Raw genomic sequence first — 268,141 nt, forward strand, 5'->3', positions numbered from 1 at the left:
GGCAAAACAGACAACCGCTTGATCAAAAGGAGGCTGACTATATTTCATGAACCAGACAAGCTGCCGCAGCGTCTCTTTATCTCGGTCAGATTTCATCTTTGTTGCTGTCCCAGAGCAGCTTCATAATGAGAGTGGGAGAGGGAGGGGGTGCAGACGTGTCTGAGGAGAGACATATTTTGCAGGATTATAACCCTAATACTGATGTCTTGCTGAACCTCCTAATATAGACAACGGGAGAGAGAGCTCACGTTGCAGAGTAAAGCTGACAGGGACAGTCTTTTGGAGCCTCTCCAAATCTGAAAAGAGCCAGGGCTACTTCCCACCAGATGGCGGGAGCCAGCGGAGAAGTGATCTGAACAGAGGCAGACAAGCGTAGCATTGGCTAGCAGTCACAGTTTGCTCCGCAGTAGGGTGTACTCAATATTTCAAAGTCCACTGCCTGCAGGGCTAACATCACACCCGCTCCTCTCACACAGACAAAGGTGTGTGTGTGTGTGTGTGTGCTTTGCTGTGATACAGGCCACCCAAGTATACAAATGACATTGTAGAAGAGAGAAATTTCCATCCATCATCCCTTTCAGTTTAATTCCTGGTCATATCCAGCGCATATTACCGACACACAGGCTTGGGAGTGAGGAGAATAACAAGTGCAAGTGTTGATCGTTGCTCTGTTCCAGTATGTGACTCCCGAGGAGTCATATTCTCATCACTGTTAGTTAGTGGGTAATTGACAGAGAGCTTTGCTTGTGATTGCTGCTGTGAGAGTAATTATGTTGCATCATATGCGCAAAGACATAAATTCCATATATTTAATAGGATGCACTGCATGGTCAGACTGTGTTTGATAAATTGCTGCTCGCCCAAACTCTTAAATATCCTCCCAGGAAATTAAATGAGCTTCCCATTATGCGTTAAGGAGGAAGTTGGCAAAATGATTGTCTGTGTGTGTGTGTGTGTGTGTGTGTTTGTAAAGCAAAGACAGGAAATGGAAATTTTTGCCAAATCAACCAGCATAGAAAACGCTACAGCCTCAATGATGAGTGGACCATTTTGCGCCGTGTGTCTCCTTTTCTTCTGTGAAAAGTGAAAACCAAACAGGTGCCTTTGCTCTGCTCGTAATGCAGAAGGCTGCCTCGCTCAGTAAATCACATGCTTTTCAAATACAAAAGAGTATGCAGGTTTCTTTTATTGTCCCCTTTTCTATGTAAGCTACTCCAGAGATTAGGGGCAGCCACTCACTCCGGTGAGTAGAGCCTTTCGGGAAAGAGCTGGGGCGCGGGACGACAACGGTCTCCCCTCTCGTCTCTCACACCGCATGTTTGTGGAGAAACTGTTGCTAAACGTCTCGCAGACGACCTGATTCTGGGTCAGGGTTTCGTGCGTAGCAGAGCAGCTCCCTCGTTGCGATCTATTATAAGTCAGCCCTCGATCCAAGCTTTTGTCGTGCTGCTCCAGCACAGGACATTCCCCTCTCTCTGGTGCCAGCAGAGTACCAGGGGCCTTCTAGTTTTGAGCAGAGATCTCGTGACATATGGATGCATCAGGTTGGACGACCTCAGTGCTCGGGATGAAGTATGACGATGCAACAGTTTTGTTACATAAAGTGGTGCCACTCTGTTTGAAATCTTTAAAAAAAACTCAGGATGATGTTTGCTAGGATTCGGCCGTTTCGATCATCTGTTTGTACACAGCTGAGTATTTGACATCTCTGCCAGTGTCTTTTCTGCATGGACTGAGTTCCCGCAGCAGTGGAGGATTAACCCACTTCAGTTTCTGCCTGCCTGCTGAATTCACCAATCTGCCGGATTTAGCCTCACCATCTGATCACCAGTAATGGAAAAGAAGCGACAAGCAATAAATAGTTTATCCTCCGAATTACTAGTGGCACAACTGTAATTTCTCTTTGGTGCGTCAATCATCGGTATCTCATTCGCCATCATTGTTGTTTTTTTCTCTCAGTGGAGGGAGCACAGTGATTCAGTGTCGAGACATTGCACCATATCCTAATTTGTTTTGGGGAGAAATAGCAGGTAAATTCAGGTTTCTCAAACCTTGGCTAGTTCATCCAGTTATCTGTGATTTGAAATTTGCCTGCATGAGATTTTCCAAACGAACCTGAAACACACATAGACAGACTCATTTCCATCACCATGATACAGTCTTGGCATTCAAAATGACATGCACAACTCTTGTTGCAAAGACCTGCTGCATCCTTGCCTCCCACACCTGTATCTCTCTGCACTTTTCTATTTGTGCGATATATTCATCATCTGACCTTCTTCTCTCAGCCTGACCAGAGAGTTCATTTGAGCCCTGTCTCCCAGCAGGAGCGTTTCAGGCTGTTCTCGGTTCTGAGGATTTCAACTTGTTTGTGGTGGCTTTAGCTCCAAGACCTTTGTTGACATTTGCACTTAATAAAACAGTGATTTGGCTAAAGGGCCCCTCAACTGGCAGCTCCATTAGAAGGCTGTTGTGCCTGAAGCATCTGCTTTCTCCTTCAGTCTCAGTGCTGCTGGTTTACCACGAGTGAGCTTGAGTACTTTACACACCCTCGGGATAATATTGAGACACTATATGTGTCTGGGAGTTTGTTACCTGTGTGTGTAAGTGTGCGAGCGAGCATCTAAGAGCACAGGAGACAGAGATGAGGAGAGGAAGAAGGGGCCTTTGCTAAAGTGGATTCTTCTTTGTGGTTCATTCCAGTTGAAAAGCCGACATAGAAAAGTTATATAGGTACAGTATTTCCATTCATTTATATGGAAACATTTTTTTAATTATCTATCACGTGAGTAACACAACAATGGGTTCAAACTGAATTATCTCAATAGAGCGATATCTCTGACACCGTGTTAACTCTCATGCCCTGGTATCACAGTGCACTATGTGTGTTATGAGTCAGAGTGATACAGTCAAAATAAACCACTTAACATCCATCAGTGGACTTATATTACTAAACCTTGCTGCTTGTTCACATATTATCTCATATATGCACCATGTCTGATACCAATACAAGCAGTTCACACAGAGGAGACATAAAATTACAAATGTGAATAGTAACAGATCATTTTCATCGTAGTCCCGAGATCTGAAGAGCCCCACATTGGCATAGAGGTGAAAATTCATTGATTATATCCTGTAACCCTGGTTCGGTTAGCACAGCTGGAGTCTTTAAATAACTAGTTTTATGTCACACTTGAATAGCTGCTCATATCTCAGGTTGTTCTGCAATTCAAATAGATCTGGTGTTGAGCCAATGACTGTATATAAAGGTGGGCACCATGATAGCTCCCTATAAGAGAAGCCAAAACCCCCTGAGAAACCCCTAGTGGCTGAATGGGGTTTACATTACAAACCCCGCCCTTCCATGTGAGCAGATGCGACATAGAACAAACTAAAAGATAAATGTATGTGTTAAATTAATTTTTGTTAAAGATGGTTTCTGTCATTTTAGGTGGTTCATATTATGTTTACTCAAGTTCATTTTATTGTATGATAGAATATGATTTGTCATTGGATGCTATAAACGTAGGAGTCAGGATTGACTTGTGATTGGTCTTGAACATCAACGCAGACCTCTATAAGGTTTCAATGCAACAGCACATTGAAGTTTACATTCACTCAGTCAGCCAAACATGATAAATGTGTATTCCCTACAGTACATCAGGAGTACTGGTCAGTGCCTAAGGCCTCAGCCTCTTGCACAAAGTCGTCAACTCTCGTATACACAAGATAAAAAGGTCAGAAAGTTGTACCTTGTAGAGCCTGAGTTCCAACACATTGGCTTGACACAGACTTAGCCCTCTCATGAGCTCTAAATACTCTTTACTAGCTCATACTATGAGAGCCAAAGCCTGTACTCCAATTTTTACTGTAACACAACATCAATGACCATGTGTGCCATAGTTTCCATGGAAACAGACCCCCCATCCTCCAACTGGACAACCTTGGGCAGGAAGGCAGAATCCACCGCTCCAGTTCAAGCTTAATTGACCTTGTACAGTACGGAAAAGTCAATTCAGTCAGGGAGCAATATGGAACCTCTCTCCACCACGGGAGAAGAGAAAGGGTCGTCACACTAATGAGCCAGTCTGGCTAATGAGCATGGCGCTATCGGCACACAACACTGCTGCTCTTATTTTACAACCTCAAGACCTCTGGCCAGCAGGATGAAGGAAGAACCTCCAGTACGAAACACACAGGCTATCACCCTGGGCAACCAAACATCCACAGTACCACACATGTGGGACGTAAAGCCCAGAGGCAGAGAGCAATATAGGGAAATAATCTGTCCTTGGAGGAAAGTTATGCCTGGCTCGCATCACTAACTTCACATGTGCGTGAACTATGCACTCATGTGTGTCCACACCCCCAGTGTTTCTGCTGCTGCTGCCTTTCAGCACTCAGTTAGCGTTGGCTGATGACCATCAATAACAGAGTGATTTTCCATTTCCACAAAGAGCTTGGTGTCAGTTTGGTGTCCATGTCACCAGAAAGCAGTCACGTGATTTCCGTTTGCCCTTGTTCAGATCAAGAGATGGACAACGCCTGCTGTAGTCTTGTAATGATGCAATCAGCACATCTTTTCCTTGTATGTTTTTGTTGTGTTTTGTTAGAAGAGAAGATTCATTTAAGTCTGAAATCTGTTACTTACAACCCACACTTAATCAGCATAAAGAGTTAAATAAATCATCAGCGTAAACACCTAAAGAGCACATAAAGATAATGAATAGTCTACAATTATGGATAAAGATCCTCTCATTTAACTCGCCACCAGAAAACTAAAACAGCATACTTCCTATAGTGTTGAACTTTTGCTTTTTATTTTGTTTGCTCAACGTTATTATTATGAGCTACAACCTTGATCTCTTACACTTTAACTACTGTAGTTGCCATGAGCAGATATAGAAGGTGAAAATTAAAAGAGAATTTGGCACGTTGTCATTGAATGTAATCTGAGATGTTCTTCGATAGAACTGGCAAGTTTGCAAGACCCCAAACACGTGCAACATACAAATAATAAAAATAAAACTGGGGCAGATTCATAAAATCTAAACATAAAGCATTGCACTTGACCCATCTGTTGATGGGGCACATGTCCACACCAAAGCCATTAGCCGTTATCACTGATACCAGCAAATTTTCAGTTCACAATGCTTTATGTGCAAGGAAGATGCAGTTTATCCAGAAACCTAAATTTACCCCAGCACTGTATTGTAGGTACTTGCTATTTTATACTTTCACTTTCCAGGGGCTCAGCCTGATAGACTATAGCTCTAAATATTTGCTTTATCTAATATTTGGATGTATTTATATGCACAGAAAACACAAGAAACCTCATGCGATTGACAGTTCGGGTCAACACTTCATGTTGTTATTGTGATTAAAATCTGTTTTTGTTGATAATGTTGTTGCTGTGACCAGTGATCAATGAAATTAGATTTAGATAGGTTTTTCACCCCTGACATTCTGCGCCTTAGGCTATGGCCTATGTTAGCTTTGCCATTGGCCGGCACTGGACATGTGAAATAATTGCACAGAGTCAATCACCCTCTGTCAGGGAATGAGCTTGCCATGAGCCCTGTTGTTAGAACACATGAACGGATGCTGTGTGCATCACAGAGAGCATGCCAGGCTCCGCTTAGTATGCCAAGACATGCACAAGACGCCATGATGCAATTTCTCCCATCTCTCCCCACACAGTTTATGGTGGGGGTCATTCAGCTGAGCTGTCTTGTACCTAAATGAAGTCCCAGTATGTTTAGGCAAAGAGCTGATTGAACAAGACAGTCAGTCAATCCTCTTCTCCCCAACACTTTGGACACACCCTCTATTCTGTATTACAGTCCAAAGTGGAGCATGTTCTCTGGGTCAACCACACTTCTACAACAACCAGCCTTTTCCACTTTGGGCCCAAGGTCAAGCTTATGAAGCCCATTAGTGACCCACGCCTGTGTGAGAAAAAGACAGTGAAATTGAAAGTGACAGTCTTGCAAATTGCAAATTGATTGTGCAGTTTGTCAATCAAACACAAGTGTCAGTTTTCTGAATTACTTCAAGCCTGGAACTGGGGAAAGTATTCACCTTCTGATGGTATTCCATATAACAAATGTTTATTACTATAGAGAAGTAGGGGAAATTGATACATTATTTCTAGTCTAAAATAACACAAAGGTTTTTAACACTGGGTAACATTCTTGATGCTATGTTCCACCACTTATTACTGGGGATGGATAGCTAGAGATTCCCAATTTTAATGAATTGTGACTGACTTGGACTTAAATTGATGTGAACCACTCCATGTCTGCTGGGTTTACAGAGCAAGCCGGGGGAAAAAAGAGTGACATTAGACTGCAGTTCCTTTCATCTTTGTGTTCTGCTGTGATCTTATGACAAGAAACAAGGTCATGGCAATATCACGATATACATTACTTGCGATGATGAGAAACTTCCATGATTACTAATGTCTTCTCTGGACTGGAACCATCATCTGCAACTCATTTTATTTGTTAATTCAGATATTTTTCTTTTTAATGCCATTTCACATTCTTAACTTCCTGTTGCAAGTACATCTTATCTCCATCTCCATCGAAGCAGGTGGCTGAATTGATTTAATTCTTGAGTGAAGGGGCAAACGAGGACGTGTGTGTGTGTGTGTGTGTGTGTGTGTGTGTGTGTGTGTGTGTGTGTGTGTGTGTGTGTGTTTGTGTTTGTGTGTATTCCTGTGAGCTATTGTAAGAGTGTGAAAGGTAGGCACTGTTGCATCGTGGGACAGTGGCCGTTCATTTCTCAGATGCTTGATTACCTTTCAAACATAAATTATAGTACATCAAATGACACAAGATTTAAACAAATTTAAGAGTCATTTCAAATATGTGTGATCACGGTATTTATTGTTCTTCCTTAACTGTATTCTGCTCTGCCTCACCTCACACAGCTGTAAGCCACTGAGGCACAGTGAAGGCTCACAAAGTCTTGTTCACTTCTCCAGTGCACACATGCTGTAGATGAAAATGGGCGGTGCTGTGCTGGTAAAAATGGCCGTACAGCACTGGACCATGAGCAATCACCCACCCAGCCTTTGATTGATGAAGTGTAAGTGTCCAAGTTGTGTTGCACTCAGTTTCTGCCCCGTGTGGAATTCAAGAAGTGTCTGACCACAGAGTGTGACGCTGTCAAAACTTGTGTTAGGAAATGTAACACATGACCAATTCTTTAGCCCACCGTGATGGATGTGTGTGCTGTGGACTAAGTGCTTTTGCTGTAGCGTTATGGAAAAGGTTACACACATATAAACACTCCACTGTTCTACATATATTGTGACACAGCTGGAATTACTTTGTACGCATGTGGCCATTTGTGTGTATAATTACTGTGCACATTCTTGTGCGAGCCACAGACTCCTGATGTGGGAGTTGCTTTTGTGCTTCAACTCCACTGTGACTGCAGCTGACATGGCAACGGTGTAGGGAGAAAGCAGGGAAAACTATATTAAGTTGCTATGGCTAATTCAGGATTCATTTTCCCAGTTTTATACTCTCCTGATCCCTATCAATACGTTTGTCACCTGATTCTTATTGGGCCTTGGAAGGGAGGAGAAAAGTAAGCGATTGGGCAGGTTCTCAAAGAACAATGAGAAAATCAAACTGTAATTTGAGAGGCATGCACGAGCCACAGTATCAACTTATATCTGTATCAGCATATGTATGTTGATTCTTAAGTAACAAAACAACTGCAGTAGTTTAAAAACAGTGACACCATAGTTTATCCACTAGAGAGCACTGACAAGTTTCAACTGTAAAATGTCCTTCTCATTACAAATCTTTGATGACATTTCCTTAAAGAACCCTAATGTATTTGCATGAAATGTATTTGTAATTTTGTTGAAAAATTAAGTATAAGCAGTACAATTTTAGTGAATATAATGATCAGATGTTTCACATATTGATATCAGCCTTTACAGATTTAGTTGTACCCTATATATATATATATATGTATGTATGTGTATTTCAACAATAAGAGTAGTCATAACAAGTTACCTCAGCATATCCCCCATTTTAGCTGGAAAATGCCAAATTCAGAATATCCAAAAGGAATATGCTGAGTACATGACCTGAGTATTATCATAATCGGAATAATAGTGGGATATATAAGTGTGCGTGTGAACAATCTGTGTGTTACTTTTAGAGTTTGTGCAGAAGCAGGTGAAGCATGTGGATTGTAGCTGCGGGAAAAGCCTGCTCATGCAGTCAGGAGCTGCTGACCTAATGTTGAGGAGGATTACACAGACGTGGCTCAGATGTGAACTGAAATAGAACATCACAGTTTGTGGTCATAAAACCCAGCAATATTTGTACCACAGCTACTGTCACCCAATTTACAAAGCTTTTCCGTCCTTGGGATTTTGAATTTATACTTAAAACGTGTTTTCCAGTTGACATAATCCTACTAACTGTAGCTGCTTACATATGATATACATTACAGCCATTAATATTGTAACTGTGAAATTATAAGCAGCATGGAGTTATCTTTAAAAACATGTTTGTTGGAGATTATCATATATCATAAGCGTCATTTGCTTTGACTTTTGTAAAAACCAAATGCACATATAAAGACATCAGACATTTTCTGTGGGAAATCTGAGGAAATGCTGCTGCAAATCACTATATTACTGAACGAGTCTATTTTTAAACAAAGTCTCACAGGAAAAACAACCAACAAATTATCAGCATATGAAGTGGTTGCAGCTAATTTTACACATCCATCAGACATGCAGCAGCAATAGCTTTCATATGGAGTTGTGTCCACCTGATGAATGTAAATCCAATATTCACTCTCCTCATTGATCTATTTTTGGTTCTTTATCAGGCTCTTTAGCTAAATGCTTTACTATGTTCCCTGGTCTGCTGTGGCTGGAAAGGTTGAGAAGAGCAGTGAGATGGAACAGTGACCACGAGCAACACTTGTCACATCACACTAAGTGGCAGCAACCCATCGTGACGCCACCCATTGGTTTGTGAGTTGCCGTATTGTCGCCTCGAGTTTGGCATTTTGGCCAGCTCCCACTTGTTTTTTTGAAACCAGAATTAGATAAATGTTAAGGACCAGAGATGAGCCTGACACTTGCATCTATTTTAGCTTAAATGGGGCCACAATTTAGAAAATGAACATTCTGCTGTCTCAGGACTTGAGACTTAATGTTTACTGACATAAATCAAGTGAGAAACAGGAGCATTTTCTCATGGACTTCTAGAGAAACAGACTTCTTTTTGCAAACTCCATTTTTATAAAGTCTATGCAGAGTTATTTGATTGCTTGAATAAAAATATATCATAGTGCTGCTTTAGTTAATGTATATATATATATATATATATATATATAGTTTTAACCCTAACCCACTGGACAGAAAACAAAGTAAAACATTTGAAACACTGAATGGGAGTATCAGCTCCAATAAGTAATATGATGACGTGTGGCTTATTAGTTTATGTTTGCTTCTGTACTTGACCTCACAGTCACCCTCATCTCCAGTGAAGCCCTGCTCCATCCTACCAGAGGAGATATATTAAGTATTTTTATAGTTCTATAATACAATCATAATCTGCACTACAATCTGAGCATGAGATGAACAAAGTCACCTTGGCCAAGTCCACATTGTCTTCTCAATTAAATTTTCTTATATCATTGATGAGGGAAAAGTAAATATGAAAGCTCTTTTCATTCTAAACTATTGCTCTCCTATGAGCTATTTCTGACTTTCTCCGGCACGACTGCAACCCATACGCCTGTAGATCACAAACTTATTTCATATTAAAAGTGCCTGACGAGCATATTAATATTTGAGCAAGGCCAGTGGCCCGTGGTGAGACGGATTTTCAGGTCGGGACACACGTTTATTATGTCTGAGCCACTGTATATTCTGATCTCAGCGTCTAATAAAGTTCTGCAGACTGAGTGCTTCTGCTGTTTTTAAAAAACCTTTCTACTTTTGCATGTGTTCAACTTGAAGAAAAACTGCATTAGTAATAATTTATATTCCATCACTGTCATGCAAACAAGCACACCAATAAAATCCAATTCATGCTGTCCAAGCTGTCAGACACTATCAGTCTCCGTCTATGAATTCCTGAAGGTAAGCATGTTAAATGCAACTAGAGAAGAATGCACAGTCCCTCTTATGAAACCATATTTATTTCACTAGATCCAGGTTTTTTATCCGATATGCACCAAACTAAACATCAAGATCGATGGATTATTCTCTGAAAGAAAGTTAAACAAAATCCTGGATGTCTGTCCTGATCAAGATCTGCACCCAAACTTAATTAGTTCTTTCCTGCCCACGTCATTCCTTAGAATTTCATGGCAATCCATTTAATAGTTTTTGCGTAATCCTGCGAACAAACAAACAACAATGAAAACGGAGGTGATACACCAAGTGAAGCAGCATCTACAGGTCTAGCTATAGATAGTTTGTGAAAATGTATTTTCATATGAACCTCATTCAAATCGGGTTTGTCCTTAAATAAACCTGATTGTCACACTTGCTCATTAGAATTCTCTCCTGTGTCAGAGTCAGACAAATGCATGTAGGTCAGTGTGTGGGTCCGTTGGGGGAGAAAAACACTGTTCATACCATAAAAAAGTTTCAAATGACAGTGTGCCAGAACCCCATCTGTACAGCTGCTGATTGCAGAAACCTACAAAACAGGAGGTTAATGTGGAACTGGGCCACATCTTTCCTTCCAGGTCCACAAATAGCCTGGCTGACGTTCAGTCGCAGGGAGTCTCTCGCTCCTGTTCCCCTCTGAATTCAAAATTCCCAACCAATATTGTCCCTGCGAGAGGATGCTCCTGTCTGCAGACAGGACTTTTATCTGCAGACTGTGTGGAGGAATGTTATTCTTTTTAAAGTTAAAATGATCGCACACTGCGAAAACATTTTCATTTAAAGAGTCTCTAATTGTATCAGAGAATCATTCGCCTGCTGGAGCACCATTTGACTGGGAGCTCTCATAGTAATTACATTGGATTAGCCTTTGTGTACTGGCTAAATCCTTGCAACATGTGACGTGCCCGAAATGACAAACATTTGGTTCAGCTTGTCTTTACAACAGAAAAACCCAACTCAATCTACTGCAGGACTGTGTGGCTTGATTGAAAGCTCCAGAGAGGCTACGAAACGGACCTCCTGGTTATTACTTAGTTTTCAGTGTGATACATTCAGAAGCACCCTGTGGAGTTTCTTCTTAACAGTTAATTTCATATTCACCATTTCTCACAAAAGACTATCCTTGAAGTCTAATAAAATTGTAGAATGTTTTTCCTCCGGGACATAGCTTTAAATTGTAATAATCTTTCAAAACTGGAACCTGTTTTGTTTATAAACATGTTTGCTAGGTTTCCAACTGTGTCTCCAGTATTTCTCCTCTTTCAAAAACTTCACAGGGTGCCTTTATGATTCTGTCACTTGTATCTATTTATTCTTGTGTAATAACACCACAACAAACATATATATATACAGTGTATATATATATATTGTTTTATTAAACAAATTATGCGGTAGGCTTACACCTGATACTATGATTCCAGCATAACATTCTTTAAAGTGGCATTTAAACTGAGCAAACTACTGTAATACCAAGAGACGATTTCAGCAGACTCTTGTTTCAGGTGTAAATCATCTCATTTTGACACCATATGTGTTTCCACGATTCCTTTGAAAAAGCCATTTCCTTCAATAATCCAGCTCAGGAGTTAATGCCCTGGACTGAGAGATGGTAACTAGCAGCTCAGCACCTGGTATCAACAATAAAAGAGTGATGATTTGGTAATGTGCCTGGAAGAAGGGGGATAAACACAGATATTAACCTGCTGCAATTCTCTTTGTCTTCTTTGTGATTGCAGCAGGATCTTTGGTCTCTCAGGTGGGAGAGGAATGTGGCAGCAGCCATGGGGAGATTAGGGGGGGAAAAGCACAAGACGTTTTCGTTTTTGGCTTGATCAAAACAACACCATCATTATAATATATCACCTGAAACCATTTGTCATCATCAAAGAACGTCACAAACTTTAGCTGAGCACTTGTAATCTGAAACATATATTTTTAACAAACAATGCACTTTTTCTTATAAATGCGTACTGCCTTTCCATACCCAAGCTTGAGAACAGCATGACTCAGAGAGTCAACCAAGAATGACCCTATGGACAGAAAATATAGTTATGATAGATATCTAGAGGGAATCATGAGAGCTATGAGAGCTTTAGAGTCGGTCTAACAGCGTTTCATAGCATTTTTCCAATATAAAACCTCTGATATTTAACTTTGAGTCATGCATAATTAGTATAGGTCTTTGAAAAGCACAGTGAACAGCTTCGGCAGATCAGAATATTTCCATCTTGAGTTACTTCTATATGCGCTGCCTTATTCTGACCAGCTTCGCTTCTCTCTGTGCCACCATCTCCACTTACATGGATATCATTTTTGACTTTCTCAAAGAAATGAGGCTTTTGAACCCATAAGTTAAATGTGTTTCCATGACTTGATGTTGTCCATGGTGCACATGTAATCACCAACCACTCAGTGAGAGCTTTTAACAACATACAGTCTCATCCAGGTCATGCAGTGGCAGTGGTGAATCAATGGAAACTAGACTTTCTGTCTGGTTTTGGAGACATTATTTTTCGTCTTCATGGCAACAGTGATAATCATGTGGTTAGAGGATAGTTGTAGACATTACATTTCATTTAGCTGACGCTTTTATCCAAAGCGACTTACAATAAGTGCATTCAACCATGAGGGTACAAACCCAGAACAACAAGAATCAAGAAAGTACATTTTTCTTCAGGAAAGCCAAACTACAAAGTGCTGTAGGTAAGTGCCATATAAGTGCTACTAAATCGCTACTATTTTTTTATTGAAGGTATAGTCGGAAGAGATGGGTTTTTAGTTTGCGGTGGAAGATGTATAGACTTTCTAAACAAGGCCGTGTCCCACATAGAATATAAATTTAAAAAATGATGGTCAATTTAACATTATGCTTCAAGGCAATTACATAAAAATCTTCACCTCGAGCATGAATGTTGACTCCTTCTAGCTCCTCCTCAATCTATAAATATGCAAATATTCTTCCTTTTAGATGTTAAGTAGTACTGAAGTAGTGGACAATAAGTGGAGGGGAATTTTAAAGAAAAAAAGAAAAGTTAGGAAGAACAAAAGAAAAATGCAGCTCTTGACATAAAAATGCTGAATTTTCGAGCAGCTGATAAATATAAGCAATACCGTGCGGCCGTTGGATTATGTGTGAGGTTTTGCCCTTGGCGGTAGATTTTTCTGGAAGACAAATATCGTAAAAAACTGCAGGCAAGAATGTGTTCACACAATTAAGTCTTTCATGCCAAGTTTTAAGTCCTTTTCGCAGCTGTTGTGGCAGCAAGAATTGTTTATTTCACTGCATACGGTAGTGACAGAAACATAAATCCTAACTGAATGATGAGAAATCATGTGTCCACCAATATAATTAGACTCTGAGTCTTTATTTGTTTAACGAACAATATGAAACTTTGGCTGCTAAATGTCTTAATCAAAACAACAGCAAAAGTTTGATGGCGTCGTGATGCAGCAAGGGATCATGGGAGTAGTTGTCTTCACCACCATTGCTGTTCAAAAAGTAACTGATGTAACTCAGCCACAAATCACGGTCAAAGATGAGGTAATGTATTTAAGTGTTATTCGTGTTACGCAGCAAATGCTAACGAATAATTGTGATTTAAATGAATGACTAATACAAACAATGAAAGTAAATAACAGCCAACTGCCTAACTGGCTAGCAGTTTGTTTTTCCTTCATCCTATGTCATTTGCCCCATGAAGTTGTAGCAGAGATGTTTTCTTTAACCCTTCCATTTGAGTTCATTAAATCTTATCCTATTTACTCAAATTAACCTTTATGAGTCCTGGACGCTTCAAACATTTATTTGTTTCTCCATACAGCAAAAAAGATTTAGATATTGACTTAAATGCCTGTGCCATGCTATTTTGTATTCTTTTAATTGCATGTTTTTTACATCAAATTTATATGATTGTATCTCCATTTCTACTTGGCCCGTGTGGACTGAAAGTGAAGCCAGCGCTCCATGTGGCTCTGTTTTGAACCAGCCCTGTGATTTAATCACACCGGCGTGATCGGTGACTCCTGAGGGGCAGTTACAATGATCTTTTTTGTCATTACACTCACTCATCCAGGTTTCACCACATCCCTCTGTGCAGCAATAGTTCATGATGGGGGAAAAAACCCACCAACACTGTAGAATATTACTATTAACACAATCTCTGCAGCAGAATAGCAGGAGTGATATTTGAAAATGGGTCCAGCCTCAGGTTCTCTATGAATTCACCGCAGGGGTTCTTTTTAAGGCCAAGCCGACATCACTGAGATTGCTTCTCTACTCTTTGTGATTGTGTTTCATCGGAGCAGATGCTCACTTGACCTGCAGGGATTTCTTTCAACCAATGACAATGTTAGTTCTCCTATACCTTACCGCAGAAGATGCAACAAGCAGATTATCTCTGACTGTTGTGTCAATGCATGGCAATTGTAGAGCAAAATACTGAAATGGCAGTGCACTCCACTGAGAAAAAATTAGAAAATATATTTTAAATACGTGTTCACCACACATTTAACGGTGAGTTAGCACCGTTAATGGTAAATGAGCACTTCTGGTGTAAATTTCTTAATAAACCCAGGACTAATGAGGTAAAAAGGACATTGCCCTATTACTTCAAATGCAATTCTAATAATGATTTATGTGCCATGTTACTCATGTGTGCTAGGTCATCTCCAATTATGAAGTAGTAGTCTTCATAAAAATCCATCTCAGGTATTGATTGGGTCTGTAATTGACTTTGAAGCCCATTTCCGCTCAAATATTGTAAACTGAACTCAGAGCTCCTGGTGTAACTGTGATGTTCATGCATTTTTGGTTGCATGTTTGGACCAGTCACTAAGCTGTCTGAGGAACTAAGATAAACAGTTTTAATTTTACAAACAATACCTGCACATTTAGGCACACTAAGGGCACAATTCAATTTAAATGTTGTACATGTAATGTTATAGACTGTGCTGCAGGATAAATGGTCTGTTATGAGACTTTCCCTGGGTTAATACTGCCCCACTGGTCCCTGCACGGCTATAATGAGAAGTGGCTCTTTACTTAACCTCAGAGAATTGCTGACACAGGCAGCTCTCGAGCCTCACTGGGATCGTTTTAGCTCTAAAATGAGCCTTCATTGAAACCTCGAAAACAAAAATCGGTGAAAAACAAAAGGTGTTTGCTTTAAACTTTTCGACTCTTCTATAAAGTGTAATTTTATACAAACAGCCTCCCGGTGTGCAGTGCAAAACTTTAAACTTTTATTTTGGTCAAAATTCTCTTTAATATGCCCCTTTTCTTGAGGAACATCAAAGTGATTTTAGTCTTTTGAAGAGCGCAGACAGTAAAAGGCCAACAGGAATCTTTATATTATCATTGCCGGAGCTTTCAGGATGCACAGGTTTTAAAGTGCACGAGAGGAAATCTTTTACTGGGGGGTCTCTGGAGAGTCTATGGCCGTAATGAATAATAGATGAACTGTATTCTTGGCTTTGTTCTGATGGAAAGATAGCAGCAATTACACGTGCCTTTGCAGCGGAGGGCAGAGAAGAGGCTATTCTTTGCCACTAACTGCTTGAGGGCTGATACAGTCGATGAGAAACATGTCGGGTTTCCCAAAACATGCAGGGAGATATAATTATCAACCCTTTAAAATCAAAACAGAGACCAGTTGTTAATGTAAATTTGAGGGCTCAATAAAATGCACAATGTAGTCCCCAGTGATGAGCTGGATAACGAATGAACACTATATAATAATAGCTTGAATTTTTATAGTGCCTTTCAAGAGACCCAAGGATGCTTTACATGTGTCTGTGGGGACAAAAGAGAAAAAAGAAAAGAAAGTAATTTGCACAAAACAGGATAGAAATAAACAGCACTAATAGCAGGGTGGAGCGTTGACTAAGGTCAAAGGCCTTATTAAACAGGTGGTGTGACACAGAAAGCTCTGTCTCCAAAGGTTCGTAGTTTGGTGTTGGGGATGGAGAGCAAACCTGAGTTTGAGGACCGCAGCCTTCTGAGTGGAGTATAGGGGTGGAGGAGGTCACTTACAGATGGTGGGGCTAGGGCATGGAGGGATTTATAGGTGAATAGGAGGAGTTGGTATTTGATCAGGGCCTTGATCGGGAGCCAGTGGAGGTGAATAAGGGTCGGGGTGATGGGCTGCCAGGGCTCAGTGCGGGTGAGAACCCTGGTGGCAGAGTTCTACACATATTGAAGTCTGTTCAGGACATTGTCTGGTACACTGGACAGGACTCCATTACAGTAATCCAGGCGGGAGGTGTTTAAGGCATGAATGAGGGTTTCTGCCACAGAGTCGGGGAGTGTAGGCCGAAATCTGGAGATTTGGATTTGGTGACGAGATTCGGATTTGGTGACGGATTTGATGTGGAATTGGAAAGAGAGGGGGATGGGAAGATGGAGCAGCTGTCAATGTCGAGGAGGAGATCTCCAACCTTCCGGAGCAGAGCTTTGGGGGCCACAACCATAAGCTCAGTCTTGTTACTGTAAAGTTTGAGAGGGTTTGATGACATCCAGATTTTTATGTCATGCAGGCAATTGACTAGTGACTGGGGGGGAGTTGAGTGGATGGATGAGTGCTTAGATAGAGTTGGGTGTCGTCGGCGTAGGAGTGGAAATTAAGGCCATGTTGAAGGATGATACGTCCAAGCAGGAGCATGTAGATGGTGAAAAGAAGGGGGCCCAGCACTGAGCCTTGTGTGCTGCCTTGGTTGACTGGAGCTGGGGTAGACCTGGAACCTCTGATGGGGACTAACTGTTTCCTGTTGGAGAGGTATGATTGGAACCAGAAGAGAGATCTGTGCCAAGGCCGAGGTGTTTGGATAGGCGGTTGAGGAGGATGGTATGGCAGACTGTGTCGAAGCCAGCAGAGAGGGTAGTCTCCATGGTGTGGTGGGGTCTGAATCCGGATTGAAGGGGTTCATAGAGCTCATGGTTGGACTTGTGCTGGTGGAGTTGGGCGGCGACTGCTCCTTCCAGGATTTTGCTGAGGAAAGGAAGGTTGGAGACCGTCATGGATTTACTTTTAAATGACAAGCCCAGTTTGTTTTAAGATTCCTCAGTCAGCACTCGATACAAGAGAAAGAGGGACTGTCCCTTTCAGGAATAAAAAGACTCCTTTCGCTGAACTTGCTGGGTTCTGACAGTTTCCACGATCCTAAATTGCACAAGGTTGGCAGAATTGATATTTGGCAAAGCATGACTGACAGCTAGTTAGAGCTCTGCAGCTACGGATGTGGAAAAGAAAGGAAAGTATAGAAGGCCATTAACCTCTGACTTTCTGCAGCAGGAAATAATGTGTTGAAAAGGCGTACAAATCCTGTCGACTGTGTGCAAATGGGGAATAAAAGGAGAGCTCTGCTGCCAGAGGATTCAGAGACAGGAGAATGACAGCCGAATAACAGAGCGACTGATCCTCTTCATTTCTTTTTTTTTCTTCTCTCATAATATTCATCAGTCATCAGTTTAGATGAAGTAACTCCAAATTTAGACCTGATACAGCCTCTAGGATGTGACTTCAGTTTTTTCACAGTATCATTCTAACTTTTCCTAATGTGTCACATCTGAAAAATCTCTATATGTTTAAAAATGAATTCCTAATAAAGGGTTAAGTGAATAACTGTATACTATCCTGCATCCAGCAGTAATTCAAGTCCTTTAAGAAACTCCTTCAGCAACATGTGATGTCTGATTTGTGTTCTGTCTTCCAGCTCTGAGAATAAATAGGGCAGCTATAAATAAGCAGACGAAGCTGGTATTTGAGACGGGCTTAACACAGGTCTGCCTCCCGCAGGGGACCCAGACCGTGCGGAGCCCGCTTTCTTTCACACGTCTCCCTCAGTCTCATTGCGAGCTCATCTAGAACAGACCCAGGGCACAGAGTGAGGCATGGGAATGACGCTGTTTGAGGTTTTACATTTTAATGTCGCGCACCCTGACCCCGTTTAAGCCCCTCTGAGCACCGAGAGGATTTTTTATTCCAGCTGAGTAGAATTTGTAGCGATGGGAAGATACGTGTTCAACGTTTGAAGGCTTTCACCCAACAGAGAGTGAAGTCCAGGTACAGGGCATGAGAAAATAACAACTGAAGGGAGTTTGCCCCTTAAAGTGGACATGCTGAGCAACAAACCCTAAAGGGAAATAAAACTGAATCTAAAAAAGGTGAAATAAAAAATACAATCTTTTTTATTTATTTTTTACAAAATATTTTAATTGACTTTCTAGCTGAGCGTTAGATATCCACTTTTGTCTTTATCTAAGCTAAGCCATCTGCCTCCATGCCGCAGCGTTGACAGATAATGAAAAGTAGAGCCAAAATGTGTAGATCGCCATGGTTGGCTGTAGAGTAGGTTATAAATCCTACCTCCAGCATGTTAGTGGATGGGACATGCAGGGCCAATCTAAAAAGTCAAAGAACAAGCTAAATAACTTTTACCAATGATGGTTTCTGTCAAAGTAGATCTTGGTTATGTGATGCTGAAAAAAACTTGGTGAAATTTCATGATTAACAGCTGAGGCTGGCTGGCAATTGGTCGAGTGTGTGTATCAGCAGGACCTCAATACGACTACTGCTCAATCTTTTCCTCCAAATGATGTCACGTTTAGCACAAAATGACAAAACCTCTGTTAACCTGTATTAAGATGTCAGCAATTTAATGGAATTTGGGGAAATAAATAATTCATAAATAAATAAATATATAATTATTGTTTGTTTTCTTACTGAGATGATGATGATAATGCTCATATGTGGACACCATAGGCTGTATATAAAGATCCGTCTCCACTTCCTCCCATTTTACAAAAATGAAGCCAAAATATTGTCAGACAGATAAAAATCATCATGATAATAATAATAGAGGAAATATTGTACCTTTGGAACCACTTTGTACTCATTAGGCTTGAGCACTCTTGGATTCTGCTGTGCAGGCTGCTCTGAGTTGTTTAATGGTCATTTCTGCCCATTGTGGGCTACTTAAATGACATTTACTGTATGTTTTATTGGAGAGAGCTGGAATAAAACTGTGCAAACACTGACTGAAAACTGTCATATAAACCACATCATGGTGTTTGAAGCAATAAGAGGGAGCAGAAAGTTTTAGATACATTATTTTTCGAGCTAACTTCATTATAGTATGATACATTGATAGCCAATAGATTGATATACAGACATGTAATGAATTAAAGGAAATATCCGAATGAGAAAGAGGAAAAACAACACAATCAGATACTTCGACATATGGTTTGTGGAATGGTTTTATTTTTTATAACACAACAACATGGCTCACACTGTTGTATTATAACAATATGAATCATGTCACCCTCATCACCACATCTCCACCCTGCTGACCCCTTGTCGCTGTCGCTGTGCCTGTCAAGATTTCCACTCTGGAATGACACAAAGGGAGTTTACAGTGATAACAGGAGTAATTGTGCCACTAGGCTTGTCATTCAAACTGAAAACTGTATATTGTTTAGCTGTAAAGACAACTGTCGCTTTACCTATTTAACGTTAGCTCTAGCTGACCATTTAAAAATGAGAACTCCACTGAAACGCCAGAACAGCCATGAAAACAGTGCACATGTGATGTTTAGATTCATGATATCTCACTCTGCAGACTGAAGGTAAAAAGTCAGCATCCTCAGCAGCTGAGACATGTGAATGAAGGAAAAATTCATAGTTTCTGCATCTGTCAGACTGCTGGGGTCTGCTATTGTCCTTGAGACGTAAATGTATACTTTTCCACCCATGTCCACATTTGTGACTGCACTGACTGTACACGTCTACTGTGCATGCTTCAGATACAATATATCCGCCTACTAATTGGAATAGAATGTGGGATCAGGCATGCATGCAGGGAATGCCGGAACGAAGTAGACCCTCATTTTAAGTATGAATGGAACCGTGTGCACCTGCGTGTGACCGGAGCAAGTATCCAACTCTCAGTGGACACTGGATGCAGAAAGGATGGTCAAACCTGTATTTAGCCTCATATAGGGGCCGTACTGTAATTTGAGTAAATTAGTCCTGAGGAAAATGATAACATCAGTCTTCCATAAATTTGTTTGGATGGTAACTACAAACAACCTAAACAGATTTTATATTTATGCTTTGTAGATCATATATTCAAAAGGTATATTTCACTATAAAGTTACAAGAGAAACGGATGAGGACAAAGGCAACAGATTGGACTGGGCCTGCTGGAGTGTTAACTTACAGTAATAAGGAAGCTGCTAAAGTGACCCAAAGCTCTGATACAGTAAGATCAAGGACAAACTCTCCAGGACTGTGCCCTGAATGTTTCAGTCCTCAGCGGAGGTTTTGTTAAGTGCCTGTAAACTAAAATAATCAGATAACTCTAGCCCCCATACTCCTGGACCTAGGCGCGTACAGGAGAGGATCCCCATGGATGATGTGTTAGGTTGACTGACATCAGGTGGGTTTTTCAGAACAAAAGGGAAACAGACGATAAAGAGAGTCCGCCACGCCAATGCATGCAGCTGAGGGCTTAAAGTGAAAAATAAAGAGGACGCTAACTAGCCTCCAGCATCCCGAGGAGCTGTCACATTAATGCAGTACACTCAGACTAAGTGTTCAGAGTATATAATATCCCGGCATCTCCAGTTTCCTGGTACTGAAGTGAGGAAAACATGTAAAGGTTTCCTTTTTAAGAGCAAGCAATAACCAGAGACGTTTTTTAAAATGTGGAATGTTGCACCAGAGGCATCTGATACAGCCCTTTTTGTGTGTGTGTGTGTGTGTGTGTGTGTGTGTGTGTGTGTGTACGTGTGTACGTGCGTGCGTGCGTGCATGTGTGAATGTATGAGAGAGAGCATGAGTCTGTGAATCTCTGGAAGATGATAAGTCAGGGATTTAGGCCATTGTTTTCTAGGTTATACCTAAAAGCCACCTGTCTGTCTAAATCACAGTCGGATTATTTTAAATATTAGCACAGAAAATAAGTGCTGGATCGGAAAATCTCTCCCTCTCTCTCTCTCTACACGTCCACCCCAAAAAGCTAACAAACTAGAGCCTTTACCAAATGTCCGTCTGATTTAGTTCTTTAAATTATGCAGAGATGCAGATGAACACCCACTAGGCCTTATTTGAAGAATGTACTGACACTCAGCACCTCCTAGAACAGCTCAGAAGCCAGCCATTAAAATCCTCCCGGCCCCTAAACAGAGCTAAATGAGCCCATCAGGAGGCTGCGTGGCAGCATGTGGTGGGATTCGCTTCATTATGGGACAGCTGCCAGTCTTATTCCTGGCACAAAATGTAAATTTAAACTAATTTACAATGTACTCTGTCTTTTAATTTTATTTGAGGGTAAAACTATCATGTTTCACTTTTCAGCATATTACTAACGATAGCGACTACGGACCCGAGTGTCTCCAGCAAAGTGTTTTAGATGTTGTTTTTTCTGTAATTCCAAGTCTTGAGTATGGTAGTGATTGTAAGTTTAAGACGAGCATCTCAGTGAAATTGTGTGATTGGCACAGATCAATTTGATGAAAGCAAAACTAAACCACTTTTTTTGTTGCTCAAGCTTCCTCATTATCTTGTAACTTGTTAGTATTACAACACGCCAGAGGAAGTTTAAAACTGGCACATCCAGTTTATGTGTTTTGATTAAATGGGATGTTCTCCATGAATTTTTTAACTCGCTGACACTGAATCCTGCAGTAAAGCTTAAGTAGCAGCAAATGATTTGAATTATCTAAAAAATGTAAAAGAAACATAAAAAGGATTTTACCGTTGTCAACAGAACAACAGAGCAGTCGTGAGTCAGAGTGAGGTGTTTTTCCTCTAACCTGCTCAACTCTTTGGTTTATTGCTCCTCTGAGTTGTATGTGTTCATGCTGGCACAATGCATCATGTGCTGGCACAGTGCACCAGAACAAAGACTAACAACAGACACAGTGCCTTCTGTTGCTTTGCGGGATTTGTGCGCACACACTCACACAATGCTCGAACATAATCCACAATCAAACAGTGAATCCACATGAACATTTGCATGTGCGAATGAATTAATGGTGGAAGAATGGCTAGAGCCAGCCTTGCGTGTTCTTTCTAACAATAGCCTGATAAGCAAAACAATATCCTTGTGTTTTTTTGCACCAAACACAGTTTTTTCCCCCCAAGACAAATACACTAAAAATACTTCACAACACCCCCACTGTCATTCCCTCCGTATACAGTATATCACTTATATCAAAGCCAGCACATCCCGAAAATATCATCCGTCTTTTTCATCAGCCTAAACCCAGGTGCCGAGAGCTGATTTGACTCCGCACAGTAAACACGAGATTGAACTCTATAGTGAAGAGGTAACACTTGAGATTCACATTTGCAATGCAGATTTCCACCGAGGGACCCAGTGGACTAACTGTGAAGGACACCTACAATCAGCGAAACTGATTTGGATTGTATGCACACATTTATTTTGCCTTTGGCTGGCTTTTCACAGCTCCTTGACCAATTGTTGCCGTCGCCTGAGCCACTCAGAGCCCAGAAACAGTACAATTTGTTTGTATAATTAAAAGGCACCCCTGCCTGCTGGAGCTTCCCAAGGAAATCTGCTCATACAATAAAACCTTTCAGTGCCCAGAAATAAAAGAACTCTCCCCATCTTTGTGTTGTTTGGGAATTCTCCAGGATTGGAGGAATATAAATATACTATTACAGTGAGAGAGGCATCCCTTGAATGTCAAGGTGAGCCGACCAGCTCTTCGCACTCGCGTTTAGATTCAGGGGATTTTGAACTAGATTACAGAGAAAGCAGTTGTGGTTTCCAGCGCTCCCTCCACCCTGCATGCAGTGCAGCAGGACATATCGCACAGAAAGTGTCTCAGAGCTGCCTAGAAGCCTGTAATTGAAGTTCACTCCCTCCCATTCTCAAACACAGCTACAGCAGGGAAGCAGCCTAAACACACTGCAACAGTCAATCAAATGTTTGCAGTTCTCCTCTCCAAGTTTTCTTTCGCAACCCAACGGTTTTCCGCTCTGCTTGGCAGATGTGTGTTCTTCTTTTTGCAGCAGCACCTGCGTTCAAGCAGCAGTGCCAAAACAGACTTACCCCCCTATTTTACATTTATGAAAACAGAAACTTATCACCATGGGGGTTCTATACACTCAATGAGTCTCCGCATGAATTAAAGGGGACATAGCATGCCCATTTTACCACAAGTTGATATGGTTCCTTGGGGTCTTAATGAAATGTCTGTAACATACTTTGGTCAAAATACCACAAGGATCATTTAAAACAGCACCCTTTTACCCTGTCTAAAACAGCCCTCCACAGAGTGACCTGTTTTGAGTGCCTGTTCCTTTAAATGCTAGTGAGCCAGCTCCCCCTCCCCCTCTCCCCCATGATTTTAAACGATATAAATTACATATTTTATATGATATAAATTATCAAATATGCATCCCATACTTTGTATTCCCCTTCTGTTGTCCTGGAGTTTTAATTTTCCCAATCACATAATTAAATGTCCCCCTCTGCCCATCCACTACAAGCACACAAGCAGACAGACAGAGAGAGAAAGAGGGGGGGGGGGGGCTATGAAGACCATCATTTACCCCCGAACCCCGACATTCAACACGGTACAACAACAAGCGGAGAAAGCAGAATCACGGGCTGACCTTATATATACAGTCTATGGGGCTGACCAGCGCGGAGAACGGGGGCGGGGGGCAGGGGACGGGGGGGCCAAGGCCATGTAGGGAGACTTCCAGTGCCTTGTTACGACACAAAACCCAGGAAGCTCAATCGAGTCACTCAAGCATGACGACTTCCAGTGCCTTGTTACGACACAAAACCCAGGAAGCTCAATCGAGTCACTCAAGCATGACGTTTCTGACTTAGAGGAACCATAACAAAACGCGCAAGTGTTTTTTTCCCAGAGTTTTTGGGTTGGTAGACATGCCAGATACCCACATTAACCTGTAGAAGCACTAACAAAGTGGAATTTACATGCTATGTCCCCTTTAAAGAGAGAGTAGAAGGAGCAATGTGTATGAGTTTAAAAAATCTGTTATGCAATGTTTGCAATGTATTTTTTTCAACTTGGGCCCTTATAAATGTGGGTGTGTAAATAAATGTTATTTACAAAAACTTTTAGAATCTGTCAAGTAGATTACCTCCACCAGACATGTCAAACTCAAGGCCGGCCCGCGGTACAATTATATCCGGCCCGCGATAAAATATCATATGTCTCTCTTAAATGGCCCGCCGGTAAATAGGACGCACACTTTTTTTGTGTGAAAAAAAAGCTCCATAGGCCGAGCCGATGCACACCTTCACTCCATCTTGAGGGTTTCCACAGCACAGAACCTAACCCCAAACATTAATGAACTGGCAGCAAAGAAAAGATGCCAAACATCTGGCTCTGGGTCATGTACATAAAAGAAGAATGTAAATATGTTTTCTTTTTGCACTTTATCCAATATCCCCTCTATCCTGTTTGATAAATGTTGACCCTGTTTGGCCCTCGGCGTAGTCCCAGTTTTAAATGTTGGCCCTCTCTGTGATTGAGTTTGACACCACTGGCCTACACCATAGACTCAGAATAACAATTTGAGCATTTTATTGGTGACATTAGGGAACATTTCATGGCCTGTATCTTTTGCCTATAAGATTACATTTTAGCTACTGCCCCTGTGTTACAGCTGCTGGCAGAGATGAGCTACTGAATTGAGTACAATTAATTTATACACGCACATTTATAAACAAAGGGCCCACACTTCCCCTTTCAAGGAGTTTGAGTTGTCACGGTTTAAAGGTGTGAGTCCAGGGCTGGCCCCAAACTTCCTGGGGCCCAAAAAAGCAAGTGGGTTTTGTAATTATCAAAAAAGAAACAAACATTATTAGTGTGCAGGATGTGACCGCATGGAACCGTACAAGGAGAAAACTTCAATCCAATTAAATTCTATTTCATTTGCATTTCACAAAATCTCATGACATACATTATCTAAAAGCACTTTACATCATCAGGTTCTCGACCATATTATAGAGAGAAAACCAACAGTTCACACAATGCGCCCTTATTGGGGGACCGTGGAGAGAGAGGGAGACAAAAACTTCCTCTTAACAAAAAGAAACCTTCAACAGATTCAGGGTGGGCTGCCATCTGCCTTGAGAGGAGAGAAGTGGGGGAGAGAGGAGAAAGGGGGGGATGAGAGAAGAGAGAGAGACCAGGAACAGTTGTGTAACTGTTGTTTTTTAGCTCTGCCAGACTGGTTGTTATACTGACAATCATCAAAGTGATACTTAGAGGTAATAATGTTAATAATTATAACAGCTCCCCCCAATAAAATTAAACGGATAAGATCCAATCAAGGCTTTAAATGAAAATACTGACTTGCAATAGAATATTTTCCGTTAAAGAAAATCACTGGGCTAATCAAGTAGGGAGGTTTCAAAGATTTCCCTCGCAAATAGCAGATATGTCATTACAGTTATATATCATTAATATTGTTTAGAGTCAAAAAAATATTTTGCAATAACTTTTCAACAATATTTAATACATACACACGTACACTGCAATAAACTGGCAATGGCACGCGCACACACACTGGAGAGCCTCATACCATCTCTGTTACAACACCACCCACCCAGGACCATGTGCTTCTGGTGACTGTCCAAGCTCCATGCACCAGACTCGATGTATTTCAAGCTGAGAATAAATCTGCATTTTTCTGCCAAGGCATCTATTTTGTTGCTTTGCTCGAGCTGCCGCGAAGTTTACCCTCATTTGTGAGCTGCAGGATTTAGGGGGACAGCTCAGAATATTGAACTGCCAACAAAATCAATAATAAAAGATAAGAATGAATTATAGAGTATGACGATAAATACTCAGTTAAAAATAATTTAATCGTACATTTTTATTTAATAAAATCCATAAATGTGCAGAAAGGAAATAAAAAACACTGAAAAAATAAATAAATAAATAAAAAAAAATAGGCCAGATATTAATAGGTGTCACATTTCTGTTTTGTCTGTGTTTGCAGCTGCTGTATGATTGCCGTTATTTTGTCCACCCATGATGTGGCACCGTGTTTGTTTGGTGAGCCCGATGTGGCCGTGACGTCCTCTGACTGATGTGGCTCCTCACTGACCCTCCACACACTCTGTCTGATGAGACGCTCTCATCTCTGTCAACACAAAGCCCTCCAATGAAGAGCTACATGAAGAGCTTTTGAGCAGTAATGTGTGACACCCACAGTAAAAAGTGATTTGGTTGGCCTACAGCACGCGTGCGCACACACACACACGCACACACGCACACACGTACACACGCACACACGCACACACGCACACACACACACACACACACACACACACACACACACACACACACACACACACACACACACACACACTCACACACTCACACACAGACACGAGGATTAATTTCCATTAAGCTTTCTCTTGTTTTCTCACTCTTCTATCTTTCTCTTAGATCAGTCAGAGGTCAGATTAGACCTACAGTCGCAGAACAACAATCTCTGTAATGATTTAAATCCAGACCTCTTTTTGAGTCATGGTATCAATTCTGGCTTTTCCTGGTCATTGTTTTAAACCCAGAGAATTGATCCTTCCATTGAACCAAAGGCTGCGTGCTCCTTATCTCTTTCTTTATTGTCTCATAACCTCATTGTTCACTTATCACATCGGGCTGCTATGTGGGTCAGTGATACTTACTTGAGCTGCCGGGTTGCCTTGGAGGCCACCTGATCTTCACACTGGACATTTGGGAAATAATATGCTTCTGCAACTGTAATTTGAGTGGAGTGTCCCCTGCAGCCTGTTACCAGTAACCCTGTAAGACTGCAGCATGCAGAATCAGAATATACCTGCTCTCCTTTAACCTGCAGCCTACTTTCAGTGAGACAGCCAATGCCTCTTTGGTTTACACAAGTTGGACATGGGAGACAAACTTTAAAGACTCTATGTTGCATGAAGTTACATCACAGATGGTGATATTTAAAAAAGAAAACGCACATTTTAGGGACTCAAGTTGTTTTTTTTCGTAATATGACAGAAGGTGTGTTAGCAGTGAACAGCTGAATATTTAAAGCTAGCTATATCCTCTGGTGTGGTGCGCACAAACTAATACCTGAAGAAATCTTTATTATTAGGCAAAGATCTGCATGATTTGCAGATTTTTAATTAGTTTTTCCATCAAATATGTACATATTTTAAGATGACTTCCGTTTAAAAAAGTGGGAGAGCAGAATGGTGGGGTCTTCAATGGTAGTGGCAAGATGCTGATAAGAGGAATGTTCCCCGTTGTCTCCACTGCTGAATCATCATAATCTGCAGAACCCTGCTGTTCAAAGCCCGGAATTCCACAAAATACCTGCCACACAGAAGCAGCAGCAAACAATGGGTATGACGGGGTACAGCGGAGGAAGAGCAGTATCAGTAGTAAAGAAATCTGAAATGTTTTCACACCCAGCTGTACTTTAGGAAACTGTGGAGGAGACGTGAATCACCCTCAGCGATGACGGGATGAACCTCACCCTCCGGAAAAAGAAAAAGCAAACAGCCGTTAACTCACGGAGCAGTGGCTGAAAACAGACTCAATCATTTTCAAGTTTCAATAGGATGTTTGTTTCCCTCCTCGCTGACTGACTGGTTTTGTGGAGAGCTCTGTGCAGCTCAAGGTCATTAGGTTAGTTGTGCTGATGCTCTAGAGGTCAAGTGACACAAATTGATCGTGAAAGCAGTTAGCAAATTGTGTGACCAGGTGATTATTTGGAGGATTGATTATCTGTGGTCGTTTCTTTTATTTGTTGTTTAAAACAATCACCTGCCACTGATTTAGGATGCGGGACGACAAAAGCATAATTAAAAAAAAGAATGTCCATTACTCTTTCTTACTGATGATGCATCTTCCTTATCTAGCTTGTAGACATGAAAGGTCGTGCACTAGACCGGTGATGAAAAAGCACCTTTTACTTCGGCTTATTAGATTAATCTTCCTTTTGAAATATTAAAAGAGATTAAAGTCAAAGATATTCAACATCACATCACAGCAACTTCATAACAAGAAAAAACCAAGTGCTTGCAGAGAGTTTGATGAGAAGATTGGTAGAAATCTCCTGTCTGTTCTCAAGATGTGAAGTTAGCAGGTGATTCGCTCAGTTTAACATTAAGACTGGAGGAGGAGAGGCTGCCTCGCTCCATGTTAAACAATTTGTCTACCAGCACTTCTACATGTTACAAGTTAAGATTGTATTTTGCTTTCTCAAACAGGAACATAAAAACTGTAGAGGTTTTAGTGTAACTCATTGAAGTCCCTGCTTTGACTGTTATTTTCTAGAAATCGATAAAGCAAGTCAATCTTGCAAAAACTTTATCTTGTCTTGTTTATGGTTTATATTAATGTGTGAGTCTTTGAGGTTTTGCAGTTTTTAATTTCAGATAGCACCAGCTTTTTCAATTCCATACTCCATAAACTGATAACACTCCAGTTTCTTCAAAAGTAAATGATGTGTCACAACATCTTTTATTTTCAAAGTAGCTCCAAATACTTTTCATTTACACCTGACTCCTTGCCACTGATGTTTCTTTTACCGCTGATGCTCTGTAGAAAATTAGTCACCGTTGTGCGGCGGGTCAGTCTTCATCTAATTACAGGCTGCTGGAAACTGGATCTGTTAAGTGTCCACACATACAGTACGTGCACACACGGGTCTGTGCACACATCCTCGCGCTTGAGCTGTAGTTCACACACAAACACTCACACAGAAGCAGAAGGATGGTGTCATGTTCGGTCCCTGTGCAGCTGCAGTGTGTCTCTTGTGGATTGCTCTAGAGGGCAAGAGTTTCCCTAATTACAGTTTACATAGCAAGTGGGAAACAGGCCATATATATCTTAATGGTTTCACTCAAGCACAATCAAATCCAAGCAGACATTAAAAAAAGCTTCTTTCCTGTAAACCAGAGGTCACTAACAGGCGGACCGCGGCCCGGGTCCGGACCCAGAAGCCGTCCCGTACGGACCCGGACCTACAGCCAAAACAGAAGGTTATGATTTAAAACCTGACGGGACGCTTCTATTTGTAATCAGTGCAGCTTTTGTAGTCTTTACGGTAGTGGTTTAGCGGATGAGGAAACGCACAGACCAATTGCATGCGAGTTAAGCCATCCCACGTGATACTACTCAGCCAATCAAGTCTGTGCATTCCAGGCGGTAAACATTGCGACTCTACAGTGCAGACAGATGAGAGAGTTAGAGGCAAGTTACACATGAAAAGACGGTAGAAAGAAAAAGAAAGATAGAGATACAGGTAGAGAAAACAAAGGGAGAGATACAGATGAGTGAGATGGAGAAAGGGAGAGAAACAGAGGAGTGAGACGGAGAAAGGGAGAGAAACAGAGGAGTGAGACGGAGAAGGGAGAGAAACAGAGGAGTGAGATGGAGAAAGGGAGAGAAACAGATGAGTGAGACGGAGAAAGGGAGAGAAACAGATGAGTGAGATGGAGAAAGTTGAGAAACAGAGGAGTGAGACGGAGAAAGGGAGAGAAACAGAGGAGTGAGACGGAGAAAGGGAGAGAAACAGATGAGTGAGACTGAGAAAGGGAGAGAAGCAGATGAGTGAGATGGAGAAAGGGAGAGAAACAGATGAGTGAGACGGAGAAAGGTGAGAAACAGAGGAGTGAGACGGAAAAAGGGAGAGAAACAGAGGAGTGAGACGGAGAAAGGGAGAGAAACAGAGGAGTGAGACGGAGAAAGTGGAGAAACAGGGGGGAGTGAGACGGAGAAAGGAGAGAAACAGAGGAGTGAGACGGAGAAAGGAGAGAAACAGATGAGTGAGACTGAGAAAGGGAGAGAAGCAGATGAGTGAGATGGAGAAAGGAGAGAAACAGAGGAGTGAGACGGAGAAAGTTGAGAAACAGAGGAGTGAGACGGAGAAAGGGAGAGAAACAGAGGAGTGAGACGGAGAAAGGGAGAGAAACAGATGAGTGAGACTGAGAAAGGGAGAGAAGCAGATGAGTGAGATGGAGAAAGGGAGAGAAACAGATGAGTGAGACGGAGAAAGTTGAGAAACAGAGGAGTGAGACGGAAAAAGGGAGAGAAACAGAGGAGTGAGACGGAGAAAGGGAGAGAAACAGAGGTGAGATGGGAAGAAGTGGAGAAACAGAGGAGGGACGGAGAAAGGAGAGAAACAGAGGAGTGAGACGGAGAAAGGGAGAAACAGAGGAGTGAGACGGAGAAAGTGGAGAAACAGGAGGTGAGACGGAGAAAGGAGAGAGAAACAGAGGAGTGAGACGGAGAAAGGGAGAGAAACAGAGGAGTGAGACGGAGAAAGGGAGAGAAACAGACGAACAAAGTGGGGGAGTGGGATATAAGAGGGGAAGAAAGTGATTCTAAAACTGTTCAATTGTTAAGATGTGTTGAGATTTATTATCTGATAAATTGGTTGAGACTTTTGAGTCAAGATGTGAAACAGAAAAAGGGAAATTCAAGCTTTTGCTCCCATTTTATTTTTCTGAAGTTAAGCCCTTTATTTGAACATGCACAATTTTCACATTTTATTTATTTTCTCTTATTTTGAAATGCAGCCCTACTTTTATTTAGTTAATGAGAGAACATTATACATATCTGCAATCATACATATATGTTCAGTTCTTTGTTACGTGACAATAAATATTGTCAAAGTTTTTGAATCGTACTGAATTCATTTGATTTGACAGTCAGGTATTTAGTACATGCAGATGTTGATACAACTACTAGGCTACTTAAATATATATCACACTAAATAGTTAGACACTATGATCTTCCGGATCTTTGCTTCAAGAAATTTTCTCTAACTGGACCTCTTTACATTTTATTTGAATACCCCTGCTGTAAACCAACAGGTCTGATAGTTCTCAAATTACTTGTGTGCTGACACATCACAATCTTGAATGCTGGACTCCCATAGTGCGCTTTCACACTTACCTTATTTGGTCCATGTACCTTCAAGCTTTTCAGTTTAGTCCGAACCAAAATAACAGGTGTGAGAGGTGCCTCAGACCACAGTCCAGAGCAATGGGCCAAAAGAGGTGGTCTTATTCTGGATCAACCTGAACCATGGTTCTGTTCATTTGCTGTATGAAAACACAATTTTTCAAGTTCCGATCAATTGCAGGAAATTCAGACAACGTAAAACAATAGAAAAAGAAAAACAAGTGCAAGTCGTCCGATGATATAATGTTTGAAAGAAGAGAACATTCATTTCAAGCATTTGAATTAGTGTTGAATACTGCCCCAGAAGATGTTGATGCACGTAAACCTGATGATACTACAATGGCAAAGAAAGTAACAAAATGAACCGGATCATTCATTGTCTGCATTCAAATGGAAAGACTACTACCTGCCGAAATGACAACACTTGCACGTGATGTCACACACACACCCCTCTACAAACCAATCAATGTCAAGTAAAGGTAAACGCAGATGATGACAGGGTGCATGTATGTCATGTGAGCTCCCTATTTGCAATGTGAAACCAAAACTAACGAGATCACATGTAAACGAAGACATAAACCTTGGTTTAGACTTTTGTCTGCACATTCAGGTGTGAATATATATTATTAAACAATGGGGAAAAAAACAGAAAGTCCAAAAGTCTTAGTAGAAAAAGCTGAAGAACTTGTTTGTGATTGTTGACGGGCCCTGAGGAAATAAAAGCTGAAAGCTTAAGGTCAAAGAAACAATGATCTGGAGAGAATGTAAGAATCAAAGCACAAAGATGATCAAAGCATCCACTGCCACAGAATCTCTCCGAAACATGGAAATACAAGAGGAGCTGTGTTAAAACTTAGAAAGCTTGAAGGATGCAGAAATAAAAAGAGGCCAATTGGGGATTCAAACTGAATATAGATCCATGGAAAGCAAGAATAACTCAAACTTTCAGAAAGGAGGCAGGTCCATGAACACGATAATGAAATGTTCCCAATGGTATAGAATAAAGACATTTTAAGTCACGAAAAAACGCTTCATCAAGGTAATCTCTTCTGTTTCTTGGATCAAAAATAACATTAACATGCAGGGTCACCTTGGAGACTCAGTTTTCATTCAGGTCAGATTTCAGTATGAATTCTGCTATCTGGAAAAAATAAAAAGAAAGGAAAGAGTATTGCATAACAGCTATTGATGCACTGGAAGGCAAGTGCAGAATATGAGCAGGATATTGCAAAGCCTTGATTTAACAAGTCAGACAAATCAGTGAAATAGTGACGAACACAAGTTAGTGAATTTGCAAATATTTAATAGATTTAAAGATTTAAATTATTCCTGTCTTGTCTTTACTGCAGTGTTAGATGTGAAAGTTGTCCACCTGTCCATTCAATATCAGGTATTGACGACTAGAACTAGAGGCAAAATAATCTGCTAAATCTGCAATATCCTTTGTTTAATCCCGATATAAACCAAGAAAAAAAAACATACTATACTCTTAATTACTTTTCACAACTCATTATATCTTCACCATTCAGGGGGACCATGGCTCAGGTGATAGAACTGTTCGGCCCCGGGTTGAGGATTCAATACATGAACCCAGGTTGTATCAGTAAGGACAACTGGAGTAAAAACCCTACACCACATCAAATATGCAGTTTGTGATCCACTGTGGCAACCTGTCATTGGAGCAGCAGAAAAACAAGCATAATGTCTCCACCATTTCATCCATTATCACAGTAGACCTGCATGTTGACATCATTTCATCGTTAATCTGGGAAATATTTGTGCGCAAATATAAAAGAATTCCACTGCTGAGTTGCTATTTGTTTTGATGTTTCACAAACAGTTAGGTGTTGCTGATGACCATTCACATATTGAACCCCACCAACAGAGATATTATATCCTGCCATTAATAGCAAGACACTGAAACCCTCCCTGCAGAGGACTCTGGACAAATGTGCCCTTTAGAAAAGGTAGGAAAAAATTAACCTTTGACATGAGAGGGCAGTTGTTCAATAACGATCCCCAAGCCCAGGTGAAAATTGGAAAGAGCATTTTGATTGACCAGATAATTCAATCTTCCTGCCTGACGTTGACAGTTGATGAGAAATGTAATTTAGACAGTTCAATTGATGAGGAGAGGACTGGACCACTTGTCTAGTCTATTTTAACAGCATATTTAATACCACAAATGTTATTACCATGAATATGATATCTCTGGGGGACTCTGGCTTCCTCCCACTATGCAAAGACATGTGGGTTAGGTTAACTGGAGACTCCAAATTGACTGTAGGTGTGAATGTGAGAACGGAGATTTGTTCTAAATGTTCGAGCTGTGATGAGCTGGCAATATTAGCTATGATTGGCTTCAGCCCCGCTGCAACCCTTGACCATTGATTCTCACCCTATCCCATCACACCTATGGGCAAATTAGAGTCATGCATGACTTTTGACATGCAGGGAAATGGAGAACATGCCAACTCCAGGGCTTGGTCAGCCGACGGGTTCAACCTTTTTTGCTCTGAGGCCACAATGCTAACCACTGCACTTAGAGTGCTGCCAACGCTGCATCATGTAGGATGGCTGGGTGGTGAGCCTGAAAGCTGAGGGTGAAGCCCAGATGGAGCCACACAGGTGCAGATCGCAGTGGTAGTAGCAAATATCAGAATGAGCACCTTGAAAGCCAAAAGGACGAAGGGGTTCCATGTGAACAGAAGTTGAACATGGGTCAGTTGGTTTGTTCTAATATGGGTGAATACCATTCGGAAGAGTGGGGCTATTGTGTACATTAGCCTCGGCTGATCAAAAGGAAGTCGGGATGAGATTCTAAAATTTGAGGTGGCAGAAATGGGTGCCGAAAATCATCCAGTGCAGTTTAGTTTAAATTCTGAATCGCAATCCTAACCGACAGGAATGTTAGTTTGGTTTAGCATGAAAACTGTTTCATGAATAGAAGAAAGACCAGTAAAGAGGAGATCTTCTTATTTCCTGGGACGCTGCGAGGATCTGTGTTGTTGGATGAGTTGCTGATAAGAGTTCAAGCAGGAACCAACAAATTATATTTCTTTAGTAAATTTTAAGGCAGAATCAAAATTGATACCCAGCTTTCTTGCATGTGTGGAAACTTGATGCCCAAGAATGTTGCTACATACTAAACATCTGAAGGAATTCGAGTTACACTGGTTTACACAGCTGAGGTTTCAGTTTACACAGTCCAGTATAGTGAGCTACAGGCCATATAGAGATCCAATGAATGAGAACACAAAGATAGCTAATCCTCCATAAACTGTTTTCACATATGATCTCCAGACCGAACAGTCAATAACAGTTTAGTACTTGCGCGGTGCGGTTTTCCCTAGCGTTTTTACCGTACCATACCTCTGACACCGTTCATTTCCCTGTAGCATTACAAGAAATATTAGAGCATCATATAAATTCTGCAAGTTAATTTGGCTAAGCTAGATAGGTCGGAGATGTTGAGATTGGCATTTGATTTTAGCAATTTATCTATGAGTTTGATCTGATTATATTTATACCTGAATATAATATGTGTCTTCAGTGGTCATACTGAAATCCACTTGAAATCGGATAGCTCTGTCCAGCTTAGCCCAGTAAACCGCTTGCTATCCATGAAGCTGTGTCATTGAGTTTGCTTGCTATTTGATTGATCTCGTCTTCAGTCCATCCATTTGTCTTTAGAAACAGGAGTGAGAGTGTTAAATCAATGCTAGAAGAGGACCTTTACTGTGTTGCTCTATGGCTTTAAAGAAACACACAAGCTGCTTTAAGACATGCACTGAACTCTGCAGATCCTCCGTGTTTTCTCCAGAGGAGGTGCATGTGTGAACGCAGTAGTCTGAGTCTGAGGCTCCGCAGTTTCTGCAGACTTTCTGCGCCAGGCCTCCTAGTATAGAGTCCATAGAAATCCTGCCCTGTGGCTGCTGCACCCGGGTGCTCCACCTCACGCCTGAATAATGCAGAGGACTTGATGCTGTTGTGAACACTTCTGTGCAAAGAACCTCCCGCTGCATTGTGCATGTGGTAAAACTCTGTAGCCAATTCTTCGGATTTTACCTGCAGGTCATGTCTGAAATTCGCTTTTGTAACCAATGCTAGTTCACCAGACATGCTAAACTGTTTTAGGTTACTTTCGAGCAAAGAAAGACAAAGTCCTTACACTGTATCTCTTGTTTTTTGGAATTACAATCCTCTCTAGAAACTCATAAAATGTCGATTTTCTGTCATCAGAGCCTCAAGCAAGAATCCAACACCCGACATATATTTTATATTTTATCCTCAATATAACCTACATGGTGAATACTATTTATATTTACATACACGTGTATCTTTATTGAATTTCTTTCAGCAGTTTGTGTTTCATCTTTCTAAGCAGGTTTAGTTTTCTCTTTTCTGAAAACCTGCCTTGGAGAGATGTCACAGTTCCTGGGACCTTAGGCCTTTGTGTAGCTATGATTAACTGGCCTTGAGAGAGGGTGTTACGATTTTCATTATGACACCATCCATACACATGCACTTCTATTCCTTCTCTGTATTTCTGGTTGGATTTATTTTGGGCTACAATATGAAAGGTCAGTCCACCCACTGAAATATTCACTCTCCTTCATGCTAAAACCAGCATTTATTTATTTGTTGCCTTTTATTTTCAAAATAATGTTCTTGACAAGACTGTAAACATTGTGTTCATGCCAACAACTTAACACATCTGTGTTGGAGCGAATTGTGTTTTGATTCCAAATGATATTACACACAATACAGCACAATGAAATGCATTTGTCAGATACAGTTGGTTAGTTTTGAAAACAAGAGACTAACAAAGAATTTCTTCTCAGGAATCATTGTCAGGTTTGTCGAACACAGCCTCGTACAAAACTGTCTTTTATTGGAAGCCCATCATGTTTGTTTGGCCATCAGTCTGTGAATTAAAATATTACCAAGCACATTTTTTTTTTTTTTATCTTGATTTATAGCATTGCCGACATTATCTGACAATAAAGAGCAACGCTTTACTCATCAGTTCCTCAGTACATGCTCTTTGATAAATAGATGTGTCTATTTCTGGTGTTCGGAGAAGCTATTTATTTGTTTTCTCCTGCCGCTGATGGAATTACTTGTTACATTTCCTTATTTTTTTGTCATATCTGTACTTAACATAAATTTCACCTGACAGCCTGTTGGAAACACTGCACTGTGGAAAAGTAATATCAAGATCCATTTGTCAAGGAAATGTGTTGCACTACTGAGCCTCCAATCTTTCCAGAGAATGGAGATTATTAATCAAAACCATGGAACAGTTCTTTTAGATCAAATTTCCATCAAGTCTTTTCCTCTGTTGTTGCTCATGACTTATGCTTCTCTAATGTCACCCTTGAACTATTTGACATTTTTTCCTGTGGTTGTCCAAATCCATCAACTCAAAAATACTGATTAATGATTTTAAGCCAAGCCCGTTTGGATTTTACAGAGATACAATAGTTTGTCATGGATGACCTGGTTGTGAACCCGACTTGGAAACATCAATTGATCGATCTAAATAAATGGATTGGAGTGGAGAAGTACTCAGATCCCTTAGTTTTGTAAAACTGTAGCACCACAATGTAGAAATACTCTGTTAAACTTCAACAATCAATTGTATTTTATACTTTTGTACAATTTCCAATTTTTGTGTATAATGTATTCTAAAAAGTAGCTTTTAAATTATAATTATAGTAGCTTAAACAATACAACATGTCACTCTTAGATGAACCACATCAAAGTTGTCAATTCATTATTTCATTATGATTTGAATATGTGAAATCTGAATATTTGGAGCAGCATTTGCATTAAGTTTGTGTCGTGTTTCTGGTTGCCTGGCGAATTTAGTCAGATTGTCATTCTCCATTTGCTCTGTGTTGGTCTTCATTAAATCCCGGGGGGAAAATCTGTCTCTTAAGCTGATAAATGCTCCACTGTGTTCACCGTCTAGCCACTAACAGTGGGTTTATAGACCAATTTCACTGAACACAACAGTTTGCCGTTGCTGAGAGCGATTCTATGAGAGCGGTGAGAGAGAACCAAAACAGTAAGGATGCAGGTCGGCAAACCAAATCATTGAGGTTAAAGACGCTATAAAGTTGAACAGGAGAAGCTGGTGTTATTGTATTTGTGTCCATCACTACAAGCAATTACACATGATTTGATCCTTTGTTAACATACAATCATTGATTATAGTTGCTGTAAGTGCAGGTCTACAGTAAGGGCATTTGCAAGGTTCATGTCTTTGTTACATTGTTTACATTTGATAAAGTTGTTTTTTTTATTCAAATTGCAATGTAGGGGGCGCATTAAAGACTTTGGTATGGCATATGCTTCCTGTTGTCATCACCCAAGTGGGATGCACCTAACATTAATTGGTATGTAGATAAGCATGCATCAGATTTTTTTCGTAATGCTGTGTACAGTAAAAAAGTCTTTCCGTTTGAATGGAGGAAATGACTGAACTGGTTCACTGAGTTTATTTTGTTGCCATTGTTGTGTCATTATGGTATAACTACCAGCAGAATGTCAGAGGCAAAGACTACAGGCAATCGCTTGAGCTGCTTGCGCTTCCTTTCTTCTTCTGTTGTTAAATGCTGTCTCAACTTCCTTCAATTGGTCAGATTTCCAAACAATCCCAAAACAATTTCAGCTATGGTTTAATTTAATCTGGACGGAGACCATCTCTCTTGTTCTGATTATATTTTGGTCCGTACCATGGTATGAAGCACCTTTTATACCCGTTATTTTGGTTCAGACTAAACTGAAAACTCAGAAGATCCAAACCGAACAAGGCTTGTGTGAAAGCGCCCTCAATGATCTCAGTGATACACACCAACACTACTCTTTATGATTATTAAATGCTGATTAGTGACTGCAATAACTAATCAATCTCTGCAAAAACCATCTGAGCCTGGTTGTATGTTTCAAAACGTTTTTATTACAAGACCAAAGTAATCACCAAACATGAATATTAGTATATCGATTTAATGTTACCTGACCTGAAGCTTGCAGCAAGTGAGCACCAAAAGCCAGAGTTCCTGCTGCACTGTCATCCTTATTCCTGACACACACACACACACACACACACACACACACACACACACACACATGCACACAGGCATGCACGCGCACACACAGATATCCACTGCTGTGTCAGTTGACAGGACTTGCAACTTGATTCCTCGGTTTCAGCAGGCAACAAAGTGCTAGCCGCTACCCACCTACCTGCCACTGATAAAACATGGCTGAGATCCCCGTGTCGCCACAGGTCAGCACTCACAGAGACAGCACAGCAGCAAGGATTCAGTTACACCAGCTCTACTCACCGTCCACTCCCACATCCGATGCTACTTCAAATGATAACACGCTGTACGTGGAGAAAGAGGCCACTGCTTATTTTTCGAGGGAATTCTCCAAGAATTGTTCCCCCATCCCTTCAGACATTTAATTTGGTCCTTGGCTGCAGGAACCAATGAATTATTCATATCCAACACAGTTTCATTAAAAATACAATATACATTTTGACCTGCTGTCTTTGCCGTATATTTGGAGGTGTTACATTGACTTTTAAAACAACACGTTGTTTTCTCTGACATTGACGTAGGAGTACATGGTAGTGGACATGCTTGGTACCTTCTGTCTCCAGAGACCAGTTTTAGTTATTCTGTCTCCAGGTAAGTAAGAGAAACATTAACTGGGTTTACTGTTTATGTCTAAAAATAGATGGAGGCTTATGAGACAGTTATCTACCACAATGCATAAGAACTTCATTACAAGCCTGTGATTGTTTACTTGGCTGCTGAGTGCAAATGCATTTTATGTCTCCCCTTTCAAGACCAATGAACAATTTGGTCATTATATAATCTAAAGCAACGCAATCAGGAAATGTTGTGTTGTTTGTGATTGAATCAGAACTTGATAGTAATTATCTGATCATTATGGGCACCAGAGGAGGAAGGATGTAATTTGATTGTCAACCTCACACATCCTCACACTGCATGCTCGGGTTTGACGGTACCTGATACAGCAATGGCATCAGCAGCAGCGTTCTTGTGGGACTGGATGGCAATTAACAGCAGGGAAATATTTAAATGTTGTGCATGCAGCATATGCAGCAGTTTTATCAGCATTGTCAAGCAATCACTTGTCTGAATGGAGTTTGGAGGACATGATAAGTGGAGGTTCCAGAAACCTCTCTATACATCTCTGGAGGATGAGCATAGACGTGTGTGTGTGGTTTGGAGTCTGTGTGAAGTTCTGCAGCAGCTGTACAGCTGAGGTCCAGCACTCAAACTGCAGGCTCTGTTATGAAAAGGAGGACAACATTGAAAAACCTGCATCGCTCACCTCATCTCAGAAACTGAGCCGGGGGACACAAGTCTGACTCTTAAACTTTGTGCTCGCACAGATTTGTTTATACAGAACTTTACTATCATACATCATTCACACACAGACATCAGGGACATCGAGGGTTCAGTGTTATGCCCCAGGACAATTGAAGCAGAAGCTTTCGGACCCCCGATGGGTGAATAACCTGCTCCTGACACACAATGACTACATTCAGCCCTGTTTTCTGTTGAACTATTGGATTCGGATAGAGAGCCAACTTCCACTGTTAATGCTAAGTGTCATAATTTCCATTTCAGGTCAGTGAATGGATATTCTTGAAATCCCATGCTGGGAAGAACTCATATAGTATTAAGGATTAAGGTATATTAGCATGGTACCCCCACCCATCCCAGTATGTGGTATAATAAGTCATAATCTGATAAACCATCTCATTAGTTATTGTATATACTGAACAAGTATTTTAACGCATATGTAAGTAAATTTCAAGTCGAATTATATAACATGACAGTGCGAAGTAATCACAATATCTAAAGAAAAAAGTTCTAACAGATGATAAATGTCAAGCTGACATGAACTAACAATTTAAAGATCTGTGAAGACACTGCAGTATTTAGACTTCAGTCATTGGTTAGTTTAAAAGTCCATCCAAATGTAAGTCTTCAACTTTTTGATTAAAATTCCTTCTCAGGGTGATAGCTGCTCTTTGCAGGCACTACACAGCACAGTGAGCGGGTGGACTGTTGTGGGAGGAGGTAAGTATTGATGTTAGCTGAGTCATTTTGGCAGAAGCAGATGTCGCTTATTAGAGGCACCAGTGGGATTAGTCTCTCTTGTCATTGTCAACAGTTTTCTTACAAGCAGTAACATAACTCATTCACAGAGCACTTTCACACAAGACTTCACCAATCAGCATTATTAGTTAAAGCCAAATTAGCTCACAACATTATCTGAAGTGGAGAAAAATCTTTTGCAATGAAAGAAAAATAAATGTTTTTACAGATTGAAACTAGACGAGACCTTACATAATCAACATGTGCTGACTTTAAAATTTCTTTTTTGTTCATTTGTGTTGCCCTCTAATGCTTCACTAGTGTTCACAAGCGTGAAGCAGATGCAGTTTACATAGACAGAAAACATCCTTGGCCTTTAACCGTATATATTTTTTACCTGGGGTGCTGTTTTTTTGTGTTAACTATTTCAATTTGCAAGAACAGCAATGACAGCCTATAGAGTACTGATGCAGTGGCTGAGAAGGAAATTGCATGTGTTGCTCTTACACTCAGTGGTAACATTGTTTACCTCTGTTTTAATATCTGAATTAAGAATAAACATTCACAGCCCATTGACTTTTTGAATTAGAAGGCAACACATGGAAACACATGGTAGGTTTTCCATGTCTACATTTGATCTTCATTTAGTGCCATAATTTTTATGCTTTATAATAACATTATATCAAATGATCCTTTATGTGACCATGTGAAAGGAGTCAATTTGTGAACCTTCAAAGACTTAAGATCCAAATTTGCTGCTCAGCTTTCACAAGGTTTGTGGTGATTGGCTGTGCTGTTTTTCAATTAGCTGTCCATCGATACATTAAGCTGCAAGAGAACCATACATATCCCTCGAGACAGCTGGGAGAGACCCAGAAGGGCAAAGTGAGTTAATATTGGACACAAATGTGCAAGATGGCCAGAAACACGATTCCAAATCAATAGTTATGTCATTCAATGTCTGCTAGATGTGAAAATAAGCAACTGTTTTAGAACCAAATTCAATAGATCAAAAATTTTGTAGAACAGCAGATAATCAAGTTAAGCAAGATTTATGTCTCCTCTCTGCAGGTCTCTTCTTCATGCACCCGGAATAGAAATTGCAAAGAGAACCTGAATGAGTGAAGGTGGCTGAAGCTAATTCAAAAATTCATTACAATTTGTTCACTAAAATTAATATCACAGGCAAAATACCAATTCATTAACTGCAGCTGCATATAATCACTCTGCAAACAGCCATATAGCTACGAAGTCAATTTGCTCTCTGCAAGCAGCAGAGCAACTTTCAGTTTGGTCTCTTCAAAGCAAAGACTCAGTCTCCGACTCATAAATCATCTGTCTATCAACACATGGGGAAATCAAACTACGTGGAGACAATGACTCAAGCAGGTCTGGTTTGGAGTATTAGCCTTTATGGAAATGAATCGTCCTGCTTCATGGCAGTAATTGCTCTCACATTTGTTTCTGTCTCATTTCAGGAACGCACCGTCATGTTTGTGTGCAGTGAATCTGAAGTGTCAGGTTGTTTCCTTTGACAGGATGGCTCATACCTGTTTTGGAGAAACACATGATAGTCGGGGTGATCTTTTCCTGGAAGTCCTCCAGGATACAGCCAAGTGCGGACATCCTTTCTTGGTTTATGTTTCATAAGCTGCTTTCAGATATGCAATGAAGACCGGACATTTTCCTTAAACTTTTCCAAAGCAGCTGAATGTGAGAACACAAATTTCTGAGTCAGTCGATAGGTCATTTTCCTTAACCTTTTCTGCCAGCCCCCAAAATGTCTGGAAAATGTCAGAGTGAGCCCATGTGACAATACAGCAGGACAGGATCACAGCGGGAGTGGCTGTGCTGAAGACGTTTCTGACACACAACGGACGCAAAACTGAAAGAAACTAATGGAATACAAATATCTCAGGGTGCAAAAGAGTTTCCATACACATAGAAGACACAGACAACGATGACAACTTGGAAAGACTGCTGTGGTTGTGTCTGACCCTGACAATCTCCTGCTGCATTCTTCATTTTCTGGAGTTTCTGTCAAAAAACAGCTCTAGTGGTATTATGTCGAAATATTTCATTGTCCTGAATCCTGTGCTTCACAAAGCCACATTTTATTTATTTATTTCAGAAACATGAATCACTGATTCAAAACAAAGCTTATCACACAGGGAGTTTTCAGATCACATCAGGACATGAGAGACATAACAAGTTCAAACAGAATAGACGACAATCTAATTATCAGAGCCATAACCCTGTCATATAAACTGTAATGTCCTGCAGAGCTGCAGGCTACTGTCTGATAGATGATAGTGAGAAAATGCTGAGGAATGCTGAGTCACAGAGCAAGAGATCCGCTTCTGATTGATTTATAACCACCGGAAGTGTTTAAGTGGGTGACCTGCAGCTCCCTTTGCTTACAGGTATTCAGACTGGCTGCTTGATTGCCTTCTCTGCAGATTGTATTGGTCAACAGGGAGCATTTTACAGCTCATACAGTGAATGTTTTCATCCTCCCCATTAAACTATATAACTCCTGGCTCATTGCCTCCGCTCTCATATTGAGTTGGGGCAGGTAATTTGCCCACTAGTCCTTGTGATGAAACAATTCACTGAAAAGCTATTGAGGCCTGGACACACGATTTTCAACCTTGGCTTTATCCATCATTAACTGTATGATTACTTGTAGTTTTGTATTACAGAGAGGAGTAGAACAGAATATTAGAAAAATAATGGAAACAGAAACCATTCTGTGATAGATTCAGAAGCATTTTGTTTTATTGATTAAGAAAAACTGAACAACTGAGATGTTTTATTTCCGTATCTTTTGTAATGATGACGCGGTTTCACATAACTTCCTGCTGAGGATCTCATAATTACAAATCTATGAGATCTGTATCTAATGTGTCTGAAAATGTCACGTGGTTATTATGAGAAGAGGATCTGACAGTTTTCAGTGTTATCTGATCAGTTGATCAGAGTGCAGGAGCATCTTCATGCAGATCAGAATATTCTGTACAACTTGAATATTAATAATAGTGGGATCTTTTTTTCATGTTGCCAGACCACAGTCCTCCACATGTGAACAGATCAGCTTAATGTATCACTATTAAATCCATTAGAAATTAAACTTTAACTTAAAATTTGATTACAGAATAGTTAAGGTTGTAGAGAAAACTAAGATCATAAAGTCCTCTGGCCTCAAACTAATGCTGTTTTCGAACATGAACTCTGGAGAATGTCTGCACGACTTTCTCCGGGCTTTGCCCTTCACCTAGAAGAATGCAGCAGGAGATTCTCCGCTCGGAGGCTGTCACGGCAAGAAAGAAATCTCCAGAGTGTTCAGGTCAGGGGTGGTGCAGCAAGCCGAGGTTCCGCTGTGGAGATCACTTGTTTTTGTTGACAGTGCATCAACACTGGTACTGCTTTATCATCCTGAGATATTTGTTTTGTTTAGCTTTTTCAGTTTTGCGTCTGTCACGTGTTAGAAACATCATCGACACACCCACTCGCTCACAGTGGATCCTCCAGATAATCTCCTGCTGCATTCTCACATGGGTTCTTTGGAGTTTAAACATTATACATTATACATTATATAGACATTTGCATTCTTACAAACAGGCCCTCCAGAGAATGTCAGGAGATCAGCAAATTAATGAAAAATAAGCTAGAGACTGAAATGTTGATGGCTGCTATAATCAATCGTTTCTTTTATCATAATGATTTTTGCAGATTGTGCATATATTATTAGTGTTACACCAGATTTAATGAATGGGCAGAGATGATCATATAAGAAAACTTATCTCAAATTCTGAAGTATTGGCTTCAAAAGTTGCAGCGATATCACATTTTCAGGCTCAAGTTTCTATGTCAGTTATATTCAAATGATGATTATTTCTTGCTCCTTAATGGCACCCTGCATTTTTAAATAACTTTCAGTGACAAGAAGAGAGAATGTGAGAAAGGGGCTGTAACGAAGAAAAAAAACATTGTCTTAATGCATCCGTACATCTTATGTGATCAGAACAGAGCAGGAGGTTTTGCTCCACCTGTCCGAGAGCTTGCTCCTGCCACTGACTGGACGAACATACACAGAGGACCTGTGGCCTCTTGGGGAAAGGACACCGTCTTTCTCTCCATTCAAGGTCGCTGAAAGTAACTCAAAACCACAGACTGCGTCAGAGATGGGAAGCGGATGCGATGGCAGCGAGAGGAGAAAGGAGGAGTTTCAAAGAGCGACATCTTCAAAGCCGAGCTGTTCTTATACACATACACAACAATGGTTTGGTGATCTGAATGAACCCTCTCCTTTAATAATGCAGGGCCACAGACCAGAGCCTGGGAAGAGAAAGTTTCTTTTATCATGAGAATAAAACATGCAATCATTAAAATTTAGGCGGAATTGAAAGAGTTGAGGTGCAAAGTGGAACACTGGAGTGTATAGGTGTCTGGAGATGGGAGAGGAAGAGAGGTGGCGAGATACTAATATTGCCGAGGTTACTCCCAGGTCCAGTCTCTGAAGAAACGAGTCAAGTCTTTTCTTTACAATAATTAGGGGGCTCATTTACTCAACAGTCATGCAGCTACGATGAGGTCAAAGTGGTGTCACTCACTGTGTTCAACCTGCTCCTCTGAGGGGTGGAGGAAACTCGAAGCTAAACTGCCTCACCACTTTACCTTTGATGACTGAGATCATTGAAGATAAAAAGGGAGGGAAGCCTGCTGAGAATTGAAGAGAGGAGATGGAGAAATGGCTCTGTGTGTGTGTGTGTGTGTGTGTGTGTGTGTGTGTGGGTGTGGGTGTGTGTGTGTGTGGGTGGGTGGGTGGGTGGGTGTGTGGGTGTGTGTGTGTGTGTGGGTGGGTGGGTGGGTGTGTGTGTGTGCAGTATGAGAGAGTAAAGAGACAGTGAATAGAGATTCAGAACAAATATCCAGTAAGAGTAGAGCATAGATGTGTTTTAACGTTTGTGTGCATGCATGTGTGTGTGTGTGTGTGTGTGTGTGTGTGTGTGTGTGTGTGTGTGTGTGTGTGTGTGTGTGTGTGTGTGTGTGTGTGTGTGTGTGTGTATTCATGTGCGTGCGTGCAGGACTAGAGAGAGTGATTTTGATGAATGCGTCCTGACGGATGGTGTAACACCCCTAAGCCTGCCCCCACTGCCTCTCCAGCTCTCCTGTCATGGCTGAATATCGAGGTCAAACCACCTTTCATATCTGTTCCACGCCACAAGGACACAACCAGAAAGCAAGTAAACACCTCATCCCCTCACAATGCCGCTGTTCCACTCATTTCATATGTGATCATTAAAAATATCCCTCAGTGCATATTGATACGTTTTAAAGATGCAGAAAATTTCAAATGAACCAGAAGATTTTGAGTGGGATGATTCCAGTTTCTGACTGCAGAAGTTGCCGTCTTAGGAATTTAATATTATGACCTTCATATTCAATTCAACCCTCCACGTAAGGTCAACCTTCTTTTTTTTGTATTATTCAGTGTCAAACTGCATCAATCCTTGTCTGATATAAAAAACCATTGCACTGGTGGTGTCTGTGAGTTTAATCACAGTGTGACTTGTTGTCATTGAGAGATCACCTACAAATAGTCACTGTCTGATCCCTCCCTCCCCTCCTGCCCCGTCCTGTCCATCTTTCATCCCAATGGAGGATCACTGATCATCAACTGGATGGAGGTGGTAGATGAACTTAGTGAAGCACAGCCACAGGGCCTTAGTGAACACAGGCTCGTCTTCATGTCATGTAATCTAATTCCCTTTTTATTTTATTTTTGATTGTCTTAATTTCAGGAAAATATGTCAAGAGAAGAGGAACAGCGGTGTCGTTTAGAGTTACAGCCAATTACATGTGTCCATTTTATTTTCCTCATTAAATTTCAATGTCTGAGATTTGTAATGAGTTGTTTTTTTACTTCTTTTTAAACATTTTTAATAAAGTCAGCCTCAACTACTAAAACTTGTGAATAAACTTTGTATCTTTGGACGGTAGAATCTAAGTATGTTTACTACAGTATAGTACAATTTTTGAGGAACATGTACTTTACTTAAGTATTACTGCTTCGTCACTCTACTGCACTTTTAACCCCAACACTAAATTAAAAACAATAGTTAGAAGTGACTTAGCAAATTTTACCTAAAACTTGTCACAACTGTACAAAATATGATGCTGTGTATAGACTATTTTCAGTGTATAAAGTGGTTAAAATTAATACTCTTTCACTAAGCTATAAGATAACAATTCTGTGTATACGTTAATGCTTTGGTTGAAATATTCTTTTAACTTTAATCATGCATTTGGAATGTTGGTCTACATTTCAAAGGCAAACACTTAACTTTTACTCTACTATATTTAACAGCAAGAATTCAACAGATAAACATTTTACATTTAAAAAAATTGCTTTCCCAACAAAAAACAACAAATAGATTTAGAATTACAGTATAATTAAAGTAACTTAAAAACTCAACACTACAACAGTAAATACTAAAGTAAAATACTGCTTATGCATTGATGCTGTTGAAAGCAAGACTTACTCGTAATGGACGATTGTTACATTGTTGTATTGGTACATTTACTTGAGTAAAGGCTCTGGTTACTCCTCCCACTATATATGTCAGTTAAGTGACAGTGAACACAACATCAGGCGTCACATGGGTTAACTTGAAAACCAGGATTCAGAGAAGGAACACATCAAGTTTAAAAAATGCAAATTGAGTTATCTTGTGGAGGATTAATTATCTTGTTTGTACGGGAACATATTGTAGCAACTGGCTTCCTTATGGTCGGCAGACATAATGTAGATCGCTGTGGCGTCTGAGATAAATGAGACAGACCTCTCTTGTATCAGTTTACCAAATCCATTTCACTTATCTTGTGATGACAATCTTTTTTATTAAATTAAAACTGTCAGCAAGCATCAATAATAAAGTTCATTTTAGGGAAATGGCCAGACTGGGATACATAGGCTGAGTCACATTAAATTGATATTTCTTTATCTTTGTTCACACGTAAAAAGCTACTTATTTTGTGTGCTAACCCAGATGTGCCAACACCTATGTAAGAGAGGAACAGTGAAGTGGTTTTGTTTTGTGGTTGACAGAAAAGCTGAATGGACAGATGCTGTTGGCAGTTCAACAGAATGTGGTTACTCAGGTATTGTGTGTTAGGGCAGGGCAATATGATCAGAGGCCAAGAAAAGACAATGTCATGAAAAACAGAGCTGCCTCCTTAGGCTGTGTTTGCTCTTTTTTTATCACTCTACAGCTTTCTGAACCTCTGAATGACGGTCACATTGTATTGAAGGGACTTAGAGGAGCAGCAGCTTATAATTATGATATTCACCGCATGATATCCCTTAGTTTGAGTCTGGGGACCTCTGTTACACGTCATCCATCACTGTCTCTCTGTGCCAATATTTCCTGTCACTCTCTACCATCAGTCTGTCCAAAGGTGGCAAACAGCTGAAAGGGAGATCTACAAACAAAACAAAAAAACAGAACAAGTCCGAGGTGGACATGCCACGATGGCCAAGTTAACGCTGAGACGCAAAGTGAAACTCGAGGTGAAAAATCCTACAACCCTGCAAAGTTTCATGTCACCTTCAGGAAGATACCAGAGCACACTGTTCCTCTCAGTATGACAGCATTTTATTTGACAAATGATGACACACTTCACTGTTTAAAGGACAGTTTACATTCAGATCAGGTCATCTGTACAGTACAAAGATAAGAGAGAGGTGGGAGAGGTGATGTATGACATCCAGTTGTGTTGGCCCAGCGGCCTCACGTGTGTGGGCTTTCTATAGCAACCATTCCTCTAGCTGACAACTCGCTGCAACCTTATTGTGTCCGAGTTATTGATTTGCTCCTCGACATCTTTGGTCATTTTGCCTGTCTTTTGTTTCTCGGCTGCGGTTGCGAAAGCAGAAGCGCTCGGTAATTTTGGCCTTGATAACAAATGAAAATTACAGAAAAGAGAAAAAAGCTTTTTAAAACGACTTTGCTCATTCCGGTGAAAATTATTTGTTTTGCATTAATGGTATAAACAGACTCACTTTTCATCACTTTTCACAGCATTATATTTTAGACCTTTACATCATGTTTTGCTCCATTAAAATCTCCTGCCATCGGAGCCTGGGTCAGACTGCATAAACGTCCACGTGGTGCAGAGCAGGTGTGCTAGAGGAGTCACTGGGGGTGGGTGCAGTGGGTAAACACTGTAATACTGCATTTGGCATCATGTAACTTATAAGCTCCAATACGACACATTCCACTCATGTCTCCAAAGTCGTCTTTGAATAAGCTATAAGGCGCTGAAATGACTGCATTTGAGTAGAACTATCTGGATTGAACTGTCTGTAAGGCTGCCCTCACTTTTCATACTCAGTGGAAAGGCGGCACTGGATACACATGAGGTTTGTTAAGCAGCAAAAGGTTTTCCTTTGTGAATCCTCAGTGAGTCTTTACAAACACTTCCCCTCCATGTGGATAAACATGAGACGTGGACGCTCCGAGTCAAGCCTTCCAGTAAACAACAGCTTCAACAACACTGAACCTTTGAACTAATGAACACAGACTTCACTTGCCATGTAAATAAACACCTACACATTACTTTTTTTCAGAACAGGACAACAACATCACATCTCATATTTGACAAAAAGCCGAGGCCGGGGCGGGCTGCAGAGACACTCTGCTCAAGTGTCCATGACCGGGTCCCTATAGACTCCCCCACCAGTTGCAAAGGGCCGCTGCTCAGGAGCTCAGAGGACCCTGACCCACGTGGGCCCCCTGTGGAGAGGAGCTTCTGGGGCAAAGGGGCTGAATGAACGATATGGCATTATTATCAATACATCCAATTACGCACGGGGAGACATAGAAAGTAGGAGTCAGTGTAATCCATTAGGTGTGAATGGTGACATCCTGTCCAAACTGATGTCTGCCTCGCAGTCTTCCAGGTCACAGACCGAGTCGGTGGCGTTGTCGTTGTTGTGAGAAAACTGTGAAATCCTGTCGAAGGTCTCTTCGTGCTCAATACATTCAACCACGTTGGGGATCATGTTGACGTAGGCGTTGGCGATTTCCTTGTGGATGAGGGTATCTTGGTTATATGAGACCAGCTCGTTACTAATGTTTACCGTTTCCACCGGCGTGTTGGAGCAGAAATTGCGGCAGCCCAGGAGGCTGGCGAAGGCCTTCCTGAACTCGGCGTTGAAGGCGTAGATGATGGGGTTGAGGGAGGAATTGGTCCAGCCGAACCACACGAATACGTCGAAAGTCGTCTCGCTGACGCACGGCAGACCCGCGTCCCGGTCTGTGGCTGGCCTGTCGCAGAACGGGACCATGCAGTTTAGGACGAAGAAAGGTAACCAGCAACACACAAAGACACCCATAATCACCGACAGAGTTTTGAACACTTTGGTTTCCCGTTTGATCGACGTTTTCAAGGTGTTGTGGTGTTGGCACTCTATTCTGTTGGTCCTGCAACTTTGCGCGTGTTCTGCTGCTCTCTCCAGGGAGGCTATTCTCCTAATTTGTATCTGTGCAATCCGGTATATGCGGGTGTAAGTCACAATCATAATCGCCACGGGAATATAGAAACTTATCAAAGAGGAGGATATAGCGTACTCTCTGCTCAGGCTGGAGTCGCAGTTTTCCTCCATCGGCCAACTCGTGGAAGAGTTGTGCGCCCCAGCCATGTCGTCAGCTCTGGCTTTGTGCCAGTTTAACTGGACCGGTATGAATGAAATGAGCACAGACAACGTCCAAGTGATGCTTATCATAACAAAGGCAACTCGCTGGGTCATTTTCCTCTCGTAGCGGAAGGGGCTTGAGATGGCCCAGTATCTATCCACGCTGATAATGCAGAGGTTGAGGATGGAGGCGGTGGAGCACATAATGTCAAAAGCGACCCAGACGTTACAGAAAGTGCCGAAGGGCCAGTAACCCGCCACCTCTGCCACAGCTTTCCATGGCATCACCAGGATGGCCACGAATAAATCCGATAGAGCCAGGGAGACGATGAAAATGTTGGTGACTTTTGTCCGAAGGTGCCGAAAGCGCAGCACCGCGGAGCAAACCATTATATTCCCCAGGAGGGTCCATAGGATGAGAAGGGACAGCAGACAGCCCGTCACCGTGCGCACCACCATATCCTTCTTCCCTTCGCTTGTTGCCTCTGTTTCGGTGCTGTTCCACATAATCTCTCCTTGGGGTGCCGGCGCAGAGTCAATACCCTGCACCGATGAGAGGTACTTGGCTGGGTTCTCCATTTGGCTTTTCAAGTACAACTGCAGCCCATTGCTCCGTGCGCGGGGACAGGTGCAGTTATCAGCCACTCACTGCATAGTCCCCATTGACCCGCTCGGCTGCAAGCCTGATGAGAAGTGCGGAACAGACGGAGGGAGAGGAGAGAGCGCGTTAAAACTGAGCCGAGCGACGTGCCAGGTGCGCTGAGGGGCTGAAGCGCAGCAGGCAGTGGCGAGCGCATGTTGCAGCCTGGCCGGTCCAGATGTCTGTCCTACAGGCTGCTTCAGTGGATCCCTTAGTCCGAGAGACCCTGAGCGCTGTGTGGATGAGGAGGGAGTCCTCACAGCCTGACGCACACTAACCTGACCAGGGCTGGGCGCATACTCCATCACATCTCCTCTGTGCGTGTCGTTGCGCACAACAGTGCGCTGTTCTATAGGAGTGTGAGGAAACCCTCAACATTTTTTTAGGGTTTTCGTCGGAAGAAAATTGTCTAATTGTGTAGGCCAATTAAAACTGTGTGATTACAAAGTCAAATTCGAGAGGTTTCTCTTATTGTGTATAATCTATCCTCTGGTGCGCACTGTCTATGTTTGACATCACATAATGCCGCAGTCCTGGAAGTGACAAATAATAGTGCTGGATTTCATTTTGTGAGGATTACATATATACACACACGCAAGATATCAATAAACGATCACTGTTTTAGTTTGATGTATTTACTGCATTTTAGGTTTTAAACGTATCGAGCCGTACATACATTTATTGTAAATAGAAATGAGCCCCGCAGACAGAAAACAGCAGACAGCCTGGAGCATTGGATTTCTATCTATCTATCTATCTATCTATCTATCTATCTATCTATCTATCTATCTATCTATCTATCTATCTATCTATCTGTCTATCTATCTATCTAGCTATCTAGCTATCTATATCTATATCTATATATATATCCATCCATCCATCCATCCATCCATCCATCCATCCATCCATCTATCTATATGTCTATCTATCTATCTACCTTAAACCTCCTATGATTATGACACTTTTTAGAGCTGTCCAAGGTTCTGAAAACAGCAGACAGCCTGGAGCATTGTATTTCTTTCTATCTATCTATCTATCTATCTATCTATCTATCTATCTATCTATCTATGATTCTGACACTGTTTTACTGCCTTGAACCATTAATGAGCGCAATTTTGATTCATACTTGCAGCACCATAATCTGTCATACTCCTCTGGCTCAACGTAAAAGTCTTTTCAGGCATTATTGTAATCGATTTTCAGATATAAAACACCAAAGGCTCATTTTAATGTGTGCGGCTAAATTGAAAAAAAGCCAGTTGGATATTTTTAAACTGGTGGGAAATATGTATGTGTTTCAGAGTATCTCTAAACATGTATTTACCCCGGACGTCCGCAGACTGGAGGTCACAGCTCACCCACTTTTTTCAGAGTTGTGTGAACAGGTGAGTCATAGTCACACTCTCGGTGGTCACGATAGCCAGGAGTTCCGCGCCATGCGTCGTGCGCTGTGGTGAGTCTGTGGAGCAGCAGCAGCGGCGGCGGCGGCGTTTCCGGCTCTGAGACCTCGCGGTTATTTTTAGACTTGTCTGTGCGCCTGTCAAATCGTTCTGACTCTACGTCAAAATAATCCCCCCGACGCCCGATGCCAAACTCTCCGGAGTATAACCTATAATCTCAGGATGTCGTGTCAGCAGGCAACCTGTTTCCGACACAGCGTTTACTTCGTTCCATGCAGATGTTGCTGCAGATGTTACCACAGCCACTGAATGAATGTGCTTAAATCAAAAGTATGATGCTTATGTGCGTGTTTGCTGAGATGCTGCTGTCCAAAAAGCGTAAAAGATGTAGAATATTGTAGCTGTGGTAAAGATAAAGAAACCCACAGATCATTATTTTTTAATATAAAGTCACAGCCTGGAGGCAAAGTTGATGCTTTTATGTTCTATTTCCTACATTTGTGTTTCTGTGACTTGATTTTTTTTTTTTTAAGGCACTTTGTCTCAAGAAGATGTCATGGCAGAAATATGCAAGCTGCAGTCCCCCGATCGCACATGAGCTTTTGAATTGTCCGTTCAAATCGGTTCAAACCCTTAAAAATACCCAATTACGTGGCGCCATCCTGTGGTGCAAAGGTGTATTACAATTGCAACGAGAAGACCCAACTGTGAAAAGGAAACAGGCAATTTCTACAAAAGAGATACAAAATATGAAAAAGCAAACTATCGTTTATTTCGATATACATTCATTACTATAGTACAAATCATTACATATGAGCACCATTTCATTGGAATTTCGCAAAATCATGTCACAGTTTCTGGATGATTCTGATCGGCAAGGTAGTATGTACAGAGAATATTACAGTTTGCATCTAAAACACAAGAATTTTACCACAACTTGGCACATAGCGAGGATACATACAGCAGGTAGCACCAGGTTGAGAACTTTACATTGATTTAACACATTGTACAGTACAACTATACAGTATATTTGTGCTTTATATCAGACTGTAATGTTTTTATTGCTGATTCCTAGAGTGTAAACACACAATATCTGCTCTGGTGTAATAATCCTGGAACTAGGAGTTGTACAGGTTTACATAGGCTACCAGGCATGCTTGTGTTTCTTAAAGTCGTTTCACCTGCCAGAACTGAAGACACCTCTTGAACGAGAGGTGGAATGACGGAGAATCTTTAAAAGAACTGGTCACATACAAGATTAATCTTTCTAAACGTGTTAAACCAGAATCCTTTCATGTTCACATACATGAATTCAACATGTGGTCAGTTCATAAATTGTAAATGACAGTAAATGTTTTATCTGGTCTTGAACTTTTCAATACAAAGTGGATACAAATCACAGTGTATAACAGTGCTATACGGTATTTGACCAAAACCTTTCATTCAACTTGACACTGATGAAAGTTCAATGGCTGAGAGATGCAGGAGCTTCTTCTGAGAACTAGTATCCAACTCATAAAGATTATTCAATAGATAGAGCTGTTATAATGGTGTGTTCAGACGAAATTCTCACATGAGTAGGGTCGCTGGACTGATTTTGGAGTCATTGGGGTACTGACTAACTAAATAGGTCAGGATTAGTTAGCTAATGCTAGAGCTAACTCAGTTCATATAAGTTGAAAAAAGGCTGCAAAATAGCCAACTCCTTTTTTCTATAAACTACAGACGTTTTGTATAATCGTGGTATCGGGTGTATAATATATATAATAAGTTAGTCCTCCATTCAGGATTCCTAATGACGTGCATTGAATTTCAACACTGATAGGCTTTCGCGACACAGCTCCATGCGTATTTTTCCCCCAAGATGAGACACTTTCATTTCGTGCAGACAGGTATTTTTCATATTCATGTTGTTGCATTGATTTTGCATGTAATTGTGCCATGGGAAAAATTGGCTTCACTTTGGTCTAAACACACCATGAGATTCTTACTATTCCAGTAGCTCAAGTGTTGCATAACATCCATTAAACTACTTGAACTACTGAGTAAAGAACATGAGAACCATATCCATAAAGAGTATGCACATTTTAAATGCATATAAATGTCATGTGGTAAAAAAATGCCGTCATGGCTTTGTTAAATACAGCACTTTTTCCTTATTAAATGCATGAGACTAAAGGTGTTTCAGTGACTTGTACTTTTGAAAAATGAAAATCAAGCGAGAAGTCTATTCTCCTTTGTCAATTTCCTATATAAAACAGTACAAAATATTTGTGTAGTATTTGCTGTATGTACAGTACATTTTGCAGGATGCACCAATAAGAACAACTTCTACTGATATGTGACTATAAAAGAAAAAGTACACAGGTCTTTTTAAATCGTTTGAAACCAACGGTTCTGTTCATCACCATCTATAATAGTTTTTTACAAGGCATTTCGTCAAGGAACGCAGGTGAACAGGTTCGTCCTCTTCTGTCATCTCCACACCGAGGGATGTACGTTTTTGTTTGCCTCCGCGGCTTGTTTTCAAGTCTGTTGGAGTGTGACCCTGACTGCCTCCTGAACGGTTGACCTGCGCTATGAGACACTCTCGGGGAGCTGGTGGTGACAAGTGTTCCTGTGCATGTTACCTTGCATTGTCAGTCATCTGCCAAATACGTCAGACCCGGCGGAACACCTCGAAGAGGGAGGCAACTGAGTGCATGCGGTAGAAAAGGTTCAAGGGGATGGCAAAATTGAGAACTGTCGTCCATATGCTGAAGCCGAAAGTCTCCTGTTCCAACCCGTTGTCGTACTGTGGCCGGCAGCCAAAGGCGGGAAGGATCCATAGCTGGAGGAGAGAATGGAACAGAATGAATTAAACCTGCATTCGCAGATTTCTCAGCCACTTGGGAGAAGCCTGACAAGCTGTAAACAAAAGACAGACATATTATCACCTTTTAAAGCTGCTCAAGGTAACGTTTTCGCAAACAGTTGCCTATTTATGCTTCTAGAGGACACACTGCAACATTAGCATTCAGTTGTCGTTTCTGGCAGGCACCTGATGAATCTTAGTTCAATATTCACCTTCCTCATAGCTCTGTTTTGGTCTTCATCAACTTGTCTCTAACTTTTACTTTTCTAAGGGCTGCACTGATGGTGTAGCCACAGCAGGTTTAATACAGTTCCTCCCTAAAAACATATACTACTCATGTCTGGAAAAAAGATGGATGGGGCCGATGATTTTATTGGCATTCAGTTCTAAGTTTATATACTTACAGAGATGTTGCACATTATCAGGAAGACAGAAAGGTTCTTCAGGATTTGCCTCTTTATATTTGGAGGCTCCCCAACTTTGCTCCCGACAGGCAGAGGCACCTCTGAGGGTTTCCTTGGACATCTGTACACCTGCCCGCTCTCCTCCTGCTCGTTCTCCATGGTAACGCAGGCTTTCTCTGGCGTCTCATAAGCTCGGTTGATGATGCCGTTGTACGGCGGGGCTAAAGAGGAGGTGACGGAGAAGATTTCGGGGGCAGACGGTAACTCTGGGTCCTCCCTCTCTCTGTCCCCTTGCTGGCGGTAAAGAGACTCTATGATGAAGAGGTTTTGCATGTACTTCTCCAGCACAATCAGCAGAGAGTAGAGGAAGTTTGTCCACAGGTAAGGAGGGCTGCTATTGGTACTCATCACAGCCACAATGCTGCACCAGGACATGAGCCAGGAGCCGATAGAGGATCCAAACAGCAGCTCTGTGTCCAGCTGTCTCGACGGGTTCTTGGAGGTGTCCAGTGGTATATGGTCCGCTCGGTATATGAGAAGACCCAAAGCCCCGGCAAAGCACATGAACAGTAGCATGACAATGCCGTAAATGTAGAACATGGAAATGGCAGACTGACGTGTCTGAAGGGACTCCACATGGGTGATGTAGACCACCAGGATCCCGATTGTGCTGGCCAGGGCTAGCAGACCCAGGAGAGGGCCCACGGACAGGCCCCGGGTTTTGGTGGCCAACCTTTTCCTGTTCGAAGAAAGGTCAATGGTCCGTCCGATGTTTTTCCACATGACGAAGAGCATGGCAGAGACAAAGATGTGGTACTCGATGTTGAAGGGATAGAGATAGTAGAGGCTGCTGGTGAACATGGAGCAAGTGCTGGTGGTGCAGTTACAGAGAGGATCCGAGTGAACTGCAGAACAAATAACAACAGATGCACATGCATTAGAGATATGGAAAAGAACAGCAACACATACAACCGTTATTATTCCGTCCCACATTAACCCTTGCTGTCAAATTTGAAAGACAATATTAACAAAACCTATATCCATCAATCAAGACATTATACAGTACAGAGTAAGGAAAAAATAGCATGCATGTTAGAATAAACATAAACACAAGATAAAATAAATAGTACATATTTGATAGACTACTTTAGTTTAAATACTTCCATCGGTATTTCACTGTATACAGGTCAAATGGTATCATACTGTATTTAATGAAATCAATCAATCAATCAATTTATCAATCAAATTGTATTTGTATAGCCCATATTCACGAATCAAAATTTGTCGTATAGGGCTTAACAAGGTGCGACATCCTCTGTTTTTAACCCTCAACAAGAGTAAGGAAAAACTAATTAAAAAGAACTTTTAACAGGGGGAAACAAACGTAGAAACCTCAGAGAGAGCCATGTGAGGGATCCCTCTCCCAGGACGGACAGAGGTGCAATAGATGCCACGTGGAACTGAACGCATAAACAAAACAGTATTTACAATACTGATTAGAAGAAACTATTTGTATCATAATGGAGACGTGTCTCAATGTGAGATGAAGGGAGCAGCAATGACAAATTAGCTGAGGAGTTATTGTCAGTAATAGTATATGTTGTATAGCAAGCAGTCTTGTTGTTATCATAGTCCACGATCGGCTGCCACCACGATCACGATCCACCAGTAAGAACCACAATCACGAGCCATCACCACTATCAGGATCCACCATCATGATGCCAACACAATCACATTCTATGAGCTGCCATCACGGCAGAATTATCATCATATATGAATGCTTTGGACACACTTGGGCATTATTATGAGCTTAACTCTAAGGCCATAGAAATGTAGATTTGATTCGTTTTGTGTTGATATCCTTTTGTTCCAGACAAATCTCTTCTGAAACCTAGAACAGCACTTGAAATTTGTAGTTTTTGCATAATCTTGCTTACAAACAAACACACAAACCAACCAACAAATAAACGGACATGGGTGAAAACATAACCTCCTTGGCGGAGGTAACTAACCTGATAGTGAGCATTACAGGCATCAGAAGCACATCAGAGTTAATCCCTCAAGCAGTGTTACCCTTTTTTGACTTGTTACAAAACGGTGTTAGTGCTCACTATGAGGTTGAAACTAGTTCTTCCAAGAAGTGTTTTTTTTTAAAGCTGTGAAAATGTCAAATTATTCAGTGATTTGCATATAAAATAAGCAAAGATTAGAGGGTGGACTAAAACAATAAGCATGCACTTGTGTGACTGCTGTAGAGGTCCCGACCCTCATGCTGGACACCACTGATCTACATTAATGCCATCCCAATGATTTGGATCACCACGCCAATAAAGCCGAACATCACTTGATTTTTAGGGTTAAACTGAATTTTAAACAAAGGATTGCTCTGTAAGCAGGGATGAGCAAAGATACATCCAAATGTATTTTAAAATAAAATACAGAATACCCTATTTGTACTACAAAATACAGCTACCATGCCATGTATCAAAATAAACTACTATGTTTTTGTATTTTGAAAATTCAAAAAAAATACATGTATCATAAATACTGCCGATTCCTGCCTGTAAGATACATATTTTAAGAATATTTGGGGTATTTATGAAATGATTCTTGACTTATTATGTATTTGATATGTTTGGAGATTTGTAATTAAAACTTGAATTTAAAGTATTTTTAGTTCAATGAAACTTTACAACTTAAATCATAAAGGTATAGATTCTCTTTTGCAGCACAAAACTCCATGATAACTTTCCTTCTAGCTCACGGGGGTCAGTAATCATTGGCCATATTTTCCTGATTTGAATTTCCCTCATTAGCTGAAAACCTGAGCATCTTAGACATGTGCGACAATACATGTTTTATTCTTGCTCACTCCTTGTAAAGCGCTACCTAACATATGATAGTGATGCTGTTGCCCTATAGAGACCATCTCAACAAAACCCTGCCTCCCCTCCCCTCTGCTATGGTCCTGCACCCTTTAATTAAAATGGGAACAACAGTCAGGGTGCAGCCAGCCTCACAGTCAGCCGGATATGAGGAGGAGCAAGCGAACCCCCCAACCCTAGGCTTAGATGTATCAGTTACTGTAATTGCAGCACCCTTGGGAGTAAGCAGCCTGGGGACAAAGCCGTCTAAGGTCAAGTGGGGGGTTGCCAAGGAGGGTGGTGGTGGCTGAAGTGTGGGGAAAGGGCCGGGAAGGGGGCCTCAGCACTAGCAACACTCTGTGTTTCCTGAAACCTAATAGAGAGATGCTCGACACAAACAAGACCCGCCGGGCCTGCCGGGCTAACCTCCCTTCCCCTTGCAAACCCTCCTCTCTTTCCTTTTTCTTTTATCCATTGAAGTGAGAGCTCAAGTGGACTATTGTACTTTTCCTTCAGGTACAAGCCAGCAATCGACCCCTTGGCCCCTTACCTATAGTGAGGTTTCCATAGCCCAGGGCAGAAAGTCTTCTCATATGGTTGTTCAAGAAGTGCTCGGCCTCTGACATCACACCGTTGCACCACAGGAGGAGATTTGTAAAGACTGCGTGGATTACACCGAACCTGAGGAAGCAAAGAGTTGCAAACAAGGTTGATGACCCGTCATTTGTTGGCATGTGGCAGTATTATGATAACATTAGTCTGTATGTCTGTGGATGTAGATTTCATATTTTTTTGTCACTTCATAGACATTTCATAACTCTGACACCAATGTGAATTATTGTAAGATTTATTTTAAGTGTTGTTTCATTAAAAAACTGACATACATACCTCTCAAATGTTTCAAAGCTCTTGATGACGTCCTTGATGTGAAACCATAGAAAATGCACCTGAACACCAAAACAAGACACAGAACTTAAATATAAAAGGCGAAACCAAACACATTACCCAAACAGTAACTTATTTAAACACGTTTTATAAACAGCAGAACCAACTGATTAGGTATTTAAGTCCCTGTACCAGCAGGATTTCTCTTGTCATATGCAGTGATAACCCTCTTGATAACAGGGACAATGATAGGATTATATTGTTGCATCAGCTCTGTCCTCGCCTCAGCAACAAAGAGCACATTATCCACAGACCTACCTGGTTAAGCAGTGCGCAGACAAAAAAAGACACAGTGTCCAACACTGCTGAAAGATTATCACATTATTGAAATGAAAGTGGGGCTGTAAACTTGCCTGCGCTATGGTGTGAGTTGCATGGATGACAGGATATACCCCGAGCACAGCCGACACACAAGACTGGTAGCCGACATAATACCCGATTCGGAAAGCGTCCATAATAAGTGAGAGGAGCGCAAGGACAGTCAAACCACCTACCGAGAGAAAAAAGATGTAGAGATCAAGTTATTATTATCACTCATAACAACATTTAAATGGAACATTTGTCAAATCACATTCACTTGACGATTTTTGGACTTATGCATAATAAATTACACCTCTGGAATCTCCACACACACGGATCGTACAATTATTTTTGCCATTTGACGCATTTACTGCTGAGACCCCGCGCGTAATGGCACAACCTCACCTCTTATCCAGCATGTGGTGGCGTGCACGTCTTTCTCGGTCCGCGTGTTCTTCTGTCTGTCCCGCACCAGGATGTACCACATCATCCAGATCAGCTGCAGGCTCATGAGGCAGGTGACGAAGGACAGAAAGTGCTCTTCCTTGACGAAGGGGTCATGGTGCGCGATGGCCAGCATCAGCGCGGCCCCGATCAGCAGCAGATTGGTCCCGTACTGACCGCTGAGGATCTCCGCGTTCTTCCTCGGGTAGTCCCCCGACAAGCTGAGCTTTAATTTGGCGAAGGTCTTCTTGTCCTGTTCGGAGCTGGAGGACGAGGAGGAACTGTGGCAGTACTTGTTCAGACACATAATATCCAGGCCGCTGTGTTCCACCATGGTGGGAGACGTAGAAAAATCGCAGAACCGAGAGAAGAGGAGAGTCAAAGCGGCGCGTTATAAGTGCATTTGAGGTGCGTAACCTGTTGCTACAAGGTGGGGATTCAGACGGACAGGTACCGTGCCAAACATGTTCATTCAATCTTCCAGGTTCGGCTCAGTGGCCATGCATAGTTTCAGTGTCCGGCCTCGCCGAGGATGGACTTGATAGATGCCATTGTCACCTTGAAACCCTGAAACTGAAATATGTGGTCGTGCGCCTCGCTGAGTCACTGAAAATGGGAGATTGCGTTTCAGTCCTTGGTGATCCCAGACCCCCGTCCTCCTGAAACCCCCATATGTTTCAGAGAAACCACTGGGCTCGCCGTGCCAACCATTCACCGCATAAAGCAGCAAAAACACCAAGCACGGAATTATCCACAATAACAGAAAAAAACCGATATGCACCTAAATCCACCTTTTTAGAGCAGCTGCCAGCGCGTCTTTCCAAGCCTGCTGAAATCCTCCCAGGGTGGCTATCGGATGTTAAAGTCCAGATAAAAAAGAGGATGACATTTCACAAATCTGCGATTTCTGCAGGCTGGAGGGAAGTGACCTGTCCTGACTCAGTGCGCCTCAAATCCAAGTGCCACCTCCTCAAATCCTTCTGTCCACTTGTGGTGGAGACATGGTTAAATACGTTGCTTAAAAAAAGAAGAATCCGATTTCAATGGTCAAATTCACAATGGCTTATTGTAAGGAGATGTAATTCAATAAATAGCCAGGGACGGAGGAACACAATCAGCATATGAAAGTCTGCTCACATAGATTGACACGTCATCAGTGTGATGTGGATTGTTATTGGAGGCCTTTTCAGGCACGTCCTTTATAGATTAACAGGCCTATGGTTAATTTCAATTTCAAAAACGACACTGATTATAAAGAGTGACATTGATAGGCTTACATGCAGCTTAATGGCTTCACAATAGCTCCTGTTCCACCGCGGCCCCCTCCAGAGTCCTGAGGGCTGAGGCAGCCGGCTCGAGCACTTTTTAAAAAACGTTTACAAGCAGTTGGAGCAAGTTGATGGAAAAGGGTTTAAGATGATTTCTGGTGGTTAATTAAAGCCAAAAAAACTGTAAAATCTTAATGTGAACAACACGTTCGTCTATCAATTCCAATTCCCTTAGTATTATATCTTATATTATTACTAATACTGCATATTATTAATATCTATTTCACACTAAACTACTGCATACATCTACGGAAAAAAATGAGATACCACTCCAGATTTGTAAATCTGCATCACTACATTTGTGGCAGCTTTAAGTGCGTGTTGAATTTGGTAGAAAGCTTAAAAGTTTAAAGAATAGACCGACATGTTCATTTAATTTTAACACGAACCTGTTAATAGCTAAATGTATCATCTTGAAGTGGTCTCTTGAGTTTAAAATTAGATCAAATCTTATTATTTCTTTTTATCAGAATAGTATAGAAGGTGTCGCAGACGGCCTTCAATCCGCCGTGCGCTATGGATGACTGTGCGCCATTACGCAGGAGCGTATCCTCTGCGGGTGTTTTGACGGACAGTTGGACACTACCGTGGATTGTTCAACACATTCTGTTCTAATTGTTCAAACAAACAATTCAAACATCAAATCGGTTTATTTTCCTTCAGTTGCACGCGGACGAAAACAACAGACACCAAACATCCCCTGTACGAACCGTTCGCAAAGCTGTGAAGCAAAACAAATAACCCAAACTGTGAATTGGGGGCGAACGGGTTACCTGTTTACCATGTGTATCTCTCCGCACCACCATCACATGCACTGAATAACTGATCGAGTCATGTCCTATAACAGCTCATCTCAACGCTGAGTATCGATGTCTTGATCACAGACAATCAGCGCGATAAAGAAAGTAGTCTCTCATCTACGTGTTATCGGAGAAGTTTAATGGGCGACTGATTGAACATTTTTGATTGAATTTGGAAGCATCCTCCCACCTCCCTGTTTGAGGAGCATCACAACAAGGCCCCCCTGAGTAGACACTGATGGCAAATCATTGACACCCTGACTCACTGTATATGAGCTTTATTATCAACTGTCAAAACAATGGATGGAGAACTGTTTCCATCTCATTGTATTCCAGTAGTTTACAGAGGGAAATGTGTTTACTACATATTTCATTACATTGAACTAACAGTATATAGTTACTTTGAAGATTTTACCAAACAAATGATAACCTTATGAAATATGTGATATACAATATTTGTCCATGCAGCTTCACTTTAATACAGCTACAGGTTTAAATGCTTGATGCATCAGTGGTAATACTAACATAGAACATATGAAGGCTAACACTGTCAGCTTGCATTCGGCATCACTGCTTTAGATTAGTTCATTTTCTATCATGATAAATCTGGACTTTTACTGAGATATATTTTTAATTCAGGACATCTACTTGTGATGGAGTATTTTTACGTGCATGTTAGGTTTCATAGGAATATAAAAGGTTAATCCACAACTGGGATTAAATATACCATATGTTGAACGTCTATTATCAGATGTAAGTGGATAATATAAATGGCGGAACCTTTTCTAATTTATGTCCAACATAAGTATTTCTGTTTCTATGGGTAATGTAAATAAATATAACAAGATGTTTTTTGTCACTAAGAGGCCTTTAAAATTCAGTAAATATGGTCTGCAAATTAATGAGCAAAAGGACTTAATACAGAAATGATTACAGTTTTACTGTGGTAATGTAATCCTGCAGCATGAGTGCGGCTGCTTTGCATTACATTATATTGAGCGGTTCTTCTGCCATATGTGTAAGCGTGGGCAAGCAAAAAAAAAACACAACAAAAAACGTATAACTTTGTTTGTATCACCAACAACCGTTAGCGGTGTTACAGAGCATTATAGGATTCACAAAGGGCTTTTGTTTTTCACTGATAGGTGTGTAAACTGGAAACTGAGCCTCATTAGGTTAAACGCAGTGTAATAATAAAGGGTGAATCCTGGTAATGTGGGACACCTAAACTCCGGTATGTTTGTTTCCTGTTCTAACAAAATCTAATCAACAGACTTTTACTGTAAGTTAGCATGGGCGTCATGTGACTGATATCACATGACTTCATGGGGATGATGTCACAGAAAGGGGCGGGCACATGTCAATCAGAAGCTCTCCCTTTGGAATGCATTACAAGGTCAGTAACAGAGGATTCTGACAAGATACATGTTAGGATATAAATCTGTCATAATTTAGACAATGTCCATAATTGTTATCATATTATATATGTGATGTATTCAAGCAACAAAAGATTCATTGAGCTGTTTAAAATTTGTTTAGTTTTTTGTTGTCCCACTCTATCAAGTATGATTGATTATGTGGGACATCGTGCTTTGGCTAATTTAGGACATCTAGGTCATTTAAGTTCTCTAAATGGGGGAAATATGCATTTACTGACTTCCTGAAGTAATAAAAAAAAGATAAACTAAAGAGATGTATGGTCTGCAGTTGTCAGACAGTGTTATTGGTAAATACAATCAGTCACTGTCTGTTTAAACTGATTATCTGGCTACTGAACTTGCACATATATCACTTAGCTCTCCGAGGCTGATTGCTGATAATGGTTTCTCACCTGCAAGGACTGTTTGTTCCCTGAGTCACCCCAATAGAATACAAATTACTGAATGATATTATTGTAGATTTCTGTTGATTGAATTTAAATTGTTGATTGATACACCTTTAATAGTATGATTTAAATTAATATTATAGTTTCTTTAGTTGAGATAGGTTTTTAATGAAAAAAAATATAAGTTTCATATGAATCAATGACACTTATATGAAAAATATACATTTTCTTATTCATTCTCTTAGTAATTTTTTCATAATGTTTATTTAAAAAATGGTAATATTGAGCTTGGCATGCATAAAGCAAGTGGAATTAGGCTTTTTAAAGATTACAAAGTGACCTGTCCCAGAATATCAAATTCAGGCAGAATTTTCCTTTTTGGCAAAAAGATCACTAAAAGCTATACCATGTCTCATCTGAGTATGATATCTCCATTCTTTCTTCTGGTGTGGTTAAAAAAGATCTTAAGGATTACAGAAAGGAATAATATGTTTGATCTAATGTGTAAAACAGATATCTTAAAGTCACAGAAGTCAAAATTACAAAGAAAGGTCCCAAATTACCCAAATTCACCCTGTGTGAAAAAAGGTCAGAAGATGAAGACGATTGAACATTTTCTCTTATTCTAAAATAAGCTTCAAGTCATGAAGTTGGATTTAGCTTCTGGATTTATGGGAGGCCTTAGCTGCAATTGCAGCTCTAACTTTGTACCTTGCTGTATACTGGTAAACTAGAAAATTCATCCTGAGAGATTTTGAATGTGTGCCTAGTGCTTGCTGCCGGTTCGAGAGAGACATTTATAAAAGCGGCATGTACATTTTTCCCTCTTACTTTATTCAAGGTAGTGTGTAATATAATATACAGAATTCAAAGATCTAGTACTTACATTTTTTTCCCCAAATTTTTTGTAAATAACAATGAAAATGAAAAACACATGCAATAAAAAAGAAAAAAACCTCAGACTAAGATAGACGAGAAAGCACAACATGCGCTTGGGCATGGATACCGTGTGATTGAAAGCTTGTACCTTCCAATGGATGCAAGTTGCAGGTGTAGATGGTGCACGTGCAGTGTCTTGCTCTCAGACCCACCCACCAATGCTCACAGGAGCGCTTAATTTTTACAGCCCTCATGTTGAAGCCACAGCAGATTCAGGAGATTTTAATACGGCTGCATTGCTCAGCGGATATAGCTCAGACCCAAAGATGGGCCCGCTGGCAAAAAAAAGAACATACCCCAAAGGCTTTTAAGTTCCACCTTTGTCCTGCATGAGTCTTGACAAAAGCTACTGGACTACTGCTGAACTGGAGTAAATGCATCAAAACAGCAGAGTGGAAGAGCAGCAGAACGCAGCGATTAATAGTTTAATGTTTTGGCAGCGGCTCACTGTAATGACATAAATTCAACTGCACTTGCTTAAAATGAACAGAAAAGAGGATGGGGGGTTTTGTGCGGCTCTTTACTTGCCACTGCTCAGTTACTACAGGTCAATTTTAAAGTTTCACAAATAAAGCTGCAACCCGCATTAACACAGGCCAAGCAAACAACCCATTTCAAACAGACATGTTCAGAATGGGCACAACACCAGTTTAGTTGAATGAGGAGAAAAGCATGTGCACACTCAAATCTGTCCAAATATCTCAGAGATTTGAGTGTGTAGGTAAAACAGAGTCTCATAAATCCACATGGGATTTTAGAGAGACGCGACATCAACATGTTGATCCAAACACACCCCATCATGATTATGTTATATTGTATAATACAATCCCAACTCAGAAAAAGTTGGGACGGTATGGAAAATGCAAATTAAAAAAGACAGCAGTGATTTCTAAATTTAATTTGACTTGTATTTCATTGCAGACAGTATGAACATAAGATATTTTATGTTTTGTCTGGTCAACTTCATTTTATTTTTAAATATACATCCATCCCTGCCATTCAGGCCTGCAGCACATTCCCCAAAAAGTTGTGAGGAGGGCAATTTAGGGCTAGTAATGAGGTACAGTGATTAAAAAATTAAGTGATTTGAAATAGGTGATGTCAACAGGTGATTGTAATCATGATTTAGTACAAAAGCAGCATCCAGGAAAGGCCAAGTCCTTTAGGAGCAAAGATGGGCCGAGGATCGCCAGTTTGCCAACAAATGTGTGAGAAAATTATTGAAATGTTTAAAAACAGTGCTCCTCAAAGAAGGATAGGATGGGATTTGGATATTTCATCCTTTACGGTGCATAACATCATTAAAAGTTTCAAGGAATCTGGAGGAATTTCAGTGCATAAAGAGCAAGGGCGCAAGCCTAATGGTGACTAACCGTGCTCTCCGAACCCTCAGACGACACTGCATCAAGAACCATCATTTATCTATAAGCAATATAACCACATCGGCTAAGGATTACTTTGGCAAACCTTTGTCAAGCACTACAATACATAGTTACTTCCACAAATGCCAGTTAAAACTTTACTGTGCCAAAAGGAAGCCTTATGTTAACCGTGTCCAGAAGGGTGTCAAAATTGAAATGTGTTTATTTTGAAAAAACAAAACAATCCATGAGGTCAAACATCATATAATGTGCTTTTGTATTGTTTTTATTGTAATACAGATCAAAGATCATTTATAAATCCCTGTTCTCAGTTTTAATTTTAAATGTAACATACCGTCCCAACTTTTCCTGATTTGGGGTTGTATATATTACATCATACTGTGTGATATATTTTATTATACTATATAATATGTTATGTTGTATTATTATTATATGGTATATTTTATGTTTTAATATTGAAATATAGTTAAATAATTTTTTTAAAAGACATGAAGGGATTACATCAAATGATTTGGGAGTTATTCATGTTTCCAGGCATCAGCAACATTGTAGGAAAGATCATCAACATCAAAGACATCAGAGACATCACAGACATCAAAGCGACTTACAGTTATACTTTACAGACTGAGGAAGAGAAACTACTCAGCGCGATCGCGATCAGAGCCTGCGACAGAACAACTGAAACATAGACTAGATTAGTCAACAGCTGAGAGTCAGAGTTTGAGAATATGGCGCTGGAACGCAGGAACCTTGCTCTTAAGGCCCTGATGAACAGCAGGGAGAGCAGATGGAGTGATGACAAGAAACGGATGCAGGCGGAGATTGCGTCATTGGAGATTGAATTGAGGAATACCAAGGCGATGCAGAGAGAAGACTCCAAGATTATACAGTTCCTGAACAAACCCCCCAAAAAGCAGCAGGTTTACATGCAGAACATGAAAGAGGAGTTGATTGAGTACAAGATGAAGGTTCAGGATGTCACCTGGGAAAAAGATGAACTAATGGACACTTTTGAAAGTGTAAAGGCCGCGCTGGTCTTTAAGAATGATCAGCTCATGGCAGAACTGAAGGCCATTCAAATTCAGATCCTGCAGAACAAGGTTGATCACCAACTTCAGATTACCTCTCTGGACAATCAGCGAAGGAGTCAGCGGTTGGAGAAAGACGTCTGCATTCAAAGAATCAAGGAGCTGGAGACACTGGTTGAAGCTATGGCGAAGAAGTGCCTCAATGTTCCGGAAGACGTGCGTAGGAATGTTGAGCTCATGGAGAAACTGAAGAGCAGGTAGACTCAGATCCTCCAGACTGAGACGTTAAAGTCCACAATCTGGTCAGGCGTGAGCAGGCAGATAAAAAGACCTGCCTTCAAATAATCAAGGAGCTGGTGAGTCTCATCATAGTGCAAGACTCGCAAATCAAAGCTCAGAAGATTGAGGAGGATATCAAGCTCAGGTGAAGGGAGAGAAAAAACAAAGAGAGAAGGAGGCGAAGGAGAAGAGAAAAACATTTGGTTTTCAACCTCTCAACCTCCTTCACCCTGTTACCCTCCTTCACCTCTCCCATCCTTCCACTCCCTCAATCCTGTCTCCCATCCCCTCATCCCAAATCCCCTCTCCCCCCTTCTTCCCCCCACATTTCCCCCCTCCAAGCCACAATTGTGTAAATAATTGTATCAAATAATAATGTAAATAATAAAAACAAAAAAGTATGATAGAATCTCAAAAAATGACTCACTTCTCTTGTTTCAAGTCTTCTTCAAAACAGCCTGATGTTCATTTTGTAAATCATGGTCCCATATAGACTAAGATAGACGAGAAAGTACAACATGCGCTTGGGCATGGATATCGTGTGATTGAAAGCTTGTACCTTCCAATGGATGCAAGTCGCAGGTGTAGATGGTGCACGTGTAGTGTCTTGCTCTCAGACCCACCCACCAATGCTCACAGGAGCGCTTAATTTGTACAGCCCTCATGTTGAAGCCACAGCAGATTCAGGAGATTTTGATACGGCTGCATTGCTCAGCGGATATAGCTCAGACCCAAAGATGGGCCCGCTGACCAAAAAAGAAAAACATACCCAAAAGTGTTTAAAGTTCCCCCTGTGTCCTGCATGAGTCTTGAAGACCATGCAGACTCAGATCCAACAGAGTGAGACTGACTGGGACCTTGTTGGGAAGCTCTGGAGGATCAGCTCAGGAGTGAGCAGGTGGAGAAAGAGGCCTGCCTTCAAAAAATCAAGGGGCTGCAGACACTGGTTGAAGCCACGGTTGGTGAGAGAGAGGGAGACACTGAGAGAAAGACAGTGTGTGTGTGTGTGTGTGTGTGTGTGTGTGTGTGTGTGTGTACCAGATGCTTGGTGCATGTTTGATGCAGTTTCATGAAGAGCAACAATTTTACAGTTATTGAAATTAGTTACATAACTTTATTCAAGATAAACATAGAGATAAACAGGAGATAAGCAGAAATTATTAACCTCACCACAAACTGCTTGATAACATTTTTTATAACTTTTCCACAGCTATAAATGGTCCGACAGATTTTCTTCAATGCTTACACACACACACACACACACACACTCACTTTTATACAGATCGGCACAACAGGCAAACATCACAGAAGACATATTGCTGTTAGGAAATAACAGGTGTGTGTAGTAAAATGAATTATGGTTGAATTCCATTTGGTTGTTTTTAGTATCATATGCTGTCAGTTCTGCAGCCATTGGCCAACACCTGTGCTTTTGCTACTGTAACAAGTCAACATGTTTGCTGTGAAAAAGGCCTGTTTTTAGAATACTCCTTACAGGTGTGTTTCCTGTGTTGCCACCAGTGTTTTATTCTCAAGAGAGAGTGTGAGGTTCAGTAAACTGGGAGTGAATATATGGGGGAGTTGGCAACATAAAATATGTGTAAGCACGGGAGAAAAAGTATAAAAACACAACTCAGTATTGAGGTTAGCATGGTGTCGATCCTCAGCTGCAAAACAATAGAAAAGATTATGAGTTAAGATTCACGAATGAAGTTTAGATTTGATGCCACGTACATGTCCAACAATTTGCAAAGTTGTCATTAAAAAGATAACCCACAAAAAAAGTCTTGTCCTCACCTTTCACATTCATCCAAGCAAAGAGATGAGCATGACCACACCCATGAACTGTGTGAAGAGGATGAGTGGAGTGAAGAAGGACCACACTGGCCACAGTGCTATGTTAAAGCTGAGAGAGAAGGACACGTCACTTACAAATACACACAAATACTGAAACACAAAAACGGCTGCTTCCTCCTACACTGTCATGGTTTACACATGATGCTGCAGTGATCTAAAGCTTGTTATGTATCCACCTGATGAGAAAGCAAAAGTAATGGCAGTACCATCACCAGTAGGCCGACGGAGGGGTGGGTGGAGTGTTTGAGTTTTCAAAACACTTCTGGAGTTTCAGGGGCAAACAGTGTAGCAGCCAAATCCAATACAACTGAAGATATTAGTGACCTATCTTCAGACGTAAAAATACAACAGAATAAAAACATAACATGCCTCCATACTGCTCATGTGGTGTCATCCAAGTGTCCTCAAGCGCTGACATTCATATTCGATTTGAAACGAGGTCGTTTCCACGGTGTTTTAAGCCTAAAAGTCCACCAGAAGATGCTAAGCTAGTGGACGTTAGCATTTCCGACGGTCCCTGAATGTGCCTTGTCGGAAGATGTCAGCAGACACCACACGAGCAGTATGGAGGCATGTTTGTTTATTTCTGTTGTTTTATTAGTTGTATTGGATTTGGCTGCTACGCCGTTTGCCCCAAAACTGAAGTGTTGTGGACTCAAACACTTCACCCACCCCTCCAAGTTTTGGGTGAACTATCCCTTTAACATCTGGCTTGGGCAGCTTGTTTGGGTGCTGTTGATGGTGTCCTGCCCCACGATAACAAAAAAAAGTCATTAAAAAGATGCAAGTAGCCACGAATTTGCACCAGGCATCATATACAGATTCAAATACGTGTATGCAGCCAAATTACTCTAAAACCAGTCCAGCAATCATAGTGAAAGAGAAATTTTGCTTAAACACATAGTCAGGCAGCATCCAAAATAAAATAAAAATTTGCAGATGACATTTAGTGCAATTGATCTTACAGAGACAAGTAGAATTATTTCAAACAGCATTACTTCTGTGGGACTACTTGGTTCAATTAAAATAAAATCTTTTTGTTTAAGCATTTTAATATGATTTTAGACAATAGTTTGTTACTTTTGTGTTTCAACATGACAGCTAGAAGCCTGTGAGACACTGGATTTTGGGGCATATACCAACGAACTATATTATTTCTCGTCATGACAACGTGATCTTGTTAGATTATCACATTCAAAAAGGGAGATGTATAGTATGTTAAATGTTGTGATAAACATCTGATGCTGATCTTCTTGTTTGGTTTCAAATACAGCGTCCTATAGTTTACCTGGTATTAAACTAAAAGGATAAAATACTTTGTAAAAGCAATTCACAGTTACGCTTTTTTTGTGTGTTTTACCTGCATGATGCAGCAATAAAGGCAGCAGTGGTGAGGGGAGGAATGGCAGGATATTCTTGGTCATAGTGCTGGATGCCTTTGAACCACTCCAGGTATACAATACAAAACATGGCCAGCGACAGGCAGATCACAAGGAGTACCAGACCCACATAGAACCACCAGCTGGGGAAAATAGGGTTTAGAAAGAGGGAGGATGTTATTGAAGATCTGAAGTTAATCTGCTGAGACTTACTGAAGCTGTTCAACTACAAATGGTGAAGTTAACAATGATACACAAAGCTTCCCACTTGTATCAAATATCCCTGGTATCATTTACTGGTGGTCCCACTGAGAAAGTAAAACAAAAACATGTGAAGTTTGTTGTTTGACACGAGCGTCGACCTTCCACAACAACAGAGGATTCGGCTCTCTGTGTGAAGGTAATTTAGAGAAAGTAAAGAAACTAAAGATAAGGCACAGTAGGAAATTGACCTCATACAAATCTCATATTTTATATGTTTATAATGTAGGGTACAGAGACATGTGAATGAAATCTGGGAGGGAATTTCATCAGTCGTCTCCATAACTCAGTCACCTTTTGATATTATCGTTCTCCATGATGTTGTGGAGGAACTCAACATAGTAGGTCACAGCTATAGATGCCACGACCCAGAAAACGGAGTGTCTGTTAATGCGAGGAAGAGGTTTGGCATCTTTTTCCTCCGGACCTGAAAGATAATTGAAAACAACAATGTCATAAAGTCTTAGAGTGAGAGTTTCATCCATGTGTCCACTTTGAGAGCACAATTGAATCCATGCCGACTTTGAAAGTAGAAATTTAAGTACAGATTATTGGAAATGGATTCATAGTTTATCACGTTTAATTAGCCCTCAACAATCCACGTGCCCTCAAAATTTTAGACCACAGTCTTACATTATTTTACCATTGATTAGATGAGTAATATATAAAGTTAGCACAGTAGTACCATGTAACAGAAACACACTACATTCAAATTAAAGTAGTCAGTGAAAGACCTACAGTATAGTATACTATTTACTACCAACTGAGATTTGTCCTGCTTCAATAGAATATGCCAAATCCCAACCATTCGAATTTCAGGAGCTTTAGAGGTGAATCTGATAGTTTTCCAGGAGATAATCTTACTTCTCCGAGAGCTATTAATCTCTATAATTTACTGGTTGATTAAACACAACATAGCTTGTTGTTGGCTGATGAAGTGCTGCTCTGCTCTGTGCAGAGTTCACAATGAACTCCATGCCTCCATGCCCCAGACAAATAGTTGACCTGCATCTTTAATGAAAGGTTTGCCCAGTGGTCCATCTTGTTTACAAGATATACTATAGCAAGCCAGCTCACCTGAAAGACCACTGGCGGCATGTACACTGGAATAATCGCAGACGCTGATATGAAAGGGATGACCGCTCAACAAATGCTTGGTCTGTTGCTTGTATTACAGTGATCGGTTTACACTGGCAAAGAGATGGCCCTTGGACAAGAGACAGCGTAGGAGCACAGTTTCCTTGTACTATGAGGCTGGGCTGACACAGCTCACAGTCAAAAGAATCAAGAATTGCTGGGTATCTGCCAGTCAACGCCTCGGAGTTGAACAATTGTCCACTGTTCAAGCTGCATACAAACCGCTTTTAGAATTAAAGTGTTGCAGTCACACTGTCTGTTGTTTAAAGGCTAAACTCAGCTGCCAGTTTATTAGGTACGCCACGATAAAACTAATGGAGTCCAACAGTAAACAAAACTTTGAAATTAAAATGTCCATGGTTTGTTGAGACTGTTTTGTGTTGACGGTTATTTAGAAGGATGCAGTGTGTGATGGTGTTTATTGGTGTTCTGTTATATTTGAAAGTCTTTCCATTATTGTGTCTAACCCATTTTGTAACAATGAGGGTACAGGCTTGATAACAGTAACACTATAACCATAAAACACATCCAGCAGATTCCACAAACACATGTCATCCTTCCTCACAGTGTGGTTCACTGCAGGTCTGCTGCATCAAGCTGCATTAGCTTTAGCTTGGTGTTCCTAATAAACTGACGACTGAGTGAATCACTAGTGGCAGCTCGTTACAGTTTCGTGAAAGGAAAAGGTCACTTTGTTTCCACACCGTGATGACGGCACCCTGTTCGCTCAACAGTTTGAGCCATTGTCATTTCTGTTGGTTAGTCGGCAGGCTGTGTTTAGCATTTGCAGTCGGGACGTCAGCGCCCAAACCAGAAATGAGTTATGTTATCACTGTGTTTATAACTTTAGCTCTGACAGAAAAGCCGGCTAATAACGTTAGCCACCACGTGTCTTACTCTTTTCATCTTCGTCACCCGCTGTCGTTGTTTGCATAAGAAACTCCGCATCTCTCTTGAATCTGTTCCGCAGTGTTGACAGCTCACTGTCGTTCAGCATTGTGTTGATGCTATCAGTGACTAGCATTAGCCCTGAAAGCTAAGTGACCACTTGAAGGCACTTCCTGTTTGATTCAGAGACGCCTTTTTATGACGCACTTGACAGCAACAGTTGTATTTTTCTTCTTCTCTATATTTATACAAATGTAGTTATCCAATGTAGTTATAGCGAAACAATAACAATCAGCTAAATAAACATTTTATTTATTACATGTATCAAGATTAAAGGTTAAACAAACAATAGGTCATAGTTATATTAAAATGTAAAGGGGAGGTCTACACAAAGTTTTAGTTCACAGTATGTATTGAAATCTAAGCATATTTTCAATTATTTCCAATCATTTGGTGCAAATCTATATTTGTTACCTGTAAAAATAAGTAAATCAAACTGACAGGTTCATTATAGAAAACAATGTTCAGTTTTCCTCCATTTACATTATATGTATAGATGCAAAACTTATATATTAAATATATTAAACTATTATATAAAACAAAAATTAAACTCCATCGCATTAACAGTATAGAATTTATTAAGCAGAAACTGTTACCTTTAAATTTGTCAGTATAACAATACATTATTGCTACATCAAACAAAGGGGACTGTTGTTAGTACGACTATCCTAATCATGGTTTTGTTTTAAAATACAAAACCATGTTAAATACAGTCACTTGAGATAAATAACCACGACAGTAACTAGTAGGTTGAACATATTCGATTAAGGCATGGTCGATAATATATTTTAATGGCTTACTGTTTATATGCGCTGACATGAAAGCATTATAAAAATTAGGGTTCTATATGTTTGGTCTTATGTGTTTCATAATTATGTGGTTATTTATCATGAAGTTTATGGTTAAACTGTAAAATAGCCTAAAGCCTCAGTTACATGTCTTTGTCATGGGGGTTTGATATTGACATTAATCTTTGGCATTTAAAAAAAAAAAAAGTCAGATGATATATTGGTATCTGCCCCAAAAATCCATTTCAATCAGGTTCCAACAGTTAGAGTTTTTCTCCTTTCTCCTAAAGAATCATCTTGATACCACCAGGCTGGGGAAATTTATATAAGCTTAAAAGGGTAACTGAGGATATTTGCACAAAAAAAGAGGTCTGACCAAGTCTATTTGCTCCCATTCCTCATCAACTTTGTAGAATGCATAGTAGCTGGCTCCATTCCAGAGTTTATCTTGAACGTCTACCTTTACACAGTGCTGGCAAGAATCTGACACTGCCGATACCTTTGTCCCACTTCACTCCCAATTAAAAACTTTCCAAGTAAAGGCAAGATGTGTGTGGTAAAGAAAAGTTAATAATACTTCAAGTGGAGGTTGATCCCTCACTTGTCAGCAGCTAAACAGCTGATCGCTTTTATGCCAGTTTATTATTAGGTAGACTACAAATGTAAAGTAATATAACAGTCCTGTAATGATGAAAAAAAAAAATGATATTGGACTATTTGTATATATTAATGGGGTAGACTAACGTCTCTGTATTCACCTGTAAGGAAACATGTGACTCCTGCTCCACAAACAGGTGGAGGCAACTGAGTCATCAGTAACTCTTCACTCAGGGACGGGGTCTTGTTCCAGAGCAGATGCACCAGATAAAACTCATCCATCGACACCCGGTGCTTAGGAGCAGAACTACATGGTCATTTGTATCACCACCAGATCAGAGCACAAGCAGCACCCAGTTGGTGTACTCTGTACAAAGCTTTCAGCTGTGTTAAGTCAACAGTAAAGTGAGACAAACCAAGACAACAGTGGCAGGATGATAACCGTTGTGTAACTATATGGCAAACAGAGAAACTGTAAATCCAGCTACATAATTTTATCACTTTTGATTCAATTCAATAATTGTTGATGCTAACAGTTCCACAAGTAGCAAGTAGACTGGTTACACAGACAACACAATCAACAAATAAATATGCAAGCGTGTCTTTTTTCTTATTAATCAAACTTTTCTTTTCGAAGACAGAACTTCTTACAGACGCTGTAGTGCCTCTGTTTTGTGTTTAATATCCCAGGTAGCCTACCGATTAACTTGGAAAAGACATTCTTCAAATAATAATGGCTGCCATTAAGTTCAATGCTCAAGGATCAAACTGACCCTTCATATCAAAAGGTAGTGGCCACGGTTCATCATGACATATTTAATGGCAGAAATGAGACTGATGTGGAGACCCAGATTCGTTTTTGCGACAGTGAAGACAGGCTCAGATTCAGTTTTTCTGAGAATCCTGTGGGGTCTGGATTAGTCCCACGGCGGACTAGAAAACACCATTTTAATACTAGCAAACCTGAGTAACAGCTTGACTAATACCCAAAGTATCTAATATACAATTACAGCTAAGCAGTGTGATGAATGAGCATCAGTGTTAAACCTGCTGGGATTAGCAGAGCTTCATAAAGCTGGGCAGATTTCCTCCTGTAGCTCCTCCTGTGTGTGTGTGTATGTGTACACAGGGTAAAGAGGCTGCTCATTCTAGCGGTGGAAAATCAGACAGCATTAAAACTTCACCTGATGCTGACACCAAGCATCTTGCTTCTATGGAGCTTCTGTGTCCACAGCCAAGTGAACCCCGTTCGGGGTGCCGAGGAATGTGCATTAGCTTCGTCCCGTGTGAGAGTCAAATTCACCTCGGTGCACCTCTCCTGTTTCCCTTCCCCCACTCCAACATCCAATCCCGCAGATAAGGTGCCATTTCCCAGCCTTACTGTGGCCTTGGAATGTAGAAGAGAGTCATTGTCTATCACAATTGTCATTTTATACGTTAAAGAACACAGACGCGTTCTGGGATAGTTTGTAAAGCCGACCGGCTCCACTGAAATCAGAAACAAGACACATTTATCGCTTATAAAATGGTTTAATCTTCAAGATTATGCCATCTGTATAAAAACATCCCCAGGAGGATGACAGACAAGAAAATCCTTTAAATTTTAAAAGTCTATGAACAACATATATTTCATGCCAGAGGTGTGAGATACACAAGTCTACTTTACAAGTTTAACTCGGTCTTTCAAAACTCTAAACGTGGGATTTTTACTGATCTTCTTGTTGAATAGTGCCAGAACCTCCTCTTCAGTTTTGAAGTTTCCATCAGCAGTGAACGAATAGTAGGCAGCCAAAATCTGTGAAGACCACAAAAAAAAAAATGTAACCAAAAGATAAGTTCAGAGGAACATGCAGGGTTTAGAAGTTAGATGGGATGCTATGCAAACAAATAATCACAGAGTAAAACCCTCCATGGGTGCATTCGAATCGTCCATTTTGCTTAGGAACCTTCCTAACTGAGTGAAATGACCCGGAAGTATTTCAGCGACCGCCATTATAAAGGCTATTCGAATTCTCTAAAAGGATAAGCAAAAGCTTCCCAAGTTATCTCCTTTAGCATTGGAAACATCAAACAATCCTTTATGAAAGGACGGGAAAGAAAGAAAATGCCGCCCCGCAATTCTTTGCGGTAGCAACATTTATAGCAACGCAACATTATATTTACACCTGGAAACACCCATGTTCTCATGACAGAAGAAAATGATGTGAATCCTCACATGATCGTATGAGCTCCTGATTTCTTCTCGGTCACATCTGTCCAGTCAAGAGTCACAGCGATTAACAAGCTGATTGAAGTTATAGTTCACTATATCCTCATCAGTATTAAATATAAAAGTTATTTCAATCCCTTGACTGTGGAATGGATACAATATTTTTTCTCTCCACTTATACAAGGTTTTATCCACCTATATCCCTCACATTATTTCTACATTTCAGTCCTGTTAGTTTAATTTTAATTCTTAATCAAATCTGTTTTGTTGTTCTTTCCTGTAAGTGATGATTTAAATGTTCCCTCTATATGAACTGAAAACATCTTGGCTCAGGACGTGTTATTTTGTTTTAATGGGAAACTTTGTTATAATTGTCAGTGCACAGCCTACAGCAGAGTACCGTACATTTTGTGTGTATCTTCTGTTATAAATAAAGTGGTTCTCAAAACAAATTCTGCCGGATTTTCTCTGCACTGTGGTTCTTCTTGACTCCTACAGCTTCTCCTTCACATCTTTCCTTGACGTATTCCATTGGGGTCAAGGAATAGTGGTTAGGAAAGGAGATTATTTGGACTTTCAGAATGCACCCACGTCTCACCTTCTTCCTGAGTTTCTTCACTGGAAGTTCCTGGTCATCTGAGTCTTTCAGCACAGCCTTGATATTCCCTTTCCAGTTGAATTTGCCTGTAAGATGATCAGAACCATCAATTGTCTTCTAGTGTGGAGAGTTTTCACTGATGGGCATTTTCTCAAACAAAGAAACAACAACACTGACCCCTGGTGGCTTCACTGTTTAACGCCATCATGTATCTATAACAAGGCATTGTTCAAAGACATGAAGCAAACCACCTTACCTTTGGGGGCTTTTTGGTCCTCAGTGTCCTCAGACTCTGCTGTTTCAACAACTGGGAAAGAGAAGGAAGAAAAGTTGTGCTGTAAGTGCATCACAAATCTACACTTCAACTCAAAAATAGACCGTTGAAGAGGAGGAATGTGTCAAAATTATTAACTTTTTTAAATACATAATCAAAAGTGCCCCATTTTTACAGATGGACATTAGTATTTGAGTGTTTCCTTAATACCTTAATTCTTGACCTACATTTGGAGGCTCAAACTTAATCTGTAAATGTTCTCTATATGTTAACATTGCTTACAATATACAGCATTTGCAGACAATAAAATTAACAGATCATGTGTGAACCTTCAGAAAAAACTTGAATTGAGGGCAACTGGATTTAGTTTTAGATACTGAAAACATTTCACCTCTCATCCAAAGAATTCTTCAGTTTTGACTGGGTGCTGGGGAACCCCAGGACTTTAACCTCTAAAACCTCTATGGGGTCTTAATCAAGGAATGGTTAAAAATCTCCTGGAAAGGGGAAAGTGGTGTAGGCAGTTATGTGATATTGTCCTCTGTTGCAGGATTCAGTGTTTCCCTTTACTTAATCGAAGAAGCCTCTCGGACGAAAGGTGAAATAGTTTTAGGCCAGTTGCCCTTGTTTCAACCCTTCCTGAATAACCATGACCTGGATGACTGAGAATCTTCACAGACAACTTACTCTTCATTTTCTTGTTGGACGTCTCGTTTTCAGCGTCGTGCCCGTTCTGCTCTTCATCTTCTTCATTGCTGCGCTTTCTCTTTTTGTCCTTTTTCTTATTTTTGCCTGTCTGGTCTCTCTCTCCCTCTCCTGTGTCTGTTTGGTCTGTGTTTTTCGGAGCTTTCCTGTTCGTCTGCTGACGGGCCTCTTTACGCTCCTTTTTGTTCAGCTTCTTCTTCTTCTTCTTAACACCTGGCTGTCCATTTTGCTCTTCATTCCCATTAGTTTGCATCTGGACTTCAGGTGCTGCCTGTTCATCTTTTTTAGTCTGCTGGGGGACCTCTGGAGCCTGTCAGGTTGTGGGTTTGGAATTAGATGTTGAAGACAAGGACTCCAAACACACCAATTATTACACCAAACAGCCGAAGGAAAATCGTAGGAGTACATGTTTTTTTCTTATCTAATGGCTGCAGGTCAAAACTACGTACCAACCATCTTTAAATACTGTAAAGAGACTATGGCTGTCATGCAAAATATGTTAATTTACAAATTGGAAAGTCATTCCAATAGAGTTTAACCATTAACCAACATCTGACGTTACCATGATGATATATATATATATATATATATATATATATATATATATATATATATATATATATATATATATATATATATATATATATAGATATATCTATATATATATATGATTCCATTGATTTTAGAGCCAATTGTTGCATTTAAACTGGATTTGTTCAGTGAACCTTACCCACTCTATGCTGACAGAAAAAATATGCTCAAGGAATCAGCTATAGAAGCAACAACAATAGTAAACTTAAAGCAGCTGAACTTACACTGTCGGCTGCAGCAAGGATGTTCCACACTTCATCGTGAAGGCTGGTGTTGGTTATTTTAAGACTGTTCCTCATCCAGTTCTGAGGGAGACACAACATGAACACAATAACGCACCTGACCACCAGACAGTGTGCTCAATAAAGTAAGAAATTGCTGGTGCAGTTGGAAGAAACTCTAACCTGAAACTTGGCCTTCTTTCTTGGCACATTGTCGTACACGCTGACTTGTTTGAGCACGTCCTTTAGCTTCGCACTGATATCGGGTTTGTCCATGGCCTCGTTGACTTTCTTCAGTCAAGAGACATTTCAAGTTAGATTTAAAAAAGCACGGACACAAACACTACTTTGATTATTTCATCAGATAGATGGAGATCATTTCTGTGCATCTCACCTGAATCCACTGCTGCTGCTTCACATCACCTTTGTTTGCCTTTGCCTCGTAGCCTTTGCCTCCATACTTCTGATTTTCACTGACGCATTTAAGGTGGTTCTTGTAGTCATCGCCCCTGTTCACAGAGAAACAACATAGCACAAATGAAACTGCAAAACAATGCGAGTGGCGAGTAAACAGCAAGAGGCGGAAGGCAGGAAACACTCGGTCGTTACCAGAAATCTTTTCCACAGTCGATGCAGGACAGGACCTGGCAGCCCCGGCACATGTTCACATGTTTATCCACCTGAGCTTTCTTCAGGGACTCACCGCAGGCGTTACAGGTGAAAAACACCATTTTCTAACGCCACTAATAGACCTAGATGATCCAAACTCAAAACAAACCCGGTGCGATCCTCATGCGACACCGCTCTGTCCGCAGGGCTAGCTAAAGTTAGCCACAGAAAGACGAGTAACGTTATCCAAAGCTGACAAGCGTTACGCTAAGCTAACAGCTGTAAATAGCAGGAGGTTTATCGACACATATAAACGAGTCGCTGCCTTAAACTAGTTTTGCTTCTCAATCTCATTTAAAACTGCGACACCCCTGCTCTCTTCCATCCGCGTAAACTTTCCAAAACACACGTGACGGCGGGGACACGCTGTGGCCGCATTAATAGTCTTCCGTGGGCAAACGCAATCAAAGAAAGGTTCTGAGACCAATGAAGTAAAATACCATCTAAACGCCCTTTCCCTGAAAGGCTGTGTACAGACTCATTTAGCAGGTTAGCCAAGTTGTCTTTTCAAGTTAAAACATGTCACACAATCATTCTCCGACACTATGTAGTTTTTTTTCATCCCCCGTTTCGTGTTTCGGCGACTCGAAAAAGAAGCTGCACCCGGAAGTGACGCAAAGTCCTCGCACTCGCGAAGTGACCCATCATCCAAATAAGAGGTGGAAACCTAATGCTGCTGCGATAACACAGGTCTGGACCCGGGTCTGGGCTGATCTGTGTCACTGATGTGAATGAACAAGATCAGTCTTCCAGTGTGGGGGGAGACAGGTCTTAGTTTAGGCTGCAGACTCACATCTCTCACCCCTGGGGCTAGTTTGTTAGCTTAGCTTTGTGTTTCGCCTGTTTGGGACGTTCGTCCAATTTTTGCATGGGTGGTCTCATAGCACAGACACAGGTTTCTGCCTGGTTGATGAACTGTATGATTTATAGTATATGTGTGAACACTAACTTTTGGAACAATGTTAGCAGAACTCTTTGCATCACTTTTTTTTTTTTTTACCAGTTTGCATTTCAACAGCTAGTAGATCATAGGGATAATTTGTGTGTGTGTGTGTGTGTGTGTGTGTGTGTGTGTGTGTGTGTGTGTGTGTGTGTGTGTGTGTGTGTGTGTGTGTGTGTGTGTGTGTGTGTGTGTGTTTTTTGATGGAGCAGTTGGAGCTAAGTGACCATGGACACTGTGTCCAGCCACAGCTCGTACCTCCTGCAGCAGCTCCAGGAGCAGAGGATTCAGGGGCTGCTGTGTGACTGCATGCTGGTGGTCAAAGGCGTCTGCTTCAAAGCCCACAAGAATGTCCTGGCTGCTTTCAGCTCCTACTTCAGGTGCGTTTATATGACCACGCTCAGACCTGGTGGTAACATCCTCCCTGAGGGATCCAATCACAAGTGGTCATTGCAAAGCTCAGGTCTGAACACCAAACTTGTCCTCAATGAGTCCCGAGACCCGATCTCTCAGACCACATTCGGAAGTGGTCACATCTTTTAGCTGTGTGAATGCAAATGCATTCTTAGTCACATATGAACCGTGACAGTTTCACAACAAGTACAACTTATTTTTTACTCTTCTCATTGTCCGTCTGTTGATTTCTTCAAAATATCAACTCTAATCGATACATAATGATGTCTATTTTTCCCCCAGATGGGTAGTATCCTATTCCACAGTAAAGCTCCATGCTGCACATTGATTCATTCAGCCACTCCCTGTATCTATTGCGCACTCTGACACATCTATACGTTCAGAATGGGTTAAAAGTAAACCATTTGGTGTTCACAAACAGAAATGACTTACATGATTATTTGCATATAGAGTGGGAAGTTATATCCGATCACAAGTGGTCTCAGGAGGCACATTCAGGAATCATTTTAATTCCAGGTGTGAAGTCTGTCCTCTTGTGATTGGATTTCTCAGGATGGATGTTAATACCAGGTCTGAGCACCTCAGATAGTTAATCTCTTGGCACGTGAATATGTGTGAATACCCACTTTTCACTGTCTGATCTTTTTCAGGTCTTTGTTCCAAAGTTCCCCCAGTCAAAAGAACGAGGTGTTCAACTTGGTTATCCAGGATGTCAGTGGCATCGGCCAAATATTGGACTACATGTACACCTCCCACCTCGACATCAATCAAGATAACGTACAAGCGCTGCTGGACATTGCTCAGTGCTTACAGGTTCCAAACGTGCAGAGCATGTGCAACGCTTTCCTCAAGCCTTGTCCTCCACCAGTGGAGATCCCATCGTTTTCCCTCCCAGGCATGCTGAGCTCTGAGCACGACTGCCTCTTGGGAAGCAGTCTTCCTCACGATGTCGACCTCCACTGTCCCTCTGAAGCCCAGAGGCCTGGCCTCGGCAATGACCTGGACCACACCAAAAGGCTGCCAGTTTCTGGGCCTAATAGCAGCTCTAACTATGACACAGCTGCCGTCACTCAGGCACCTATAGAAAAACAATTAGTCCATGGCTACAAGCTCCGTAACTTCTACAGTAAACAGTACTTCAAAGAAAGCGCAATTCAGACAATTAATGCAGCAAATCAAGGCCCAGGTCCTTTGGTGGTGGTGGCGGAGCAGCAGTGTCAGCTCGGGGTCAACCAGGCAGGCAACAACACACCTGTATGCTCAGGAAACACAGCTCAGCCTAATCCTCCCAGCACATCTGTGGCAGTGGAGAAGAACCCTGTCTCCTCTCTCACACCCTCAGACAATTTAAATGCTCCCAACTGTGACTCAGCAGACTCCATGCTCAACGGGCCAGTGCGCCCCAAGAAGGCTGTTTACCTGAAAAAATACAACTACCTGAGGTCTCAGAAAGCTTTGGAGGAGATGTGTGCTGAGTCTGTCAGCGAGCCCGTCCTCAGCTTACCCAAAGAGAATCATCAAGAGGAGCCTGTTGTCCAGACTGAAGCGCCAGCTGCTCCTACTGAGGAAGTTACTGCAGGCGAGGAGAAGGTTCCTGAGACGGCGACAGAGCCACGACAACCCAGTCCTCCACCTGTGACCCAAGACGAGCAAAATCTGAAGCCGCAGCAGCAGACGGGACACAAGCAGTACTGTTGTGATGTGTGTGGGAAGATTTTTAAGCACCCAAGCAACCTGGAACTGCACAAGCGCTCACATACTGGTATTTACAGTTAATAATTACAAAATAGCAGATATCATTTAAGCCAACGGTTCTGTAAGATTTATCGTATCAATATTTTTAGACCCAAAGTTTATTGTTGTTGCAGGCGAGAAGCCCTTCCAGTGTAATGTGTGTGGGAGATACTTCTCACAGGTACAGTTTGGTGTATTATTCTAATTTAGCAACGTTATTCATAGGTGCCCAGATTATATTGAGATATTTACGTAATTTTTTTACAGGCTGGAAATTTACAGACTCATTTGCGGCGACACTCTGGAGAGAAACCATACATCTGTGAGTTATGTGGAAAAAGGTAAAAAATCTCCTATTTATCTCCATTTCTCATTTGTATTCTCATTTCCCCCCATTTCCATTTCACCTGTATAGATATTTTAGATACTTAGTGCCCCATTAATATAATGTTTATCTGTGATGTTCAGCTTTACAGCATCAGGTGATGTCCACCGTCACAAAGTGGTCCACACAGGAGAGAAGCCACATCTCTGTGATATATGTGGTCGAGGTATGTGACATCTCTCAACATAACACATCTCATTTTTTACAAGATAAACCATAAACTTGTAAAAGCTTGTATAATTTACAGATATCTGTAAAACTGCGACACATTTTGTGTTCATGAGATTGGTGTTAAACTCTCTTCAACATGTTCATCCCTCAGGGTTTAACAACTTGAGCAATCTCAAGGAGCACAAGAGGACTCACGCCACAGACAAGACGTTCACGTGTGACCAGTGTGGAAAATCTTTCAACACGCACAGAAAGCTTCTGAAGCACAAGACGCGCCACGCTGGAGAAAAACCACACAGCTGTGCCACATGTGGTAAGGAGCCGTCTGTTTCTAGCGTGAAACTGGTTTTCACGTCTTGATTTTGCAGGTTCTAATAGAGACGTGGTTGTGTTACAAATATTACATCCTTTTATTTAGTATTGAAAAATATAACCTTGTTCAAAAGCTTTAAGTTAGTATGATGGCTTAGTCTGTTCTGTTTGCCATTATTCATATTTCTTATTCATTCATATCTTTTTTTCCCACACTGGTCTGTTAAAAGTCAAAATAGCTTAACAGGAACATAAATGTAGTATTTTTTCAAGTTATTTATTCTTTTGAAACTTATTTTTGAGAAACCTCTGGCCACCAGATATGAATGTCAGATATTTAATCATTTCCTGCAGTAGGGTCAATCATTTATTGATTCTTAATAAATTGGTTTCTCAGAAAAGGTTTCTTTTCTAACTGAGAGTTTAAAAATAATAGCTTTTCACAGATATATTGGTATCGGTGTTGATTTTACAGAATATAAAATGCAGAAAATATGTGCATTTATGTTTATACTTTATGAAAAAAAATACTTATTTTCTTAATTCAAGTTCTATATATTAGTTTGTATATGTGTTTTCTTTTCATTTATAGTTATTTATGGTAAAGTTTATCGTTAAAATGTCAAATATTAAACCTCAGTGACATTTCTTTGTCATAAGGGATTGATAAGACATCTTAGGAATCATTGCCAATTTCTCTTTTATATATATATATATATATACCAGGTGATATATGGGTATGGGAATTTGTTTTACTCTCTAATGTCGGTATCAGCATCGGCCACCAAAAATCTGTATCGTCGGGCTCAAGTAAGAAGGATTGAGAGCATTTTTTAACTCACCCTGTAAGGCTCACCACCTACTTTGTCTTAATAAGTATCTCTGTATGGACCATAGCTAAAGTGTATCTTTGTATCTTTGATGCAGGGAAGTGCTTTGTTGGCTCAGGGGACCTGCAGCGTCACATACGTTCTCACACTGGGGAAAAACCCTATATCTGTAACGCCTGTGGCAAGAGTTTCACCCGCTCCGCCATGTTGAGGAGACACAGCAACATGCACTGCAAGGGTGCTCCAGACGACAGCCCGGTCACAGACACCTCTGAGCAGGCGCCGTGTAGCTCAGACGGAGCAGCCTCGTTCTCTAAACCTGACGGCCACAGTAAATCTCCTGCCTCTGCCAGTGAGCAGAATTTCTCCACCATGATGCCCCACGCAGGGCTCGACAAACCCTTACCAACTACTCCTTCACCACCACAGCCGCCACCACCACATATAGACACTCCTTCCCCCAGCATGCAACTCAGCCCAGCTTCCACCCCCACCCCCCTTCCAGAGCTCCGCTCCCTGGTACCACATCACCTCCTCTCCTCCAACCACCAGGAGAAAAGCGCAGCCCTGGCTGCCGCAGACCACACAAAGCTGGGCAAACACCACCTGTCTCCGGAGGTGGTGTATGGTCCGTATGTGGAGAATGGGAATATGTCGGTGGAGATGGGCAGAGGTCTGGGGGGAAGGCCCTACCATCCTCCTGCGGACAATCACTGTAGTTCGCTTACATCTTCTGGCAGAACCAGTAGTGGCTCCTACAGGTCCACTGAGGGCCAGTTTATCTCCAGCGTGACACTGTGGGGCCTGGCAATGAAAACTCTGCAGAATGACAATGACATGGAGCAGTGAAACACATTTATAAGCAAAGGATAGCCAGTTCAAAGGGTGCACTCCAGGTGGTCTTTATTGTTGCCACCTTGCTCTTGGTTGGTTAAATCTGTCTTGTATAGAAGAGTTCATTTGTTTTGCTTCAAACAATGAAATACATTTACTCACAGGGATGAAAATCAGTGTTGTGATGCTTCTCTGAGAGCTCCCCAGTTAACGATGTCACAACATATGTGCACCCTTTGACAGCAGACGGAGGACACCCACAGTGATGTCAGTGATTAGGGTGCCAGCTGTAGAGCAAAATGCTTGAATATTAAAGATGAATGAAAGAGCGGTGTGCAGCTTTTGTCTGTGTGGATCTTCCCTTTAATATCCAATTTCCAATGATGCATCAGAGCTTATAAAGATATTCTTTTTTAGTTTGTATATACAGCACTGCACTTTAAAATGTAATAAAATGCAGACCTATTTTTAATTATCAGATGTCAAATATTGATTAGTATTACATTCATATAAGAATAAATTATGTACATTCTATTTAATGCGTGTGTCTTGATTATTTAATAGAAAACTGTTTTAGTTTTTGTATATGTTTACAATGTAGTATAGGTACAAGATGTTTATTTAACTGTTTGGGCTGTTTAAAACAAAAGCTATTAAAAAAACAGATCACACAGTTACTTTGTCTTTAGGAAACAAAGGAGGATTTAGAATTTAAACTTTTTTGACTGAATCACTACAATAATGCGTGGAATATGTTGATTTAGAGTTTTATGATCTCACAAAATCAAGATGGGATTATATATGCAGCTTTACTTGCATAAATACAGAAACGAAAATACATACATCAGTATATTTTCACATCTGTATTGATTAAAATACATTTTCATTTGTCTGTCTCTCTGTCAGTTCGCAGGATCAGCAAAATTACAGGATTAATCAGCACCAAACTTGGTGGAAGGATGTGGTATGTGTCAGGGAAGATCCAATAAAATGTTATTTTGGATCTGCATCAGAGGCTGAATCCAGGTTCTTTTTTTTTTCACTTTCTTTAACATAGTGAGATAGGGCGTTTTGCCCTTTTCATTGATTTTTCAGAGAGTAATTCATTGACCTTGATGAAAAAATCCAACATGTTTAGATGACTGATATTTAGAGTGTTTGCATTTTGGTGCAAATCCAAATAAAAATCAGATCTAGTGGATTTGAAGGTGGTTTCTTTAGGGGACTCTTGGCCCTTAGTGGAGGTATGCACTCTACTGAGTGCTCTTCTCGTTTTCTTTGAGTTCATAATGTTCACTGTACAATATCTTCCTCAGATTGTTTTTTCCAGGTGCTTTTTAATTTCTCACTTCTAGTGCGTTGTTAGACAAAGTAAAATGGATGCTATTGTGCAACTACTGTAAATATATATATGTAAAGTGTTAGGCTCTTAAACTGACTACAGAGGGCGCTATAAATCACATATTAGTTCATTGTGGTATGTGCAAAGAAATTGTGTCAGAGCCTCAGATACTATAATGATACAGGTTTGTATCTGCCCCGTATTCATCATATAAAATAATGTAAGAACACAAAAACTACCAATGGCAAAATTTACATCAGCACATATTGAACTTTATATGCATGTTATGTAACGTCAGTCCCCTCTGACCGACGGCCTGAAGGTATGAACATTGCTCATGGGATGGATTAGTTTTTTTATGCAGACTGCGAAAGTGTGATTCATGTTCACATCCAGTTAACGCTGTGCACCAGTAAACATTGTGCAACAGCACTGCAGCATTCGAGACGTGTAAACAGTGAACTGAGTGGAAAGCATTCACTACAGTACAGGCAGCCGATAATTGGCCGTCATTGTCACAAAATACAGCCCCTGTTACCCAGTGCCTGCTGGATTAGTTGCCTAGCAACACATTGCATAAGTCTGTTATCATCCTTAATTTCCCTTTGCATTAGTCCTCCAACTGCTAACGGACAATGGATCCTGGGCAGGAAAATGGACCGGTGATGTTTACACACCAAGGAGAGTGTGTGTCAACGCCTAATTATTCCTGCATTCTTGTGCTTTATACATTAGCCTATGTTACTGGATATGAAAGTTGCTGTTATTGCCTACAAGCTGTGATCATTTCACTCTGGACTGAAAATTATTCAAGCCCTCGTGAGCTTGAACACGTTCTCACTTAACAGCAGACACCAAAGTGTGAGAGCGTGAAGAAGAACCCTTCTGTCTGTTACAACACAGAGGACAAAATCTACAGCACAGGCATACCAACCATAATTGCCAGTCCTCCTCATTGTTAATCTACCAATTCTAGTGAGCTGCTTCACATGCATCCACTGTCACAGCTGAAAATTCTCCTTACATGCGTCTTCAGACAAGAGGCAGGCTCCTTTGGCCATTGAAAGTGGTTTCCATCTATTTAATGCTTCCACAAAGTTTGAGGGACTTGAAGTAGATGGGTTTAAACAAGACTTAGTGTCTACAGCCACTTGCAGCTCTGTGAGGCTGGAATTTTCCCTAAGTCTGTTGTTAACATGTTCACAGCTGCATGCTTATGGATACAACCTGCTCCAACTGGTCAGCACCACATTAACATTAGCTGTCACATGTTGATTTTCTTTTTTAACACTAAAATTGCCATTTTTTTAAGAAGCAGACATTTTTATTGCCTTTCTGTTTTCACAATTTTCTATTAACTATATTTATTGTGTATTACTACTTTCTGGGGTTATTTTATGTATTTGAAGCACTTTGGGACTTACGTATGGAAAAGGAACCCTATTAGATAAACCTTACTCACATACTAAAGTAAAATCTCACTATAGCCCCTCCTTTACCCACTCCCTTTCTCATAGTCAGACTGGATAAAGACAACATTACATTTGGAATTGCAAACACATGTGACGTTCTTGTTTATAGGCACATAAACTGAGGATGTGAGATCTATTACAAGTGGCCAGTGGAGACGCATGTGCAGACATGGAGTGACCCAAGACGCATGTGTATACCAGGTGTGAAGAGGATCAGAGAGCCGACGTGTTGAGGAACAACTGTAAGGTCAATCACAAAAGCAGAATGACACTCAGTAGAGCACATACCTCTGCCAAGGCCCAACAGTCCTCTTAAAGGGATAGTTCACCCAAAAATGAAAATGCACTCATTATCTACTCACCACTATGACGATGGAGCGGTGGGTGAAGTGTTTGAGTCCACAAAACACTTTTGCAGTTTCCAGTGTAAACAGCATTGCAGCAAATACAGAAAAAAAATAAAATGCCTCCATACTGCTTGTGTGGTGTCATCCAAGTGTCAGTAAGTCCCGACATTCATATTCGACTCAAAACGTCGTCATTTACACCATGTTTTTAGCCTAAATGTCTAAGCATAAAATGTAAACTCCTTGGCGAAGGTATAACACCTGTGATCAGATGAGAATGTTGGTTATCTTGGAGTTGTTCAATATCTTTGTAGCACGAAAGCAGAGTTATTTTTTAGCAACTTTCATTACCTACACCTCAGAAAATAAACAGAGGTCCGGAGTTCTTATGTACAGCCATGGGGAAGGAGAGGGGGTAGGTGGCAGGTGTACACTGGGGATGCAGTTTGGTCTTTTCTCATCCCTCATCCCATCAGATCATCTACTGACAGACGTCTGAGTATTAGCAAACCCTGCTGCCACTGATAGAACTAAAGCAGCTTCACTTGTTATGGAAACAAAAGTGCTTCCTGTGTCTTCATCACATGACAACAACCACACCAGTGTTGCTATCTGTCTCTGTCTAAAAGTGACTTCGAGGATGAATTCTCTCTTCCCATGATGCTCTCTCCTCCCCCCTCTCACTCTCTATCATGCTAAAGTTAATCCTGATTATGTACGCTGTCTAACCGGTGCAGAATGAGACCAGTGCTAATGCCATTTTACCCAGAAACATTTCCAAAGCTTGTCTTTTGTTCCTGTATCTAATCACGTTTCATTGCTTTGTGTCGTCACAGGCGTATGAGGATAGGTTTAATTAACGAACGAGTGTGAAATATATGAATCCATCCAAATTCGGCCCACTGTGACATTTAACTGAGGATAATGAGCAGAGCATATTCAGGTTTGCCTGAGCCTCAAACATATTTTTTGTTGTCGTTCAACTAAATGACAGTTGTTGTTTATCTCAACATTTTAAGGATTATTTTGTCTCTTCATGCGCTTATAACAATTCAAAAGTCTACATTTCTGTTTGTCATGGATGTTTTGGAATATGTTACCGTTTCTGCAACCAGGCATTTGTAACCAATGTTGCATTTGAAACTGCATCAGCACCAGAGGATGTGGACATGCTCTGGCAGCAGCTCCAGCTCAGCAGTAATTGCTGTGGGGTCCCGGCGTGTTGCATTGTTGGATGAGATGGATAAGTGGCTGACCTAGTCTTTGTTCTATAATTCCTCTGTGTGTCACAATATGAAAGAGGCTTAACCAGAAGAAGAAGAATGGTGATTGCTCCAATACTGTTGCTCTGCTGCCCTGGGATGTGTGTGATGAGGCTTCGGGGCCGAAATGCATGCATGTCCTGCAGAAAGAATATGCATCCTCAACCATACTCTGCATCTTCCTCCATGCTTATTATCCACTGCTGTATTTCTTCTTGTGCGCTGTCTTTTCCACACAAACACACACACACACTGGCCTTTAGCTATTGTACCCAGGTGTGTCCCTGCCTGAGTCTGCAGTACCCATTCAGTTTCTTGAAATGCATTTTGACACCTGTCTGTGTAAGTGACAGGTTATTCCCAGTTTCCCCCCTCAAGCAAGGAAATGAGGTTGCTTCAGCACATACACATACAGTAACAGTTGAATGTTGTGACAGGGAATGGACAGGAAGTTGGTTTTGCAGCTAAATACCGGTTGTGCATATTTTGAAACTCTATTTTAAATATTTTAGTTAGAAAGGTTGAGAGATGATTGGGTACATCATCTAAGAGCCCCTCAGGTGCTTTGTGTCTATTTGTAGATTTGTATTTACCAGGATGAATTAAGATGTGGCAGCAGCTCTTCACTATTGGCGTGTTCACAGTGACTTGTGCTTCAAATAGTCAAATATTCACAGACAGGAGAGTGAGTCAAAGCTATGAGATATGCATAGAAGGGGAGTAGTAATGTATTGCTGCATAGCATTTACTGATGTTACTCAGTCAGTTTGCTGACTTTGAGACTCTCTCACATTGTCCGTTCGTTAGCCCGTTGTCCTTCCACTTATCAGGGCTCGGGTGCGGGGCGCAGAGGTAGCTGCCCAAAAAGGAAATCCCAGGTGTCCCTCTCCCTAGCCTTGCTTCCCAGCGTTTCCTTGGGGATCCTGTGGCTTTCTTAAGCCAGATGGTATATGTTGTCACTCAAGCGAGATCTGGTTCTACCACAGGGTCTTGTCCCTGTTGGCCGTGGTGGTAGACCTCCAACAGAAGACCTCAACTGCCGCCTTTCAACACGAAGGAGCAACGCTTCCAATGGAAAGAAATGCTGATGAAACAGGTGAAACCTCCCCCGGAATGGAGAAAGCGGGGCCCCCTCCTGGACCCAGACCTGGAGGGGAGCTCACTGGCGAGAGTCTGGCGGCCAGGCCGTGACCCATGATCTGAGAGAAGAACATGGAGTCACCACCACGTGGACTTGTTGAGCCTGGACATGCTGACCCCTGGCATCGCAGGCTAGATTCTCAAATTGGGCTACCAATCATTTTACCCCCACAAAGGTCACCCCACAATGATTAAAGCAACGGAATCAAAAGAATTGTGGTAAATGAGGTGACAATTGACATTTCATTTTCCTGTAATTGGCACATGTCCCCATAGTAGCTGCTGTTTGGTAAAAGTCCAATAGTCTCCTAAATGCTCATAAGATCATGTTATATCAGTTTGGCATACTAGGGTAGCAGAATTAACATTTCTTCATATTGAAAAAGTTGAAGGTCAATTTAAATTTGACCAAAAAGGTCACCATACCGTATAGCACAGATTTATTTCTCTACAGTCTATTATCTGCATAAAATTTCCATGATCTCACACAGTCAAACGACAGGCCGCCATGAAATCCAGTGAAAGTGTTTCGGCTCATTATCGGAATAAGATCCGAAGTAAAAGGATGAAATGCACATGAGACTCGTTCTTCCTGCTCTGATCCTGATATCCTATGGTGAAAATATTAGCCAATCAAAATCAATGATTCCTTAATCGCATGGACAGAACCCTTCAGGCAGGGAGTGTGTTTACTTGTGTGTGTATTAGAGGGAGAGGGGGAAATGAAAGAGTATAAACGAGGAAGCGATAGGGGCGATGCTGTAAAATTAGTCACGCTGTCAGAGCAGTTTGCACTTGGCTCTACAGGAATTGTCATCAGTGTAGCAGACTCAAGGAAGCCCCCCTCGCTCTCTATCATCTTGCCTGCAGTGAGATCCAGTCTCTCTCTCTCTCTCTCTCTCTCTCTCTCTCTCTCTCTCTCTCTCTCTCTCTTTCTCTTTTTCTTTCTCTTTCTCTTTCTCTCTCTGCCTGGACAAACTCATTAGATGACTAACTGACTGAGCTTCTATTGAATCTGGACAAAAACAGCAACTAGACAATCAAAGGGTGACCTACAAAGTTACCTGTGTGTGTGTGTGTGTGTGTAGCTCCCTGGCTTGTTCCTGGTTGTCAAAGATTGCATTAGTCTGCACACTGAGTCACGTTTCCAGCAGGTAGAGGCTGTGACTTATTCAGTAGAACTACTAGTTCTGAGTAAATACTCAGTAACATGTAGCTCTTCAGGACACCCTGAAATTGATGTTGTTGACATGTTTCCAAACCATAGACTATATATAGATGGATGACAAGTCTCCACTTCCTCCCATTCTACAAAACCAAAGCTGAAATATCACGGATATGGCTACCGCCATCTTGCACGTTTTATAGCTTTAAATAACAAATTAAAACAAAATTTGCCAGAATATTTTACACATGAACATACATCTGTTTGATAAGCTATCAGCTCTTGAGGTTCACAGTGGTATTACAGGGGCTAGCTTGTTATCATGGTAATTTTGGTAGATTTCTGCAACACTGTGCTAAATATCTGTGATATAATCTTTGTAAATCTTCACATTCTGTTCACAATCTTAGCTCATTCCTTCCATAGAATTGTGAAACATTTTTTCAAATGTCAGTGCAATGCAATGAGAAGCCTTTTTTATCGCTGAGACATGACTCTTTTTTCTTATTTCTGTGTCATGAGCAGAGAGCAAGGAGTCCTCTCACTCTTGTCAGAGTATAACATTAAAGCAAGAATTACAACTTCAGTTTGTTTTCTAGTTATAAACATGACTTTTCTTCTATTAAAGAAGAGAGTAAATATTATCTGATTAGGTGAAGTTCATTTGGATACTATTTTCATTATCAAAAATACTTAATTGATCTGACATATGATTTATTGATTTAAAACAACACACTTAAAGCCGTTAGACAAACAGCAGCATAGGGTATAGGCACAGTAAGTTTAGCTTAATATCATGCTGATGTATTGGAAGTTGAAAACTCAAACAGATACAAAAATAAAATGACAAATTTGTTCCCTCAACTGGGAAAAAAACATGAAGACGTCAGACAATCCAAGCCTGTGTCCACAGCAAAGTCTGTCCCCCAGAAGAAGAAAAACGAAGAGCGCTCGGCTTTCTCCGCTCAGAGTCGGAATCAGAGCCGAGAGCCGAGAGCCTCCTGTCTGTTACGCGCCGCGGTCTCCTCATCAATCTGGTCTTGGCTTCTGGTTTGAGATTGTTTACATCCAGTCAACCAAGTGAGGAACAGAAGTCACCACCTGCTGAAATGGACACCGCCAATCAGGTGCGTAATTTAACCTAATGAAAGGTGGTTTTGACGCAGAGATGTGCGTAATTATGCCCTAAATTGGCCAACGTGTCATTAATTGATAATAAAAATGAGAGCGCTGCTTTCCTCCCTCTGTGTCTCCTGCAGCTTGTATCTGTGGGGACGTTTCAGGTGCTGAAATTACCTCTGGGATTTATTAGGATTTTGGAATGGGTGAGTTGAACTTTCCTTTTTCTGCATGGAATAACTTCACTGTGCAATGTAAATATATGAAGAAATCATATTATATAATATAACGTATATGATGTGATGAATGGCTACGTGCTTGTCTTGATAAATTCCTGAACCTCTGTGGCGAAATTTAAAGTTCATCTCATCTGCTGGCTTTTGCGCGTAAATGTCGCTGTCAGTGCGCCTTCCACACGGTGAGGGCTCCTTATTCCCGCAATCAGCTTCACCATGAGGAAATGGCTCAGGTTTATGTAAGGATCCACAGCTCCCTGGGAACTAGATGGCACTGGAAACCCGCTATGAAGCCTTTCAATTGTGGGTATTTTGGATGCGTTATTGCGCCAAACCCCCTGCGTTTTTTGTGCCAGTCCACCAAGAATATTGTCCTACTTTCCCCCCGAGTGAAATGATATATAAGGGGGATGAACTGTGAGAACAGGGTGTCCTCGCTCAGACTGACTCAAAGCTTTCCTACCTCTGTCTGTGTGGGTGACGTGTGTGGACTCTCGTGTTTATTGTACAGTGCAGAGACGCCTGAGGAAAAAAAGAGATAAGTGATTTTCTTTGATGTGAGTTTAGAGAAATTCGCCATAGTGGGTATTCGGTTCTCTCTCTCTCTCTCTCTCTCTCTCTCTCTCTCTCTCTCTCTCTCTCTCTCCATCTCTCCCTCTCTGTCCCTGTATTTATATCTTTGTGAGGACCATTTTAAGGATAGACCCACACAGTGAAGACATTTTTGGAAAGTGAGCACATCCTCACTTTTTCAATGGGCTGTTTGAGGGCTAAGAATTGGTTTTAGGGTTAGTTTAGGTTAGGGATAGGCATTTGGTTTGGATGGTTAAGGTTAGGGTAAGGGACTGTATTAAGTCAATGAGTGTCCTCATTAAGATAGAAGTACAAACAAGTCTGTGTGTGTGTGTGTGTGTGTGTGTGTGTGTGTGTGTGTGTGTGTGCTGTAAGCGTGTGTGTGTGTGTGTGTGTGTGTGTGTGTGTGTGTGTGTGTGTGTGTGTGTGTGTGTGTGTGTGCGCTTGTCTCCTTCACTTTTATAAATGCCATCAAATGTGCAGAGACTCTCTGCCCCAGAAAAAAAAAAAAAAGCAGATTTATTTATTTTTGCATGCAAAGGGGAGTAAACCTTCTCACTCAAACCCACTGGCATCAGACACGTGACATTTTAGCTGAGATGGGGCAGATGTCTGTAAGTGAGGTGAGTTCCCGAGTGCATCTGTTTTGTGTGTATGACCAGATTTGCTGATATTTGTGGGCCAGAGCCAAAGAAGAAAGCGGACGATCCAGAGCACCATCTGTATGATGGAGATAACGTTCGGTCATAGCTCCCTCTGTGTGTCTTCATGTTGTGTGCGTTTGTGGGTGTGTGTGTGGCAGAGGGCAGCATGTGTGATTGTATGAGCATGACTGCACACTGTCCTGTGACATCCGGTGACACACTGATCCACCAATCAACTGACAGAGCTCAGGTGCAGGGCCATTTCTAGAAACAGAGTTGCAGTATTCCTGCTTGGATGATCCCGCAATGAAAATAAAAATATATGTGAGAACCTAATTTTAACATTTTAGCATTGCAACCATTCACACAAGCTGAAGTGAATGACAGGTATTTATATTTAACTTTAAAGGTAATCAGTCTGACATTGGATGGGCGTTAACATGGACACCATTATTCTTATATGAAGTGAGAAAATAAGACACTGCCATGTGAACAACATTTTGTCATTACCATAACCTGAATAAGATCATACTCACAATAAGCAACTACCTAATTAAGACACGTGGACTATTCCAACACTTGCATTATGTAGATATGTATACGTCTTAATCAGATTATAACCTCATATTGTAGTTTTCACAGCATTTTTTCGACATTGACATTGCGGCACTGGGTTTGAGTGTAAACAAGTTGTAGGATCTAATATTAATGTGAGACACAATCCGACTATGCTGGGAGTATGGGAATATGAATGGAATATTCTATTAGCAGCTCATTAAAAGCATCATAATCATATCTTATTCAGAATAGGTCAATAGGCCGAAGTACTCGCTGAGCGTGGCAGGAAAACATAGACAGCAGGCAGGTGATGCTGAGCAGAGGAGGAACAGTGGTTATGGGCAAGGAAGGCAAAATAACAAGGGATTTCCAAGAAACAGACTAGACATCAGGAGAACTCTTCAGTATGTAGGTGTGTGTTTGATTGACGAGTGAGTTGACGAACAGAGCAGCACACACAGGCGGGGTTTCCAGGAAGTAGTCCAAAAAAACTGTCCGCACTCAATCCTAACTGTTTGGAGATTATAGGCACTGAGATTTCTTTTTTTCAGTTTTGCGTCTGTCATCAACACGCCCATCTACTCAGTGTACTTTTCCGGACATTTTCCTACTGAATTCTCACACTGGCTCATTGAAACATTCTCTGGACATTTTGCTAAGGGGCTGGCAGCAAGAGTCCAGAGCAACTGCCTCGGACATTTGCGTGCTAACATACACCCCTTCCGGAAGATTTCAGGAAAAAGTCCAGACTTCAGTGTTTCTGTCTGAAAGCAGCGTATATAATGATGTGTTTGATAGTCTCACATAATATCACATTGCCCTGCAATATATCCATATATGAACCATTTGATCCCTGTTTATTTTTAAGATAATCATTCAAACAGCCTGAGATACATGCAGCTGACCTTAGACTGAAGAGTCTGTGAAACCATGAAAACACTGTATTGTGGGTTTATAACAATCATGCTTCATTACCTAAAGGCCTGCAGTGAATCTCTTTCCACATTACATCACCAGCAAAAAAAAAAAGCACATGTCTGTCCGTTTGGTTTGTTTACACGGCTCCAAGCACTAAAGGCTTTTGTTCCGGCGACGATTGACATTTACCTTGCTAATAACAATGAACCCTCGTCTGTGTGGCTGACTGGTCATGTGGACAAACATGGAAGAAAAAGGTTGTTTTAACGTTGGTCAGGATGTTGCAGTAGACGAGTGGGTTTCTTAGAGCGTCAGTCAGGACTGAGCCTGAACATGGACATGGCAATTTCATAATCAACCATGTCTGCAGGAGATTCTCTCTCTCTCTCTCTCTCTCTCTCTCTCTCTCTGTGTATGTGTGTGTGTGTGTGCAGTTCTTGCCCCTTTTGGCACACTGTCAGTGGCTGGCATATTCTGCTCCAAACAGCTGTAAGGTCTCCTCCTCTCCACCATGGACCAACTCATGCAGAAGCTGTCCTTTGAGATGCGCCCAAACTCTGTGTGTGTGTGTGTGTGTGTGTGTGTGTGTGTGTGTGTGTGTGTGTGTGTGTGTGTGTGTGTGTGTGTGTGTGTGTGTGTGTGTGTGTGTGTGTGTGTGTGTGTGTGTGTGTGTGTGTGTGTGTGTTTGAGAGAGGGATGGAAGGAGAGAGAGAGAGAGCAAAAATTGTTCAGTTGATTGAGCACATGATGCAAATAGTATACATGCATTTGTTATGCACTGAAGCATTGTCGTGGCCGTTGTATCATCTCACACAGTGCAAATTAGCAAGCACTGTATCGACTCTGTGGCTTCCTGTACTGAACTCAGACTGATGAGTCACAACCAATGAGTCTGACATGAGTCTGACTCTCATCCAAAATTCACGACTGACCCACTGTCTTATGATGTCATCCTCAGTACCTACTGTACACTGCTTTAGTTTGCTCGGGGTGGGCAGAGAGTTTGTTTGTGTGTGTGCCAGATGAACCTGTACCACAATAGAAGGTCATTTGTCACAAGGGTTTCCAACACAGTTTGGACCTGAGTTGGTTTGCAAAGGCCATGTTTAAATCATACAGGTGCGATTGGATTAACACAACTTGACAGCCAACGCTGACTGTTGCTTTCTCTGGATTAAATGACCATTGCCACTGTCACTAGATTAATTCAACCTTAGATTATGAAAGTCAGTATCAGCTGCACTGAATCTTTGTTGGTTGAGGTTCTCTCTCCCTGCAACTGACTGTACCACTGTTAAATCATTAAGACTGGTTTTAGTTCCACAGAATAGCAACTCTTCTTAAGATAAATCATCAGCTGATCACAACACACAATTCACAATGTTTTAGTTGTTGTTTGTTGTGCTGTGTTATAACGCCATTGTATAAAGCAAATATGTGAGACTTATTACTATATTCATCATGAAATATATAATATTTTTCTCATTAGCACAGACATCTTTTGTTTTACAAAGCAAATGCACATTGGGCATGGAACCCTAATTTTCAAACGTTACACAAAAAGAATACCTCTATACTATCACAGTACCACATTATAAACCGAGCAAGACTAGAATTACGTTTGTATTTATGCAAACCCTCACATGAGTGAAACACACCACAGATGAAATAGATTTTTGATCCACTGCTATTTGTTAAATTAGATGTATCTCTTCTTATCTCTTCTTAGAAAAAAACAATCTCTCTCTCTTTCTTTTCATGTCTTTGCCACATTTTGTGTTTTTTTTTATTGACCTATCACCTTGGTAATGTGCAACAAGGGGTTTTCACAAAGGGCTGCACAATATTCACAATCATGGTAGTGCAGGGGGCTAGGCACACACACACACACACACACACACACACACACACACACACACACACACACACACACACACACACACACACAGTCACAGTCACACAGCAAAGCAAAATAGATAAAAGGAGGGAGATGCAGAGAGATTGGCGACAGCTGCTGACAGCAATCGCAAGGCACTTGTCAGGTCAATGATCTGAAATAACTCATCTCTTTTTGACAAGAGGGCTGATGCTTGAGGGAAAAAAACTACACCTCTTAAATGATTCAAAAGATGGCTTCGAAGCTTCGACTATTCATTCAAACAAACATCTCTGTCCACCTGTGTCAGGCAGGTAGCCGTGAGCACCGCTGACTTTTATATAAAACTAAATCAGTATAGAGCATTTGTTCGACACTACAGAGTGGGGAAATTTAAGCTTTTATGGGCAAAGGTGCAGTTTGCTGTGGTTCATGGAACTCATTCAACCCCGAATGGCCCTAGCCAAAAATGCATTTGGAAATATATCTATATTTCCACATTATAGCAAATGTTTCTCATTGATTATTTAAAACTGTGAGAAACATATTCTACCATATTCTAATATGTTCCCCGTTTTGCCAGGGTCTTTTTGTGTGGAGTTTGCATGTTTTCCGTGTCTGTGTGGGTTTCCTCTGGGTACTCAGCTTCCTCCCATGGTCAAAAGACTTGCAGATTAGGGTGAGGTTAAACGGACACTCTAAATTGACTGTAAATTTGAGTGTGAATGTTTTTTCTCTGAATGTTCCCAGCCTCTCACCTAAGGTCAAGGGATTTTTGCACCATTGATTCACTGCAGAACTGTGTGCAGTGCTCTTTGCGTCGCTCTCACTCGCTTGCAATCTATCCAATTGGAGAACGCCCACCACCTCTGTCTTCCATTTAATGTCCTCAGAGGCAGACAGACCTCGTCATAGCTTCAGCTGTAGATGTGTGCGTTCCCATGATGGGCATGCAGTTCTCAGCGAGCAGGAGTCTACAGTCTTATCTGTCACTTCAGCTCTGTTGTGCATGGGAGCTAACTGCGTACTCTCGTGTATGCACTGTGATTTGTGCTTTTGGAGTTTTGTGTCTATGGTAATAAGTCTTGCAATTCTCAAAACATGCCATGGCTTTTCTTTCCAACATTGGATTAGTATGTGACCATATTTCTAACTTTCCCACACACATTGTGAATTTTACAGCCAATTTGACCCATGATTGGCCAGCTGTTCAGTCCACTGGGTTGGATCTTCTTTCTCTTGCACCCTTTTTTGTTATTATTTGTCGCACATTTCATGTGAACTACTGAATGTGACTCTATGGATATCTTTCAGGAGTGAATGAAGAGTCTGAAATAGACAAACAAGACTAAGTGCTACCTAAATACAGTCCATTTACCTTGACTACAGAATTCTGAGTTGTTATTTTAGTTGTTATTTGAATAATGTGCCCATTAAGTGCTATAATGGTTCTTTGTTGAGGTTTCTGTAACCTCATCTTTTCCTGTAATGGTATGATGGGGTTGGTTGCACATCTGGTATGATATGCAACCAACACTTTCGATGTGACGTGGCCTTTCCTGACCCATCAGTTCAGAGCTGGACCTCTATCTCCCTCTGAACCCTGAGATGATGGTCCGCCATCTGTGACTCAGACGGGGAAAGGTTAGCCTGTCTATTCCTGTGGGTGGACATGTCTGATCAAATAAGACAACACGCGTACACACACACACACACACACACACACACACACACACACACACACACACACACACACGCATACGCACACGCATACGCACACGCACACGCATGGCTTCAAGCACAATACATAGGAGAGAACAGGTGTTGAGAGGCAGTATGTACATGGACAAGAGCATGTAGAACTGGAACTGTCACAAAAACACCGTACATGGATGTGATTTCCATCTGTTAGAACAAGATGAAACCATAAAGGAGAAGCCTTGGACAAAGTCAGCAGTATTGGTTGAACTGTACTAAACATACTTGATATTCCCTTTAGGAAGCGAGTTAGGATCTGACATAAAAGTCTCAAAATGAAGATTCTTGCACAGAATTATAATCATAGCATAAGTAAATCACCTTATAGAAACACACACGCACACATGTTGGGATTGTGTTAAGTTTCCATTGGGTGTGCCCAATTTTTAAGTGAGGTGTCTATCCCTGACCGGGTACCAGCTGTGTCACCTGGTTTTGCAGACATGGAAACCCCATGGGGGGAAGAGGAGCACTAAGAAGGGGCACTGTCACAAAAATACATGGAGATTTGTTTCTACTTGCTTGTGGTCGGTCAAGCTTACAGAGCGAGAGAAGCAGAGAGAGGGGGAAATATGAATGTGGGCTGCACCGGGCAAAAAGCACTCCTTGTGCAGTGAGGGATTAGCCACTGCTAAATGAGCTGCTGATTTTAGTTTTCACATGAAGGCTCGAGGATGTCACCTCTTTGTGTGAAGATGTGGGATTTTCAGCCAAGATCAATATCACTGAAGTACTGTATCACCAGATCAGTGGCTGATCTAGGATTTTCTAAATCAGCGGCCATAAGGGGCCACAATTTGCATTGTGCACTTCTAATAAGGTTAGAGAATACGAATTCTTTATAAAATATTGTTTGTAAATGACTACTTTATTCAAAAAAAAAGAAAGGGAAGACAGCTGACAGGACAGGGGCACTTCAGGGCCAAACAGATTTCAGCAGGGCCAGTGTGATCTGCCCCTGAACCACACCTGTTTAATGTAGAGGAGAAACCTTTTGTTTTCGGGGTTTTGATTGACAGGGTGTCCTCTAATGCATTTATGCTGTAACATAGAAGTTATACAGTTCAGATTCAATCTTCTGGTAATTTTAAAGTCTAAAATGTCTCGTGTACATTTCTCATTGTGATCAGTTCAAATTTTTTTTAAAGCAAAACAAAACAATCACAAAAAAATAGTTTTACAGTGTTGTTTCCCCCGAAGTCTCCTTTATGTGAAAGATCAATTGAAATGTGCGTTTGACTCTGTTTTTATTTCTGATGCCCGCTTGTTGTTTGGTTTTGTATCTAACTGGCATATACTTGCTCATGTTTGCTCACTAGCAGACCATAGCAGTAAGAGCAGGTGAGACTCTGAATGTAGTGTGTGTGTGTGTGTCTAATGCTTCTGCCTGAGTGGAGAGAGCGAGGTATTTGTACTCCATGTTCACGTACACACACACACACACACACACACACACACACACACACACACACACACACACACACACACACACACACACACACACAGAGCTCGAACTCACATCTCGGTCCTTGAACACTCAAACACACACATGCAGCCATACACACGCACAAAAACATGGCAATACTGTATAACTACACAGGCATGAATACACATGACAAATGCAAACAGATTGGAGATGTAGTGTTTATCAGCCCAGTCAGGTTCCACTGTTCAGTCCCTTTTTTTTAGATCCATATTGTTTTTAATGAGTCTCATCATTGTGGCCACTCTGCCTATAGGTCATGATCAATTTGAGCTCACAAACTATGTCAGAGATTGAGAAAATGCATAACCCGGTTAAACACCTAAACAAAACATACATTTTCTGAGTTATCTGATTCTGCATCAGACTCTGGCCTCCTGGACCAACTGCTGTTAATAACTGTGTTGGAATCTACTTCTGGGGAAACTTGTCAGCTAACAAAGCCAGCTGCCTATTCCTCTGCGGCCAACAAAAACTAAAACATTTATTACTTAAAATGTCATTGTGACTGTATATATTTCACAAATAAGCAGATATAATAGAAGTGTCCTGTAAGACTTTTAATGATTGTTATTGGGCTGGTTGCTAATGTTACCACATGGAGCACATGGTCAATTATCGCAGCCTTAAATATATTTGGAAACTCAAGGCTTGTGTAGTTCTGCTAACTAATATCTAATATATATTTGTCTCTTCAACAAAAGCAGCAAGTGCAAAGTAAGGAAGATCATTCTTGAAAAGAACTATAGCACTCAGTATTTTACACACAAACAAATGGACAGGGACGAAGACATGATCAACTTGGCAGAAGTAATTAAAAGGTATTTAAATGGTAAATGGCCTGTATTTATGTAACACTCTGTCAGCACAGCCGTCAGGTAAGTTGGGGCTCAGTATCTTGCCCTAGGGTAATTTGGCACAGGGAATGGGAGAGACTGGGATTGAACCGTCGACCCTCCGCTTAGTGGACGACTCGCTCTGAATTCTGAGCCTTGTTGGAAAATATCAGAATATTAATTCAAAATTTTGACATTGTTGTTACTGCAACGAAAAAACTTGGTAGTTTGATTCTACAGTTCGCAGGATAAGCCCTTTGAAAGAGATATGCCTCCCTTCTCAATCTTTCTCATGTTTCATCCGTCTCTTATTTTCTGTCTTCGTAAAGAGTGTCCGAGATTGTTCCCTCTCTCTCAGTCAGAGAGGGGCTGATCATCTGAGGCCTTTTTCTCCCCCTGAGGCAGCCACTTGACACTGCAGCGACTCCTATTGACTTGAATAGAGCAGGTGGACGGTGTGTATGTGTGTGTGTGCATCTGCGAGGAGGTTTTACAGAAATGTCAAGTGCAGCTCATCAGTGAATGCACCTTTTAGCTCACCTGCCAGTTGGCGTGATCCTCGCCTCCTCACTCGCTGCTCTACCTCGTTCGCTTTCCTCTTCTCTTATCACGTCCTCTTGTTCGAACAGCTCCTCGGTTTTCTCTTGTTAGTTTGAATATTTTACTGACTTATATTGCTCATTCCGCAGATCCAGGAATGATTTGTCACTGTCTTTAACATTAGGAGATTGATTGAATCTAAAGAGACTGTTAGTCCTTGGTGGATGTACAGTATGTGCTCTCCTGAGTGACATTGTAGTTCATTCTTTTTTCTACACCCCATTCGTTTCCAGTTTTTCACAGTGGAGGCTTTACTCTTGGTAGACAGTACAAACTGACTACAAACTCTCTTCTACATTTTAGTTTTAAATTGTATGACTCCTGCTCTGTTTACGCCTGCCATCCACACTTCTGCAGAGTTTTTGAGTCCCTAAAACAGAGAAGTTTGGAAATGCTGTTGGCCCGTTTTTGTTTGAAAACTCCAGAGGACAGGCATAAACAGAGAAGGTTGGAAACGATGATGCAGTCTCCCACATTTGCATCCTGATCTCCCCATCAGTCATGACTCGACTACCAGCTGTGAATGCAAAACGTTGTAACCACGCACCATTAGTAACAGGGCCACCTCATCGTCGGTCCAAGAAAGGAAATCCCTACTCTTACTTTGTAGTATTTTCTGTAATCAAGAAACCACATGCCAAAGTGTCCTTAGGCCAGATACTGAACCCCAAATTATCCCTTCTCATAGAGAAAGTGCTGCACATAGATGCACTGGATAATTGTGTGTGAATTGGTGAATAGCGAGAGCTTTGAGTGGTCATCAAGACTCAAAAAAGCTCTATTTAGATACAGACTATTTACCATTTACAATCTGCTTCCTGTTTACACCGGCACGCACATGCCCAGTGTACATGAAGGGTCACGTGATGTACAGTTTCAGATTTGTTATCCTGGACGAGGATTATTACTGATGCTGAGTTAAAAGGCTGATATGGAGATTGTTTTAGTTTTCAAAATGGAGTCAGACAGTACATCTGGTTGCTGGTGATCAAGTCAGAAGCTTGACGATTAGTTTCATTATCGACATACCCACTTCATCCATTCGAGCCTCCAACTTCATCTTAGACAGAATCTTTGCAACCTTATCCACAGCCACTACACATATAGCACAAGTTGTACTGTTACATATTTGGCTGAAGTGCAAATACACCTTCGTTTGGATGCTAACTTTGATCTTCACATGAGCACCAGGCTCCTCAGTGTTTGTTGGAGAGGAGGGCAAACAGGGAGATGTTTCAGAGCTTTCTTTGCGCTGCAGACGGTTTCTGCATTTCTCCCTGTATCTGCCCCCCTCTCTCTTTTTGCCTTCCCTCCCTCTCTCCCTCTGTATCTCTTGTTCCCCGAGGAGCCCAGCTGGGAGAGGCAGATAAACACACAGGGGCGTGGGGCTTAGCACCCACCCTCCTTCCACAATGCCACGCTCGCTCCTGTTCAAAGGCCTTAGCTAGAAGTGAGAGGGGCTAAACCCGAAACGAAAATCACAGGGAGAGGAGGCAGCTGCAGGAGAGAGAGAGAGAGAGAGAGAGAGAGAGAGAGAGAGAGAGAGAGAGAGAGAGAGAGAGAGAGAGAGAGAGAGATGTTTATCTGAGACTGTTTGTGATAATTAGGAGGGAGCATTTATTCTGGTCACTTTTCTTCTACCATTTGTTTGTTGAGATGCATGTGATTCAGCTGCATACTTGAATTTGTTAAGCGTGCGAGTGTGTAGCACCTCTCTGTGTGTTTGTTTGTGACCTATCACTTACAAACACTCCAGTGAGGATTTCCCTGCAGATGTTCCAGCTGTGCGCAATGACAGCCACAGATAAGCTTTATTCAGCCTCCACCTGAGGCCCGAGGCTGTGGGAAGCATGTGGGAATCGGAGTTATTGGTTTATTTACAGCATTTGGCTTTGAACTGAGCTGAACCTATACATTAACCCAAACCTAGTTCCGCCCATTGTAACCCAGATCAGCCTCTCAAAGCATCATCTTGTATATCCTCCATCTTTGATATTTGATATTTGATATTTGATCTTTGATCTTTGATCTTTGATCTTTGATCTTTGTTTTCTTTTAACTGTTATTGTCTCTTTGTACCACTGAGAGGAGTTGCACTTAAATTTCATTGTACAGCTTTTCAATGACAATAAATGCTTGAATCTGAATCATCTTGAATTTGGCAATAACACCCTTGTGAGCAGTCACAGGTTCAACATCTCCCTTCACTGTGCTATAGTAATCTATTGTCTAAAACTGTGAACAGAGTGTCAGCTTGTTTTGAAGGTTACAATTATCAGAAAAAAACTAGCAGCCACTGCACTTGAATCTGACACACATGGAGATCATAGGATAAATTATCTGATCGTGTCTTTCAGATTGTGCCCCATGATGAGTTCCTGAAAATATGTCGTACCAGAGGATTTTTCAATACAAATTAAAATAATTGGGTTCAGGAGAAAGCAATTTTTTTGTTAAAACACAGACCAAATGAAAAGTGCAAACTCCTCCTTACTGTTATGATTTTACCCTCTGAACTCTTGTGAACTGTTGAAAGACCGTTTTGGACCTTTTACTGTAGCATACACTTTTCCTGGATTTGTACCTTATTTTCCTTGTGTTTGTATTTCTGGATTTGTGATATTTGTTTGATTATTTTTTTACACTGAGTTCTTTATTCCTTGTTTTATTTAATTTAATATTTGATAACCTGGGACAGGTCACTTTGTAATCTGGGACACTTGTATTAGGCTTTAAAAAAGCCAAAATCACCTCGCTTTATGCATGCAAAACTCAATATTACAAATTTTTGACAAGCATGAAAAAATGACTAAGAAAATGTAAATTATTCATATAATTTATGTCCAAGGGGGAGCTTCTGATTGACACTTGCCCCGCTCCTGTCTGTGACATTACCCCCAGGAAATCATGAGATTTCAGTTACATGATGTCAATGCTAAACCTGTAGTAAAAGTCGACTATTGTGGTAGAACAGGAAATAAATTTAGGTGTCAAACATTACCCAATGTCCCAGATTACCCAAATTCACCCTACATGCAACAGCAATGTAATATGCCTTGTCTCGTCCAAGCATCCCGCTGAGGACTTTTTATCTGGCTAAAAATGGCGCCATCTTGTTTTGTAGAAACATTTTTGATGAACGGCAGTTGTGCTAAACTCACCAACAAAAGCATTGCCCTTTCCTGTGAATACTTAATAACAAAAGTCAATCTGTTGACTTTTAGTATGAAGCTGCAGCCGTAGGAAATGTTCGGTTTGCACTAGCAACCACTTCGAAAACTTTTTCTAGGAATGTTTGTAAAACTGAAAATATTTAATTATTATAATATTTTCATCAGTCATTGGCCCAACTACCTATGTGTTGCCTCAGATTTATTTATCTGTTGAAATAATAATCTTTGACTTTGCTACAAATTATAACAGCATTAAAAATCAAGCCAACTGGTCATATTCTTAAGATGAATGCACCAGTAATAATATTATGTTGTACTTTTATAATAATGATAATGATACATTAGCTGAGTGTATAATACATGGTCACCATGATGGAAATATCAGCATCCAGTTTACATCACAAGTAGCAGCTGTATCTCATGTTTACCAGTGTTATATAACACTGACACATTGATCTGTGGTGTATCAGTGTTACATTCTCTATGCTGTGAGTTGTGAGTCCTGTGTATTCTGTCCGATGCTGTGTTGCTTCACACACTCGGCACACAAAATACATACACATTTGGCTGCCTCACATTTGCAATGAATTTGAATCAAACACTTCACAGACTGTGAATGTAGACACTTGCATGAGCCGGGCATGCTCACACTTTTATCTGTTCGCACTTCAAGAACATGCTCACACACATCTCCCAGGATGAGTGTGGGTACAGCTGAACGATCTCATTGCGCCCTCCTGAGGCCGAGGGGGGCTTTGAGGCTGAAGACAAATGTCCCCTCCAGCTGCTGGCAAGCTGCACATCCAGCTGCCTGTAATAGGGGAGAGGGGAGGCTCATGCTAACCAGGCGTCAGGTCTGATTATGGTGATCATGCTTGTGAGAACTCTTGAGGCAAGAGTGGCTTTATATGGAAAACTGGGCAGAGAAAGAGAGAGAGAGAGTATGGTCCTGACTGTGGCTCCAGTCAAGTTAAAATACCAAGACACCAAACCCTGCTTCTGTATCTTGATTTATTTGTGTTTCCTCCAACATTTAACATCCAACCTTAACCCAACCTCAGCCCTAACCACATATGGATGGATTGCATAGCTATGGGGAAAGACAAAGAAAATACAGTAAGTATACATCAGGTGCCTCAAGTTAAAAATCTAGTTGAAATCGCACAGCATCCATAATGATGTAGGCCGTAGTGTTATTGGACTGGGCAGCAGTGGTAGGGACTGTAGGTGTGGTGAGTGAGAGCACACCAGTATACTTTAAATCAATGACACAATAATATGCATTAATTGTAGCATTCACATCCATGACATGATCATTGAGCACGAGTGTATGTGAGGAAACTACTGTACCACTTCAGTTAGTGAAGAGTAAGAGTTACTGAAAAGTAAGTAAGATAAAACTTATCTGAGCTTCTTCAACAAGGTGCCGTTTTAATGCTTTTTTAGAATATGCACCTTTATTCATTTAAAGATATTTTAAAAGAATAGTATGATTACAATGCTTATCAATAGTACATTTACTTTATCTGATTTAACTTTACTTCTCCATTTCATACTTATATTCCACCACATTTCAGAAAGAAATGTTGAATCACTGCATTCTGTTATAGTTACTAATTTGACAAAGCATGTTGTGATCTTATAAAATATGATTCATTGTTGAAAACTAAACCACTCAACATTTTATTTATAGTTATATTTATATGTACTTAAAATGATCTTTTCCTTCTTTTCCAAATAATCTCAGAATATATAGATGTCTCTTGAAGGCCTCTATCATTTCAATTCATATTTACCATAATACATGAAGTATATTCTTGTCCCGTTTTGAGTGAGCTATTACTTCAATGCTTATATGTGAACAGGATATTTATCTTTTTTGCACACAAGTGAAAAGTGGCCCAAGCTGCACATAGTCCTGTCTCAGCCTCCACTCTTTTTTTTTTCTGTCACTGTCGACATATTTGAGTTATTTGTCAGTTATACTGTAGTTATATGGATTTTTTGTCTATGCTCCTTATTTTCTTTCTTTTCTGTCCATCTTTCTTATTTGTCTTCTGAGATTAGGAGAAGTAAACATTATACTAGTCACACACACACACACACACACACACACACACACACACACACACACACACACACACACACACACACACACACACACACACACACACACACACACACACACAGTGTTTCCTCAGGCTGTCTCTCCCAGTTTGTGTTTTGTAATCAAAATACTTCTGAAATCCCTATAGCATATAAAAGCTGGATTAAACTCTACACTCTCTCCCTCTTTTATGTGTACGGTTCTATTTGCTCCACTTTGTTCACATGTTTTTTGTGGATCTAATGTAGAGCTACTTCAATTATTCAATATGTTCTGTTTTTGACATTAACCGACACTTCAAATATTTACAGTGTATAATAAAAGCTAAACTGTGAAGTCCACATCAGGTAAAGGACTGCGTTTTGATTGTGTGTTTGTGTCATTATAATAACTTAGTATACATTGGTTGCTGAAGTCCTATGTGACAGCGAAGGGAGCACAAACAGAAACTTTAGAGAGTCCTTCTGTCCTCATTCAGCTCTGCCCACACGCTCCCTGCTGCTTTTGTAGTCCATGTGCTGATGTGGCCAAAACACTATCAGTTGGTGTTAAATTGGCTTCACAGCAGAGAAATTGTTGAGATGGCCAAGAGCAAAGTCCTTAAATGGTGCGACTGCTGATCCTCGCTGTTTGCCACTCTAGTTACAATTTGAATGCTGCCTGTGTCTCTCTATTTTGAGGTGTCAAACCCTTCATGCAATGAATATAGATGTTAAATCTATATTTATACATTAATTATAGACCAAATTTTTAGCTCAGCTATACAACGTGTTTAGCCTCTTACAGCTCATCATTTAGTTTAGTTTGGGCCAGAACCTTTACTGTGGGCAGCAAGAAGGTTCCATGTTTCAGTTGGTGTATTTGTGTGTTTGGAGTTTGCATGTTCTACCTGTGTTTGCAGACATGCAGATGCGTGTGAATGGTTTCTTGTCTCTGTGTGTTGGCCCTGAGATATGCTGGCCAACCTGTGCCCGCCTCTCGCAAAATGTCCGCTGGGTTTGGCTCCACCCCAACCCCTCAAACCCTCAACCCACAAAGGTTAAGTGGTTGTGGATGGATGAAAAACAGTTCTGGTTCACTCCCTCCGTCCTCAGTGATGTTCGCAGCAGCAGGAGGCAGCGGCTTTTCGGCCGACCTGTCCAAAGCAGCGGCAGGAATACACAGTCAGCATCTAGCTTGTGAACATGGTGAGACATTAAGCAACTGAGGGAGGTGGTGAAGAGCAAGATAGAGCTAAACGTCAAGTGAATATTTAATTTACATTTGTCAGGGAGATGTCATCTTATGGTGCCTAAACATTACAATTACCTCTCACTATAATACCTATAAGTATTGTGATAATCTGTGATAATGATACACTTTTCAGTTGGTCTTAAATAACTCAGTAAACCCTAGGTAAAGTTTAAAAAAAACAGCAGTGTAGTGTCAAGTGTGGTACAACAGTATCAAGAACACGATTATATCTTTTACTAAAAATGTTGTTTCTAAAAGAGCCAAGTAGGTTTTTCATTAGACTCTGTGTCTCTTTAGGCTTGGAGCTGCATCATCAATCAACCTGATGAGAGAGGCGGGGGTTTGAGGGGCAGTGAGAAAGGCCACAGTTGCCTCACAGTGCAAGACAACGCCTCGCTGGGAATTTCGCTCCCAGTCCTGTCGTTAATTTAGTTATTTTGTCTCCCAGCATGAGCTCTTGTGTTGGATTTTGTTGGGCTGCAGGTCTTCAGTAATCCAGTTTTCAGTTTTCTTTATTTCATAGTTAGGATTTTTGTCTTTCGGTAGATTAGGGAGATTTTTACCTTCTTTTGTTCTTTTTGGCTGAGATGTCCAACTCATTTGGTTTCTTGATTTACTTGAATAGAAATTATACTTTAGAAAAACAATTGTTCATGGTACTTGCTGTATTTGTTCCTCTGGTTCAGCCATTGTTCTTGTTTAAGAAGGCCTTTACATTATGGATATACTGTATGTGTCTCTAGTAAAATACTCATGGACTGGGTGGTAATCACATTAAAACAAATCTCAATCCGAGTAGTTTGTTGGCCTGTTGTCCTCCTAATGAGTCAGATCAATATCTGCTCAGCAAATCTCTAAGCTGAGAGCCAGCACTGTGCTCATGCTCTGATGAATAGTTTCAGTAGAGCTGATGCTCTGGTCTGAAGGAGGTCATGTGTGTAACAGTGTGTTGAAACTGATGCAAGGGGGCTGAGGGAGAAAGATGTGGGTCTGATGACATTGTGACAGTATCACCTCGTTGTGAGTGGTTGTGTGTAAATGTGTGTACATAAAAATATGATGTTTTGTGTGGATAATGTGGCAGTATAGCTATGCTTTGCATTAAGTCTTCTATCTTCTCAGTTCCATTTGTACTGTAGCAGGTATCTGATTTCTCCTGTATTATTTTGTGCAGCTTTTTGCCATTTTTGCTTTTGCGACATGTGGGGGATACTCTGGGCAGCTGCGGGTTAGTGTGGACTGCATGGAGAAGGCCAGCAGCAACCTCAGCATCGGCATCGACTTTGCTTATCCCTTCAGGTGAGTGGGCTTCATTTGTCTTCAAAGTGTGGTGGCAGGACTATGAACCTGTGTCTGGCACTGACACAGTACATGAAGATGTCAGTCACATTGGTAAATGCAGCAATTGTCTTCTGTCAGTGTTCAATGTCTTTTTTGCCTGCACGACAAATTTGTTGTTGTTGATTAGGGCTGTGTGTAGAGCTTTTTTGAACATAAATACTTCTGTGCAATTTGGACAAATTATTGTTTGCGACTTCAGCATCAAATAAAGCAACTTTTTGTAACTTCTACACTTAAATAAATATTAATGGTGCCAGCATAGCAAATATAATTGAAAGCAATGTGGTTACTTCCAGATTGGTAGTCTAAGGTCCTCAGGTCTGTGACAACATGTAGGAAGTTAATGAATTTAAAAATAATGTATGTAGGAGTATGTCGGATCCTTTCTTTAAAAGCAACACTTGAGAAGGTTTTTTTCTGATTTGGGTAAAAGTGACTCTTTAATTTAACATCTATTCCATTCAGTTCCCTGAAGTTTGATTAGTAAACTGACTTGCAATGGAAGCAATTCCTTTTGTCTGCAATCTGTAAAGAAGGTAACTACTGGTGAGACATCTCAGCTGAGTTTTCAGGAGAGAAGTGCCTGAAAAATAAGACTTTTGACCCGCCGTGTTTGTTGAGTCAGATAAGACATTTTTACTTTCCAGTGTTGAAATCTGTTGATATTTCTGATGAGAATAAACTTAAAGAACACTTTGGGTAAAACATATAATGGTACACCATTTTTATTATGAGCTGAAATTGACCCCTGCAAGTTTCTCTGTGTGTGCCAGGTTGTACCAGGTGTCCTTCGAAGCGCCCGTGTGTGAGGGCATGAGGAGGGAACTCGTGTTCCTCATTGGAGACTATTCATCCTCCGCAGAGTTCTTCGTCACCATTGCTGTCTTTGCCTTCCTGTATTCTCTGATGGCGACCATCGTATACATCTTCTTCAAGAGTAAATACCACGAGAACAATCGAGCACCGCTCATTGTGAGTATACAATCACTTCTGACCAGGGATCTTTTTACAACATGACTGTTAAAGGAATTGTTGCCGTTTTTCTCCTCTCTCGTCCTCGCCATCAGGACTTTGTGGTGACAGTGGTGTTCTCCTTCATGTGGCTGGTCAGTTCATCTGCTTGGGCAAAGGCTCTGTCTGATGTGAAACTGGCCACTGATCCAGATGAGGTGCAGCTCCTCATCTCTGCCTGCAAAGACCAGACCAACAGGTGTGGCTCAGTGCACGGATCGCGCTGGTCTGGGCTCAACACCTCAGTGGTATGTTTACAGAATGTCAGAATGTGCGTCCCAAACGCTTGGAATGAATGAGAGTCTGCATCACTGACTAAGATTTATCATCTGCCAGTGTTTCATATCGCTCTTCCTTGTTCTGATTCTCTTCAGGTATTTGGGTTCCTCAACTTTGTTCTATGGGCTGGAAATATCTGGTTTGTCTTTAAGGAGACTGGTTGGCACAAGGGGGCTTCCAGGTTGGCAGGCGGGGTGTCCGAGAAACAGGCCGGCACCTTTAACCAGGAGCCCTACAACCAGGGAAGCTTTGACCAGACGGGGAGCCATAACATCCAGGGAGATCTCGGCCAGCCATCTGAGTACAGCCAGGTGGGAGGTCCCACCTCGCACTCCAATCAAATGTAGCCGAGCCTTTTCGTTTCACAAGTGGCACTTCGGCAATATAAACCAGGGTAATCGAGGGGTGAAAGGAGAGGAGAAGAGTAGAGTAAACCTTCATTCTCCGCTCAAACTGTCTGTGCAAAAAAAAAAAAAAAAGACAGTCATCAAAAAGGTGTCAAAGGTGTCAAAGTACAACCCCTGTAGATAGAATAAGTAATGTTAGGTATTTTACAAAATTATCAGACAACGTGTTTTGCTCCTCTTTCAGAAGTGTTGTTTGCTGAATGTTGTATTTCTTGTAGTTTGAAACACATTAGTGTCACTTTCTGTCTGTGCTTGGTGATCGACATTTACTGTTTAGAGACTTTTTTAAACTGGTTTGCCCTCTGCGGTGGAGGGAAAAACTGCTCTGTGTTTGTAATACTTTTCAACTTTTCAAGTGCATGATGTTGTATATGTGCTACTATGCTCTGTCCGTGACACTTTTCAAAAGAAATCATACATTTTTATCTCTGAGAGTTTACAAATCCATAAATCCCAGACTCATTCCTCTGCGTTTATTTTGATCGGTATTATGTTATTTTAACAGGAGCTGTATTTTAATGATGGGTATCTCTAATTTAAATATATATTCAGAACTTGTTTTAGGGAGAGTTCTTTTACATTTGTTATAAATACATGTCAACACATCAATATGGAGTTTCTAAAGCAATAATGGCAAAAACACATTATTTGCGCAAGAAACGACCAATACAGGATGCAGCCATTGCTGTTTCATTTTTAATTGCATCTGCTATCACATTGTCATTTTATTTGAAAAGAATGGTGTCGTCTACAAGTGTTTACAACTGTTTACGAGTGGTCGCTCTTGCTACACATCTGACTGTGACCGTTTTCTATGCTATCATCAACCTACTGTAAAATCATAGACATAAGTCGTACCTCTCTAAAGCATGTCTTGAGTGGTGTTCATTTACACTTTTAAAGCCCAGCAAAAAAGCACATCAGTACCACTGTGATAATCAAAGAATAGTGAGTAGTGGGCTCATCTGTATGAAGCTAATACTGAGCTTTTCTTTACTTCAAAGTCACAATTCTTTTGAACAGCTATTTCTTTTGTGCGATTGTTGTAAAATAGAATGGGTGATCCTCGGTTGCTGTTTGTATAGATTTATATGACTTGTGCAACCCTGTTTTTTGAACTCCTAAGCATGTGGCTTGCATCGGTGTAATAAAGAAGAGTGAACATTTATGTATGTATAATAGTCTGACGTCCATGATAAATGTCTGCGGGTAAATATAATTACTGTGGATCACGATTTACAGGAATTCATGTCAATAAAGATGCACATATTTGTCCATAATTAGTCTCCTCTATCTGCTCTGATCTTTTTGTTTTGACGTCTGACCTTTGACCTGTTGGTTACTGCTGAAACTGATGCAGGGTTCACACAGGACGCGGAAGCTCAGCCGCATGGCGGTTCACACAGGACGCGCATTTCTCCACGCCAGTCATCCTGCGACTCCTCTCCGTGATGGAAAACGCACTGCACTTTTTTTTAATTATGAAAAATTATGTGAAAATTGGGAAAATTAAAACTCCAGGACAACAGAAGGGGAATACAAAGTATGGGAATGCATATTTGATAAATTATTTCATATAAAATATGTCATTTATATCGTTTAAAATCATTTTTCAGTGTGTTTCCTGGCGCGATACGCTCGCGGCAAGCGGAAAAAATAGACTCGACGCCGAAACCATCGGTGCAGGGCGCGAGGCGCCCTTGGCGCTGCGCGGCGCATCGCAGCCTATGTGAACGGCACAATTGTACAACAGGGGGGCGAACAGGAGGCGCATGGCTTTTCTTGGCGCGGCGCGCCGTGGCGCTGCGCTTCCGCGTCCTGTGTGAACCCGGCGTGATGCTGCTTTTTCTGTCGGGCACAATGTGAAGTACAGAGGGCTCCCTCTGGTGGTCATCAGATACAGTAAATTACAGTATTTTAAAGACGGGCTTTATGTACACAACCTTGTCAGTGTTCAAGAACTCCTTTGTAGTTGCATGTCTCCTGTCCCTTAAGTCAATGAAAAGTGTAGCTGTCTCAGATTTGTTGGATTAGTTAGCTGGGTCAGGTGAGGTGCTTTAATTTAGTTCGATATGGGATGTGAAATAAAAGTGATCTTGAGAGGGAACTGAATGTGGATAGAAACTTACAAATGTTTCAAATGATCATATATCCCATGATGTGCTGTTCAGCTTCATTTCTTCAGTAGACACTTGCATTGGGAGCGGAGACACCACATTTACCTACTATTTCCACAACAATCTGTCTGTGTATCTCGTATCTTGGGAACCGTTCATCTAATCAACTTCATATGTAATTTTATATTTGGAAGTAAAACATTCAATCTTATATACACTGCTCAAAAAATGAAGGGAACACTTAATGGTCACAGTATAACACCAAGTCAGTTAAACTTCAGGGATCAAACTGTACATTTAGGAAGAACAAGTGATTGAGAATCAATTTCACCAGCTTTGGTGGAAATGTTACAATGGAGAGGCAAAAGCCAGACAACCCCTAAAATGGGAATGGTTTTACATGTGGTGGCCACAGACAATTGTTTTCTCTCCTTATACTTCTGACTGATTCTTCTCTAGTTTTGTGTTCTGCTGGTGTCCTTGTCACTACTGGTAGTATGAGCGATACCAGCAGCCGAGTCAGGTTGCCCAGGTAGTCCAGCTCCTCCAGGATGACACATCCATATGTGCAGTCGCAAGAAAGTTTGCTGTTTCTCCTAGCACAGTCTCAAGAGCATGGAGGAGATACCAAGAGACCAGCCGTTACATGAGGAGAGCTGGACAGGGCCGTAGAAGGGCATCCACCCAGCAGCAGGACCGGTATCTGCTCCTTTGTGCGAGAAGGAACAGGAGGAGCACTACAAAATGACCTCCAGCAGGCGACTGGTGTGCATCTTTCTGACCAAATTGTCAGAAACAGACTCCATGAGGGTGGCATGAGGGCCCGATGTCCTCTAGTGGGACCTGTGCTCACAGCCCAGCACCGTGCAGCTCAATTGGCATTCACCAGAGAACACCAGAGTTGGCAGGTTCGCCACTACGCCCTGCTCTCTTTACAGATGAGTGCAGCTTACACGGAGCACATGTGGTGGTTGTGAAAGAGTCCGGAGAAGCTGTGGTGAACGTTATGTTGCCTGTAACATTATCCAGCATGACCGGTTTGGCGGTGGGTCAATGATGGTCTTTTGGTTTTGGATAAGCTTCTTTCAAAAGTAAGTGTAAGTTTGGGTATGGTACATTTCTTATAATTTTAAGTTTGGGTGGCCGATAAGAGGAGAATATTTAAGAAAGGGGACGTTTTACCAAACAATCCCATCATCCTTTGGGAGTAATGGACCAATCAGTGAAAACTGTCTATTTATTAGGATAAAAGCCTATGTAATGTGTATAAAAATAACTTATTATGAAAAAAGGTGAGTCTAAATATTAAAGTAAATTAGAAAATTCCTCCCTAAAGATTTTGAATGTGTGCAGCGTGCTTCCTGGCTGGTCCAGAGACTGTTTCAGTTTGAGAGAGAGCGAGAGAGAGAGAGAGAGAGAGAGAGAGAGAGAGAGAGAGAGAGAGAGAGAGAGACTGGCTTGTTTGAGGGGAAGGCTCCTGTGATGACGAAGAAGACCCCTCTTCTATGTCATCAAAGGAACCTTCCTCTCTTAAACAAGCCTTCTCCTGAATGAAAAGGGAAGAATAAACTATAGGAGAACATAGCATAGAAACACCCAGCCATGAATGAAATAACACAGGAAATGAATATGGGTCATTTTTTCCCATGTTGTGCATTAAAAGGGGTTTGTATAGCTTGTGTATCTTGGGGTTATATGAGCAACCTTAAAAAACTTTATCTATGAAGTAAGCGGTGACTTTATCGCTCAAGTAAAAGCAATAAAATGTACAGTATTTCCCTCTGAAATGTAGTGAGGTGGTAGATATAGTTTATAACAATATAATAACTTTATTTTTATTTGCACTTGGTGTTTTTATCCCTGATGCTTCACGCTATGAAAGTGTCTCAAAACCAGTTTCTTATCAATGTCACAGGAGCGCAGTGACTCCATGTCAGACAGGGCAACAGAAGATGGACATTGAGGCAGACCTCCGAAGTATGATGTCAGATATGGCGTGGAAGGAAGTGATGGACATGGCCTTCAGGGTGATGAAGGAAATGTTTGAAAACTCGCTCAACCCTCCCACTTCACTTGAGGAGATGGGTGTGGCCCTGGAGATGTTGGGGGAAACGTTTCCAGAGATACCAAACCCTCCATCTTCACCATGTCTGCACCTCAACAACGACGTTCCAACAGTGGGTCTGCCTCGAGTCATGTTGGAGAGACTCGTTCCTTTTGGATTTGTGTATGTATCGCACACATGAATTCAAACTAACACACAACTGTGAGCTTCTGTTTGTATGTTTAACCACACTTGTTTGGTCATCTATGTATCTGTCTGATTGTGTTTATGTAGGAATACAGAGGCTGTTGATGGGATTCAAGCCAATACAGCTCTCCCTACTGCTCCTGATACTGCTAACGATGCTCCTCCGTACACCCGCATTTCACAGTAAGTCCGTCTGACAGGGTTCATCATCTGTGGCAGAGTTCTTTCAACTGGAAGACCAAAACAAAGCCAGACTCATGATCCAGCTCACTTCATTGTACTACAGTCAGCCACATATCAAGAAGCCACCCAAGGCTTTCATGATCTTCAGGAAGGAGCAGAGGCCCGTTGTTGTGGCCGAGCTACAAAACGGTGACTCTGCCTCTGTGAACACCATCCTTGGACAGAGAGTAAGATTCACATGTTTTCTGCCATCATTCATCAAGCAGCGTCTGAGACAACATTATAAAAATGTTCCTCCAGCTTCGATTCTTCACATCTTGACAAGTTTTGTTCTTCTGAATTTCTTTTTTTAATTTAGTGTCACAGGACAAAAAAAGCAAATGTGAATTCAAACAGAGGTTTTCCAGCATTGTGTGTCGCAAATTCACTGTGGGATCTGTGTGTGGCTGTTAATAAGTTGTTATGTAGTTACATGTGTGTTGTTGTGTGTCCACAGTGGAAGGCCCTGTCAAAAGACCAGCAGGCCAAATATTACAACCAAGCTGAGATGGAGAGGCAGCTCCATGATCAGCTTCACCCTGAGTGGTCAACCAGTAAAAATGACGTATGTATGCTCACATACAACTCGTACATGTTCACATCATTACGCTAAATGATGCAAAGAGTTTTATCAGCTGATCAATTGTAAAGTCTGTTTGTTTGTGTTTCCGTGTAGGGGAAAAAGAGGAAGCGGGTGAGAAGGAATGTTCCCACCCGGACTAAATGACTGTATTTGTCCATGGGACACTTCAGCAGGGGAGTTTCAGCAGTGATGTTAATACACAGTCATACATCAATGTGTTGTATATACTAATAAATGAGAGGGTACAATAGGAGATTCCGTGTACACACTCTACACAATGTCACAAATACTGTAAATCTCAAATATTTATTTTTAATGTCACAACATGTATGCACTTGTACTTTAGTATTTCCACAAAATGTTCAGGGCTGGCCCCTGAATGCCCAAGCCAGGCAACGCCCATTATGTTCAAGCCATAGACTTTATGTAAAGATGGACAACATGACAGCTCCCCGAAGTGAAGCCAAAGTGTCTCGATTGCCCCCTGTGCCTGGTTGTGGTATAGATTATAAACCCCACCTTCTCTATGTTAGTGGATGGCGCATGGACCAAACTAAAAGTCCAAGTCCAGGTTAAACAGAACCCCTGCCACAGACTGTTTGACCCAATGCCATCAGGTAGAAGGTTTTGCAGCATCAGAACCAAAACCGTTCTGCAACATCTTCTTCCCCCAAGCTGTCAGACTCTCTTAAACACCCAGCTGCCATCCACCACATAGTGCCCCCCCAACACACGCACACACACCACTACCCCAACCTCGACAGACCTTGTCAATAAGGTATTTCATACTATTATTAACCACTACGTATACTATGTATCCTTTAGAAGTCTCTTTAAACCCTTATAGCTCTGTCTTGTGTCTACATTTTTGTTATGTTTTATATATCGTGTGTTTTTTTGTTTTATATGTTGGGTTTAACACTGCACTACTTCTTTAACGCCATTTTGTTCAGCCATATATTGTGTATGTGGATGAATGACAAAAAGTTGACTTGACTTGACAATAATTTCAGTCAGTGAGCACTACATTCTATTTCTGACATTGTTATATGACATGTGTCTTTGTCTCTTCCTGCCCTTTCACTAATCACTCTAGTTGAATGTTTACAGAGGATCTTGTTCTCCACTTACAAAACATTACAATTTTAAAAGTAGGATCCACCTACATGTGCATGAGCCATTCATAATGCTGGTTGCAGCATGAATACATTCATTAGTTAATGCTTTATTAATGTTGTCTTGCTGGTAGTAGTATTTTGTGTTTGCCAACTGGATTTTGTTATAATTTCTTTAAAATAACAATGACAGTACAGTTGGTCGTTATTTTCATGATATCATGTACAGATGGGCATGATGCAGGCTTGGCCTCAAGCTTTGGGCATCTGTCACATGAAAAGTGAAAGTAGCTCCAACACAAAGGAAGAGAAATGAAAGTCAGGGAAATGAGAACTAAGTAAGGTTTCATTTTCTCTCCTTGTCAAATTTGACTCGGTAATATAATATAAACATTATGACATATTCTTTAAAGTAACAGTTTAGTTCCTTTGATGATCCAAAATATTGTTCCTAATAGACAAGTAGTGCACAAGTGTAAACCTTGTGGTAATGAGTTGAATGACGTTGACTAAAATGTTAAACATAATTGGGTGATAATATATACAGTCAAACCTGACCAGATCAAATTTGGAAGGTGTCATTATGTGCTGACAGGAAAAAACGTCCAACAGGATAAAAACAATATTCTGACTAAACTTTGACTTTGCTTAAAATGTGCAACATAAATATAGTTGACACAGTTACTATTTACATAATCCATCCATCTGTGATTCTTTGATCAATTATGACTTTGTATCTATCTCATAATTATGAGATACTATCATTATTATGACTTAGTATCTCATAATTATGACTTAGTATCTCATTATTATGACTTAGTATCTCATTATTATGACTTAGTATCTCATTATTATGACTTAGTTTCTCATTATTATGACTTAGTATCTCATTATTATGACTTAGTTTCTCATTATTATGAGATCCTTACTGCTACTCTGACCGCAGCAGAGCAGGGAAGCCATGGTTGAGAGACTGCGGTCAAGCAGCCGCCTCTCGTGCGCAATTAATTTGACATTTACGGTAATCGTTGTGAAGCGGTTCTGAGGTTTCGAGGAGCTGTTTTTTTCCTCGAAGTACTGACACTGTGTAGTTTTTGACTAATCCTGTGTCAAAGTTCCCTCCACAAAACAAGAATGAACTTCTTCTGCTACATTTGATGAAGGATAAAAAGCTTTTTTACCATAAGTTCTTCATGAAACTGATATTGTTGGACTACGAGTTAGACTACTGCCACAAATACTATGACGTACTCAAAATGTGTACTTTCTGAATAATCCTATGTCAAAAGTTCAAAGCCTATCCTAACAAAAGATAACACTCTTCCTGACGTTGGTGAATGCCAGGGTCTGTCTGCGGGAGTTTGCGTTTCTGTGTGTTTTTGTGTGTGTGTTCGTCTCTGTCCCGCTTCACACAAACTGATAATCACATGTGTTTAGTTATTAATCGATGAAGACGGATCATGACTCCATATCGTTCCGTCACTTTAACCCTGATGTCCTGACTGTGCGCGTCACGTTACGTCTCGTGTTGTGTGAAGCAGGGGAATGCAAATTAAACGTCAGTCCTGTACGTGTCCTAGTCACTTGTGATCAGTGCTGGTGTTTGTTGTTAAAGTGTAAAGTGAGCGCAGGTCAGAGGAGAAGTGAGGAGGAAACAGACTCCGACACATACAGGACGACCGGACCTTTAATGAGCGGCTTCCCTGCCCTGCTGCGCCCCGGGCTTCCATATTAAACAGACCAGATTTACGCAGAGTAAATATATCATGAGTGGTCATTTCCATCTATGTGAACGAACATCCTGCATCGGCTGCTGGTTTATGAAAGTTAAGGAAACGAAACCTAACTTTGATTCCGCCTCACTGCCAATATATAAAAGACTGTATGTGACGGAAGCACCACACCATCTCTCTTTCTCAGCATCGCACGACCAGCTGCTGTCTCTGATTCCTTCTTTAGTTCTGTCTCCACCGCAGACCAGGAGTCCCGACCATGAACAGTCTGAACGAACAGTATGAGGAGAAGGTGCGTCCCTGCATCGACCTCATCGACTCGCTCCGCTCTCTGGGTGTAGAGAAGGACCTGGCGCTGCCGGCCATCGCCGTCATAGGAGACCAAAGCTCGGGGAAGAGCTCAGTGCTGGAGGCGCTGTCAGGGGTGTCCCTGCCAAGAGGAAAAGGTGCCGTATATTCCCTGGAAAACTACACAATTGTTCGCTCATGTGTCACAAAATAATGCATTTGTTTGAAGGGATAACTTAACTCTGCACACTCTGCACACTTCACTTAAACATTTAAATTCACTCATTATCTGAGAAACGTGGACCTGCAGAGTTGTTGGATGTTCAGCTTCCTTCTCTAAGTGGCAGGGCGTTTCAGGACAAATAAACTTCATAAGCTTGTATTAATTCAGTTTAATGTAGTTTATTGGTTTGAGTGTAGATAAGGAAATGTTCGTTTTTTTTTAATTCAATGGTTGTTTATGGCTATGCATGTTTATTGGTGGATTTAGAATGGACATAAACCAATATTACATGAAAGGGCACGTTATTATTGTACCTGTACAATTGTACACCTAGACATATAAGCCTCGAGGCGTCGACGTAATCGAGGTGCTGGATTACGTAAATACGTCGACTTGCGTTAGAATTTACTTCACTGAACAAGAGAAAGTGGTAACAAAGAGAACAGTTAAAGCTGTTTGGTTGTTAATGTTTGTTGAGTTTGTTTATATGTGTAATATAGTTATATATTAAGAAGAAATGGGTAGTGTCAAACTTCATCTTTTTATTTATTTTTTTCAAAAATTAAGCACTTTATTTTATTTTGCGTTATTTTACTTGAAACGAGAAAATAACTTTTATTTCATTATTATATTATTATTAGAGTACCCTCCAGTTCGGTGTGAAAATTAATAATATACTGTACATTGTTGAAATACTATTGAGTTGTACTTTCTTTATTTATTACAGTCAGTTTTTGACTTCATACAGACATTGATACAACTACTAGGCTACTTTAAGATCAAAGGTACTTGAATTTAACTTTGGTTTTCATTCATTTTGTTGGACAGGTTAATGTAGATTTTATTTTGGAGAGATATGGGACTGTAAAAGGCTGATTAGCAGTTCAGACTGGGCTATTTTTCATCCGGAATAATGCCTTGCAGTTCATACTTTGTTTGTTGTCAGATTTGTTTGTATTTGGAAGATGAGAAGATGATTAAATACATTAAGTTAAATAAGTTTTTTTAATTGTATTTTTGATAAATTCATAATATATAAATCAAGTAATACAAAAGAATCTTTACTTTAGGTGCAGTACCTCTACTGGGACCCTTCTTGTTATAATCGTTTTTCCACCCTGTCCGCAAAGTGTTCATTGTCACTTTGGAAAAAATATAAATAAAAACAAGGAATAGGATAATACACACAATATCAACTAGTGATGGCGACATGAAGCTTCATGCAGCATTGAAGCTTTCCATCCAATTGGTTCACTCATGGGCCGAAGCTTCATGGTGCTTCATTTGCTCTACTGTGCCATCAAGTGGACAATAAATGTAAAACAGGCAGAGTGATTATAATGACACCATGGCTTTGGTGTGTGAAGCTTTGAATTGAATAAATGAATGAATGATGTTTGTGATGCCAATACATCAATTATGAACTTATTAATATGGTGTCTGTCTTTATGATAAAATAGCGGGGTCGAAAGGGAAAGTGGAAACAAATTGGGCAGAGGGTTGTGATGTGAATGTGCTTGTGTTACTTGGTTTGTGACTGTGCTTATGTTACTAGGGACAACATGTAACACGTGAACTAGGGACAACATTTTATTTATTTTTATTGAAAAATAAAAATAAATCCACAGTGCTGGGTTTCAGGCGGTTTCTTTTTTTTGCAAACAAACGCACAATAAAGTCCCAAGTCCACAAAATGTGAGGGGGGCTTTGAACGTCCTCACATACGTCATCAACACAAGCCTCGATACGCGCTTCACAAAAATCTTCCTGGATTACTCGACACACGCTTCGAAGCCTCAACACGGAAGAACACATCACTAATATCAACCTTAACACCTACATTGAGGAAAAGACTAACAGTATTAACAAAATTTGTGTTACTGTGAATAGTAAAGTGAGTAGGATATGAACTGATCTCCAAAAGGCATATAATTGAAAATGCTTTTCAACATTTGAAGCAAGATTAGTCAATTGTTTTTTGCACAATTTTAGAGTGAAAAGAGAGAGCACTGTGCAAAAGTTCAGACAGCCCAAGAGATTGGAGCTGTTTTGTCAGTTTGTAATGGGATGTGATTAAGAAAGAGCAGTTAACGGTAACAATGGAGGTCAAGTTGAGGTCATAAATACACTTTCCTAAATACATATTCTTTATAAATGTCTGTAAACACTGTAGAAAGCACCTGCATAACTAAGATAATTTAAAATAGATACTTTTTACTCTATGGATTATTACAGATTGCACTTAAAGTGGCCCTGGAGTGTCTTAGTGTTGTTGTCTTACTGTTAGTGTCTTTTGTGGATGCCTGGACCGTCACTGAAGAGTTGCTCTGCCACATCAGGGGTCACATACAACTCATATTCTTTTAAGTGTAACCAAACATCCAGATATTGATCTCATTAAAAAGAGGTTGTACTGTACGGAGATTTCAGATAAACCATAAGGAGTTACCCACACACATTAAGGCACTGTTTAACAAAGCCAGTACAGATTACAGTCTAGCAATTTTAATCTGTTCCCAAAACATGAGCCTTACTCCTAAACTATAAATAATAATATAGAATATTCTGTTCTTTGTTTAACTACACTATATTTATTTTTACTATACTATATTCATTAGGTGTCGTACGACCATTTACATGTTTGTGCATGCGTACATCAAGAACGAGGGCTGGGCAGGGGCTCTCTGGTTCTGCAGGTCAATGATATTGCATTATCCACTCACCAATATGCCAATGGAGAGGTGGGTGAAGTGTCCACAAAATACTTAAAGAGTTTCAGGGATAAACAGCGTTGCAGCCAAATCCAATACAATTGAAGTAAAGGGGGACCACTTCTGCAGTTCCCGAGAGTGAGCTGCAGTTACTGCAGCAGTAACTAGCGGGAGGATATCAGAGGCTAAAAACATGGTGCCTCTGTTTCGAGTCGAATTTGAATGTCAGGGCTCATTTTCTGGTGAACTATCCCTTTAAGGGAAACTTTTATTTTATTATATTTACTATGGTAATTTAAATTTTGACCAGATTATTGTGCTAAATGAAAAGTAATTTGTGTCTATGTCATCTGAGATGGCATCCTACTTTCACCAAGCCCAATTTATCCATTACCCCTCTCTCGTTATTCACTCATTAATAACTCAGGCATAGTGACAAGATGTCCTCTTGAACTGAAGATGAAGAGAAAGAGATCAGGAGACGATTGGTACGGAAAGATAAGCTACAGGGACTACGAGGAAGAGATACATGACCCTGCAGATGTGGAGAAAATGATTCGAGAAGGTACAGTACACCACATTTTTTTATGTTACTAATAACAGCAAAGAATTGAAGGAGCTATTGCATTTTCTAAGGTCTCATCTTTCATCGGCTTGTCCAGCCCTTCGGTTATTGTCATATATCACATCCCTTCTCTCCAGCTCAGGATAAAATGGCTGGGGCCGGTGTGGGGATCAGTGATGACCTGATCAGCCTGGAGATCGCCTCTCCTGATGTTCCAGACCTGACGCTCATTGACCTGCCTGGAATCACCAGGGTGGCTGTATTGGGACAACCAGAGAACATTGAACACCAGGTATTCTGGGTCCACAAAAACTCTGTCAACACGTCTCACAGGGACAAACTCTTGTTGAGTCCTGAGTGTTGTCTCTGAATTATCCAGCTGAACCAGGCTAAAACCTTTGGCCCGATACTACATCTCAGAAATTACTTCTCATAGACTTTAAGGCTACATCCATTCTACGTAAATGGTATTTTGAAACTAAACCATCTCCTGTACTAGGGCTGCACAATATATCGAAAATCTATTGTCATTGCAATATCAACGTGCGCAATAGACGTATCGCAAAAGATGGCAAAACTGCAATAAATGATGTTTCATGCGCCATGCATTCACACTCTGCATGTCAATATATTTGGCCAATCAGATGGAGCCTTGCGGCCCGAGATGATAAATTAAAGACATTCAGATCATTGATGGGTTTTTCCGTCACTGAATCATTGTCTCAAGAAGAGAATAGAGAGAATTCAGAGATTTGCCTCGCTCCGCCTCCTCCGACTAAATTCTAATGTGGAAACTTCTAGTAATCGCATTTGACCCGGGTCAGATTCATTGCTATGAGCGGTTGATTATATAAAAGAATTGCGAAGCTTATTTATGATACCAGAACCTGAGGGAAAAGTATGTGTGTCTCTCTCTCTCTCTCTCTCTCTCTCTCTCTCTCTCTCTCTCTCTCTCTCTCTCTCTCTCTCTCTCTCTCTCTCTCTCTCTCAGCTGATGTCTCTGACTTGCTACAGTTTCAAAGTTAATTTGTTTGTCGCCACAATATCAACACTGATCATCACATAATGATCGATATTTTATAAATGAGTTAAATTAATAACCCCCCTCTCTCTCTTCCTCGCTCTCACACACGGCCGGACACATATTTAAACTCAATCTGGGTAAAAACAACAGACTTTGTAAACTTCGTAAATGTATGTGGAGCTGAAGTTACTCCGATAACCGTGTGGACGCCAGGCTTGTTCCTAGCAGAGTTGATTGGTTTTCAAACTAAAACATGGTAGTGTGGATGTAGTTCTGTAATATTCATTCATTATGTGATAAAAACATTCTCAAGCACAACAACGTTGTTCGTTGAAAAACAACATGAATCAATACTTTCAGATAAAGAACCTGATCCGCACGTTCATCACAAGACAAGAAACCATCAGCCTGGTGGTTGTCCCAAGTATCGTGGACATTGCAACCACAGAGGCCTTGAAGATGGCACAGGAGGTGGATCCCAATGGAGAGAGAACTTTGGGTAAATACATTGGAGTTTTACAAAACGTTGGTCCAGCTCTAGGGGAAGTTACTCAGCTCTCGGTTATTTCACTCTGTCTCTTTCAGGTATTTTGACCAAGCCTGATCAGGTTGACAAAGGAGCAGAGGAGTCTGTGATTGACATTGTTCATAATGAGGTCATCCCCCTGACGAAGGGCTACATGATCGTCAGGTGCAGGGGTCAGCAGGAGATCACAGAGAAAGTGTCTCTGACTGAAGCATTAGAAAGAGAGAAAACCTTCTTTACAGAACATGCACATTTCTAGTAAGTTCGTTTTTGGGGTAATGCTACAAAATATGTATATGGTAAAGTGTTGACAGGTTCTGTACTATGTACTCAGTCGCTGTTAATTTCTGCTGTAGCACCCTGTACAATGAAGGCCTTGCCACAGTTCCTAAACTGGCTGAGAAACTCACAATTGAGCTGGTGCATCACATTGAGGTGAATTTGTATTATTGTTTTGTTACAATTATAGTATAAATTATGATTTGTCAAATTTGGTAACAATCATTTGACCCCTGCTGTGTTATTTTCAGAAATCTCTCCCTCGACTGGAAGAACAGGTCGAGGAGAAACTGGCACAAACACAGGCAGAGATGGATAGATATGGCAGTGGACCCCCATCTGACCCAGCTGAGAGACTCGCATTCCTGATTGATGTGAGAGCTTCCTCATGCTCCGTAATATTTACCAGGCAACACAAATACTCACAGCCACTATTTCTGCACAACTTGTTAACAGCTGTTTCTGCTGTCACACGTGGAGTCTAGAAAGTAACAGCGTTCACTCAGGATGCCATCAGTCTGGCTGCAGGAGAGGAACTCAGATGTGGAGACCATCTCAATGTCTTTTCTATGCTCAGAAGAGAGTTTAGGAAGTGGAGCATGTGCCTGGACAAAACGGGACACAACTGTGAGTGTTTTATTTCTGTCTGGTGTATAGCTGTCCATCAGCAGGATTCAGAAATAAATATATGTTAATGTGTCATAGTTAACATTAAGATCGAGAAAAAGGTGGAGGACTATGAAGAGAGGTACCGTGGAAGAGAACTACCGGGCTTCATCAACTACAAGACGTTTGAGGTCATGGTCAGTGAGCAGATGAAACAGCTGGAAGAACCAGCTGTCAAGAAACTCAAGGATATTGGGGGTAAATGATTGAATATAAGACAAATGCATTGTGTTTTTCTGCATTCTGTTTGCCTCAGTGGAAATCAGGCTGCTGCATTTCCATTTCCTCCAGATGCTGTTAGGAGGGTGTTCTTGCAGCTGGCCAGCAGTAGCTTCACTGGATTTCCGAACCTCATAAAAACAGCCAAGGTCTTCTATAAGTTTGATATTGACATTCTTATAATTTGATCTTCATTGTCAGTAACATGTTGCATGTCAAAATCTAATTTTCCAGGCAAAGATTGAAACCATAAAGCAAGAAAAAGAACCCATTGCAGAGTCCATGCTGAGAACCCAGTTCAAGATGGAGACGATGGTTTACTCCCAGGACAGAACCTACAGCAACAGTTTGAGTGAGAGGAAAGAGGAGAGCGAGGAGGAAGAAAAACGTATGAAAAAGAGTACTAAGTGCTACATGGATAATCATGCAACACTTAAGGAGTTGATCTTACACCTTAGATCATATTACAGAGTAAGTTTTCATTGAGGGTTAATGTTCATGAACAAATACGATGAGTCAGGTTTAGATAGAGGTCTGTTTTTTCCCAGCAACTGTTTTTGTCTGTCGAACTTTTCTCATATATGTCTATTATATTTCAGATTGCCAGTCAGCGTCTCGCTGACCAGATACCGCTGGTTATCCGCTACCAGATGTTGCAGCAGTCTGCCGTCCAGCTGCAGAGGGAGATGCTGCAGATGATTCAGGATAAGGAGAATTTCGAGTTCTTGCTGAAGGAGGACCGGGACATTGGTTCCAAGAGAGCTGCTTTGCAGAGTCGCCACAAACGCCTCATGAAGGCCCGAGCGTACCTGGTGAAATTTTAATGGAGGTTAATTCCTGCATTACTCTACTTTGCAACAGTCATTTGAGAAATACAGCAAATTAGTCTTCGAAGAAGTGTAGAATGGACAGGTTGGGTTTAATGTCCTATAATGTGCACTATATTGTTACTCAAGGAAAGGTCATGAAATTCACTGAAAAAGATGCCTTTCATATATTAAACAGGATTTGAATGTTGCTTAATTTACTTAAATTCTTGAAACATATCCAAAAGCAACACATTCATATTTGTTTAAAGAAAGGATTTCACAACTTGCTTTTACAGGTAATAGTACTCAGACAATCTGTTGTCTTGAAATAAATATTGGTAGTTATGTATTGTCAAAAAAGATTATTTTGTTATTGTGTATACAGCTTATTTTTACATCCAAAAGTAGAAATATTATCTTTTTTCAGACTTATGTTTCAGTTTTCAATGTAAGTTCAGTATTCATTTTTTTCTGAGAGAAACATCGGTCTCTTTAGCTATGACTTATTACTAAATTACCCAAACCTGAGGAGAGGTGCGGATGCAAGTGATAACTCTGTTTATCACTACGAGCGACACATTCCAGTCTTTTAATACATTGTTACTAGCATCAAAATGCTACTTAGAGCTGCTTTAAAGAAAACTCTGATCAATTCATGCTTAACTGATTTGTTTTATGTCACAGTAGAAATCTGTCTGTTTTAACTTAACTACAATCCAGTGAACCACACTTTTACTTTGTGTTACTGTAAAATAAATGCCTGTTACTGTCTTCTTGATCGATGTGGTTAACTTTGGACATGAAACTTACTCACGACTATACTCAATTAAAAAACACGTACTTTGACTACTCCTGGTGGTTTCACACAGGACAACTTGTAAAAACAAAATCCCATCTGGAGGAGATGACATTAATAGAAAGCTGATTCAATAATAACATCCTACTCGGTAACTATTAACCAATACTGGATTTTACCAATTACCTTTTTTCAATCACTTATATTTGTTATTTATATCAGTCTAATGTGCTGTATGTCTTGCATACATGAAATCCTTGTTGGCCTGGAAATCTTGGTTAATCATTCTCAACAAAGGGAGAGACAATTTCAGTTCTATGCGCCGACATCTAAATATGCAGCATATCAATAAATAACTAAACAAAAAAAACGTAGACAAGCCAACTTTATTGAACAATACATACAAAAAGATTCAGGGACAAATACAAAATCATTTAAAAGCGATCCGCTGCATTCATTCTACTCAGGACCTCTAAACGTTCATTCACCATTCTCTGCTGGGCTCTCCTGGCTGTTGTCGTCATTGTCTGATTTTTCATCATTTAGGAAAGATAAAGAAGATTAGCAAGGCCTAGTGACCTTTAAAATGTCCAAACCTTAACAGATTTGATGGAAATACAAGAGGCTGGAAACACCAAAGTTATCTACATGTATTTTAATCGGGGCTTTCTGCAGAAAGGATCAACACAGAGAGTCACAAGGATCTCAGAGTGAAGATGGAGAACAGTCAAATGCAAGGATCTTATATAGGAGAACTAAGGCTATCTCTCAGAACCAGTTCAGACTGGTTCTGTAGGCGCAGGTTGAGAGAGGAATCTAAACACAGACAACTGATTTACATATGTTTCCTTTGGAGATAAGCAGACATACATTCAGTTCTTTGGAGAGTAAATAAGTGGCTAAAGGGTCTGACAGTTTTCAGGTCAACACAGTTCAGACCATAAAACAGTTCAGGTCATAAAGTATTTGGACAGGTTGTATATGTATGTAGATACAGGTCATAAAAGTCTTTAGACAGGGCTGCAAAAACTTACTTTCCAACTACAAAATAGTTTTCAACCACACTTAGTTCATTTTTCCAATACACAGATTAAACATTTCCTGGTTTGTTGTACAGCACAACAGCTACTGAGAATAGAGAACATAAAGACAACACAAACATGGTACCAACGCATGCCCTTGTTTACTCACTCTCGAGAGTCTGCTGTAGTTCCTGTATGGTACTCAGTAGCACGTGGAACTGCTTCTTCCTTAACTCCAACTGAGTGAGACAAAAGGGATTTGAAACAATTTAAGTAAAATATTACTGTTGATTGAAGGCACTGGGAGATAGAAAAGAAGAGAGGATAATTGTATTTGTTTTTACCTTATCATCCACATTCTCCTTGATGTGAGACAGTTGCTGGAGTTCTTTGTCAAGCGCCTCCAACTGTCTGTAGGTGTTCAAAGCAAAGGGAGGTATGCATTATTATTATCACCACATACTAAGTGGATGTATGAAACAAATGAAACAATATTTGAATGAAACAAGACACAGGCCGACTTACTTTAATGTCTCGTGTCGGTCTGGGTGCTGCTGGATAACTTTGGCTAAAGCATCATACTCTGAAGAGAAAGAAGAAATAAAGGACATGAAACTTTTTTGCTAAATTTTACCGACCCTGATTCTCCATCAGCACTAGCCCCACTTGAAGCCGTCATAGGCAAAGACAATGAGTCAGAGCTTCGTTCACAGAGTTGCTGTAAAAGAAATTCCTGCCCCATCAGTCAATGATGTTTTGAAAGCCCCGGAGTTAGACTTCAATGAAAGGGTCTATGAGGACAAGTATGTATCTCAGGAGGATGTTCAGTGCATACAGTTCCTCAGCAAACACATCAAGCAGAAGGTGGACAGACACTTTGAAATGCCCCCCCAGCCCCTTCAAGAGTATCAGTCAACCTTTGCTACCAAACAAGAAACTGTAATGTACTGAGATGTGTTGGACTCAAATGCTCGACTCGGAGACAGAGATGATAAAGAATAACTTTTACTGAATGGTTTCGGTACACGGAGTGGCAGTCCAGTAACAAACACAATATTCCAATAAGTGTCGGGCAGCAGCAGAAGTCGAAGGAGATCCAGTCCAGGTTCGGTACACAGGTGAGGCAGTCCAATAACAAACACACAATTCCAATGAGTGTCAGGCAGTAGCAGGGTTGGGTGAAGATCCAGTCCAGGTTCGGTACACGGGTAGACAATTGTTGAACAGGCAGAGGTACCGACAGGGAAGAAGCAAAAGCGGAGTCGATTACACAGGCCGGGGTCGGAATCACTAGAAACTTAATTAACATGGAAATCGCTGGGACGCTTGAGACACGGGGAAACAAAGACGAACTGGCAACGCGACACAGGAACACACAGACTAAATACACTAGGTGATGAGGAACAGGTGCAAACAATCGGGGAGGAGCAGACAATCAACAAGGTGGAGAGATTTTTTTATTAAATGTTTATCATACCCTTTTTATTTTACTTGTGATTTTACTTTTGATACATATAAATTTGGAATTGAACTGAAACCTGATGTTATTCATTTTCCAGGTATTTGATGGCCTGCACTGGATAAAACATGAGGAGATCAGAGTTACTAAATTCCCCCGGCTGTGAAATGTTGTTGATATATTTCAACACAGAACTGAAACTAGAATAACAGTCAGTAGAGAGCAGTGGTAGTAGTAATAACAATGGTGTTATTTCTGAACTCAGCACAGAGGGGAACACATTTACTGTCATAATGAGGCCATCTATTGGCTGCAGTGCATCACTACCACAATCATTCTGTAGCGTATGCTCCTTTAAAGGCAAGACAGCATCAACACAGTGATGTTAATACACAGTCATACATCAATGTTGTATATACTAATAAATGAGAGGGTACAATAGGAGATTCCGTGTACACACTCTACACAATGTCACAAATACTGTAAATCTCAAATATTTATTTTTAATGTCACAACATGTATGCAGTTGTACTTTAGTATTTCCACAAAATGTTCAGGGCTGGCCCCCGAATGCCCAAGCCAGGCAACGCCCATTATGTTCAAGCCATAGACTTTAGGTAAAGATGGACAACATGACAGCTCCCCGAAGTGAAGCCAAAGTGTCTCGATTGCCCCCTGTGCCTGGTTGTGGTATAGATTATAAACCCCACCTCCTCTATGTTAGTGGATTGTGCATGGACCAAACTAAAAGTCCAAGTCCACGTTAAACAGATTTTTCTGAAAGCTAGTTTCTGTCGAGTCAGGTAGTTTTTATGACATTAATAGTAATATAGTAATGAACTATTTATCAACCACCACCCATCCTCACCACCTTCTACAGAGGCACCGTGGAGAGCATCCTGGCCAGCTGCATCACTGTGTGGTTCGGGAATTGCAAATCAGCAGAAAGCAAGACCCTACAATGCATAGTAAGGACAGCTGAGAAGATCCTCACAGTCTCTCTCCCCACCATCCATTTTCAAAACACGTTGCACATCCTTCCATCATGAAGGACCCCTGCCACAGACTGTTTGACCCAATGCCATCAGGTAGAAGGTTTTGCAGCATCAGAACCAAAACCGTTCGATCGATGATGACGGATCATGACTCCAGATCGTTCCGTCACTTTAACCCTGATGTCCTGACTGTGCGCGTCACGTTACGTCTCGTGTTGTGTGAAGCAGGGGAATGCAAAGTAGACGTCAGTCCTGTACGTGTCCTAGTCACTTGTGATCAGTGCTGGTGTTTGTTGTTAAAGTGTAAAGTGAGCGCAGGTCAGAGGAGAAGTGAGGAGGAAACAGACTCCGACACATACAGGACGACCGGACCTTTAATGAGCGGCTTCCCTGCCCTGCTGCGCCCCGCCCACAGTCAGTAGCTCATAATTATGAGATACTAAATCATAGTTATGAGATAAAGGATTTTTATACACAGTGGCGGAAATGGGCTTCCATATTAAACAGACCAGATTTACGCAGAGTAAATATATCATGAGTGGTCATTTCCATCTATGTGAACGAACATCCTGCATCGGCTGCTGGTTTATGAAAGTTAAGGAAACGAAACCTAATTTTGATTCCGCCTCACTGCCAATATATAAAAGACTGAATGTGACGGAAGCACCACACCATCTCTCTTTCTCAGCATCGCACGACCAGCTGCTGTCTCTGATTCCTTCTTTAGTTCTGTCTCCACCGCAGACCAGGAGTCCCGACCATGAACAGTCTGAACGAACAGTATGAGGAGAAGGTGCGTCCCTGCATCGACCTCATCGACTCGCTCCGCTCTCTGGGTGTAGAGAAGGACCTGGCGCTGCCGGCCATCGCCGTCATAGGAGACCAAAGCTCGGGGAAGAGCTCAGTGCTGGAGGCGCTGTCAGGGGTGTCCCTGCCAAGAGGAAAAGGTGCCGTATATTCCTGGAAAACTACACAATTGTTCGCTCATGTGTCACAAAATAATGCATTTGTTTGAAGGGATAACTTAACTCTGCACACTCTGCACACTTCACTTAAACATTTAAATTCACTCATTATCTGAGAAACGTGGACCTGCAGAGTTGTTGGATGTTCAGCTTCCTTCTCTAAGTGGCAGGGCGTTTCAGGACAAATAAGCTTCATAAGCTTGTATTAATTCAGTTTAATGTAGTTTATTGGTTTGAGTGTAGATAAGGAAATGTTCGTTTTTTTTTAATTCAATGGTTGTTTATGGCTATGCATGTTTATTGGTGGATTTACAATGGACATAAACCAATATTACATGAAAGGGCACGTTATTATTGTACCTGTACAATTGTACACCTAGACATATAAGCCTGGGGCGAGGCGTCGACGTAATCGAGGTGCTGGATTACGTAAATACGTCGACTTGCGTTAGAATTTACTTCACTGAACAAGAGAAAGTGGTAACAAAGAGAAAAGTTTGGTTGTTAATGTTTGTTGAGTTTGTTTATATGTGTAATATAGTTATATATTAAGAAGAAATGGGTAGTGTCAAACTTCATCTTTTTATTTATTTTTTCAAAAATTAAGCACTTTATTTCATTTTTGCGTTATTTTACTTGAAACGAGAAAATAACTTTTATTTTATTATTATATTATTATTAGAGTACCCTCCAGTTCGGTGTGAAAATTAATAATATACTGTACATTGTTGAAATACTATTGAGTTGCACTTTCTTTATTTATTACAGTCAGTTTTTGACTTCATACAGACATTGATACAACTACTAGGCTACTTTAAGATCAAAGGTACTTGAATTTAACTTTGGTTTTCATTCATTTTGTTGGACAGGTTAATGTAGATTTTATTTTGGAGAGATATGGGACTGTAAAAGGCTGATTAGCAGTTCAGACTGGGCTATTTTTCATCCGGAATAATGCCTTGCAGTTCATACTTTGTTTGTTGTCAGATTTGTTTGTATTTGGAAGATGAGAAGATGATTAAATACATTAAGTTAAATACGTTTTTTTAATTGTATTTTTGATAAATTCATAATATATAAATCAAGTAATACAAAATAATCTTTACATTAGGTGCAGTACCTCTACTGGGACCCTTCTTGTTATAATCGTTTTTCCACCCTGTCCGCAAAGTGTTCATTGTCACTTTGGAAAAAATATAAATAAAAACAAGGAATAGGATAATACAGACAATATCAACTAGTGATGGCGACATGAAGCTTCATGCAGCATTGAAGCTTTCCATCCAATTGGTTCACTCATGGGCCGAAGCTTCATGGTGCTTCATTTGCTCTACTGTGCCATCAAGTGGACAATAAATGTAAAACAGGCAGAGTGATTATAATGACACCATGGCTTTGGTGTGTGAAGCTTTGAATTGAATAAATGAATGAATGATGTTTGTGATGCCAATACATCAATTATGAACGTATATGGTAATGGTATATACGTAATATGGTGTCTGTCTTTATGATAAAATAGCGGGGTCGAAAGGGAAAGTGGAAACAAATTGGGCAGAGGGTTGTGATGTGAATGTGTTTGTGTTACTTGGTTTGTGACTGTGCTTATGTAACAAGGGACAACATGTAACACGTGAACTAGGGACAACATTTTATTTATTTTTATTGAAAAAATAAAAATAAATCCACAGTGCTGGGTTTCAGGCGGTTTCTCTTTTTGCAAATAAACGCACAATAAAGTCCCAAGTCCACAAAATGTGAGGGGGCTTTGAACATCCTCATACGTCATGAACACAAGCCTCAATCTTCACCACAAAATCTTCCTGGATTACTCGACACACGCTTGAAGCCACTAGAAGAACACATCACTAATATCAACCTTAACCCCTACATTGAGGAAAAGACTAACAGTATTAACAAAATTTGTGTTACTGTGAATAGTAAAGTGAGTAGGATATGAACTGATCTCCAAAAGGCATATAATTGAAAATGCTTTTCAACATTTTAAGCAAGATTAGTCGATTGTTTTTTGCACAATTTTCGAGTGAAAAGAGAGAGCACTGTGCAAAAGTTCAGACAGCCCAAGAGATTGGAGCTGTTTTGTCAGTTTGTAATGGGATGTGATTAAGAAAGAGCAGTTAACGGTAACAATGAAGGTCAAGTTGAGGTCATAAATACACTTTCCTAAATACATATTCTTTATAAATGTCTGTAAACACTGTAGAAAGCACCTGCATAACTAAGATAATTTAAAATAGATACTTTTTACTCTATGGATTATTACAGATTGCACTTAAAGTGGCCCTGGAGTGTCTTAGTGTTGTTGTCTTACTGTTAGTGTCTTTTGTGGATGCCTGGACCGTCACTGAAGAGTTGCTCTGCCACATCAGGGGTCACATACAACTCATATTCTTTTAAGTGTAACCAAACATCCAGATATTGATCTCATTAAAAAGAGGTTGTACTGTACGGAGATTTCAGATAAACCATAAGGAGTTACCCACACACATTAAGGCACTGTTTAACAAAGCCAGTACAGATTACAGTCTAGCAATTTTAATCTGTTCCCAAAACATGAGCCTTACTCCTAAACTATAAATAATAATATAGAATATTCTGTTCTTTGTTTAACTACACTATATTTATTTTTACTATACTATATTCATTAGGTGTCGTACGACCATTTACATGTTTGTGCATGCGTACATCAAGAACGAGGGCTGGGCAGGGGCTCTCTGGTTCTGCAGGTCAATGATATTGCATTATCCACTCACCAATATGCCAATGGAGAGGTGGGTGAAGTGTCCACAAAATACTTAAAGAGTTTCAGGGGTAAACAGCGTTGCAGCCAAATCCAATACAATTGAAGTAAAGGGGGACCACTTCTGCAGTTCCCGAGAGTGAGCTGCAGTTACTGCAGCAGTAACTAGCGGGAGGATATCAGAGGCTAAAAACATGGTGCCTCTGTTTCGAGTCGAATTTGAATGTCAGGGCTCATTTTCTGGTGAACTATCCCTTTAAGGGAAACTTTTATTTTATTATATTTACTATGGTAATTTAAATTTTGTAAATGAAAAGTAATTTGTGTCTATGTCATCTGAGATGGCATCCTACTTTCACCAAGCCCAATTTATCCATTACCCCTCTCTCGTTATTCACTCATTAATAACTCAGGCATAGTGACAAGATGTCCTCTTGAACTGAAGATGAAGAGAAAGAGATCAGGAGACGATTGGTACGGAAAGATAAGCTACAGGGACTACGAGGAAGAGATACATGACCCTGCAGATGTGGAGAAAATGATTCGAGAAGGTACAGTACACCACATTTTTTTATGTTACTAATAACAGCAAAGAATTGAAGGAGCTATTGCATTTTCTAAGGTCTCATCTTTCATCGGCTTGTCCAGCCCTTCGGTTATTGTCATATATCACATCCCTTCTCTCCAGCTCAGGATAAAATGGCTGGGGCCGGTGTGGGGATCAGTGATGACCTGATCAGCCTGGAGATCGCCTCTCCTGATGTTCCAGACCTGACGCTCATTGACCTGCCTGGAATCACCAGGGTGGCTGTATTGGGACAACCAGAGAACATTGAACACCAGGTATTCTGGGTCCACAAAAACTCTGTCAACACGTCTCACAGGGACAAACTCTTGTTGAGTCCTGAGTGTTGTCTCTGAATTATCCAGCTGAACCAGGCTAAAACCTTTGGCCCGATACTACATCTCAGAAATTACTTCTCATAGACTTTAAGGCTACATCCATTCTACGTAAATGGTATTTTGAAACTAAAACGATCTCTGTACTAGGGCTGCACAATATATCGAAAATCTATTGTCATTGCAATATCAACGTGCGCAATAGACGTTTCGCAAAAGATGGCAAAACTGCAATAAATGATGTTTCATGCGCCATGCATTCACGCTCTGCATGTCAATATATTTGGCCAATCAGATGGAGCCTTGCGGCCCTAGATGATAAATTAAAGACATTCAGATCATTGATGGGTTTTTCCGTCAGTGAATCATTGTCTCAAGAAGAGAATAGAGAGAATACAGAGATTTGCCTCGCTCCGCCTCCTCCGACTAAATTCTAATGTGGAAACTTCTAGTAATCGCATTTGACCCGGGTCAGATTCATTGCTATGAGCGGTTGATTATATAAAAGAATTGCGAAGCTTATTTATGATACCAGAACCTGAGGGAAAAGTATGTGTGTCTCTCTCTCTCTCTCTCTCTCTCTCTCTCTCTCTCTCTCTCTCTCTCTCTCTCTCTCTCTCTCTCGCTCTCAGCTGATGTCTCTGACTTGCTACAGTTTCAAAGTTAATTTGTTTGTTGCCACAATATCAACACTGATCATCACATAATGATCGATATTTTATAAATGAGTTAAATTAATAACCCCCCTCTCTCTCTTCCTCGCTCTCACACACGGCCGAACACATTTAAACTCAATCTGGGTAAAAACAACAGACTTTGTAAACTTCGTAAATGTATGTGGAGCTGAAGTTACTCCGATAACCGTGTGGACGCCAGGCTTGTTCCTAGCAGAGTTGATTGGTTTTCAAACTAAAACATGGTAGTGTGGATGTAGTTCTGTAATATTCATTCATTATGTGATAAAAACATTCTCAAGCACAACAACGTTGTTCGTTGAAAAACAACATGAATCAATACTTTCAGATAAAGAACCTGATCCGCACGTTCATCACAAGACAAGAAACCATCAGCCTGGTGGTTGTCCCAAGTATCGTGGACATTGCAACCACAGAGGCCTTGAAGATGGCACAGGAGGTGGATCCCAATGGAGAGAGAACTTTGGGTAAATACATTGGAGTTTTACAAAACGTTGGTCCAGCTCTAGGGGAAGTTACTCAGCTCTCGGTTATTTCACTCTGTCTCTTTCAGGTATTTTGACCAAGCCTGATCAGGTTGACAAAGGAGCAGAGGAGTCTGTGATTGACATTGTTCATAATGAGGTCATCCCCCTGACGAAGGGCTACATGATCGTCAGGTGCAGGGGTCAGCAGGAGATCACAGAGAAAGTGTCTCTGACTGAAGCATTAGAAAGAGAGAAAACCTTCTTTACAGAACATGCACATTTCTAGTAAGTTCGTTTTTGGGGTAATGCTACAAAATATGTATATGGTAAAGTGTTGACAGGTTCTGTACTATGTACTCAGTCGCTGTTAATTTCTGCTGTAGCACCCTGTACAATGAAGGCCTTGCCACAGTTCCTAAACTGGCTGAGAAACTCACAATTGAGCTGGTGCATCACATTGAGGTGAATTTGTATTATTGTTTTGTTACAATTATAGTATAAATTATGATTTGTCAAATTTGGTAACAATCATTTGACCCTTGCCCTGTGTTATTTTCAGAAATCTCTCCCTCGACTGGAAGAACAGGTCGAGGAGAAACTGGCACAAACACAGGCAGAGATGGATAGATATGGCAGTGGACCCCCATCTGACCCAGCTGAGAGACTCGCATTCCTGATTGATGTGAGAGCTTCCTCATGCTCCGTAATATTTACCAGGCAACACAAATACTCACAGCCACTATTTCTGCACAACTTGTTAACAGCTGTTTCTGCTGTCACACGTGGAGTCTAGAAAGTAACAGCGTTCACTCAGGATGCCATCAGTCTGGCTGCAGGAGAGGAACTCAGATGTGGAGACCATCTCAATGTCTTTTCTATGCTCAGAAGAGAGTTTGGGAAGTGGAGCATGTGCCTGGACAAAACGGGACACAACTGTGAGTGTTTTATTTCTGTCTGGTGTATAGCTGTCCATCAGCAGGATTCAGAAATAAATATCTGTTAATGTGTCATAGTTAACATTAAGATCGAGAAAAAGGTGGAGGACTATGAAGAGAGGTACCGTGGAAGAGAACTACCGGGCTTCATCAACTACAAGACGTTTGAGGTCATGGTCAGTGAGCAGATGAAACAGCTGGAAGAACCAGCTGTCAAGAAACTCAAGGATATTGGGGGTAAATGATTGAATATAAGACAAATGCATTGTGTTTTTCTGCATTCTGTTTGCCTCAGTGGAAATCAGGCTGCTGCATTTCCATTTCCTCCAGATGCTGTTAGGAGGGTGTTCTTGCAGCTGGCCAGCAGTAGCTTCACTGGATTTCCGAACCTCATAAAAACAGCCAAGGTCTTCTATAAGTTTGATATTGACATTCTTATAATTTGATCTTCATTGTCAGTAACATGTTGCATGTCAAAATCTAATTTTCCAGGCAAAGATTGAAACCATAAAGCAAGAAAAAGAACCCATTGCAGAGTCCATGCTGAGAACCCAGTTCAAGATGGAGACGATGGTTTACTCCCAGGACAGAACCTACAGCAACAGTTTGAGTGAGAGGAAAGAGGAGAGCGAGGAGGAAGAAAAAAGTATGAAAAAGAGTACTAAGTGCTACATGGATAATCATGCAACACTTCAGGAGTTGATCTTACACCTTAGATCATATTACAGAGTAAGTTTTCATTGAGGGTTAATGTTCATGAACAAATACGATGAGTCAGGTTTAGATAGAGGTCTGTTTTTTCCCAGCAACTGTTTTTGTCTGTCGAACTTTTCTCATATATGTCTATTATATTTCAGATTGCCAGTCAGCGTCTCGCTGACCAGATACCGCTGGTTATCCGCTACCAGATGTTGCAGCAGTCTGCCGTCCAGCTGCAGAGGGAGATGCTGCAGATGATTCAGGATAAGGAGAATTTCGAGTTCTTGCTGAAGGAGGACCGGGACATTGGTTCCAAGAGAGCTGCTTTGCAGAGTCGCCACAAACGCCTCATGAAGGCCCGAGCGTACCTGGTGAAATTTTAATGGAGGTTAATTCCTGCATTACTCTACTTTGCAACAGTCATTTGAGAAATACAGCAAATTAGTCTTCGAAGAAGTGTAGAATGGACAGGTTGGGTTTAATGTCCTATAATGTGCATTATATTGTTACTCAAGGAAAGGTCATGAAATTCACTGAAAAAGATGCCTTTCATATATTAAACAGGATTTGAATGTTGCTTAATTTACTTAAATTCTTGAAACATATCCAAAAGCAACACATTCATATTTGTTTAAAGAAAGGATTTCACAACTTGCTTTTACAGGTAAAAGTACTCAGACAATCTGTTGTCTTGAAATAAATATTGGTAGTTATGTATTGTCAAAAAAGATTATTTTGTTATTGTGTATACAGCTTATTTTTACATCCAAAAGTAGAAATATTATCTTTTTTCAGACTTATGTTTCAGTTTTCAATGTAAGTTCAGTATTCATTTTTTTCTGAGAGAAACATCGGTCTCTTTAGCTATGACTTATTACTAAATTACCCAAACCTGAGGAGAAGTGCGGATGCAAGTGATAACTCTGTTTATCACTATGACGACACATTCCAGTCTTTTAATACATTGTTACTAGCATCAAAATGCTACTTAGAGCTGCTTTAAAGAAAACTCTGATCAATTCATGCTTAACTGATTTGTTTTATGTCACAGTAGAAATCTGTCTGTTTTAACTTAACTACAATCCAGTGAACCACACTTTTACTTTGTGTTACTGTAAAATAAATGCCTGTTACTGTCTTCTTGATCGATGTGGTTAACTTTGGACATGAAACTTACTCACGACTATACTCAATTAAAAAACCGTACTTTGACTACTCCTGGTGGTTTCACACAGGACAACTTGTAAAAACAAAATCCCATCTGGAGGAGATGACATTAATAGAAAGCTGATTCAATAATAACATCCTACTCGTAACTATTAACCAATACTGGATTTTACCAATTACCTTTTTCAATCACTTATATTTGTTATTTATATCAGTCTAATGTGCTGTGTGTCTTGCATACATGAAATCCTTGTTGGCCTGGAAATCTTGGTTAATCATTCTCAACAAAGGGAGAGACAATTTCAGTTCTATGCGCCGACATCTAAATATGCAGCATATCAATAAATAACTAAACAAAAAAAACGTAGACAAGCCAACTTTATTGAACAATACATACAAAAAGATTCAGGGACAAATACAAAATCATTTAAAAGCGATCCGCTGCATTCATTCTACTCAGGACCTCTAAACGTTCATTCACCATTCTCTGCTGGGCTCTCCTGGCTGTTGTCGTCATTGTCTGATTTTTCATCATTTAGGAAAGATAAAGAAGATTAGCAAGGCCTAGTGACCTTTAAAATGTCCAAACCTTAACAGATTTGATGGAAATACAAGAGGCTGGAAACACCAAAGTTATCTACATGTATTTTAATCGGGGCTTTCTGCAGAAAGGATCAACACAGAGAGTCACAAGGATCTCAGAGTGAAGATGGAGAACAGTCAAATGCAAGGATCTTATATAGGAGAACTAAGGCTATCTCTCAGAACCAGTTCAGACTGGTTCTGTAGGCGCAGGTTGAGAGAGGAATCTAAACACAGACAACTGATTTACATATGTTTCCTTTGGAGATAAGCAGACATACATTCAGTTCTTTGGAGAGTAAATAAGTGGCTAAAGGGTCTGACAGTTTTCAGGTCAACACAGTTCAGACCATAAAACAGTTCAGGTCATAAAGTATTTGGACAGGTTGTATATGTATGTAGATACAGGTCATAAAAGTCTTTAGACAGGGCTGCAAAAACTTACTTTCCAACTACAAAATAGTTTTCAACCACACTTAGTTCATTTTTCCAATACACAGATTAAACATTTCCTGGTTTGTTGTACAGCACAACAGCTACTGAGAATAGAGAACATAAAGACAACACAAACATGGTACCAACGCATGCCCTTGTTTACTCGAGAGAGTCTGCTGTAGTTCCTGTATGGTACTCAGTAGCACGTGGAACTGCTTCTTCCTTAACTCCAACTGAGTGAGACAAAAGGGATTTAAAACAATTGAAGTAAAATATTACTGTTGATTGAAGGCACTGAGAGGTAGAAAAGAAGAGAGGATAATTGTATTTGTTTTTACCTTATCATCCACATTCTCCTTGATGTGAGACAGTTGCTGGAGTTCTTTGTCAAGCGCCTCCAACTGTCTGTAGGTGTTCAAAGCAAAGGGAGGTATGCATTATCATTATCACCACATACTAAGTGGATGTATGAAACAAATGAAACAATATTTGAATGAAACAAGACACAGGCCGACTTACTTTAATGTCTCATGTATCTCAGGAGGATGTTCAGTGCATACAGTTCCTCAGCAAACACATCAAGCAGAAGGAGGACAGACACAGACTGAAATGCCCCCCCCCCCCGTTCAAGAGTATCAGTCAACCTTTGCTACCAAACAAGAAACTAGCCACTGTTCGCCTTCAGTGTTTGAATAAAAGGTTAAAGGCTAATAAAATAAAAGAGAAAAAATGTTTAAGTCAACGACAGGCTAGCCAGTGTTGCATCAGTCCAGGAAGCTGAGAAACTGGTCGTTGAGGCGCAGGACTTGTGCAATAATGGAGGACTACGCCTTCACAAGTTCAACTCAAATCGAAATGAGGTCCTGGACTGTGTGAGCCCCTCAGAAAGAGCACCACCCATTGAACCTTTTGAGTTGAAGATGGACATTATTCCGACGGAGCATGCACTTGGTATTCAGTGGGCAATAGAAAAAGACACTTTTGGCTTCAATATCAGATTAAAAGACCATCCCTCAACTCCCCAAGGTATATTATCAGTTGTAGCTGCTCTTTATGATCCACTTGGGTTCATCGCCCCAGTTGCCCTACTTGGAAAGTGTATACGGCAAGACTTATGTCGCAGAGGCGTTGGATGGGATGACCCCTTGCCTGAAGACTTGAGATCCCGGTGGGAGGAGTGGAAGGTCGGCCTTCTGAGGCTAAAGGATGTTGCCATTTCAAGATGTTACCACCCACTAGACTTTGGCAACCTAATCAGAACAGAGTAACATCACTTCTCTGATGCCAGCAGCAAGGTAGATGGGGCCTGCTCATACCTCAGGTACAAGGATGACCAAGGTAGAGTGCATTGTAGCCTCGCAATGGCCAAGGCAAGAGTCGCACCAACAAAGGTGACAAGCATCCCGAGGCTGGAGATCTCTGCGGCTGTAGTGGCAACCTCCCAAGGAATCATGGCTACCAGCACGAGTGGTTGACCAATTCCAGACAGCGATGGTCCCGTTTGTCGGGTCAAGGTTCAAACAGGAGAGCAGAAAGCAACAAAAAACCAAGGTCTTTCATCCAAACCCTCATTCGTCGAGAGACCCGTCTAGAAACTGGTGCTCCTCCTCGAGAGCAAATAGTATAAACAGGTTGCACATAGATAATATCACATGCATAACACCCCTAGATATTTTAATTTAAAGGGCAATTAGATATGGTCTAGAAATCCTGTATAGTACAGTTGAATTGTTTATATCAGGATTTGGTGGGAGTGTAACTGACTGCTAACCTGGTAGGTTATGCAGATTGTTTGATTTATTATTTGTGTTGGGTTTATTTTGTTCTTTATGTTCAAGTATGTATCCTGTTATTTAAATTAGTAATTTGTTGTCCTTTTAACGTAGCGACTGACCTCTCGTAAATGCCTGTAGCTTTCACGGAGCGGACCGATATGATAACACACAAAATCCCTCGCTTCCGGTCCGAGCCTGATAAAACACCTGCTGTGCAGACGTGTCTTGATGATGGTAGCAGCGGAAATGGCAGAACAGCAGCTGTGCGGATCATACGGACGTATCCGATAAGAAGATTGCATTACTCCTCGTTTAACACCCCTCGGCGAGCGGAATGAGGTATGAAGCAGGTTTAATTCCCTTTGCTAGAGTTAGTGCGGAATGGGAGTCTCTTAGTCACGGCGTTAGCCGATCTTTGTTTACGTTGACGGCACACAGCGGGTGAGTCGGGTTCATTTGAATGCGCTTCAGCGTTACTTCACATTAACCCGTCAAACTTCTCTTATGTGGTAATTTCTTTGTTTAACTGATGTTTAGGTATTTTAATAGTTGTATTTGTCTTTTATTAAATGATTATGTTGTACTTATGTTATCTTTCTAGTTTTACGGTGTTTCTACGGTGCCATGGTGAAATGTTTGAATAAAGAGCCGTGACGCATCAGCTTGGAACTCCCTGCGTCTTGCTTTGCCAGCCAGGGGCTGTTACAACTACAGTCAGCCACATATCAAGAAGCCACCCAACGCTTTCATGATCTTCAGGAAGGAGCAGAGGCCCGTTGTTGTGGCCGAGCTACAAAACGGTGACTCTGCCTCTGTGAACACCATCCTTGGACAGAGAGTAAGATTCACATGTTTTCTGCCATCATTCATCAAGCAGCGTCTGAGACAACATTATAAAAATGTTTCTCCAGCTTCGATTCTTCACATCTTGACAATTCTTTTTTTGAATTTAGTGTCACAGGACAAAAAAAGCAAATCTGAATTCAAACAGAGGTTTTCCAGCATTGTGTGTCGCAAATTCACTGTGGGATCTGTGTGTGGCTGTTAATAAGTTGTTATGCCTGTAGTTACACTTGTGTTGTTGTGTGTCCACAGTGGAAGGCGCTGTCAAAAGACCAGCAGGCCAGATATTACTACAAAGCTGAGATGGGGAGGCGGCTCCATAATCAGCTTCACCCTGAGTGGTCAACCAGTAAAAATGACGTATGTATGCTCACATACAACTCGTACATGTTCACATCATTACGCTAAATGATGCAAAGAGTTTTATCAGCTGATCAATTGTAAAGTCTGTTTGTTTGTGATTCCGTGTAGGGGAAAAAGAGGAAGCGGGTGAGAAGGAATGTTCCCACCCGGACTAAATGACTGTATTCGTCCATGGGACACTTCAGCAGGGGAGTTTGAGTCCTCCTCCCCTTTATTTTTATATATACACTACCGTTCAAAGGTTTGGGGTCACCCAGACAATTTCGTGTTTTCCATGAAAACTCACACTTTTAGTTATCAAATGAGTTGCAAAATGAATAGAAAATATAGTCAAGACATTGACAAGGTTAGAAATAATGATTTTTATTTGAAATATAAATTTTGTTCTTCAAACTTTGCTTTCGTCAAAGAATGCTCCATTTGCAGCGATTCCAGCATTGCAGACCTTTGGCATTCTAGCTGTTAATTTGTTGAGGTAATCTGGAGAAATTTCACCCCACGCTTCCTGAAGCCCCTCCCACAAGTTGGATTGGCTTGATGGGCACTTCTTGCGTACCATACGGTCAAGCTGCTCCCACACCAGCTCAATGGGGTTGAGATCTGGTGACTGCGCTGGCCACTCCATTACAGACAGCATACCAGCTGCCTGCTTCTTCCCTAAATAGTTCTTGCATAATTTGGAGGTGTGCTTTGGGTCATTGTCCTGTTGTAGGAGGAAATTGGCTCCAATCAAGCGCTGTCCACAGGGTATGGCATGGCGTTGCAAAATGGAGTGATAGCCTTCCTTATTTAAAATCCCTTTTACCTTGTACAAATCTCCCACTTTACCAGCACCAAAGCAGCCCCAGACCCTCACATTACCTCCACCATGCTTGACAGATGGCGTCAGGCACTCTTCCAGCATCTTTTCACCTGTTCTGCGTCTCACAAATGTTCTTCTGTGTGATCCAAACACCTCAAACTTTGATTCGTCTGTCCATAACACTTTTTTCCAATCTTCCTCTGTCCAATGTCTGTGTTCTTTTGCCCATATCAATCTTTTCTTTTTATTGGCCAGTCTCAGATATGGCTTTTTCTTTGCCACTCTGCCTAGAAGGCCAGCATCCCGGAGTCGCCTCTTCACTGTAGACGTTGACACTGGCGTTTTGTGGGTACCATTTAAAGAAGCTGCCAGTTGAGGACCTGTGAGGCGTCTATTTCTCAAACTAGAGACTCTAATATACTTGACTTCTTGCTGAGTTGTGCACCGGGGCCTCCCACTTCTCTTTCTACTCTAGTTAGAGCCCGTTTGTGCTGTTCTCTGAAGGGAGTAGTACACACCGTTGTAGGAAATTTTCAGTTTCTTCGCAATTTCTCGCATGGAATAGCCTTCATTTCGAGGAACAAGAATAGACTGGCGAGTTTCACATGAAAGTTCTCTTTTTCTGGCCATTTTGAGAGTATAATCGAACCCACAAATGTGATGCTCCAGATACTCAACTAGCTCAAAGGAAGGCCAGTTTTATAGCTTCTCTCACCAGCAAAACAGTTTTCAGCTGTGCTAACATAATTGCACAAGGGTTTTCTAATCATCCATTGGTCTTCTAAGGCGATTAGCAAACACAATGTACCATTAGAACACTGGAGTGATAGTTGCTGGAAATGGGCCTCTATACACCTATGTAGATATTTCATTAAAAACCAGACGTTTCCACCTAGAATAGTCATTTACCACATTAACAATGTATAGAGTGTATTTCTGATTAATTTAATGTTATCTTCATTGAAAAAAACAGTGCTTTTCTTTGAAAAATAAGGAAATTTCTAAGTGACCCCAAACTTTTGAACGGTAGTGTGTATATATATATATATTTTTTTATTAAATGTTTATCATACCCTTTTTATTTTACTTTTGATACATATAAATTTGAAATGGAATTGAACTGAAACCTGATGTTATTCATTTTCCAGGTATTTGATGGCCTGCACTGGATAAAACATGAGGAGATCAGAGTTACTAAATTCCCCCGGCTGTGAAATGTTGTTGATATATTTCAACACAGAACTGAAACTAGAATAACAGTCAGTAGAGAGCAGTGGTAGTAGTAATAACAATGGTGTTATTTCTGAACTCAGCACAGAGGGGAACACATTTACTGTCATAATGAGGCCATCTATTGGCTGCAGTGCATCACTACCACAATCATTCTGTAGCGTATGCTCCTTTAAGAGCAAGACAGCATCAACACAGTGATGTTAATACACAGTCATACATCAATGTGTTGTATATACTAATAAATGAGAGGGTACAATAGGAGATTCCGTGTACACACTCTACACAATGTCACAAATACTGTAAATCTCAAATATTTATTTTTAATGTCACAACATGTATGCAGTTGTACTTTAGTATTTCCACAAAATGTTCAGGGCTGGCCCCCGAATGCCCAAGCCAGGCAACGCCCATTATGTTCAAGCCATAGACTTTAGGTAAAGATGGACAACATGACAGCTCCCCGAAGTGAAGCCAAAGTGTCTCGATTGCCCCCTGTGCCTGGTTGTGGTATAGATTATAAACCCCACCTCCTCTATGTTAGTGGATTGTGCATGGACCAAACTAAAAGTCCAAGTCCACGTTAAACAGATTTTTCTGAAAGCTAGTTTCTGTCGAGTCAGGTAGTTTTTATGACATTAATAGTAATATAGTAATGAACTATTTATCAACCACCACCCATCCTCACCACCTTCTACAGAGGCACCGTGGAGAGCATCCTGGCCAGCTGCATCACTGTGTGGTTCGGGAATTGCAAATCAGCAGAAAGCAAGACCCTACAATGCATAGTAAGGACAGCTGAGAAGATCCTCACAGTCTCTCTCCCCACCATCCATTTTCAAAACACGTTGCACATCCTTCCATCATGAAGGACCCCTGCCACAGACTGTTTGACCCAATGCCATCAGGTAGAAGGTTTTGCAGCATCAGAACCAAAACCGTTCTGCAACATCTTCTTCCCCCAAGCTGTCAGACTCTCTTAAACACCCAGCTGCCATCCACCACATAGTGCCCCCCCACATGCACGCACACACACCACTACCCCAACCTCGACAGACCTTGTCAATAAGGTATTTCATACTATTATTAACCACTACGTATACTATGTATCCTTTAGAAGTCTCTTTAAACCCTTATAGCTCTGTCTTGTGTTTACATTTTTGTTATGTTTTATATATTGTGTGTTTTTTCGGTATATATGTTGGGTTTAACACTGCACTACTTCTTTAATGCCATTTTGTTCAGCCGTATACTGTGTATGTGGATGACTGACAAAAAGTTGACTTGACTTGACAATAATTTCAGTCAGTGAGCACTACATGCTATTTCTGAAATTGTTATATGACATGTGTCTTTGTCTCTTCCTGCCCTTTCACTAATCACTCTAGTTGAATGTTTACAGAGGATCTTGTTCTCCACTTACAAAACATTACAATTTTAAAAAGTAGGATCCACCTACATGTGCATGAGCCATTCATAATGCTGGTTGCAGCATGAATACATTCATTAGTTAATGCTTTATTAATGTTGTCTTGCTGGTAGTATTTTTGTGTTTGCCAACTGGATTTTTTGTTAATTTCTTTAAAATAACAATGACAGTACAGTTGGTCGTTATTTTACATGATATCATGTACAGATGGGCATGATGCAGGCTTGGCCTCAAGCTTTGGGCATCTGTCACATGAAAAGTGAAAGTAGCTCCAACACAAAGGAAGAGAAATGAAAGTCAGGGAAATGAGAACTAAGTAAGGTTTCATTTTCTCTCCTTGTCAAATTTGACTCGGTAATATAATATAAACATTATGACATATTCTTTAAAGTAACAGTTTAGTTCCTTTGATGATCCAAAATATTGTTCCTAATAGACAAGTAGTGCACAAGTGTAAACCTTGTGGTAATGAGTTGAATGACGTTGACTAAAATGTTAAACATAATTGGGTGATAATATATACAGTCAAACCCGACCAGATCAAATTTGGAAGGTGTCATTATGTGCTGACATGAAAAAACGTCCAACAGGATAAAAACAATATTCTGACTAAACTTTGACTTTGCTTAAAATGTGCAACATAAATATAGTTGACAAAGTTACCATTTACATAATCCATCCATCTGTGTTTCTTTGATCAATTATGACTTAGTATCTATCTCATAATTATGAGATACTATCTCATTATTATGACTTAGTATCTCATTATTATGACTTAGTATCTCATTATTATGACTTAGTTTCTCATTATTATGACTTAGTTTCTCATTATTATGACTTAGTATCTCATTATTATGACTTAGTTTCTCATTATTATGAGATCCTTACTGCTACTCTGACCGCAGCAGAGCAGGGAAGCCATGGTTGAGAGACTGCGGTCAAGCATCCGCCTCTCGTGTTTACATTGTCAAAACAGCCGACTGTTGTTTCTCGCGTGCGCAATTAATTTTACATTTACGGTAATCGTTGTGAAGCGGTTCTGAGGTTTCGAGGAGCTGTTTTTTTCCTCGAAGTACTGACACTGTGTAGTTTTTGACTAATCCTGTGTCAAAGTTCCCTCCACAAAACAAGAATGAACTTCTTCTGCTACATTTGATGAAGGATAAAAAGCTTTTTTACCATAAATTCTTCATGAAACTGATATTGTTGGACTACGAGTTAGACTACTGCCACAAATACTATGACGTACTCAAAATGTGTACTTTCTGAATAATCCTATGTCAAAAGTTCAAAGCCTATCCTAACAAAAGATAACACTCTTCCTGACGTTGGTGAATGCCAGGGTCTGTCTGCGGGAGTTTGCGTTTCTGTGTGTTTTTGTGTGTGTGTTCGTCTCTGTCCCGCTTCACACAAACTGATAATCACATGTGTTTAGTTATTAATCGATGAAGACGGATCATGACTCCATATCGTTCCGTCACTTTAACCCTGATGTCCTGACTGTGCGCGTCACGTTACGTCTCGTGTTGTGTGAAGCAGGGGAATGCAAAGTAAACGTCAGTCCTGTACGTGTCCTAGTCACTTGTGATCAGTGCTGGTGTTTGTTGTTAAAGTGTAAAGTGAGCGCAGGTCAGAGGAGAAGTGAGGAGGAAACAGACTCCGACACATACAGGACGACCGGACCTTTAATGAGCGGCTTCCCTGCTCTGCTGCGCCCCGCCCACAGTCAGTAGCTCATAATTATGAGATACTAAATCATAGTTATGAGATAAAGGATTTGTATACACAGTGGCGGAAATGGGCTTCCATATTAAACAGACCAGATTTACGCAGAGTAAATATATCATGAGTGGTCATTTCCATCTATGTGAACGAACATCCTGCATCGGCTGCTGGTTTATGAAAGTTAAGGAAACGAAACCTAACTTTGATTCCGCCTCACTGCCAATATATGAAAGACTGTATGTGACGGAAGCACCACACCATCTCTCTTTCTCAGCATCGCACGACCAGCTGCTGTCTCTGATTCCTTCTTTAGTTCTGTCTCCACCGCAGACCAGGAGTCCCGACCATGAACAGTCTGAACGAACAGTATGAGGAGAAGGTGCGTCCCTGCATCGACCTCATCGACTCGCTCCGCTCTCTGGGTGTAGAGAAGGACCTGGCGCTGCCGGCCATCGCCGTCATAGGAGACCAAAGCTCGGGGAAGAGCTCAGTGCTGGAGGCGCTGTCAGGGGTGTCCCTGCCAAGAGGAAAAGGTGCCGTATATTCCCTGGAAAACTACACAATTGTTCGCTCATGTGTCACAAAATAATGCATTTGTTTGAAGGGATAACTTAACTCTGCACACTCTGCACACTTCACTTAAACATTTAAATTCACTCATTATCTGAGAAACGTGGACCTGCAGAGTTGTTGGATGTTCAGCTTCCTTCTCTAAGTGGCAGGGCGTTTCAGGACAAATAAACTTCATAAGCTTGTATTAATTCAGTTTAATGTAGTTTATTGGTTTGAGTGTAGATAAGGAAATGTTCGTTTTTTATTCTATGGTTTATGGCTATGCATGTTTATTGGTGGATTTAGAATGGACATAAACCAATATTACATGAAAGGGCACGTTATTATTGTACCTGTACAATTGTACACCTAGACATATAAGCCTGGGGCGAGGCGTCGACGTAATCGAGGTGCTGGATTACGTAAATACGTCGACTTGCGTTAGAATTTACTTCACTGAACAAGAGAAAGTGGTAACAAAGAGAACAGTTAAAGCTGTTTGGTTGTTAATGTTTGTTGAGTTTGTTTATATGTGTAATATAGTTATATATTAAGAAGAAATGGGTAGTGTCAAACTTCATCTTTTTATTTATTTTTTCAAAAATTAAGCACTTTATTTTATTTTACGTTATTTTACTTGAAACGAGAAAATTATTTGTTGTCAGATTTGTTTGTATTTGGAAGATGAGAAGATGATTAAATACATTAAGTTAAATACGTTTTTTTAATTGTATTTTTGATAAATTCATAATATATAAATCAAGTAATACAAAATAATCTTTACTTTAGGTGCAGTACCTCTACTGGGACCCTTCTTGTTATAATCGTTTTTCCACCCTGTCCGCAAAGTGTTCATTGTCACTTTGGAAAAAATATAAATAAAAACAAGGAATAGGATAATACACACAATATCAACTAGTGATGGCGACATGAAGCTTCATGCGGCATTGAAGCTTTCCATCCAATTGGTTCACTCATGGGCCGAAGCTTCATGGTGCTTCATTTGCTCTACTGTGCCATCAAGTGGACAATAAATGTAAAACAGGCAGAGTGATTATAATGACACCATGGCTTTGGTGTGTGAAGCTTTGAATTGAATAAATGAATGAATGATGTTTGTGATGCCAATACATAAATTATGAACGTATTAATATGGTGTCTGTCTTTATGATACAATGGCGGGGTCGAAAGGGAAAGTGGAAACAAATTGGGCAGAGGGTTGTGATGTGAATGTGCTTGTGTTACTTGGTTTGTGACTGTGCTTATGTAACAAGGGACAACATGTAACACGTGAACTAGGGACAACATTTTATTTATTTTTATTGAAAAATAAATCCACAGTGCTGGGTTTCAGGCGGTTTCTTTTTTTTGCAAATAAACGCACAATAAAGTCCCAAGTCCACAAAATGTGAGGGGGGGCTTTGAACGTCCTCACATACGTCATGAACACAAGCCTCGATACGCGCTTCACAAAAATCTTCCTGGATTACTCGACACACGCTTCGAAGCCTCGACACGGAAGAACACATCACTAATATCAACCTTAACCCCTACGTTGAGGAAAAGACTAACAGTATTAACAAAATTTGTGTTACTGTGAATAGTAAAGTGAGTAGGATATGAACTGATCTCCAAAAGGCATATAATTGAAAATGCTTTTCAACATTTGAAGCAAGATTAGTCGATTGTTTTTTGCACAATTTTAGAGTGAAAAGAGAGAGCACTGTGCAAAAGTTCAGACAGCCCAAGAGATTGGAGCTGTTTTGTCAGTTTGTAATGGGATGTGATTAAGAAAGAGCAGTTAACGGTAACAATGGAGGTCAAGTTGAGGTCATAAATACACTTTCCTAAATACATATTCTTTATAAATGTCTGTAAACACTGTAGAAAACACCTGCATAACTAAGATAATTTTAAATAGATACTGTTTACTCTATGGATTATTACAGATTGCACTTAAAGTGGCCCTGGAGTGTCTTAGTGTTGTTGTCTTACTGTTAGTGTCTTTTGTGGATGCCTGGACCGTCACTGAAGAGTTGCTCTGCCACATCACATACAACTCATATTCTTTGTATGTGAGTGTAACCAAACATCCAGATAGTGATCTCATTAAAAAGAGGTTGTACTGTACGGAGATTTCAGATAAACCATAAGGAGTTACCCACACACATTAAGGCACTGTTTAACAAAGCCAGTACAGATTACAGTATAGCAATTTTAATCTGTTCCCAAAACATGAGCCTTACTCCTAAACTATAAATAATAATATTGAATATTCTGTTCTTTGTTTAATTACACTATATTTATTTTTACTATACTATATTCATTAGGTGTCGTACGACCATTTACATGTTTGTGCATGCGTACATCAAGAACGAGGGCTGGGCAGGGGCTCTCTGGTTCTGCAGGTCAATGATATTGCATTATCCACTCACCAATATGCCAATGGAGAGGTGGGTGAAGTGTCCACAAAATACTTAAAGAGTTTCAGGGGTAAACAGCGTTGCAGCCAAATCCAATACAATTGAAGTAAAGGGGACCACTTCTGCAGTTCCGAGTGAGCTGCAGTTACTGCAGCAGTAACTAGCGGGAGGATATCAGAGGCTAAAACATGGTGCCTCTGTTTGAGTCGAATTTGAATGTCAGGGCTCATTTTCTGGTGAACTATCCCTTTAAGGAAACTTTTATTTTATTATATTTACTATGGTAATTTAAATTTTGACCAGATTATTGTGCTAAATGAAAAGTAATTTGTGTCTATGTCATCTGAGATGGCATCCTACTTTCACCAAGCCCAATTTATCCATTACCCCTCTCGTTATTCACTCATTAATAACTCAGCATATCAAGATGTCCTCTTGAACTGAAGATGAAGAGAAAGAGATCAGGAGACAATTGTAATGAAAGATAAGCTACAGGGACTACGAGGAAGAGATACATGACCCTGCAGATGTGGAGAAAATGATTCGAGAAGGTACAGTACACCACATTTTTTTATGTTACTAATAACAGCAAAGAATTGAAGGAGCTATTGCATTTTCTAAGGTCTCATCTTTCATCGGCTTGTCCAGCCCTTCGGTTATTGTCATATATCACATCCCTTCTCTCCAGCTCAGGATAAAATGGCTGGGGCCGGTGTGGGGATCAGTGATGACCTGATCAGCCTGGAGATCGCTCTCCTGATGTTCCAGACCTGACGCTCATTGACCTGCCTGGAATCACCAGGGTGGCTGTATTGGGACAACCAGAGAACATTGAACACCAGGTATTCTGGAACAAAACTCTGTCAACACGTCTCACAGGGACAAACTCTTGTTGAGTCCTGAGTGTTGTCTCTGAATTATCCAGCTGAACCAGGCTAAAACCTTTGGCCCGATACTACATCTCAGAAATTACTTCTCATAGACTTTAAGGCTACATCCATTCTACGTAAATGGTATTTTGAAATAAAACGATCTCTGTACTAGGGCTGCACAATATATCGAAAATCTATTGTCATTGCAATATCAACGTGCGCAATAGACGTTTCGCAAAAGATGGCAAAACTGCAATAAATGATGTTTCATGCGCCATGCATTCATGCTCTGCATGTCAATATATTTGGCCAATCAGATGGAGCCTTGCTGGCCCTAGATGATAAATTAAAGACATTCAGATCATTGATGGGTTTTCCGTCAGTGAATCATTGTCTCAAGAAGAGAATAGAGAGAATCTCTCTCTCTCTCGCTCTCGCTCTCTCTCTCTCTCTCTCTCTCTCTCTCTCTCTCTCTCAGCTGATGTCTCTGACTTGCTACAGTTTCAAAGTTAATTTGTTTGTTGCCACAATATCAACACTGATCATCACATAATGATCGATATTTTATAAATGAGTTAAATTAATAACCCCCCTCTCTCTCTTCCTCGCTCTCACACACGGCCGAACACATTTAAACTCAATCTGGGTAAAAACAACAGACTTTGTAAACTTAGTAAATGTATGTGGAGCTGAAGTTACTCCGATAACCGTGTGGACGCCAGGCTTGTTCCTAGCAGAGTTGATTGGTTTTCAAACTAAAACATGGTAGTGTGGATGTAGTTCTGTAATATTCATTCATTATGTGATAAAAACATTCTCAAGCACAACAACGTTGATCGTTGAAAAACAACATGAATCAATACTTTCAGATAAAGAGACTGATCCGCACGTTCATCACAAGACAAGAAACCATCAGCCTGGTGGTTGTCCCATGTATCGTGGACATTGCAACCACAGAGGCCTTGAAGATGGCACAGGAGGTGGATCCCAATGGAGAGAGAACTTTGGGTAAATACATTGGAGTTTTACAAAACGTTGGTCCAGCTCTAGGGGAAGTTACTCAGCTCTCGGTTATTTCACTCTGTCTCTTTCAGGTATTTTGACCAAGCCTGATCAGGTTGACAAAGGAGCAGAGGAGTCTGTGATTGACATTGTTCATAATGAGGTCATCCCCCTGACGAAGGGCTACATGATCGTCAGGTGCAGGGGTCAGCAGGAGATCACAGAGAAAGTGTCTCTGACTGAAGCATTAGAAAGAGAGAAAACCTTCTTTACAGAACATGCACATTTCTAGTAAGTTCGTTTTTGGGGTAATGCTACAAAATATGTATATGGTAAAGTGTTGACAGGTTCTGTACTATGTACTCAGTCGCTGTTAATTTCTGCTGTAGCACCCTGTACAATGAAGGCCTTGCCACAGTTCCTAAACTGGCTGAGAAACTCACAATTGAGCTGGTGCATCACATTGAGGTGAATTTTTATTATTGTTTTGTTACAATTATAGTATAAATTATGATTTGTCAAATTTGGTAACAATCATTTGACCCCTGCTGTGTTATTTTCAGAAATCTCTCCCTCGACTGGAAGAACAGGTCGAGGAGAAACTGGCACAAACACAGGCAGAGATGGATAGATATGGCAGTGGACCCCCATCTGACCCAGCTGAGAGACTCGCATTCCTGATTGATGTGAGAGCTTCCTCATGCTCCGTAATATTTACCAGGCAACACAAATACTCACAGCCACTATTTCTGCACAACTTGTTAACAGCTGTTTTTGCTGTCACACGTGGAGTCTAGAAAGTAACAGCGTTCACTCAGGATGCCATCAGTCTGGCTGCAGGAGAGGAACTCAGATGTGGAGACCATCTCAATGTCTTTTCTATGCTCAGAAGCGAGTTTAGGAAGTGGAGCAATTGCCTGGACAAAACGGGACACAACTGTGAGTGTTTTATTTCTGTCTGGTGTATAGCTGTCCATCAGCAGGATTCAGAAATAAATATCTGTTAATGTGTCATAGTTAACATTAAGATCGAGAAAAAGGTGGAGGACTATGAAGAGAGGTACCGTGGAAGAGAACTACCGGGCTTCATCAACTACAAGACGTTTGAGGTCATGGTCAGTGAGCAGATGAAACAGCTGGAAGAACCAGCTGTCAAGAAACTCAAGGATATTGGAGGTAAATGATTGAATATAAGACAAATGCATTGTGTTTTTCTGCATTCTGTTTGCCTCAGTGGAAATCAGGCTGCTGCATTTCCATTTCCTCCAGATGCTGTTAGGAGGGTGTTCTTGCAGCTGGCCAGCAGTAGCTTCACTGGATTTCCGAACCTCATAAAAACAGCCAAGGTCTTCTATAAGTTTGATATTGACATTCTTATAATTTGATCTTCATTGTCAGTAACATGTTGCATGTCAAAATCAAATTTTCCAGGCAAAGATTGAAACCATAAAGCAAGAAAAAGAACCCATTGCAGAGTCCATGCTGAGAACCCAGTTCAAGATGGAGACGATGGTTTACTCCCAGGACAGAACCTACAGCAACAGTTTGAGCGAAAGAAAGAGAAAGAGGGAGGAGAGCGAGTCGGACGAACAACGTATGAAAAGGAGTACTAAGTGCTACATGGATAATCATGCAACACTTCAGGAGTTGATCTTACACCTTAGATCATATTACAGAGTAAGTTTTCATTGAGGGTTAATGTTCATGAACAAATACGATGAGTCAGGTTTAGACAGAGGTCTGTTTTTTCCCAGCAACTGTTTTTGTCCGTCAAACTTTTCTCATATATGTCTATTATATTTCAGATTGCCAGTCAGCGTCTCGCTGACCAGATACCGCTGGTTATTCGCTACCAGATGTTGCACCAGGCTGCCGTCCAGCTGCAGAGGGAGATGCTGCAGATGATTCAGGATAAGGAGAATTTCGAGTTCTTGCTGAAGGAGGACCGGGACATTGGTTCCAAGAGAGCTGCTTTGCAGAGTCGCCACAAACGCCTCATGAAGGCCCGAGCGTACCTGGTGAAGTTTTAATGGAGGTTATTTCCTGCATTACTCTACTTTGCAACAGTCATTTGAGAAATACAGCAAATTAGTCTTCGAAGAAGTGTAGAAGGGACAGGTTGGGTTTAATGTCCTATAATGTGCACTATATTGTTACTCAAGGAAAGGTCATGAAATTCACTGAAAAAGATGCCTTTCATATATTAAACAGGATTTGAATGTTGCTTAATTTACTTATATTCTTGAAACATATTCAAAAGCAACACATTCATATTTGTTTAAAGAAAGGATTTCACAACTTGCTTTTACAGGTAATAGTACTCAATCTGTTGTCTTGAAATAAATATTGGTAGTTATGTATTGTCAAAAAACATTTTGTTATTTTGTATACAGCTTTTTACATCCAAAAGTAGAAATATTATCTTTTTTCAGACTTATGTTTCAGTTTTCAATGTAAGTGCAGTATTCATTTTTTTCTGAGAGACACATCGGTCTCTTTAGCTATGACTTATTACTAAATTACCCAAACCTGAGGAGAGGTGCGGATGCAAGTGATAACTGTTTCACTACGAGCGACACATTCCAGTCTTTTAATACATTGTTACTAGCATCAAAATGCTACTTAGAGCTGCTTTAAAGAAAACTCTGATCAATTCATGCTTAACTGATTTGTTTCGTGTCACAGTAGAAATCTGTTTTAACTTAACTACAATCCAGTGAACCACACTTTTAGTTTGTGTTACTGTCTTCTTGATGGATGTGGTTAACTTAGGACATGAAACTTACTCACGACTATACTCAATTAAAAAACACATACTTTGACTACTCCTGGTGGTTTCACACAGGAACTTGTAATAACAAAATCTTATCTGGAGATGACATTAATAGAAAGCTGATTCAATAATAACATCCTACTCGGTAACTATTAACCAATACTGGATTTTACCAATTACCTTTTTTCAATCACTTATATTTGTTATTTATATCAGTCTAATGTGCTGTATGTCTTGCGTAAATGAAATCCTTGTTGGCCTGGAAACCTTTAAATCATTCTCAACAAAGGGAGAGACAATTTCAGTTCTATGCGCCGACATCTAAATATGCAGCATATCAATAAATAACTAAACTGAACAAAAAAAACGTAGACAAGCCAACTTTATTGAACAATACATACAAAAAGATTCAGGGACAAATACAAAATCATTTAACAGCGATCCGCTGCATTCATTCTACTCAGGACCTAAACGTTCATTCACCATTCTCTGCTGGGCTCTCCTGGCTGTTGTCGTCATTGTCTGATTTTTCATCATCTAGGAAAGATAAAGAAGATTAGCAAGGCCTAGTGACCTTTAAAATTTCCAAACCTTAACAGATTAAACATTTCCTGGTTTGTTGTACAGCACAACAGCTACTGAGAATAAAGAACATAAAGACAACACAAACATGGTACGAACGCATGCCCTTGTTTACTCACTCTCGAGAGTCTGCTGTAGTTCCTGTATGGTACTCAGTAGCACGTGGAACTGCTTCTTCCTTAACTCCAACTGAGTGAGACAAAAGGGATTTAAAACAATTGAAGTAAAATATTACTGTTGATTGAAGGCACTGAGAGGTAGAAAAGAAGAGAGGATAATTGTATTTGTTTTTACCTTATCATCCACATTCTCCTTGATGTGAGACAGTTGCTGGAGTTCTTTGTCAAGCGCCTCCAACTGTCTGTAGGAGCAAAGGAGGTATGCATTATCATTATCACCACATACTAAGTGGATGTATGAAACAAATGAAACAATATTTGAATGAAACAAGACACAGGCCGACTTACTTTAATGTCTCGTGTCGGTCTGGGTGCTGCTGGATAACTTTGGCTAAAGCATCATACTCTGAAAAGAAAGAAGAAATAAAGGACATGAAACATTTTTGCTAAATTTTACCGACCCTCGTTGCCACCAAGTCGTCTAAAATGACTGATGACAAAAAAAAAAAAAATCAAACTTGCGTTGCAATTTTAACCTTTGGATAACTTACTGTATATGGCCTCAATACAATCTCTCCTTTTCCACTTTGAAATACCACAAACTTATTTTTCATCATCACTGCCATGAACTCATTGGATCTTGGTTGCTAGTCAAATCAATGAATGATATTTATGTCTACATCTGAGTGTAAAGCTATGTTTCTTAACTTACAAAGAAGATGTATACAAAATTGTATGTACTACAAACAAATTTTTACTACCTTCTTTTTTTTTTATATCAAAGTTTAATAGTAGTGATTTCAGCACCATGTGGTTGGGTCTTACAATGGCTAAACAATACTGTATCTAAGAAGCGCATAGTCAATTGCAAATGCACACATTTTCTAAGAGTCCTGAAAATATTCTTACCTTGGCGATTTTTTCGTATCCTCTTTGCCCTCTGTATTTCCTTTTTGCATTCTGCTATCTTCTCATGTGCTGATGTGATGTTTTGTTCTGCAGGGAGAACAAAGAGCTGGTTATGAGGTCATTGTGCGATGCATTTGAAACACAAACATTTATGTTATTTTGCGGTCACAGTTTTTCTAATTACAAAACAGATAGTAGTAAAAATCAAGAGGATTTGTATTATACAATAAATAATAACTCAAGGTACCCAAAGCCACTGCAGAGTTAGTAAATCGTAAAACAAATCAAGGACAGAAAATAACAGTAGAATTACTAGCTGGGGGATAGTGAAACTAGCGACTTAAGGCTTATGTGAACAGGTGGATTTTGAAGAGTTTTTAAAAGTGTCCAGAGATGGGGTATTGTGGATCAGTGCCAGGAGAGAGTTCCAGGGGATGGGGGTTGCCACACTGAATGCCCTGTCACCATAGGTTTTCATGCTGGTACAGGTGATAATTGTCAGACCTTTAACTGAGGCCCATAGAGGTTTCAGGATGGAGTACAGGGGTAGAGAAAGCCAGACTCAAACTGGGGTCCCGGGGCATGCAAGGGGAGGATTGTTGAATGTGATGCAGGATTAAATATATATTTGGCTGAGGTGACGTGCTGGGGGTTTATACTTATTTTTAAACTTCAATAATGGTTCAGAGTTATAAATATTCCTGATAAGTGTCAGAACAGTTCTTACCTATGTTAGTGTAGATTTTCTCATAGTTCTCCATTTCCCTTAGATTCATGTCATAAACCATCAACGTCTTCCCCATGGAGAACTCGCACTGGGCCAGTGTGCTCTGCATCCTCTGCGTGAAGCTAAACAGAATAATAAGATGCTGTGAGACTCGGAGCAAAGCAGCTGTTCACCACAGTTTTAAACATAAATGTCAAAATACTAGGCGACAAAGTCCACGGCTGAGGTCCTGTCGTCTTCTACGGAGCTCATTTACCCTTCCTCCGGGGTCCCAGGCGAGTTGCACCATTTGGTGAAACTCTTCAGCAGCACATTGATTCGACGATCATCACCAGCTCCGTCCCCGTCGATGAGAAGACGTTTCCGAATAACTTCATCTAGGATATGGCCAAGAGAGAGGGGGGGTCAGGCAACCTTCCATAAACAGCAGCTATGTTAGAAAGCCACCGGCTAACTGTTAGCTAGCTAACGTGGCTACTGTTCTATTAGTTGTTTTGGAAGCATGCTAACACGTATGTGTATAGAGTGAGTTTGGTTATGTATGATCTTACTTTGAAAATGTACACGTTTCTACTGGTGGCTTTTAGCAAAGCTGAAATCCACAAATAAAACACTAACTTACCATCTGTAACAGCGCCCATGTCTGCAGAAGCTGGATAAACTTTATTGAATAGCCGGAAGTGAACAAAGCACACTGCGGCGGTGATTGGTCTTTTTCTTCTTCGGTGTTTATTGGCGGTTGGCAGACATCCAAGTTGGGGTCATTACCGCCACCAGCTGATATGGAGTATGGATCAAAATGTCTGCAATTCACAATAAAAAATACTCCTTTCAATCAGATTACATATTCGATTATAAGTAATCGATTATACCTATAATGAATTTGTTTATTCTAACAAAACTGAATGAATGACGGAATAAAGAAAAGAATGGGAACCATAAATATACACAAGGATCATTTTGTATATTTTGCACCAGGCCAAGACCAAAGTAAGCATCTGAACATGAAGCAATATAGTTTTTTCCCTTTTTTATCATCTTTAAATGGTTGAAATTAAAATTCATAATCTTTATTAGCTATTATAATTTGTACTCACTGTGGTGACTTTGTAAAGCATTTAAAGAATATTTTATGCTGAAGCCATCAAATTGTGCCTGTGATATTTTCTTCTTGCATATTGTTTAAGGTCTTTGATGGATTTTAGGACACACCAAGTGAGTAGCTTTCATTTCACTTAAGTGAATAATGAAAATACAGCAACAACATTTTAAAAAAAAAACTCAAACAGTTAAAAGACGATATAAAGTAAAGAAAAAAGTAAAGCCATGACAACATAATGAACTATTTAACTTGCATGGGTATTAAATCACAATAAAAAAAAAATCATATATTCAACTTAAATGTTACAAGTTGTTATTGATTACAATTAACAATTGAGTTACACTTTATAGGCTGATATCTATAAGTCTGCGTTGTTCTCAAAATAAAATAAAACAAAACACAGAGAAGGATCTCAGGTCTGTTGAAAGCTTCCCTGAAGAAAAAAACAAGAAAAAATAAGCAGAATTATTCTTTTCTTGAAAAATCACATCTATAGTTCATATCAATGTAAATATTATATATAACCCATGCACAGAGTTAGTTAGTAGCTAATATGCATCTGTTGTCACCTCTGGGCAGGTAATCAAGATAATAATAATAATAATAATAGCAATATCTATTTACATTACAAATATTATATATCATCTCCTTATATTACCTATATTATATATTATATCTTTATATTATCTGTATTATATATATTATGTCTTTATTTTACTTATACATATTATCTGTCAACTTTATCATTATCAGTGTGAAACTTTGTTTATAGCCCCTGGCGTTGTATATTTGTATAGCTGTTGATTTGCATTTTGCAGGAAAATTAAGGGAAATATATATATTTGATTATGGAGACGCATGTGCGTGAGTGCGCCTGCGTCGTGACGCAGTGACGTCTCCGTCCCAGAATGCAGTCTGGTAAACAGACATGGAAGCACCAGGTGAAGACCTCCACAGAGGCTGAGCACTGCCCTCGCTCTTTCCCACCGTCTTCTGTCTCCTTCGCTCAGCGCATCCAGCTGATACACGTCTGCCCGGTGTCACAGTCGCGTCCACAGCGTCCACAGCCCGGGTAAGAGCGAAGTTACTGTCGGTGTGTGGCGGCGGTGAATGACTTCTGCTGGGCTGTCAGGCTGCTGCCAGCTTCCTCGCTAACGCTAGTCATGGCTGGCTGGCTACAGGCTGCAGCTAGCAGGCTAATGTAGCCGCCACTGCTCCTCAGTAATGTCTGTACCTGCCACAGACTCACACTGTCACAATGACACAGCTCCTGATAGACTTACTGGCTTTTTCACACATCATATTTAGCTGATGAATACCTTTTCTATTTGAATCAAAGTTAATGTACGTTAATGTGAGCAGTAGAGGTGGGGGCAACGCTAGCCAATCAAACTGCTGGCTTCTGGTGGTCAATGCTAGATACTGTTAGCTAACTACTGTAAAGTTGTGAATGTCAACTAGTAGCTTTCATGGAGCCCAAATCACAACTGACTTCAGGTTAAACTATGACTTATAATATAGTATAATATATATGTATTATTACACTCCAGGCTTTAAGGTGAGCCATGTCTGAACAGTTATCCAGAGCAGATGTTATGTGTTTGGGACACACTCTCTTCACCAATCTCTAATGGAGACTTTGACCAGGCAGCACAACTATACAATATAGACACATTTACTGTGTATGGGCTCTGTAGGCGATGCACAAACCATTACCTCTCTAGATTTTGAGCTACAGATAATGATGCAGTTTTTAGGGCATCCAGCCTAAAGGCTAAAGCACAAGACATTGTGCTATACAACTGCAGTTTTAATTTGACTCTGCTGCTATTAACACAAATTACTGCTGCATTCAGCTTATGCGTGCGACATGGAGCAGAGGAATTTTACAAGTAACACAGGGGCTTTTCCCTTCTATAGTATGAGAAGTCAAAATGTCTGCCGTGCCACTGTGCACTGCACGTATGAAGAATTTGGTTTTCGACATAATAGAATGTACCTCATTTCGTTTTAGCCTTTTGCTGACCCTGCTCAACATAGTTTTTAGCATTTACATGGTGACTGGTTATTTCATACATTGCCCATTGGAGGTTAACACTTAAAACCTTTAAATTTAAACACCCCTTGACATAATTGAGTCTTCGACTTGGAGATGTTTGAAGTTCTAATTGTTTACATTATTTCTGAGCTATTGCACAGTTTAAATATATTTTTGACCCAAGGGTGAAACTACTGCTCTACTTTCTTCTGATACTCTCAGTAGTTTTAGCAAGGGGGATATAAATGTGTATTTTAAAATGGTTGTTATGCAAGCCATGTTAATTTCTATAAATAGCACATACTTAAAATGTATAAGACATCAAGACAAAACCAACATAAAACAAAATACAAAAAGCATTTATATATAGCTACATATTTGCTGTGTTGTTAAATGTTATGGTAAAGGTCAAGAATCCATTGGAATGCTAAGTTCACTCGGATTAAGCAAGTCATAAATATTTGCAGAATTGCAGCTGATTGAGAAGTTAGTTAAAATGCTCCTGGGCTTGAATAGCTTCAGAAAAAGCTTTTGGCAAACAACATTTGAATTATTATGCACATTTAATCAAAACAAAAGTAAGGTGTTGTAAAATATACACAACACTTAATATTGTATGGCTTTGTGTTCTGTTTAATCAAGCCACTTGTTACCTCTGTGAATAAATTGCAGTATGTTATTCCATCAGTTAAGACAAAAAATAATAATGATAAAAGGGTATGGTCTCAGTCTTTAAAAGGGATTACTGTGGGGCTGGATAGGTGGTTAGGGATGCTGCTTAATGGATTGGATTACTGCACAGTGGTGAAGAAGTGTGTGATAAGGCCCATGGAGGACAATGTTACCTTCCAGACATAGTCTTATAATCCCCGTTTCACTGAATAACGATGTCAAAGAACAGCAAAACAAAAAACCTGATACTGACTCATGTTTCTTCCATGCTTGTGTGATTGTGTGTGTTTCCAGTCTTCCTCTCCAGTGTGTGTGGCAGCCAGCGATCACCCATACTGATGAGGATCAACTGATAGGGTTAAAAAGAAGTTCCTTTTTTTCTTATTTTGTCAAGGTAAGTTCTCACAACTACTCATTATTATACTCTATTGACATTTACTGTTTTCTAATACAATACATTACAATAATCACAAGTGGTTAAGAAGTGCTAACAGTTGTTTATAATTGACTTATTTAGAAACACATTAGAGTTCAATAGAGCAATTGTTTTCCAATGAATACTCAACCCTGTAATTTCCCCAAACTGACTCTTATTTTGGTTCCTGGTTTCATTTTGGTTTCAGCCAGCTTACTTTGGAAGTGATTTTCAACACATATGCAACAAACATATGTCTATGCTGGTGTGTGGTTAGGAAATAAGGCATAAAGGAGAAGTACTGCTTTGCAGTTGTATACCTCCACCAACCACTCAAGTTGTATTTTGCATCAATGTCTGTGAAGACTCAAAAAATACATATAGAGAAGAAAAGAAATTAAAAAAAAATGGGAAGAAATGTATTTGGTTATAATTAGCACTTGAATTCTTGAATTACAGCCAAAAAAATGTAGTTAGTTTCAGTGACCTTGACGGATGGATGCACAGATGGATGGGTGGAGGAACAGCCCATAAACATAATACTGAGTAGTGTCATATTTTACTGTTAATGTACTCCCACTATGAATGAAGTCTTACTTAAAAAAACTGTAAATGTAGTACATATTACAATTAAACAGTCCTTGAAGGAATATTACATTCAGTTTTTCTGACACATCAGCAGAAACATTCAGATATTGTGAGGAAGGAGATGCATATATTGAAGGTGAGGTGTTTGTTATATGTGTCTTAGACTTTGTAAAACGATAACAACTGTGACTGACATGTAATCCAATACAACACTAGCACCTCAGGAAACGAGTACCGCTACAAGTTTCTGAAAAGCAGTAATTACAAGACTTAAGCTTTGGACTACCTTATATTGTAAAGTGGTCTTATTTATTGTGATTGAATGCACAATCAGCCTGTGATGTTCAGTCTCTAGTGACTAGTTTGAGTGGCAAAAGTTACAAATTTGTGTTTGCCTTTTTTGGCAATGTCACAGCTTTCAGTTAAGTTAATATTGTTTCTATTAAAGTATATGTCATCTATTAAGAGTGAGGGTCAGATCAACAAGATTGCACTAAAGAACAGCACAATAATGTTTAGATGAAAATTTTAGGCTTGCTTAAATCGGCTTAAAAGTCTTAAATTGATGGAAATTACATAAAGATATTATATTGCTTTTTTTTCCCAAATAAAAGTACTGATCCTAGACTAAAAGCCCCCTGCCCCTCATTATAGATTTACTACTACAGTAGTAAGGCAATAATATGTTACGACATAAAGGGTTAGCTAGAGAAGGTGATGAAATGGTAATCGAAGAAAGGATCAGTAAAAAAATGTACACATTTCTGTGAAAAACACTTGTGCCTCTTGTACACTGCTAAGAAAATGGTTAATGTTTTGTTTTAGATAATTGATGATCTAATTAAGTTTTGCTGAACATAATGAAAATTAATATTTCTGGTATTTTTCAAAAGAAAATAACATGGTACTAAAAAAAACATCAAGTTTGTTACTTTTGGATCTCCAGGAATTCAAATATATATATATATATATATATAGTGTTCCGCTCCTGTTTGATGCTTTTTTTTTACATTGGTAGGTGTTAGTATGATGAAATCCAAGCCTCAAACCACCTCCAGAGAAATATATGATATGAATGATGTCAAAGCCATGATCTTTACATTCTGGGGTTTGACCATTTTAACAGTTCCTACGGAAGCCAGTCTTAGAATAGAAAAGAACGCCGTTATTGTCATTGCACAGCTGTACAAAAAAATTTAGCTCGTCCCCCTGAGTGTTGCTTAACTTTGCTGAATTTTGAAACTCAATATCCTCATTGTCAGAAACCTATGCAGCAAGATTTTCAAATTCACCAGAGGATTTGGGAGTGGTCACATGTTATTGCTCAGTTTGATCATTTGTGATAAAGGTGCATGTATATGCAGTAAATAAAGACAAGATTAGATCAAATATAACTTTTATATATATATATATTAACCACACGTCACTGGCGAAATCTTCAGGATAAGCTTCTTAATTTGTATTTCTAAATTTAGAGTTTGTCTAAAGACAAAGCCAAGTTTATACACTGTACACTGGAAACTACCAGCAGAGGGCCAAGTTCATTTTTGCTCAAGGTTCTTCAGTGTACGTGCCAAATGGTAATACATTCAACTTCTCTGACATTTATTAGGAGGAGATGTTTTTAAACATCCTCTTTTGGTATCAGAAGAACAGCACACATGCTTGCACTGTCCTTGTTATTCTGTCAAGTTGACAGTTGATCATATCTCAAGAAGTTCAGATGAGTTGCCATCAGAAGCAGATCAGAGTCAGCCCAACGGCATTCACATAATCAAGGACACTACTTGGTCCTGTTAGTAAGTCAGTTTACAATTTTACTTTATTGCAATAAGCTATCTCTGCACCATAAGTTGTCTGCTTCTGTTTCTATTTTCTTCTTGCATGCCTGTTTTTATCAGTTTAGAATGTGCAGCATTCTTGCAGATGACAAACTTTTGATTTTGAAAGTGAAAGTAAAGAAAACCAGACTGTAGATAGCTTGTGTCTTTACACATTTGAAAAATACAGAAACAAAAGAGGAATCTGTTCACAACAGTCAAATCACATTGAGTGTTACATTATTCTGATTAACAGAAACAAGCTACACATCATGACTTGAGTCTGTCTTCATTTCACTTGCAAAATAGCAGTTACTGATTCATCATCCTTGAAGAGCAAGTCATTTTATCATTAAATATGTTTCACCTATGTTGTGTGCTGTGTGAGGACACACATCTATGTAAACACCATTAACATGCACAGAGAAAGCCACATACTGTGTATCAGTTTCACTCTGACACTAACAGTAAGTTCTTCATATCGATGATCAAATCAGTACAACATTTTGTTCTGCAAATTCCTCCAGCAATAAGTTGGTTGCATATGAAACATCTTCCAGGAATCAAGATATGAAACAATTTGTGGTTTGTCTTTTGTTGTGTCTTCTAATGGATATGTTTTAATTTTTAAATGCTTACTTTTCTTGCATGAAAAACTATTGACTATTTTGCGTCACCATCTCGTATACAGAATTAAAATGAGCACAACGCTTAGACTGTAATCTGACTTCCATAGTAATCGCACCTACATACGTGTTTAGTGAGCTTACACTGCATGCACTGTGGAAAATCTCAAAATTAATTACCAGCTATTTTATTTATTGACATTGCACAAAATAATAATTGTTGCGTGTGTGAAAAAGATTCAACAGAGATGGTAGCTGTTGACATTGAATTAAGTTTGCGAGAGAGTACGTTTTGCAACATATTTTTTGATTTCTCAGATAGTCATTTTGATGAAAAAAATCACGTTAATGGCACTGATATTTACTGGAAGTTGTATACGGGGGGCTGCGGCCCAAGAGGTTGTCAGCGGGTTGTCCACTAACCAGAAGGTTGGAGGTTCGATCCCAGTCTCCCCATTTTACATGCAGAAGTATCCTTGGGCACTGAACCCCCAAATTGCCGGCTGCTGGTGGGATTGATGTACTGTAAGATGTGTGTAAATAGGTGAATGGCAAAAGCTGTACTGTAAAGCGCTTTGAGGGACCATCAAGACTAGAAAAGCTCTATATAAATACAGATAATTTACCATAGTTATGAGTGTGTGCAATATGGTGCGGATCCAAATGAAAAATCTGCACCAAGTGAATTCAAATGTGGGACTGTTGGGCCTCGGTGGAGCAATGCACACTAGTTACAGTATTTATGACATAATATTTGTATGTGTTGTGCATATCTTTTAATATAAACTATATACTATTGCAAATTGAATGAACCAGAGTTCATTATGCATGCGTGCGTATTTAAATGAACCACCGAGCTAAGTAGCAAAGCACCGCATGCACTGTAGGAGATGCCAACTAACCAGGAACTTAGAGAGCTTCGGGGGAACTGTCAGTCCGTGTATATGTGGTGTTTGTACTTGTTGCCTGTGTAATGGCCCCACACGGCTCCGAGGTGTCGCTCGGTGAGAAAGTCCTCCTATCCCGAGCGCGACCACCGCTGACTCTTGTGTTGTTACATTGTAGCGGAAAGAATGTCGGAAAGGGCCGAGGATGACGTCAGGGGGGAGCAGCGCCGAGCGGCCAGGCAGCAGCTGAAGCAGCAGCAGCTCCAGCGGGGAGAAGGCTCCACAGCAATGGCGACTGTTGCGGAGCGGAGATCCCTGCCTAGTCCAGAAATAATGCTGGGGCAGCCTTGGAGCAGCTGGGTCGACGCCGCCAAACTCCACGGCAACGACGGTGAGTCCCTCCGGCGTCCGAAATGTGCGCGGGGAGGCGAGGCGGAGCGCGACAGTTGCCAGTCCCGACCTGTTTTTTGGCCGATTGCATGCAGTTTTTTGGTGGAATATGAAGAAACGATACTGGTAGCAACAGCACGGGCAGGCGAGCAAGTGCAACTATTTATTTGTCTGTGTGTCGGATCGCCTCGTTTTCAGGTGCTGAATCGGAGGAAAGTTTCAAAGACTTCGGGAAAAATCGAGAAGCCATGCGTCTGTGCAGAGAAGGTGAGTGTTGTTTTTTCTACTCCAGGGCCAAAGGTGTATTTTGGTTCTGGGGTTTTCACATATACATATGCACCCAAACACTTTACACGGGTCGTCAGGTCAAAATGCACACTTACTGTAAACCATGCGCGCTGTGAATTGACTGGACAACCGGATATAATCAGCGACTCATGTGTGTTATTCATGTGGCAGCAGACATTTACATCTGCCCCTAAAATAACTTAACGGTTAACAACTTAGACTCACTGTAGGTGAGTGCAGGCCCAGACATGGCACTAACAAAATCATAATCGGTGTGGAGACTGCATCGTATGGACTTGACTGTTCAGCATCCCAGTTTCTGCCATTTTACATGTGAAACCTTACACCATATGCCATGTGCGTGCCCCCACTGAAAGACAACAACAATGTTACCTGAAGAATTGTAAGATACCATCAAGATTTCAAAAGTTAATAACTAGTACCTTGTACGTTTTGTAAAAAACTTGATCCCCAAATGGAAATTTGACTGTTAAAACAGCTAGGATTTTTCTGTAAAAGCTCCGTCTTACGCATGGTGAGGTTATGCTCCTATATCACATTTTGCCTTATTTAAAAAAAAGGGAGCTGTAATATTTTTATCGCATATTTAGATCAATAATTGTTCAAATTACTTTTTAAAGTACTCACTAACAAAACGGGTATATCAATATTAAATTTATTCAGGTCATACAAATATAAAATCTTCAACGACACATCAAGGACAAAAACCCAAGAAAGAAAACAATCTGACAACTCTGACAACAAACTGATAGGATGATTATGTTCCTCCTATTTTCTATCATTTCCAGTTTCTCTCTAAAGCTGAAACATATTGTAGAGTTGTAATGTTCAGTCATGGTATAATAAAGAGAAAGGACCACATCTCACGAAGGTGATAAAACCCACAATCAGAAGTGCATATCACCTGGCTCCTCAGCCACACAATGATGTTTGAAAGCACGTTGTGCTGCAATATTATTTTTGGAAACACCACCATTAGCATTAGCTGATTTGTCCTGCTGACAGGCCTGGATTTGCAGCGAGCTTCACCACAAAGGTACATCTGTTACAACAATAAAATGGCATCTTGTTAAATTACGTATCAACAATCGTGCAGTCATTTTCCAGGCTCGCCAAGCACTGACACTGACATCAAAATGAGTCAGTTGACAGGATGAGTCAACGACTGATTTCTTCATTTAAGTCAGATTTGAATGAAGGATGAATCCGTCTTCTTACTATAATGATAGAGCGATTGTACATAGAAGCCCAGCTTGTTAAAAGAAACGTTTCGTGCTTCGCCAATGTTCACAAGTAGTTAACAGGACAACCTTCTTTACCAACAAACATGATGTTTATTTCTACTTTTTATATGTTTCAGCAACACATCCACAGCTACTTACAATCTTTTTGCAGTGAGGATTTGGACACTAAGATTAAGATGCCTCTTTTTCTTTTTAATCTATTTTACAACTTGCTATGCTGTGGCCACAATCAAAAAAGAAAAGAAAAAACTATCACTACTAACAACTAGGATTTTTGAAAAAACATCTGCGGTGCTCAGAGAATCTGAATGCACGTACATACAAAATAATTATACAAAAGTAGATGTTATTGACATAGGTCACTTTGTGTTGCTGTGACAAGGAATTTAGGCACAACATAATTTTCTTCTGCAATGGATGGTCCATCATGAAAGGTGGCACATTTAATTTTGGTCACAATATTTTGGCTCACACTCACAATATCATCAGTGTGTGCCCAGCTTTATCATTTCCTTCTTTCTCTCAGGCCCTGGTCATACCTCACTTTATAATGCATCTCTGGTTACCCGATCACAAGTGCACTGCTCTAAGTACGTCAGTTCACACCTGACACTAGAATGCGCCTCCACATCACATGTGTCTCCAGTGACCACTTGTGATCGGATCTCTCTTTGCTGCTCTATATGTAAATAAGCAAGTAACAACATCATTTCTCTTTGCAAAGACCAAATGCTGTGTTGTTTTTAGCTCGTCCAACAATGACAGACAGGTCTGTTGTCAATGTGATGGTGAGAAAAAGGGCTGGGCAAGGAGTGGCTGAGGGAATCAGTGCGCTGGGAGAAGATCTTCAATGAAACAAAATTTTACCTATTTAAAAAAAAATATATATACTTTGATATATTGTTGATATTTTGGCGGGACACCACAAATAAATCAGTGTATAGAAAACACTGAAGTTCAACCATATCTGTTCAGAAGACTCTAGTTGAGTTGGTGGTCGTTCATTGCGGCCCGGCACACATTTACGTTCACACACAAAAGTATGTGGCCATGTGGGGCCTAGACCACCTCCAGATGTAATCTGATTCATCCTTAATGCATCTTGAGTGCACACATTATAATGCCAAGTGTGAACTGGCCTTGTGTGACTCAGTGTGTTGCTCTATGGCCGGAGATTGTTTGCTGTTTGAACACGTGTTCCCGTAGACAACCGTCTGCATCGTGAACGTAGTTGTTCACATACTTGCTGATGTACTACGTGTGTTACTGGGAGGATACCACTACCACTCTGTAAGGCCCATAGATCAAGCACGGCGAGACAATGGCGAGTATGTTTCTCTCGTTCTGCCAATGCGAGAAATTGATGTTGAAAAACAGTATTTTCAAATGTCCACCAGAACCTTTGATGATTTGCTCTGCCGGATTAGCCCGCTGATGATACACCACACATTCCTTATAATACTGCTACACTGCCCCTACCGGTCAAGTGCATACTGCATCTGGCGTACGCGCTGCGTTGATTTCTGAGCATGTGCACAACCAACGCTGCAAATTGACGCAGGATACCGCCTTAAAGGAAAAGGCTTGTGAGCAGGCTCCTTGTCAGGGTACTTACTGTACCTAATTTAGCATTTGCATTGGTCAGTGTTTCCTTGCATGCACACTCTGAAGATCAATGCACAATTTCAGCAACAAATGTCCTATTACGTCTCGTAAGCATGGCTCAGAACACTATTTAAAATAGGGTAATGGTTATTGGACTACGCTTATTTTTTGTTTGTGATTGACCTAAGAGATGCCGTCAGAATCAATACTGTTTGAAAGTGAATGAAAGTAGTGTGTCAGAGGCAGGCAGAGAGATGGAGTGGACATATTTATTTCAAGGTTGTTATGCCACTTGCCTCGCAACTGGCTTGAAACATGCCTCTATCATGTAGCAGCATCTATCAGTGACTGTTGTTTGTGTCACAGGCCTGATAAACATTTGCTGTGTGTTTTCAGAGTATGTTGTTCTGCATGTGTGTGTCTGTCTAGTGGGGGTATTACAAGGGTATGACTACACCTCTCCATGACTCACCACCAGATTCCTCCTGTGATGCAACTGCCATTCTAATACACACATTGAAAAAAGGCTTTGAAATTAAAGACTGATGATTCTGCTCATCATCTCTGGTTTTTTTGTTTTTTTTTTATTTCACAGATTAATCTGTACAGTCAGGAAGCTCGGAAGTGTAGTCCCAGTGTCACAGTTCAGATTCTGTGTGTGTGTGTTGCTCAGAGGCAGTCAGAGATGCTGCTGTTCTATCTAGATCATTCATCACTGCCATGGATGAGGATGCTGAAATTAACTGGACTCTAGCTCTCTTCCTCTGTCTCGTGCTCACAGGCTCTCTTTCTCCTCCTCAAGCGCAGGTCCACTGCTCACTTCCTCTTTGTCTTGCTGAGGCCTCAGCCTGCTTCTCTGTGTTTTTTCTCTGTCACGCTTGTTTCTTTGCTTTCCTCCATCTCTTGTTTCTCCTCCACGGTAACTTCCTTTCTCTCTCGTTCCTTTTCATCTGCTTCTTGCACAAGATTAACATGGAGAGGGAGAATCGGTCAGGCACACTGGCGTTTGACCACTTTTTAAGACAGGCCATTTTATTTGTCCAGTTCAGTTGGTGCCAGTGTGTTGAATGCAGAGTGGCAAGGTGATCTAGCCGGGTTTCTTTTATAGTCGAGCAACCTGTTTGGAGAATGCTCCACTTGTACAACAGCAGCAGTTTGGGAATAAGAGTTGTTTGACCTTGCAAGTGATCTAATGAGGAAATGCAGTTGGCCTGTTGGACTCTGCAGTTTTAGGCCTGTCTCTTTAAGATTTTTGGAGAAGGTAGACTTATAATAGAGAATACATGTGAAGTTGGCTAATATGTTTGCTCTTTCATTATAACTTAAATTTTCCAGTTGTACAAAAGTAAAGCTCACAGAGAGAATAAGATGTAAAACGGACATGCTGAGTAGAAAAGAAGTTGCCCAGAATTTTCAGGACGGCTTCCAACCGTTGCTTTAGTGGCGTATGCTTCTGCAACTGGCAACCAGTGAATACTACCTTCCTTACCACATCTCTGCACTTGTTTTCTTTACATAGCAATCAGACCCATTCTTGTGCACATCAGCAGTGCTTTACTACTCAAGTTCTATATCATTTACATGCCTTTGTCCATTAAGTGAAGACATTCGCCTATTCTCTGTGGCAGACCCCAGCCGCTGTGAAAAGTCTTTTCATTCCACTGCTGTTGAAGGAGACACTTAGCTAAGTGGCTTCAGCCAATTGAAGCACATTAAATCGCACCAGGTCTGTCAAATCTTCCACACAAGACTGCCACTGATCTCCCTGAGAGGGAACCCGCCAGGTAGACCCTTTTATATGGTCTTTGCTTAATGGCCCTCATTCCTTCCAGATTCTGCTAGCGATGTTTGAAGAACCCTTGAAGGCCCTTGTAGAGTACGTCTTGGAGAGGGGCTCCACTTCTTTCCTCTTGTATCCTCTCCTCTGCTCATTTCATAACACCCCAGGCATTCTCTTAATTAGCCTCCTTAATTAGCTGCTTTCTGGTTCTGTGCGCCAGAGTAAATTTTGATCACATCCTGGTGAGGAGCGGCACTTCCCTCTGATTTACCATAGAGTGGCTTGAGAAGTGCGTGGCTTGGCTCATACCACTGGGGATCTAGCGATGCTGGAGCTGTACACATACAATTTTTGTACCTTGCTGTTCTTGATCCCTGTGCTTTTTAGGATCATCTGTCTAAAACTGCAATACCTACAGGGTTTTTCTGAAATAAAAAAGAAACATTAAATCAGCCATTTCCTCCCATTTGTAAGTGATCATTGCTATCATGCTTTAATTAGTGAGTCGAACTGTTAAGGGGGCTATGACCCTTTATTTTCACAAATTAACTGTTACCTCATGTCTTGTGTTGAGCCTAAGCTGGTTTAAGGGGAGGACGTTTTAGGTCACCATGCTCAGCATTATTGTATTAGGAATATTTCACTCTTATTTAAAACAGTGCTATAATTCTCACTCTGATGTACAACTTTCATAACTTGACAAACTATGATAAGCACCAACAGGTCTTGTTTTGATTGTAGAGCTGAAGCTAATTATTTGCATTGTGAATAAATATTAGGAAAAAAAGTGAGGTGATATCTTCAAATTGCTTGTTATGTCTGTCCAACAATCCCAAACCCAAAGATATGCAATGTACTATTACTTACAGTGCATTCAGAAAGTATTCAGAGCCCTTCACTTTTTTCACATGTTCTCGTCTCTAACGATTAACACCATTAACAATGAATTAACTCGATAAGAAAAAAGCAAAAACTGAATTTTGGAAACTTTTGCAACTTCACAACAAAGGAAAAAACTGAATGACCTTATTTACAAAATATTTATATTATTTATGGCAGAATGAACAAAAAACACTCTTCAGTAAAAGACACATGAAGGCCCCTAAAAGTCTCAGATAATGACCCCAATTCTAAGTGACATGTCTGGAGGAAACCAGGTACCACTAATCACCTGCCCAACAGTATTGGCAGAGACAAGGAGAGTGGTCGGGCTTGAGGAAAAGTTGAACGGAGCAAAGTAAAGTACGTTCAGGGCATCAGACTGAACTGAAGGTTCACCTTTCAGGACACTGACCCTTGGCATACATCCAAGACAGCACAGGAGTAGTTTAGGGAAACTATTTGAATATCCTTGAGTGGCCCAGCCAGAAACCTGACTTGAACCTAGTTAAACTTCTCTGGAGAGACCTGAGAAATGGCTGTCCAACGACAGTCCTCATCCAGCCTGACAGAGCTGGGGAGGATCTGTAGAGAAGAGAGACAGAAAATCCCCTAATCCAGGTGTGCAAAGCTTGTTGCGTCATCCCCAAAAAAGAAGAGACTGTAATCTCTGTCAAAGGTGCTTCAACTAAGAAATTTGTAAAAAGGTCTGAATACCTATCTCAATTTGATAGTTCATTTTTTTCCCTTTTAAAAAAAAAAATAGAAGATTACTGAAATTATGTTTTCACTTAGTCATTTTGGGGTATTGAGTTTAGACTAATGAGGGAAAATTGTAATTATTTAAGCATAAACCTGCAACGTAGAAAAAAGCTGGAGTTGTTTGAATACTTTTTGAATGCACTGTAAAAGAGAAAAACAACAAATTGAGGTTGATTCCTCAGTGACAACTCCGAATATGTTTATATTCACAAATCCTCCACACTCCATGCTATGTATATTTTGTAAGGGCTGCGGTTATTTGTGTCTGGGAGAGACACTGGCTTTTTGACAGTGAGTAACCTTTGGATTGCTGGCTTGGCCCTTTCCTGGTTCTTATCACTAGGACATGTTTTCTGTGGTGAATGGGGACTGGGGAGCGATACACACTTGCATGTTCAGACTTTGCTTGCCATGTATGAGCTGTTTGGTTTTGAACTGTTTTTTTATATGGATATTAACACATTTGTGCCAAAAAATGTGCCATCACACTGTCATTACTCTCTCTTGTGCTGTTACAGTGTTAGGTCAGCTAAGGACAGATGCTTAGGTGTAGATGCAAATTCCAACTGGGGCACTAGGCGAACACAGGTCTATTTTATTTGCCCTTCCATGACTTGTGCCCTGTCTGCTTTATTCTTCCCCTGTGTACAGACATGCCCATTTTCGGCCAGTGTCCCGCACAGGACGACTTCTACCTGGTGATGTGCAGCCACTGTGGTCAAGTAGTCAAGCCCCAAGCCTTCCAAGCACACTACGGTAAGCATCATTCCCATGCACACAAATATATGTATGTATATATTCAGTCATATTTCATGCTAACACCATACAGACTTTGCTTTAATAGTTTGAGAATATTATAGATCATTAGAGAGTAAAGCTGTTATCAGACATGGACTGAATGGGGATTCTTCGGGCGGACGCGCTCACAACAGAAAAATCTCAGAATGGGTTCAGGCAAATGGTGGCATCTGGGTAGAACATGCAGGAGGCAGGATATGACGTATAAATTCCTCTGTGGAGATCACATGTTTCTGCTTACAGCAAATCGGCACTGGCGTCAGCCCTTACCACCGGAAGGTCTCAAAAACTCATTGTCTTTCCAAGTTGACATTATTGTCTGTGTCTTCTACCGGTGATGCCTGAGATACTTGTTATTTGTGGTCATCATTGCGCCCAATCCGCCGTGGGGAATCCTCCGGTTAACTCCCTGCTGTATTCTCGAGTTTTAATTAGGGGAGCCTAATAAAAGCCTTGGATGTAACACGAAGTATGTTCCATGTGTAGGAACCCTATACTCATCCTGTACACCGCTACAAGGCTGGTGGTGTTATTTCCCACAATACCACACCCTGTGGTATAACGTTTCCTTCTACCTGTGTATTCCCTCACCACTTTTCCTTCTCCACACTGCAACCTGAGAGGGGACTCTACAGACTTTGATTTATTTATTTATTTGACTCACTGTAACACTTGTGTGTGTTTACAATTCCCCTGTTATTATTTGATGTGGCTCTCTCAGTCTTACCAGTAATTTACTGTTTTTTGCAGTTACAGCTAAGATCAGATTTCGAGTCAGGGATGTGCATGTGTGCGTCTCAGTGTGTGCATTTCCACTGCAGAGATAGTTGAGCTGGATCTTTGACCAGAGTGGTAAAGTAAAGCGATGAATTCTTGATCTTTGAATGTAGTGATTGCATGACTGCGAATCTCGTTGAATTTGACTGTGTTCTCAAACCCCCTCAGTCACAGCAAGAAATGAGCTGTCCTTGTCAATGTAAGGCTGAATGTTGGAGTGAAACCTCTTGTGTTTAACGTAACAATTTGTTTTAGTCTTTGAAAGTCAAGAGGACAGGAATTGTTACTCATTTCACATGACCCAATTATGACCAACATCTGGTGATTTCAGCTCTTATTAGCATCATTTGTTCTTCCTACACTTTCAGCGTCTGCATCTGAAATCTCTGATAGCATTCTCTTCTCATAACATGGATCCTGTTTGCCCTAAATGAGGATTGAATTTTAGACACTGAACTCATCTCAGTGGTGCATTTTTTCCATGAGGTTAGACAGCAATTACAGTTGTCAAGGTCAGCCACAAGAGGGAGGTATAACAGCACATGGCTCATAGAGGAACTGTTCTTACTCATGTGTCAACACTCAAAAGAACAGGACTCCTCCCACAATGCTGAACAATATAGACAAATACTGTCTGGACTAGACTATTAATTATGTACTACAGCTTCCAGTTGAGTTTTCTTAACTGCCTGCGGATTTTAAATGAGACGTAGACAAATACAGGAAGGCATTACAGTTCCTCGAAGGTAAAACAATACTGACAATATCACAGCAGGTGGCCGAGTTCATCTTGCACAGGCAGGTATTGTTGATGCAGACTGTACACAATCTGATCCGTGCAGTACAAGCACCCAGGATGAATAGTGAGCTGACAGTTTGTTTATAGACAATTGTTTCCTCTATTTTTGTAATGTGCTCATACACAACAACCATGTGTTTCTTCTTTTTCTGTCATGTAACAATACATATAGTCAAGTGGCACTCAGCAGTGTGCATACCTCTGCCAAGGCCAAAAAGTCCTACACGTAACTGTCTAGCTCTTATTAAAGAGAAATACAAAAGGATGAATGTACAAACTCACAGGAGAAGCTTCTTCTAAACTAACTGGTTCTAAACTAATTTGACCTGTTATTTTTCTGATATGTAAATTTCAAATAAAAATAATTTTCAAGATAAAAATGGCATATATCAAGTGATAGATGTTAACCCTAGTCAATATTATTTATTTTACCCACCAATTGAAATGGGTTGTATTAGAAAGTTAATCTTTGTTACATTAACGTTACAACTGACAGTTGCCTGATTAATATATTAAACTATTCTATGCATAAGTAGTAGTTCTTGTGACACATTTTAATCTAATGATTGATGAGGGTCCCTTGACTTCCGATTCAAGCCGAAGTTGTAAACACCAGAACAGAACTAAAACTAAGTTATTTTAATTATCGAGTAATTTATTGATAAAAACATTTGAAAAGCAGATGAAGCTTACATTTGAGAGGTTGATATAAGATAATGTTATTCTCTGCTTTGAAATGAAATGTTTTGTTTGTAAATGTTTTAAAAACTTTATAAATTATCAAAGTAGTTGGATAGATACATTTTCTTTTGATTAACTAAAGATTTCAGCTCCAAACTGTAACAGTGTAACTCTATGTGAAATTCAGCGGTGAGGCTGCTCTATGTGTCCGAGCAGAGCAGCAGTGCTCTTGCTGTGATTTCCCTCCCGTCTTCCTCTTTCTGATGTCATTATGGGAAGACCACATGTGGCGTTAACTCGGGGCAAAGACACTGATCTCAGCACCGTGGAGAAGGTCTCGATATGACTTTAGCAGGCTTCTTTGAGCACAGATGTCTCCCGTTAGGTGTTTGCGCTCTTCGGCTGCGGCTGATCCCAGCAGGGGTGACACTCACCGCAGAACGGGAAGCCAGAAGCTCGGCTGCCGTTTTATGCATTCATTTATGAACATGTTGAACAAAGACTTGTCTCCTCACTGCTCTGCTCAGACACGATGCCTTGGCTAAACAAACACTAAGGCTTGAATCATGTACCTTGAGCTTAAATAAAGAGGAACTAACCACAGTATATTTATTATTTTTGCGATGAGAACATTATTATTTAATATAAATAGCTCAGCTTGACTGTGCTGTGGCTTGAACATTGTGTCTTCAGAGACTGCAGTAAGGCCACTTACACACTTGCACGTTGATGTTGACTCCCAGAGGCAGGGATTCCCCTTAGCACCATGATAACAGTTTGACAGTGTGAAACAGGACATTAAGGCTCCTCCTATTCCTTGTGTCTGTCTTATCCCACTACCACATTTTACTTGAGATATTTTTTTTGTCTTCTGGTGCCTTTGGTGTCTGCTCGCCTTTCTGAACCTCACTGAGTGTCGTGCTGGGGTTTCCTGGTGTGAGTTTGTGTGTAGGCTGAGATGTTGACTGTGACTGGAATAGGAGAAGATACAGGGGAACCAGGAAGGGAGGAAAAGAAAGGCTTTAGGGGGTATTTTGCTACTAAGAAGTGGGAGGGAAAACTGGTGTCGTGTGATGAGTGTGTCATGAATTGGTTTGTCGAGAGAGGCCATCAGGTGACAAGACGGCCCTCTTTAACTCTTCTTTTTCCTCCCATAAAAGAGAAATTGGAGGAAGGCTAAACAGGATGAAGGTGTGTGTTTTTATGTTTGCGGCTGAGGGAGATGGGGGAATGATGGCTCTCTGTGTGCATTTGTTCGTATCCCCTTTACTGTGTCTGCAGCAACAAGCTTGTTAGCAGATCACCTGCTGAGACTGAACTTTGGCTGCCAGCCCACTCTCAAGCTACGCCACGGAGTTAGCTCAGTAAAAGGTTTGCTAACTAGGCCCACACTTCGCCATGGTTACTATCAAAACCAGTTAGTGCTCCTGAGGTCGTGTCGTCTGGCGTTCTGTAATCCTTTAATACCATTTTTTTTAACAGTTTTCAACGGCTTTGTCAGTAGTTGACACTGCTCCTCTGTGTCTTTATCATTCGAGCTGTGCACTGTCAACCGTATCAAGCCAAACAGTGCTTGCCCCGCCATCTCCTCTTGCTCTCTATATGTTGACTAAGTTCACAAATTCTGCTGTTTTTACTGTGTGTGAGTGAGAGAGAGAGAGAGTGAGAGAGAGAGAGAGAGAGAGAGGAGAGAGAGAGAGAGAGAGAGAGAGAGAGTGTGTGAGAGTGTGTGAGTGAGAGTGACCTTTCCCTCAAATTCCGGGACTATCATTCAGTAGCTATTCAATTTTTTTTATAGCAATCAACTGCTTATATTGATGAATGTGGCCCGGGACAAACGTGATCGCTACAACCTGTTTCCATTGTACTAGAATTTTGTCAGGAGACGGCACGAAATTTAACAGCGGCGCCGTCTCGCAATTCTCTATGTAGGTAAAACCCTGACTCTGAAATGAGCCTTTGTTGTGGAACAGTAGTGGAAGTGTCAATACAATTATTTTCATTGTGCAATTTTCATTGCTCTTACTAAAAGAGCTTACTCATGAAAGCCCTAAGTGTCTGTGATTATTGTGTGTGCACATACATGAGAGCTGTGTTTTGATATGAGATATTTCATTTTGGAGGCAAGCACTTAGTAATTTTTTTTTCCAATTCTTCTATTTTTGTCTTTCTATCCACAACTCAGTTTCACCCTAACCTTTTCTGCTGTCATCCTGCTTTTCATCAGTGTGCACAGCAACTGTTGTAAGAAGCTCAGGCAGGAAATGAAGCTCTTGACCTGTTAGCTGTTTCTATTTCAGGCCGAGTTGGCATGAATCACAAATGCTACTTATTTGTTGTCAAGTTAAACTACTCACTACTGTCAGAGAAAGATTTCTATGTACTCATGTGTTTTCCTGTTTCTCCTGACTAGTGGCCCACTTACTTCCACATCTGCCCACACAGACTCGTCTGTTACGGCGTTTGATCAAAGCTTTGTGACATCTAATGCTGATCATCTAGATTTGTATTATTCGATTATCTATCTATAACTACTATGTTTTAATACCGGCCTGGTTTATACTACTCTGCAGAGAGAAGACATAGTTCAGCCAACAAGCCAGCCTCCACCTCGCCCTTCCCCGTGTCAGGCAGGAACCGGAGCAGCACTGGGCTTGGGCCTGGGCTGGGCTCGGGGTCTGTAGCTGGGGTGACGACTGGAGGCATCCTTGGCCGACCCTCAACTGCTGGATCCAGCTTGTCCTCCTCTTCGACTTCCTCCTCGACCTCTAATCCCAAACTCCTCAAACCAGCCAAAGAGAAGCTGCCAGGCACTCAGCGAAGAACCCCCTTTCCACCCTTCAGAATGCTCCAGCCAGACAAGACTCAGTAAGTTTCACTGTTATGCAGTTTTGGGTTTCGCCAGGGTTTCACAAAATTGTGACGTATATATCCTATATATAGTATATAGTGTAGTATTATGAATTTTTCCCACTGATGGGCAACGCTCATTTACTGACCATTATTTGTTATAATGTGCTAATTAGTAGAGATGTCTGTTAATATTTTTTATATTCATTTCAGCAAGATAAAACTTCTGTTTTCTTTTCCCGCATATCACTTCACCGCTCCAAAACAGCAGTTGCACTGTACTGTCACTGGCAAGTACATGTTTTAGGGCAGCAAAGAAGAAGTGATTTCCAGTAGTGTAGCATTAGCCAGGGCTAGCTAAAATGTCAGCAATTTGACAATATTATATGCTGGAAAGGTCCACAAGTAAAAGGGCTACGTGTCTCGAAAGCAAGACTTCAGTTTCGAGAGGTGGTACTAGTGTTGCCAGTTTCAACATTAGCAATAGGCCACACTACAATAATAGCAATCACCTCCTTCATACAGGGTTAGTAGTATACAGCTATATATTTTTGTATATGCCCTGGTATCGGACCAGTACTCTGTATTGGCTGATACACAAAGTCCAGTTATTGGTATCGGGAAGGTAAAAATGGTTTTGGAACATCTCTATTGAATGGGTGTGCGTGACACATAAAAACACCATTAAAACATTTTTCATACCAATGGGATCTTGTTTACATGTGCAAATAGCAGCATACACAATGTGTGAGGGTTCACACATCACCACACTCCTGTTGTGGCCTCTGTTATTTTTCTGATATACAGTAGAACTTTCATTTTAAAACTCTGAACTCCCCCAACTCCTAAAGGTTGTGTTTACGTCGCCCTACAGTTTTATCTACATTCAGATTCAGATTAAATACAAATATAGCTACTGCTGTGGTAAAGACCTGTATGATGTCATTTATTACTAAAATCTGTATTTCTGACAAAGTAATACATGTAAACACATTTTTTTGATTAATAATTGATCTTATTAGTTTCATGTTTTGTCCTCCCAGCTCCATTCATACGTGTGCTTCCGTCTCTTACCATGCGTTTCTCACCGGCTCAGTGTTTCTAACTCTCAGCTTCCTCCTCGCTGCCCTCTTCATCTCTGTAACCTTCTCTTCCAGCCTCACCCCGGCTGTCAAGGTGGAGAAGATGCACCTGAGGGTGGACTCGTCAGCTAAGCTGGTGCAGGCCCCACCTGCCCCCACCACCACCTCATCCTCCTCCACATCCTCCTCTAGCACCACTGTGAGCTCCAACACTACCACCATCACCACCTCCTCCTCCTCCTCCTCATCAGCCCTTAAACCAGGCCTTAACTGTCCCTCCATACCAAAGCCTCCATCACTGACCCTGGGTCAGATCCCCAACGGCAAGGGCCACCTCTCGGTCCTCTCAGACAAGAAGCAGGACAGCAGCAGTGCCAGTAGCAGACGCCACCTCAGCAAGAAAGTAAACGGTGAGCAAGATGTTTCATAAACACTATTGTTGTTTTGTACTGTTAAAATTAACTGTTATAAATTCTATTTAGATTATGGTGTATATCTTATATAAGCACTGATGATAACACAACATAACTTACGTAACCCCTGATTTGACCCAATGTAAGTAACAGTTCTTCCTCATTCTTCTGCTGTGCCTTCAGAACGTGAGTTCAATGCAGATGTCCACTGTGGCGTTGTGGATATTACAGCTCGGAAACCATGCACAAGATCTCTAACATGCAAGGTAACTAGTCGATTTTCTGTGAAGTGAACTCTTGAAGTAACTGTTCATTATTTAAAACCTAAAGCTGGCAGTCACCTACATTTCTTGTTATCAACAAATCTATTAAAGGTACAAATCCCTGAAGTTGGATCTAAATTTGAATGTCTTCACTATTTGTGTAAGGAACGGTAGAGAAATGGTGACACTGGAGTTTATGCTAATATTTTTCCATTTTTCAAAAAGCATGGAGCCTTTTTATAGGTGTTCTCTTTGGTAGAGAAAATTAAAGATCAGTTTTTCTAAAGCTGCTTTCAGAACCCATATGGGAATACAACAGAAATATTTCTGGAAAAGTTACAGCGGAAGAGTGGAAATAAATGGGAAAAAACAACAAAAAACTGTACAAATATCTCAGGATGAAAAAGTGGTGTCACACACATAGAAGATGCAAACGAAGATGTCAACTTGGGAAGACAGCAAGATTTTTAGTGTTTTGAGCCGATACTGGTGTAAATGTGCTGTAAACATAAACACGTGATTAATTAATACATCGTGTTCTGCCTCCTACATGCTCCATCTACCCAAGTGCAACTCCTGGTGTCATTGTTCCGTACATTTTCCTGTTGTCGTAAACGTGCCAATCTCCTGTTGCGTTTTTCATATGTGAAAGGCAAATTCCAGAAAATGCTATTTTCTGTTGTTCATGTCTGAAATCAGCTTTAGATGCATGTTGTTTACTGCTGTGGTGCGGTACTGACTGCATCACCACACAGCCCCTATACAGCGAATGTAATGATGGAGTATGTCATGCAGTGCAATTGTGTTGCTTGTTGATATGGGTTTAATAGGTTCTTGGAAGACAATGTTATATCAGGATTAATAAGTCTTATCCTTGATGTTAAAATGGTTATGATCGGTTTCAGCAAAGTCGTAAACATCACATGTATCAAAACAGAGACCCTCATTATTCTAACCAAAGCGACCCTCTACTCTGACAACAATACTGACCTTTGACCTTTCCAATGTCACAACAGACACATTCCTTAAGCCAGCGAAGGGCGGTGCCAGGGCGGAGGAAGCGCTTTGACACATTGGTGGCGGAGCACAAGAACAGAGCAAGGGAGAGAGACCTCCACCCACCCCATTCCCAGCAAAACCCCCCTCTCAGGGACCCACACCCCCCCTCCCACCTCGCCACTGCCCATGACCTGCACCAGGTGGCTCATGGCAACGGCCCTGCCCCAGACGCCACTAAGCCTTTGCCACTCTGCAAGCCCAAATTTCACAGCCCTGGTCTTCCACGGTAAGTTTTACGCCACACATGCTCTTGTATTTTATTTTGTAGTATATGCTTGTATCGTGTGTAGTGGCATCAGACAAACCTAGTAACAATTTTGGCATTTTAGCAGTTAGTTCTCTCAGTTTTGCACATTTATGATTAAGGTGAAAATAATCTTCCTACTTCTACTATCAGACTAAACAGCAGTCACGGAGTTGGCACCCCCGGAGACCCTGCGGTAGTCCACGAATCACCACACCATCCCCAAACTACCCCCGATGGGTTTTCCCGACCCTCGAGTGATGAGGGCGAGAACGAGGAGCGGGAGGAAAACACTGACAAACTGGACTGTCATTATTCAGGTTATCACCCTCGACCGGCAGCTGTAAGTGATCCCTACCATCGCTGATATGTGTCATGGACATCTTTTCTTTTTTGTAACAGTAGTTAATCTATGAAGGATTCATGAATCGATCTGTGCCACCTCTCTTTTCCCAGTACTGTACCTTTGGAAGTCGACTGTTTGGAAGAGGCTTCTACTCGTTTGACCGGCGATGGGACAAAGCTCGATGTGCCCTTACCACAATGATGGACAAGCATGTCAACTCTCAGATGTGGAAGTAAGTCTGTTGAGCTCAGATTCTTCAGATTAATACTGCGGTAGGAAGAAGCATAAAAAAAGAGCATTTTTAAAATACATATTTAAATAGTTACATGATGTTTACACAGATGGTAAAAATAATTAAGCATCTTTTCTCTTCAGAATTTTAACTTGTTTACAGTAATATCTAATGTACGAAATGTTTTCCTTATTGCAGGAAAATCCCATTGGCCTTGGAGAACTCCTCCTCTGTTGCACCTACCCATAGGACAAGCACAAATTCCCATGGTAGCACTCCCTCCTCAGGCTTCCTGGGCCCCCCTGCCACCTTGCCCCAGACTCCTTATAGCCAATCATATGAGGGCAAATCTGTGCTCTCCTATGGGACCACCTTAAATGCCCGTAGCTCCCCACAGGGTGGGGCTGAGCACCCGGCCTACGGCACTACGCAGGCCCGACAAGTGTCTTCGTTGCCGCAGATGCCTTCAGCCCACTCGTCCTCATCTTCTTCTTCAGTTTCTTCCCTAGCCTCAGGCCGGGCGCTCAAGTCCCGCTCCTCCAGCAGCAGCACTACCAAGTCATCATCGTCCTTCAGGCCCAAGGAGATCTCCTCTGTCTCCTCCGCTTTTGTCGTCCCCAACGCCACTGGTGGGGGCAGCAGTGGAGCTAACAGTAACATTAGCAGCACTAGCATCAGCTCTGGGAAGAAAAGGAAGAACAGCTCTCTCCTCTCTTCATCCCATGGCACCTCCGAATCCTCCTCTTCTAATGCCAACTACTCTTCCTCCTCCTCTTTCAAGAAGAACTGTGCAAATGTCAGCAGCTCAGGGAGCACCTACCACCACAGCTCATTAGGCTCTTCATCCTCATCGTCATTATCCTCCTCCCACAGCGGAGTCCACAGCGTGGGGCTTAACTGTGGCCCCAATGTGCGGACCAACTCACTAAGCCTCAAGGCCGAGCCTCCTGGAGGTTCAGTAGGCGGCTCTTCGGGGCCTCCTGCACGAGGTCCTCCCTCAGGCAGCCCGGCAGAGTCCATCAAGCGTATGAGTGTGGTAATGAACAGCAGTGACTCCACCCTTTCCCTGGGGCCCTTTGTCCACCACCAGACCTCATCTGACCACCACACCAGCTTCAGCCACCACTCCTCAGACGGGCGCCTGGAGGGCAAGAAGCGCAAAAGCTCTCCTGTCTCCAGCAGCATTAATAGTGGAGGTGGGGGAGGAGGGCTGGGAGTAGGAGGAGGAGGAGGGGGACCTGGACCTGGTAGACCCAAAGTGGCTAAGTCACCTGCCATTAACAACATCCATGGGAAACATGGTCGGAGCATTCCAGGGACGCCAGGGCTGCCAAACAACTCACATCTACATCAGGTGCGTTCAGTTTTCTGCACCATCCAGGATGTGTTTTAATTCACTACAGAGCAGTACTTGCTATTCCATGGAGGATTAATCTGTTAAATTAATGATTTGTCACATTTCACATTTTATGTGATAGTGTTTATGAAACAACAGTTCCTTGTTTGACCGAAAACAAATTGTGTGGGAAATCCCATGAATCGTTTAGTCATTATTCAATCAACAATGCCAAACTTTCATTAGCTCCAGGTTTTCTGCTTCATTTGGCTGTTCAACTGTTCAACTGTCATGCCACACAAGCAATTTGATGTCGCCTTGGGCTATGGGAACTTGTGTTTTGATATTTTATATAGAAAAATCAATGTGATTAATGCTCTGCCATTGTTTTTATCTACTATGGATTGTACTACTGGTGCTGTGCTAGAACTTGCACTGTCAATATGTTCACTCACCACTTTGGTTCAGCCTGTTTGTTCAGACATTCACAGTCTCCAGAGGATAAGTCCTGGGTGACAGAGGTGAACTTGACAAAAATCTGTGCAGCACAGAAATAGTTCTTAAAAGTACTATGAAATGTTATGTGGAGCTAGCCTGTAGATGCAAATAATTCAAGATGGGAGCGACAACATAAAGTGTCAGCATCAAAAAAGTACAGTACTATTTTACTGGTGGTGTATAGCTGTACAGATAATTGATTAATCAATAATGAATGTACAATGAATTGATAAATAGAGCCGTGCATGTGATGATTTCAGTGACTTCAAGTGGATTCAGGTAGTCGGGCAAATTTATAAAAAATACTGACAGACGACTTGTCTCACATGTTTGTCTACAAAAATCGAGCCTGGTGGCAAATAAACACATTTTTGTACATTCAAGAAAAAAATACACTTTGTTCGTGATAAGGTTTTTCCAGTAGAATAACTCCACAGACACCGAAGTATAAAGTGGTGAATGGCACTACCACAGCCAATTTCTATTTGTCTAGATTATGTTTGGCTGATTTAAAAGCATTTTAATCAAGTACTTTTTTCTCCTTCCTCCTCAGCCAAAGGCTCGTCCCTGACAGCGGTGCCTGGCTCCAGTGTATGGACCCGGCACACAGACAGGGAAGAGTCCGGAGCGGTCGGCACGCTGCTCTGGACTGAACGAGGCCTTTTAAAGTCAAACCCACATTACTCTCAGCTTCCCACAATCCTCAGGGTGGAGATGATCTGGACTGCCCAGTGAAGTCAATGTGGTCCTTACTAATTCTCCCAAAGCCATGCGTGTTTGTATGTGTGTGTGTGTGTGGGTGTGTGTGTTGGGCATGGTGGCACTGTATAAGGTTAGGATAGCAGCATGGGGCACAAGGGGTCTAATGAGCGAGCCAAGTGACCCCCCCCCCTTCTCCATGCAAGTGTTGTCCCAGTATTCTGAGAGGTCTTCCTGTCTGGTTGGACATAAGAGAAACGACAGCAGCAGCCATGGGTCTCTTGAACTGGGCTGTAAAGCTCATTGGTTCAGGTTAAGGGCTGCAGCAACAAGCTGTCAACAATGCCGGGCAACTGGGGGGGGGGGGGGACAAACCGGCCTCTTCCGTTAGGATGTGTGTGAATGTGCGTGAGTGTGTAGGAGTATTTTTCTCATGTCAGATTCTGCTGGACTACTGGAATATCCAACTTAATTACACCCCCAGCGCCTGATCTCAGAAGCCTTTGGAACAAGAGCAGGAGGAGCAGCAAACTGTTACTTGCAACACCTTGAACAACACACAATCACCTTGTTGTTTCACTCTATCATCAGTCGGACCCTCTCTGGCGGCGACACGTCGAGTAACCTCGGGGTAACACGCAGTAGCCTGAGACGAACCTGTAAGGACGATCTGGTCAATTCTTTTTATTAACCCAGAATAATTATGCAAGTGTTACTTTTTTTATGATTTCTTATGAGCTTTTTACACTGAACTACAAAGAGTCTTTGTAGACGTGATGAAGACAGTTGTGCTTTCAAATGTGAAAAGGATGCCTGATGTGCCCGGTCGATTGAATCTTTTGTCAGAGACAGAGCGAGGTTGGTATTGAGGACACCTGTTAATTGTCTGAATCTTTTCATTGTGCAGAATGATAGCCACAGCAGACCTACCCCCAACTGTGAACAGCACTAAATAACTGCTTTCTCCACAGGCACTGCTTAGTTGTCCACAAGGCTCGCCAAAAGCTGCTACCAGCTTTGCCAACTACTTTATTACAAAAAGGTCGGCCAGGCTTGCTCATGAAGTGCGGTGATGGTGCATTGCCAGCTTACCTACTCTTTTTTTTTTTTTTTTACCCAAACAGCTGTGTAACATCCACAGCTGCTGTCGGGAAGATGTGAATTGTAATGTTTTCTTATTTTCCCCATATAGGGAATCAGGTATGGTACATCTTAACTGGAACAAACTTAATGCACATCACCTGTCTTCTGTGGGTATGATTGTCCCTCCTGTGTAACCACTACCCGAAACTCTGGATGTTAAAAGGTTGCGATGCCTCGTCGTGAAAACTACGTCAGCGTGATTTGAGAAGAGATTAGTCCCAGTGGAACAGAAAGCCAGGCGTTATCCTCTATTCCTTTTGTCAAAATGGAGTCTTGAGGCAATACCTGCCGTATTTCACGTTGGGACGTTTTCTTATTTTCGCGTGGTCTCCAGTGGGTTTTAAGGTGCGAGATTCATGGAGATGGCTTCACAGGATATATTATTTCAACTTTTGGCATCACTTGTTTTTATGGAAGCTCCACTGATGTCAAGATAGTGTGGAAAAGTAGAGACCTTTTTTTTTTTCTCGTAGCCTCTGTATCAAACAAGTATTGAAGTATCCCTATTTGAGAATACATATTTTGTTAACAAATTGTACATAGTGAAATATGTATTTTTGCACAGGCATTTTTCGTACACGCTAAATTTTTGGTACAATTTTAAAAAATACAAAAAAGAGTTATTTATTTAGGAAGAAAAAACCAGATGAGAAGTCAGAGGACTATTTGAAGTGGTTCACTGCCAAGTCTATATAATGCAATACGCCTATATGTAGAAGCCGAAGCATCTCATGAATCCTGTACTGAGATCCTTTAAGGAACAGCGGTGAAGTGTCGCCACTGTAGCATGTGTCTGTATGACAGAGGATACCTTTATTCACTTTTCAAGGTCTCAATCACATGTGCTTTTACAAGACATTTTACGTTGCCTATGAATCAACACAAGGGAAAAAAAACCAATTTGCTCTGTGACCCAGTTCGCCTGTGATTTTCAAATGTCCTGCAGGCTTGAATCTGTGCCCGTCGGCTGACTAGTTTCCATGTACTCTTTAGACACTTTGTAGACCATGATTGAAACACTTGTGTTGTTTTTATAAAGGCTGAAGGGACTTTCAGCCGTCACTGCAAGGAGGAGGACAGTCCAGCTGCTCGCATCATTGTTGCCAAACAAGTAATTTGAATCACAGCTTTTAAACGAAACATCAAATTTAAGAAAGTGCCTGAATTTGTTTCACCAAGACTGTTTGAGGACAGTATTCTTTGGGTTGTTTTACCTTACTTGAATGTTGGAAGTGTTTAGGAGTTTGCTTTTAAATCTGCCTAAGAACCCTAAATGTGGTAAAACCTGAGCTTATCAGCTGCCCAGTACAAAACACTGAGTGTTTTTTGTTTTTAATCAAAGTTTTCCAGACACGACGGTGAGGTTTTCAGTTTGCCTCAGTGTGGCTACAATCCCCTCTGTTTACTGGGATTTGTACACGAGAACCTTCAATCAAGTGTTTTGTTTACCCTCAAACTCCACTGACATCTTGACCGTTGTTTCCTGTACATGGAAACGTTTGCAAGGATGTTTTTTTATTTTTATCAGCACCATAGACTTGGAATGTGACAGTGAGACTACAGCTCGTGTCTGGGAGGAAAAATATAAAGCCACCATTCATACGATGTAAAAGTGTGTATAGATTTTTTTTTTTGTATACATTATCAGAATCATTTTCAGCTGGACTTGTATTGGCTGCTATGTAATTCATGAACAAAACATAGGTTAGAATTAATATTTAAAGAAAAAAGATTGTATAGTATATTTGTTTTGTAACAAGTTTCTGTAAATAAAATAATTTATACTGCTATTTATATGAAATCATGTCTCTGCGTCTTTCCTTTGACAAAAAAAACAAACTGCAGGGTTAACAGTTAAACAAATTTTATTTATATACACATTGTAATAAGTCACTTTGTCAGACAAACAACAGGTTTGAGTATATCAAGAAAAACTCCTCCTTGCTGTGATGAGAAAATATGGCCTCAGTTTACATGTTGATGACTCTCGACAGCTTCTGGACTCTGTTGAGGAGCAGGTCGCCCTTTTTGATGGTTTCCTGGTACTGCCAGTTTTTACTATCAGGTCTGGAAAGAAGAACAGGAAACGTTCAGTGTTCTGCACCTGGATACTGAGCGACGACTTGGATGTATTGAGGTTAGAAGAATGGTCAAATACCTATTTGTTTCCACAATCTCATTCACTTTATCAATTTTACAGTGAAGACGGCCGGCCGCAATGAACCGAGACAGTTCCCTGAAAAGAGGGAACAAAAGTTAATGATGATATGAGATTTCTTTAAACTTTAACCAGAGCACACGACACAAATTTGAATTATCTCCCTTCAGTTCCAGACTTAAGTTGTAAAATGCAACAAGGATGCCACAGTGAATTTGACCTTTGAAAAGTATAATATCACCACCTCTTGATAATAAATTTTATCCAATTAGCCATTTGTCTGAAAATGTGTAGTCAGTACATTCATTCTCAAATTATGGCCGAAAATATAATTTGTCCATTCAGAATAACCTTTGAAAAAACACAGTCCATCAGTTAGACCTTGAGGCCAAGTAAATGTTTGCGCTAAATTAGTAATTATTTAGAAATAACTTCCTGAGATATCATGGTCACATGAATTAGACAACCTGAAAACAGTATATCTCAAGTTGTGGCTGTTGCCATTGCAGGGCATAAAAATAAATACTTATATATACACTTAATTTTTTAAATACAACTAAAAGGACCAGTTCAACATTTTGGGAAACACTTATTCATTTGACGAGAGTGAGATAAGAAACTGCTGTACTCTGTAATATCTTAAATGTTACACTGCAAGCAGCCGCTGCTTGTCCTAAAAGACAAACAGGTCCGAGTGTCACCTGGCTCTGTCAAAAGGTAACAAGCCACCAAATACCACTAATGCTCACCAATAACACATGATAGCTAGTTGGTGTAGTCATCATTCTACAAATCAATAATTATACTTCCCAAGATGTCAAACTAATCCTTTAATGTTAATGCTTTACTTGAACACTATTTGATGGTGACTGACTAAAAGACAACACAAGTAAAACTGATCATTGGTTCCTGTGTATTGAGCTGAAGTTTAACCAATTGAAACCAGACCATTGACAATATTTGGTCAGGATCTTTGGATCTGAATTTCCAACCTGAAAATGCTACATCAGATAGACACATGCTGATCTACGCATCTTTCAATTCATCTGCTATTGGAGTAAATAAATGCAAACTGAACCTAAGTGCTGAAGACACTATAGAGGACTGTTGTGACCCGGAAGCTAACTTTTTGTAAAACTTTCAAAATGTGGCAAATACATGTGGTGCACTGTCACTCACTGGTCGATGAACTCGGTGCTGACACCGAAGGCCTCAGCCATGTAGCCCAGGGTGAGGGAGCGGTAGGACTCCAGTAGCTGGCTGTAGGCCTGGATCCTCATCTCCCTCACATAGTAGCGGTAATGTGGCGCAAAGAGCCAGTCCTTCTTCATCTCCTGCTCCACTGTGGCTGTGGTAAAAAAGAAAACAGTTTCACATTCATTAGTCAAGTGACAGAGCAGGAAATAAACAGCGGCATGTGGTACATTTGAAAATAAGACTGAAGAACTTTGCTACCTAAAAGTAAAACATACAGACACTGGCATATGCGTATGTGAGAGCGAGTGAAACATCAGTCACAAGATGTGGATTTTATTTCCACTGGTAAAAGAAAAATGGTCCTCACCCAGAGACTGGAAGAAGACAGAGTAGCGGCACTCGTAGAGTGAGAAAAGATACTGGCGAATAGAGGGCAGACTGTGCAGCACCTCCAAGATCTCTGCTCCCTTTATGACCTACACAGAAATGTTTTGAACACATTAGTTAACAGCAGCTGAGCAGCTATTTCACACACGTTTCTCAAAATGTGTGATACATAGATTTCCTCAATAGCATCCTCCTCTCCTTACCTTTTCACGAAGATCAGGCCTTTTGAGGGCTATCATGCAGACGTAAACGGTGTAGGTGACAAATGTCTTGTAGTCCATGAGCTCGTAGGAGGTGAAGGTGGAGACTGTGTCGAGGAAGAGCTCAGCAGCTTGCTTGAAGTCCCTGATGGCCACACAGTAAAGACCCTGGTAGACCTTCAGGCGATTCCTTCTGTCCCAGTCGCCTCCCTCCTCAATGAGGCTGCAGAGAAAGAACAATAGGTCCATAAGTACTGAGGCGGCCATTTGCAGAGATGTTTCAAACCAAACACATGAGATTCTTCACCTCTTTGCTTTCTCAGAGTTGCGTGTGATGAGGTCACTATCCATGTAGAAGAGTCCGATCCTCAGCAGGTAGAAGACGATGTCTAGTCGGTGACCCAGAGCAACGGTCTTGTCATAGGTCTTCCTGAAGGCTGTTAGGGCGCCCTCCTGTGGACACACACAAAAAGGCAGACACTGTCAATGATTTGTCACCTACTTAAACTTGCGTACATTTCATGTAAGTGGTCAACTGTGTCTTACCAAAGACAGGATGGGGTGAAAACTATTGTTTTTGACAAATACAACTGTACTTTACCAGAAAGTAAGAGTCAACCACTTCACTATAAAGTCTGGTCCCACAGAGGGGGATCTACACGCAACGTGAGTTGATTTAAGGAACTTCACTTGCGAAGAACAGCTGGAGAAGGCTCGTACCTTGTCTCCAATTCGGATCAGATATTCAGCTTTGGCCATCATGGCGTCTCGTATCTCGCTCTCTCCCAGGTTCGTCTCTGCGTCCTCCAGCACGTCGTCCAGACGCTTCAGCTCTTCCTCGTTCGCCTTCTTCATTTTGCTCAGCAGATCTGCGTCCAGCGGCCACTTCAGGTCCTTACACAGACTCTCATAATACGGAGCCATGTCTGCACAGAGAGATAGGCTTCTTCAACACCTTCATAGTTATTCAACGAACAGCTAAAGACTGTATCATAGTGCATTATAGATACGGAAGGACAACTTAATGCTTGGCACGAAGTTTGACAAACCACCTTATTCACATCGCTAGATCGGCTAACTGACGTTTGCTAGCAGCGTTAACGAGCAATGCTAACGACCGTAATGCTGGAGGTTCAATTACAGCGGAGGCATTAAAAATAAAGATCATACAACCAGGAGAAAACTTTGTGAGCGTTCATTCATGTCTACACGCGTGTTGAGAGCAGACTTTTTAAAGCTGCCGTTACTGTGGAGTGGAAATGCTAACTCACTGTTAGCTTTGATAGCGTCCATGAGCTCAGTCTTCACTTTGACATCCTGTCGGTGACCGTCCATCGTCAGCAGGAACTTGAGCTGCGCTATCCGCAGATCGGGGTTCTTGGGCAGACCCTCCTCCTCCAGGTTCTCCAGCGGCATTTTGAGTCGAAGAGGTACAAGCGATCACGAACGGAAGCTTTTCTTTGTGCAGGCGGACTCCGCTGCTTGACGGTAACTGCTAATGAACGATGACTACGGGAAACACTGGACTGTGTTGCTTCCGCCGGAGTGTCCGTCAACGAGAGGAAACAAGAGCGGAGCGTTCAACCACCAAGCTAGCATATACTGCCACCTACTGGAGGGGGAACAACACCTCCTGTCTGAGTGAAGCGGCTCAGCTCATGTACTACAAATATGTTCATAACGTGTGTGTGTGTGTAGCCCAGGTATTACTACACACTATGGGGACCTTGTCTGCCTTGTGGGGACAAAAAGCAAGTCCTCATGATGTAAGTAATTACATTTTAAGGTGAAGACCTGTTTAAAGGTTCAGTGTGTAGAATCAAGTGACATCTAGTGGTGAAGTTGGATGTTGCAGCTAAATACCCGTCACCTCACCCTCCCCTTCCAAACATGAAGGTCACCACTAGCAACCCTCTGCCCATCTTTCTCCTGTCTGTTTGCACTTTATTTTGAAATATGAACTTATACACTCACACGGTGCAATAACTCCCATACACACTCCATACAGTTAAAGTCCAAGCACCTTTGAATGTGTATAGTCTTAGTTTTGTATTGTTTTGTTTTTCACTATTAATAATAGCTCTTTTTAACTTGTCCAACACCCTTTATTGTACTGTTGACCCTGTGTTAAATGTATATGACAAATAAAACTTGAAACTTTGTACTCTATTACATCACTGCACCATTATACCATATATACATTATACATTATGCTGGTTTCTAATTAAATCAAACTGAATCAGATTGATGGTCCAGCATAATAATATCGGACCAAATGACAGATATTTGATAGACGGATGGGGAGTCACTGTTAGGGTTACATTATTTCTGTGTAGGAGTGAAAAGTTAATGATAACCAGCCTGACTTATTTAACTGACTCCACTATCCAGTCCGGGCATGTGTCTCTACCAGAGAAGACACAATGGAATCCTTTCTACAGCAACTGGTGAGCTTTTACTCAACTCTTCTCCATTTCCTGAATAGTACTATAATTGTCACATATATGTATATGTATATACTTTCACTGGACATTTAAAAAAGTGAGATCAATGTATTTTTGTCAAAGTGTTTTATAAACCAAACAATATTATTGTGTCCTGTATAAACCAAACATTATGCTGTAGCTCTGACTGATCTTCAGAGGAAACGTAAAAAAAAGTAACACAAGTTGTTTTAAACAGGCAAAATCCGTTTGTGATTTTGTCTGAACTCGCCTCCGTTTTTAGCTGAATCATTGCACATCAGCTTCTGAGTTATTTTGTAAGCTGCTCAGTCACAGTGCAGCACTCAACACGTTCACAAAACCCCTCATCTGTGAACACATGTTCCAAAACAGCTTTGATTTCATCATGTTACGTCAGTTTATCAGTTATTGTGATGATGTGATCAGACTTATACGTACTGAGTCGTCCTAATATCAGGCCAAAACACAGTTACTCTCTTATATATATTATTAATGATGTTGACAGTATTATTTTAACTATTACATTTGAAAGCTACATATCAGTATTTAGTATAGGCTACAGCACTATGGTTACTATGTTCTAACATTTTTTGTATAAAACTAATATTACACTCATATATATCACCATAGTGGGACAAATTCTTATTTTCTCTTCTCTTCTCTTCTCTTCTCTTCTCTTCTCTTCTCTTCTCTTCTCTTCTCTTCTCTTATCTTCTCTTCTCTTGTCTTGTCTTGTCTTATCTTATCTTAACAACCGTAACTTTAACACCTAGCACAGCAGCTATAACCTGCCTGAGAGGAATAAGAATTTTTAAAAACAGATATTATTTCCATGTTTAATCACCACTGCGACCTGCTGTATTTGTGATCCTCTGTAGACTCGTGGCAATGCTTTTTTGCTCATCATTATTCTGGGAGCTGGAGGAAGTTTTCAGTCTGGTTACCACTTGACTGATTTAAGTTCTCCCTCACCGGTGAGCTGCATCCATCACACACATCTTTTCTTTTCACTCTGTGGTTTCTAACTTCCCACCTCTCGCTTCAACAATCCTCCACAAAATTGCCCTGCAGCATCAGTTGTCATCTCTCCCTGAGCTCGGGCTATAAACTGTTGCTTCCTTGTTTCTTCCTCTCTGCAGTTTATACAGTGCTTCATCAACAGCAGCTGGTATGACAGATATGATGAGCATCCGCCTGCTCAGACCATCACCATGATCTGGTCCCTTATCGTCTCCTTGTATGCTGTCGGGGGACTCTGTGGTGCTGTCTGTGTCAAATTCATCTCAGGCAGGCTGGGGAGGTGAGTAAGAGAGAGTTAATGCAGCATGTCGTCTTTTTGACTGTCCTTATGAGACATGAAGGGGTGTGTGCTCCCTCATCAGAAAACAGGCAGTGATCTTCAACAGCTTCATTTCCATGGTTGCAGCAGGGATCATGCTGACAAGCAAAATGGCCAACTCCTTTGAAATGATCATTGTGGCAAGGATCCTGTACGGCTTCTCATCGGGTAAGAAAACAGGATATATTCCGTCCCAAGCATGACAAACTGTATTAATATGCACCAGTGCAGTGTCTGTTTAAACCTGCCTGCTTGGAATGAAATGTTGTCCTGTGTTAATGTTCTGCAGCCCCTTCAGAATTATTCCTTGTCATTAGTGAGTTCTAAACAGTTCTAAACAGTTCTAAAACATACTGTCACTTTTTATTGTTTGTGTGCTGGACATTGTGTGCAGAGTATTTTTATATGCAGACTATGGTGCAGAATAAAGTTAGAAAATCTTGTGTTCATCCTACCTGGTTTATCTGCAATAAAGATCAATGAAACCTAAATAGCTTTGATACTGTTCATGTGTGTGGTTCATGTATAAGTTTGAGTTGAGTAATTTTTTTCATTTTTTGCTGTCATGTTTTCCTACATTACATGTCGGCTGTTTCAGTCTGTTAAGCAACCGACACGATCTTCGGACCCAAGTTCACAACTTTTCAAAATAGAAGCTCTGTAATTCAGCTTTACAGAAATGAAACAAATGTAGTGCTTTTATTATGGAGACAAATTGCTAAAGAAGAAGTTATTCTATAAATGTTGCTGCCATGAAAGAGATCAGCACCTTTGACTCCCATGAATGTCTGTGTCAGTCCAATATGAAGAAATTAAGAATAATCAGAATGTCAAAATGACTTTTTTGGAATTAGTAGGTAGATTATGTTTTTGCCTGTTTATCAAAATGTTTAAAATTTCTTGCAGGTTTGGGAGGGAGCTTACATGTGATGTACCTCGGAGAGATCTCACCCAGAAAGTTTAGAGGCATAGTTACTCTCACCTCAGCGACCTTCTCGTCACTTGGCAAACTCTCAGGACAGTTCTTTGGATTAAGGTACATGCTTATTGTGAATTTGTGTGAGATGTCAAAATGTGTGGTTGAAAAGCTAAACTTGCACTGAAGCTACATACATACATACAGTGGCTTCTGGAGGATATCATCTCCAGACCAGATGGGAAGTATCCATCTTCAGGTCTGTCCACAGACGTTCTGTGGGGTCAGAGCTGTGGCTGTGCCATGTGCTTCACCATGTGGACGGTTATCCACAATAATAAAATGTCATTGAGGTCACCATGGCACTGCAAATTCCAAGCTTCGTAACTGGTCTGGATAAAGTTCCTTGGATTTCATGGTGCGAGCCTTTCTACACTGTCAGTTCAGTTTGGTATATGCATGTGGACTCAGTCAAGTCACATAAATTAAGCAAAATACAAGGCGCCTGACACGAGTGTCACACAAAAAATATCTGAAAACTTCCTGAAGCCACATTAAGTGGGTTGTGCAAAAGGGGCTGCTTCAAACCAGTGTTAGAAAATGTCAAAAGATTACATTTTCTAGAGTAAAGACACATATATTAATTTTATTTATGTTTTTTCAGTGAGATCCTCGGACGTGAGGACCTGTGGAACATCGTCCTCTGTGTCCCTGCATTTTTCTCTCTGGTTAATATCATGGCGCTGCCTTTTCTTCCGGACGCGCCCAGATATTTACTTATAGAGAAAGGTGATGATAAGGCATGCAAAAAAGGTTGGTATGATTCCCTATAGTTTTAGAGTACCTGACCAAACAGCCTATCTATCAATGTGGGAGCGTGTGCCTCGGGAGGTAGAGCGGGTTACCCACTAACCAGAGGGTCCGTAGTTCGATCAATGTCTAATACAGCAGATGATAAGTTAGTCTATATTTCCCCAACTTTTGTATCTTGAGCAAGGAAGTACATTTTTTGTACTTTTGTTTTAATCCAGCCCTCCAGAGCCTGTGGGGTCCAGCTGACTACAAAGAGGAGATGGATGAGATGTTGACAGAGCAGGCTGCCATTGAAGCCGCTCCACCAAAGAGCCCCCTGCAGCTGCTGAGTGACAGGACGGTCCGGTGGCAGCTCATCTCCATGTCCCTCATCTACACCTGCAACCAGCTGTCCGGCATGTCTGCTGTGAGCATGGAACTTAGATTGGCCATTTTACGATCGATAAAGTTTATAGCCTCTCAAGATCGAAGATAACTTCTTTTTTTACAATCTATATTATTAACATAACTTCATCCATTTATATGCAGATGATACATTATTGTATTGTACTGCTGAGTTACTGTGGAGAACCTGCATCCCATGTGCTGTGGGATATTCATGCCTACACTCTACACTCCCTTGGGGAATTTAAATCCATGGTTTCGTGCCATTTAGCTTCATCTTCTTTAACTAGATTCAAATTGCTTTATGTTCTGTATTTTTATGCATCATATCTAAATACTGTGTTAATTTATTCACTATATCTGTATTTTATTGTATCCTGTCACTCGACATCATTGTAAATGAGGGCCTCCCTAAATGATACTTTGAGTTGAATAAAGGTTGATTGAAATTTAAAAAAAATCCGTGCTTCTATTCCCTCACAGATCAGCACCTTCTCCTTCGACATCTTCCTGGAGGCGGGGATACCGACAGACAAGATCCGCTACGTCACTCTTGGTCTCGGAGTTTGTGAGATCATCACCTCAATCTCCTGTGTGAGTCACTCTCTCAGTATGTGCGTGATCATGCTGATTGTAACCCCTGTCTGTGCATTCACAAATATATATTCACATTTTCCACCTATTCCCTCTCAGGGTCTGATCATTGAGCGCACAGGGAGGAGGCCGTTGCTGTGGGGGGGCTATGGAGTCATGTCGGCCTGCTTGGTGTTTGTTACTGTCACAATGAACCTGAAGGTAAACCTCTCACCTCAGATACTGATCCGGATGTGGGAATAGAAGATGCTCATTGTGTTTTAAAAGGGACACATCACACAAATTGTAGAAAAATCCATGACCACGTGTCAATCCATGCAGACAGATTCAGTTTGCATATCCATCTGTGAGATTTCTGCCTCTCAGCTGGTACCATACAATGAAGGTGAACAGAATCTTTGTGCTGCTCATAGTGTGACAAAAAATACACTTAAACAAACTGCAAATGAATGTTTGCAAAATGTCTTGACAAAAACTCTTGATAATGCCCAGATGTCACTGTGAACAGTTTTCAGGGTAAAATACTTTCCACCAAAGTAAGAGCAGAAAACAACACAAATTAATTTCCATTGTTCTCCATTGTACTGGGCTGAGGACAGAAACCGCAGGAAAGCTACATTTCAAAACCTCAGCAGATAAAATAGAAATGATCTGCATGGTTTTTTAATGCTGTCTGAAAAATATACTGCCATTAAACCTAAAGCTGACCTACTCACATATAGGCAAAATGTATATTAGTTTTAATATGTATTAAGTCAGCGATGTAATAATTGCTCTAAAAGATATTAATCTAGTAAAATGTGTTAATATTCACATACATAAATTTGTATTTCATCCAGAACTCCAGTCACTGGGTTCCTTACATTACTGCTGGTTTGATCTTCATCTTCATCATCTTCTTTTGTGGAGGACCTGGTACGTGCTTTACAGTGTTGAAAATAAAAACTAAATTCAGGGCATCAGACACTGAACCCTGTCCTCTCTGTGGTTCTGGTTCCTCCAGGGGGAGCGACAGCCACTCTCAACAGTGAGTTGTTTATCCAGTCCAATCGAGTGGCAGCGCTTGTCCTCATGGGAATCCAGCGCTGGTCTATCTTCGCTGTGATGGGTCTCGTCTTTCCATTCCTCATTGTGAGTACAACCTGACATCAAACCACACAAATATACAATATATTCACTGTGTGAAGAAAAACTGAATTTCATGCTGAGAAAAGAAAAAGAACTTGTGCATACAGATACACTCAAGGTCAATTCATTATTGGTATAGGATGCATTTGTCATTTACAAGCAAGTAGTATACATGCAAGTAGTATTCAAACCAACATATAGGTGCGGCCCAAGCGACCACAGACATACATCTGCACTTGTGTACATAGAAATAAAAATCTGTGTGCACACAAGTTCAATGACGACAATAACAATTTATATTTCTACTATGAGAGCTCCTGACTGAGACCTTATTGGGCCCCTTGAGACAGTGCAACATACAAGGCAGACACATGTTGCTTTTAGGAATCAATTGAGTTGTTTCTTTGTGAACATGAACCTCATTGTGATGCTTTTCTCTTGCTGTGTCCCAGGAGGCCCTCAGCTCTTACTGCTTTGTGCTGTTCGCCTGCATGTGCCTGCTGGGTTGTCTCTTCATCTTCTTCGTCCTGCCAGAGACCAAAGGAAAGACCCTGCTGGAGATCTCTGAGGAGTTTGAAGCCATCACTGTCTGTGGGAAATCCTTCGTAGGGAAGAAGAGCGTGGAGACCAGGTTATAATACAGAGCAGATACAAGTAGCTACAGACTGTTGAGATGCAAGAGTTTGACTTTTTGTTGCCCACAAATGGGTTTAACTATATGATAAACATTACTAATGCATCTTTATTGCACAGCTTAACGGTTTCTTTCCCGAGGGAGGATTTTTACTTGTGATTCGTCCCACACTTGCAGCCCCAACGTTAACACGTAGCACAGCAAATAACCACTGAAATAAACAGGTGTAACGTAATAAACTCATGTCTAAAAGGATTTTGTATTCCAAAAAGATGAAACTGAAGCAATTGCATTAGTTTATGTGGCCTTACAAATTTGTATTTATGAAACGTCATCAATGAGGAAATGACTCTGCACCTACAGAGGGTGAAGGAAGACGTGTGATTTTTACTGTTTACTTTATTAAAACAATCAGGAAAGCTCAATTTCTGTCAAGTCTTCATTCTTATTTTTAACGTATTAACATAACACACCAAAGAACAAAGAAAAACAATAAATACAAAAAACAACACAACACCAAAATCATACTAAACAACCATTATGTTATTAGGGGGAGAGAAAAAAAATTGCTGATATTCTTTTTTGGTTTAATAAAAGTTTCATTCATGCCCTCAACTTTTATAAACTTTCCCCATCTATCCCATAAGTTCATCGTTTCATTCTGCAACATATCCTTCCAAAGTTAAGAAACCTTTAATAAACATTCTAAAATGAAAAATATTAAAAGAATCCATCTAGTCTTCATTATTTCCAAATCTCTTTCCAATATGTAAAGAAATTCACTATTCACTATGTGTGGTGACTAGTTTCCTTCCACCAGGTTACGAGCTATAACTCCTCCACTGCTCCCCTCAGGTCTGTCTTCGACGGCAGCAGAATGTCCTTCAGCATCTTGTCTCTCGTCTCTCTCCGGGCCTGTTGATTGAGCTCCCAACTCTCACAATCATGTTGGCAGCCTTGGTGTTAATGGGTTTATCAGTCAGTTAATGGATCAGTCAGCTTTTAACTGCTGGTCGACGAGGTGCTGTCCCTAAAACAATGAGGACTTTGTCGATTATTGGCAAACTTTCTTAGGGAAACCTGATCTGATCAGAAGAGTGTGCAGCTCTCATATCTAGAAATCGGACTGCTTGTCGTAACGCTATAGACCAGGGTTGAGACCAGGGGGCAGAGTAGAGGTCTCGCACGCTTCTCTGCTCTCCTATTAGAGCCGTCACGCCCTGAAACCCCATGGAGACTGATTCTGCCCCCCACCACCTAAATCCATCAAATCAGAAGTAACCAGGAGAAGAGCTTTACATAAAACCAAAACAAACGACGAGGATTTATTAGGAATCACTGAAAACTGGTCGCAGCAAGAAGAATATATTAGTTTAAATTCATAACAATAAATAAATAATCACCCCACCCATTAACACATATATCTTGAGGCACAGGCTGAGGAGGTGAGATTGAAGCGATTTTCCATCGAAACATATTAATTAAATCTCGACCTAAATACAGTTAAAACTCAAAGCCTCACTCTGTGTCTCTCACACTCATGGTGGAACATACAAACCCTGTTCTGAAGACTTCTGAAGAATTTAAAAAAAACAAATCTGCTTTAATTAGGTATCTTGTGTTTAATTCAATTCAATTGAAACAACTTTATTAATCCCACATGGGTGAAATTCATTGTACAAAAAACATACAAAGACTGGTACAAGATACAAGGGAGCTGAATGAGGGATACGAGTATATACACATACAATATAGAATAAATAAAGGACGTTTTTTGCAATTAAAAAACTTTTGAAAGTGGATAAAAAGATCACTCACAGAGATGGAAAGGCTTTAGGAATCTATGTACCATTAAAAAAACTAATTGCAGATTTGAAGTAGCAGTTATTTTTACAAGCAGGTAAAAGATAACAACGTCCAGATGGCAACAAGAATAACACAAGAACATGTTCACAAGAAAATATATTAGTATGATTTCCTTGTGAGATTATTTGTTGGTTACAAAAAGAAGTCAGATCTCTTTGTTTCACTCTTATTGATTTTAGAACAGATTCAGTCAATGTTGTTCAGGCTGTTTCTGCCTTTTTCTATAGTGAGTTAATAAAGTAATAATAGTGGGATTATAAAGTAATTACAGTGTAATTATAGTGGGATTATACAGTTATAACTGTGTGATTTCAGCTTCCATGTAGACATGTTGACAGTGACAGCTTTAAGCTCATGGTCATATTAGACCAAGTGAGGCTGTAGCAGCCAAACCACTGAGTTTAATAACCTGAGTAACGTTGCTGCTTTCGGTTATGGAATAATATGTTATTCAAGTTACACACTCACTTTTCAGTTAACTCTATACAGTATATAGACCATTCTCATTCATTTAATGTGATTCACATTAAAGTATTTTACATATTGTTACTATTTTTCTTCTTTTCTGGGTCTTCCATCAGTTAAGTAAATATATATATATGTGATGCATACAACATAATATAAGGATTTTCTCTACTCTTAGAAAAAATATATTAAATTTCTAATTGCCTGCTGCACATTTTCTACCCCTGGACCCTTCCCACCACCATCCTTTTGCCTTCTTCTCCTCCTATCCTGCCGCCTTTCCTCCCTAATCAATGTGAATGCTGCAAACCTCGGCCTGCGAGTCCTCCTCACCTCCCGGTCGGCTCTTTGAGTAGCTCCCTGCCTATAATGATGTACATTTAAACCTTTGAAGGTCTCCTCTTCCTTATCACTGGCTGGCAGCTGCAGGAAGCTACAGGGTCTTCATTAGCGGCTAAATCCACCAGGCCCACAGTTCAGCGTTGTGGGGATGTGAGCTGTGATTGGCCGTATCTTGGCTGTGCTGATCATTCTGTCGATGTCCTGCTGTGCCATGTTAAACACCAGAGGAGGACCAACTGAAGGATTAACTGTAGGAAGCATCATGAATAATGTGGTGCTGCAAACCTGGTGAGTCCCTTCATCCACTCCCAGTTTTTATGGGTAATATAAATGTGTATATTATGGTAATATTAGTATATTTTCTTCCACTTTAACACCTGCTCATGACAATGATGTGTAACTCACATTCTGTTGTGTAGTTTTAACATGCAGGGGTCTCTGTGGGTTTCGTTAACAGCTGTAATGGCACAGTGACACCAGCAGATGGCGATGTTAATCCTCTGAATGCACGACACTGATCAGAAAGAAGCAGACACTAATGTAAACAGTGACCATGGCCTGTTTGCAACCAGAGAGAAATCATTAAAATTCACAAATATCAAAGTTTTGATAAGATCAAGATTTGATCTCATTTCACTGTTATCACTGTTGTCATTGTTGGGTGCATTTGAACTTTGATTACAAAATACACCGCGTTTTTCTGACTTTTCATTAGTATTATGTCAAATTCTATCAATTTCTCAAAACTCTGAACTTTGAAGATATGTTCAATAGGTTGTTTTAAACCTTTAAACATCAGTATTTTATCTTTGTTTTGAACATCTACTTTAAAATGTCGTTTTAATGACTCACAACATTTGTCATTAATTTGTGACGTCTCTTGTGGGTTATACTTTTCTATTTAAATCTTTTTTACGATGTTTTATTTCGTTTATTTTTTACTTTTTCTCATCTGTAATTTTTTTATTCCGATTTTTCTGCCTTAATGTGTGATCTTCAAACTGCTTTTAAGGGTTTTCATTGTTTGCCTTCAATTCTTGTGTAAAGCACCTTGTAAATGTAAAAAAATCATATTAATAAAGTTTATTATTATTAATATTCATATTAATAATTGTATTATTATTATTATTATTATACTATAAGAACAGCGTTTTTTAAATGCTTGATGGTATTTTATAAACCCAGCAGAAAGTGAAATCCTCCTGCAGTGTGGAACCCATGCATAGCAATGAAAAGGTGAAACGAAGGCCTCAAACATTTTGTCTGTCCACCTGGAGACACTGAGCTCAGAAGAATCTCTGCAAATCAGAGAAGAGTGAACACAGTTGGATGTGTTACAGATTTAATGAGTCACTGTTTCACAAGTCTCAAGTTGTTCCTCGGTCCTGACTATTTCTGGACATGTAAGAGCTGTGCTGATTTCTCCAGTGAATAGTTCTACATGTGCTGTTCTGTGTCGGCCATGTGAAGATGATGATTAACTGAAACAGCGTCAGAGTACAAGCTGTACAAAAGGCCACGTGCTTATCTCGCCATGTTAAAGGAAGGGAAAATTAAATGGGTTCTTTCCTTTTCTCATCCTTTCACCAAGTTTCACGGACATCCATCCAGTAGTTTTGCCTAATCTGACTAACAAACAAATTCCAATGAAAGCATAACCTCCTGAGTTAATAGACTCTCCCCACAGTTTATACATGCAGTCAGCCCTCTGTTTGCACCACTTGACAGCTTGAACTGGCTTGAACGACCACTCGAACGTTGTTTGAAAAGTTAAAAAACCCTGTGGAGGGGGATCTACCTGGAGGGTGGAGTCAGGTCATCAGACTTCAACTGACCTGGTTTGACTGACTGCGTTGAGATGAGGCCAGACATGTGTCAGACTCCATATGTGAAAGTGTCTTTCTCTCTTCTCTGTTTGGACATGTTTGGTTACATTTAGCTGTTGTTCACAGCAGCACCCTATTGTTCAGCTTGACTTTATTGTGGTACTTTTTATTGCTCTTTTAGTCAGTAAAAATGCTTTACATAGTTTCTCCTATATGTGGCCTCCCCTACTTGTTGTTGAAATCCTCGTAACACTGAAGTTATGATCTTGTCCAAATTGTTCGCTTGTTTTTTTTGTTTGGATGCCTCATAAATGTGGCCTGACACATAAAAAGCTCTTTGCAAATCAGTAAGGATATCATGCTAAAGTAAAACCTTTGCCGAATAAACTTATCATCTAAACATCTTCATAATGTATATTTCATCCATAACTGCAGGTCTTGGAACGTCTGGGAAAAATGTGTTGCGGTAAAATCAACATCACGGTCTCTCTATGCCTCGTTTCCAGCTGCAGGACTAATTGATCCATCCATCACTTCTGCTAAACAGACAGTCAGAGAGAGGTGGGAGGAGAGAGGGAGAAAGATGAAAAGACTGGGAATAAGTGAATAAACACAACAGACACTTAAATCATGTGCTCAAGGGACACAAATGTCCGGGATTAAATGCTGCAAGCTGTGGGGGTTGTGTACAGGTGACAAACAGAACGGACCCCATCCTGGGACCCGAGCCTGTGAAAGACGTACGGCCAGGAGGGAAGGTGAGAGCTGTATCATGAACCAGACGGAGCCCTCTGGCAGCGCAGCGTCCAGGTACATCGAGGTACACCCAGCAGATTAACCCAAACCTGGCAGGATCTCCCCACGTGTCAGAAACATTGCAAATTATTTGCCGTCATTTCCTCTCACTGTGGCTGAAGGACAACAATCAGGCCAAATAAGGGGTCTACAGATGTATTATCCATTCTTACTAATAGTGCTGATTGTGTATCCTACTTATCTAGTTTAATTACACTAGTAAAACTTTGCAAAAACTAGAGGATAAGCCTATTGAAACAGGGATTAGACTGAGAAGTGAAGGGTATAAGGTCTGTCATTCTGATACTGTTCACAGCTACTTAACTGTCTTTCACTGTCCTTCCTCTCTGCAGACGAGGGAGGGGAGAGGAGAGGAGAGGAGAGGAGAGGAGAGGAGACGAGACGAGACAGGGGGAGAGGAGACGAGGGGAGGGGAGAGGAGAGGAGTAGAGCAGATGGACAGTGGAGTTAGTGTCACACAATATTAACCCACCCACCTCAGGAGAGGAGTGAGCCTGCCAGACAGGACAATGGTACTAAATTGCTAAACGGAGGGGATTCTGTGAGCAGGCGATCAGGGAGGAAAATCCAGAAAACCCCCCACTGCCCTTATGACCTACACAGATTATAGTCCATATAGGATGACTATCCTGGGCATATCCGAATACCTTGTTAAAAACGGGGAATTCACACCTCAGGAGCAAGAAAGAACTATCCCAAAACACAGGTAATGAAATGTTGAAAAGTGGCTGAATTTCAGCTTTAGGTGTTTGGCCGTTCTTTCTGGTCCAGTGTGGCTCATACGTGTCAAGTCAGACTGTGGCAAACTGTGATCCTGTATTTGTGCATCTGTTTTGTTCTGGTACATTCTTCCCACGGTAATTGAACACACATGATGAGGCTGTAGGAAGGGAGACTGCTCGTAAGGCCCCAGTCAGTCTTGTCATGGGTCTTCTATTTACCAACCCAGCCCAGTGTGTGTGTGTTTGTGTGTGATAACACACCATTGGCATTCCTCATTTGTGAATAATTGAATCAGGCTATCTTAGTTTGCTCAGAGCGCAGCTGTAATTTGCAGCCGTTCTGCTCTTAAAGACGGGTAATTATGGCTTTTAGAGTTTCCCAAAACATCTCAAATGGCTTCAACTCATGACAGCTGTGCATCTGGACTTCATACACACACACACACACACACACACACACACACACACACACACACACACACACACACACACACACACACACACACACACACACAGTATGCGCCAATGTGTGGTTGTTAATTAAACTGGTGCATTTTGCTATTGAAGTGGATTTCAATACACAGGTACTACACACGGTTAGAGCACATAGGGGCACTCAGAGATTTATTTATTCATATATTAGTAATGTTTTCCAATGACAACACTCTATATAAAGTGCACACAACATATTTTTTAAATAAAATAAAGATATAACAATGGTTTCAATGTCAATTGTCCAATTATCCATTTGAGATAATTCACACCTATGAACCTCAAATGAACATAACCCTAATCTGCTTGTGTTTGTACTGTGGGAGGAAGCTGAAGTACCCAGAGAACTGGGAAGCTTCTTGCTGTTAGTGCAAACCATTACAACATCAGATGAACAACTCATTTAATCGCTAACTGCCTCTAGGAAAGATGATGATCACTTTGTCCTCTAACATTTGCAGTCAGGAGATTGTAACAGCAGAAAACAGGGTTTGAGCGGAGCTTACAGACCACTCTGTCTATTTTCATGCTGTCACCTGATTTGGTTGTTGTGTATTCAGCACAGACACATACCTCAGAGTTAAGGAAAGGATGGTTGTCCTTTCTCCAGACACCGGCTACTCTGTCAGACCTCAGGGAAGCAGGGTGCAGGAAATTCAATTCGATAGGATAAAAATAGACGTATGCACAAAAACTAGTTTATGTAACAACCTGCAGTAGAAACTAATTAAAGTCATCGTGGTTGAATTTTCCTGAATTCTGAATTGACCCTGAGTTGACCTCTAGTCTTAACAGACGGCTGCTTCTACTGACTATAAAACAAATTATGAATAGATCATTCTCTGACTATACAAAGCTTCAGCTCTACTAGAAATCTCAGTTGTTATTTTAGTTTTGATAATAAAATGTGTCTAGATTGCAGGCAGCATAACATTCCATAAAAAAATACTATTCTTATTCAATTTTTGTATCAATGAAACAAAGGTCATATTCAGGAAGAATCCAGACGAGAGAGATCAGAAGCAGAAATTAGACTTTGCACTGACACTTTTGTCTCAAGATTTGTCGTCCCAGATGCTGTGCCATTTTATAATCAGGATTATTGTGCATGACACATATACAGCAAAATGTCTCGGTAAATGCAATTGTCTTTTATCCACATGTTCCATATCAACATCATTGTTTCTGAAGAGACCTCGAGCAGCAGCAGCAGGCTCTAACCTCTCATGGATCTAATTTGCCGGCAGTAAGAGTTTGACTGAAAATGCCACCGTCTCAACTGGAAGCATCCGCGGAACTCCAGGATTACCTCGCCGCCGTCCACGACCTTGAATATGGTACGGCCCGGGAAGCATATGGCTGCAATCTGTGGCACCCCTCCATTTACTTTTAATTAGACATTGGAGATATCACCCTCCACACACACACACACACACACACAGACACTTGGGTAAAAGCCTGGCAAGAGACTAACAAGGAAACAAACCGATATGGGTTAACGTTAATGAGGATGTTAGGGAAGCTCATGTGTCAGGAACAATAGCAGCTACAACACTGAAGACAGAGGCTGGTGTGTGTTTCACGGTGAGACTCATTACTCGAGACAATGATTACAGTGATACACGTTCTAAACTTCTGCTGATGTGAAGCACAGTCTGCAGCCGCAGTTTGAGAACTTACTAAAAGCAGGGGGAAGTCTACACTTAGGGAGCAGGCCATCAGCAGCCTGACATAATGCATCTCACATGTTTATGCAGCTGGCGTTGTCGTATCATAGCCGACTAAATTAGGATTCTTTTTCATCCACCGTCTGGAAGCTATCTATGGAGCGTCCCAGAGTAAACACGAAAAAACTGGGGCGCACGCCTCGAAGGTTGAGGTTAGGTGAAGTAATCACACTAATGTGCCAATCATGTCAACAGCATTAGTGCCTCGACGCCTCTAATCAAGAGATTGACGTTCACACACCTTGCTCCAAACATATGTGTGGATTATGGGGGCTAGTGGCGGTAATCCCCTGACCACATGGACGTCAGAGGCAATCCAATTTACAATACGACACTGCTTAACACTTGCAGATACAACCTGTTATACTATAAATGCAAATATTTGTTACACAAGCTACAGCCATGCTAGGAGCTAATGTGTAGTCAGGCAGATAAATGCTAACGTCAGCCTTAAAGTTACATTTATTTTAGTAAGTTATGAAGCAAAGCATTGCCCAAATTTAAATTAAGACATGATGGTGGTGCTATACAAGAAGTCAGGGGATCGTTTTTCTGAGGGTGACAAAAATGTCTCTGCTGAATGTCGTAGCAATCCATCCACAAGTTAATGTGTTATTACAGTCTGGAAGTAGCAAACCCAGACCAAAGCTGTTTTTAGATAGAAAATAACCAGACAATTTGATCTGGACATTTTCCAGAGTTTGCCTGTCAAATATGAAGCAGACACATTCAAAACAACAGGAAAATGTCTGGAACATTTAGGCGAGGGATGACGTCTGGTTAGAGTATCAGGTGCAGGACACAAGGTTTGAATTCCGCTGCGAAAAGCAAAGTCTTTTTGTTTACAGCAAAACAACACCAGCATTGGCCCTTAACGGCAAGAGCTCTCGGTTCTCGTCTCTCCCAGTAGACATCTTCGTCTTCCAAATGTATGCCACCTCCTTTTCATCCTGAGATGTTTGTATTCTTTTTGTTTTCGCATTAGAAACATTATCGATACACTCACTCACCTCTCTGGATGTTTTACTAGAAACTGGCAGGAAAATGTTTTTGGAGAATGTGCGGAGAAATTGACGGAGACATTTGCGTTCTCTCATACAGCCCCTCCGGACGATTTCAGGAGAATGTTTGGAGTTCAGTGCTTGTCTGAAAGCAGCATAGCACAGCCATCCTCAGAGCCGCGCGTGTGTGTGTGTGTGTGTGTGGCTGATAATGAACAAAGCATCACCAGATTTCATTAATCCCTAGACCATTGTCAGCACTTTCCAACATGAATAGGCTGATGCAATAAACCCGAGCTGAAGTTGCATCTGTTTCCAGGACAATGGAGCTCAGTGTGTCTGAATGTGACTGCACCCATAATACAGCCTAATTACATATACAGTATTAACATGGCAGTGGAGGGTGACTCATCCACCTCTACACTACACTGTGATTTATTTATGCTTTAAGCAGATGGAGAAAACAACGTGTTGGAGAGAAACACCAATCGTCAATCAATTCAAAAGAAATCACAGAAATACTCCTTTATTCCAAATGAAGGACCAGGTCAGCCAAATAAAACATGCATACGTTTGTTGCTGTCATTTTCTATCTCTACATTATAGATATTTAATACATACATGATTCTATCCATACAAAATATAAAAATATGTGAGGCCTCATTTACAACCATATTTACATGGACTTCCTTAACTTAAAGTGAAATTATTAATTAATTTTCTCTATGTACACACTATGAACTGAATACAATAGTACAGTATATCCTAAATCTAAATCACATTGCATGAAAAAAGCTCAACTGTACCGAACCGACTAGCTTGCACACTCGCTTGCTGTTGACATCACAGATTGCACATCAGCTTTTAACTTTGTGATTCGATGGAACTGCACATGTGACTCTAACAGCCGTAATACTCAGGAGAGACATTAAATGAACAAACATGCAAACACTGTTGCTTTTCCACTGTAATTCATCACTGACTCTCAATTACATAATATTCAACACTCAAAAACACTGAATAAATGGACTGTGAGTTTAGATTTGTCTTTGTTCCAGATGGAGGATGTTAGTGTTCACAAGCTGGACGAAGAGTCATTTCCTGCGAGGATGTTAGGAGATGATGCAGTTTTTGCTTTTCCTGCGTTTGTGGGTGTATAACTGCCCAGTGCGGTTGGGTCCTCCCATCCCTGGGTTGTACTTGTGCACAAGCTCCTGGTTGCTGAGGTAGCGCAGCTGGATGGGTCTGGGGATCGGCTCGCCCAGAAAGTAACCTTCATCCTCTGATTCGGAGGATGAGGAGCAGGTGGAGCACCAATCGTCGTCATCATAATCATCCCAGGAGTATTGGTTCAAGCCAGTGCGTCGGCTGGCTCCAGGGTTCTGCAGCGTCAGGTCTGACGTGGTCCTGGGGCACTGCCTAAAGAATGGAGGTTGATATCTATCCCCTCCTCCTCCTCCTCCTCCTCCTCCTCCTCTTCCGATTCCAAACTGGTCCCTGGCGCTCCTTGGTGGCGGGAAACGATCATAATCCTCTCGGACACACAACTGTGGTCTCTCTTGGGGTCTTGTTCTTCTTTCTGCCACCAAGTTGAGAGCGTTTTCTGAGCGAGAGCGACGGGATCTGCGGGAGCGGTGGTGGTGATGCCTTCGCCTCTGGGGAGTTTCTTCTGGGGCATTTATCCGGACACTTGCTCCCCTACCACCTCCTCCTCCTCCTCCCCCACCACCAACACCAACACCAACACCACCCACCACGCGCTCACTGATGGGTGGCAGACGGGCAGCGTTGGCACTGCTCACCAAACTTACCCTGTCCTCCTCCTGGAAGGTGAAGCCAGGCGGTAAGTGAGTCATGCTCATACCCCTACCCATGCCAGGAGGGTCACTGTACTGCACTTTGTACTGGGAGGGCCTGTGGGGATCCATTTCCATATAGGGCTGACTGGCGGTGAGGCTGTGGATGGAGTCAGAGCTACGAAATTGCCCTGAGGAGTTGAGGGTGCCCATGTTGCTTTTCTCTGACACGTTCATTCCAGAGTCTTTGCTCAGGTCTGGCATGGAGAAACGAGAAAGGTGCTCCTGACGCTTTCCTGCTCCATCTGCTGAGTTTCCTGAAGAAGAACAGCAACGAACAAAAAGTCAACTTTGATTGTTATCCCACCATAGTTAAGAGAAAATATCTTAATATTCAACAACAGGTTTTATACTACACAGAAACCTAACAACTACAACACCCACCTGTTCCGTTGGAGAAAGCCAGCGACTCCATGGATCCTCTTGGGGTCTGCTCGAGAGGGGTCAGTTGCTCTGGGAAGTTAAGTGCATTGATGGGGTTCCTGCTTCTTGCCACCTGGGCTGCTGCTGGAGGCCCTGGGTCTCTGTCCCTGTCCCTCTGAAAGCCATGCAAACTGATGGAGCGCTTGTCGGGGGAGAAGCCGTTGTGCTGCTGAGAGCAATGGGACACCTCAGTGAAACTCTTTTGCATCCTCAGTTTGGGGGGATAGTACTCCTCTGGAGCTGGCTGCTGGAACCACGCCTCATTCAGAGAGTGGCCCTTCAAGGCCGAGATGGGGGGTCTCTTTAAAGCTGCATTGTCCTTGATCCTGTGATCCTGCTGTTGATTATTCTGTCCGGAGCAGGCGGGGGTATAGGAAGTCCTGACGTTGCACTGGCTGAGAAGCTGGAGAGGGGTGGGGTTGGCAGTCGGGTTTGATTGGGATTCATAATTATATCCGTCACCTGCTCGCTCCTGGTTCTGCCAGGCCGGCGGCTCGCGAGTCAAACTAGGCGTTTGGCTGGAGAGACTCAGAAGATCCATTTGTAAAGACAGTGGGTCCACCTCACCGGAAAACCTCTCCGTCTGCACACCACCTCCTCCACTCTTTCCCATTTTGGAGCTACGTCTGGACTCTCTGGTGGAGCGAGCGCTTTGGAAGGCAGAGTCAGAGGAGTCCGAGCCGTTAGGTTCCTCCCCGAGACTGCAGGAGCGCGAGCAGAAGATTTGGCCCTGCTTGGGCAGGAAGGGCCGACCCAGCAGGGAGCGTTTACAGCGGGCACAGCAGAAGCAGCCCTCAGTGGCGTGCCAGTGCTGCCCATCGTACGTCATCTGGCCTTGATCAATTCCTGCAGCAAAGACAAACACATGAATCCACAGGGTTTAGGTAAAACAGCAGATTTTGGTACACAATTAAAATACAAAAAGACACAAATCACAATAACTCTTCTTTCGTTCATTTAAAATGTTGTTCTATGTGATAATAGTAGCATATTAAAATGTGCTTGTTAAGTGAGAAGATGGAGCCAAAGGCTGTAATACATGACTGTGCATGAACACAAGACTTGGGGGCAAACTCATTATAGAGCTTGCCCAGCATTATATAAACACATTGCATTTCGACTACGTTTCAAGTTGTCTCAGAGGGAAAGAAAACCAGCTATTTGCTAATGGCTGCCATCTGGTTTGAGCAAGTTTCTGATGGTTTCAATTTATAATCAGTTCTGCTTTTTGGCCAAATACTTTTTTTCCTGTATCCTGTCTGACAAATAATTACAGTGCAAATTTGTTGAGCGGTATGTGCCAAAATCACACCTGGGCATCCTTTCAGGGGAAGCACGCATATACACACGCAGAGTTCTTAACAGGAGGTGGCATTGGGCCAAGAGGTGCTAATATAAAGGTTTCCTGCTGAAAAATCCCCCAGTTTCTTGCGCCTGTGGCTTTGCCTCTAACACTGCAGTGCTTAAGAGTTTGGTTTGTTTATTTTTTGGTGTATAAATCTGTGATCACGGGGGTAAAACGTTATCACTAGGGTCGGCCTTTACCCGAGTTAGGTTTCCACACTGTATGGTGTATATTGTATAAATATGTGTGCTCTGTAACCTGAGGTCTCTGGCAATGGATGACATCATTCTGTGATAAATTGCTTAAAGTCGTAACTTTCTCTTCTGTGTTAGTTGCTAAAATAAATGAGGTCACTCTCTCGTCCACTTTATTTTTCCATGTCTCCATCGTAGCGTATTACAATGTTTTTTGTAAGGGCTCCTTTAAATGACCCGCGGGTGATTAATGCAGTTTGTGTGAACAGTGATAGATGCCGGGCGCTTCTGTAGCATACCAATATGTTCCCCGCAGGAGTCGCAGTACTCGGCGTAGAGGGACTCGAAGCAGGAGCAGCAGTAGGGCCGTCCCTCCTTCATGATGTAGCGCTGCCCCCCCAGCACCGTCTCACACTCGAAGCAGCAGAAGTGCTTCATGTGCCAGTGACGCCCCTCTGCCTCCGTGCACTCATCCGCAAAGATGATCTGAGAAAGGAGAGATAAGACAGAGTATCGTTTATCACAGGTCCTCGGAGGTATAAACCTCAATTGGGTTATTACCGTGTGTTGAATGACAGCACAAAGCCTGGGCTCGCCCTCTCTCCCTCCTCCACACACACTACTTTCAACTCCTCAGATCATCCTATTTTTCACTGACTTGTGTAGGAGGCTAATGTGTGCGGGACTAGGTGGTGCATTTAGTTTTAATTACGCTGCTGGTGTATTACCGGGGTGCTCTTTGAAGTACTAAAAGTGTCCTTGTCCCCATTTGCAGAGGGAGTAAGTATGTGTTAATGGTTTGGAGATCAGGATATTGAGAGCTGACCCCATTAGACTTAAAAAAAAAACAACCTTGCATGTGTTAAACTGTGACAACGTTGGTTGGGAAGCATCATGTGAGCATCATCTCACAGCAGTTTGGTTTATATAAGGCATATACATGTGCATATATGTGCACAATGTTTACAAATGAATATATAAGGGTGACAAGTGTATCTGTTAACAAATGAACCTCCATATACAGAGTGTGTGTGTGTGTGTGTGTGTGTGTGTGTGTGTGTGTGTGTGTGTGTGTGTGTGTGTGTGTGTGTGTGTGTGTGTGTGTGTGTGTGTGTGTGTGTGTGTGTGTGTGTGTGTGTGTGTGTGAGAGACAGGCGTCTACCTCATCGCAGGCGGTGCAGCGTGGCTTCAGCCTCTCGGCATGGTGCCGGCCGCAGTAGATCTTCCCGTCCTGGTAAAAGTAGATGAGGTCCACCAGGAGCTCATTGCACATGCTGCACACAAAGCAGGCGGGGTGCCAACACACGCTGTGACCCGCCCGTGACGCAAACACAGCAATGTCGCCTCCGTTTATCTGGCCCCCGCACTAAAAAACAGACAGAGGAAGAAGAATGTTTTGAGAAACAGGTTGCAAGTACGTACTATCTATCGGTATTCGTCACCAGTTGTATGCCACTGTTTCTTTGCCAAGTCTGGGAAGGGACAATACTGAGTAGCAATATAATAACAACCCTTTTATTTTGTTTTCTAACACACTGTTGAGCACTGACAGCGATAATGTAACATGAAACTGTGCATCACTTTTAAAAATGTGAGGCTTGTGCAGTTGTGAATATGTCCTTATCATATCAACATCAGCCAGTGGGATGATACTTTGGTATTTGTTTGTTTGTTTGTAAGCAAACAAACAAACATGACAAATCCTGGATACTTGTTCTGAACGTGCACCTGTGGAGCATCCCTAAAGAATGAGTGAACGTGGCACCATGTTGACACGTAATGTAAAGTAATTATTTTCAGGTTGTTGGGATATAATACAGTGAACAAACAGTCGTGAATCATCAGTAAAGAAGACAAAAGTCACTGTAGCGTGGTCTTAAAAATGTGTTATTCTATTGGTTTGAGGTTTTATCTACACACACAGTTAAGGTAATAACTCATTCTTAGTTTAGTTATGTTTTAAAATGAGTGATCGTTTGATCTTTTAAATGTCAGCGCACAGTGAAAATTACCTGTGACAATTTCCTAAAGGCTGATATCATGTCTTCAGATATCTTGTTTTATCTTATCAACAGCTCGACGCTTCAGTTTACTGTCACATGAGAAAGCAACACATCCTGTCTTAACTGAGGGGCTGAAACAGGAGCATTTTTCTAGTGACAAATTGATCAACTAATCGTTTAAACTCTACCGGAGATTTTCCTCTGAAGATGCACTCTTTTCCAAGAAAATCCCTTTTGCAGGATCCTTATCAAGGTCAGCGTCGGTGCTGATACTGATGCAGCATGTCAGACTGGTGCGTCTTTAGCAACATTTTGCATGAAACCTGGACTAAAACAGAGAACGAGTGTTTTGAGTTTGTATGCATGCGCTGTTTCTGCTAGGGCACGGGCAGGGAGAGGAAATTAAGTGGCTCTTGGAGAATGTTGAAGGATGGGGCAAAGGGGAGGAATGAAAATGGAGAGATGCTGCCTACGGGAGGATAATAGGGAGAGCGGGGTCGGCATTGGAGGTGTAGAGGTAGAGAGGCTGGCGCTATAAACAATGGGGAGTGCTAACGAGACAGGGGTGAGGGATCAGGTAGGCAAAGCAGATTTAGAGGGGACAGGAAGAGGGAGACGGGGGAGAGTTACAATCAGGTTATCTAACTGGCACAAAGCCTGCTGCTGCAAGGAGGCCAAAGGGGGGTGGGGGAATTCAATCAATACACACTCTCCCAACAATCTGTTCCCTCTGTGTGTGTGTGTGTGTGTGTGTGTGTGTGTGTGTGTGTGTGTGTGTGTGTGTGTGTTTGTCTGCCGAGTGAATGAGAAGCGCAAGCTGTAAAGCACCCATCCACCCGGGGCACCAGCACAACAGAGAGAAGCTCTACTTTGCTAAAGCCTGTTACGCACTCTGTGTGTGCTAGTTTGTTGTTAAAAGAACACTTCATTGCACTGTGACGACGTTCCCATAAGGCCACTACAAGAGGAAGTAAACACATTCAATATTTGATGGCACGCTTGGTACCACTGTGATATATCTTCAGATGGAACTGTAACTTCTTCTCAGAGACAAATACTGTGACTGTCTGAGTGTGACAGCTGTTTTGTGGAATGAGACGCATTATAGTACACTATATACACACACATGCGACACCTCAGCATTCTTGTACAACACCTTTGAGGGTATTTTTGACAAGGTCGCTGCATTGTTATAAAAAGGAGACAACTGTTGTGTCCCTGTCCTTCATATGTCACCCTAAAGCACCTCTCGTACATCATAACAAAGACTTGATATGTCAGCCGGCCGTCCAGTAAATCTCTCGCACCATATATCGCTTTCATTCCACCGGCCTCATGAGCCACCTTTGCTCTCGTCACATTTCATTCACTCGTGTGTCAGGACGCAGCGCAAAAATGACATTTAGACGTGAAAACGATGGTTTTGCTTTCACATCATCTCTGATCTACGTGATGTATCGGACATTTTTTGTGTGGTTACCTGTTCGCAGATCGCCCCGGTCATCGTCACGGGGAACGGACGCACATTGCCACGGCCCAGGTACTCCCGTTTACGCTGGTTACTGAAGAGCTTCAGCTCTCGCTTCTCCTCGTCGTCCAGGCTGTTGCAGTAGCGTAGCTGCACACAAACAGGTCACATAAACATACATGTGTCAAGTTTGATCTGTTATGTATTGTGAAACGTTGGTGTTGTTGCCAATATGTTGCATATTGCAGACATACAGCAGACATAGAGGTTTGTCACGGCAGAACAAGCAGAGATGTTAAAAATGACTTTTACAATGGTTCTGTTTGATTCAGCAGGATTACATAAAAACCACTCAAATTTAGATTCTGAATGATGGGGTGGGACATGGCCCGAAGAAGAAGGCATTCAATTTTGGAGTGGATCCGGATAAATGGGTGGATAACGACAGCGGCAATGCACTCACACGTGCACACATGTTGCTCTCATGCACAACCGATTTTAAGGTACACAGACTACAGAGTGAAAGACATGTTCTCATTTAAGAGAGAACTGCGTTGAATGTTCCTTGCACAAAACTGCAGCTCAAAATAAGACTGCGTGGACGGTAACAACTTTATGGACGATAGAGCAAGTGAGCATGCAGGAAATAGCACTGCAAACCGCTATGCAATGCACCAATGTTAGAGTTCTCATATGAGTAGTATATATATGAGAAGTATAAAACAAATTGGTTTATAATGAAACTGTGGCAGGACAAATTATAATATGGTGGGCCGCCACAGTCTAGATAATTAATGAGAAACATTACTGTGACATGGCGAGAGCCTTGGCAGCGGTGCACTCTCAGAACACCCTTCTCTTTGATCTTTGTTATTTACACCTGTGCTTTTCCTACTGTGACATGTCAAAATGTCTTATGTGCAAAAGAACTATGAGAGGCCGATATTGGCATTTCTTAAGTTTCAAGAGTCTTCCCCTCTTTGTGTTTCCATCACAAGTGGAAATGTGCTGTCTCAGCTCAATATTTTCCCCACTGGGTTTAGGACGGAGGAGGAACATGCTGGAAGTGATTATTCAATTTCATTAGTTGTATCATTTTCCATTCCAAGAAAGAGAGATCTTCAGCCATGTTTGTGCACCAGAAATTAGAAGTCGTGGAGGGATCTATCCTCAAGATTTACTGCAAAATAATATTTATTAATTTCAAAGCACAATGCAGTGCAGAGGTGGCTTTGTTCCAGGCTAACACAAATCACAGCCGCCATCTCAGATTTGTTTTTACGGACACAAATAGGCTTGGTGCAGTGCCCGTTGACAGTTATCCACCAATCAGAGTTTAAGGATTAAGAGTCTTCCTACATGGCTGGCTAGCCTGCAAGCTACACTCGTGCAAAAATACGGACAGAAAATGGTCACAAAATGGCAACAAGCTGCAGCAATTGTTTTGTTTTTCATTCACCACAAGACTCAATAATCCCATCTACCAAACAGAAACTGGGTAACATGAACCTGATTTTAGACAGAATAATGAAATAGAACTTAATGGTTATTCCATCTTATTGTTAGCGTTGTCATGGTGCCACTGGTTTCACACTTATATGCCCAGATTAACTGTGATGACTTATTGATGAAAAATAATTAAAGAGGCAGCTAAACACACACACCTCACTATCTCATTCCCACTCATTAAGAAGACAGACTCCATTTTTCCTGGGTCTGTCTCGTCCCGTTGCCCCCTCTTATCTCTGCATTGCCCCGAAGGAGGAAAAGAGAGGGAGGGGATTGATGGGTGGATAAAGATGGATGGATGAAGGTGGTGGTGGGGGAGGGCTGGTTGTTTTGGACTCTCACCTCATTGTCGTGGGGCGGCAGCTGATGGAGCAGCTGTTTGATGCGGTATTTCTCTCCTGGGCTGTTCACATAGGGCACCTTGTCCTCGGGCAGGGAGCTGTAGTACTGATGGACCTGAGGAGGAGACAGAGACACAGAGAGGGTAGGAGATGAAGAACAATAACCTAAATACAACACATAGACTAGATGACTAAACAAAAATACACTTGGGAGGGAACAGCCCGTGATTATTTTCACTATTGATTTAATTCTTGATTTATTGTTGTTCATTTATCGATTTTGTCTGTTCAATGACACAAAATAAGGAGCTGTTAAGTCCTCAATAGGAGAAGCTGGAACCTGCAAATGTTTGATATTATTTGGCGCGCACACACACACACACACACACACACACACACACACACACACACACACACACACACACACACACACACACACACACACACACACACACACACACACACACACACACACACACACACACACACACACACACACACACACACAAATCAGTGATTTATGGCCCACCCATCGAAACTTAATGGAACCACACCACTCCATCTCTGCACACTGACATGGGAATATATTACTGATCTCAAATATGCAGCCCCCCCTCCCATGTATACGTGCACACACAAATAAGTGAGTAACACGTATGCATGTATGCAGTGCACGTGCATACAGCAAGATTAATGCTAATCTGGTCATTTCAAATCACTTGGACATTCTTTGCATTACAGCGGCAGACAATGAACGTCATCCCAGTGTTATTTATTGCAGTCTTTTTTATTACACTGTAACAGGGGGCCGGGGTGTATCAGAGGTCAGGCAGTCATATATGAATGTGAGTGGGGGGGTGCAAACCACGAAAGCCACAGGGTTTTTAAGGGAGAATTGAGAACAGAGGTCAAAGACAGAGAGAAGAGAAGGAGGAGAGGAGGTGTGGAGAGGTAATAAAAGACAGAATGAAAGTGTTAGATGGGTGAACACAGTGTGTACTTAAGAAATATGACAATCTTTGATTATTTGAGGGACACACAAACAATACAGCAGAGTGAAGACTTACGAAGAGACAACATGATCGATACCTGCTGACTAGGTCAAAACCTGTTTTAATCACCTGTCTGTCTACTGATTGGATCTACTGAGCAGAAGCCATCAGCTTTGTCCTTGGCAATAACATAGGATTTGTCACACACAAACAAATTAACTTGGATAAACCAAGGATCAGCGCCAATGACCAAAACTAAGAGCAGACTGGTTTCTAAAACTCTCCTCTGTATCAAAGGCAGAGTGGATAAAGAAGCCTTATTAGATAGTTTGTTGTTGGGATGAACTTGTAAGAGGAGTTGTGCCTCCTGAGAGCCTCCTGCTCTGCTTTTGTTGGTTTTCACCAGTGTTGAAGAGGGACGAGGACTACATGTCCCGCAGCACGCCTAAGGACGCCAGGAGGTGTGGAGTGTCTTAGGATAGTTAATGAAAAGGAAACTGGATTGATAAATCCAAGAACGCCTTTATGCACAAAAAAAACCATACACATGCTACCAGATATGCACACACACACACAGACACGTGCAAACACACACAGCTAATGATAAATTACGAAACATGCTTTCAACAACAACAGGGTTACAATCTGGAGGTGAAAGGCTCATCGCCCCCGGGGAAAAGATCTAAAGACAGATAACACACACACACAGACACACACACACACACAATGGACACACAGTTGCAGCAAGAGCCAGGAGGAGCAGCTTGTGATAATAACTGTAATCGAAAGCAGACAGAGCTAAAGACAGGGCAGAATTTGGAACTGTACTGAAAGCAGTGTTTTTAAAGGCGAAGGCGAATGGTAGGATTTTGCAACTGAGTGACAAGAGCGATGGTTTCCCCACAGATGGTTTCGATTGCTGTTAATTGCCAGATAGCCAGAGGAAAAGATACAACCAGGCACTGGGACGGACATTCTCTCAACAAGCCACTTTACAGTGGTTAGTGGACATAGACACTATATTGTTGAGAAAACACTGGCAGAAACAGCAAAACATGGGGGGAACGATGGTGTTTTCACAGCGAACAGAGCAGTGTTTTCAGTCTTCAGTCCTGTTCTTCTCATATCTTATAGTGAAATGCTTGAGTTCGGCTCAGCACTGCAGCTCAGCACTGCAGCTCAGAGCAAATCTGTTACGTTTTGAAAGTGAAAAAGATCTTAGCTGGGTTGTCACAATTACAATGATGATATGCTTTTGTTTAGCTGGTGAAATGTTAGTGTTAACCATTATCCACATCTTAGCTTGTTAGCCTGGTGACATTTGTTAACCATTGGTGGCAAGAGAAAAATAGTGGTGCAAGTAAGCAGGCTTGATCCTCTGGGATGAATAAATATCCAAATTTACAAACTTATGACTTGTCTTTTCTTTCAAGAGATCTCCTCATTTAACATTAACATTTCGGATGAACTGATCACAAGTGAAAGGCGATGCACTGAGATCTGATCGTTTATCATATTCTGACGTGGTGTGGACCACCTTCGAGTACGAGGAAGTACTTACTAATTCAATTGGTTTTCAAATCACATAAACTGGCTTTGTCAACGATGAGCAGATAGAGATAGATTACAAGTGTGTCAAACATCCACAGAGATTTGGTTTGCCTGGAATATGCCCCAGAATAGACCCAGTCTGTAGCTGTGTCCCAGTTCAGGAGCCGCATCCTTCTAAGAACCCAGTCTACCATTTTCACTTTCATTTAAAAGAGTTAAGCATTGAACATTTTAGTCTCTTTGTTGGTCCCTTTGTAATAGTTTGTCAAAGAAGAGCAATGAATCCTGGGATAGGTTGGCCTGGGAAGGATCCACTTGTTGGAGCCATTGTTTCTGAGGGGTGTCAGTACGCATTAATCGGCTACATTTGGAGGAACCTTTGAAATGAAACAGCCTAGTCGCACTGCAGTGAGTAATCTGTCTTTAAATGCAGCCTCTGAAGAAGGTGGCCCCTGAATTGAGACACAGCTTTAATTGGTGTAATTTTCTCCCTCTTCTCTTAATTTCCAGCAGACTAGACCCGAGGGAGGTGCACTGCTCCCTCCTGCTGGTTAAAACAACTTCAGAATGCCAGGCATGAACAGTACTTACTGTCCACTTAGAACTGGATCATCCCAGATAATACCAGGTAAGAACGGGGCCTAAAACGATCAATGTACCGAACAAATCTCTTAAGATAGCCTCATCATTTATCTCTCATTCAAAGCTGCAGGTTGTAATGAGGCCAGGTCAGTAGCTGCCAGTTTTCATTATCATTGAATAAAGGGGGTCTAATTGTCCTGATGTCCATTTTTGAAAACCACAACCTAGCCTCATGCCCTTCTTTGACATCCTTTGGCGTCTGAAAGTTAATTTATCCACATCCGAACTCAGGATCCATCACAGAATCTGGAAATACCTCTAGTTTGCACAAACAACTGGATTTCTATTTAAATATTCCACATGTGAGCAGTCTGAAAACGCATACTTCATGTTCAACTACAAATTAAAATCAGATCCCTGAGTCTGCACATTTGACTGAACCGAATCTATTGCTATGTGATTTTTAAAAAACAAAAAACTGTAACGTGCCACTGCTGAGTAACATTCTTGGACTTAACAAGCTGTAACTTGGCAACATGCAAGATTTTATATTGAGATGGATGGAGAGACGAGGGCGAGAGGAGACAGTGAGAGGGAGAATACTGGCAGGCTCCTCCATACTGCAGCTCAATAACATTTCCAGCACACTCTGTAACGGCTTTGTTTGGTGATAAAGATTCATGTATTCAGCCACTGTTGACAGAAATACAACTCACACTGGAGAGTTGACCAGTCCCAACTAAGTGCAGAGTTATCCCCCATAATCCTCAGATATCTCGGACTGAATACCTCAATCCTGCTCAGAAATCTCTCGTTACTGAGCGGTGACTTTACACCACAGATGGCTGAATAGGGCTCGTCCAAGGCACCGGCTCCCTGAGGGGAAATTTAAACCCACTGTTAAGAATCCTGGAGATTCGCTTTGTGTTTTCCATCTCTCTCAATTCTCGCTCTTTCTTACTGCGTGCACAGGAAATCAGGGCTTTGAAAAGCTGCACATCAGGTGCACTTAGCTCCTCTGTGATGAGTCACACAGCAGGTTTTCACAGCTTGAATAACTTGCATATCAGGTTGAGAAACAAGAAATTGTTATAGCTGTGGACAGATTTCCTGTAGCTTCATATAAATGCTCTTAAATGCCACAATTTGTCCACCAGGACTTATTGTTATTATCAAAAAACAATTATTTTTCATATTAGTGCAGCATTGTGCCGCTACAGTACAGCACAGCCCAGTTTCCATTATGACCTGACTGTTCCAAAGGTCATATCACTCCTGGACGAGAACCTAATTGACTTCGGGGTCAGACGTGTAACCCTGGAGGGGGATGAAAAATAGCTGCGCTTAGTCCTCCGAGGTGAAAACAGGGGGCTGTGCCAACACCGCGTATTGACCAATTCATTGCTTTTAACACATCACCAAAATGAAACCAGCCCCCATCAATGTGTCTATTAACCCATAAAACTGGAAACCCTCCCACATGAGCATTGTAGAGGGGATTTTCTTCAACAAGCGTGGGGCCATTTAATGCGTGCTTAGCTGAGCCTTCGTGAGGGCGATGAAACCTACTGTAAACCTGTTTGCAGGCAGAATGAAATGGAGATTAATTTGACTGCGGGAGCTATATAATCCTTGTTAACCATTATCCTGCAGAAGGCACAGTCGGCATAAATCGTGAGCTATAATATAGTGAGGTTGAGCTCTAAGTGAAGGGTTAAAAAATATAGAACACTACACGCAGTTTGGTGCCTGGAATTTTTAGTAGGTTTATACTGTACTGGAATGTAATTAATGAATTTAATTTTATAACTGAAACCTGTCTGCATATCACTGGAGTCCTTCCATCCTCTCCGTCTGGCCCTTCAACCACCATAACGTTTTGTAGTGCTGATCTTTGTATGTTAATTTAAAATATAACATATCATATTGTTTGGTTTGAAATCAGAGCTTCTGCAAGCAATGAGTGACTGTTATTAGATTCCTGGACTCCCACTGTCATTTGATCTCTTTTAAGAGACCCGACTTGCAGTGCACGTCTGTTCTCAACACCTGCTTCAGAAACAACATGACAATATTTTTAAATAGAGGACAGAGCCTTTCTCAGAACAGCACAAAGATATAGGACAAAATGCCTACATGCCTTAATTTCTTTTAAGTTGTGGCATTTCAGTTTGGACTGTCAAGTGTTATGGTGTGGATGACAACTTTTGACACTTTGACACTTCCTGTGTGGTTCAGTGCTGACAGAACTGCACAGAAAACCTTCAGTTTTACAGAAAGGCGTCATTGGTCCAGGTGCTGTCTGGTGTAAAAAACATGGCCTAAAATTGCAGTGAGTGAAACCATGCTGGTACCTGTTCAGGTTTGAGTCCGGGCGGTACCCAGGCATACTCCTCCAGGGCACAGCCAGAGTCGTCGTCTGAGGTAGAGTTCCTCTGGAAGTCGTACATCAGCTTGGTGACCGTCTTCTCCATCTCTACAGGCATGGCTGGTACTGCATGCTCCTCACGACGACACTTACAGTGCACACAGATCTTCCTACAGAGGAAAAAGACCAAACATCTGTAAAGCCAAAGTTGTGTGTGGACTACACTTATGTTTAACACGCACATATTAAGGAAAGATTTCATGGAACAAGAGTCTCCAATTATGCACAGAAGCAGTAGTTATTCGACCGTCTAAATTAAAGTGTGATTTGTGGTTTCAAAGTAACGTTTGTGCCTTGAACTCACACTACTTCAGAATACACAACCAAGTTTAATAAATCACTATGTAAATATGCACTATGCATCTCGGGTGATAGGGTTTTACCATAAAAAAGACGTCATACTGTATAGAGACTGTTTGGGCCAATGAAACTTGCCCTTAATCAAATAAATAAATACATAACCCTAATAGCTGAGAAGAAAAGGAACATCTGTCACGCAACTCCTTTAAAGTTCTGTGAGCCACCCTTGACTTTTTTACAAAAGCACATAAGGCCTGTGCATGTTCGCAGACCCTCTACCCATAAAGCATGTGAACTCCACACAGTTGAAAGGTCAAGGCTTCCTGCTGCAGCTCTCACACTAAAATGCGGGTGCCACAACTGCAAGGCTCAACAATCCTCTGGGGCGTAAGTATGAAGGTATAATCACAAACAGGCGATGGAAATTAGCAGAATATTGAACCAATGACAGTGATGGAAACCAGTACTGTACAAACACACCAATACACACACTTCCCTATGAACAAGGTTGGCGAGAAACACTAACAGATGCTTAGCCAGGACAGTGCTCCACTCTCTAACCCATTAGTCAAACGGACCCACCCAGCTTCAAAATGGAAAGTGTTCATGTGTGAGTTTCCACAGTGAAGAAAGCCTGGGTGTTTGACACCGATACTCCTCCTACCTGCTCTTTCATTTCCAGTTGTGTCCCAAGAGTAATGAGAAGAGTTATTATATATCATAGACTCGAACAACTGCTCTCGTGTGTTGTCTTGCAAAATGTTTGGGATTAACAGTCAATGATTAAGAGATTGACACAGAATTTGTGAAACATCTCACAAAAAGTAGAACAGGATTTGGTTAAACACCTGAGTGTATGGATTAAAACTCAAATATAGGCCACCGTCACCTGGTCTGTACTTTGATCCAATGGGAGCAGACGTTGCATACATATAAATTCCTGTGTCCTTGACAAGTCTAAGCCACTGCATTATGAAGGAACTCTGGGTGGCCAGAATGTCACATCCCACTCACCCTTGCTGCCCCTCAGGCGGCCAAACAAGGGAGACAATCCCATTAGCTTCCCAGACGGACGCCTGCCTGTCTGACAGACAGCCCTATACGGAGGAGCTTAAGGACACTCAGGACGCTGTTTGACAGCCTGACAACCCGGCTGGCAACAGATCTGTTAGTGTAAAGTGCTTGAAGCACAGACAGCACTGTGTGGAGAGCTGGCCGGGTCTCTCTTTGTATGTTGCTTAGAGCAGCACTTCTTGACCAAGGGTTGAGTCTTGGTTAACAAAGCACCTTATTCTATTTGGCTCAGCGCTGATGGATTTTGATGACAGAGGAGACTTTTGAAAGACTTGAAAACCACTTTAGAGTCGTCTATCCAAACCTCTCTGACGTGCCGCAACTGGTTACATGAGCAATCCTGAAAAAGAAAACTTACATATCTATAGGTCTAAAGTCTGACTAATTTTCCATCACCACTTGAGAATCCTTGCCCTGCACCAGGAGACTTTACAACCTATTACTGTCTGCGCCAGCTTTCAACACCGCCCTGAGCAGAAAAGCCAGACCTCTGTAAATTCTGCTGTCATGGTGGACGACTTCAGGAAATGACTCCATAAACATTAGCAAAGCGCACAGAGGGGTGAGATATCTCTGCCACGACGAGTGAAGCTTCTGATAAATAGAGGAGTGATGCAGCTCACGCAGATGAACTCATCAAGTAGCTGTCAAGCAAGCAGACTGGTAAAAGGGATTTTGGAAAATCCCTTTTATCCAGCACGATACTCTAGCCAGGGGCAACACAGCTTCCCTACCTTCACAGATTTAAGGCTGATTAGTCAACTGACACGCACTAAAAATGCATGCATCTACAAGAACACACACACTCAAGGATAATGGTAGAGAGAGCAAGACAAAGGCCCTGAACATGAAGACAAAGAACACATATGGAAAATCTTCTGACATCCTGCCAGCTGATTAGAAGTTATCTCCGCCTTAGGATGGGGAGAGACACTTGGAGATATGAGCATACAAATAGCCAGAAGGAGCAGAACAGACCTGAAGGAAAGCATTTCACACCGCATTCCTTCTGACAGGACACATCACAACATCCCAGCTCCACAATCTTCTTGCTATCGTCTCCCTAGAGTTAAACTTAAAATCAGCTTGCGACCTTTGGAGCAATGCACCTTTCCGACCCACTCTGTCAGACCAGATGTGTGATGATGACCTTCCTCGAGTGATTCACCTCGCAAACATCCTGATCTCTCCACATCGGTGCTGGCAGAGATACGGTAAGCCTACAGGGGCCAGTTGCTCCTTCCCTCCTCGTCTATCCTCATGATTTACAACAAGGTTCATGCACATGCCCGGGATTTCCCCTTCTCTGAAACTAAATCCCCTGACTTCCCCTTGTAATCTACATTATTTCAATTAGGGGAGATTTGGGGACTTTGGTAATACAAGTCAAGTACATCACCGACGCCTCATAAACGACTCAGGGGTAAATAGCGGGAGGTCAAAATGCTTGTTCTTTATTCAGATGAGACAGGCACTTCATCCCCTGGGAGATATAAATGCTGACGAATCATTTGTGAAGTTTGTTTAAGCCCTGGGGGGTATGCTGTTGGTTAGTGATCCCTGAGACCATGATGTCAGTGGACAATGATTCACCATTTCAGGTTAATTATCGTCACAGTCTTCTAGATTAGCTTTGTAACCCTGGCAACGGGTGTTTTTTCCTTGCGTAACTAGGACCTGATAGCGTCTCTGTTAGATGTACAGACCTGCTTCATTTCTTTGTTTTTAGAATGGCTTTACCAGCCTACAAGTAAATGGGCTTCAAAGCAATATGGTTCTATCCCCAACGCTAGGGTTAGAATTAAGAGACTGTTCAACACAAACTTTAAAAAGTCATCTGACTTAACTGTTTCCAGAAGCAATTTCAGAAAGTATGGCCTTGCAGAGTTTGAAGCAGAAGTCTCATTCCACTCTCATTCCTGAGAAGCTCTCAAAACCACTGCAGCCTTTCCATGGCATCACTAGTCTGGATGGTCAGATTAAAATCCCATCTTGCAATGGCAGCTCTGCAGAAAGGCTGAGGTTGGTTGTCAAGCGAGGAGAGAGCAGAGGAGAGATCAGCTGGGTGCACACTGCAGCCACATCTTGGATTCTTTTCCCCTCTTTTTCTGCCATTGTGTTCTATGGAAGAAGTGTAGGGGCCGAAGACAGACATTTCTATTTAACAGCCTTTTGTTTGGTTCATATGACACTTCCACTTAGTGGTTTGAAGCTGTTGTCCCAACTTTCACGAATTATTTATACACCAATACACAAAGTCTGGTCAAGTTGACGTCAGAGCCATTTGGACTTAATCATAGCTAATCATGACTGGAGGGGTTCAGAATCAGGATTGACAAAGATGTTTTCCACAAGTGACCAATTAGTAAAAAGCAGATGCAACGTCCTGCGAACAAGGATTCAACCTGCATCCACCTGACATAACAAATTACAGTGAACCAAAGTCATGCTCTCTTTCCAACTAGCCTCCGGTCCACTAGCCTCAACCAGACAGTGGAGCTTTTACTGTAAAAGGCACTGACGTATATGCACAAACCTTGACATTGTAACTGACAACAAACTTCAAGAATGTTTGAATGTTGTTCTAAAAGTTTGGATATGCCTGACAGATTAATCAAGCCTATGCCAACTGTTACATCCACACAACGCCTTTCGTTCTTGCACTTACGGCGCAATTACTCGATGCAGTTTTCTCCAAAATGATAGGTTACGCTGCTCAGAATTTAAAAAGGTCGGGAGGTGCACGGCCAGTGAAAATGACACCGAGCTCCAGCAGAAATGACAACGAGCAAAAATATCAAGCTTAACCCCCGCAAGATTTTAAGTACACAAGGAGTCCTACTCTGCTTGTGAAACTGTTATTATGTCTTTCGTGGCTCAGGATGTTTGTATATATTTTTTTTCAAATAAACCTTATGACGTCATTAGGGGATGCAATGATAGGTGCTATTGAGTGAAAAAATAAGATCTAGTGTTCCTGGACCTTGACCAACACTAAAGAGCAAAAGTCAGAATAGCTTGGTCTTTGCTGGTTCTATGTTTTTGTTCATCCGTCTCATGTGAGAGTCTCAAGTGAATTGCTGGAATTTAATTGTGCACGCAAGACCAGACATAGGTTAAATGCTGATCACTATCTTAACCTGGTTGAAAAGAAAATTGTACAAACAGGCAGTGTTTAGTCTTACTGTTCAGTGAAAGGGGAAAAAGACAATGTCAAATATTATAAAATTCCTGCTGCCAGAATAAGCCAAATGCTAATAGATCAGGGACTAACCACTAACTACGGTGGGAATTTAAACTGTAAAATCTGTTGTACCTATGGTAGTTTCACGGAATGCAGAGAACACACACTGTTTTACTCAAAAGTCTAAATAAATAGTCACACTACTTTTTAAAGTAGAACTGAAAAAAACGTGGGCATCATCACTTCCGTTCTCTCTTGTCTTTTTAAGGAGTAAACAGTGGCCGACAGGATTTGTGTAGAGTGGGAAGGAGAGAGCAAAGGGGAGAAAGAGATATTTATGTAACATCAGACCGGGACGCTTTCAGCTCCAGCCCAACTGTACTTGAGACTGGATCACATTACTTATTCATTCACTGCTGACTTGTTCCATAAAGTGACACTGCCTTGGACACGGAGCGGGGGAGTCATGGGAGAGCCATGCTTCCAAGACCACCTCAGTACAGACTTTAAAACCATTCTCACACACCAGTAACCCAGTGCAGATTTATCCACAAATCTGCAGCAGCATTTGGTGATTGACTTATGATACGTTGTGGGAGAAAATATCCCAACTAATCTGCCAGGAACTTTGCAGAATATTACTTTGACTTTCCTTTTAATGTGTCAGTGGGAAAACGCAGCAACCAGTGAGGCTCTGACATTTTTCCAGAGGCAGTTGTGGACGTCAGAAATAATGTCGGTCTGGCTCCTGTCAGCTCAGTTACTGTTTGGGCTGCTCTCAGACCCGAGGAGACCAGTGATCCTGCAGCCACATTATTCATTTCAACCCCCCCTCCCGCTCTCTCTGTGTGTACATTCATGTGCTAATCCAGTGACCCCATACACTGCCAAAAAAAAGTAGCCATCTTAACGGGTCAATCGCTCTGAATGGAGTCTTGTAATGGTCTCCTTAAGACAACTGCCATGGCGATGCGATTATCCCACATGTTTTCCAAAACAGTAAATTACAGGAAACAATTAGAGCTTTTTTCATGAACTGGGAAGATGTAAATAATCCCAATTTATGGAGAAACCACCTGACACAAGTTGATTTAGAGGGGACGGGATATAATACACATTTAGAAATATTTTAACAGAGGCCATTCTTCTATATCTGTTTATTCACAAGAATGTCTCCAGTCCATATGGCACAGAGGCCGCACCACAAAGACTTTGTGGCTGGCAGGCGCACAGTGGTAGCCTGAGCATTCACGCTACAGGGGGTGGGGTGGGGTGGGGGGTAGAGAACAGTGAGAACACGTCCGTGGAGGGAGAAGCTACAGTGCAAGTACGGCAACTCTTGAATTCCCATCGGTGTGTAGCACCGAGTATTCCGTGAGGAGCGTGGCCATTTAAGCCAATAATGAAGGAGGCAAAACAACCCCTTTAAGGTCAAGGACTTTAAAGTGTGCAGATGACCCTAGTTTGCGCCTCCGCAACAAAGAGAAAGAGGTTAAAGTCAGAACCGAACACGACTTCATTGTGACACATTTCCATTACGCGCATTACGCATTTAAAGCGCCCGGCGGTGACCGTGCGTCGCGCAAAGAAAACAGCTCCGAACCAAGATCCACAAGGAGCATATACTGTGCTGCTTACCTCCTTACAGACTGCGGGGGGCTGGAGCCACAGCCCGGACCTCGGTGCTGGTTGTGGTGGAGCAAGTTCTATGATACGTCTTCCTCATCGCAGAATGTTGTCACCCAACTCCTCACGTAACACCACAGCGTTCACCACGGAATGCCCCCCCGCTCCACTCCCAGCCTCTCACCCTCGGTGTGTGTCGGCACCCCTCTGCTACATGTATCCCCTCCGGTTCAAAAGCCTTTTGTCGACCCCCTGTCCTCCGCAAACACACTCAGCACTTCTGCAAACGAGGAGCGGAGCTTAGAGGGAGAGCCGACTTAAGAAAGTGCGTAAAAACAGATCCCCGTTTAATCGCCGGTCCGAAGAAGAGTCCACGGAAATGTTTTCAATCCCAGAGAATAAAACAGAAACCTTCCGTACGTGGCTGCGTTAAACTCCGTTCTCTCGGTGCGGAGTGCGGATCCGTGCGGACTTTCTGTGCGTAAAGGCGCTGCGCACTGGAGCTGCTCCTCTCGCGGCTCCGCTCGCTGCTGACCGACCCACCGACGAACTGCGCTTTCAATTTCAAGTCGGGAAAATAACATGCCCACCTCCGGTTGGGACTTTCAAAATAAAAGCAAGTCACACACACATATATATATATATATATTAAAAAAATAAAATAAAAAAAAAACAAATGACGAATGACAAATAAACTGTCCTATCCTGCAACTGAAAATGTGTTTGTTGTTAAGGGAAAAAGCTCAACCGGCTAAGGAACATCAGGATATTTTATATTATGTGTATATATATATATAAATATTTGTTATTGTTACTGTTAAATAACTATAAGTAATTATGACGATTTGGTATATTTGACATATACACAACCAACCAAAAACATCTAGATTTTAATTTATCTTCTGACCTTACAGGCGTCTGTTCACTTCGATACAGTGGAAATGTATTTAAACCTTTTGTTTGAAGGCAAGGTTGTTGATTTCCTGTGTTATTCTGAGTTCCTCCTGGTTGGCTTGACACAAACACACGCGCGCGCGCACACACACACACACATCCTGGTGTGATGTCACAAAGTCAGCATCTCAACACTGGTGTAATTAGCAGTGTGAATGACTGGAGCTCGGGCAGGATTTGCATGTGAATCAAACCACTTCCCTGAATCAACTGGCCATTGGCAAGAAAGTGAGTAAGAGAGAGGGGGAGATAGAGAGATAGAGAGAGAGAGAGAGAGAGAGAGAGAGAGAGAGAGAGAGAGAGAGAGAGAGAGAGAGCAGTGGGAGAAAGGGGGGCTGACCTGCATGGGGAAATGGGGAGGTGGACCCCTGTAAACACAACAGTGCTGTTTAACATAAGAAACGCACTTACTGAAAGGACAAAGGCATTACAGACCAATGAAAAGCCACCAAATCAAAAACAAATGTATTCTCCAGGGCACCCATGTCCATGATTTAATGATTGAAGTAGACTACAATCCTTTACACTTATATTTATTTGTTATTACATAATACTAATTGTGTTAAAAGTAGAATAATAGAAGATGCTTCATCTGTCTCTCCTCTAGTTTGAGTGTTTTCCACTGACCAAATGCTGCTGATTAAAAGACAATAGACAACAAGGAAATTAAAGCAAGGGATTGATTTCCTGACATGATCAACACGTGGAGTCCGTTAGCTCAACTATTACCAACAACAGCCCTTACAGATTGTCACCTTCTGGTTCTGCTAAATCTCTGAAACACACGCTTGGCTACAAATTCCACCCTGAGATCACTCCTCTCTTATTCCTTCAGTGAGTGGTAGGAGGGTTTTTTGGCAAACAGATTTTAAAATGCGATTTGTAGGATGGATAGCATGGAAGTGGGTTAGAGCAATTAAATCGAGATTGCTCTATATTATTGCCAATGTGCACCATTGCTGCCTGTTGGGCAAACACTAGTTAAAATAAAAGATATGCAGAAAGTAAAAAAAATGCATTAATATTAACATTTTTAAAGCTACACAAATAAATTCTTCTCCCACTGCCACTGAAAAAGGACTGAACGACCCAAACAGTTTTTGAATACAGCACTGCAGTCTCCTTTCTCCTTTCAGGTGCTGTACCTCCAGCTTCCCTATAGTCAGACCAAAGCTCTTCTGCTTTTCTTTTTAACGAAAGCTTTCCTTCTGCCCTGAATTCTCCTCTCAAACGCAGCAAATCTGGCCAAATCCTAATCTCATACATAAAAACATATAATCACATTCTCCTTTACAAACTCAGGAATATCCATTACAACCCAGGCTGTACTTATGGCCTGTCCCCTACATTTTAAAGGGAGCCTTAAGTGACAGTGTCCTGTGCTCATAGCAGCCACAGAATAGGGTCAGCTGGTTTGGGTCCAGTCCCTCCCTTTTCCCCAATAAACTGTTCTCCGACCTGCAGTGAACTTTTAAAATGCCATTAGTGGACTGAATAAAAGCATTGAGGCCGGCTTGGGGGTGACATACCACAGATAGCATTGCCTTCGTGGACTCCTGGCATGCACAGAGAGCCCCGACTTGGTAATTTTAGACAGTGAGGCAAACAGGTTTACTCCCTTCCCACATATGCATAAGCGTATTGAGGCTTTTGTCTCTATCAAAGCACAGGAAGAGCAATATTGTAAATACATGTTCCCCTGAGGCTGGGAGCCTATCTGAGGTATGCAAAAGAGTTGTCCTGCCTCAAAGGCTCTTATCCTACGAGAAGGTTTTCACGTCTTACCAGGAAAGGACTTTATTTATATACTGTCTGATATGGTCAGAAAAAACACACTCTTAATAAATCAGTGCCTTTATCTGGATTTGAAATGCAGCCAACATCCTAACATAGCCTTCCCATCTTTATTTCTCATCTGCTTTTTTAGGAACACCAGTCTACTCTCCTTTCATGTGGCAAATGCTGATGGCTATCACTCCAGAGTCAACACACGAGGCAGCTGGGACTCACCCCAACAGCTGATAGCCAAGACATGTTTGGGTGGGAGGGAGAGAACTTACTTCCTCTCTCATACAGTGTCTCTCCCCGCTGCTGCTGCTGCAGGTTTACCCCAACTTACCCCAAGTATTTGCTCTGCCAAAATTCTATCATCAGGCTGAGGAAATGCTCCTCAAACCAACTAGAAGGTGCCAGTAGAAACCCGCTTGTCAGAACATCTGAAGCTGGATTTATGTTTCAAACCGGGGATGAGCCGACGTCCTGCTATGGATATGAAGGGTGTCGGTTCTGATTTATAGTTCAGTGTCAGTTTTCAGATGTTCATAGCACCATCCCAAACACTGGCCAGATGTATCGCACATGATCAGGACATACTCTGCTTCATTTTATTCCACAAAGTTTGCATTCTCTATATATTTTGTGATAGCGGACTATTCATGCGCTTGTAGAAATTTAGTTAATTCATGTATCTCATCGTCAAAATAGAAGACTATTCTGAGGTGTTTACATTCATTCACAGTGAGACAGCAGCTACCATGGGAAGCAGAGGTTTGTATTACATTACATTATCACCTCTTTACGAGAAAGTTTGCTATCAAAAAGAAGAAAACTAGAGAGGTTTTCTTTAACTTCAGATCAACAATCTTCACTGTAGCAATGCTGTAGCTACTTAATGAACTTTCAATAGGACTTAACAGTATCTGAAGCCTGGAGACCTGACATCTTTCTGAAATGTCGCCGTATCGAACAAATTCTGTAAAAATAGCTTTGACAAAGCGAGAAGAAAAAACTCTTTGCAAAACAATGTCTGCCATATGTATAGCATGTGAATGAATACAACATTATGAGCGTCTGTGGGAGGAGATTGTCCGCTTAATCGTCGACATTTGATAAACTGCATCTCGGGCTGTGCCCACACTGATACTTTTTTAACTGACAACAATCTCCATCCATATGAATGTATTAGCGCTGTGTCAGAATACTAACAATACTAACATGCCTGACAATATTGTGTGACAATACTAACATGCCTGAAAACGCATATCACATGACCATGCACAAGTCCACAGCAATTTGTCGCAAATCATTCAAAACCTTGTTTGCCTTCTGGGCATGTAGACAGTAGCGTTATAAAATTCTGAATTGAACTACAGAACAGCTGCCAGAAGAGACAAGGTCGATAATGTTAGTGCATTTTCCAGTCATGATTGGTTGTCAATGCAACTGTTTGTTAGATTCCAGAAAAGGATGAGAGGAGCATGACGTCTTCACTGATGAGACCCGATCAGGAAGCAAACATTCATCTCTGTGTCATTGTTTTCAAAAGTCTCAGTGGCTGATCGTCCGACTCAGGGTCTTCAAACTAAGATGCATGGGGCCAGCAGTGTTTCCAAAGGTCTCCATTTTAACAGCTCGAGTTACATGGATGACTGGTATGAATGGTAAAAAAGCGTTTGAAAACATATCAGTGTAGATTTAACTTCATCACTCTCTTCACCCAGCCTTGAATTGTAGCAACTCAGAAAAGTTATAAACACTTCTGCCTTTATGGTCTGGTGACACTTTGTTTGAAACAGTTGGTTTTAAGAATAACCCGGCTTATAAATAAACTGGAGCAGAACAGAGTTAATTTTTCATTGATGGTTTAAGTTCCAAGACACAGACCATTAAATCAATTGCTCAAGCGTTGAGCTCGGCACACTGGAAGTTGTAAACTGCTGCCGACAATCCTAAGTTTGAAACGCTTTCTACCTTTACTGTTATTGTTTACCTGCGGTTTAATAACTTCTCTTACGCTACATTAGAGGTGTAATGATTCATGTGAACAGAAGAGGAAAGAGCTGCCGGCTAGTATAAAGGTTCACTGGATTTCCTAACCCAGCACCGGTCACTGTGTCGGTGGAGACGCCTGACGCTCAGCGAGAGCAGTCTGAAAACCCACTGACCTCCCTTCGGCCGTGACCTCTCACTGCTTCGGCCCAGCTACTCTGCCCAGAAAGCAGATTTAGAGAGACATAAGTCTGGGGGCTCGCTATGGTTCTTCCACCCAAGCACCCCTCTGCACCCATGGTCCCGGCAGATAAGTGGCCATTATTCATCCCGTGCTAAACATTAACTGGATTAATTCTGCATGGGCTGAGGGCGAAAATTGTATTTGTCCAAACGGGGGGAAACGGCAAGGAAATGAGGAGAGTAGCCAGCTTGGCTGAAATTCTAATTAGCTCGGGGGTTCGTTAGCACACGAACTCTACTCTTGCTGATACAGAGGCCTGGGTAAGCCATTAAGCCAGAGATGGGGGATAGAGGGAGCCAGTTTGAAAGAGTGAGAGAAGAGTGAAAGAAAGAAAGAGTGAGGACACAGACTTTTCATGAGTAAAGACCCAGGACAGGAAGGTGACCTTGTGTAGTGACTCCTCAAGGGAACTAGGGCTATTTTTTGCCCCTACTGGCCCACATATACAAGGGCTCCTCAGCACAGAGGGTAAACACACTCCAAGTCCTCCACCTCCGTCTGTCCATCCTTCTCCACTTTAGGCAGCGCAGCTCAATTTCCAGCGTGCCGTTCGGCGGTTAGTCAGCGAGCTTCTCTCAGCCCTGGACTCCGATTCCACGCATAACTAGGTCATGCTCTGATTTTAAAGAAAATACAGGGGGAAGAAATGTTGTAGGAAATAAAGAAATATTGTGGTGGCTGGTGGTGATATGAAAAATGGCAAATAAGAGACACTGAAAATTAGATTTGACATTATTACTATTATTATTATTCATGCGGCCATTTATTAGAAATATATAAACCTTTGGGAGAGGATATTCAGTTTCAGACCACTTAGTTACGATTCTGTGCAAAACAGTAATGTCTTTCTAAAAGTCTTGTGAAGTGATACATAAAATATCTCTCCCAGCAACTGATAAAGCTGCAGCTCTGACGCAGCCTGATCATGTGGCTCCATGAATGAACCACCCACCTCCTAACCTCCCACATTCAGCACCCCGCAGCCATTTGTCTGACTCAACTCTCTCATTCAGCCTCCACTAACGCTCCTCTTCCTCACCTTGTCATCATGACCCAGATGAGAGGAGTAGGTGGCAGTACTGATTCGCTGACTCTCTCTCACTCACACAGTCTAGGTTTTTTGTTTCATTCACTCCATCGCTCCATCATTTAAACCTCTGAATTTTCTTTCTGGTGCTCATCCCTGTAACAAATCACCTCGCAGCTCTCGCCTGTGGCCACAATCACATGCCGACTGACCAGATGTTCCATCATTAATAATGAATATTAGCATATACTCATTATGTTGACCACAACTGGCAGCGGGCGCAGGTTTGATATATGATCTACCCCTTATTTTCAGAAGGCTGCTTATAGGAAAGTAAACACAAAAGCCTTTATTTGGAGTTTAGGGGTTTGTCCACTAGCGTACAAAAACCAATATATCCAGTTGGGTCGAGAAAGTGCAACAAAACAAATGACTGTGTTGTACTTCCATGGATTTTAAATACATAATATACAACAATTCCATCATTAAAATACTCTGTTGACTTGTGTACTTATATTATTTAATATATTATCCAATGTTTCCAACAATGTTCAAATTCAGAGAAATTTTATTCCAGGTAATGGGATGTTTCATTTTGGTCGCCTTTTGATTGCGTCATATCTGCTTTATCCGTGACTTTGCCCGTCTCTGCTATAACCTTTGGGTCAAACGACGTATGATTATGGAAAAGCACACTGCTAGCCAGTCTGCTTTTTTTCCCTTCTTATGTTTGTATTGGTCACTTGTAATTGATCATGATTATTCATTGTTGTTTGCAGCATAACAAGAATTAATCTTTAATACGTTACCTAATTCGTGAACATGATTTGCGCCTGAATCAAAGGTAGTCTTTGATCGGCAATGGCGGTGAAGACAACAACTCCCATGATCCCAAGCTGCAACACGATGTCACCAAACTTTTATTGTTTTGATTGAGAGATCCTCCACAGCTGAAGTTACATATTGTATGTTTAAATCCAGAGATACCATGTGATAGAAATAAAGTGAAAGGAAACAGCAGTTCCGTCATATGAGCAGAGAAACTTTGGAAAGAAGGTGGAGAATATATGAGACCGTAAAAAGTCTTTGCCCAAGCAACCCAAATATCTCCTGTAATAGTTTAAGCTCAAACTTAAATAAACCCCAACGACTCAGCTATGCCAGGTTTAAATATTTAGCTTTCAAGGACAAGCAGCTAAAGACAGGATCAGTTCATCAAGTAGAGCGCGGTCTGACTGCCCTCAATCCACCCTGGAACAAACTGAAAGAATGAACATGTACAAGGTAAAGGCAACCTGCTTATGTAAAACTATTCAGTTTGTGTGGTTTTGGGTTATAATAATTAACAATAACAAAAACACTTGAACATGAGTCATGATAGTTAAATTGGAACAAACCTTCTGGTTTAATTTGTCCCATTTAATAAGTATTTATAGACGAGCTACAAGTAGAAACATGTCTGTGATGGGAGGAGCAGCTCCGACATTGTTCAAAGCATCTTAGTCTTTATCAAGAGCATTTAATGAGCAACTGAAACTTGAAGGACGGTTTAGCTTCAGTGTATTAAGTGATTTACGAGACTATACAGACATAAAGAGACTGCTGAATGAATGATTAGAGGGGATGGACAGTGTGTGGATGGGAACAATATTTGGAGGAGAAAACACGTTTATCTTTGTTTAACTGCTCATATCATTGTGATGGTTTGATTTTAAAAATCTAATAAAATATCATGCATTTCTCTATATTATGGAATAATATATTATAAGTAAGTAACTGTGGAGGTGTGGTTTGATCAAATCTGACTGATACTGGTCTGGAAACATCAAGACAACAAATGTCAACAGGTTGTTATTCAAATGTTGCTGAATCTTGATTTGTGCATTAAGGTATGTGACATCAAATGTTACAAACTGAGCCCCGTCCACCTCAACATCTCTCATGTGAAAAAACACTTTGGGCTGCGAATTCCCTCTGCTGTTGTGTCAATTTAGAATTTCCACTATTGAGGATCAATAAAGGTAAGTTATCTATCTGTCCTAATCTTTTGTTATGTTATTTCAGATTAAATAAACAACAACACGCACACCCTGCACACGCACACTCGATTTTGGTGAGGCCACTGCAGTCCTCTCCTCACAGGGTCTCGAAGGCCTACAGAGGTTATGGATTGAAGAAGAGACTGCCATTTCCCGGACGTGACAGACTCGTGGTATGTTTCATCACTGGCTGATAAAAAACGCGAACCCAGGGCTTTATTGATTGATCACTGCCGAGTGCATCGATAGTGGGGAGCAGACACACAAGGACAGATGAGGCTGCAGAGGCATCTCACATTGAGCCATCTACATGCTCGGACAAATCCCATTAAAGAACTTCCACCATACCGAGGTCGAACTTTCCTAAGCTGTTTTCAGAAGTGACCTGCGGGTAAAGTCCAGAGAATTGGATGCAGAGTCTTTCACCTTTCACAGATGCACAACAGAGCAAGATTCTCTGCACAGACGCGTTCACAACAGCAAACAATCCTCCGCTGGCAGAGGCAGGGAGCTACGTATTAACTCCGCTGCAGAGATCAGATAATTTTCTTTACAACAAACAGACACTGCTGTCGGCTCTTATCACCAGAAACTCTCTTGACATCTTTGTCGGTGTCTTATATGAGTATGACACAACATTTTCACCGGGAGATATTTGTTTTCATTCGTTTTTTTTTCATTTTTGCATCTGTCACGAGTTAGAAGCATCATCGATCCCCTGCTGTGTTCACACATCAAATTCTCCTGAATTTCTACAGATTTTACATTCGGGGGCAGGTGGAGAAAGTCTGCAGATAATCCGGAGCCTCTCACTCGGACTATTGCGTTCACACATGCTGCTCCGGAGAAAATAAGGAGGACCTGCGGAGCTCAGTGCATGTTTGAAAGCAGCTCTAGTGAACACATCTATCTGTCTGTAGCTTTGCTTCCCCCCGCTTGATTCCCCCACTTACAGCTACATCTAAGTCCCCCCCAAAATCCCTATTTAAAGCACGGCCCATTAGTAAGAAGTGAAAGAGAGCTGTGCCCTGAGAGAAACTAAATCACCCCAGCCCATGCTGTTTACACCAGACCCGGCCCGCGGCTTGAGTCGCTGTTTATTTGAACTGTGAACCTCCATGTGAGGTGTGTGTGAAAGGACAAGTCTATGTGTATGTGGGAGAGAGAGCGAAAAAGACAGAGAGCATGTGAGGTGAGGGGGAGGGAACAAGTTCCACACAAAAACCAGTGTCTCTCCCTCCGATTTATTTCACACCTCTCTAACACGCTTTTCACAGTGTATTTATTCACCCCGCGGGCTCCTGGCGCTCCTCTGGTTCTCCAGGCCACAGACGGGCCTCTGTGCAGCCCGGTCGGGGTGTAAGGGAGGCCCGAAAAAACAGACCTCTCACACCCTCCCTCCCCATTCCACCCTTGGCGCTCCAGACACAATAATGTCCTTCTGCCGACCCACGTACGGCATCCCAGCCTGTTCTTACACCTTTGCATATGTTCAGACATGCACGATCACACAGAAAACATACAGACTCTCCTGCTGGGTAGCATTCACACACATACTGTATAATTGAGAAAAAATGCATGCAATTGTACGCACGATTATATAGAGATTGCCATTCAAAGAGGCTCACAGCTGATTTCATACCCTCCATGACACACGCTCACATTTGTTTGGAACAGTACGGTTACTGTGGGATTGGTTGAAAGTGTCCAAGCAGAGGATAAGAAGACCTGAGCATCAATGAAGCCACTGTTTATAAAGAGCACACTGACTGGAAGAGCAATGAGGATTATGAAAGCCAGCCAAGTATTCAGACATGAGAACAAGGACACTCACTGAGGAAACACACACACATGTCAAATAAGAGCACATAATGTACATAAACACACACCCACCGAGCATCTAAATGCTGAACGTACTGAAGCACACTGCACTTACCTATGGTGGTATTTTTTTCTTTTTTTGGGGGATAAAATGTTGCCTGTCCATACTAATGTGGATATTTTGCAAACCAGACTTTGATGTTTGAGCCAGTTGTCTCTAAAACTGAGACTTTTACATTTGCCTTCCAAAGGGTTTCTGTGTATCCATACATGCAAGCGTTTGGGAAACAATGACATCACAGCTTACTCCGTGCATCCCCACTGTTACTCTGTGTAATGACCATTAGCAAGAACCAACAACAACAATGGCGGCTATACAAAATTTGTTCTACATTTGGTTAGCACTGCTAGGTCTGATTACAAGTTTGCAGCAATATTTCACATTTAGCAAGATTCACAGTTGTCTGCCTCACCCAATATTACAGCCATTGATGTAGACCTGGTCATCACCTACTGACCCGGCATTGTTTTTTTTTTATCGTCTGTAGTCATTTTTGTGTTCTCATCTGGATGGAGATACTTTGTAAAACGAAAATCATGAGGAGGGAGACTTTTGTAAAAACAGAGAGGAAAAGATCCGTTCAAAAAAAGATCCGCAGCATGGTAGACAAGGCCTTGAGTGTGGCTAACTCCGAATAAACAGCACAGGCGTCAGTGGCCATAAACACGTCATTCACTCTTATGATCAAACTATCAAACTCACAATAAAGACGATATAACATTTTATATTACATTCCAATGTGAATGCGGGACGAACATGCAGATGACCACAAGAGAAAGCAGGAGCCAAAACCTGGTCTGAGTTAACAGGATGTCAAATAAGTTATCATCAGCATCAGTTCCCCTCACACATGCTTAACAATGACCAATCCAAAGATTCTTTAAATCATTTGACTTGAAGCAGTTTCATGAAGAAAAAAAAAAGAAAGAAAATAATATTGCAGCTGCTCCCTGAAGCATGGAACAGCTAATCACTGTGTATCATTCCGCTATAGCCTCTGCTGCCGGGCTCCACATGTGTCGCTGGCAAGCTCTGCACATAAACCACACAGTATTCCCAGACAGAAACATAGAGACATACAGACTAACAGGGCAAACGCTGGACCTACATATGAGACATTCCCCTACAAACATGCTTACACACACATACAACCACGCAAACAATCATATCACTGTGAAATTCATGCAAACCCAACAGCTATCGTTAGCACAACAGAGAGGGACACACTAATCTGTGGAAAGGCACTGTTGATATCCACCGTGTCTAATCACATTGCAGCTCAAGTATGCCTGGTGCCTGCTTTGGCTCCACTCTGGTATCTGGGGCAGCGTACCAGCCAGTAGAGTAAACTCCAGACAGGAAAGGCTGTTCCCATGTGTGTGTGTGCGTGTGTTTGTGTGTGTGTCTGCATGCCAAGACTGTGCCAGCCACAAGACTGATGCCGGCGTCAGAATGAATCACAGTCAGTGTGCCGTTCCTTCCCTGCAGCACACCGAGAGGTTAGAGAGAGAGGGACAAAGACAGAGGGATCATAAAAACAGATCATAAAAGAAACATCAATGGGGGATAGAGTGAGCGAGAGAGGGAAACATAAAAGAGGGTGTGAAAAGCAGGAGGGTTTGTGAAACAACGCCTGAGAGGGCAGCACAATGGAAACCAAAAAAACACGACAGGGAGGGACGCTATCACCAAGCCCATCCATCTGCAGCCAAGCTACATGCCAATACATTAATGTATTCTCTGAATCTGACCTATGGATTAGTCTGATTGCTGGTTCACATCTACCTAACAATGACAAGCATCTAGTCTTTACCATCGCATACTCTGACAAAGCTGCTGCGACAGTATCAGCCAATAAAAAGACCAAATTTCAAGACACTAAGCCACAATTAGTTTCCTGTGGCCATCAGTTAAAGTCTCGTCCCATTGGAAATAAAAAAATAAAAATTTTACGGCTAAATTAAATCATTTTAATAGGATAAGTAGATTTGATCATGGGAGATAACTAAATTTGAGTTTATCATTCGCATTACGTTCTGCTTTGGAGAAAACCAAATGTATTGACAGTGATTAAGTCTGAAGGGAACATAGAGCTGGACAGTCGGGGCTATTGCAGCTCGTTGGAATCCTCTATTTTTAACCTCTTCTGTTCGGAGTGTGAACAAAAGAAACATGGTTTGTAGTCATGTAAAAGACAGAAGTCGCTGATTGGCCTATTGAAATCACTCCCTGGTTCATTGATTAATTTCTATACAAAAGAGTTTAGTCTATGAGCACAAAATAGAGAATTCAAACACATAACCTATCATCAGCATTTTTTTTATATTTGACAAGTGACACAATGAGAGTTTGTAAGCAGAAAGAAGTGTAGATACTAGAATTTTGATGACCCAATACAGGTGGATATACTTACTTCCTTTAACAGTCATATAATAAGGTAACCTATGATTTCAGACATAGCAAATTCAATGGACTAAACAGCTAATGATAGCATGTTCCTGGTTGGTTGTGTTAGTGGTTAGCCACCAGCTACAGTGCTAGTTGTCCATATGTCACCAACCTTCAAGCAACACCCATATCACAAGCAACTCCAACTACTTTCCGATGTAACCAGTCTTCTGTTACCCTGAGTCCTCAGTCAATATGGCCAATGGCATCATCAAGCCTCAAAGCTCGACTGTTTAACAGAAAAACCTCCAAAACATGAGCCATTGATCTCTATTGATTATGAGCTAGTTTGAATTTAGCTGCAGTGGCTGACCCTGCTCGTCCATTTGATCCTTCCTTAGCGCGCCGCTTCACCATTGTGAACTCTATTGATTCCACATACAAATCAAGAATCTGAGTATTTGAACTGATCCTATTGGGACAGACATTCAGTTTCTCAAACAATATCTAATCAATTCATGGGATGAGTCAGAAGGGTTTAGTGAGAATAATCACAGGCTGCCCCCGATCTTATTGGAAAATTAATAGATGGACAGATACACATAAACAATAGGGGCATAAAAATGTCTCCTATGTTGAGAGGCGGATATGAGACAGCACAATTTTTGATGACACAGCACGGTGCACACTGCACTCCATCTGGGCGCATTTAGTAGCCATGTGCAATTTATTACGTATTTCTGGAAATGAAGCCACGATCGAGTCTGTAATCTGCGGGTGGGAGTTAATTCCTATTGTTCATGGTTTGTTCTATATTGACTTCATCGTGGTAAGCAAAGTTTGAGGGGAGCTGACTGAGGGGTTAGAGAAGTAAAAAAAAAAAAGAACCAAATACGTCACAATAAGGTCCAACAAAGTCGCTGCGGCTCTGCCACAGCACCAGGCTTTTTATACTCCAAGAGTCCTCAGCTGTAAATTACTGTTTTAGAGCAGAGGGGTGAAATTCATCACCCTCGTGGTTGGCAGGCTGGGTAAACTTTAGAGATCCTGTGTCATTCTGCAAACTCTGATCATCAACTTGAGAGGTCCTGGCTAACTTGGCAGTGAGGTCGCTGCGGCCTGTGGCTTAACATTTAGGAAAAGCACTCAATAGTGAGTAATGGTAAGTAAAGACATATACCTAACATGTAATTGTTATGTTGCATCTTGTTTTCTGCACAGAAACTGGACCATTTCTTAGCCAAGGGCAGGGACTTCCTGGAGTTACTGTTCCCTCTTAAACAGACCCAGGCTAGCTGTTTCCAGCTGCTTCCAATATTTATGCTAAGCTAAGCTAAGCATCTCCTGGCTTCAGCTCCATATTTAATTGACAGTCATGGGGAGTGGTACAGTATCAATTGTCAAACACATATTTCCCGAAATACCCAGTTTTAACTTTAACTCCTCTAAGCTAAAATAAACTATTACACTGCACATTAGTTCACATGCATTTAAAAAACAGCATGTCTGTACTTATTCCACTGCTCTCAGAACTTTAATACTAGAGTCACACGATATTGCTTTTCCATTACACACAAAACAAAAATTGGAGACTATACGCTCTTACTTCTAAACCTTGGGATAACTTTCTTTTTTGTTTGTGCTGCAGCATGAATAATCAAAGACCTTACAAAATTGATGTTCAATTTTTTGGGGGGAATAAGCGCCAAGTACTTGAAAACTTCCATGAGGAGATTCTTTTGCTGCTCCAAAAAAAGGAAGAGGGAAACATTTATGCTCCGGACAAAAAAGTGTGGTGGGATAGTGGGATTTGAAATGTTGAATGTAGTCAGACATTATGCACAAAACCCACATCAGTTATTCATTACGCTACTCATAGGAAAAAAAACCTTGTAAATTTCTTGCAAAACATTACAGAGCACATTACCATTCAATACTGTTTTAATAACGAGCAAAAACAGCATGAATCCAAGTCTGCCTGGTTCCACCACTGACCCAAAACCACATTAAATCTTAATAGGCAGCACACAAACCAACAAAGACATAAAGGGATATGGCTTTAATAAACATAGTTAACATGACGCTTTAAGATGTCCTGCACAGCCCCTCTTCTAAACCTCAGTGCAAACCTCACCAAGCCTCTATTTAGAGTCAGCACCCTACTGGTGGCTCGCTACCGTGTCCAGTGGCTTTCCAGGCAGAACGCTAAACAGCTGAGTGGCGGTGAGGCGACTGGCCAAGCAGCCGCGTGTTAGTTCTGTGGGGTGAGGCAGCCACATCTGGTCGGCCTGCTCCCACTTAGAGCAGCACCGTGGTCCGCTGTGCAGCCAAACCTCAGAGGTCAGGGACACAACCAGGGACCGTGTGTGTGTGTGTGTGTGTGTGTGTGTGTGTGTGTGCGTGTGTGTGTGCTGTATGTGTCAGTGTGTTAATACCCCTGCCATACAGTGTAACCTACAGAAATAGGAACTGGATTCAAATTTAAAGCAGTTGTACTCAACCCTCAATAAAAAGAAGCTTTTCCTTCAAATGCCAGATTTAAGATAATCACTTTTTTTGGGGAAGAACTTGATTTATTTTTGGACTGGGCTGAGGTAGAGGAGAATAAATGGAGCAAGCGGGGATTGATACTAGAGGCTAAATGATTTAACCACCGTCACATTCGTCAAGGTGAGGTATTTCTGATCCCGTCCTTGAGCTCTTCCACCAAACCACCTACTTATAATGCCAACTCCAGCCTCTGATACCATAAATTTTCTTTAAATGAAAGACGCCAGCAGGACATCGCTTCATATGCCACATTTGAATGTGAAAATGATGACAAAGAGGCATCACATCTGCACTCAAACCTGCAGCTTAAATCACGAGCTGCGTCTGAGTAGTGCTGATGGTAATTACCCTATAAGGTTATGTCTCTGTGAAGTGATTCATGCATTATCTGGGCACTGTATGACAGGCATAGCTGCAGTAGGAGCCTGATGATTGCATCATGACGCTGATTATGGTGACAGCATGTGTCACCATGTTGTTGTCACCCTCAAACTATAAGTGTCCAAACACTAACGGCAAAGATACAGGGTCTAAACATACTGCATACAAATGTGTGATTGTTTATGTTTATTACAGGCATGACTGCAGACCTAATGGTGACCAAAGACAACAACTGCAGCAACTGAAGAAGACCCAGTTTGGCCACCAAGCGACAGCTGAGATCATCTATGTTTTTTTTCTATCAAGTGGGAATAAGATTAAACACATGAAAATGACCCAGAGGAAGAATTTAGAAGGTTTTAAGCATCATCCACCGACTGGTTCCAAAAATCTGTCTGTCTATGTAGAACTCAAAACTCGAGAATCGTTCATCATCATTGTCAAGTATACAAGCAGCCTAATTCCATACATTTCCTATTTCCATTCTACACATACCAATTTCACACAGTTAGGTAATTGTCAGTTTTTTCAATTTATATATAAAACGCAACAAATTTTTCTGTTGCCAGCAAACAGCAATCACACACATAGGATCATTTCATTTCTTTTTTTTTTGTGTACTCCAAGACCTTTCTCTTTTCTCTTCAGCCTGCAGTGTATTTAATATTTTTCACAAGGGTGGGTGTACATATTTGCATGACTTTTTCAAGCTCAAGTTTTGTCAAGGTTTTTTGGTGTAAACACACTGACTAAAACAGCTGAACTAATAAATAGGCTGGGCCAATAGTAGCCGATTGAACATATTGTTCTATTCTTATTGGTGTTTATGTCAGCTGATGGGTAAAATACAAATTACAGCCCAGATTCGGTAAAGACAGTTGGAGCTTCATTTAGACACAGTGTCACTACAAAGTGCTGGATATACTCTATTCAGTGTCTGAATCCATGGGCTGGTCACACAAGTTTGCTGGACTTTCATGGGCATATACGATCTTAGAATTAGAATTTGTATATGTAATAATATAACACTAAACTTCTTTTATATAGTTTAGTATATCATGGAACTGGGACACAGATTTTGTTGCCTGGATCAATTAGACATGGTTGTTGGAACAAATTAACATAATAAAAAAAGAATCCTGAAAACGCAGATGTGAGTAATGTTAGTTTGAGCGATCAGCACTTTACTGTATACTGGTCCTTTTGCTGCAGTACATGTGAACACCAGTCAGCACATACAGTATCTGAACTGCACTGTACTGGCATGTGGCCAGGTTCACCGTACCTGAGGTGGGCATGGAAACAACAACATGGAAACAAACTGCAGTGAGCAGCAGGCTAAAGGCCAGGATTACTGTGTGGAAACAGGAATATTTTTAGAATGGCAGAGATGCAGCAGCCAGAGCTGGACTCTGTCACTGAACAGACTGTGAACAATTAAATCTGGGAAGCAGGTGGCTGCTAATGTCACATTATCTAGACAGACATGAAATCTGGCATCAGGAGACACATAAGTATGGCATGAGCTATTGTGCGGCCCCTGTTGAATTCAACAAAACAGACAATGTGAAGGATGGAAAACGGTGCAAAGTGAAGGACATCGTTTTAAAAAGCAGCAGTGAGGGATGTGTTTGTCACAGCGGGGTGTCGCAAGGGAGTAATGTCTGCTCTGGTTTTATTTTCTTTCCCTTTGAAGTGCAAGGCTGTCTGATCTGATAAAGCTTCCAGGAGGTTTGCATCTTTGTTTAACGTGGAATGTGACAGATTTGGGTTAAATAAGATGCTTGGAGTGAAAATACTGTACATGTGCGTGTTCGTGTGTGGCAAGTGCACGTGAGAGAGAAGGGCCTCAGTGTGATCGAGAGTCGATATGTGAGAACTGTGAATGGGGGGAGCGCAGTCGAGGTAAATAAAGGAAAACAAGCGAATCGCATCCCTGTGGCTCCATTGCAGCGTCTTCCATTACCCAAGACCACCCGCCTGCCACACAGCAGCTCGCACACGCAAGAGAGGGAGGGAGAACACAATTGCTCAAACATGGAGAATGATTTTCTTTCAAAAAACCCTCCAGTGGCTCTGATAAGAGGCAACAAGTGTACTGACAATATATCGACGTGTTGCCAAACATGAAAGCAGTGTTCTGTGTCAGTCTTGCAGGGGGTTCAACCAATGTTTGTCCATTACAACATCGATTTCCTGCGGAGCTGCTCATCCCCCTACGATTTTCCTCCTGACTTAGGGACACACAACTGAGAGACTCAATGAGGAAGTCTGAGTATACATGAGTGTGTGTGTGATGAGGATAGGAACTTGCTGTGCCACATACCAAAGCATCTAACTGCATTATAAAGATTAATTAATAGCCTGGATCTGTTTCCTATTATCTCTGTATGCTTGAAGATGGGGGTCCACAGCCACATGCCGAGCTGTGTTGGGGTTGTGGTCTGCTCTGATTACATCAGAGCCGGAGCCACGAGGGATCATTTTAATGACCCAAAAAATAAAGACTTTCCAACAAAGTTCTCCATGATGCCCCGACAGCCTGCAGCAACATCCTCTTGTAGATCAGCAAGAAGGAAAAATGACTATGGCTACATCCATGCTACTACGTTTTTATTTGGATCAACTCTGCTATGGATAAACTTCACTACTCCTGAGTTTTAGAGTAGCTCAAACAGAGAAGTGGAAACGCTGCTGACCCAAATTTAGTTTGAAAACAGAGATGTTTGGAAACGTTGACATTGCCACTCACAACTGCCTCCTGATTGGGTCTTTTTGGCCATGGTGTAGTCTTTGGTGATTCGCCAGGCTCCTATTACATGACCCCCTTCCAGAAGAAATCACCTGGCATCAGCCTCAGCTACCGGTGTAAAACACAACATGGGGAATCAATAACAATTATTGATGACCCTGTTGTCTTGTGCAGTTAAATCCTGCATTTTACAATGATTCAACTGCTTACATAGGAGAGGAGCTATTATTTGAGCAATCTTTGTTGTAAAAAAAATTCAAACTGATATGGAGCCAAAACACTTGTATGAACAGAGATTGTTCTAGTTTGGATAAGCTGTTTTTCAAGACAGACAGACACTTGTCTCCCTTACCCTAATCTTAACCATCACAACTAAATGCCTAGCCCTATCCATAACCTAATTCTTACCCTCTTAACCCTCAAACAGCCCTTTGAATTTGTGAGGACCAGCCAAAATCTCCTCTCGATGATGGTATTGAACCAAAATTGTCCCTCATTACTATAGAAAGACAAGCACACACACACACACACACACACACACACACACACACACACACACACACACACACACACACACACACACACACACACACACACACACACACACACACACACACACACACACACACACACACACACACGCACACACGCACACACGCACACACACACACACGCAGAAAATCAACAGTGTCTGTCTGCCTCTGTGTTGTAAAACAGTCATAAGGGGTTTTGGGGGGATGGTTGGTTCCTTTTGAAGTTGGACAATGACCTCCAACTTGTTGCTTTCTGACACCCCCCACGCTTTCGCTGCATTCACACACACACGAACGAACACACTCCGCATCCAGGAAGTGGCTCCTTCAGAATTGTGTGTCTGTGTGTGTGTGTGTGTGTGTGTGTGTGGGGGGGGGGTCAGGAGCAGACATGTGGACTTGGATGGAGATATTGGTGCATGGGTGTATGGAGGGAAGGATGGGGGGGATGGGCAGAGGAGGAGGGGAAACAAACTTTCTCCACCAACTAACATTGACCTGGAGCAAACAGTGGGGCCTTTATAAGGGTTAAAGGCAGCAGCCGCTTTAACACCTCGATGTCACCAGCTCACATGTGTGTGTGTTTGTGTGTGAGGTGCGACTATAAAATAAGTCTGCCACCGTGAGAAAATGCAGAAAAAAAGAGAGGGAAAGAGGAAATGAATAAAAACGGACAGAGAGGAAACAGTCTAAGTTGTACTCTAATAAAGGAATCACACAGCTCTGTGACAAAGTAGTGGACGTCTGAAGATAAGAACCTTCCAGTGCAAGGGCTGGGGCTCTCTTATCTGCAGTTAGAGCTTGGTTAGAGACTGAGGAACATTCAGGGGTGGTATCAAAATCTGGGGTTTTCCAAAGAGCGATTGAGATGTTTAATAATAATGCGACACACAAAGAAACGCTGAGGGCTACAGGTCAATGATAGGCTGAGTCATTATTTATTTACATGTAAAATGCCAGAACTAAAAAGTTCTAGTTTGCATTATATCAATCATTTAGTCATTCATTCATAGATGTGAACACAAAAACATCAATTTGTGCAGATCAAATACCACCATGTGGCAAACACAAACACACAAACTGTTTAAAAGTCATGCAAAAATTCCCCTCTGCACACTGGTTATTATTTCTTTATTATATCTGTTTACTGTATGCATACCTATGTCCTTAGTGTGTGTGTGTGTGTGTGTGTGTGTTTGGCCCTGCAAGGTCTGCGCTAAGCATTTATGAGCTAATTAAGGTCTGGCCAGGACTGGAAGGCTGGTGATAAGGCCTGTCTCTTGCCCTCTCATTAATGGTACACGCTCCGCTGGGGTTTCTCTCACACACACACACACACACACACACACACACACACACACACACACACACACACACACACACACACACACACACACACACACACACACACACACACACACACACACACACACACACACACACACACACACACACACACACACACGTCTGTCCTCCAAAGAAAAAAAAACAACAGTGGCAGCACTATTCACGCGTTATTAAACAGGCTCCCACACTGATTCCTCAGATTTAACATTTGGGAGCTTGACTGAGTATTCCTAATAAATTTAAGAAACTGAATACGGAAACTGAAAGGAAGCGATAGTGTTGCATTCGTGTGTCACGGTCAAATTATTAACACACAACCGGCAGCCAAGTCCAGTAACGTGAGAGCAATATGGAGCAAGTCTCTCCCTGTTGCTCTTCATTCCTGTATGTAGCTGTGGAAATAATAATTGTATTAACACAATCTGCACATGGGAGGTTACAGAGGCAATAAACAAGTCTTTATGTCAGTCTCTCCTCATCTTCCTCCCCTTGATCATTCCCTCTCCAGTCAAGTCTTCTGCTCAACATTCCTTTGTATGTGATCACTGCTGTTGTTTCTCTCTCCCTCCCTCCTTCTGCTTCACAAATCAAACACAACCCAACATGCAAACAAACTTTCCTTGAAAAAGAGACATGACAAAACCTCAACAATTCCCTGTGACAACAGCACATGGAAAATGTGTGTGCGCGCGCGTGTGTGTGGCATTCCTTTCTGTATAGATTTGGCAAAACACAGCAGAAGGAGACATGGGTCACAGACTGCCGGGAATTAATCTCTAAACCATTAGTGGCTCCATTTCAGAAAGAAAGAAAAAGAAAGCCTGAAGGTGAGGATGTGTGGGGCAGGGAAGAGAGAAGCTTGCAGCAGTGGAGGAGAAAGAAGTTACAGAGAGCAGTATGTACGTAGGCTGGTTTGCTGAGAAGATGACTTGTTTGGAAGAGGACCAATCTACAGGCTGTCTGTCGGTATGAAGCTGAGCCAAAGTACACACAAACACACACATACACACACACAAACACGCACTGGCAGCAACCCGGTGAGCTCCACCAACCTGAACAAGATAAGCCAGGCCACACTCTACTTCTATGTGTGTCTTTGTCTATTTATCTGTGTGTGACTGAGAAACTGAGAGTGTCAGAAGAAACACATAAGCCAAAGTGTGTATATTCATGTGTTAAGATTTACTTGTGTCTGTGTTTGAATGATGAGTAATGAACTTCCATCAGCCCGACATATATTCTCTGCTTTGTAATAGATTTATTTATTTATGGTTTATTTGACAGGGACAAATATAGTGTAAAGAGACAAATAGCTATCGCATGCACATATCACCGAGAAGAACCTTTGTGAAAACAGAAGGGAGTGTTTCAAGATTCAATAAAAATACATATAATAAAATATAAGTTCAATCAACAGAGGCAACACATCAACTGTAATCTAACCTATATGATAAAAGACTGGGTCCAGTACTACAGTACAGTATAACCCTCCACTGATCTTGTGCCATATTGTCTTGTGCCTGCATACACTACTGTATATGGGTCAAGCCAACGTGACAAGCAGCTTCGACTCTGCCAAGCTGGCATGGCGGTGGTCGGCAAGGGGAGACAAGAGGTGTCAAGGGGTGGTGTGCTCGGAAACCTGCTCCAACGGGTGATTTATGAGTGGGCACCAGCCACACTGTGGGTACATATGAAGTGAAGTGAAAGTTCAGCCAGGAAGACTGTTTCCTTGCATAGTCACATGCACAGTATCTGTTATCTGCCAACTCATTCTTTCTTTTAATCCAATCCCAACCTGACACTCACCTTCAGCCAATTACATGTAAGCTGTAAAAACTTTGAAATATTCTCTCTCCTTTCAGCGGTCAGTTCAGTACCATGATCACTGACCTATCTCCACCCTTGTACCACCTCAACTCTGGATACAAGGTCATTTACCTTCTACCATCCAACCAGAAGCCTTCATCAGACGTGGCAACTTCATGCTTCTTTCCTCAGGACCACCACCCCCAGTGTCCGGACTCTGGGGTAAGTCTCCTTCATACCTAAAGCCCTAATTCGCAGGACTGTTACCATGGTGTTCTACTTCCTGCTGGAATGTAAGCGCCAACGTCTATTCCTCTTGTTAAATAAATTGTATTAGTCTCCGCTAATTGAAATGGCCGTCTAAACCAAAGCCCCACAGTTCTGGGTCACATCTAGTAGGCTGCACGTCAGAGGGAGAGAGTTGTCATCCAGCTCCAGACCTACCGGACCGTTTCTACCTGGTCTTCACTCCGTGGAGGCCTTTAGTTCTTCAGACAGCATTAGGTTTCAAGTAACATGGAACACTTTATCATGTGGTGCACACAGAGCACATTTCGGCCACACACACATGCATAGGCACATGAGAACAGACAGAGAAGAGATTCAGTGGAGGGTTAATGCACAAAGAGGCAGGAGAAAGAGGGAGATCCATCGTCTCTGTCCTACTTTGCACCACAGTTCTTCTTCCCTCTCCCTGCTCCATTCTTTAGGGAGGGATCAGTGAAAAACAGCTAGTCAGCACATTTCAGAATATACTGTACAGTGCTGTTTCCTCCTGATTCAAAGCCTCACCTCTCTGCAACACTGGGGAGCACAAATCAATTTTATACTCCAAATCCTAAATCCCAAGACTTACAGGCTGGTACAAAATAGCATCTAAATCCATTAACAAATAGAATGACAGGCAGTAGAGTGCATAGCTCCACCAAGGCCCAACAGTCCCCTTATGAAACCACACTTAAAGTCACTTAATCTGGATTTTTATTAAGATCTTTTCAATTTACAGATCCTCATAGATCTCTGTGAAGATGTCAGAAATCTTGCAATGTTAACAAAGGTGAGAAATCCTGGATCTGCGACTTTGTCCAGATCTGCGTTAAAATAGAATGGCTTCTTTCTTTTCCATTCGTGAGGCTTTTTACGTAAGTCTGCTGAGAAACAAATAAACCAACCAACATCTTGTCTACACATACAGAGGACCATTTCAACTGATCCCTTTCAGAGGAAGATATATACAGGAGAAGCTGTTCTTCTTCAGAAAAGGTGTGTGTCATTATATTATTATTACATTTTAGGGGTGAATGCAAAGTAAAAAAAATATATGCACAATGGAAGAGGCAGGCGGCTACATGCAGAGACACTGGTGGAAAGAGACTCTTTCAGATTCCTCTGAAGTGCATCTTGTTGACATTAACCTACGTGCAGGTGACACGCACCGCGAACTTCAAGTTAAAGTGCTGAGAATTTTACCTGAATTTCAAAATCAGCATTTCTGTTCTGTTTGCAGGTGAATGATGATTGACATTTAATCACTGTTTCGATCACCGATCCTGATCATGACATTCCTTGCTCTCATCCATTGGACACTCACTGACACTTTAGATTTTTCATTTGGACCATATTGCTGAGGTTTGGCCTGTGTGTTGCCACCTGCTATTTTGCCACATATCTGCACTTCAGAAAATGAATCAGGGTTTGTTCTGGGTCCTAGTCCATCGTGCTGATGTTTAATGCGTATGGGAGGAATTGTTCTCATGGTTAGACGGATTTGTTTAACATGCAACACAATGGCCATGCAGACACGTCTGGTCAAATGCAAGCGAGAATGGGAGCCACATCTTCTCTGCTCACTGAAGATGTATTGTTTGTGCCGCGGTGACAACATGGCAGGGTGACATTGTCATTCAGGTGTAGTGATGACAGCGGCGGGGCCCGCAGGACAGCACCACTTGTTTACCTCAGAGGAGGAATCTACAATTTGTCTCGATTTCCATGAATTACCAGCTTGAACAATAGGCTGTTTTACAAAACCCTGACTGCACATACCTGCCACTCCTGGTCTTAGTGGAGAGACAGGGACTGTGTGAAGGTAACAATGTGTGTTTGTGTGATGAGGATACAGTGGGTGGTAGGAAGAGACAGATCGTCTGTCATATGCTCCTGTGTGTATATCTGTGTGCTTTTGTAACGCAGGACCTTGTCTCAAATAACTTTGTGTGTACATGTGGATAATCCAAACTTCACTGTGTGTGTGTGTGTGTGTGTGTGTGTGTGTGTGTGTGTGTGTGTGCTGTGGGGCGTGTGCGTGGTGTGTGTGTGTGTGTGTGTGTGTGTGTGTTCTCCTTGGCAAAACTGAGCAGGTCTTGCTGCCGTGCCAAGGCTGTGGTTATTCTCCAGAGCCAGAGGAAGATGAGCACAGATACTTCATTATGACCTGCATTCATCACCCCTGGGACAGCTTGGCACTGCTTCTCCTCCCGTCCTCCTCCCACCTCCTTCTAACCGTGTGCCTCGCTCCTCTTTTTCAGCAGCACAGGTCCATCTTCCACCATCTCTCCACCTCATCTCCCTCCCTTGCTGCACTTTCTCTCTTACTCTTCTTTCATCTAGTCAGATTCTTCCTTCTCGCTCTGCTGCTTGCTTGCTCCGCTTCAGTACGACCCCCCACCACCATCTTACTTTACTTACCTTGGTCTAACCTTCACTCTATACCTTCTCTCTCTTTTTTAATTAACTTTCTCTAATCCTCACTTTCCGTCTGTCTTAACCCATCCTCCCAGCCTTTCATCAGCTCACCCACTCCTTCCTCTCTCTTTCCCGCAAACACAGCTCATTTTCTTTCCCGATACTCCTCCTGCTCCTTCAACTGCATCTGTGCCACTTGATCTGCTGAATCAGCCAAGTGGTGGCGTCCACTGTGTCTGTTAAAGAATCACATTGATATTTTATAATTTTTTCAGAAGTTCAGAGGATTAATTTTATCCGACCAGCTACAAGATGACTTTGGAGCATTAAACAATATTGGATAACTGAAAAAAGGCAAAGCTACAAGACTATACACCAGCAGCGAACAAACCATCAATCTTCTCTCAGTGTCCTGATTAAACAAGCGCTGTATGTGTTCATTACTTTTTTGTCCCCGCTGCCATTGGCCATCTAAATAATTTTAAATAACTTTGTGCTTATTTTCATTGGCCTTTTAACTTAATTTGTGTGTTTTAAGGCCTTTTGTGTGAAGATATATAGTTTGCAAAAAATATATGTGTAAGACATAAACATGTAGTTTTGCACAGATGGCAACACCAACAGTTGGATCGGCTTCAATCTCTTCCATAAGGCATAAAAAGTCAAAAAGAGGAGCCTACAGCACAGAGCCTGTGTGTGTTCAGCCCTTTACAGTACTTTTCCAAATCTTCTTAATGTGTGTATGTACTTTAATGTTTGTGTGCGTGTTTAGACCACACGTGTGGGGAGCCTACCTGCTGTCCCATATGGTTGGCATTCGGCCTAATTAAAGCTTTTGTTGCCCCACAAACTGGGTGTATTGCCATAAGTGCTCCCTGAAGTCCTGTATTTATGGCAACTTGGCATTATAAACGAGGATAAAAGGAGAGCAGAGACGAGTCTGATTTCTCCGCACGTCGCCATAGAGACAGAGGAAAAGTTCCCAGGCAACACAGCAGCTCTGCAGCAATGCCATGATATGACTGTACGTCGTATAAACTGCTTTGATTAAACATTAAAATACTTTTTTATATGATTTCTGGTCATAAAGATATATTTTTATGAGATGAGGAAAAAGAGGACACATATACACAGTGGTTTTAATGTATTAATATCACAAACAAACCAATAAAACATTTAAACAATGTTCTCTGGGAAGATTAACGGATGTGCCGCGACCTATCTCTCTCTCGCAATCTAAAACACTGATCAAACTGACAGTTATATGCTCTATAAGTGCCCCTCTCCAGCCTTTTTTACTCTCCAGGCTTATTCCACATAGCAGTCATACCTCTGGGAGTAGCTCAGAGTGACCAGAGCAGGAGACATTTGACACTGAAACACTGACACATGACCCTGAGCTTGACGGCTGAGGTCAGTGCAGGGAAGCTCACTTCAGTCTAAATAATGGCAAATGCTTTACCAGTTCCATCGTGTGAGACCCACACAAACAGTAAATTAAGCTTAAAGCCTCAGAGAACTTGTGAATACAGAGGAACAGCTATTGACTCGGCTAAGAGCATGCAAAACCACGGCTCTTGCTGTAATTCAGTCCATAATTATCCTCCATCAGGACTTTAATGAAGTGTGCGAGAGCTGGCACTTCCTCTGCTTGCTGTGAAACCAGAAATAACTCTGTTTTGGGTGGCACATGCAGCAGATGGATCAAAAACAAAGTTTATTTCCGCCACCAAATTTTCCGACCGTGAAACCTTTTCCACAGACAGTCGGGTTACGGGGCTCTGTGTTCTTGACCGAACGCGATGGAAAAAATACGGGAGGTGTGAAACAAAAATCAAATTAGCTCACTTCTGACGTCCTGGCTCAGCTGCGCGTCTAATTTCCTTATTAACTCGCGCAGGAGAGGAGATCTGAGGTCGCTCCTCATCCCGTGACACTCCAATCCATCTCCTCATGAGTAATGAACGCTTAACAGGGCTGGAGGCAGCCCCCCAGCTAAATGAACGCTACTCAGGCCACTTTCACAACAATGTCAAGAGATGGTGAAAGGAGATAGATGAAGAACAACATCTGGGGCCTCTTTGATCGCTGATGACTCTCCGTGGGAGGGGGGGGAAAAAAAGGAAAAGATGGAGCAAGTCTCAATATATTCTCTGTGTAACTGCATGTGTGTTATCAAGGACAGAAATGACTCAAGAGGGATGCAAACCATCCGCTGCTGAAAATGTGGCATAGGCAAAAACTCATTTCCTCCCTTCGTCAGCAGAAAAGATCAGACAGAAAAAGTTCAGCTAGAGGATAGCGAAGGTTTCCACTCTTCAGCCAGTCACCTTGCGATGACACATCTGCCCAGTAACCCCCTCCAAAACAGCTGGCCTATTTTACATTTTTTAATCCCGGTTGTGTTTATAAAAAAAAAAAAAAAACTGTCCTCCATTGTGAACCTTGAATAAAGCTCTATTGTTCAGTCTCCGCATGAAAATGACTTGATTTGCATGAGATTTTTTGGTGATTGTCTTCATGTGTGTAACATAATCAAGGTTAGGAGGTAAACAGGAAAAACAAATTAGAACAGCAGGTGAAATTGTGGTTGAAATGGAAGAAAATGGAGGACGCTGCTCTGGTTAGATTAACATTAACATTTCAACATGCTGCTGTATGATGGTTGGTTTGGCTTCTACAACAGACCCCTACTCACTCCCTCTAGAGTTTCATCATTTCTTTTTCAATGCCTCTTCATTCTGCCTTTCCTTCCTGGCCCATTTTTTCCCTTCTCTGACCCCCCTCGTCTCTCTTTATTCATCTGCCTCAATCCTCTTATTCCCAAGCCACTCTATATCTGTCTCCTGGTCTCTCCTTCGTCCTCTCCCACACTCCTCCTCTCTAATCACTTCCATCACTCTCGTGTGAAGAGTGGGGGGAAGCAGGCTCTTGTGTTTGACGGACAGGTCCTGAGTGCAGACATCTCCCCACGGTCGACCTTATCACTAGTCCGGCTTGGCAGAGGTGAGTGGCAGTCTGCTTTTCCTGGCTGCACTTTTCGCCTTTGGTCGTCTCCAGAGCTCTGTGTGTATATTTTGGGGTATTTGCATATTCCGACACGTCTCAGACTAGGCCAGTCTGATAAGATGGCTAAGTACACAAAGGACTATAATTGCAATCTATTGCCATCTGTTGTTTAATTCAAATTAACCTCGTGCTGATATTTTTTTTAATTGAAATGACCTTCAGAAGTCCTTCAGTGACTTCAGCGGAGATGACAGAGCTTTTGTTTGACTCTAATCACTTGAATGGATTCTATCATAACTGTGACTCAACCCAATTATCCATTTCCCCTTCTAGTTCACTGAAGTTCCCTCCTTTCTGACCCCTGAGAGCCGATTGCCGGCTAAATGTCCCAAGACTGATGTTATCTGGCACTGGAAAGATACGAATTACAGATTCTGTACAGTCCAACAATGCATAATAGAAAACAAAAGAAAGGATGTAACAAAAAGAATGAAAAGATAGAGGGAAAGTTTCTCTTCCCTCTCAAGTCATCCTCCAAAGGTTCTTTCTAATGATACATAAACTAGTGACACCCAAATGTTTGAGGAACAAAAGCTACTGGCCATAGGTCTCTATGGATAGCAATGTTTGGTCCACCAATTTACTCCAGATTGAAATATTAATATAATATAATCACAGTTACTGTGGCTGGTTGGAACAGAGCGCTTTCTGGGATACTTTGCTGCCTTAAGTCCACACAAGTCGGCCCCCAATACATACCAGAACTAGAACGGCACTAGAATGGTTCATTCCTCTGCTATGGCCCAACAGTCCCCTTATGAAACCACATTTAAAATCACTAGAAGCAGATTTTTACATGGTCTGCACCGAATTAAAACACACTCATATATATCAATCCTCAGATTGTTTTTAGATTAAGATCCACAAAGTATTTCTCTAAAGAATGAACTAAAATGTGGAAAAACACCCTATTTTGCAATGTTCAAGTGAAAACTAAATCAAATCCTGGACCCTCCCCCTGATACTGATCAGTACCAAAACTTCCCGGTAGGTTTCATGTTAATCCTCCCAGTAGTTTTGTGTAATCTTGCTCTCAAACAAACAGACCAACCAACCAACAGAGTGATGGGGTGAAAACCTTATCTCAATAGGCAGAGGTAGAAAATGAGAACAGTGAGAACACTTCCTGATGTCTAATCTGTACCCAGCTACAAGTGAACTTTGAATTGGAAACAGAAAGAGAACTTTGAATAGTGCCGTTTCACAAGTCAAGTACAGGGCAGAACGCAGATTTAGAAAAGGTCTCTTGTCTGTCTTTCATTTATAAAATGTTCCTCACATCCGTGTTGCCAAGAGATGAAGTCTCATTTTCAACACGTGAAGACTATTGTGGGAGGCAAATCTTCACATGGTGTGAAGTGTTGGACTAATTTTGATACTGATCACAGAAAGGAGCGGTATGATAGAACACGATAGTGCTTTTGTACAAAAAGAAAACAAACAGAAGACATTTTTTGGGGGGGGCTACAGCAAACAGAAGTTGAATGAACATTACAATTACAATCCTTTTAGAGACTCAGATGATTAAATGTAATTATGATTAAAATCAATGGGACTTAAATAAAAAATCAATGCAGCGCCAAGTTGATATACCACTGTGAGCCAGCTCCTTCACATCGATTGGTCCTCTTTCACAGCACGCAAAATACAGGCAGGAGGTTTGGCATCAGGGGGAAACCGCTTACCAAAATCAATCAATGCCACGCTCACTACCTGAAGATTGACTGAGGATCCACTCACAGAATCCTATTCATTGATTTCTCCCGCCCGCCCTCACCCTCTGACTCTAAATGTTCGTGTTCCTTCATCTTTAGTGAGCTCGGCAGATTTTTGTGTCCCTCTTTAATCCAGAGAATCTTTGAAGTGAGGGATGTTTGTTTTGAGCTCTGGAAGGAAGTGGTAATAGGATGAGACGACAAGTCTTTCCACAGCTGTCAACAAATCCATTTTATCTTGTAATGCCACTGTTAATTTGATTACTCGATACACACACCAAACTACACAGTGTGCCCCCATGGCAACACATTTAAATCAGTCAACACGGAGGCAGACTTCTGTCGGTGCTGTCGCTGTGGGTGGGTGCTGGCGGCCCAGGTGCAGAGACAGTGCGAGCTGCACGGGGTGTAGGAGGAGCAGGAAGCTGCATGAGGGGCTGGGCTTTAACTCCAGCCTCCCCTTATTAGTCTTTTACCAGCCTCTCACACGAGGGTGCCATCAACAGAGCTGGCAGCATGTCTGTGTGGAATGCACTCTGGCAATTTACGGACACACTCACATGGTCAATAAAGACGGTTGAGCCAGCGCTGGATCCCGCACATGTAAACTGTTCTTAGACTTGTCACATCGGACAGGATTTGAGGCTGAACACACACCGGAGGCTTTAAGGCAAGGAGCCCTTGATATTGTCATATATAGGCATGCTATGATACAGTCACACAAATACACACACACACAGTCCTGGCACATGAAGATTGAAACACATGGAACCACAAGTACAGAGCTGGGGAGACAATAGTCTGGTCGCTGCCTGGGCCTCGCAGCCTGATATAGGTGTCCGGGTTAAAAATAAAAAAGGCAAGGCATGTCGCACAGCTGTGAGATGCTGTGAGATTTGTGTGCTGTCAGCCCACATAAATCACAACAGCTGAGATGACAAGACGCTGCTTCTCAAGTGCCTTTTCCTCTTCTCCCTTCTGTCGTTCACGTGCTTCTTTATTCCCCTATCCCTTCGATTCAATTCATCACTTCATCTTCAGCCTTTTTCCCTTTTCTTCGTCTTTCTCCCATGACACACATTTGTCTCACATCCGTCTCGGTTCTCCTTGTCTAAAGATAAAGAAAAACACCCACTCCTGACAACTGCACTGGCAGCCCAACGAAGTAGCACCCGAGGGAACAGAGAGGCAAGATTCAAGAGACACTTTAACTCTGTGGTCACTAGTCTGTCCTAATGCACCCTAACGCAGAAGCACAATCACTTCAAATTATGATTACACTCCTGAAAGGATGCAGGTACATGAAACACACACAACATGGATTGCATGTACTCTGAGCCAAAATTCAAACATTCCATTATGTCTAAATCATCCAGATAATTCAACAGTGTCCTTAAGTAAACCAACCAATCACTGAGTGGATTAGTTTTGTGGACTGAAGGCGTCAAAACGCCCAATTTACACCACCCAGGGGAAAATCTTGACACCCTTCCAAAGACAACCTTCCTCCAACAATCAGCGCCTCGGAAGCAAAAACAAATCAGCAGCAGAATGAAAAGGATGAAAATGTTTAAAAGTTACTCACCGCTTCCCGCTTTCCCCCTGGCAGTGCTGGGAATGAGGTGAAGGGGAGGGACGCACTAAAAGAGCAGGAGGATCTCAGGGGGGGCAGAGAGAGCAGCAGCAGTTCAGCAGCCTGCAGCAAACACTTTCAACGGCTCTCCATAATTGAAAAAGTCTGTTTTCATCTCTCGGAGATCAGTGAGTGCGAGAGAGGAGAGGGGAATGGAAATGATTGCCTTGAGCGGAGGTGATGAGGAGGAGACGAGCGATCCTGCTCGCAGGATGGTCAGCAGGGCGAGAGCGTGTGTGAGAGTGTGAGTAAAACACCAAGCGGAAGTGAGAGAATGACAGACTTTTTCAACAGACAGATGCAGTCAGAGGGTGCATGACCACCAAGCTGGTTGCTAAGAGGGCAAACAGTCAACAACATTAACCCCTCCCACTGCCTGGCAACAGCAGTCAGCATTACTCCTCACATGCACTGAGCCCGAGAATGTTGTGGCAGTTTAGTTTTCTGCACTGACACCATGTGGGAAGAGAAAGCAGAGTCTCACAGAAATGTGCAGGACTAGAACCAAGCAAGGTTGTCAACACCATTCAAGCCATCACACGTGCATCAAAGCTTGATACCGAATGGGAAGTTCCTCCATATGATGAAAGCAGGTAGTTTTTTTTACAGTGATGACTCTCCTTTTAATTTGACAAAACTATCCTGAATCAAAGTCCCTAAGCTCTAAACCACACGACATGATCTTCATTGCTCGTCAGATAGATGAGATTTCATCCATAACACTTTAAGGACTTTTAAGGGAAAGTTCTTCCTGAAATTGCAGTTTGAGCAAAAAAAAAAGCCTATTTCGCACAAAACCTACTTACTAACTTACTTTCCATAACTGGTTTGCAGCTCGGATGTAAGAGCTCTGGAAAAGGAAGTGGAATATAAGTATAAATATAATAAGTTTAGAAAATCTTTGTCGATTTTCTATTTCCAATGTCAAGAATCCCCTTTATTGGTCGTCCCTTTGACATATTGTTTTGTATTAGGTCATTGTGGGCAGTGTTAGTGCAACATTTCAGCAAATATTCCTATTGCTAACATTTTGATGAGAAAAAAATAAGCTGGACTCAGGGAAACAGCTAGCTGGACTCTGTCCATATCCGTGTAGCAGCTCCTATGAAGCTCATTTACCACATTACATCTCGTCAGCACAAACATTTGACAAAATATTTCAAATTGGATACTGGATTTGTTGAATTTTTTCGTCACAGTGATGCAACACTTTCATTGTCAGGTATTAACTAAAAACAAAGTATTTTCATCCGGCTATTTTATCTATATATAGTTTCTCACATGGATTTTCAGAATTGAATCGGAATTGGAATAATGAAGACTTCATGTTTACTTAATGCATTCTGTGTATTCAGTTGTTTAATGACTGATCTAGGACTATGGTGTATGTAGTGTATTATATTCAATCGTCAGCAGTCAATCAGTCTACTCTCCCTCCTGCAAACCCACATGGGCAGCAGTGAAAGGAAACATCTGCTAGAGCACTTTTCAGATTCTTTCCTCTGTAAAAGTGGGACTAATGTACATTCAGTAAGCAATGGATAACTCAAATCGGACCAATTTGGCTGTGTCCTTGTAATTGGTCTCTGGAAGCCAAAACCTGAACTAACCAAAGATGGCCACCTCCAAATAAAGGTTCCCACCGCACCCGCCTCCCTCCCTGCCAGTCATATGTCAAATAAATACAGGAAGAGAAACGCTGAGGGAGAGAGCGAACACAGGAAAGAGCGATCTATCTCCGTGCAGTCCGAGCTTGAGGTTTCTGGCTCCGTCAGCGACTGCGATTTGGGCTGAATGTCATCACGTCTTCTGTGGTGCTCTCACTGTGCACCTACTGTTCTCAGGAGTGTGGGATAGCTTAACGCACAGCTGTAAATCTTGAGGGATATCTGGAGAACAAGCAGAGCTGCAGCCGAGAGAGAGGGCGCCTGTCCACACCTGACAACAAAGACTTTGTTGTTTCTGCTGAGTGTGTGCACCACGTATTCACCCATTTAAGCACAATGAAAGACTAAGAGGCTCAGGTGAGGACATGCTTATACAATGCATGTAGATTAAATCACTTACAAGCAACTCGTGTTTCATTTCCTGCTACTTTGGAAACGGACCTGCATAAACCTGCATCACCTAAATCTGATACAAAAGCTCACCATAATGTTCAATATATGCTGAGATTCACCCTGCTGCTATGCAAGGAACAATTGGCCCCTTCTGTCCAGAAGAAAATAGCAGAAATGACCAGGATGAAAAGCGCACCAGCTGACTGCACGCAAGAGCTCTCTTCTGACAAAAAAGCCCTCACACCTCACTTTCCTAATCACCGACCCAATGCTTTTTAGGAAATGAGATCATCCGTCACTGTTTAAAACTAGACATGCGTAAAGAGGGCCTAATGGGCAGTCAGGAAGACAAAAAAGGGAACACCCACCCCCTCGTCCCTCCATGCCCACACAGAGAGGATAAGTCATGTACTGATCCCCCTCTTCCCTTCAGGAGCAATAGAACTTATCAATCAATCCCATAGTCCCGCGGAGAGAGGGGAGAGACGGCCAGAGGCATACAGTGAGCCAAGCTGAGACGGCCAAAAACACAGGAGGAATACAAGCTGATTGTTTGAGGCTTCTACAGAACACAGTAACACACATTACATACATGTGTAAGTCGCACACTGACACATTGCTGTGACACCATTTAAAACAAGGGAGATTTCTTATACATTTATATTCCCTAGTGCCCGTTCTATTCTTGCCTGTTCTCTTGTTCTGTGTAAATGCTCAGTAGCTGCTTTAGAATTATTCCTTGTCATTAGTGAGTCCTCCTGAAACAGTTGTTTGCTGGACGTCATGTGCAGAGTTCTTTTTATAAACAGTCTATGGTGCAGATTGAAGTTAGAACACTTTGTGTTCATCCAACCTGGTTTATCTTCAATGAAGATTTTATGGTCAATGTTTTGCATAAAATGAAACTGAATTTGTTCTATTACTGTGCACGTGTGTGTTAGTTTTAATGATTTACTGAAATGCTATTATTTGATCATTCATTGCATTTCAGAGGTCTGTTCAGCAACCGACAATATTCAGACCCAAGTTCACAACTTTTAAAAATAAAAGCTCTGTAATTCTGTTTAGTATAAAGCATTACAGCAACAAATGGCCGTTATGCTTTTACTTTGAAGACAAATCACGGAACAGGAAGTGATTCTGTGAATATTGTTGCCATAATCGAGATCAGCAGGCATCACTGGTCAGTCAGTCCATCTGTGTCTCTCCGATATCATGAAATAAAAATAATCAAAATGATAATCAAAACAATTTTGACCTTTGGTTTGACCCAGCTACCAACAACAGCTGTGGTTTATCCGAGGACGTAGAAGAAGACACATTCAGAGTGATCATTAAGGCATGGTGCCTCAACCCCACACACCGTATGTGGAGAAACTGTTTAGGTGGTTTAATACAGTTTTATAGATGTTATTCGATATGACCATTTTCTAATCTCTGTGACTCTGGATAACCATTATTACTGCTGTGAATCCAAGCTGACGATTTAGATTTTTAGTGGATTATTCCTTAAAGCAGCAACAGCTCATTGTTTTGGTTTTACGACTCAAAATTGTACTGTTTTAGTTGAGTCCTCCAGCTCTCATCAGCTGCACCAAGCAACAGTGCTGCATTTGGCAGCATCAACAGCCAGATACGTCCTTCAGGAATCAGAGGAGAGTGAATTTTCCTCAGTTGGAAACAAGCATGACTCCAAATGAATACTAATGTTGCTCTGTGTCTACTACGTGTCTATACGCTAGCCCCCAATATCTTTACTTTATATGGTAATAACATGTCAGTGTTGTAGTTACAGATGTTGGTGTTGTTCCAAAGTGGCAAAAAAAGTAGCTTTATAAAAATGTGTTTTCCCTCATTATAATGATGTGCTAAATACCCTGAAGAGACGTAAACAACAGTACTGCTGTCAGGGCCGTAAACTGAACCAGGAGTATGATAGAGAACAGAGGTGCCTTTTCACAAAAAGCCAGATGCTGTTCAAAACTTAAAGGAGGTTAAAAAAAAAAAGATCAGTTGCTATGCCTACCTGTGTGAATAACTCTCTCTTCTGAAGCCAGAGAACATTTAGTCTACAGAAGGTAGTTCTCACACAAAGAAGGCTGCAGCAATTACAGTCAATTGTGAAATCATTCTGTCATGTTGAACAAGGGCTTTTGGATACTTACAGAACAGAGAGCGAACAGCATCAAAATGATGGTGTCCATTGCAGAAGAGATGCTAGATTCTCTCAAACTCCTCAAGCAAAAGTAGATTATTTCATATGAACAGATAAAAACAATCTTGCAGAAATTAAACCAAGGCCTCCAAGCATAGCATATTTGTTTGATGAACTCAGTTAAGTCTGCATGTGCATCGTCTGGACTCGAAACTCTGCCCAAAACGCTTCAAGGCCACGCTCATCACATTTAGCCACAAGAAAGCCTGCAATTTGTCATGTGACCCAATGTGTCCGTCCAGCTCACCAATGAACTCATCCTCTCATGTTTTCTGTCAGTTTCCTCAGCTTATTAGCTTGGCTGCGTTTCTGCCTCAAACAGCTTGATGGGTGGTGAGGGCAGCGGTAAGGCCGGGGACCACAAGCTGAGCTTTGGCCAAGAACCATTTAGAAAGAAAGAAAGAAAGACAGAGGGGACGAAACAAGAGGGAAAGAAAAGAAGTTTAGAAAAGGATAGATTGAAATATTTGTGCTTTTGTTTGAAGAAGAATAAAAAAAACACAGAGTGATGAGGACAGAGAGCAAAAAATAAATGGACTGTGTGGCTGCAGGAGAGAAACCAAGTGACCGAAATAGAGAAGAAGGATGAGAAGTGTGCAGCCCTTCTTCTCTTCTTTTTGACCTGGCAGTCAGCCTTTTGGCAGAGCCTGTGGTGTCCATTGCACATGGGTAACCCTGCGGAGAGAGCAACACACGCACACAAACAAAGAGAGCCAAGATAAAGCAATGCCGCAAACCTTGAGGGGATTTTCGAGGCAGGGTGGTTTTCTTCAGGCAAAAAAAACAAACTCTTGGGCATCACACTGTAGCTAACAAAGAAGCCAAGATAGGATCTTGTTAGACAAAATAATTTTCACAGCTGTTTCTGATCTGTTTGTGTCTCACGTGGACGGAGGAGGAGAGGAGAGGAGAGGAGGGAATGGAAAAGTGAGGAAATATAAAGAACGATAGGAAGGATAGAAGCACCAAAAAAAAAGGTCGGAGAGGGAAAAGAGTTGCTGACTGACACTTTCACAATACCTCAACAACCACACACACACACACACACACACACACACACACACACACACACACACACACACACACACACACACACACACACACACACACACACACACACACACACACACACACACACACACACACACACACACACACACACACACACACAAAAGTCCTCCAGGAGTAAACGTTGTCCTTGGAGAGCTCTTGAGGGCAAATCCCTCTACTTAGAGGAAGGCTTAGATTTCACAGTAACCACCTGTTTCACTTGCACATGTAAAGCCCATGAAAATTCCTGCTAACTGTTAAAAGGCATTGCTATGGACAGGGGAATGAGCAAGGCAGAGGAAGTTCGGGCAAGTTAGTTCAGGAGTCTTCCATCCTGTGCAACTTTTAATCCCTTCTTTTCGTCTCTTGTCTCATCTTTCAATCTGTTCTCCTTCCACTCCCTAAGAGGGTCTTAAATGTCTGGGGAATATTGGACACACACACACACATTTTAGCAGTCTACACAGTTAGTCTCTGTATCATTATTAACTGTCCAGTCCACCTCCAGCAGAGTAGACCCAAGCTAATAACCTGTTCACAGGGGATTTCAGAGCTGTCAGTCAAACCCATCAGGAAGACAGCGCATTAGAATAAAACAAACACCAGCTGTCTACTTGATGATTAGGACTTGCGGTGATAAGTTCAGTACAATTACTCATTTGATTCTCTTTACAATATGAAAGAGACTCGTATACCATATAAGGGGAAAAGAAAAAAGGGAATGTGGAGAAAATTTAAGAAAAAAACATTTAAACAAATTATTATTGGTATATGAATAAGTCAATTCAGCTTCTTTATTCATCCGCTTTTCTGGGCCATTTCTACTACTGGGCTCATTTTGTAGTCCGCCCGTATGTCCATCCATCTATCAGCTATACTTGACTTACCCAACGCCACAGCAATGATCACCAAAGATAATTGGGATCGAGCAGGTTTTCACCTCTAAAACCAAATGTTATGTCTCTGACAAAGGATCAATTAGTGGGAGATGATTCTTTCCTTCTTCCATCTCTACCGAGTCCTTTCCTCATCTCCCCATTGAAAACACAAATGTACTGTAAGTGAGAATAGATCTGGCCACCTTGTCACTCTCACAAAGTGGTGTGCTACATGGGTCCATCCCTGGGCCAATATAATTCCTTATTTATAGAAATGACTCATAGATTGGTGCAAGTTTCTCCCCATATTTGCAAACACTTAAAATACTTAGGAGATTGAATTACCTGGGGAAACATTGTGTTCTTGCATAATTATTCTTCTCTATTCAACTTGCATGCAAGTAATGTGCATTTTCCAGAATCCTTCAATACTTTTTTCCGTCTCTATAAACATATTGAAATATAACCCATTGACATCTTCAATCTCCATTGGATCCTTTATTTAAGGAAGTTGACATCTTACAATTTATGATAAATATATCAATATTTCCAAATATTTACTTTAAGATACGAGGTAAACTCAAAGAAGAAAATCTTCGAGATCAATTCATGGATGAACAAACAGCCAAATATGTGCCAAGTATTCTGTTAAACCTTCTTAAGATAAAATGTTTAACTCCAAAAGCAGATTTTTAATTGTTTTTCAGCAAACTGTCTGGTAAGTGTCTAAAAAACCAATTCCCTGGTGAATCAGATATTACTCAGGATCATCACATCATCAACCATGTTCAAGTACTCCTCAGCAGGAGTCCTGAAGTCACACATACCGACTCCCACACACATACAAACACACACACTGAAATACGTGCACACACTTAACTGAGTAATCAGCCAGCGGCTGTGAATCCAGACAGTCCATCTGCAGTAGGTTTTCCTGTTAGGCATTCATGGGTAACATGAAATCACATACACACACTAATCCAGCCAAGTCTGATTAGGCCTT

At 41.4% G+C, this 268,141-nt stretch overlaps 14 protein-coding genes, 1 long non-coding RNA gene and 1 pseudogene across 17 annotated transcripts; 7 read left to right on the top strand and 9 right to left on the bottom strand.

Moving 5' to 3' along the window:
- Positions 1-47,159: 47,159 nt before the first annotated feature.
- On the bottom strand, positions 47,160-51,080 carry drd5a (dopamine receptor D5a). The gene has a single exon (XM_035151787.2). The coding sequence runs from the start codon at positions 50,553-50,555 to the stop codon at positions 49,173-49,175; it is 1,383 nt and encodes a 460-aa protein (XP_035007678.1). The 5' UTR covers positions 50,556-51,080; the 3' UTR covers positions 47,160-49,172.
- A 1,758-nt stretch (positions 51,081-52,838) lies between these two features.
- On the bottom strand, positions 52,839-60,161 carry otop1 (otopetrin 1). Its single transcript, XM_035151780.1, has 6 exons — positions 59,789-60,161; positions 59,437-59,573; positions 59,027-59,085; positions 58,689-58,819; positions 55,275-56,179; positions 52,839-54,846 (listed from the first exon to the last, which is right to left on the bottom strand). The coding sequence occupies exons 1-6, from the start codon at positions 60,159-60,161 to the stop codon at positions 54,676-54,678; spliced, it is 1,776 nt and encodes a 591-aa protein (XP_035007671.1). The 3' UTR covers positions 52,839-54,675.
- An 8,330-nt stretch (positions 60,162-68,491) lies between these two features.
- On the bottom strand, positions 68,492-73,119 carry tmem128 (transmembrane protein 128). Its single transcript, XM_035151792.1, has 5 exons — positions 72,940-73,119; positions 71,200-71,332; positions 70,626-70,787; positions 69,206-69,314; positions 68,492-69,075 (listed from the first exon to the last, which is right to left on the bottom strand). The coding sequence occupies exons 1-4, from the start codon at positions 73,064-73,066 to the stop codon at positions 69,215-69,217; spliced, it is 522 nt and encodes a 173-aa protein (XP_035007683.1). The 5' UTR covers positions 73,067-73,119; the 3' UTR covers positions 68,492-69,075; positions 69,206-69,214.
- Positions 73,120-75,889: 2,770 nt separating this feature from the next.
- On the bottom strand, positions 75,890-80,182 carry lyar (Ly1 antibody reactive homolog (mouse)). The gene is made up of 8 exons (XM_035151790.2): positions 79,583-80,182; positions 79,368-79,482; positions 79,157-79,264; positions 78,977-79,057; positions 78,144-78,471; positions 77,439-77,489; positions 77,183-77,268; positions 75,890-76,170 (listed from the first exon to the last, which is right to left on the bottom strand). Exons 1-8 carry the CDS (start codon positions 79,702-79,704, stop codon positions 76,033-76,035), a joined length of 1,029 nt encoding a protein of 342 aa, XP_035007681.1. The 5' UTR covers positions 79,705-80,182; the 3' UTR covers positions 75,890-76,032.
- A 59-nt stretch (positions 80,183-80,241) lies between these two features.
- zbtb49 (zinc finger and BTB domain containing 49) lies at positions 80,242-85,765 on the top strand. The gene is made up of 8 exons (XM_035151775.2): positions 80,242-80,332; positions 80,795-80,962; positions 81,647-82,758; positions 82,865-82,911; positions 82,998-83,071; positions 83,199-83,281; positions 83,438-83,599; positions 84,526-85,765. The coding sequence occupies exons 2-8, from the start codon at positions 80,811-80,813 to the stop codon at positions 85,275-85,277; spliced, it is 2,382 nt and encodes a 793-aa protein (XP_035007666.2). The 5' UTR covers positions 80,242-80,332; positions 80,795-80,810; the 3' UTR covers positions 85,278-85,765.
- A 7,173-nt stretch (positions 85,766-92,938) lies between these two features.
- synpra (synaptoporin a) lies at positions 92,939-113,422 on the top strand. The gene is made up of 6 exons (XM_035151791.2): positions 92,939-93,117; positions 93,250-93,315; positions 110,279-110,403; positions 111,219-111,417; positions 111,513-111,704; positions 111,831-113,422. The coding sequence occupies exons 1-6, from the start codon at positions 93,100-93,102 to the stop codon at positions 112,080-112,082; spliced, it is 852 nt and encodes a 283-aa protein (XP_035007682.1). The 5' UTR covers positions 92,939-93,099; the 3' UTR covers positions 112,083-113,422.
- Positions 113,423-120,307: 6,885 nt separating this feature from the next.
- Positions 120,308-128,244, top strand: LOC118104709 (interferon-induced GTP-binding protein Mx). Of its 2 annotated transcripts, XM_035151778.2 has the most exons (13): positions 120,308-120,609; positions 123,813-123,950; positions 124,088-124,242; positions 125,335-125,473; positions 125,560-125,758; positions 125,857-125,935; positions 126,031-126,153; positions 126,265-126,406; positions 126,485-126,643; positions 126,737-126,813; positions 126,899-127,135; positions 127,264-127,525; positions 127,935-128,244. In XM_035151778.2, the coding sequence occupies exons 1-12, from the start codon at positions 120,423-120,425 to the stop codon at positions 127,486-127,488; spliced, it is 1,860 nt and encodes a 619-aa protein (XP_035007669.2). In that variant the 5' UTR covers positions 120,308-120,422; the 3' UTR covers positions 127,489-127,525; positions 127,935-128,244. The 2 variants fall into 2 exon arrangements, with proteins under 2 accessions (XP_035007669.2, XP_035007668.2); XM_035151777.2 differs by having other exon boundaries at positions 127,264-128,244.
- Positions 128,245-128,714: 470 nt separating this feature from the next.
- LOC124851560 (THO complex subunit 7 homolog) lies at positions 128,715-129,917 on the bottom strand. The gene is made up of 4 exons (XM_047339342.1): positions 129,817-129,917; positions 129,636-129,702; positions 129,461-129,530; positions 128,715-128,811 (listed from the first exon to the last, which is right to left on the bottom strand). The coding sequence occupies exons 1-4, from the start codon at positions 129,900-129,902 to the stop codon at positions 128,750-128,752; spliced, it is 285 nt and encodes a 94-aa protein (XP_047195298.1). The 5' UTR covers positions 129,903-129,917; the 3' UTR covers positions 128,715-128,749.
- Positions 129,918-132,377: 2,460 nt separating this feature from the next.
- LOC124851559 (interferon-induced GTP-binding protein Mx-like) lies at positions 132,378-140,059 on the top strand. Its single transcript, XM_047339340.1, has 12 exons — positions 132,378-132,692; positions 135,882-136,019; positions 136,157-136,311; positions 137,392-137,530; positions 137,617-137,815; positions 137,914-137,992; positions 138,090-138,212; positions 138,324-138,465; positions 138,544-138,702; positions 138,796-138,872; positions 138,958-139,194; positions 139,323-140,059. The coding sequence occupies exons 1-12, from the start codon at positions 132,506-132,508 to the stop codon at positions 139,545-139,547; spliced, it is 1,860 nt and encodes a 619-aa protein (XP_047195296.1). The 5' UTR covers positions 132,378-132,505; the 3' UTR covers positions 139,548-140,059.
- Positions 140,060-141,488: 1,429 nt separating this feature from the next.
- Positions 141,489-141,879, bottom strand: LOC124851561. Its single transcript, XR_007032583.1, has 3 exons — positions 141,868-141,879; positions 141,687-141,753; positions 141,489-141,581 (listed from the first exon to the last, which is right to left on the bottom strand). It is a non-coding gene; the product is annotated as an uncharacterized LOC124851561 (long non-coding RNA).
- Positions 141,880-152,975: 11,096 nt separating this feature from the next.
- Positions 152,976-156,735, top strand: LOC124851572 (annotated as a pseudogene).
- Positions 156,736-157,502: 767 nt separating this feature from the next.
- LOC118104671 (THO complex subunit 7 homolog) lies at positions 157,503-160,246 on the bottom strand. The gene is made up of 8 exons (XM_047339436.1): positions 160,097-160,246; positions 159,731-159,851; positions 159,475-159,596; positions 158,748-158,834; positions 158,187-158,244; positions 158,014-158,080; positions 157,839-157,908; positions 157,503-157,674 (listed from the first exon to the last, which is right to left on the bottom strand). Exons 1-8 carry the CDS (start codon positions 160,113-160,115, stop codon positions 157,613-157,615), a joined length of 606 nt encoding a protein of 201 aa, XP_047195392.1. The 5' UTR covers positions 160,116-160,246; the 3' UTR covers positions 157,503-157,612.
- Positions 160,247-161,502: 1,256 nt separating this feature from the next.
- On the top strand, positions 161,503-189,612 carry LOC118104707 (ataxin-7). Its single transcript, XM_035151774.2, has 13 exons — positions 161,503-161,648; positions 163,581-163,680; positions 167,801-168,013; positions 168,211-168,279; positions 175,243-175,347; positions 180,220-180,514; positions 181,654-181,988; positions 182,175-182,257; positions 183,271-183,539; positions 183,711-183,900; positions 184,014-184,135; positions 184,334-185,489; positions 186,523-189,612. Exons 3-13 carry the CDS (start codon positions 167,809-167,811, stop codon positions 186,538-186,540), a joined length of 2,847 nt encoding a protein of 948 aa, XP_035007665.2. The 5' UTR covers positions 161,503-161,648; positions 163,581-163,680; positions 167,801-167,808; the 3' UTR covers positions 186,541-189,612.
- Positions 189,613-189,658: 46 nt separating this feature from the next.
- On the bottom strand, positions 189,659-193,291 carry psmd6 (proteasome 26S subunit, non-ATPase 6). Its single transcript, XM_035151789.1, has 8 exons — positions 193,025-193,291; positions 192,474-192,679; positions 192,061-192,206; positions 191,757-191,976; positions 191,534-191,642; positions 191,149-191,317; positions 189,970-190,047; positions 189,659-189,878 (listed from the first exon to the last, which is right to left on the bottom strand). Exons 1-8 carry the CDS (start codon positions 193,167-193,169, stop codon positions 189,782-189,784), a joined length of 1,170 nt encoding a protein of 389 aa, XP_035007680.1. The 5' UTR covers positions 193,170-193,291; the 3' UTR covers positions 189,659-189,781.
- An 885-nt stretch (positions 193,292-194,176) lies between these two features.
- slc2a9l1 (solute carrier family 2 member 9, like 1) lies at positions 194,177-200,134 on the top strand. Its single transcript, XM_035151786.1, has 12 exons — positions 194,177-194,200; positions 195,097-195,192; positions 195,358-195,518; positions 195,601-195,725; positions 196,464-196,593; positions 197,138-197,286; positions 197,505-197,692; positions 198,154-198,264; positions 198,364-198,465; positions 199,104-199,179; positions 199,268-199,395; positions 199,845-200,134. Exons 1-12 carry the CDS (start codon positions 194,177-194,179, stop codon positions 200,028-200,030), a joined length of 1,476 nt encoding a protein of 491 aa, XP_035007677.1. The 3' UTR covers positions 200,031-200,134.
- A 9,648-nt stretch (positions 200,135-209,782) lies between these two features.
- Positions 209,783-261,094, bottom strand: prickle2b (prickle homolog 2b). Of its 2 annotated transcripts, none has more exons than XM_035151578.2 (8): positions 260,888-261,094; positions 223,902-224,085; positions 218,424-218,537; positions 216,585-216,722; positions 214,264-214,467; positions 213,401-213,587; positions 211,524-212,408; positions 209,783-211,396 (listed from the first exon to the last, which is right to left on the bottom strand). In XM_035151578.2, exons 2-8 carry the CDS (start codon positions 224,031-224,033, stop codon positions 210,396-210,398), a joined length of 2,661 nt encoding a protein of 886 aa, XP_035007469.1. In that variant the 5' UTR covers positions 224,034-224,085; positions 260,888-261,094; the 3' UTR covers positions 209,783-210,395. The 2 variants fall into 2 exon arrangements, with proteins under 2 accessions (XP_035007469.1, XP_035007468.1); XM_035151577.2 differs by lacking the exon at positions 260,888-261,094 and adding an exon at positions 230,172-230,710.
- Positions 261,095-268,141: the final 7,047 nt, after the last annotated feature.

Source organism: Hippoglossus stenolepis, chromosome 3, assembly GCF_022539355.2.
Source record: "Hippoglossus stenolepis isolate QCI-W04-F060 chromosome 3, HSTE1.2, whole genome shotgun sequence".
Classification (NCBI taxonomy): domain Eukaryota; kingdom Metazoa; phylum Chordata; class Actinopteri; order Pleuronectiformes; family Pleuronectidae; genus Hippoglossus; species Hippoglossus stenolepis.

Bases quoted from the DNA above. Each gene is read 5' to 3' on its own strand.
- LOC118104671 (XM_047339436.1), bottom strand. The intron at 158,835-159,474 runs GTAAGAACTGTT...TTCTCCCTGCAG, and splicing joins GAAAATCTACACTAACATAG to AACAAAACATCACATCAGCA. The intron at 157,675-157,838 runs GTGAGTAAACAA...TATCTTTCCTAG, and splicing joins ACTACAGCAGACTCTCGAGA to ATGATGAAAAATCAGACAAT.
- lyar (XM_035151790.2), bottom strand. From the start codon at position 79,704: ATGGTGTTTTTCACCTGTAACGCCTGCGGTGAGTCCCTGAAGAAAGCT. The intron at 78,472-78,976 runs GTAAGTTCAGCT...ACAACCTGACAG, and splicing joins TCCTTGCTGCAGCCGACAGT to GCTCCAGAGGTCCCCCAGCA. The intron at 77,269-77,438 runs GTAAGGTGGTTT...ATCATCTTACAG, and splicing joins GGACCAAAAAGCCCCCAAAG to GCAAATTCAACTGGAAAGGG.
- zbtb49 (XM_035151775.2), top strand. From the start codon at position 80,811: ATGGACACTGTGTCCAGCCACAGCTCGTACCTCCTGCAGCAGCTCCAG. The intron at 82,912-82,997 runs GTACAGTTTGGT...ATTTTTTTACAG, and splicing joins GTGGGAGATACTTCTCACAG to GCTGGAAATTTACAGACTCA. The intron at 83,072-83,198 runs GTAAAAAATCTC...TGTGATGTTCAG, and splicing joins TGTGAGTTATGTGGAAAAAG to CTTTACAGCATCAGGTGATG.
- LOC124851560 (XM_047339342.1), bottom strand. From the start codon at position 129,902: ATGTCCTTTATTTCTTCTTTCTCTTCAGAGTATGATGCTTTAGCCAAA. The intron at 129,703-129,816 runs GTAAGTCGGCCT...GAACACCTACAG, and splicing joins GACCGACACGAGACATTAAA to ACAGTTGGAGGCGCTTGACA. The intron at 128,812-129,460 runs GTGAGTAAACAA...TATCTTTCCTAA, and splicing joins ACTACAGCAGACTCTCGAGA to ATGATGAAAAATCAGACAAT.
- slc2a9l1 (XM_035151786.1), top strand. From the start codon at position 194,177: ATGGAATCCTTTCTACAGCAACTG. The intron at 199,180-199,267 runs GTACGTGCTTTA...TGGTTCCTCCAG, and splicing joins CTTCTTTTGTGGAGGACCTG to GGGGAGCGACAGCCACTCTC. The intron at 199,396-199,844 runs GTGAGTACAACC...GCTGTGTCCCAG, and splicing joins TCGTCTTTCCATTCCTCATT to GAGGCCCTCAGCTCTTACTG.
- LOC118104709 (XM_035151777.2), top strand. From the start codon at position 120,423: ATGAACAGTCTGAACGAACAGTATGAGGAGAAGGTGCGTCCCTGCATC. The intron at 120,610-123,812 runs GTGCCGTATATT...TTAATAACTCAG, and splicing joins GTCCCTGCCAAGAGGAAAAG to GCATAGTGACAAGATGTCCT. The intron at 124,243-125,334 runs GTATTCTGGGTC...CAATACTTTCAG, and splicing joins CAGAGAACATTGAACACCAG to ATAAAGAACCTGATCCGCAC.
- synpra (XM_035151791.2), top strand. The intron at 110,404-111,218 runs GTGAGTGGGCTT...TGTGTGTGCCAG, and splicing joins GACTTTGCTTATCCCTTCAG to GTTGTACCAGGTGTCCTTCG. The intron at 111,418-111,512 runs GTGAGTATACAA...CCTCGCCATCAG, and splicing joins ACAATCGAGCACCGCTCATT to GACTTTGTGGTGACAGTGGT.
- LOC118104707 (XM_035151774.2), top strand. From the start codon at position 167,809: ATGTCGGAAAGGGCCGAGGATGACGTCAGGGGGGAGCAGCGCCGAGCG. The intron at 182,258-183,270 runs GTAACTAGTCGA...ATGTCACAACAG, and splicing joins CAAGATCTCTAACATGCAAG to ACACATTCCTTAAGCCAGCG. The intron at 183,901-184,013 runs GTAAGTGATCCC...CTCTTTTCCCAG, and splicing joins ATCACCCTCGACCGGCAGCT to TACTGTACCTTTGGAAGTCG.
- tmem128 (XM_035151792.1), bottom strand. From the start codon at position 73,066: ATGCTAGTCACTGATAGCATCAACACAATGCTGAACGACAGTGAGCTG. The intron at 71,333-72,939 runs GTAAGACACGTG...ATTATCTTTCAG, and splicing joins GGGTGACGAAGATGAAAAGA to GTCCGGAGGAAAAAGATGCC. The intron at 69,315-70,625 runs GTAAAACACACA...CTTCTCTCTCAG, and splicing joins TTTATTGCTGCATCATGCAG to CTTTAACATAGCACTGTGGC.
- psmd6 (XM_035151789.1), bottom strand. From the start codon at position 193,169: ATGCCGCTGGAGAACCTGGAGGAGGAGGGTCTGCCCAAGAACCCCGAT. The intron at 192,207-192,473 runs GTACGAGCCTTC...GTGTGTCCACAG, and splicing joins TGATCCGAATTGGAGACAAG to GAGGGCGCCCTAACAGCCTT. The intron at 189,879-189,969 runs GTATTTGACCAT...TCTTCTTTCCAG, and splicing joins GAGATTGTGGAAACAAATAG to ACCTGATAGTAAAAACTGGC.
- prickle2b (XM_035151578.2), bottom strand. From the start codon at position 224,033: ATGCCTGTAGAGATGGAGAAGACGGTCACCAAGCTGATGTACGACTTC. The intron at 214,468-216,584 runs GTAACCACACAA...TCTGTTTTTTAG, and splicing joins CCGGGGCGATCTGCGAACAG to TGCGGGGGCCAGATAAACGG. The intron at 212,409-213,400 runs GTATGCTACAGA...TCTTTGCTGCAG, and splicing joins CTCCTGCGGGGAACATATTG to GAATTGATCAAGGCCAGATG.
- drd5a (XM_035151787.2), bottom strand. From the start codon at position 50,555: ATGGAGAACCCAGCCAAGTACCTCTCATCGGTGCAGGGTATTGACTCT.
- otop1 (XM_035151780.1), bottom strand. From the start codon at position 60,161: ATGGTGGAACACAGCGGCCTGGATATTATGTGTCTGAACAAGTACTGC. The intron at 59,574-59,788 runs GTGAGGTTGTGC...TTCTCTCGGTAG, and splicing joins CACCACATGCTGGATAAGAG to GTGGTTTGACTGTCCTTGCG. The intron at 58,820-59,026 runs GTATGTATGTCA...TTGCTTCCTCAG, and splicing joins AGCTTTGAAACATTTGAGAG to GTTCGGTGTAATCCACGCAG.
- LOC124851559 (XM_047339340.1), top strand. From the start codon at position 132,506: ATGAACAGTCTGAACGAACAGTATGAGGAGAAGGTGCGTCCCTGCATC. The intron at 137,816-137,913 runs GTAAGTTCGTTT...TTTCTGCTGTAG, and splicing joins ACAGAACATGCACATTTCTA to CACCCTGTACAATGAAGGCC. The intron at 138,213-138,323 runs GTGAGAGCTTCC...CGTGGAGTCTAG, and splicing joins GACTCGCATTCCTGATTGAT to AAAGTAACAGCGTTCACTCA.